The sequence below is a fragment of the Puma concolor genome, chromosome D3 (assembly GCF_028749965.1).
Source record: "Puma concolor isolate L17-30 chromosome D3, mPumCon1.1.hap2, whole genome shotgun sequence".
NCBI lineage: Eukaryota > Metazoa > Chordata > Mammalia > Carnivora > Felidae > Puma > Puma concolor.
This window is the reverse complement of record NC_141678.1, coordinates 5,590,955-5,837,009: the sequence shown is the minus strand read 5'-3', so window position 1 is coordinate 5,837,009 and position 246,055 is coordinate 5,590,955. Positions and strand designations below refer to the sequence as shown.

Below are 246,055 nucleotides of genomic sequence, written 5' to 3'. Positions count from 1 at the left end.
GGGGCTGCTTTGTGCCTAACGAATTCAGATGTACAAGCTGGACTGCGATCCCGGCGCTGATCTGCCTCGCCACCTGAGGGGAAGATGGGGTGGGTTGCCTGACACGAGCAGCTGGGGGGGGCCCACGAATCCAGTGACCTTGGAGGTGCCCCTGGGGTGCCCTTCAAGATAGAACTTTCGACGCACGCGATTAGCTGACGGCCTCCGGCTGCAGCTTTCCAGCCGCGGGCAGGACCCTCTAGCAGGCGTCTTTGCCCTCGGGGGACTGAGACTGTCTCTCCTTTTCTCTTTCACGTTGTCGTCACCTGTCTCGGCGTGTCGCGGAAGACAGGTAAGACGCGCGCCTGGGAGACGAGGGCGAGCCCACACCTTGCACTCAAGTGTCTCCGAACGTCGTTTGGACCACGTGGATAGCTTTGCCTTTCCCTAATGACACCGGGAATCCCAGACTGCTCCTTGTATACAGGGCCTCAGTGAGGCCCAACCTGGGAGGAGGAGAAAGCGGGGAGCAAGGCAGCTGCCCGTAAGGCCCCCGAGGGCTCCCCGGCTTTCCTGGGAACCCAGAGGGCCTGGAGGTCAGGGGGAAAGTGTTACCAGCGTTGTCTAGATCCCTGGGATTTCCACCTCCAAAATAGAGACTGCAAAGGCCCTTCCACACCCCCGCCCCGCCCCCCCCCCACGTCTCAGAGAGGCAGGTGTCACTCACGAAGTCCCCTGGGGAGCAGGAGACGACACCGGGGACGGACCCAGTGGTCCGGGGACGGAAAGAGAGCATGTCGCTTAATGTCTCTACCAAATGGGCACACGGTCTTACCTCCCAGGCTGCGGGAGATGAGAATTTGCGCTGGTCAGGCCTCTGCTGCAGCCGAACCAAGTTGGGACCCTTCTCGGGGGGGGGGGGGGGGGGGGGGGCAGGGCAGGGCGTCCACTGCTCATGCTGTGGCGGGAACACTTCAAATGTCTGAGGGTCGGCTACGGCCCCAAACGCCCCTCCTGACCTCTGCTGGGGTCACTCTTGCCAGTTCACACTCACAAGCCTCAGATCAAACTCAGCAACCCCCTCCTCCAAACAGGCGTCCCCATCATCTGGATCGACGCTGTCCCGTCCCCTCCTCCCCAGAGTTAAGAGTGACAAGCACAGCAGCCCAGGCAGCCAGCAAAGCCCTCGGAGCTGAGCCGCGCACTCTGACTGCGGGCAGTGGGCCTGCTGTCAGCGTTCTAGCACATTCCATCCTCGCGGTGACCCTGAGAGGCAGCTGGCGAGAAGTCCCAACGAGGAAGCGGGGTCTGGCCTGCCTCCCTCTGGAGGAGGTGAGAAGGAAGGACCGTCTGTCACAGGGCCGCCAAAGCCTCCCGGCCTCCTGGGGGATCCATCAGAACGGTGGCCGTCCTTAGCCTTCTCAAGGACAGAATGGCCAGGGAGGCCCCCCCGCCCGCTGCTGGCGATCCCCATTTGCTCCTTTATCAGACCCATTTTGTCTGTTCCCTGCCGGGTCCCCTCGTCCGACACCCGCACCGGTGAGTGAGCAGTGTTCTCTACAAGAGAACTAAGATGGCACACTATCCCATTTTACAGAGGAGGAAACTGAGGCACAGCGGGTTCAAATGACTGGGAGTCACACAGCCATGGAGTGCCAGGGGGAGGACGGAACCGGGCAGCTGGGCTCGGGCGGCCTCCTCGTGTGCCCTGCCCGCTCCCGGGGCCGGGGGGCTCTGTCTTGCCCTTCTCTGCTGTGCTGCCCCCGTCCTGGTCTCTCACGGGCCTGCCTCAGAGGCTTCTCCCTCTCAATCCACCCTTGCAAGCTCACTATCGCCCCAATTGCAGAAAACCAGCAAATTACCTTGCTGGGTCTCCTTCCTTCTCAGGAAATCCTGGGTCCCCACACTGACCTATGTGTGGCCGCCCTGGGCTCCCAAAGGTCCCCGGCAGGGTCTCGCCTCCCAGCTTTTGCCCACACACGTTCCCTCCGTTCAGCCCACCCTCCCCCCGAGAGCTACCGCCTCCAGGAAGCCACCCTGACTGCTCCGGTTATCACAGTGTCTGCGTCACCCAGCCCCGGGAGGGCTTGTCGTGAGCCAAGCCCCGTGCCCTGGGGACCAGTCTGCTCCTGTCCCCGCCGAGGGCGGCAGCTCTTTTGGCCGGGTGTCCTTCCATGGAGCTTCTTGTGCCCTGACTGGAGACTCCCTGGCCAAACAGAAGGTTCTAGGCAGGGGTCAAGCTCTGGCCTCGGGCTCCCACTCCTGCGGGGGCTGCAGGCCACCCCATCAGAAACCCCTGTGCTGCTTGTTGAGAACACAGATTCTCGGGCCCCACCCCCGACCTACAGACTCATATTCATTTTCTCTAGCGGGGGCCCAGGAATCTGCATTCAAGCGACTTCCCAATGTCCTAAAACACGCAGACGTTTGCCAACAACTCCCCTTCCCTTTACAAATCACACTGTGGCTTTCTAGGAGATCTGCTCCTCACAGAGTCCGTTCAGCTTAACACAGTCGCCGGGAGGGCTCGGTCAACAACTGGGCTGGAAAGGAAAAACAGGAGGTCTGCCCTCGAGGGGTTCTGTCCAACTTGAGACGTGCAGTGTGTTATCAGAGAGCCGGGGGGACAAGAAAACGGAGAGGGATAACGAGTTCTTAGAGGAGGCAATGTCCCAGCTGGGTTTTTACGTGTGTGTAGGAGTTTTCCAGGGGGGTGAGGGTCAGGGGAACACCATAGGCCGCTGCCTTAAAGACGGAACAGTGAGAAAACCAAACAAGATGGGGAATGAACGCCGGGGGTCGAGGACTGGCCGGTAGGCTGGGGGTCAGGGCGGGTCCTCTGCAGGCACCAGGAGGCCACGAGTTCTCTCTACACCCTGCAGACACCCCGTGTTGGGTCCGGGCCACCGGCGCTCAGAGAAGACAGACGGGTGCCAGACGGTGTCAACTCTGAGGCCACAGAGACAGGGGGCTGGCGGAGAGGACCATGTGGGCGGAGACTTGAGCCCTCACCCCCGTATCACTCTGCGCGGCTGAGGGAGGTGCCATGGGATCCTGGGTAGCACCGGCATGCGTGGCCAAGCCCTGGTGGCTGGTGAGGCCAACACAAGCTGGCCCATCCTGGATTCCAGATGGGGGCAGGTCTACACCCGGAGTGGGGGAGGCCTGTGGTCAGGACAGGGCCCTTTGCTGGCTCGACACTGCCACCTGCCTGCCAGCCTCAGTACTGCAGCCCAAGTACTGAGCTGAAGCCTGGAGGGGCAGCCACGAGGCCCGCTGCCGCTGCGGGGGGAGGGGGGCACGCAGAACGTTCCGGAGGCTACACAGACGGTCACAACCGCACACTCACATCTTGCCTCGGGGCGCAGGCTTGCAGGACAGACAGGGAGACGCACAGGGCCGGGGAGGCTCGTGGGCAGTGTCCCCTGCGCACTCTGACCCCTCCTCCGCCCCTACCCGCCACCCCTAAATCGTGGGACCTCCCAGGTACACACCCCGAGGAGGTGGGGTGCTGGCCACCAGGGAAACTGGGCACCACTCACGTGGAGGTTGGGCAGGGGACAGCACTTGCTGCGTCCAGCGTACCCGTGTCCAGCCCAAGTCCTGTGGGGGCCCCTCCGATGTGTTGAACGGGGACATCTGGCGTGGGGCAGGACCACCCCCCAACTGGGCCCGCAGCCATGCTTGCTGGCAAGGCCCCATCAGAGTCCTGGAAGCCGGTTCCAAACTGAATAAACACCATCCCCTTGGCCAGACACGGCGGCCTCTTCACAAGTCCACTGGGCCAGGGTGGCCCCTCTCTGGGTATTCGGGGGGTGTCCGTCCCTGGATGGGCCAAGGGGCCGGCAGCCCCGGGCCGGGAAGCTGAGGGACGGGGACAGGGTGGGTTCCAGGACCACGACACCCAGGCTCGGCACGAGGGGCACCCGGGGGCCCACGTCACACACCCACACACGTGCCAGGCACACAGACAGGACGGTGGGCAGTGAGGACCCCCGAGTGCCCTTCCAGAGTCAGGCGCCCGGCCTGACGGGGCAGACGAGGTGGTGCGGAGAGGGGCGGGGGAGGGGCCCCCGTGAGGCTGCCCCCAGCATCCGCCACGGCGACGGATCGCAGCCTTTCCAGAACTCGGGCTCTGTTCGCGACACACACAGGAAGCCAGAGCGGGGACGCTCCGACCAAAACCACGAGCAGCGGCCCGGCAGCCGTTTCCGGACCCGAGAGACCGAGGGCTGTCTCCCTTCTGCCTCGCATCGAAGACGGCGGTGACGACAAAGGGTCCGTGTCCTCACGACACCGGCGGGAGTGACCGCAAGCGTATTTAGCAACGACAACCGACGACGGTCATCGTGGACGCGCCCTGTGACCCCTCCCCAGGCGTGCACGCTCCACACCGTCCCCCCACGAGTACGGACGCCGGATACCGTCCCCGCGGGCGTGGCTACTTGACGCCCTCGCGGTGACATTCTCGCCACGGATGTAGCTATTCACCTGCCAAGGGGACGGGCCTGGTAACTTCAGGGGGGATGTGTCTTTGCCCCTCCGGGGTCACACTTGCACTGTCCCCCCCAAGCCCCCAGTCGCCTGCCCCATGGCCGTGCAGTCCGAGGCAGAGAAGAAGCCTTCGTCGCTTGAGTATAATTCGCTTTTTAATGAGAACAACGTGTGTAAATGACAGAATGCCACCGCCGTGCGCAGATGGCGGTCACAGAATACCCATCAAATTCCTTCTGCCCAAGGAAGGGCGGGGGGGAGGACGAAGGGGCGCCCGCGAGCCGGCAGCCCCCGGCCCCCTCAGGCCCGCGGACGATGGGGTCACCGATGGCGGCCTGCACACGCCTCCTGAACGGTAAGCAGAGATGGAAAAGCACAGCAGCAATAATACTGGGTCAAGTCCTTCCTCGCGTAAAACATCTGAACTAATTCATCAAAGGTATCAAAAATATACCCTGTAAACCAATACATCATGTACACCTGCCTTTCCTTCCCACCGCCGCGGCAACCATGTGTGAGAACAAACGGTCCGGTCCCTCCGAGCCTCCGCTCACCCCAGACCCCACCTGGCCCTCTCGCCCGCCCATCTGGCCTCACTGGGTCGGCGGCAGTCTCGCTGACCGGGGACGAGAGCGCCGGGGGCTGGACAGCGCCTGTGTCCGTCTGTCCAGAGCGATAAGCGGAATGGGGACGGAGGGAGGGTGCTGCTAGCTCAGTTTAGACTTTGGTTCCAAATGCGTTAAGGGGGGAGGCAGTGGCATGGGAGGTGCGTGGTCATCCTGCTTTGGGTCCCTGGCCGCCCCGGCTGCGTGCGTGTGGCCGCCACACGCCGCCGCGCCCCCTCCCTGGCCCCTCCCCTCCCGAGCACCAGGTAAACATCCCCTGAGTAAGGTCACTGCACAGGGCCAGCCCGGGGCGGGAGTCGTAGTTAAGGCTTTAGACAGGCAAGGATGCCGGCTCTGGACGGACGGACGGACAGGCGCGCAGGCAGACTCAGGGGCTCCTTCCTCGGTGGGGGGGGGGGGGGGTCGGCAGCGGCCCCCTCCTTGCCCGGCTGCTCTGGCCGCTGGCTGGGCCCCGGCACCGCCCCCCAGCCCGTTCTGACGGTCACTCGCTGTCGGAGAGCGTCTCGTACTGTGAGCAGAGCAGCGGCTTGGGCTCCTCGTCCCAGGCGTGGTGGGGACCGGCAAGGGGCCCGCTGCCCGCGGGGAGGCCAGGCGGGGGTGGGGAGGCCATGACACCCGCCTGCAGCCGCATGATCAGGGGGTTGTAGGGAAACGGTGTGGAACCTGCCAGAAAGACCAGGAGAGACGACCGGGAGGCCCCCTGTGAGCTGGGCACTGCCCGTGGGCCCACCCGCCGACCTCGCTGGGGACTGGGCCTCGGCCTCCCACGTCTGGCCACGGTCCCGGCGTGACTCCCGCGAGTGGCTCAAAGCTGCCCACCTCTCCCCACCGACACCACTTCCCCCCCACTGTGCCCGGGGCCAGCTGTCACCGGGACGGGGAGGGGCCTCCTTGCTGTTCCCGCGCCCTCGCCCCTCGGGTCTGTTCTCTTGCAGGCGCTTTCCACCTGGAACCTTCCAGGGGCTCCTTGTGCCCGTGAAGAAAACCCGGCTTCCCGCAACCTGCTGAGCCCATGGGATCGGCCTTCTCCATTCACTCCCCGAACCTTCCCTCCTCTCTGGTCAGGGCCAGAGGCCAGACCACACACTCTGCACACAGTAGGTGCTCAGGCTGCTGGCCAGGCCCAGTGCAGATGCTCCCCCCCGACCCCACCCAGGTGACCTGCGCACTGTGCTGGGGACAGCGACAGGCCCGCCCAAGCATCGCGCCCTGCCGCCCACCTGCGGACGAGGGCCGGTCCTCCCACACGCGGTTGGTGAGTGGGGTCCGGCGGTTGCAGTCCCCCTCCGAGTGCACCGAGGAGACGGAGGGCGGCCGGTCCCCGGACGCCAGGCCCGGGGCCGGGGACTTGGCTTTGCGGCTGCTGGGTCTGCCAGAGACTTTGGCCTTCCCGCCACCACCTGCAGGAGAACACACGGGAAGGGGCCACGTTGGACTGTGCAGACGGCACTCAGGGCGGGGAGCGGGGGGGGGGGGGGTGCTGGGGTGGGTGAGGCCCTGGACGCCTGTCTCCCAGGCCCCCCCAGAGGAGAGAACAGCAGCTCAGCCCTGCTGAGAAGCCAAGGTCGACCAGATGGACAGACCCAGAACCGACTAGGGAAGTGAGCTGAACTACTTTCAAAGCCCCCTCGGGCTGCCCTGAGGCCCACCTACCCACCCAGGGGCTGATACCCCGAACACGAAGCCTCAGGCCTCTGACTTGCCCCTGACCATTGCCCCAGGGCCGTATCAGGGCCAGGAAGGCTGTAGACCTTCCACAGAGAAGCCAGGACCCCTGAGGCCAGGCCTGGGCCCCCATTAAATCCAGAATCTTCCTGGGAGCAGACTGTCCAGGTCGGACAAACGGGCCTGAGGTCTCCTTGCACAGTCCTTGTTCAGATATGCAGAGTGCTGCTCAGGGACGTGGGGCAGATGGGGAGCTGGCCCCTGTGCTCTCCCTGACTCATCTGAGTTTGGGGCTGGCACACAGACACTGGTCTCCTCCCCCTCAGGTCCCAGGCCAGCCAGGGACACACACGGTGGCCCCAGCAGATGCGGAGCCAATGGGCCTGGCTGCCAAGAGCCCAGGGGTCCCCTTGACCCACACAGAGGCGGGTCCTCGCTCTAGCCTGATCTCCCCAGGAGACACAAAGCTGGGCCCGGACGTGGGCCTCCCGGGCACCCGTGTCCAGCAGGGGAACAAGGCAGGGCAGGGCTCGGACAGCAGGGAGTGTTTTTAGAAAAGCAGCAGCTCCTTCAGCCCCAGTGGGCAGGGGGGATGGGGGGGCTGGGGCTGTGCCCGCCCAGCCTGGGATTAGCCGACTCCAGAACCACGTCAAACACACACAAAAACACAGTCACAAGCTCCAAAGCTGGATGGGGTTGGTCAGAGGAACGCGGAGGCGCGAGATTAATGACACCGGGGGCGGGGGGGGGGGGGCGGGGGGCGGACGGGGCGGGTGGGGCTGGAGGACCGAGGCGGGGGAGGCCTGCAGACCTGGCGAGGTGAGTGCGTGTTCGCTCCGTCCGTCAGCAGCGGTTATGGGCATAGCAGCGGGCAGGCTGGCACTGGCATTCAGAGGGTTAAAAGCGTTGGCGCTGAGCGGGGGCTCCTCCCACTGATCATATTTACCCATGAGCGCCTTTCTAATAATGGCCTCCAGCCCCATGTTGGTGCTGGCATGTTCCTGCACCGCCTGGCTTCTGCAGGTCATAAGGCCTGGGAGAGAGACACACACACACAGGGGCCAGGAGGGGCCAGGGGGACAACGGAGAGAGGGGGAGAGAAGCGGAGAGAGGGAGAGAGGGAGGAGAAGAGAGAATACACAGTGAGCACATTTCGGCAAAGCAACACGTTTATCGCCCTATCCCCCCCCTTATTTTCCTGCAGTGGTGATCGGGGGCGGGGGGCTCCCTCGGACTTGGGCCCCGGGGGGTTGGGGGGTTGGGAGGCGAGATGACCACCCCCCCCCCAGTTTCTCCTACCCTGTCCTCTGGGAAATCGGAAGCCCTTCTGCCTCCCGAATCCCAGCTGGGCCTGCATCTTTTTTTAAATTCCAAGTGGCTTGGGAGTGTGTGTGTGTGTGTGTGTGTGTGTGTGTGTGTGTGTGTGTGTGTTTGTTTGTGTGTGTGTGTGTGTGTTGGCAGCAGAAATCGGAGGGACGCCCCATCTGGGGACACACAGCTGGGAAGCCAGGGCAAGCCAGAGCCTGGTCCTGGGTGTGAGGAGTCTGCTCGGGGTGCCTGGGGCCGGCAGGGGCTGAGGAAGAGACTCTGGCAGGGAAGGTGACCCCCGCGAGGCCTGGGACCCCCAGCCCCCCACCGCCCGCCCTCCCCTCTCCCCACACTGGGCCTAGCTCTCCACGCCCCCCCCCCACCCCTCCCTGCCTGGGAGCCACGAGGAGAGAGAGGTGCAGAGACGGACGGTGAGGTGGGGAGGTAGCCATGCAGTTATGTGCGTGCGGGGGACAGGGCAGAGCTGGAGACAAATGCACGACCACCCCCAGCCCGGCCACCTGCTCACAAAGCGGTCGAATCGACAGACCGGTCCCAGACAGGCCCCTGCAGATGCCCACCGCTCGGCCACGTGAATTAAGTAAGCCTGTTTTCATCCAGCAGGTATCCTGCCCCTTTCTCATCTTTCTAGTGAATCATTCCGGGGCCTTTCACAAGCCGGGGGCATGTGTCTCTTCCTCAGCATCTCTGTTAAGCCAGCAAAGCTCAAGCCCCCTCCGCCTGCCGGCCTTGGGCACTGTCTGCATGGATTTCAAAACTTCCACTCTGGTGAACCGTGTGAATACCAAGTGGCCAGGGGACGAGTCTTTCCGACCCCCAGCTCATCAGCCAACTTCCCTGATGGCTTCTGTGAGGCTGAGAGGGACACAGAGGCTTTGAAAAATGTCTGAGGCGCCTGGGCGGCTCGGTCGGTTCAGTGTCCGACTCCGGCTCAGGTCATGATCTCGCGGTTCGTGGGTTCGAGCCCTGCGTCGGGCTCTGTGCGGACAGCTCAGAGCCTGGAGCCTGCTTCGGATTCTGCATCTCCCTCTCTCTCTCTCTCTCTCTCTGTCCTTCCCTCACTTGTGTTCTCTCCTCTCTCTCTCAAAAGTAAACAAACATTAACAATTGTTTTTAAATAAAAATCACAGTTCTGTGTAGCAACTGTTTGCTCCCTACATTTTCTTTTTGTTTTCTTCCTTTCTGCTTCAAACTTGTTCACAGCCAGGGACACCCTCTCCACCTTTTTAGCTGCGTCTTGGCCACATTTTCCTCAGCACTTCAAAAAAAAAAAAAAAAAAGAGAGGTGGAAAAAAAGCCACGTTCTCCAAGAAAGAGCAGGATTTCCAGCAGGGGTGAGCAATCACAGATGTTCCCGAGCCTTCCACCCAGGGCCACAGGTCCCCGATCTGATGGTGCCAGGCAGACAGGAAGCCTGACCATCTCTGGTTACCAAGGCAAAGTCTGATGCAGGGGCTGAGCAGCAGAGACCGGGGTCTGAGGAAACTTTTGTGTGTGGACTAAACTGCTTAAAAAAAAAAAAGCCAAATCGAGTTTACATAGAAGTCTTAGCTTCGCTGCACCGCTGCATGGATTTCTGCATATACGTACACGCCTACGTACTACGCGTCTAGTGCCTGTGTCACGATTTGGAATGTTCCGGAAACACTCATTTCTAACCATATCGTTGGTTTGACCCAACCATCTCCTGCCTGTTGTCCGAGGCTCAGCGAAGCCCCCTGTGTCTAGTCTCTGGGTAGACAGGCGAGCCCCCCACTTGGAGGCCCTGATGACCTCCAGTGAGGATAAAATGCTGGTCTTTCGCTCACCACGTTCCCAGGGTTCAAGGCCCCCGATGGCCCCAGGGAAGGCCCCCCATCTCCCCTCTGCTCCTCTGGCCTCAGGCTCCCACAGAGCCCAGAGGCCACAGCCCTGCAAACACCCCCGGCACCTCCAACCCCCCTAGACAGGGTCCTGCCCGTGGAGGCGCCAGTCCCCAGTGGGCTCTGGGCTCAGTCTCCTCTCACCAGACTTTCGAAGCCAATTCCACAAAGCCCCGCCACGAAGCAGTGGAAACACACACTGCGGCCCCACCAGGGGCTGGGGATCCGACCCCAGGGCCCCCCCCCCAGCCGCAAACCATCAAAGCGGGCTGGACTTTTAAACGCGCGTGTGTGAGTTTTCACCCATCTCTGTCACCCGTCTTCGTTGTTCCCTCAGCTCCCCGGGGGGGTTCGAATTTCTGAGTGAAGCCGATGCTCTCTCTCTGAGAACGCTCATGCGGACCCTGAGCGAGCCTGGGCACACCGAGCGCACGCCCGCTCCCCGTCACACTCCAGTCTCTCCCCCCCGAGGCCCCGGCAGGGACTGCTGCTTCCACACGGCTGTGCGCCCCTAATCCTGAAATCAACACACCAGGGGGCCTTGCGGTGTAACTCCAGTGTAGACTCCCTGCAAAGCCTCGCCTTCCGTGTGAGCCTGTATCCCCACCGCCGGTTTGCAGAGTCCGGGGGGGGGACACAGCTGAACTAAGAGAGGCCCTCTGTCACCATGACTGTGGCTGGGGCGAGGGCCCCAGCGGAGCAGCCTCCGAGGCTGTGCCCGCTCCCCGAGTCTCCTTCCAGGTCCCACACGCCCAGCCTAACCTCCCCAGCGAGCAGCCATGACGGGGGGGGGGGGGGTGGCAGAGAGAGCAGGGAGGGGGCCGGTGGCCGTGTAGCCCGGGCCGGACGCTTACCTGCTCCGGTGATGGCGGGCATGTTGAAGATCTCCGTCCCGGGCTGGCCGATATCTGGAGAGGCAGGCGACAAGAGGCAGGTAAGGCCTGCGGGCCCACGGGTCCGAGGAACGCACCCACCCCCGCACGGTCCCCTGTCTCGTGCAGGCAAGGCGCACTCTGTGGGGAGCTTGTTCAATGTACACAGAGTCAGCAGGTCTGGAGGCCGCAATTCTAACCAGCATTGTGCTAAGGGGCGGAGGCTAAGTTAGGATTTACTTCCAGTAACCGCGTAAGTGGGGAGGAAAAAAATCACAAACACGACGAGTGCTGTGAACAGGGGACACACAGGGCCCTTGGGTGGGTAAGACCCCAATCCCTGGTTCCCAGTAGGGGCTCCTCACAGACCCGCCCATCTAAGTATTCGCCGAATGCCGGCTGTACCCAGGCACTGTTCTGTCCCGGCGGGCACCCGAGGCAGAGACGGAGACCGCCGGGCTCCCTGAATGCGCGGGGAAGGGCCAGTGGGGGAGCCGGGCAAGTACCCCGTGGGTTTCTAGCACCGTGCTGGCTCCCAGCCCCACGGGGGCCCCGGGTTCCCAGGGCAGTGGGCTCGCCGCTTACTGTATTCTGGCTCGTTCCGGTTGTGGGTGTTCAGCTTCTTGTTGATCTCCTGCTTCTTCGATTTGACCATGGCGGAGTTGCTCTCGGTCAGTTTGCTGAAGAAGGCCGGCGGCTGGCTGCTGTTGCCTGGAGATTTAGAGCCCATTCTGCTGCGAAGATCAGAGAACCTAGGTCAGTTTGTTCAGTGTGGAGCTTGCATACCTTGGATGATGGGGTGCTTACTACCTGACCTGCCTTAGAAATTCAGAACCGAGCCTCTCCTACCCCGTACCTACATCTTTCATCTCTTAGGGACCACGGCTCCTGGAATCTTCTCTGTAGTTGACCTATTCCTGGGCTCAGGGTGTCTCTGCAGAGCCCCAGCTGCTCTGGTGGGCCATCCCTGTCTACCTGCAACAGCCCCTGAAAAAACTAGACATGTGCTCAGACCACATCCTTCCCAAGGCCCAGGGACCTGGCTTTCTTTTCTGTCTCCACCCCACCCCCCCCAACCCCCCCGATTGGTGCAGCACATTTAGCTCATGGTTTCTCAGGTCCGCCAGCAGCAGGGGCCTGGCCTGAGCCAGGAGGTGCAGTCCACAGCACAGGAAGCTGCTGTGGACGCCCCTCCAGCCGTTAACCCCTGCTCTGCGGGTCTGAGATCTCTCAGCCGCACACAAGGCCCTGTGGACCCCCAAGTGCACCGCGGTGGGCCAAGGCCACGAGTGGGCCAGAGGCTGAGTCATGAGCATCCCGGGGGCGGAGTGGGGTGCCACGGAGGTACCTGGGCTCTGCCTGGTCCCCGTCCCGGTACAGCAGCGGGTACATGGCGCTTCGGGGATGCCCAGGCTCTGCCATGCCCTCGGGTGGGGACACGGGCTCGATGGCATCCTCACTGCTGCCCAGGGCGGACGTCTTGCTGGGCTCTGGAGACCTGAGCAGAGAGAGGGTCTGTGGTCCGAGTTCGGCGCTCTCTCCCCCGCAATGATGTGGGGGACGTGTCCCTCTCCCGCCCCCTCCCAGCTCTGCCCTCCCCTGAATCTTTCGGCACGGGCTGGAGAGCCACTGTTTCGGGCGTTGCGGGCCACCTGTGGGCTCTGCTGTGTTTCTTCTTTTACAACCTTTTAAAAATGTAAAACCACCTGTAGCTCATGGGTTGTGGGCTGGATTTGGCCCACGGGCGGTAGTCAGTTGACCCCTGCTGCAGCGCATGCCCGGTGCCCCACTGTCCCCCAGAGACGTCTTTCCCGCCCTCGTGGCTCGCTCACGTGGTGCCCCCCTTCGAGTGGCTCCCTTCGTCCTAGAGCTGGGGGGCGCCCTCTCCTCTCCAAGCCCTAGTGCTCCTGGGGGAACCAGAAGCGAGTACGTGTGCCTGCGGGGAGGCTGTGCTCGCCACCCTCGGCTCCGGTTCAAATCCCGGCTCTGCCACTCACTGGCTGTGTCCCCGGAGATGAAGGAATTCGCTTCTCCGTACCTCAGTTCTTTCACCGGTGACATGGGGACAATACCGCCTACACTTCCTGGGGTTGTGGTGAGCATCCCGGTTAACACATGGTGCCTGGAGCCCACAGAGCGTGACGGACGCGTCAGCTATTATCTGTCAGCACCGTGGCCTTGAGCAAACCGCCCGCCGTCTCCCTGGGCCTCAGTTTCTCATCCGTGCAAGGACACCAGGCAGGCCTCGCACTTGGCCGAGCTCAGCCCTCCTACAGCAGGCACCTGACAGAGGTGCCCCAGGAGCTAAACCGCAAGGGTCACCCGCCCCCGACGCTCACCTCTTGCCCCCTTCACTGTGGGGCGAGCCGCGAGCCGGGGCGCCATGGTCCGGGGGCGGGAGGTAGAGGTCACTGGGGGGGCGGCGCAGGTCCAGGACCGGGCAGCTGGCTCCAGGGAAGGAGTAGAGGGGGGCCGGGAGGGGTGCGTTGAGCTGCTGCGGGTGGTGCCGCGTGTAATCCTGTGTGATGACCTCCTGAGGGCCGAAGGTGGGGGGAGGGGTGCGGGGTCAGGCAGCAGCCATCCCTCCGGAACCTTCTGGGCGTGCAAAGGCTAGGCTGCGCTTTGGGGACAGAGCCCGGCTCAGTTCCCGGCTCCCTGGGTGTTTCGGGCCTGCCCACGGCAGCCTCAGCGTCCCCCTGTGCACGGGATGGGGGGGCTCCGTGTCAAAGTGGCGGGCCCTACACGGGTCAGGTTCCGATGGCCAGCACGCGGGAGACGCGGATCACGGGCTCACGCACCAGAGCCTCCCCAGCTGGGTGAGGGGGCGGCTTCCGCATCTGAGTCTGAGAGTCTGGAATCCCTGACCAGCCTGTCCGCGCCAGCCCTACCTCCCTGGTCCGGTCCGCCAGGACTCGGTTTACCCACTAGACCGAGAGGCTGCGTGTGACCCTCCCCCTCCCCCGGGACCTCATCCCCGCCCAGGGCCGGAGGCAGAGAAGGGGTAGTTACGCTGATGTGCTGTGCCAGGGTGACCACCCTCTGGTGACCTTTGACCCCGGGGGCGGTCTGGAGCAGCGGGCTGGACGAGGGCTGGCTCTCGGGCAGCGGCCGCAGGTGTGGGAGGTGCGCGGCCTCACCGCTGAGCTTTCCGGGGCCTGCGGGCGGAGCAGAGCTGGTCAGGCTGGGGGGCGGGGGGGACCCGAGGCGTGAGCCTGGCTGGGGGCGCGGTCCCTGCATCCCGACGCTGCCCTCTGAGCGTGGGGCTGGGCCAATTCCTCGGCCGCAGGGGGCCTTGGTTTTCCCGCCTGTGTGATGGGACAACGGCCGCCCCTGTCTCGCAGGGCTGTGGCGAGGGAGGTGCCGGGGTGAGGCGGGGCGCTACCTGGCTGCTTGTGCCGCAGGTCCCCCTCCAGGTGGCTCTTGTCGAGCTCCTCGAGGTGCTTGGGGAGCCCCCTGTCATGGGTCAGGCTGGGCGAGCTCACGGGGCTGACGGGCTCCACCCCGTCGGGGCTGTAGCTGCCGCCGTGGTAACCTGCAGTGGGCGAGGCCCCGGGTCACGTCTGTGCCAGGACCTGGGGCCAGGGCCACCCCCACCCGGCCCGCCCTCCCCCGCTGGCTCGGGCCCCCAGATCAGACGGGTGCCGCGGGTGGATGGACAGAGAAAGGGAGCCAGACCGGGGCTGCCGGCTGGGGGGGGGGGGGGGGGGCGCATCGAGAAATGGGGGGGATGGGGTGGTGGAGTGAGAGAGAGAGAGGCCGTTGCAGGGAGAACGCAGACGGACACACAGGGAGACAGGCCAAGAGACGGACGATGACCTAGGGACGGGGGGAAACACAGACCCGGATGGTGGGGGCTGTGGGGAGGACGAGTCTCCAGGGAAGGCAGTGCAGGAGTGAGATGAGCGGGGGGCGGGGGCCAGGGAGGGACACTGGGGTCCCAGGACCCGGTCTGGGCCACAGTCCCTGCAGCCCCCCGGGCCGGCAAAGAGGAGCCCTGACAAGGGGCCAGAGGTGGCAGACGGGGCCCGGGACTTCTTCTCCCAGGGGCTGCAGGGTGGAGGTCAGCAAGGACATGTGGGGCCGGGGCATCCCCGAGAGCCCCTCACGGCCCTGGCAGGAGTGCAGGGGTCATTTCTTCCCGGAGAGCAGTGTGCTCCCCTGGCCTCCCAGACAGTCTGCCTCGCGGGCGTCCTCCAAAGCAGACTCACCCACGCGGCAGCCGGCGGCAGCCCGAGCCCCGCTGCAGCCCCACTCCCTCTGCTCCCCAAACACAGGCGCAAAGGTTGGGACACGGGAGGCGCAGTTGAAGTCAAAATCACAGATCCATTCATTAAAGGAAAAAAAGCGAAAATCCAAAAAAAAAAATATATATATATATCATGAGAAAACAATGTGAAATGATGAGGCGCCCCCAAATCAGAGGGGGTGGGCGGCAGCTTGAGGAATAGTCATCGTAGCGTGCAATCGACGAGGACGCGTTTAAAAACAAAATACCAAAACCAACGTAAAATGGGGGGAAAAAAATAAAAAGCAGAGATCTGAAAATATCTTTAGGCCACAAGACGGGGTGGGCGGGCGGCGGGTCCGGAAGTCTTACCATCGCGAGGGGAGTCGTTGGCCAGCGAACCTCCTTCTCGCGGCCCTTTATCGTGAGCAATTTGACGCATGATTATCGCGTCTATGAAGGTGGCCGCTGTCAGGGTGGTCTTACCCAGAGAACGGAGCTCCAATTCCTGGATGGAAAAGGGTTTACTTTGAGTCTTTTCCCGGTGCGGGTCCGCGGCCGAGGCGGGCGGCGCAGGCTGGTCCGGGCTGGCGTGGTGGGGTGCGAGGCTCTTTGCTGGGGTGCGGGCGATGGCCGTGTGGCTGGAGCCGGGGGGCGCCAGGGGCCGCGGCTCGGAGCCTTTGCTGGGGGAGGAGGCGGGCTCCAGCCCAGAGCGGGCTGGGGGCTTGGCAAGGAAGGCGTGGCCAGCGTCCGCACGGGGCCGCTCGGGCCGGGCGACCCTTGGGGCCTCCTTGGGCAGCAAGACAGGCTCCATGAGGGTGGGGTAGACCCCGTCCAGGGTGCCACCCAGAGGACAGTGGGTGGTGGGTGGGAATGTGGCGGCCGGGCGGACAGGCGAGGAGGCAGAGGTGGACCTGGGGGAGGAGAGAAGGTGGTCAGGGGGCTGGAGCAGTGCCCCCACTAGGGGCCCAGGAGGCCGAGGCGGGGCCACTCCCCCACTCCAGCACCCCGATGAGTCCCCACTGCTCGCAGAATGAACCCACCCTCCCGACATGGCCTTACCCACCCCACGTGCCTTCACTCACTCGCTCACTCATGTATTCATTCATTCAGTCCATCGTTCCAAGACTTCTTACTAAACACCTAGTACGTTGTCAGGCACTGTTCTAGACAGTGTTCTAGACCTTGAAGGATACGGCAGCGAATGAACCAGACAAAATCGCCTTACGTTCCGGTTGAGCAGACTACATACAAGTTAACAGAGAAGTTACCCACGCCCAGAGCCTGGGAACCGGTCAACGACAAGTCAGGGTGATGGAGAATGGGAGGAGACTCTCGAGCTGGCAGGTGGGCGAGGGTCTGCTGGGGGCGCTCGAGGAAATGCACGCACCACAGCTACGTGACGAGTTGGAAAAACAGGGGCAAAGGCCCCGAGGGTAGGCGGCGTGGGCGGTTAGAGAACCATGGGAGAACAGCAAGGCTCTCGGGAACTCCGCCCCGGTCCTGCTCCTCTGGAGGGTCACTTGCCTCTTCCTCCAAGCAGCCTTCCCCAACTGCTACGGTCGAGGCCGTAAGCCCCAGGGGGGACCGGCTGGGGAGAAGGAATGCACAAACGTACACTCTGATCTTCACGGGGTAAACGTAATTATCCCCACTTTGCAGATCAGGACGCTGAGGCTTGGATGTGAACCGGCCCGACTCCAGCCCTGTGGCCTCTCCGTCAAGCCCAGTGATGCCACGAGGCGGTGCCCTGCCCTTTGCTGACCCTCGCTCCAGCTGCCAGAGGGAAAGGCTCGATGCCCGCATGACAGTTTCTAACTGGCCTGTTGCCAGTGTGCACAAACCACTTTGTGCTGAGCCATGATCTTGCTCTAAGCAGCCAGGTGCTCCCGCTTCGTGTAGCTGCTGAGTAGTCGAGTCAGTGAGGACAAAGCCAGTGCTGCTGGGAAACGGGGTTGTCATTTTTCCCAACTGGAACTGTGGTTGGGGGGTGGCTATGACTTAGAACAGCCAAATGGCGGGGGCGGTACTCGTATGAATAGAAGCTCTACCTCGGAAGAAACGCCTGCCTCCAAACAGGACTCTGGGCAGGGAGGCGTACGGAGCCCCCACCCCCTCGCATCAGGCAGCTCTGCCCGCAGTCCTGGGGGTGGGGGTCATCAGAAGGGACCTGACCTGGGCCCCCTTATGAGAGTGACTTGACTCTGGGGGGGGCACACATGGCCTAAAGAGCCTCTCTCATCTTAACAGAACCCCCAGGTTTTGTCCAGGCAAGAGGGACACCTCCCCCAAGTCCGGGGAGGACCAGAAGAGTCTCTTCCCACAGCCCCCTCTCACGTGTCCGTCTCCTTTCCACAGACTATCCCTGAACCTGACAACCTACTCACCTGCTCATCCGCCTGCCCACCCAACCTGCCACCCACCCACCCAACTCACCATCTACCCATCCATCCATCCACCTACTCATCCATCCATCCATCCATCCATCCATCCATCCATCCATCCATCCACCTACTCACCTATCTCACTCAACCTACATCTATTCAGTTACCCATCCACCCATCTATTCATCCAGCTCCATCTGTCCATTCACTCACCTGTCTAACCCAACCACCCTTCCATCCAGACACCACCCACCCGCCTATCCATTTCTCTCTCCACGTGCCCATCCCAAGCCAATCACCTGTCCATTTCCCTCCCAAATACTCACCCATCTATCACCTTCACCTGCCCTTCCCTCCACCTACCCATGCATCATCCATTCAACCACCTGTCCATCTGCCGTCCCACCTCCTATTCCTTTACCCACCATCCATCTCCCTACTCTCCCACCCATCATTCTCCTTCCCGTCTCTCTCCCACCAGTGCGCTTTTGCACCCACGGCCCGCCCGCCCGTCCCCTCCCTTGTGCCAACCTGGCCCACCTCAGGACCGTGGGCGTGCTGGGCTCCACGGAGGTGAGGATGCCCTTCATGCCCGTGTTGTGCAGCACGCTGGGTCTCTGCTGGACGGTGTCCTGGGCCCGGGGTGACATGGGCGAGTGCTGGTGGGAGTGGGGGGTGGGGCGGCCACTGCCGCTGCCGCCCCCACCCCCTCCGCCGCCGCCGCTGCTCTGCTCCGTACCTGGCAGGGACAGGCTGCGGGGTCAGGGGACAGGTCGCGTGGCCCATGAGGACCCCCAGAGGCCGGGACAGGGACTTCCGCCGCCCTACCAGGTCTCCAGATGGGCGCGTGCTCCACGGTGGTGGTGGACGTGAGGACCGGCTTCTCGCGCTCCCGGTCGCGCTCCCGGTCGCGCTCCCGGTCGCGCTCCCGCTCCCTCTCGGACGACGAGGTGGTGGCGGGTTTCGTCAAGTGAGTGGGACCCCCTGGAGACCAGAAGTCCTGTGGTTCAGCCCAGCGCTCAGGGAGGGCCGGGGCCTGTCCTCCGGGGTGGATGGGACAGGGGAGGGGTGTTACCTGGGGGGTGGATGGGACGGGGCAGGGGTGTTACCTGGGGAGAGCGGGGAGCTGCTGAGCCGGCTGCTGAAGTGCTGGGGCGCTGTGGGGAGGTAGGCAAGGCGGTCCATGGCGGCGGCGGCCGGTGTGCCCGGGGTCGGGGGCACCAGCACGGGGAGGTGTGGCACTTGGGACAGGTCGATGATGCCTGCGGGAGGAGGTGGGGCCGGGGGGTTGTGGGCAAAGGGCCGGAGGGACCGGGCGCCCCCTCCTGGTTCTGCACCGGTCCCCTCGGGCCCCTCTTCTGGATGCCAGGCTCCCCCAGTCCCACCTCCTTTGACCTCCAAACCCCAGAGGCGGTCGTGCCCTGTGGTGGGCATCCCCACGCACTTGGCTGGCCCTTTCCATTCTTCCAGCCTCCCACCTGCTCCGGTCAGCTCCCTGTATTCAGTCCCCACTGCCTGAAATACCTAGCGTGACTGCTTTTTCCAAACGGACCCTAACTGGTACTTGGTTGTTGGAAAGAACCTTCCAGAAATGTTTCCAGAGAACGACTTGAACGCACTCACAAAGCAGCCACAGGCTGTTTGTGAGTCGAGGGAGCCAGAAATTCACAGCCTCGTATTTTGATCTCTTTTGGTCAGGCCAAGGACCCCCGTCTACACAGAGTTCGCACAGGCACGCGCTCACCTCCTGCGTGTGCATCCGGGACGCACACGCCATCAGACACACCCCCACCCTCACGCTCGCGGCCCACACAACTCTCAACCCCGCGCCAGGTCCGCGTGCGTTCTCAAGGCTGTTCCACCGCCCAGGCCTCTAAGGTGACCGCACCCCACGGCCTCAGCGAGAACACCCGCGTCCTTCGCGCTCCCGAGGGGGCCGGGCGGACGAGGGACGGGGCCGGTTCTGGGGGCGCGGAATGGTGTCCACCCACCCACCCCCTTGCCTGGAAGTGCCCTCCCCACCCACCTCGAGGGCCAGCGGCATAGTTGAGTGCCAGAGAGGATTCGCGGGGCGAGAGGCCCCTCAGCATGTCAGCCCGCTGGGCCATGGCGGTCGCCGCGTTGTGGTGCATCTGCTGCGAGGTGATGTAGTCGTTGATGATTGTCTGGCGGTTCTCCAGCGCCGCCGTGTCGGGGTAGCCGCGGATGAGGTAAGGTGGGTAGAGGTGCGGGTAGGTGGGGTTGGGGGCCAGGTGTCGGGGCAGGTAATAGGCCGCGGCTGCGGGTTGAAGGGGAGCGAGGTCAGGCTGGCTCACCCGCCCGTCGTTCCGCCCCCGGCCCGCGCACCCGACGGCCTCCCCCAAACACCGGCCGCAACCCAGAACTGAGGGGCTACGCGCAGAAAAACCTTGGCTCCCCAAGACAACGTGGGGTACTTTTTATCGATAACGTTCTTTGGATCGAAGTTCCCCTAAAGGGCATCCACAGCGTAGACCGCTAAGATCCCCGAGGGATGCATCCTCTTAAACAGATTTTCAGACGTCCGTTTGAGAAACACTCAGGCACCGCGGCCTCTTTTGATACGTTTGCAATTTTAAAGGCACTGATAAGTTCCACAGGACACTGGGGCTGACACGGGACGAGGTCCCCGGCCCCGCGCTGTGGGGGGTCTATGGGTCCCAGACAATCACCTGCATCGAGAGGGATCCCGCGGGGTATGGAGGTGGGATCGAAGGCCAGGGGGATGTGGCCGCGGTACAGGTCCACACCGCTCACGCCCCGAAGCAGGTGTTCGTAGGGCGAGATGGGGTGGGGGTGGTGCTCAGGCACGGCGCTGTGGGGGGACTTGGCGATCTCCCGGGGCGTGGACGTCAGCTTCCGGTCCTGGGATGCCTTGCTAGATGAGAGGCTGCCTGTGGGGACAGGCCAAGGGGGTGGCGTTGGACCTCTGTGCCACCGCTGTCACAGCCCCCAACACGGGGGCCGCCGGGGCCAGCATTTAGGGGAGGCCACTTGAGGGGGGGCGGCTCTCAGGGATGCAAGGACCAGACCTCCTCCTTCACCTGTTTCTTTGCCTCCGGTTCCTGTGTTCTTTCATTTACCCATTTGCTGCTGTGTTTGTGTTCCTTCCTTTCTTTATTCAAGCAATCGAAAATATTTACGGAGCCTCTATTACAGGCCAAGCACTGTCGTAAGAAATGCAGCTGGCCCCGCCAACACAACAGGCAGGAAACCACACCGATGTGGCGCACTTAATTGCTGGAGAGAAGCGACCCACTGGTCTTCGAGCGAAAATCTCCGCGAGATCAACGCTCCGGGGGACGTTCAAAATGTGACAGAATGTGACCAGAATAGTGGGGGAGGGTCATAAAAGCCTTCCCAAGAATGTGACACTTGAACAGAGACCCGAAGGACAAAAAGAAGCCACTTGGGTAACACTCTGCATGTGGGGGAGGCTTCAGGCAGCGGGGAGAGCAGGTGCAAAGGCCCCGCGCACACTCAGGAACAGAGAGGAGGAAACCCGCGGGCCCGGCCTCTGGTGGATAAAGGAATGTGGTGACCGTGACGTGCAGAGTGCACCGGGCCAGGTCCTACGGGCTGCTCACGGCCGTGGCTAAAAGGTGGATTTTTTTTTTCCCCCTAAATGCAGTGAGGAATCACTAGAAAGATTTAAGCGTTAGAGTGGCGTGACGGGATGTGAATGTTTCAAAGGACGGCTCTGGCTGCATCTGGGACGCAGGATACAGCAGGACAGGAGGGGAGTTGCGGTGGCCCCCCAGGTGGGGAATCACGGTGGTCTGGGGTGGCAGGGAGACGAAGAGAAATCGAAGTGTACTTTGGGGGCAGAAGCCACAGGCCCAGCAGGTGGAAAGTACGCGCCGGCCCGAGGGTGCCCCTGGTTTCTAGCCTAAGCTGAGGGTGGGTGGGGAGGCAGTCCCCCGAGGCAGGAGCCCACCCGGTGCCCGCACCCCACCCCCCCACCCCCCACGCACCCTCTTGCAGGCGTGGGGTGGGCTCCCGTGTGGTCACCGGCGAGCCGCGTGGGAGGTGGCCGGCGAAGGGCGCCCCGTGCTCCTCGTAGGCCAGGGGGCTTTGGCGCGGCTTGCCCAGCTCAGGCACGATGACCGGGGCCCCCCGGGTGATGGAGCCCCCCGAGCTGCCGGCTGCCCCCGGCCGGCCCTTCAGGCTCTCTTCGTAGCAGGCGCGCTCCAGCGCCCGGGCGTCGGCCATCACGTCCAGCGGGTGCACGGGCGGGAACGTGCGGCCGGGGCTGCCGATGATGGAGCGCACGTCATGCTTTTTGGAGCCGGCGGAGGACGGGCCAGTGTCATACTTGAGCGGGGTGCCCTGGGGAGACAGGGGTGTGAGCACCGGCCGCAGGACGTCTCTAAGCCTCAGTTTCTCGGCCACGAAGCAGGAGCGACGGCTCACGCCTCCAGGGGCAGGGGGACGAAGGGCTTTGCTAAACCTGAGATGAACGCACGGGTCACCGCCCTGTCCGTCCCTGTCCTGGCCCCAGGGCCACCAAGCTCACAGGCCAGCCATGCCCGGAGCAAGCGGGGACCCTCCGTCGGCCCCTGGAGCCTCGACACCCCCACTCCTCCCACTGGTCTGGGACCCCCTCCCCCCGCCGGCCCACTCGAGGTCACTCCAGGAAATTCAGCAGCAAAACCCAGTCCCACCGCCTGGTGCCCAAGGCTCAGAGGTCAGGGCTGAGGTCTGTTTGCTCTCCGGCCAGAAGGGGCAGCTGAATAAACAGGGGGTCATGGACCACAGTGCAGGCTGGCCGCCCCGGAGAAGCCCCCGCTCTGTTGACACAGCCTTGGGAACCCGGGGTACAGCGGGGGCCGGCGTCTGTAAGCAACAGAACCCTGGGTCTACTCACGAACGTTTTCGTCACTTGCGTAAGAAAGGGAAAGAGATACCCTGCTTCTAACGAGGATACTGTAGAGTCAGACTGGCCTTCCTCTGGGGTCCACGGGCAAGTCTCACCCAGGCCCCTGGCGGTGGCTACTGTCCCCACTGCCTCATGGCCACGCAGCCCCAGGGACGGTTCCCACCATCCGTCCTCCTTCCGTCCGGCCACCTCTGACCACGGGAAGGGACGGTGGTTTCCACTACCGGCTCCTTGCACAACGGGAGCTGATCGTGCCCTACTGGGCTGGGGCCCCCTGGGCAGCCGGGGCCGCAGGGGTGCAGCAGGCTGGTGGGGGAAACGGGACGCCGAGAAGCAAAGACGTTGCAGTTTAGGAACATCTGGGTTTCACCAACTGCCATTCACTTGCTGTGTGACCCTGGGCAAGTCACTTCACGTCTCTGAGCCTCCATTTATGCACCGATAAAACGAGACCCTCAGAGCGTGGCTGCAGGGGCTAAACTGGGCACGACGCGAGGTGCTCAGGCGGCACCTGGCCTGTAACAAAAACCCAGACAGCAGCAGCCGTTCGTTTTCACGGTGAGCTCGGGGACTGTAGCGGGCTGCCTGGGCTCTCTGGGCCTCAGTTCTTCCAGCTGAAGAACGGGGATAATGGCTACAGACCCCACAGGGCGTAAATACAATTCAATGAGGTCACGGATATAAAGCCCTCAGCACAGAATCTGGAACGCACGCGGCAAAGGGTCAGTGGTGAGCAGCTGTGTAATCTCGGGCAAGGTATCCACTGAGGCGAGCCTCAGTTTCCCCATCTGTAGAGGCCAGGGAAGGAGCTGTCCTGCCCAGCCGGCTCGTTACCTGTGTGATGGAGCCCTCCTTGAGCGGCCGCGGGGCCAGGGGCAGCTCGGGCGTGCGCCGCAACTCTTCCCGGGGAATCTCGTGGATGGAGCGGCCGGCCTCCTTCACCGTCGCCACCAGCCCCTCGTGGGCCGGCTTCAGCTTCAGGGGGCCCAGCGCCTCCAGGGGCCGGGCCTTGTAGGCCTCGGCCAGGTCCCGTGGGGGCGGGGGCGGTGGCGGCGTGCCCTCGCGTTTCAGGAGCTTGGCCTCCCGACGGAGGTAGTCTTCCTGGGCCTCCACATAGGACCGCGGGATCCCTGCCAAGGAGGACAGGGCGCTGGCCCTCGGCTCTGCACCCCACCATGCCCCGTCCTACCCTGGGGTCTCCGCCCTCCAGTGATTCTGGAGCCAGACGACCTGGCTTCTAATCCGCACTCGCCGTGTGGCCTTGAGCACATGACCTGACCTCTCTGAGCCTCCGAGCCTCAGTCTCTTCACATACAGAACGGGACTACTAATCGAAACCCCTCACCGAGTCGCGCACGTTCAGGGAGATACCGCAGACGGAAAGCACGGGATGGGGCCCGTAGCAGGTGGCTGGCCACCGACCAGCCGAGACAACGTGGGTGACGTGATAACGGAAGCTGCCGGTGAGTGCCAGCAAGCGGTAAGGCCAGCCTCACACGACAGCACCGAAGCGGCACGTGGTGAGTACCGAGCACAAAACAGAGGCTCAGTAAACCTAGCGAGGGCAGGGCGGTGGCTGGTAATCTGCTTTCCCTCTACGTTTCTAAGGAGCAAGTGTCCCTGCTCTCCGTTTCAGCCCGTGCCCGTACAGCTCGCCCCCGCCCCCGCCCCCGCCCGTCCGGAGGGAAACCTCTGAGCGCTAGTTAGAGCTGCCCCGAGGGCAGCGGGCGGCCGGACGCCGTGGGGGCGGTGGGCGGCTGGCACCTTGTGTGATGGAGCCTCGGATGTGGTGCTGCTCCTTGAGGTGGTGGGGGCTGTGTCGCTCCGGCGGGATGGCCCGGCCCATGAGACCTGGAGGGGGGCAACCGCATCAGGGTTACGTGGGTCCCGTGGCCACTTGAAAGCAGCCCCCAAGATGATGGCGGGGTGCTGGCACCGGACTCTCTCGGGGGCGGGAGGGGGGGCCGTCACCGCCTCCAGACCGACCCTCAGCCAACCCCAGCCCCAGGTTTCCTCTCCGGAAAATCGGGCCAACCGTCCCCGCCCTCCCTCCAGGGGGCGCTCTAAGGCACTGAGTTGGGAAGGCCCCCCCACCCCGCCCCCAGGTCCCGGTGCCCACCTTCGATGCCGGCAGAGGAGATGGCCCTGCTGACGCGGCCCTCCATCATGTCGTAGGTGCGCTTGGGGGCGGCCGTCTCGTGCGGGGGTCCGGAGCTGCTCCTGCCGTCCTCCTTGGAGCACTGGGACACAGATATACCACCTGGAAAGCAGACCGCGCTCGTGGCGGGGGGCTGGCGGCCCACAGGGCCCGGGGACAGGAGACGCGGCCCCGCCACAGGGCCCGGCTGAGCCTCGCGGGGAACCCCAGCGGGCAGTCCTGCCAGGGCCTAAGCCCCGACCCACCGTCTCAGGGGCTGCCTTCGGCCACACGTGGCCACGTGGGTGTGCACGCAAACACGTCTTCACACGGGTGCCGGCTTGAGACACGAACAGCAGCGCACACGCGTGTGTGAGCAGAGATCCAGCAGCAGCGTGTGACCATTTGTGTGTGCACGTGTGGGCGTGTGCACGTACACACGCACGCCGAGAACGAAGCGAGGCCGTGCGTGCAAATGTACCTGTCTGCCTGTGTCCTTGTGCACACGTGTGTACAAGCGTGGACGCGCCTTACGAGTCCACATGGGGAGAGTGTACAATCTGGGAGGGCTGGCCGTGGCACACGTGGCCTTGCTAAGCCGGGAGAAGCCCAGAGGGGCCCCCCAGACAGGCCCGGGGTCTGAGAAGACAGAGGCCCGGCCTCGCCCGGCAGGCTGGAGCCCCGCCCACAGCCTCTCCCCCTCAGGGCGGCTGAGGCCGGGGTGTCGGAAGTAAGCTCCCCACAGCCCTAGGCCGCCCCCCGAGAACAAGCTCTGCCCCCTGTTCCTACACGGAGTCCGCTCCAGAGGCTACAGGCCGGCGGCCTGCAGACATACTGGGCTGCTTTTCTTGAGAATTAATCGCTGATGTTTGAACACGGTGGTTTCAGACCAAAATGGGAAAAAAGTACGTGATATAAAAGGACAGATCAGCAGTGAGCTGGTGGCCTCCCATCCACACGGGGCGACGTCCACCACTGTCGCACCACAGTCGCCGTCTGGGCTGCCGGGGGGCCCGTCCGCCGTCCCTGCCCCCTGCCGCCTTCCACCCGGCCCGCCGCCCTCACTCGCCACGCAGCTCCAGGAAGCACATCAGGGACTCGAAGGCCTCGTGTGCCCGCATTCTGCACATGACCACTCGAGAGCCACAGGGGCTCAAGAACCGGTCCGGGGACCCAAGCGGAGCCTGTGCCCTCCCTGCCCACATACACCTCGACCCCAGGCCCCCCTCAGCCCCTCCCCGGACCCTCAGCCACACGCTGACGCTGGCCCCAAACACGCAGCCGATGGCCCGTCCCGCGGCCACATGGCACCACCTCCACCCCTGGCCAGCACCGAGGGGGCGGGCGGGCACAGGCAGAAGCAGGCACAGAGGAAAAGAGATGCCCGCTCGCCAGAGGAGAAATAATTTAGGGCCCTGCAGTGCCAGGGACTGAGCAGAGGTGAGTGCTCAGTGCTGAGAGGGGCGCCCGTCAGCTGCGTTCTGCTCCAGCACCCTGGGTGCCCGAGGCCGCCAGGAACCTCATATCCCGGCTCTGTACCCCCAAGCGCCCCCATGCAGGCTGCCTTGGCTGTGGGCCCTGAACCCAGAAGGGGAGAGGGGGCGGAGGCAAGGGGAAGTGGAGGGTCACTCTGGCCATCACCTCCCGCTGGTCCCCCGTGTGCTGCCGATCAGAGCTCAGTGTTGGCCAGAACTGCCAGGCTTCCGCTCTCTGGCCTCAGTTTCCCCACTCTGCTCTGGCAAGGCTGGCCACAGCCTTTAGTTTCCTAAACTGTAAAGAACTGAGCGGAGGTAAAAGGGAGACCAGCCCTCACCTGCTGCTGGCTTGCATCCTGCAGGGACAGGGGGGTCACCACCTCTCTGGTCACGCTTCATGCTGTCACCCAGCCCCGGCTCCCGGTGAAGCCACCTCAATGGGCCAAACACCCTGCTCCCCCGATCCCAAGCCTCCTGGTCTGTCGAGGGGCCAGAGGGTGGCCAGAGAGAAGGACCGCTGTGACTATACATCCGTAAAATGGGGATGAAATGCTTCTCCCTGGTTCTCGACCACTCAGGAAGGGCACCAACTCCCCAGATCTGTTTTCCAAAGGCATCTGGCTGCCTTTTTACCCCCACCACGTTTTTCTGGACCCTCCTCTCTTGAGCAGCTCTAGAAACACCAAAGCCTGGGGTCTGGTGGACAGGGCTGGAGGGGTAGGTTTCCAGCACTCACAATCTGCATCTCACGTGGTGTCCTGAGAGCTCTCTGAGCGGGGGGCTGCATCCGCTGGGCTCCCCATAAATACCACGTGGCCCCACTTTCCTCCAGCGCCCCCCTCGGCCCTCCGTCTCAAGGTTCTTTCCCAGCACTGATAGACTCCCACGGACGGGAAGGAAGGCCGAGGGCCTGGCTGGCCCCAGGCCGCCCCGCCAGCTCCTCGGGGCTGTTAACAACAGGACTCACCCTCGTAGGACAGGACGTGGCCCTTCTTGCCCTCGTAGATGACGTGGCCCTTAGGCAGGCTGTCCTCCCGGCTGCGGTCCAGACGACTCGGGCTGTCCTCGCCGATGATCCTGGTGATGGTGCCTTTGTACAGGACGTCGGCCGGGGTGCCCTGCGGGCACGGAGCGGGTGAGCCCCCGGCAGGCTCCACACGGGGGTCCCTCGGGCTCGGCGGGCACGACGCGGGCGCATCCAGCGTGCACACACGTGTGCCCTCCCAGCGCACACACAGGCGCATGCACACGTGCTGGGTCCACCAGCGCACACGTGTGTCCACCCACGTGCTGCTCCCAAGGCGGAGACAAAGCCCGGCGGAACAGCATCACATCAGGAAGGTTAATCCTAAGTGTGCTTGCTGAGCGCCCGCCGCGGAACGGAAACCATCCGGAGCCCCCTCTACCTACTAACTCGTTTAATCCTGGCAATAATCCTAAGGCAGGCACGGTCGTGATGCCTATTTCAGACGGGGAAACTGAGGCACTGAGCGGTTAGGTGACTTCACCCGGGGTCACCAGCTAAGGAGGGGCAGGGCTGGGATTGGAACCCAGGTCGTCCGGCCCTGGCGTCTGTGTTCCAACCTGAACTGTATGGGTTTTACTTTCTCAGAGCCCTGACGTGTTAAGCACCGACAGTAACTAATGGGGGTGCTGAGATCCTGTCCCTGTACTGTGCCTGTGACCGTGGGCCAGGCACCCCGGTTTCCCAAACCAGGGTCTGTCAACCCCAGCGCTATGACGCGTGGGGCCAGTGTCCTGGGTGTGTGAGATGCGTAGCAGGACCCCCAGTGTGTATCCGCTAGATGCCGGAACAGCACCGAGCCTCCCCGATCTGCCCCTCTCCAAGGCGTAACAATCCGAGATGTCCCCAGACGTTGCCCAACGTCCCCTGGCAGGCAGAGCTGCCCACAAAGGAGAACCACGGCCATAGAGTGAGCTCTCCACGAGGGGAGGTATCCAAGCAGAGAGAAGACAGCCACAGGGAGTGCCATCCTGCCCTGGGCAACCTCCGAGAACATGAGCGTGGGGATCAGGGTACGATCAGGTGAGCGTGGGGATTAGGTACTGACCCCCAACCGGGTCAGACTGTTGGATGTCAAACAGCAGCTGTACAAACGAGTTGCCGGGTGGCCTGGGTCCAGTCACTTTGCCTCTCTGAACCTCAGTCTGTACGTCCACAAAACAGGAACAACCTCTGCATCTGTAATTCTCAAAGGCGCTTGACACAGACAAGCTCGCCCTAAATTGAGACGTCTCTTTCCTCCTTTTCCTAAGATTACTGGAGCCATTTCACAGATGTGGGGGTCCCACTGAGTGCCAAGCCCCGGACCAGCGAGCCCCGAGTGTCCCCAGAGAAACTCGTCTGCTGAGATACATCCCCCCCTGCGAGCTAAGGGCACGCGCTGGGCTTTTCCTGCATGCCCTGCATTGCGAGGAGGGGACAGGAGGGCGCTCTCGATGCGGAGGAGCTCCCCAGGCTTCCCCCAGCAAAGGCTCTGGCCGGGGTCTCCCCGCCCCCGGGAAGCATCTGTGCACAGTGCGGTAGAGCTGGGGGATAACTGGGCGTCCCACCCGGGGCGCCCAACAGGGCCAAGCTGTCAGGACAGGCTCCTCCAGAGGCGGCTGCTGCCAGCACAGCCCTTAGCCGGGTGGGGGCGGGCACCATCAGAACCGGGCCTGTGACCAGGCCCCTCTCGGGCAAAGCAGTGGCTGAGCAGACACCACAACGGATGGTGGGAAGGGGCTCTGCTGGAGGCACCGAAGGCGGTCCGGGCTTCAGCAGAGGACGGGACGTGAAGGGCTGCGGACGCTGCCCCTGGGGACGACGCATGGGGCAAACCCGTGCGGGCGGGGAGACTGTTTGCCTACGGCCTGTTTCGGGGACGGGAGCCTGCAGCCTCCCGGAGCGGACCCCAGCGAACTTCGCTCCCGGGGGCGGGAGGAGCCCCAGGGAGGACAGCGCGCCGGGGCCTCCTCCAGCCTGCGAAGGGGCGTCACGCCCGCTGGGTTCACGGGCGCGTGCGCGTGCCTGTGGTCTGTGCCGGGTTTCCCCGCCACCACCCGGAAGCGAGGCCGTGGGAGCGTCTGACTCCCACGTGTTCTGGCAGCTGTCACCCTCTGTGAAAAACAGCCGACGGGGTGTGAGTGACCGAGACAGCGTGGGGTCACAGCTGCCGGGAAACCCGGGGCAGGTGGACTCCGAGGGGACCCGGAATTCGACCTTTAATCACAACCGGCCCCTTGAGAAAGACTCCGGGAGGAGTGCTTTTCCCCAGAGGGGAAACCGAGTCAGGAGGGGCCGTCCCCTGCTTGAGTGAGTGGGTGGCAGAGCGGGGACCTGAACACCCCGGCCTGACTTTTGCCCCGGGTGCTCGTTCTTTGCACTCAGCGAGGCTGCCTCAGCTTTCCTTCCCCTCTGTGGTCTGATCTGAGGCCACCGGGGTCGAAAACGCCTCACTGCCGCCCAGCCTATGGCGGGACGCGGCGCCTCTAACGTGCGTGTGGGTGGGGCGGGGGGTGTCGCGCGAGCCTGTCTGTGCACCCGCCTGTCCCGCTGTGTGTGTCCGTGCCTGTGTCCTGTATGTGAGCGTGTCTGCGCGTGTACTTAGGGGCACGCCCACACGTGTGTTCTGGCTCCTCGTTCTCCGGCACCGTGTTCTAGGGCCAGACGTGGCTGGGCACGAAACCCCGGGTCCGCTGCTCACTAGCCATGTGACCTCAGCTTTAATCTCTGGGCTTTAGTCTTCTCATCTATAAAATGGGCTATCCTAGCACGGGCTCTGTGCCAGCATAAAGCATCTTGTCTGGACCTGGGCGGAAGGAAGGAAAATAAAGCCCGGGGAGCTAAGGACCCCAGGAGCCGGTGGTGCCACACTTCGTGCTCACTGGGCAGGGAGGAGAGGGTTCAACGTGTCCCGGATGCACAGGGAGCCCCCGGCCTTGGTCAGGTGGAGAACAGAGCCCCCCCCCCCCCCCGCCCCCATCTGCATCACAGGAGGGCCTCATGACCGACTCCCCCCAGGGGTGGGGGCCGGCTCGGCCACAATGCGGAGCACCTGTCCGCAAACAGCCTAAAGGTGGCCTCCCCTCCCTGCTCCAGGCACCGCGGCCCTCACTGGCCCTCGCCCGTGTGGAGACGTGCCCACTCGCTATTCCGAGACTCCTGCAGGAGGCTCACCCCCGAGAAGTCTCCCCGACTTGCCCGTCCGTGTGGCCTCAGCAGCCCCGGGCATTCTGAATCATGGTATGTCACTCAGTTTGGAGCACCGGGCACTCTGAAGTCACCCGCCCCGTTCTCATGGCCTGTGAGCCCCGGCCTACGTCCTCCAGCTACCCAGCCGGCCCTCTGGGAGCAGCCACTTCTGCGTTTTGCTCAGCACCTGGGGTGCGTGGCTCCACACAGACAAGAGAAACGACCACGGAACGAGCTGCTGTGCCCAGGACATTATCACACCCACCGAGACAGGTGCCATGCGGTGGCACCAGGGGGAACAGAGGGGCCGGCCCACGGCTCTGCCTGCGGTCAGGGCCGCGTCTGGAGCCGCGGCCCGCGGGTTCTTCCCCCCGCCCCTCGTGCGGTGCCCAGGACACCTACGTGGGTGATGGAGCCACGGTATGTGATGGGGCTCTCAGAAGGCACCCGCGTGCCGGGGATGCCCTTGGTGATGCTTCCTCCCGGAACCGAGCCCAGAGACGTCCCTAAAAGACACGAGACACGGGGCATAAAGGGTGTCCACAACCCCTTCCCAGGTCCCGGCCCTAAAAGCCACCCAGACTGGGCTCCTGGTGACCGGCAAGTCCCCCCTTGGGGTCTCCCCTGGGGCAGAAGGTCCCCCTGGCCCTAAATGGCAAGGTAAACAATCAGGAAGATGGGGTTCTGGACCCTGTGGGAGTTGATGATCCTCAGATTTGGGATCAAAGTACCCATTCCTGCCTCGACCCTCCTCCAAAGAGCAGACGGGCACCCGCTAGGGACGCAGGGCAGGATCCGGGCCTCACGCCCACCCCTCACGCCCTCACCTCTCAGCACAGATGTCTCCTGGGCTGTGGGCACCCCCAGGTTCTCCGGGGGCCCAGCCTGGCCCCGCGGGGACAGCTGCTCCTGCTTCACTCCGCTGAAGGGCGCTGGGGACGGGTGAGAGCGGTGAGCCACACAGCACAGGTGCAGGGGCCTGGGGGGACGGCCCCCACCTAGCCCTACCCAGGGGCCGGGCTTCGGCACCCTCCCCTCAAGCCCCCAACGTGGACAGCTGGAGCCGTGCCCGGGCCATCGAGGTGGGGGGCCCAGATCCTTACCCAGCTTCTTGGGGTCCATGGCAAGGGGCAGCCCCATGGTGATGGGGCCCACAGGGGCCTTGGCGTGCTCTGAGTAAGGGACGTGGAGCTGCACCGACATTCCCTGTGGGGGGCAGAGGTCACGGGTTCACGGGCGCCCTCGCAGTCCCTCCACCACACGCCCAGCCAGAGCGTCCTGACACCCCTTCTGCGAGAGCCCAAGGGGAGGGGCACGCCGGAATCCCACGCAGGCGGGGAGCCGGGGGCTCAAGTCCCAGGCCGCTGCTCAGCTGAGTCACCACGGACAAGTCCCCAGCTCTCCTGGGCCTCGATCCCCTCACCTGCGAAGCGGCCATCAGGAGCCGGTGGGGCGTAAAGGAAACGGTGCGCACGTGTGGTCCGGGGCAAAGCGGACACCCGGCCCCACCCCTCCCCGCACAGGCGGATACGTCAGGGAGGCGAAGGGGCAGGCAGCCACAGACGGCTCACCACGCGCTGTCGAGTGCATCCGACCTTCCGTTTCACAGAGGGGAAACCGAGGCACAGCAAGTTTAGGTAATTTGCCCAAGGCCACACAGTCTGGCTGCAGAGTCCGTGCTCTTGACTGCCCGAGTCCCCAGGTCCTGGGGCAAACTCCAGCCCGCTCGGACTCTAGCAGTGAAGGGCACAGAGACGACCCCGGCCCCTCGGGTGCCCAGCCCCCACCGAGGCACCGTTGTTTCCGATGCCCCGCTTTACAGACGGAAAGCCTGAACCCCAAAAGAGGAAGGGGCTGTTCTCTGGGCACCAGGCCACACAGATGCTCCGGGGGGGTGCTGACCCTCCCGCCTCACCTGGGAGATGGCGTTCATTTGCCTCTCGAGGACGCTGGGGTGCTTAGCGGAGGAGATGAGGGGCGGCGGGTTGGAGATGGTGGGTGGGCGAGGCAGGACGGGCCGGGCGCTGTCATGGAGGCCCAGGGGCAGTGGGTGACCTGTAGGGCACACGCCTGTCCGTCACAGGGCCCCTGCCAGACCGACCACCCCCCACGGGCGCCTGTCCACATGCGCCCTTCCCTCCCTAGGGAAGCCTCCCTCCGCCCTGCCACAGCCCAGCCCCCGTCTAAGCCCCTCACCTCCAGCCCGGACCCCCTTTAACCGGTCTCCCCGTTCCCACTTTACCCCCTCCCCCGCCAACAGCAGCCCATTCCCCTCAAAGGAATTCTGAAAAGCCTACTGGTTCACATCCTCCCCTTGCTGTTTACCTTCCATGGCTCCCCACTGCCCCCAGGATGAACTCTTAAACTTTGACACGGCTTTCAGGTGCCCCCGACCTGGTGCCTGTGGTCTCCCCGGACCCACAGCTTGGGCACCAAGCCTCCACCAAGGCAGCCGGATTCTGTTTGTCAAGTTTCTCCCGCTCTTTCCTACCTCCGACCCTCTGCACGTGCAGTTCCTCTGCCTGGCCTGTCTCGCCCTGTTTTGCTCCTGGCTCATTTATCCCACTCATGCTTTGGGATCAGCTCTGCTTAGGACGGCCTTTGCTGACATCACAGCCCTTAGCAGTCCCCAGATGTGCTACTTCTGTTGCTGGCGGGGCCCGGCAGGACCGGAGGACCCAGAAAGAATCTCAACCCCCGGCTGAACGTACCTGTAAACCAAAGCAGGTCCCTCCCCTCCTCCCTTCCCCCCAGACTTTTCTTTCCACCTGCCCATACTCTAGCTCTGAGTCACTGGTGGAAGACAGAGCCCCACTCTAGGGCTGCCCCCTCACCAGCTCAAGTACCTCCTATGGCTCCCTACTGCCAGTGGCTTCGACTCTAATCCTGCACATTTCTCTAATCTCAAAAGACCCCCTTCTTTCCCTTCACCGACCAGACCATCCCTCTTGCTGGGTCCCATCAGATTCTAAGATCCCTCCGCATGCAGCTCCAAACCAGTGCCAAGAGTTGGCACCCAATGACTGCACTGGCCGACCGAGCTTGGGCCAAGCTACTCACCAGGCGGGGCGTAGGAGAAGGCCGAGGGGTCAGGGGCGTGCGGGGAGGCCTTGATCACCTCACGAGGGGGCACAGGGAAGGGCAGGCCCGACGTCCAGCACGGAGGCTCTGTGGGCAGCTTCTGGCCGTCAGCTGCAAAGGCCGAGAAGAACACAGGCTTCTCTGCTGAGGGGATGAGGCAGGGCCGTCAGCCGTACTTGGCCAGCCCCACCCAAACAAGGCTCTCCTGCGCCCACAGGACTGGCCTTGGGCAAGGATGGGGTCCTGGCCAATAGTAAGGGGGACTATGCTGGGAGCCCACCAAGTCTGCGGGCCAGCACCGCCCTGAGCCCCTGAGATCCCGGGGAGCTTCTAAGCCGCAGTGTGCCGGGCAAGCGAGGGACCCTGGACCAACGTCCAAAGCAGGGGCTAGAGCTGGCGGCCTGGGCCCTGCCGCCTGATTTTGTATGGACACTTGCTCTGGAGCATGGCCGCGTCCGCCCGTTTATTTACTGTCTACGGCACAGCCGAGTAGCTGCAGCAGAGACCGTCTGGCCCGTAAAGTCTGAAATACTGATTCTCCGGCTCTTTCTAGAACAAGCTCGCTGGCCTCTGCACAGTGACGAAGGCTTGCTTTGAATCGTATGCCCTGGCAGGAGGGCCGACTGGAGGTGCAGACCCTTGGGATAACAACGACCACCACGGCCGCCTGTTTGCTGAGCACACACTGTGTGCCAGGCACTGTGCTAAGCATCCCGCCAGCATGGATCCAAGGAGCAAGCTTGCGAGAAGCAGACTGTTACCAGATCTGTTGCGTGGAGGGGGAAACTGAGGTACAGACACGTCAGTGGAGTTATCCAAGGTCACCATCAAATACGTGGCCAAGTCGGGATCTGAACCCTCAACCTCCTGGCCTCTGCAGCTACAGATAACAGAACAGGAGACTAAGGCCCTCCCACAGCCTCCCACGAGCCGGCACTCGAAGTCCTGTTTGTGTACCGACTCGTTTATCCTCACTGCACCCTAAACGGAACTATCACCGTCTCCATTTTACAGCTGGGAAAACTGAGGCCAGGAGAGGCAAAGTCATCAGGTCAAAGGCCCACCGCTGGGAGGGGAAGCAGCTTCGAGCCCGGGCAGTCAGGCTACAGACTGTGACCTTCACCTTCACTAGGCACTGTGCCCACAGGAAGATGAATGAAAGCTGGCCCCAGGTTCTCAGGCCTGGGGACACCCCGCAGCCATGGCCAGAGGCCAGGGGCCCAGGCCTGCGGTCACGGCATTCGCCCGCCCACCTCCTACTCTCCTGAAATCTGCCCCGAGCTCCAAACCTCTCCCTTGAGAACTGGCTCAGCGACTAGGGGAGGTGAGTGGCTGAGCAGCCAGGCAGGAGACACAACTGGGAAACCCCAAAACTCTCCACCCCTGGGGCAGGAACAGCGGGCAGGTGTCGTCTCTCGGGCCACCTCCGATGGCGCAGGGAGGTTCTGAAGGCCCACGGGAGCGTTGGCACGGAGCAGTGAGGCCTGCCATGGGCACAGCAGGTGGCAGCGCGGGCGGGCCCGCTCCGGATTCTCCACATCTCTCCCACGAGAGACCGAGCCCCCCGGGGACCCGTGCCCCGGCGAGGCGGGCAGCCCACAGGAGGGGGTCGCAGATGTGGGGAACAACCCCGTGTAGGGATTCAACAGCCCCTGATGGAGGCGCCCCCACAGGGCCTGGCCTGAACACCCCCCCTGGGCCTTGCTTGTCTAGCTCCCCGCCCCTGCCTCCTGCAGCTCAGCCTGGGCTGTGGTGGGCAGGGGTGGGGGCTGGGGGGCTCCTGGGGCCGGGCCAGCCTAGGCGGGAGGCCAGGGGCCTGGAGAGACAACCTGTTCCTCCAGCTGGCCCCGGGGGAGCCCACGCAGGAGCCAGGAAGCAGGGGAGCTCCCGAGAGACCAGAATGGTGCCTGAGGCCAGGGGCGCTGTCTGCCACGGGGAGCCGTTCCAGGAAAACAGCACCCCCCCCCCGCCCCCGCTGCAATCAGAAACCACCAGTGGTGGCACCCAGGACGCGCCCATGACCTGTCCCAGCAGGTCCTGGCTGGCCTCGGGTGATGCCTGGCCACCCGAGGGTGGCCTAGCCCTGCTCAGATCCGGCACGGGTCAGAGCTGCTTGGGGCCCTGGCCTTGCCACGCAGCAAACCCCTGGGCTGGTGCCCCGAGCCTGGAATGTTCTCCAGAGCCAGGCCCGGCTCCTCCCCGTAGTGAGGCGTCCTGGTCCCAGCGTGGGGGGCTGGCAGGGTCCCGGGAGAAGGCAGACACCCCGCGCCCTCATCCCCACTCGGGTCCCTCAGCAGGCCCGGCTGCCTTCTGCCTCGGAAACAAACTCCCCGCCTCCGTGGTCATCCCTGCAGTCCAGACTGCCACCACAGCTGGTCGGGAGCAGCACGGTGGCCTCCCCCATCTGCCCACAACTCCCTGTAGCCCTTCCTCGTCAACAATGGCCAGAGAGAAAGGGACATCTTTGCAAAATATAAATCAGATTACTCCCCGCAGCACAGACACATCAAAATGCCTCCCCAAAAGGCCTCTCCCACACCCGAGACAGAATCCCTGTGGCACCATGGCCTACGAGGCCCTACATAATCCGGGCCCCAGTTTTCCTGCTCTGATGCTCTCTCCTACCCCCTCACCGCCCATATCCACCTTTTGGCAGCTCCCCAAACACACCAAGCTTGTCCCTACCCCAGGGCCTTTGCGTGTGCTACTCCCTCTGCCTGGAATGAATGCCCTTTCCCCACATCTTCCCATGACCGACTCCTCACCTCCACAGAGACCCCTCTTCTGAGCCTCCCCGACCCTGTTTCGTTCTTTAACTGCGTGAACGACTCCAAAGTCATCTTGCTCCTTTCTGTGTGTGTCCTGGCTTAATGTCCTTCTCAACCACAAAAAGGGCCCTCGATCCCTTCACCTTGCTCACTGCCAACTCCCCGCCGCCTGGCACGGCACTCGGCCATCACAGGTGTTCAACAAGTGTCCCGACCCAGTGGCCAGCAGACAGCCTGCGTGCCAGCCAGGATGCACCCCCGCCCACCCGTGTGGGTGGCGTCTAAGACTTCGCGCAGCAGGGGAGAGCGGACGCAGGGAGGCAAGGGGGCAGGCTGACTACACGGGGCATGTCTGGCAGGCCCGTGTCACTAGTGGGAAGCGTGGAGCGGCCCTCCCTCAGGGACAGCCCTGCTTTTTGTTCTCACACAGGCACACAGCAGCACCCTCAAGGGGGCCCACGGCCAAGGGCCAATCCGGCTTCCTAGGGAAGGGCTCTGTACTCGAGAAGTGGGTGCAGGTGGCACCCACCCTCCGACCCCTCGAGCGGCCAGCGGGAGCTGAGGCTGGCCCGGCGCTGGGGGGGGGGGGGGCCCCTTAGAGGAACTGCGCCCAGCACCTCTGATGCGCACCGACCCACCGCGCGCCAGGCTGAACGGGGAAGGGCGCCCCTTCGGGGACACGGGCCTGGAACTTCCTGGGCCCAATGGGGAGTGTGAGGCAGAGAGAAACCGCAGAGCACAAGAAACCACGCCTGGCCCGTCTCCTGACCTTGAGCTTCCCGTGGCCACAACAAAGCGCGCCCCGGGCAGCTGCTGTAACACAGCTGCTCCGGGAATTACCCCACGGGCTCCCCGCTGGACCCGGCGACCTCGGCCTGGAGCAAGGTCAGGGTGAGCGCTGGAGTGGGGCAGCGCTTCCGGCCCGGGGCCCAGAGCCGCTGCCAGCTGGGCGCCGAGCCTCCTCTACGGCTCTAGAAGCTCACACGTGGGCGGAATCCCGTGGAATCAGAGGCTGCGCCACAGACGCGCTTACGTGCAGACACGGCGTCTTTGAACAACTTTTAACATTGCCAGTGCCGAGAAACCAGATCTCACGTGAAAACACGGGTTCCTGGCTTCTCTGGAAGAACAACGGCAGGCCCGCACCGCCACGGGGTGACTCGGCAGAAGCCAGCAGGTGCCCGCCTCAGACCAGGAGCTCCCGGTTCGCCACCGTTCCCAGCATGCCCCACTGCCTCGCCTCCACCGCTTCCGCTCACCTACCCGGCTCGCCTGCCCCTACAGGCTCGGAGCCGCGACAGCCGGCCCACGCGCACAGATGGCCCTCATCCCCGTGCCCCGTCGTGCCCCCCATGCCCCCCTACTCTCCACCACGGCCACGGGCACCCACTCACCCTCCTTCTCAGCAGGAGGCACGGGGCTCCTGCTTTTGCCTCGGGGGCTGTTGCCGGGCTGTTGGGGGGTGTCGTTCTCCGGCTGCAGGTGCTGTGGCGGCGGGGGGGCAGGGGGAGCCGCGTCCTCCCGGGGGGGCTCATGGACTTTGGTGACCTGCTGAGAGAAGCGAGGGGAGATGAGTATCCTGACAGGCCGTCCGTGGGCCGCAGAGATCGGGGAAAGCCTCCCAGGCCCCCCGCAGGTGACAAGCCCGAAGGCCAAGGCGGCAAGGTGTTCAAAGGCACGCAGCTCAGGGAACGGGAGGGTAGGTCTTTGCAGAAAGGGCGCGGGGTGTGGCCGCCCGTGCCCCCTGCCCCGAGTCTCCGCGGGTCTGGGAGGTCGGGACGGACGAGCAGGACCGTGCCCGGCCCCAGCAGCTGGCCGTACAGCCTGGCCCGCCCCGTGCCCCTCACTCCGAAAGCCCCTCAGCCCGCAGCCCCCCAGCCGCACACAGGGAGCCCGGGCACACCTCCTCAGAGAGGAGCGGCCTTGGCAGAGGCCGGGCCGTTGTGACGAGGGAGCTCCTCCAAGGGGCTGCCTGTGCGGCCTCGAGCCTCCCCACAGCCTCTCCTGGGGAGCCTCCCACAGGGTCTCTTGTTTAGAGCAGGGGAGGCCCCACCTTTCTGCCCACGGTGCTGAGACAGCCGGGGGATGTCCTGCCCTCCCTGGTCTGGGGGAGCTCTGGAGAAGCCTCGGGGGGCAGGGCGGAGGTGGGCACGGTGGGCGCGGCCCCTTGGGCCGCAAGGGCCTGCGCGGGCACCGGGCCGGGAGGGCGGGAGGGAGACCCGCAGGCCGCAAGCTCCCTGGTTCCTCCAGAGCCCCACCCTGCACGCCCGCCAGAGCCCTGGAGCTGTTCCCGCCTCATCTCCATGGGGATTTCTCCAGGAAACAGGAGGCTGCCGGGAAGGGCCGAGAAGAGCGAGGCTGCAGGTGCTGGCCCCCCCCCCGGCCCCCCCGGAGCTGGGCACCCGCCCTCCTGCGCTGCCTCCCTGAACCGGGGCTGAAGGTGGGGGGCGTGGGGGGCTGCTGCCTTCCTTGCAGGAGTCCTGGGGTGCGGGAGGGACGCCCGGGCACTCACGATCGGGGGTATGGCGGCCGCCCGCTGCTTCAGCTGCTTCAGGTCCAGCGGCTTCTGGGGGGAGGCGTTGGCCCTGGTGTCACTGCTCGGGGTGAGGAGGCTGGGCCGTGGTGACAGCAGCCTGAGGGGGAGAGGAGCGTCAGCCCACAGGCTCACCGCTGGCCTCTCCGGGCTCGAGCCCTGCAGGACCCGGCCGGAGGAGGCCGCCAGAAGCGGGGCAAATGTCCAGGGTCACCCGGCCGAGGAGACCAACCAGGACTCGGGGTGGGGTGGGGAACGGGGCCAGGCGACTCCTGCCTCCCTCCTCTGGTCCCGGCCGGGTCCGTGAGGAGCCAAGACCCGCTCCAAGCCCAGCCCAGAGGCCCAGGCCAGGATTAAATACCCCCCCTGAGACAGCCCCAGGCAAGCAAAGTCCCAGGGAAGCCGAGACTCAGGGCCCGCGCCGCGCAGGGCTCTTCCAGAGCTGCAGCAAAGCCGAAGACTCAACCAGATTAAGGCTCGGCGAGCTTAAGAGATTCAGGGAGATTATTCATCACCCAAATAGGGGAGGCTCAGGTGCCCGGCGTGGAGCTGAGTGGACCCCACGTACTGGAGGCAGGAGCCGGGGAACCCACCCGCTGAACCAGAACTCGCACCTCACCGGCCCACCGCTTCTGAGGCGCTGAAAGCAGGCAGGCTGCAAGCTTCGTGTGGAGGGCCCGGTCAGCGTGCACCCGTCTGCCCATCAGCCACAAGCATGGCCGCGAGCCGAACCGGGCCCGTAAGTGCTTCATTCCGCAGAGCGCGGTCGCCTCGTCTGCTGCTGACACACACGACCGGGAACCCGCACAGGGCACCTGGCAGGGCCCAAGTGGACGCCAGGGACGGGGCCCCGCCCATGCAGGGGCACCCAGACACAGCCTGCCCTCTTCACGGGCGTCACCTCCTTCAGGAAGTCCTCAGGGATTTCCAGGAAACCCCAGAGTACTGGGCACAGCAAGCTGCCACAACCCCTATCTGCCTCCCTCGTTGGCAAGGGGTCTCTGGGGTGGGATCTCAGTCCGCCCCAGCCTGACCCTCACCTACCCACCGGGGCTGCCAGGTTCCCACCCAGCTCCTGACTCCCTCCCGAGACCTGCACTTGCTGAGCACACAGCAGACCCAGCGCTGTGCCCGGGGAGCACGGAGAGACTCGGGATCCAACCTCTGCCTGAGGGACGCCACCGGTGACCCATCAGGGCGTGCGAGGGCACTGGCCCTGGGCCGGGACTCGCCCGGGGGCGGGGGGGGGGGGGCAAAGTTGAGGCCGGGTCCCCACGGCCAGAGGGCCCTGTTGGCACAGCCCCTACTGCGTGCCGTGACCGGGTCAGGCGACGCCACGTGCAGACCGTAAGCCACAGCCGCTGCCTTCCAGGCAAGAGCCGTGACAACGAGGACGTGGCTCGCGGCTCTCTGCACCCAGCAGCCGGAGCCAGACGCCCAGCCGTGAGGTAAACGTGCCTCCTTCCTGGGGACGGAATAGGGCGCACACCCGACTTGAGGCCTGGGCACCTTCTGCTCTCCGTGGTGGCCGAGCCGCCGAGCCACGGCCATGACAGCCTGTCCTGCGGGTACCGCCTCCCGCCCGCGTCTGCCACACGCTCGGCTGAGCAGAGACAGACGCGGTGACGCCCGCCGGGGCTGCCCCTGGCGCGCGGGGGAAGGTCGTCCTGACTTCTCCGTGCTCCGCCGGCCTCCACGGTCCTCCCCGCCTGCTCCCCCTCCCGCCCGCCCTCACCTCTCTACCTGCCCTGCTATGCTCTGAGGGCTTCGGGCCTCCCTCCCCTGTGGCCGCTGCCCTTCCCTGCCCCCCTGCACCAGGCACCCCGACGGGCGTGAGCACACGCGCCATCAGCAGTCCCGATGTTCCCCACCTGCCTCAACTGCCCCCACACCCGGCCTCCCCTCCCCTCTGCTTGCCAGCATCCATTGAAACCAACGGGCCCTTGTTAACCTGAACTTAAAAACGAACACGCTGCAGCCGCTGCGGAAGAAGCCTGGCAGTTACTGCAAAGGCAAGACGGTTACCACCTGACCTGGCGGTCCCACTCTGGGGGCGTCTGCCCAGGAGAACTGAGAACACGGAACACGGGTCCACACACGCACGCACAAGGTCGGTTCGCTAAGGTCGTAGAGGCACGGTCGCCACAGCCAAAAGGTGAGAAACCACCCACGTGCCCAAAATCGGCTTCAAGGATACACAAAACGTGGTCCGTCCACACGGTGAAATAGGAATCAGCCATAAGGAGGAGGAAGTACCGGGAGAATCTGGAAAACCACGTGCCAAGTGAAAGAAGCCAGACGCAAAAGGCCACACGCATGAATCCACCGGGATGAAATGCCCAGAGGAGGCAAATCCAGAAACAGAAGCCAGGGGAGTGGGGGGCCGGGGGCGGCGCGGGGAGGGGGGCTGAGCACAGCGTTTCTCTGGGGTGGGGGGGGGGGGGTGACGGAAACGTTCTGGGCTTCAACGGCCGTGATGGCCGCACGTCTCTGTGAACAGACTAAAACCCGCTCAGCTGCGCACGTTAACGGCTACGTAGTACGCTATGTGAATTATATCTCAAAGCTGTCACGAGAAAAAAAAAAAAAAAAAGAACGTACTGTACGCCAGCCGTAAAATCAAGAGTTTGATTAACCGTATTGCTTCCAGGAACAGTAAGATGTCGTATTTGACGCATACACAAAAACACAGACACAAGTATTAGAGTGGAGAAGTAACATTTTGCGTCTGCGTAAATGCTTTTAGAACACGCATAAAGCAAAGTGTCTGGTCCCCGCCAACTGGGCCGTGAACCAGGGCCTTCCCCTGGAGCCTGTGCCTGCCTTGGTTTCCCCACCTCCTCACCCAGGGAGGGGCAAGTCAGACTGGAGGGCAGGAGGGCAGGGGCTGCCCCTCTAAGGCTCTCCACAAGCAAGCGCTGGGGGCACGCACGGAGACCCGGACCCCTCTTGCCTGAGCACCCCCACAGAGGGAGGCAGGAGCTCAGTGGGGACTGGGGCCACGGGCGCCACGCTCTGCAGCCAGCCCCACCCCTCACTGTAAGAGGCTGGCATCCCAGAGCAAGGGTCTGGGTTCAAGCCCTTCACAGGCCTCAGGGTCTGGAACCCCCAAAGGCACGGGAAGACGGCCGCTCCCAACCTCCCCTCATTCCAGCAGCCACAGCGGCTGAGCACCGCCTCCAGGAGCCTCCTCAGGGGCGGCTGGGCCTCTGTTCTCTTTCCTTTGTTTTCTTGGAAGACAGCAGCTTTTATTTTCCTCTCGGGAGGCCCGGGTGGGGCGGGGCTCTCGGAGCCTGGCACCAGCCATGTGACCCGGGAGAGGCAGGGGAAGGCGGCGGCACGGCCGGGGGCAGTTCAGGGCTCACGCTCCCCGTTCGAATCCCACCTTCAGCCGTATGACTGAACCACTGTGCCTCGGTTTCCTCATCTGTAAAATGGGCATGAGGACCGTCACCCCCTCCCCGCCCCTGCCACCGGGAACTGTTCTCTGGGAGAACAAGGGAGCACACACACAGAATACCGACAGCAGCACCCTGGGCTGAGCAGGACAGGGGATCTCCCAGTCACTGTGGGTTTCCTTCCCACGCTGGAGGGCCAGGGCTGGAGGTGGGGTGACCGACGAGCAACAGGGGGCTGGGGACGCTCTGGGTCTGCGACAGGGCGCCCTCTTCACTAGTGCCCCCCTTGGCTTCCCCATTATCACCAGGCTGAGATCATCCTCGCTGCCACGCTGGGGCTGGAGAGGGAGGGAACCTGTCACCTCCTCTGTCACCTTCTCCCCTGCCCATCTCCCTCGCTCCACCCCACCGCAGGCCTCTTTGGCCTCCACCGAGCAGAAGCTCATGTGGCCACAGGGCCTTTCCACTGCCTGTTCCTGCCCACACCTCCCACCACCGGCTCTGATCGCCCTCCCACGCCACCTCCTCAGAGGCCTCCCTGACTGCTCCCCACACCCCGATCTTCCCATCACCCACTCATCACAGGAACAGTTGTTCCGCCCCTTTAATGTTCCCGTGCCTTGCTGGCTGCTCCCACCAGAGCAGAAGCGCTCTGGAATCAGGGCTCACCCGTTCTGTTCCCAGCATCCCTCACACCTAGAAGGGCACCTGACGCGCACTGGTGCCCAGTGATTTACGGAATAAAGCAACGACAGGGAAACTGCTGGTAGGATTCTTGCAGAATTTCAAGGGCGCGGTGGAAGAACCCACACTCCAGCGGCTCTTGGAGGAAACCTGCAGCGGACCCACAGGCGGCAAGCCGTTTGCTGAGCACCTAGCGTGTGTGAGCCTGGCACCAGGCCTGTCTGTGCCGCTCACGGTGAGCCCGCAGCGGGGACACTGAGGCCCAGGGGAAGGGGCTCTCCGAGGTCTCCAGCCCACGAGAAAGCGCCAAGGCACCTCCTCTGGAAACTGGGACAGAGGGGGGCAGGCGAGCTCTAGGCTTTGCAATCGGGGCCACTATCTCTGGTCGGCAGCCAAGAAAACTCCCGGCCAAGCTGCCTGCAGAAGGTGACAGACAGCGAGAGCAGACTAGGATTCCTCCCTCCAAAGGTCGGCCGGCGGGGGCCAGAACCACACGCATCTTGGGCGCGTCCAGGGCCGCCCGGCTCACCACACCAGGGCCGCCAGGCGGGAAGGAGGGCGGGGGGCGGGCGGCCAGGACCTGGGGTCGTGCGGGGGCCCACCCGTCCCGCCAGCCCTTCCGGGAGGCCCTGGCTGCCAGGGCCTGCTCTGACGCATCTTGCCTGCGCGGCCGCGGCTGAGGGGGGGGGGGGGGGAGGGAGGGGTGGCAGGCGGCCAGCCAGGAAGAGGTCAGCGAGCTGGCCTCAGTCCAGCCTGGCTCTGAGGGCGGGGGCCCAGCCTCGGTCACACAGGGCGTGACTAAACCAGGTGTCCTGACTCCCAGCCCAGGGCTGCTGCTCCCCGGGGATCGAATGCTGGACGTCCAGGCAGGAAGAGGGGACAGAGCCAGACCCAGCAGGACGGGGCAGGGGGAGGACACGTTCCCCGGGTGGGGCTGTTCTGCTGGGGGTGCGGGGCCTTCAGGCCTGGCCAGAGGGATCCAGGGGGTGAGGGGGGCTGAGCCCAGCCTTCCCAGCTCCCCAGTCTGGGCAGGCCACGTGAGCCCAAACACACTCCGGGAGGCGGCTTATCAGCACGGCTGCCCCATGAGCTCAGCACTCTTCCCGCTAAGAGCAGAAACATATGTTTCCATGACTCCGTCCCCACGGCCAGCAGGAGCAGGGTGGGGAGCAGTCCGCCCTGACCCCATTACCCAGGCACAAAGAGCGAGCGGAGTGGCTGGACCCTGGCCGTGGGCCCAATCCTCCACTGAGGGCACTGTTTTCCAAGGGCAAGCTCAGGAGCTCTGAGCCCCCGGAAGCTGGCCCGGCCTCTGCCTGTCACAGGGCCACCCACCAGACTGTCCTCCTCCTGACACAGGTGGGGTGAGGCTGCCGGTGGTGGCCCCCAGGGACCCCTGGAGACGGAAACCTGGGGACAACATGGCTCACCTCCTTTTGTGGAACGTGTGAAGACCCAACGAGCTCTGGATGAATCTGATTTCCCCATGGGACGTTCTAGAACTTGCCATTCTAACGTGCCCCAAGGTGAATCACGGGGCAGAGGAAAGGCTCCGAGTGAACTCGGCGATTTGAAAGTCAGATTTTCCTCCCTCTCGCTCTGCCCAGAACTTTTCCGAGAGACGGGACAGGAGAGACAACAGACCGCACTGTTTTTAGTCAAAATAAAAATGACCCGCCTGCCTCACTAGAAAACATTCCTCCAGTGTCCAGATGTGGGTGGGAGTGGGCCTCTGTACCTCTGCCCTCAGCTGCCCGCAACCGGCCCCGAATCCGGGGTATGAGCTTTGCTTCTGGCCGAGGGTCTCAGGGTCCCCAAGCATCTGTGCCAAAAGTGGCTAAAATCCAGTGCTCCGGGGCTTGGGGTGAGAACCATCCTGAGCCAGGGGCAGAGACAAAAGTGAGAAAGGGAGGAACGCGTCTCAGAACCAGTGGCGTCCAAACAGAAACGGCACGGGGTCCCTCCAGGCCACCCCAGCAGGAGAGCGGCCTCAACAGCTCAATCCGTTGGGAGCCAGGACACGGGCCCCAAGTTCCTGCACCCAGACCCTTGGCGGATCGGACAGGAGCCGCCAGTGACCTCGGGATCCTGCGACCAGCAGCCTCAGGCAGACCCGCACCACTGTCCGCCGGGACGTGGCAGGCCTCTCTCACCCCCGTGCATCGCCCCGCGTTGGCAGCTGGCTGTTCTCAGAGCCTAAGTCACAGCCGGCTGAGCAGAGCATTCCCCTGAGAACGGGGCCAGGAGCTGGCACGGCCAGCTGACCCTCGCTGGGTCACTCCGGCACTCCGCCCGCAGCACACGGGCTCCTTCCCACCCCCGGGCCTTGGCACCGGCCCTGTTAAGGATGGAATTGTGACCCCCACCCCCACCCCACCCCAAACACGTTCAAGTCCTAACAGCCAGGGACTTGTGAACGTGACCTAATTTGGAAAACAGGCTCTTTGCAGACGTGATCGAGTTCAGATGGGGTCATTCGGGTGGCCCCGAATCCCAGGACGGTGCCCTCGCAAGGAAAAGAAACATGGGGAAAACGGACACGGAGGCAGCGGCGGGGGTGCAGAGCACTGAGCACGGCCAGCCGCCGGCACAGTGGCAGGGCCCCGGCCGCACCGGCACACCTCCGGCCACCCGGGTCGCAGGGCTTCGTGCTGCAGCCCCGGAAGCCAGCACCGCCCCCCCCCCCCCCCGCCCCGCCCGGCGCGCTTCCCCCTCGACCGCCCCCTCCTCCAGCCGGGCCGCGCTCCCCGAGGGCAGGCACAGAGGTTTTGCGGGGGACAGAAGCCGCCTCCCGGTGTCCTGAAGAACCGCTCACCTGTTCTTGTCGCCCCCCTCGGGCTCATCCACCTCGTCCGCACTGCAGGTGGCGCTGGAGTCGCTGTCCTGGGGCGCCCCTGCTCCCTTGGTCGTGGGGGCTTTGCCCCCAGGGCCGCCGCCCTCTTTCTTCTCCACCTTGAGGGCCCCCTCGGAGGCGGCCTCCACGCTGGCCTCAGGGCCTCCTTTGCCCTTGTGGGGCCCGTCCTCCGGGGCCTCCTCTTTGCATTCGCTCTTGATGGGCTCTGTGGGGGGCGCCTCGGCAGCCTCTTCTGACTTGCCCACGTCCACGGACAGCTCCTGGGCCACGGGGGGCTTCTGCTCCTCCTCCTCTGCCACCAGGGGGGCCGTGACAACCTCTTCTTCCTTCTCCTCCTTGGGGACCACAGGAGGGGGTGCGGTGGGCGATGGGGGTGCCGGTGGGGGCGTGGGCGGGCCGGCGGCTTCAGGGGCCGGGGCGGGCTCGGCGGGGGCCAGCGCATCCTCCGGCGGTGGTGTGGGCGGCTCAGGGGCTGGCGCGTCGGCGCCTGGGGCAGGCGGGGGCTTGGGCCCGTTCTGCCCCGCGTCCTTGGCGGCCTCGGTGCGGGGGGAGGGGATGCTCTCGGTGTCAGAACTGTTGTTGACGGTGGCTGCGGGAGGGGTGGGGAGGAGGAAGGGTGAGTGTTGCAGGGGACACAGGGGTAGAGGCAGGGGCGGCCTTCCTCAAGGCCAGACCTGCCCGTCCCGGCTCCAGAGCACAATCTCAGGATGCAGTTGCCCCATCAAGGCTCCTACACACCTGGGTACCCTGCCCTGCCCCCCTGCCGACCCCGGAGCCCGGGCCCTGGGGTCGCCGGCACCCCGGTGCGGCCAGGGCTGCGGCCTTAGCGCTCCGTCCCTGTCTGCGTGCACGCTGGAAGCCCGGCCACGGTAATGCGCGCTACCTCTGGGCCTCGCTTTCCCCATCTGTAGAGTGGGGAGAGCGAATCCCAGCTCACAGGGAAAGTGAGCCAGGAGGTGTGGCAGCACAGGGTGACGCTCGGTGACGATCTGCTATTACATCACCACGACAACGTAAAAGGGGCCCATGAACTCTGAGGAGCCTGAGGGGAAAGGGGGGAAAGCCTCAGCACCCCCATCCCCATCCCACAGGGCCTGGCACACAGCAGGTGCACAGCAACGTCCTTCGAGTGGCCGAATGTGGGTACAGACGAAAGGCGAGGACAGCTAGGTTCTGACTGGGCTCTTCAGCCTTAAAGAAACACACTCCTGCCACTTCTTTGGGTCTCGATGTCCCCCACTTTGTGTAAAACGGGGACATTTGAGAACCCCTGCGCTTGCTGTTGGCGAATGAAACGACATAAAAGTCACGAATGAAAGCACCGGTGAAAGCCAACAAGACGATGGAACCGAGCGTACAGACGTGCACGAGTGTGTCAGGGAACAGCACGGGGAACAGACACTGAGCCGGGGAGGGGCACAGAGGCAGCAACAGCACAAATGGTGGCACGCACAGAGGCATGCTCACAGAATCGGGGCCCCTCGCTGAAGACGGGCGACCGCAGGATGCCCCGTACCCCCGGGAAGCCCTAACCCTATCCCACCCCCAGGCCAGATGGCTCCATTCGTACCTGGGCCACTGCATTCCCCTCTGGGCACCTCGTTCCCAGAGGCGTGTAAGGCTGGAAGGAAGGGAGAGAAGGGTTAGAAGCAAGGCGGCAGGAGAAGCAGGCGGGAGAGAGGAGGCGGCCAGGGAGGAGCCATGGCGGCTCTCGGCTTGGAGCGACGCACCCTCTCCCTTCAGCCCCGACGGTCCGCAGCGGCCCTGGCCCATGACGGGGTCCCGCCAGTCCCACCCACTCCTGGGTGTCTCTGGACAAGTCACTGGCCTCGTCTGGCTCTGGGTTCCCAGGACCCCGGGGGTGGGGGCGCTGGCCTCAGAGGCGGCCACGACTGCAGGACGGGCCCCCCACCCCAGCGCCCAGCCACAGAGCCGGGCCGGCGGGGGCTGCCGTGGCCCCGGACAGAGGCCTTCGGCCTTCACGACCCCCACTGCCCCCCAGCCTCTCCCACTTCTGACCTCCCTTCGAGGAGCTCCCTCCCTACCACTTCCAGAAATAACTGAAACAACAGCAACACAGGGCCTCTGTGGGTGCTGAGCTCTGCACAAAGCCCTTCACGCCCGGGACTCACGTCCTCAGCAGCCACCAAGACCGGCACAAGCATCGTCCCCTTTGCAGATGAGGAAACTGAGGCACAGCGAGCCTGAGTCACGCGCCCCAGGCCACACTGCAGGGGGGCAGGAGAGGGCTGACCCCGGTGTCCGTGTGCCTGCCCCTGCCCGCTGACTCCAGCAATGTCACTCCTGTCCTCTGAGATAACACACGTCGGGGCGTAGGGGGCTAGATCCCTGAATTCCCGGAGCATCAGTCTGCTCATCTACAAAATGGGCACTTACGGCCAGGCCCTCTGCCTCATCAAGAGGCTTCTGCCCATGAGGAGTCCTCAGGGGCGAGCGTGCGTGCGTGCAAGCACGGGGGCCGTGAAGATTCGGATGGCGGGGCCCGCCCTCAAAGTGCTGCCTAGTCAGTAGGTCCGGAAAGGGCCCGGGGGTCCAGACGTCCGACCAGTCTGAGCCCTGGTCCCCAAGCAGGCCCTGGGTGACCGCTCTGTGGCTCAGTTTCCTCATCTGTAAACAGGGTGACCAGAGCACCCATCCCACTGGGTCACTGTGACAGTTCAAGGGATTAACGCAAGGCTGCTACTCTGTTTACGACGGCGACACCATGATCGCTACAGAGACGCTGATCGGAGGCTGACTCCTCCCTCCCCAGACGGTTCATCTCTGCCTGGACGCTGCCTGCCCCCTGGAGAGGTCTGGCATGCTGCTGGGGCCGGCTGGTCTTTCTAGAAGGTTCCATCGGGGCAACCTCGGGCCCTGACCCAGAACCTACCTGACCTCCCCCATCCTGGTCACAAGGGACAGGGTTACACAGCAGACGCTGGCTGGATTGGCCGACTCCAAGTCTCCCAGTTATGTGACACCCCGTGAGAGTGGTTCTCCTCTCTCTGGGCCTCGGTTTCCGAGCTCATGAGATGGGATGGTTACCCCGCATCTTTGCGCGGGGTTTTCTACCCTGCTGCACGTGATCTGCTCAGAGCCACCAGCTGGTCAGAAGCTCAGCTCCACCAGACCGGCCCTCCCCCCGCCCCCACCCTGGTGGGGCAGGTAAGCCCTGCAAGTGACGGGGAGCTCACTACCACACAGCTCTCTTATTGGGCACCGTCTGTTCTGCTCTTAATGCCGAGCCGAAGTCTGGCTTCCTTTTACTTTCCCACCGAGGCTGCGTCCTGTCCGCACAGACAGCTAGCTGGCAGGATACTTACATAGGGGATTGGGTTTCTGCTTCCTTTTTTCTTTCCGGCCGTAAAGCCAGGACCCAGGACACAAGGACCAGAGGGGTCTGCAGCCCTCCACCGGCCACTGGCCAGGCCTCTCACCAACTTGGCCCAGAGAGGCCCAGAGCCACCAGCACGGGGGCCAGACTCGGTCCCCAGACCCATGCCCAAGTGGAGACGACCACGGTCGTCTCCGGGAACCACCGAGCGCAATTCTCTGCTCTCAACCGGGAAGCAGGGTTCGGGCTGACGACCGCACTGTGGGCTGGGAGCGCCTGGATTGATCTGCGGGCCCGGCCTGAGGAGCCAAGAGGTGACTCACGCCTTCCCTCGCCATGTCGGCAGAAACCTGGGGGTCTGAATGCAGAGGCAGGCGGACAGGAGGGACGAGAAGGCATCCCGGGCGGGGGCAGGAGGAAAAAAGGCTCCATTCGCCAGAAACGTGAGGACCCGCAACCAGGTCGGCTCTGGGCAGGAGGGCGATGGGTGAGGCGGAGACGTCCAGCTAAGCAGGGGTTGGGGCCTTCAGGGGCGTCGTGCCGGGGGGTGGGGGGTGGGGGGGCGGGAAGTTCATCTTACAAAGCGGGGCCCTTGGAAGCAACAGCATCCCACCATCCCCGCCATCCCCGCGCTTCCCCTCCAAGGCGGGCCAAGCCTCTTCTCGGAAGAAGCCAGACAGCTGGAGGGCAGGTCAGTTTCCTCCCCTCACCTTCCGCCTCCTCTGCCACGTCCTCTTCGTTCCCGCTCCCTCCTGACACCTCCATCTCGTCGTCCTCCACCGCAGGCGGGAAGGCGGCCTCCTCACTGGCGGCAGCCGGGGCTTTCTTCTTCTTCCTCCGCGCATTCCTCTCCTTCTCCTAGGGCACAGGGACGGTGGCGGTGAGAGCCTGGCCCTCAGCTGTCAGCTCGGGGACTCCCTGTGCCTGAGGCCTTGCCACAGGTGCGATGGACAGCGATCCCGGCCACGTGGCCACCAGGCGACCCCCCCCCCCCCCCGCCACCGGCCGCATCTCACTGCGGCGGCCAAGCACGCCGGTGGTTATTCTTCCCGAGGGCTCTAATCTTCCGTCAAGTCCTAGATGCACGTATGCCCGCTGCCCTGACATCCTTCTAGAACAGGCGAGGAAGGACTGTCTGTGCCTCAAGATCCCCTGTGACTCTCCAGCCCCTCTGGCTAGCCCAGCTAAGCAGTGACCGTGCGGGGCACCCCACAGGACACCTGCCAGGCACGGCCACTACGTGTGGAGCGAAAGAACGAGGGAAACCTTTCCTTGCGTGTTGCGTCTGCCCCTCACCGAGCCCCGCTTGGGAAGCCCGGCATTTCACCCCACTGGCCTTTCCAGACACCCCTCCTGTGTGCCAGGTGCCGCGCGGAGGCTGAGGACCCATGGTCAGTGAGGCAGACCGGGACACCGCCCACAAAGACCTTCCGGTCAGGGAGAGCGGCAAAGGGCACATCCCTTCAGGAGAGACTCAGAGGTGGGGATACGGGGCGGATGGAATCAGACAGGGTGGGGGCCGCACGGAGGAGGTGCCACGCGAGCCGGGTCTGAGCACGCAGCGGGAGCTGGCCGGGCAAGGCCCCGGAGGATGGCGTTACAGGTGCAGCCCCCGGAGGTGGGACCCAGCCGAGCGTTCGAGGAACAGAGAGGAGGCTCTCGCCGCGGAGCCCTTCACATCCCTCCACACGGCACCCCGGTCCCGGGAAGCCCGGCTCCTTTGCTCACGGAGCCAGATGGCCACCCCTCCACTCGGGCACCCACTCCTCACGCACTACAGCCCGCGTCTGCACCTCGCTGGGCTGGGCGCCCCGGGAGGCCGTCTCTGCCTCCCACGCTGCGCCCCGCGGAGGCTCAGAGCACGTCCGCTGGCCGACTTCCTGAGTGACTGAATGGGCAGCGTCTGGGGCTTAAACACACAGCTGGCAGGGCTGGGGCACGTGTGGTGGCAGCGTGTGCTGGGGTCTCGGGGTGACCAGGGACCCCCAGAGGGGGTGGACTGGTTCCTAAGAGGGGACGGCTGTCCCCATACAGCTGGTGTGACAGGAGGGGAGGGTCCCAGCCTGAGCCCTTTGGGGTCTCCAAGGAAGGAAGGAGAACCAACCTGCCACTATCCCGGACATGCCCACGGCTCTCAATGAAGCCCCCCAGGCCGGGCTGAACACCGTGCCCCAGAATTCACGTCCACCCGAACCTCTGAACGTGACCTTATTTGGAAAGAAGCTCTTTGCACATGTAATTAGCTAAGATGAGGTCACATTAGATTAGGGTGGGCCCGGAGTCCAGTATGACTGGTGTCCGTACAAGGGGGGGAATTTGGACACGGCTGCACACCGGGGAGCCATGTGTCTACAAGCCAAAGGACATCCCACACTGCCCCTCCCCACCCCCCGCCCCAGAGGCTGCAGGGGCAAGGCGGGCTTCTCCCTGGAGCCTTTGGAGGGAGCAGGGCCCTACAGACACCTCACTTTCGGATTTTTGCCTCCAGGATTGTGACAGAATAGATTTCTATTGTTTCAAGTCACCTAGTTTGCGGTGCTTTGTTACAGGAAACAGGAAACTCATGCAACTCCCCTCCGCCGATCCCCCGGCCCCCAGCAGAAAGCCGCTCGCCCCAAAATGTGAACAGGCAGCCCACCCTCGGGGCAAATGCCCCGCCACCTCCAGGCGCCAGCAGGGTCTGCTCGCCCCGGCCCCGGCTGGGAACGGGCCTCGGAGGGGTCCCCAGACCCCAGACCCCAGCCCCGGCCTGGGAGTGGGCTCGCTTCCTGTCCTGCCTTCTTCCTGAGCGAATTGGGGTCCTCTGAGCGTAGCCGCTCGGAACGCGGGGAGGAAAAGGAAAACGTCCGTTTGCCCGTTAGTCACGGTTTCCGTCACCAAGAGGCCAGGGCCGTAGCCCCACCCTGCCGAGCGTCCCCTGGCCATCGTGGGAACGCCCAGCTCCACCATCCACCCGCCTCCGGGGGCTGGCCCGGCCCGGCCCCAAACCCCGAGCTTCTCCCCGAGGCGCGGCTGGAGCCCACGGAGGCACGAGAAAGTTGTGTGGCATGTGGGTTCTGTGGGTGCGGCCGAGGGTTCCCCCTTCTTCCCCCATCTATTTTTAGCGGACAGGGACTCACTCATGAGCTCGGGCTGGGTGAGGCAGGCGACAGGCTGCCCGGGGGGAGGAGGGGTGGGGGGGGAGGGGTGGGGTGGGGGGACTCTGCGACCCTGGGAGCCTCGCAGGGAACAGGGGCTCCCGGGGGTCTGGCCAGGACGCACGTCCTCCTGGGGACCCGAGGCCTCTCCGGGAGGGCTCGCCGGGCCCAGCAGCCTGGGACGCAATGGGCCAAGCGGGACGCCCGTGACATCAACACTCAAACGCCAGCACGGGGCCTGAGAGATGGGGACTGACGGAGCATCTGGGGGATACACCAAACCCTTCCACACGTGGCCTCGTGCCCCAGAGTCAGGAGGCGCGTGTGCCGGAGGAGATGCTGCATGGCGGAGCCGTATTAGCGAGTGCGGTCACTGTTCGTTATGCACCTACTACGTGCCACGCGTCTTCCACGCGTTGAGTCACGGGATGCGCACGGCTGCTGCTCCGCAAGCCAGGAAACACTGCTCCCTGCTTCAGACTCTCCGGGGGCTCCTGAAACCCCTGAGAGAAAACCCCAGGGCCTCCTCACTCCACACAGCCCTGCGTGGTCTAGATGCGGACCCCACCCACCTCTCCAGTGTGCTCATCCACCCCTGCCCTCCTCGGTCACCCTGAAACAAACACACTAGCCTCCTTGTGCAAACATACTTAGAGGGCCCCGGCCACAGGACCTTTGCGCTGGTCGTTCCTCGACCTGGACACCCTTCTCCTAGATAGTGGCATGACTCACTTTCTCACCTCAAATCACGGCTTCACTCAGACATCACCTCCTCCGAGAGGACTCCCCTAGTACCCTGTCAAAATCAGCTAATCCTTGCCCCTCCGCCATCAATCACTCTATACTATGTCCGTCACCTTATCACCTTCAGACGGCAACCAGAAATCATTTGTGTATTCCTCTGTGTCGCAAACTAGAATGAGTTCCTTAAGAGCCAGCCTCTTTGTCCTCGGTCGCATCCGGGGCATACCTGGGACGGTGCCTAGCACCTACAGAACAGATGTTCTGGAACCGTTTCTTTACGTGAGCGAACCTGACAGACAAAGATACTGACTCAGAGCGGCAAAGACACTTTCCCGAGATCACACGGCTCGTGAGTTGAGGGGCACAGATTGGAATGCGGGCCAGGTTGTAGCACTCGGTTGCCCGGGCCGTCTTCCTCCGCAGGCCTGTGCAGCCTCGGACAGAGCAGCCAACGGAGGAAAACGAGGCAAGGCGGGGCCTGGGCTGAGACAGACAGCCAGCCAGAAACACAGAAGCTGAGCCCCGGGGCCTGGATTCACAGATGGGAGAAAAGGGTAACCTTCGGCCAGAAGAGGGGAGGGAAAACCTCGGAGAAGTCCCCGATGCCAAATGTTACATAACTCCGGGACACGCTCTGCCTGCCCGCCCCATCTTGCTTCCTGCTGACGTCGCCCCGTGGCCGTGCTCGGGCCAGGCCTGGTGTGAAGCGGGAGGGGACACCCACTGACCCCCTGCTTCTTCCTGCACCGGCCAAGGGTGACATATCTTCCTGGGCTCCAGGCGGGGCCTGGCCAGTGGCCAGAGGCGGCTGCCGCTGCTTCGGGATCCAGGAGGCTGTATCTTCCTCCTGAGGCCCGGGGAGGGCCGGGGAGGGCGGGAGGCAGAGGTCGTGGAGGTCAGCAGCATCTTGTGAGGCCTGCTCGCACACCACAGTGACAGGGAACTCGCCCCTGCACCACGGGTGGCCACCGGCAGGATGCACGGACCCGGGCTGAGCCCCGCCTCCCGTGACGGGTCCCCATCCGCTCGCCGTGCTCCCTCGAGGTCAGCCGGGAACGAGAGCCAGCCCCACGTTCCCGAATCACCCTTCCTCGCCAGTGAGTGGTCGGCAAGGCTCCCCATCGGCTGGCCTCAGCACACGGCCTGCTGACCCCCACCTACGGGTCCCACATACTCGGTCCACTGCTCACCCAGCGCGACCGCCCTCGGCTGAGTCCCGCGTGAGCCACGTCTGGTGGAGGACAGGCCCACGAAGGGAAGCTGACCACCCCCCACCGGCCTGGCCTCCTGGCCCCATCTCCCTGGTGAGACCCACCCGCCAGGGCGCAGGGTCGGGCGACAAGGCGGGCGGGCAGCCTCCTCGGTCAGCGGACCGCTGCAGCTATGCCTCACCCGCCTCGCGCCCAGGCCTGCCTCCCGCTGACCCCACGGAACCGTACAGTTCCTCCGCCCGGCAGGGGAAGCCCACACACGGCCTGCCTGGCACGCAGTGGGCGCTCAAGAGAGGCCCACTGAGCGCACGGACGCGGGATGCCCACGGCTCCCCGCGCCGACGGGGGCGAGGCGCCGCCCTTGACCGAGAGCCCATGGCCCTAGGGTGGGGCCTAGTCTCCCCTCCGCTTTACGGAGGAGGAAACGGGGCGCGAGTGCTGAGGCTGCCGCGGGGCTGGGGCGTGGGCCCTCCCGCCCGGAGCCCTGCACTGCGCCGGGCCGCCAGCTGGCCTTGTCAGGTCGAGCGGCCAACCCGTGGGTCGGCCCGGGGGGCAGCCGCACCTCACATCCAGCTGACGCCCAGGGAGACACAAGAGCCCAGCCACCGGGCACCTGGTGGCCACGAGGGCCACCCCGGCTGCAGCTCTCACCTGCGGGGCGCCGGCCCCGTGCCAGGCCCCGTTCTGAGCCCTCAGGTCCGTTCACAGACGACTCTGCCACAACAGCCCTTCGGGGTGGGCGCGCGTATGGCACCCATTGCAGAGCTGGGAAAACCGAGCGCCGAGAGGACAAGCTGCTCGCCCGAGGTCACACGGCTGCTAAGCGGCGAGATGTGGATGAGAATGCAGCTCTCTGGGGCCAGGGCCCCTGCAATGGCTGTTCTGCACACACCATTTGAGAGAGAGCACCCCCAAACGCCCCCGGGAAGGACAGAGGGTCGGCGACTTTAAAAGAAAAGGGGGTATTAATGCCACTAGCGGGAGACAGGGCGGTCACCCTCACAGAGCAGGCACCCAGTTCTGCACAGGAGGTCATCCAGTCAGTCTTCACCTGAGTTCTCTGGGTAACGGCCGTTATTGCCCCACTTTACGGATGAGGAAGCTGAGGTTCGGTGGGATGAGGCTGCCACCTAAGGTCACACGGGTACCAAGTCGTCAAGCTGGGACTTGACCCTACACACCGCACCATCCACCTTGCTGGGGTCTCTGGTCCTCCAACCTATGCTCTCAAGTCCTGGGGTCCCCGGGGTGTGGGGCGACCGTGCCCCGAGGACCTCTGGGAAGGGGGAGGCCTGTGACCCGACAGCCTGAGCTGTGGCTGGTTCTGCGTCCGTGCTGCTGGGAGAAGCAGGGGCTGGCCGAGGGGGAGGGGAAGGGGGAGGTGGGGGAGGGGAGGGAGCAGAAAGACATCTTTCTGTGCTTGGGAGATGCTGGGAACCACCCTCCCCCCTCGCCCGTCCGTCCATCTCTAGCCAGTGGGCACAGAGGCTGCCCACCGCCACCCGCCCGCCCCCCCCCCCCCCCCCCCCCCCCCCCCCCCCCGGCATGAGCCCCTCCAGGCTGTTCCGGCTCAGCCGCCCTCCGGGCCCTGAGGATTTCAGCAGGCGTCAGAGACAGGTGCTGTGTGGCCTCAACCCTCCCGGAGTCTCCCTCCCTGCGAACACCAGAGTCCTGGAAACTCCGGGAAAAGCAGAGCTGCTCCAGGACGAGGGCACTGCCAGTGGCTCAGGGAGCATCAGGGACCGTCTGAACAGGAGGTGGGGAAGGTGAGGGTGGCCTGGCCTCACCACAGGTGACCGGGAACGGGGGACGGACGAGAGCCCAACCGAAGACCGAGGGTCGGCCTCAGCCCTGCCCGCAGGGGCACGAACAGAGTCTCCTCTGCCTCCAACTGCCAGCAGCTGCTCACACACTCAGTGCAGTAAAATCCCGTTCGAGGGGGCCGGTGGGGGGGGGGGCCTTAAATTCCACACAGCGCCCACGCACGGCTCAAATGGGGTGATTCCGTCTCCAACCTGCCCGCCACGCTCTGCGATCTCGGCAGTCGGTTCACCTTCTGAACCCCAGTGGGCTGCAAGGGGAACAGTTGAGTGCTGCCTCCCGGGACAGGCTGCCACACTTTATACCCAGCAAGAGGCACCTGACCCGCGGGTGGGAGGGCCGGCGAGGGCTCCCTGGGGAGGACAGCTGCGTGCCCCCCTTCTCACACCTTCGTATCTACAAGGAAATACGCAGCCTGGTAATCACGAGCGTGGGTCCCCAGATCATGCAGTTGTGGGTTCAAACCCCAAGTCGGCTGAGCCTCGGTTTTCCCAGATCGGAAATGGTGACGGTGTGTGGCATGTCAGGGAAAGAAAGGAAAAGAAGAAAAGACAGGACAGTTGGGAGAGAAGAAAGAAAAGGAAGGAAGGAAGGAAGGAAGGAAGGAAGGAAGGAAGGAAGGAAGGAAGGAAGGAAGGAGGGAGGGAAAGAAAGAGAGAGACAAGGAGGGAAGAGGCTGCCCCCACCTGGCCCTCAGTTCACAGTAACAGCTGTGGAGGAAGCAAGCCTCTCTGTAGAGACCACTTACGCGCTCAGCGAGGTGAGCCCGCCCCTTCTGTGCTCCTGGCCTCCCCTCGAGGCCTGAGGGCAGCAGGACGCCTAGAGGAGGGCAGGGCTGGGCCTGCTGCCCCCCCCCCCACCTGTCCTTCCCTCCCCGGGGGCAGCCTGAAGGCCGTGAGGTCAAACGGGGGTGGGGGAGACGCTGGCTGGGGTCCTTCTGCCTCTGGGCCACCATTCCAATGCACTGACAGTCGCAGTCCCTGGTGAGTCAGTGGCTGGACCCACACCCCCCAGCTGTCGGACCCGGGAGCGCAGGGCGGCGGAGGTGGGGCACTGCAGGTGGGGCACCGTGAGGGCGCGCCGGGCACGTGGGGCCATCCCAGCGCCCAGACGGGGATTTATGGCACAGATCGTCCCTGCAGCCGTCCCACGGGTGCCACTAAGCATGAGGCGCAGGGGCCGTGTCCTAGGCGAGGCGGCCCTGGAGGCGGGCAGTGGGGGACCGGGGGGGGGGGGGGGGTGGGGCGCTCACCATCTTCAGCTTGTGCTGCTGCAGGATCTCGTCCAGGTTCTGCCTCTTCTTGTAGTTGAAGTAGAAGTTCTTACACTGAGACACGGTCTTGGAGCCCACCATCCGTGCGATGGCCGACCAGTTCCGGCCGTGTTCCAGAAGACCTGTGTGGCGGAGGGCGGCAGGTGAGGGGGGCAGGGCGCCCGTGCCCACGGCCTGGAGCCCCAGGCAGAAAGTGCTCTGATTACCAGGCCTGAGGCTCCCTGCTTGGGTCTGAGACTCAGGCAGGGGACACGGTGGGGGCAGGGTGGGGGGGGCTCCAGAGAGGCGGGGGTGGGGGCCCGGCCCCGGGAAGTGCAGGTAGGTGCCCGCCCCGGGTGCACCCACGCCAAGGCCACCGTCAAGGGTCCTGGGGGCCGGGGCGCAGACCCCGCCCGGGCTCCCACCTCTCTTGCCTCCCCTGGCCGTTGTGACCCAGCGTTGACACTCCCTCACAGCTGCAGATGAGGCCTCAGGCCTCGGGAGACAGGGCTGTTTTCCGGCCGCACCGGGCCAGGGCCAGGGAAAAGGAAGGAACGCGTGAGCAGGGGAGGGAGGGTGGGGTCCGGGGGGGTGTGAGCTGGAGCCAGGAGCCTCTTGACCCGGGTTAACTGGGCACATCCGGGGCCCGAGGCCCAGCATGGACTTGGGGCCCGCAAGGCTGGTTCAGGGGCTAGGAGCAGACTTGCTCCCCAAACACGAGCCCCATCTCCGTGAGCTTCTCACAGCTGCACACACTCCTGATACGGGGAGAAGTCCCCAGGAACTGGCAGACTCTGCCCCAGAGCCACCTGGGTCAAGAAAGTTCTCTCCAGTCGCACAAACCCAGGCCAGAGCTGTACCTGCCCCCTCCCCACCAACCCCACACCCGCCTCTAGTTTCAAAGCCGTCAGTACCAGACTCGGCAAAAAACGCGGCCCCCTCCCTGCACGTGGGAGCCGCACCCGGGAAACCTGGCTCCAGGTCTCGGTCCATCTGCCCACAGAGCTCCTGGCACACACGGGCACGCCCCGTGCGGCCAGGTCAGCCTGGGCAGGGAGGGCAGGAGGCAGGCTGCGGACCCCCGAGGGCTGCGGGGCAGGACTGGGCCCCCACAAGGGCAGCAGGCAAGAAGCCTGACTCACGCTGCTGGGAGCACAGCAGCCTCTGAGCCCCGGAGCTAGGCTTTTAACGGCCAAAGAGCTCCCATAACGAAGTTTGAGGCCATTTTCCCTGAATCAAATCAAGCTGCAAGCAGGGAGGCAAAGATTGGAATTTTGCAGGGGTGCAGGAGCACGAGGAACCAACAGGCTGTGTGCTGGCATTTTCCGTCATTCGTTCGTCCGTCTGTCCGTCCAGCCATCCGTCCGTCCATCCATCCATCCGTCCATCCATCCACCCACCCACCCCAACAGGTGCTGACCGCTTGCTACGTGCAAGGCTCTAACGAAAATAAAACTGCAACAAAAACAACATCAACAAACCACCACGTCACGTGGCCGAGTGACCCGGAGTTTGCAAAGCCCTTCAAAGACGCGGTTCCATGTCAACCCCGCTGCCGAGGCCACGAGGCTCGAGGGGTCACGGCCACTCACGAGCTTCCGGGGACAGGCCAAGGGGCCGCGCGGGAGCGGGGACCCAGCAGGCTGGAGGTGGTGCCCGACAGGCCACCTGCTTCGCCGCGGAGGCTATGGGCCACGTGGCCCCACGGCGGCTCCTCAGGGTTCCTCAAGGACAGGCGCGGAGGGGGGGGCTGGGGCATGGGATCAAGTGTAACCCAGCCCCCTGACCTTTCCCTCTGCCTGCGCCAGCAGCAGCTGCCACTTCCACAGAACCTGGCGGAGGACGACGGGACGCGAGTTTATTTATATTTCCCCAGCCGGGGCCAAGAGAGCCCAGGCAGACATGTCAGGCCGGAACCCCGGGCGGGAGAGGGCGGGTCTCCCATCTGGGACTGCTGGGGTGGGACGGGGCGGGGGGGGCTGGACAGCGAGGGCCCAGGGGGCAGCCGGACCCTAGCGAGGTGGCCATTTCCAAACAGCACACAAGCAAAAAGGTGGCTTGGAGGCTGGCGGGGGTTCAGGGTCCTAATCAGGTCCCCTTGTGGCAGCAGCAACAGTAGACGCTGACGAGGGTGGCGGGGTCACCCGGCCCTCCCCGAAGGCGGCGGTGGCTCACGAAGGAGCACTGGACCAGCTGTCCAGAAGCCCTGCCTCGAAAGTGCTGTGCGACATCAGCCACCCCCTCTGTTCTCCGGGCCTCGGTTTCCTGGCTGCTGTGTGAAAGGCTGGGGCGAGTGTCCTCATAGCGCTGGCCAGGGGGCCCCCTTCTGGTTCCTGTTCCCCAGGCTGAGGGTGCCGGGCACGGGGACGAGGACTTTAGACCTCACCGTGCCTTGGAGACCACCGAAACCAGACCCAGCTGACAGCCCCCCACAACGCCCGTCCACCCAGAGACAGCGCCTCTGAGCATGTGCCAACCAAGACAACCCCGCCACCACCCCGGGCCTGCCCCAAGCATTCCGGGGTCCTGCCCTCCCTCCCCGAGAGCCTCAGCCTGACAACCAGAAAGGCAGGGGGGAAGGGGCCCCAAGAGAAAGGGTGGGGACGGGGCCCCGCGGGTGCAAAACTCCCGAGTCCCCGGCCTGGTGGCCACAGCCAAGTCCCTGCCACCAGCACCCAAAGCCGCCCCCGAGCCCCTCCTGGGGCCTCACTCACATCCTCTCATCTGCGTCTCCCCCTCGGCCAAGTTTTCCGGAAACATCCGGCTTGGAGGATGCTCCAGGGAGGAGCTGGGAGCAGCAGGCCGGGCCGGGAGGCGGGAGGCGGGAGGCGGGAGGCCGGGCGGCCGCGGTGCCGGCTCCGCGAGGCTTGTGGCTGGAGCAGGCTTGTGGCTGGCGTCTGCTCCGGCTCAGCTCTGCCTCACATCCTTCTGTCCAACGGCGGCGGCGGTGGCGGTGGCGGGCGGGGGAGGGAGGGCGGAGGCTGGGAGGAGGGCGGGGAGAGCTGCTCCACACCGCCCGCCCCTGGTGGCCCGGGGCTCCTACCGGCGGTCCTGACACCGCCTCCCCCCTCCCGGCGGGCGGCTGAGGGTGCGCGAGGCGCCCTTCCCCACGGGGGCGGGCGGTGGGAAGCGGTCAGTTGTGTGCTCGCGCCCCGTGCCAGGCGTCACCAGGGCGCACGGTGCCCGAGGCTCCTCCGGGCACAAGTGCGCCCCGGACGGACGCTCGGCGAGGGGTGCGGGCCAGGGGGCCCCCGGTCCCCAGACGCCCCCGCTGGGCGGAATCCGAAGAGCCGGGCCTGACGGGGCAGCCTCACTGCGCGCCCAGGCGCGATCTTCCTGCTGCCTGACCCAGCGAGACGCGTCGTCAGGGCTGAATGTGACCTCCAGACGGAGGCTCGCGGGAGCGGGCGGGCGGGGGAGCGTGGCAGAAGCCCAGGTTCAGAAGGGGCGGGCCAACTTGGCACCCGCTTCCCCCCTCCCTCTCTCCCCATCCGTGGCGGTGGCGGCGTCAGCAGCGGTAAGAACAGATGAGGGTTCAGGAAAACAGAGCTTCTCCACCCCAGCAGACGGGGAGCAAACAGCCCCTTCCGCTGTCATCCCCCTGCGCCAGCGCCACCTGCGGTCTCTGTCTCCCCTCCCCCCCCCCCCCCCCCCCCCCGCCCAGCCCGATGCTGCCACGGCCGGCCAGGCCCTCCGTGGGACCCCCTGGAGGCCCCGGGACGGCAGGAAGGGGGTTGCGCGCGCCTCCCAGCACCCGCCGGTCTGTGGGTGGGCGGGCCTGGCTCAAGATTCCGGGAGGAAGCTCGGGATCGGAGGAGATGAGATGAGACCTCCGACCACTGAGGATCAGGGGAAGGGCCGGGGTCCCCGAACGGCACTCGGCCGCCCAAGGGCCTCAGGGCCACGGCTGCCTCTCCCTTCCCTCTCCCGGACGCCTCTGACAACCAGAGCAGTCCGCCCCCCCTCCCCCCGTACAAACACCTGCTGGAGGTGTCGTGGCTGGAGGTGTCGTGGGCGGCTCCTGGGAGGTTGAAAGTTAACGGGGTTGAACTTTGGAGCCAGATCCAGGTCGTGACCGATTTCTCCAACTCGAGGGTCAATGACCTGCCTGTCCCTTCAGCCCTCAGCCTCTACGTCCTGCCCACGGAAACCCAAGAAACAACAGGCAGCCCTGAAGCCCGTGTGCGCCCAGCCCTCATGCTGGGATCTCAACCATGTCCGGGATCTAGGACGTTCTGCCAAAGCCCCTCGCTCCACACCCTGCAGGGAGGTCCGAGTGAGCCTTTTAAGAATGCCAATCCAGTCATGTCCCTCCTCTACTTAAAAGTCTCCTGATGGCGACCCAGTCCTCTCAGAATAAAACCCAAAGTCCTCGGTGTGGCGCAAGGCCCCGCAGAGCCAGCCTCGCCCACCGGCTGGCCTGATTCCTACCTGTCCCCTTACTCACTCCAGCCACCGGCACCTGTTATGCCCAGCCCTCGAGTGGGACCCAGGGCATTTGCACTAGCTATTTCCTCGACCTGCACGGCTTTTTCACAGCCCTGCCTCGTCTTCCTCTGCTCCAATGATACCTCCTCAGAGAAGCCTTCCTTGACCGGTCTGTCTAAGCCACTGTCCTAGCCGCCCTGTCATCACGAGACTTTGTTCCCTCCGGGGCACCTCTCTCCCGAAATTAGCTGCTTGGCTCCACTGCTCACTGACTGTCCTGTCTCTGCACCTGCAACTGTCGGGCATGTGGGAGGCACTTGGCAAACAAACACAGCTCCAGATACCTGGAGTGTCTGGGTGTGGGGGCCCACCAGATGTCCCACACCACCTCGGCCACCTCTCACGGGCTCCTGGGAAGGAGCTCCTGAGAAGAGGGGACCGAACGTTTATCCCAGCAGCGTGCCCTGGACCCTCGCTAGACGATGCCCGAGGCAGTGCCCACCTCCTACGCCCAGGGCCGTGCCCACAGGCCTGCGCCCCAAGGCTACATAGTACCGATGTCCCCTGCGGTCTGGATTCCCCGACCCCACTTCTAATTTCTAAGGAAAGAGTTTCGTTCTGAAAAGTCAGGAGGCAGGAACTAGGAAGTGAAATTGACCAAGACAGGAAGTCAAGCCAGGAGGTCTGAGTCACACACTTGGAGCTCCGAAAGAGACGAAGAACAGTGGGTGGCCGCAGGGCTCACTGCAGGAGAGGCGGCTCAGCATCATGGCTGGGGGGGGGGGGGGGGGGCTGGCGGTGGGGGGCTCGGCCGGGCCGCTGTCTGCTCTTGGCCAAGCTCAGGGGAAGCTTCCCATGCACCTTGCAGGGGCCTGTGATGAACGGTTCTCACGGGAGCAGGGACTCAGCCCCCAGAAAGGCCCCTGTCCCTGTCATGTCCCTGCCCCGGCTCCCTCTGGAGGTCCCACCACAGGCAGCGCTCTCCCCTGAGGGTCTGTGAATCCCCAGCTCACCACCACCGGTGAGCTCCGATACCCAAGGCAGGGAGGGTTCTGGAAGTCCTCCTGGTCCCAGGGATGTCACAGCTGTTCCATCTGGAAGCTAGCCCCCCCTTCCAGGAAAGGCACAGGCTCCCCAACCCCAGCCAGCCCCTTCCTACCCTGAGGCTTTCTGTTCCCTCCATGGAGAGCACAGGGTGCCCGCAAGAGGGACACATCCACACCCCTCCTGCCAGCTGCCGTTTCCAAAAGAAACTCCGGTTCGTGAAACAAAATTTTCTGCCCAAAACACTGTCGAAGGAGAGGAAAAAACTCCCGGCAGGCTTCGTCCTGAGTCATAGCACTTCCTTCTTTCAGAAACCCCAAGCCCTGGGTGGGTTGGATGTGGACTCAGCCACTCAGCTGGCAACCCTGTCGGGCACCGACTGCATGTCAGAGCTTCCAGAACTCTGGCCAGCCCCGAAATCCCATGAGGAGCCTGGCTAGACAACTTCATACCTGAACTTTGACTTACCTACCTTTTCCTTTCCGCCTATGCTTTTAAGAATAAGCCCTGATGCCTACGTTAGCCCGTTTCATCACATCCGCGAGAGTCATCGGCAGAATGTCAAATAGCAACCTCTTCCCCTCACACACGATCAAACAGACACTTCGGATGAAAAGAAATCACCTGGGTGGGACCCCACGTCGCCTTGCCTACCACTCTGGGAAAATGCCACGTTAGGCGCTCAGCGCCCAGTCTTCCCACAGAGCAGGGCGGAGAGCTCACCCCCGGGGCTCATCACTCAGCCCTCCGGACCTCAGTTTTCCCATGTGCAAAGCAAAAGTCGCGTCTGTGTGCCTGTGCCGGCGTGCACACGTGGACGTTCACACCCGTGCAGAACTCGCCCGGTGGAACAATTCAGGCGCAAACAGGCCTCATCGCGACTGTGCCCGCTGCCGCGCGTCTCTCTCCGCGAGGGGTCCCCGGCTTGGACGCGGCTGTGTGCCTCTCCCTCCCGGGGGTGAAGGTGGGCTGGCAGGGGCCTCACCGCGTCTTCAAGGGGGCCGACGAGGACCAACAGAGGCGTCCGGAGCCTCTGCCCCCTGAGCCCGCCCCCCCACCACGAGGTCACGCAGAAACCGGCTTTCTCCTCCTTCCGAACCGCCACGCGCCAGAAGCCTCCGAGTCAGGAGGCAACCGGCCCGAGACGCGGCACCTCCGCAGCGGCCCAAGGGCGTGCTGCTCGCCGGCGTGGGCCCTGGGGTGCCGCGCCGCCCGTCCCCTCCAACGGCCCTCGGCACCGCCACCCCTACGCGTCGACCCTCCTCAGGCACCCACTCGGAGGGGCGGCCCCGTCCCCGCCGGGCCCTCGCTCGCCCCGCCCCCAGAAGCGGCCCCTGTGCGCCAGCCGCCGCGCCACCCTGCGTGTCACCCTGCGTGTCACGGGGCTCGCGGGCCGCGCGCGCGGCGGTCCAGGCGGAGCACGCACGCCGCCCCTCGTCCGTGCTTCCCGCCGCGGGGCGCTTCGGCGATGGACACGCGTTGGGGGGGAGGGGGGGAGGAGGGCCTGCTTTCCCGAGCTCCGCGGCGGGGGGGCTCACGCGTCCCCTCCCAGAACCTCAGACTCTTCATCCGTAAAAACTAATTAAACCAGCCAGTGTGCACAACAAGCACTTTGGAGGTGCAAAGCCATTAGTGGTTTCTCCTTCGCTCTCCGTGAAAGTGGGGGGCGGGGCAGGGATCCAGTCCTGCGGGCAGAGCGGTCCGGGAGTTTCCGAGAGAGTTCCGGGGCCCGCCTCAGCTCCATCCGGCCCCCGGGCCTCGCCCGGGACCCCAGAGCCCCGGGCCGCTCGCTCACCGGGCCTCTCTCCCGTCGCCAGGCGGGCCACTTGAGGCCAGGGAGGGGCTGGCAGCGGGGAGCCAGGCCAGCGCCCACTGCTGGTCTGGAAAGGCGTGACCAGGGGCTTCCCCGCCCCCTCCGCGGCTGGCGCCCCGCCCACCACCGAGGCGGTGGGACGACGCCGGGGGGCCGGCGTGTGCCACTGCCAGCAGAGCCCCGGGCCTCCCGCACAGCTGGGTCCAGACTCCGAGCCAGGCCAGGCTGACCTTTCCCAGGGGAGCTAGAGCCTCCCGGCCCGGCCCGGCCCGGCCCAGCGCCTGGCCTGCCCCTCCTGCCCAGCATGGCGCTGAGCCTGGGGGCAGGCAGCCAGCTCCCCGGAGCCGCCCGATCCCCGGGGAGGCCGCTTCCTCCACACGCTGGGTCCCTACTGGCTGTGAGCTCCGGGGCAGGTAGCCCCGACTGCACGCACACGAGAAGGGAAGGTGCCCACCTGCCCGCCTAGACCCCTGCAGCTGCCGTGTCCGCTGTCCCACTCCCTCCCCACGCTCTTAGAAAAACGGCCAAACTCTCCTCCACGGCTGCTAAGGCCCGGATCTCAGTGGCCTCTCCACCTCTTCCCTCTCTCCCCGTCACTCTGCGTGTCAACATCTTACTCGACCACGCTGCCTCTGCCACAGGGCCTTTGCGCATGCTGTTCCTTCGGCCGGGATGCTTTCCCTCCCTCGCTATCTTATTAATAGCAGCCGAGCCCCACGGACTAACTCATTCACACCTCACACCAGCCCCGTTCCTACTCTGTTACTAGAGTATCTGGGTTCAACTTCCAGCTCCGCCAATTAATAGCTGTGTGGCCTTGGGCCACTCACTGAACCTCTGTGAGCCTCAGTGTCCAAATGTGAATGAAAGAAGTAGTAACAGCACCTGCTTCATAAAACTGGTCGGGATGACGTGACTTTAATACACGTAAAGCCTTTAGCGGCTCTTTGCACCCAGGAATGCTGAGAAGTACTTAACGGTGCCGCTCAATCTCGTCGTGCTCTGGGTGCCAGCCCCAGGGCCCCTATTTCGGGGCACCCTCTCTGGCCCGGCGGAACCTCCTCCAAGTGCCATTCTGCACCTGCTTGGCAGGTCATTTGCCTCCAGCCCACTTCTGAGATGTGCACACAGGGAGCCAGGGCCCCGAGAGGAGCGGGCGCTTGTTCAGGGCCACACCCCTAGGGGGCAGAGCCGGGACTTGAACTCGCAAGAAAGGCTCCGAAGTGTCTGCATCAGACTGCAGGCCTACCACCTCTGAGCGCCTGCTGTATACTAAGACCCGCACATGTATGGTGTGATGCCCCTGGGGGATGGCGTCCTAGCCACGTGGCCACAGCACAAGAGAAACGAGGCCAAGACAGAGATGGGCCAGGCCGAGGGCACACGGCTGAGGGGCCGGCTGACAGGGAACTCGGCCTGCCTACGACATCACCGCCCTAAGCTCTTCTGTTTTTTGTCTGCTTGTTTCTTGCCCCAGCAGAACCACACTGGGGGCTGCACTGGCCTGAACAGTGTTCCCTCCGAATTTCATATCCACCTGCTGCCTATAAAGGTGACCTTACTGGTAAAACACTCTCTACAGATACGATCAAATTAAGATGAGGTCATCCTGGATTGGGGGGGGTGGGGGGGATCCTTGTAAGAAGAGGGGAATGTGGACAGACACACAGGGAACACGGCCGCGTGAAGACAGAGGCAGAGCCGGAAGAGATGTGCTCACAAGCCAAGGAGCGCCAGGGATCAGGCGGCCCCTGGAGGCTGGAGCAGGCGAGGCACGACTCCTCCCTAGAGCCCTGAAAGGGAGCACGGCCCTCAACTTTGACCTCTGGCTTCCAGAGCTGCGAGAGGATGCACTTCTGTTGTGTTTAAGTCCCCACGTTTCTATGTTGTCATGGCAGAGCTCCAGGAAACTCACACAGTGGGCGACACTTAAGTTCCCACCATACCGATGAAGGAGCTACGGCACAGAGAGGGTGATGGACTTGCCTGAGGTCACAGAGCCAGAAGGTCTGGTTTCTCTCTAGGCACGGGGGGGGGGGGGGGGGCCCTCTGCAGCTCAAGCTTTAAGGCCAGGCCGCTGGCAGTCTTCCGGGATGCTCTAGGCAGGCTCGGTGCCCTCAAGGCCCCGGGGGCAGCTGGCTTCTTATTTCCCGGGGCTCCCAGGGGAGGGTCCGGGCTGGCTGATCTCCGGGTACCCCTGCCCTGCGCTGGGTGAGGCACAGGGTCGATGGAAAGGACGGGCAGGAGGATGAGTGTGTGCCATCTGCTTGGGGCGCAGCTGTTTCTTGGGTCCCTTCCTGGGTTTCTGAGGTCCGGACAGGGGCGGGGAGGGGGCTCCACAATGTTCCTAGCCTCCTGCCCCCCCCCCCCCGCGCCCCCACCCCTCTCGAAGAGCTGCTGGAGCTGCCGGCACCTGCCTCCCTACCCCGCCCCTTCCCACCGCCGCCGGGAACACACAGCCATTAGCAGCCACCCTGAGCAGTAATTGTCCAGATTGCGGTAATTCACGGCAGACGAGCACGCCGGCGCTCATCGCATTATTACAAATGTCACTGAGCAGGGCCTCGGCGTGCGCGGTCCCCGGGGGGTTCTCGCGCCGCCGTCTCCGTGGGCAGGACCCAGGATGAGCTCACTGCCGCCGTGAGGACCCAACCTTGAGACAGTGGGGCACACTCCCGTCTCGGCTGGTGAGTCATCCCCGCTGACCTCCCTGTCCCCAGATCTGCCCTTCCCAGAGGGAGAGAGGACAGCCGCCCACTTGGCCGACTCCGGTTCCCAGGCAACAGGGAGGGGGCCGGGGCCGGGGCTGCCGTGACAACAGAAGACGCTGCGGGGGGGTGAGGGGCCGTGGGAGCACGGGCTGGCGGTCCAGGCGCGTGCACGTGGAGCCCCTCACTCCCGGCGGGGGCAGGGCGGGGGGGGGGGAGGGGGGGGAGCTGCCTGGGCACAATCACTGCCGAAGGCAGAGACTCACGAACAATTGCAAACGTTCCCAGCAGCTCTGTTCGCAGTAGCCAAAAGGTAGGAACAACCACGTGACCAGCGGCCGACGGACGAACGAACACATCAACAGGATGCGGTCCGTCCGCACGGCGGGATAGAAATCCGCCGTAAAAAGGAGCGAGGCCCCCACGCGACGGAGCGGACGGACCTCGGGAACACGACGCCGAGTGGGAGGAGCCAGACGCAGAAGCACGTCCTGTAGGACGCCCCTCGTGCGAGAGCCCAGACCAGGCAGATCCACAGCGACGGAAAGGTCGGCGGACACCAGAGGCTGCGTGTGACAAGCCGTGGGCACGGGGTTTCCGTCTGGGGTGATAAAACGCTCCGAACGAGACGGAGGGGACAGCTGCACAAGGCTGCGAATGTCCTTTGTGCCACTCAATCGCACGCTCTCGAACAGTCAAAACAGTGAATTTTACATTCTGCGTATTTTGCCAGAATTAAACGCGGAGGAGAATAAAAAATAAATCGCGCGGTCTCCGTGAAAGTGAAGCCTCTTGCGCTCAGTGGTGCCGTCCGCACTGGGACCACAAAGCGCACGGAGGACAGACAAAAGCAACAGTGCGGCCCCCCGTGGGGCGAACGGCACCCCTGTGCCCTGAAGCCAGAGACGCCGCCCGGCCCCCGTGCGCCCTGCTCTGACCTGCTGAGAAGCTCTCACCTCCCAGGGCAGCGCCTCTCCCGAGTGCCGGGAGTCTGGAAGGTGGGGGGGCCCAGACAGGAGCCAGCGGGGAGGGGCCTGCTCCTGGTAGGATTCTGAAACTTCAGGGTGGCGCACTCAGGCCCCCTTCCCAGGGTGGGGGGTGGGGGGCAGGGCAGACAGCCCCGTCTCGGCCTCCGTCCCGGCTCGGCCTGGAGGCCACACCGTCCTCAGACTCGCCTGCCCCTGTGTGCCCAGGGCCCTCGCTAGAAAGGCCATCCATTGCTCTGTGAGTCATGTCCTGGAGCTCCGGGCGCCAGAGGCTGCACGTCAGTGGCAAGGCCTTGGTAGGGCCAGGAGGATGAGGGCCGGAGGCCCGGGCCTGCTCCCAGCCCCTCCACACATCAGCTCCGAGACCCTGGCCACCCTGGCCTCGCTCCTTACTCCGTCCTCTGTGAATCGGGATGGACAGGGGAGCCACCCCTGATCTCGGGGCTGAGATCAAAGCAAGTGAGAACAGGCAGGCACATGGGGCTCAGCCACCACCCGGCCTCAGCCTTCCTGTCGGTACTGGGCTCGGGCAGGGGAGGAGTGGGCCAGGGACAAGGGGGATCCACAGGATGCAGCCCGACAGTGCAGGGACCACCCTCAGGACCCTCAATGCCTGCAATCTCTAGTCCCCCACGGTTAATCCGGAAGCCTCTCCTGTGTCACAGGTGGGGAAACTGAGGCACGGAGCTGGGTCACTGAGCCAGGAAGCGAAGGACCCGGCTATTCTGGCTCCACTGAACACACAGCTGGCTTCTAAGGCAGGACGTAAGGTCAGCACCACAGCACGTGGCCACCAGCCCCCTGTAGCCCCGCCTCCCGGGGGAGAACGCCACCAGTGGAGGGCGGGGGGCTACAGCCTGACCCCGTGACCCCACCGTGGTGGCTGCTGGAAGCTCTGTGCCTCCCCTCCGCGAGGCCCACGTGTGCTGCCGCCACTCTGTCTACGGGGCCACAGTGCACTGAGCCCAGAGGCAACAGAAGCCGCCTGCTGACCTCGTACACAGCATGAGCCGCACCGTTTCCGAGCCGCGCCTCGACACCGCCAAGGGACCCGCCGCGGAGCCCGGCGACGCAGCCACACGGACCCCTCCTCTGGAGGGCAAAACCGAGACTCCCGGGAAACGGCACGAGTCTGAGGACGCCCCAAAACGGAGGCTGCCCCTCCGGATGGCACCAGAGGCCCCTGTTCAAGGCCCGGTGGGTCGCCAGCTCCCCAGCACGTGAACTTCAGGACCCGGATGCAAACCGAGAGCGATCAGAGCCGCGGAGGCGCTCACCTTTCTTGGCGGTCTCCATCTCCTCCTCCGTCCAGCGAGAACTCTCGTTCATCTCCATCGAAGCTAGAAAGGAAGGCGGGGCGCGTTGGCAGAGGCCCAGGGGGAGATCCCGCTGGGGTTGGGGCGCTGTAAGGAGCCCGTTTGGCAGGCGGAACTCACACTGAGATGGCCCAGGGCCTCTACTGTGAAAGCTGCATCTGCACGCACGAGGTCGGGGAGGGGGGCGCCTCCCCCGAGAGCACGGCGACCGCACGAGGGGCACAGGGACCAAGAACGCCAGCTTCGGGTGGGCAGGGACCTCCTCTGAGCTCGGACTCGTTGGGGGCCGGATGGGTCTTTGCCGTGACACCCCTGGTTGACACCCACCAGGTGTCCGTAGTCCCCACTCCAACCATGACAACCAAAGCTGGTTTGGGACACGGCCAATTGCCTCCTGGGGTTTAAAAGGCCCCTGGCCAAGCATGCTGCTCTGCGGGGTGAGTGACACGGTCCCCCCGGTTTCCCCCGTGCAAGGGTGAGGCTTTACAAGGGACTGCGACCCTGGACATCGGGCAGAGTCGGCCAGGCCTCTGCAGTGGCACTGTTTTCGGGTCTCTCCTCCAAGTTCCCCGAGACAGACGCCTGGGTCTTTCCCTGCAAATTGCTTAAGATCTCCTGAAGGGGGCAGACATGAGGGACCAGCTTCATGGACCCAGCGCCTGGAACAGCACCAGGCCAGCCTGGAACTACCAGGCTCGGTAGAGGCCAGCCGACCAGTGGAGGGGAGTTCCAGCAAGAGGGGAATGAGAAGGAGCAGCTCAAGGCAGGAGAGGGGAGATGGCCCCCACCCCCCTCCCTGGGCGGCTTCCCCCCTCCCTGCTACAACAGCCTGCAATCCCTTTCTTCCCAAGGGACCCTCAGAGGGAGGCTGTGAAGTCTGAGCTCAAGGTGTAAGTGCCGCTGGAGGGCCCAGGGAGGTGTTTTCCGCCCAGCAATCTAGCCCCACCCAGCATCGGCCGGGGGCCCAGAGGAGCTTCCCAGAAGCTAGGCCGCGGAACCTGCTGCCCCCGGCCTCCAGGCACCAAGGCGTAGTCACAAAGGCCGGAGTGTGACAGGAGTCACGTGAAATTTGTGGCCAACGGGGCTGGTCTGAATTCCAGCTAACTCCATGAATATGGAGGTGACATCCTTTCTCTAAGCTTCACACAGCCCATCTATGAAATGGCTATGAATTACCTCCCACAGGAAGGAGGGACAGACCCTGGGTGTCGGGTAGGGGGCAACTGTGAGAAATGAAATGTCACCTCCATCAACTCAACTTCCACCCTAGGAAGGCACCCTGGTGCCTGGGGCCTGAACCTGAGCGCTCAGGGCCCAGGGTGGGGGCTCCCCCAGAGGCGGGAGGGGCGGGCCCCCCAACAGCCAAACACCACTGCAGAGATAAAGGACACACGTTGGCTGCCCCCCTGTGGCTGAATGGGAGAACTGCTACTCAATTTGTCTCTCCCGCCCCCAACCCCAACTTGGGATGGGGGGTGAGGCTCAGACCCGCCGAGCAGGAGAAACTGAGGCCCACGGGAGGGAAGTTGGAACCCGGGTGCCTACCAGGGCTGGGGGCGGGGACAGTCTGCGCCCAGGCCCTTCTGAAAAGGGGTTGCAGCTACGACAACTGCTCCCTGGCGCAAGTGCGGGCCAAGCGCGGCCAGATTTTCCAATTAGAAAGCAGAACCTAAAGTGGCGGTCTAGACTTCTACGTGCACCCTCCAGGCCCGGGGTCATCGGGGCTGATGGGCGCTGAGCCCTCCCCAGCCCCACCAGCCGTCGTAGGCTCTTCCCACACCCGGCCCCCACACGGCAAGCGCGTGTGCAGACGAGGGCCCTGGAGCACAGAGAGGGTCAGGAGCTGGCCCCGGGTCACACAGCGAGTTCGGAAGCCAAGGCCGGGCCTCGGAACCCAGCGTCCTCCCTGGCCTGCAACTCACCCGGCTCGGCGCTCTGCTGTGGGGCGACGGCCTCCTCACTGTTGGCCTCGTTGGCCATGGAGCGGGTGATGCGGCCTTTGCGTCTCCCCTGGCTGTTGGCAGTTTTCCGGCCTTTAGAGGCCACTGCCTCCTTCTCATCGTTGTCCTCCCCGGAGGTGTCGTCCGTCTTCTCCCTGAAGGCCAGAGAGGGAGACAGGGGTAGCCTCGCCTGAGCCGGGAAACCACACGATGGCTGCAGGGGACCTGCTTCCGTCAGCTCGATGGGCGCGGGCCGCCAGGGACCTGTGCGGCTCAGACGCCGGACGGCTCGGGCTGAGGGCCGGCGAGCAGCGGGCCGCAAGCCCTCCGCACTCGCCGGACGAGGGGCGTGGGCCGCCGGCTCCCTGCGGCGCCCCTGTATCCACGCGGGCAGAGGTGCGAGCTGGCGGCTGTCACGACCCGACTCCCCAGAGGAGGGGCGTGGGCCAGCAAGTAACCGGGGGGGGGGGGGGGGGGGGGCTCCGCGGGCACGCGCCGCCGTCCGCCTGCCAGACCAGCTCACGTGCCACACAGACGCGCTGCCGTCTGCCTGCAGGCCCGCCGGTTCAGCCGCGTGGGGGGCGGCCAGGTCCCACCCACGAGGCCGCTTGACCGCCCCGAAGCAGAGACGCCCTCGGCGGGGCTCGAGGCCCGCAGCAGCTCGGCTTGCTCGCGGTACCGGGACGGGTCGCTGGGCCTCGCAGAAAACCCAAGAGGGAAGGCTCCTGCCGGGCTTCTGCAGGCCGGGCCAGGCGCGGGGGCGTGTGCGGGTGACCTCGGGACCCGGGGCCGGGGCTTTCTCCGAAGCCGCCGCGGGATGCTCAGATTTACACCCCACCTCCCATTCGTCTTCCTGAAGGCCCCCCCTGCGCGTCTGGGACACAGAGGGCAACGAAGCCAGATGTTCCCCGAAGCCACATGCCTGAGCCCATGCCAGGTACCTGGCACAAAGCCGTGCCCGCCCCCCTTTCTGGAGCGAATCTCCGGCTGGCTGTGCTCGGCACCCGCCCCTGGCAGGCACGGGAGGCTGCGCCTTGATCTGCAAGAACTCACGCTGACGGCGATAATTCTAGAGGTGAGGGCAGGGCCCGCCTGCATACCTAGTCCTCCCGCCAGCTCCTCGGATCGTCCACTTCCCCCGCCTGGCGTCTCAGGAGACTCGGCGGAGGAGGGGGAGAAGATGAGGAGGCCAAGAGCTCCCAAGTCATTGCCTGGATTTATTAGCTCAGGAGTAGAGCTCAAATGAGCTATCAGTCTCAGAGGTCTCCAGAGGGTTGGAGGAGGCAAGGGCGGGCGGGCGGGGGGGAAGGGCAGGCTTCCGGAAGGGGGGCTGTCAGGTTCAGACGGAGCGGAAAATGCCTCCCTTCCCGGCAGGCAATCCGCAGCTGCCGAACGGCTCGCCTCAGGTGCTTCTACGGAGAGGGCCCCCCCCCCCAACCCCCGTCTCGAGCTGAGTCCAGGCCACCTCCCCGCCACCCAGGGGAGGGGGCCAGGCCACGCGGGGCGACGGGGCGGCCTTACTTGGTCAGCTCCTCCTTGTCGTTCTCCACGTCGGGCTTCTCCTCCTCCTTCTCAGCCTCCTTGTCCTTCTCCTTCTCATCCTTCTCCTCCTGGTTGCTCCGGGGCATTTGCTGCTGCTGCTGCTGCTGCTGCTGCTGCTGCTGCTGCTGCGGGGGCCCCGGGGGAGGCCGGGGGACGGAGGAAAACGGCGAGGCAGGTGAGCCTTTGCGCCTGGGCTGAGTGCGCCCGCAGAGCGGGAACGGGACGCAGTCAGCCGCAGACGCCACAGCCAGGGGCACCGCAGCCCACGGGGTCCAGGCAGGCAGGAGCCCCAGGGCCAGGCGTAGACATCGGAAGCCTGGACGCCTCCAGGACTCCTCCTGACTCCTCCACTGGCGGGCTGTGTGACCCTGGATGAGGACCTTAACCTCTCTGTGCTCTGACTCCTCCCTTGCAAAGCAGGGCTGTTCCGCAGGCCCACCCCGGCCGGGGGCCGGGAGGCCGGAACAAGAGATCCCCGACACGAGTGGGGTCTGGCACGGCCGTTCAAGGGGGGGCCGAAGCCACCACCAGCACGGGGAGGGCTGCCGGTCAGGCTTATTAGGCCAGAGCGGGGCGAGCACCGGAGAACCTGGGGACGCGTGCCTGACGAAGCTCGGGCCACCTCGCAGCCCATCGCCACACCCGTAAAATGGGCAGGCGGGGAGGGGAGCCCGGGGCCCGGCCCACGTGCAGGTGCGTGCTGCCGTGGCGAGGGTCCACTGCCTGCCGCAGGCTTGCTCTGCTCGCGTCCAGGGCGAGGCTCTTTCACCTCCTCCCAGGCCTGTTTCCTCTGCTGCCCCCTCGCACCGGGCCGCGGGGCCTGCCCTCAGCAGGACGGGGGAGGAAGTGAGGGCGGCCGGCTCCTTCCCGGGAGGCTGCCCGACTTCCTCCTGCTCTGCTGGGTTTCTTTCAAAGCACCCGCTGCTTCGGGGCGCCCGGGTGGCTCAGTCGGTTAAGCGTCCGACTTCAGCTCAGGTCATGAGCTCACGGTTTGTGGGTTCGAGCCCCACGTCAGGCTATGAGCGGCCGGCTCAGAGCCCGGAGGCTGCTTCGGATTCTGTGTCTCCCCTGCTGTCACTCGGTCTCTCTCTCTCTCAAAACTAAGGAAACATTACAAAAACTACTTAAAAATTAAAAAAAATAAATAAAGCACACGCTGAGGCCACCCCAAAGTTCTCCCTGCGGGCAACTGCCAGACCGGGCCACCTTTCCATCCCAGTGAGCCAAGGGAGACAAAAATAAACCCGTCGAAAAGCCTTTCGGTGTGGGGCAGGGGTACGGTCACCCAAGGAGAGAGAAACCCCAGCAGGTGGAGAAGGCGGGGGCAGGTGGGGTTTCCCTCCGTCCCTCCCTCCCTGCATCTTTCCTCCACGTCAGGAACACACGGCCCTCCAACGCACGAGGCTGCCTCGGCCTGCGACCCCCTCCCCGGACGGACCCTCTTGCGCGGCTATCGTTTACGAGGCGGCGGACCACAGCTGGGGGCGTTCTGTGCCACGGGGGCCCAGAGCGCGGAACCCCGGGCTCTCCAACGCCATGCCAGGGGTCACCCCAGGAACAAGCTGCTCCAAGAACCCCCTCTGCTCTGCAAGAGGAGGCGAGGGGGGCTCAGAGCAGCCTCTCCGCCCCGACCGCATCGCTGCCAGTTCCCGGCGGCTGGCCTGGGTCCCTTCACCAGCCTGTCCCTCACCACCACCAACACCCCTGAGACACCAAAGCACGCACTTACCACAGCCTGTGAGCCGTGGTCACCTCTCACACCTGAAAGGCAAAGCCTCCTTCGGAGCCGTCCCAGCAGGTGGCGGCAGGAACAGAGAGGTTTTCCGCTTTGTTCTGAGACGGGTGCCCTCTGTGCACTCGCCTGAGGAGGGCAGAGGGGGCGAGCGGGGACCAGGGAGCAGGCTCCGGGGCCAGAGATGGCGTGGCTGATTGGGGAGGGGTGTCCTGTAGGCTTGTCTGACTTCTGCAACCTGCGAACCCGATGCCGGGGGCTGGGCAGGACAGGGGCTTTCCAACCGCAAGTAGCTTGGCATTCCCAACGCCGCCTTCAGCCGCTTCTCTACCCAGACTCCTGCCCGGGCAGCAGCCTCACCCCAAACCTTTTCTTCCGTCCCTCCCCGTGGCCACAAGGGCTCAACTCCGGGCCACCCACCAGGAAGCACCTGTCGTCATCCCCTGGGTCTGGGCTGGTGGGGCCTCAAAGCCCCGTGAGATCTCATCCCTGGGCTGCAAAGCAGGCCACCGTCCAGCCCAGCATGGCCAGGAGGTGCGGCTCCCCACCCATAGAGGCCCAGCCCTGCACCCATGCGTCCTGATTAACAAGGGCTGAGGCCCGGCGGGGGGGTGGGAGGGGGGGGGTTCTGCACCTGCGCCCGCACTGAGCTAAGCACTTTCCTGCCCGCACCCCACCCCCTGCCTCAGAGCCCTGGAGAAGCCCCACTGGGAAGATGCCAGCATTTCCCAAGGGCTTACTGCCCAACATGGAGCTCTGCACCCCCCGCTCACCAGCTCCCGGCCCTCCCGAGTCCCGGTGGAGGCCAAGATGAAAACAGACACGAGGGGTGACCCAGGGTTCTGTCCCTGGCCCCACACCAAGCACCTCGTAGGCACCAACCCGCCTGATGCCCCGAACCGACCTCCGACAGAAAGAGCGGCGACCACCATTCCCCTCCCGCACAGCAGGAAACTAGGTGCAGAGGCAAAGCCTCACGGGCTCCGAGGGAGGAAAGCGGATGGTCCAGGGGCAGCAGGCACAGTCCCGCCGTCCCCAAAGCCCTGCTCAGAGTCTCCCCCTACTCCACCCTCCGACCAGAATCGGGGGCCTCGGTTGGGGGTGGGGCGGTCTTTGGGCACCCCTGCCCCTTGCCGCCTGGCCCAGCCCGTCCCCCATCAAGACTCCTCGAGCCCCACCTGAGCCTGGGCCGGCCCCAAACCGCCCCCACCCCTGAACGATCATCCGCATCGCAGCAGGAATCCCCAGAACGGCCCAAAGTGCCATGTGCCGGGCACTGCACCACGGACCTCGACCGTCTCCTTTACCGGCCCCTTGCCTCTCCCGCTTTACAGAAGAGGAAACTGAGGCACAGGGTGGCCGAGCGACAAACCTGGTCAACAGCAGTGCCAGGATTCCAACCGAGGCCCGACTTAACCCTGGCCGTGCCCAGCCCCCCTCCAGCCGCCCCCACCCCCCCCCCCCGCGTGCCGCCCACCCCTCTGCAGGCTCCCGCGCCCGTGCCCCCTTGCGGGGAGGCTCGAAGTCCCAACAGACACTGCAGCCCGGCCATTACTCCCACCACTTCCCACCTAGGTCTGCAGTCCCAACGCCAGCCACACCCCGACGGTTTATCAAGCCCCGAGGACAGGGGTGAGGGACGAGGGGGCGTGTGGCTACACCCACTAGTTCAGCACCTTCGAGGCTGCTCTGGAGTCACGGCATGCAGCCCCCCGTGGGCTCCCGGCGTCTCGTGACCCGACTGCCGTCTCCCTTGGGAGCGGAGCCCTGGTCCTGGCCTCAAACGTGTTTCCCAGTGGGAGAGACCCATCAGCACAATAACGACCATCTGCCTGACCTCCTGTTGCACCGAGGTCAACGGCTGATTTAGGGGTGCTCCATTCACTCCAGATCTATGCGGCCAGACGGGGGCCCCAACTCACAGCACCGCCCCCCTCACCACAGCCAGCTCAATCTCTCAAAATCTGGAAGCCTCTGACGGTCTAGGGCAGCAACCATGAGGACCGCTGACACAGTGAGGATTAACACCTTCCAGGGCCCTGCTTCCCAAGGATCTCACTGTCTGATGGCCGCACACACATGCCCCCTAGGGCGCTCTGGGGAGTCCCGAACCCCAAGACACGCCTGCACCAATGGTATCAGAATCTTGGGGTGAGACCCAGGCCTCAGTGTATTTGAATTCCCAGGTCTTCCCAATGGGCATCCCGGCTTGAGGACTGGCGTTTTAGACAAGGAGGCAGCACACTCTTTCCGTACAGCCACAGGTCCACTGGCTTCTGTCACAACTGCTCACACCAACACGGTTTGGCACTTGAGAGCAGCCAAGAGGTAGACACGTGGGCACGGTCACGTGCCAATAAAACTTGACTTACAAAATAGGCAGTGGGCCAGACCTGGCCTGAGGGGGCCGTAATTTGCCCAGCCCTGCTCCCAGACCAGTGCTGCTCAATCTAGACCCGCACACGAGTCAGCTGGGCGTGGTGAGAAAATGCAGATTCCGTGGGTCTGGGGTGGGCCCGGGCCTGTGCACTTCGAGGCGTCTTCCTGGGGAGGCTGACGCTGCTGGTTCCTGGGTCACGCCGAGGAGCGAGGCTCTCGAGGATCCTTGTTTCACAAAACGCACCCAGGACCTTTGCCTCTGGCAGCCGGTGACGCCTGCGGACCTGGAAGCCAGACTTCGCCATCTCGAGCGACTCTGGAGCTCCTGACGAGGGCCTACCGTTGCGCCTGAGACGCGTCAGCGGTCAGGCTCACAACGGGCTTCGTGCCCAGCGCTGGGTCGGGAGCAACCGCCCCCCACCCCCCCAAACCACAGCACAGCTTTGCGGAAACCCTGACCGGATCTGCGGTTAGCCGGGGTCATCGGTTTAAGTGCCCGAGGGACCCCTGCTTCCGGAGGGCAGGACAGGCAAGCTGAGCCCGCGCTGTGCCAAGGCCTCAGGCCAGGGCTGCACGGAAAACAGCACGCAACACCGACAACTCCTGACCGCGCACGGCAAATGTGGGACCAAGCCTTCTTCTCCCAGTCTCGAACCTGGTATAGTTAACCGAATCCCCCCGGCGACGCTGCCAACACCTCTGTTTTAGAGATGAGAACACGAGGACGCAGGAAGTCAAGGAGCTCGCCCAAGGTCACGCGGCATTTCCCAGCGGGATCCCAGGGGTGGGTGTGCTCAGGCTCCCCCCTTTCAAGCCAGACTGTGCCCCCACAGCCCACGCCCCACCAGGGGGACTCCACGCCACCAGAACCGCGGGCCCCAACCTTCCGGAGCTGGCGCCTCAGGTGACAGACAAGGAACGCCCGCCAGGGCGGCCGGTGGCTCAGTGCTGAGAAAACCTGAAAAGGCTCAGCAGGCCGCAGACGTGGTGGCAGTTCTTCCTGGCCCATGGGGACGAGGAAGGAGGCCTGTGAGCTGGGTCCCCGAAGGCTTTTGGCTGACAAGGACGAGAGGGGACACCGCAGGGAGGGGGCCTGCGTGGGCAAAGGCACGGCGACGTGAAAACGCCCCCACCGTGCTCACCAAGTGACACACGGCGCCTGGCGGCGGGGCCGGGCCGGCTTCGACACCCACGCGCAGGCAGGCGGGTGGCGCCCTGGTGGCAGTGGGGGAGGGGCGGGCAGGGAAGGCCGTGTTCCGCCTGGTGCTGAGGGCGGCGCGGTGGCCGATCGAGGGAGGCACGGCAGTCGGTTCCCGCCGATCCCGCCTAGCGGGAAGAAGTGCCGACAATCCAGGTAGGCGCGGACGCATTCGATCCTCGGAGGATAGGTCCCCAAAAATGTGCCGGGACAGCTTCCCGAGACCCCACACCCAGCGACACCAGAGGCAGCACGGTCTCATCCACTCATTCTACAGACGTGTTACTGGGCGCCTCGGGAGAGCGAACCCAGAGAGGGGCTCTGTCCTCGTGACACCTGCCACCTCTGGGCAGCAGGGAAGGGGGTCCCGGAGGCCGAGGCTGGGGGAGAACTGCGGTCGGGGTCGGGCGTCGGGAGGCAAGACACAATGCAGGTTTCTGGTCCCAGCAGCAACCCCCCCACCCCCGCCTCCCCGCCGACACTCGGCCCCCTACCCTCCTCATCCAGCCCATCCGTCTGTCCCTCCTGGGAAATGCAGGTGGGGTTAGTCCGTGCGGGGCGTCTCCACACGGACAGAGGCGTGCGGGAGCTGGCTCGGACCAGCTCGCGAGAACAGACCTCAACTTGCAGGGTTTTTGCAGGCGAGCTGCTGTTAGACACAGCCGTTATTAAAAACTGAAATACGTGACCTTACGGTTAAAGAAATCATAACAAAAACAAAGGTAACAAGTACTCCGAGTGCCTCGCTTCCCAATCATTCAGCTACGTTTGTCTGTCATCTGTGCTCTTGAGGACATTGCCGTCAACCGCACCCACACAGCGGAAGTGGAGCGGGATACGGCGCTGTGTGTGTGTCCCCCCCGCTCCCACCTCCCGTGACATCACGCTGGTAGCTGAGATCGGGGCACGGCGGGAGGGTCTTAACCACAGCCACCGGCACGTGCTGCAGATCGGGGCCTTGCCCCCCCAGAAGGCGGGTTGCTAAACACACACCAGCATCCCCTGCAGACACACGTGCCAGCAAAGCCTGAGTTTCACACACGCACCCGTGACGTCTGTTCTTGTTCTGCCTGCAGGGGAGGCTTTGGCAGCCAAAGCTCCGTTTTAAGCCGCCGGTCAGAGCCTGTCCCGCCACCGGGAATAAAATCAGCGGTCTAACACAGCAGAAGGCCTCGTGATCTAGCCCCTGCCCACCCCTACCCGCCTCACCCACTTCCCTCGGGGTTGCTCCCCCTTGCCTCCTGGAAGACGCCACATTTATTCCCACCTCAGGGCCTTTGCACTCGCCGTGCCTGCTGCCCGGGAGTCTCCCTCCAACTCTGCCTGGCCGGTTCCTTCTCATCACTCAGGTCTGAGCCCAAATGACACTTCTTCAGCCAGGCCCTCGAGGTCTGCTCCCTAAAAGCTGCCCTCCCCCGTGTCACTTGCCTCCTGACTCTGGCTCACGTTTTGCGGCCCTTCCCGCCACCTCACACGATCACGCTAATTCACTGTGCACCATCCACCTCCCACATGGGCGTGTCAGCTCTGGGGACCTGGTCCGTCTTGCTCGCTGTGGAATCATCTAGAACGGTGACTGTGTGAAGACACGACGACAAGGTCTCCAACACGGCCACCATCCACCCAGGATGCTCCTCGAGCGGTCAGGCCCACCACGGCCCCCCTGCCGTGGCCCAGGCAGGCACCGACCCGCACAAATGCTGCTCTTCTGGTAACTATGTTCTGGCTCTTGGCAGCCCAGCTTGAGACGCCCAGATGTGGGGTGCGTCGGTCCCCAGCCTCTCACCCCCTGGAGTCCAAATGATCCGCGCTCACATCTTCTGGACGGGCTCCTGCCCTCCGTGTCCTTCTATGCCTTTGATGCGGTCTGCCTCAGACGGGGCTGGCGGGGAGCCAGGTCTCCCCTGCCACCACATGACGGCCCGTGAGAAGGCCATGCCTGTGCTCTCCCGAAATGAGCCAGCTTGCTGGCTCCCTGGGGTACGGGCTCTCCTGAGAACGGCGGCTCCTGGAATGTGTCCGGGGACTGTGGGCCTGGAGGGGCCTCCCCAATGGCCTCCCCCATCTCGGGCAGGAATCGGGGACATCTGCTCCCTGGAGCCCTAGATCCGGACACGGTCTGGCCCCCAGCAGGGCGGAAGCATACCTCCCGCGGGCCTGGGCCGTCCAGGAAAGCCAGACAGACCCCCCAGGCCGGAGGCCCATCTGGGCTCCGGGCAGCAGTCTGGCACACTCACGCTTACCCCGTGGCCCGGGAGAAACGCGGCCCAACCTGGAGGCGATGTGGCCATATCTGGCCTGCCACATGTCCCTGCCAGACCTCACTAGAGCGGGGACGGCGGTCAACGATTTCATCAGCCCAAGGTGGGGGGGGGCGGGGGGGGGGGGAGGGGAGACATAACCAGGCCCTGGGAACCAGCACGGGCTGAACAGCAGCTGCCCCTCCCCATGTGGACCACACTTGGCTGGGCCTGCCCGGGAACAGCCTTCCGGGTCACACTGTCCTCTGTGAGAGCTGCCCAGGCAAAGGAGCCTCAGGAGTGTCCCAGCAACCCGAACAAGGTCACGTGCTCCCTGACAAGGAGCTGGGAGAGGAGGCTCGGGGGGAGAAAAGACAGGGGAGGAAGGTGAGAGATGGGAGACAGAGGGGTATGTGTGGGGGGGCAGAGGGGGAGGGAGACAAACACAGAGGGAAACGGACACACAGAGACTCACACGGAGGGAAAAGAATCAGGGAAACAGGACACAGAGGCAGAAAAGGCGGTAAGAGACGGAGATCAACCCAGAAAACACAGGAGCCTGGGCTGAGCACCCGGTCGGAGGTGGAGCTGGACTGAGCCACAGAGAGGAGCCACGAGGGCAAGGATGTGCAGGCCGGGGAGCAGGAGAGGAGGTGGGGCCCCCAGCACATCCCCCCTCAGACGCCCCGGGGACAGGCCAGGAGGCTGGGCCTCAGCGGCCCAGGGGAGCACTCACCCTCGGGGACACGCCCCTCCGTAGCACGGGCCCCCCCATCACCTGGAGGGCCACAGGGGCCCCTGGGTCAGGGCTGCGGCAGGCCGGGCCTCACACTCCCGGCTCCCCGACGCTGGAGCCGACTACTGACCACAGCATTCCTGGACTCTGGTTCTGCAATTAGCTGGCAGAATGTGGCCCCTCCGTCCATGAATCACGAACCATAAACCACCGCACCGTCACCCGCCTTGGCCGGTGACTCAGCTCGCAGAGAGGATGCTGTTTCTTCGGCCCAGCCTACAGCCCGCCCGCCACTCACGGCGAGGTCCCAGGGGCCCGGGGCCAGCACCCGGGGGCTCAGCTCTCACCTGCCAAAGCTCAGGCGCGAGGGGACCGGTGGGGGTGGGCGTGAGGGGCCGCTGGGCCCGCCTCTCCCTCTGTCAGAATATGGAGAAGCTTCTGGAAGGTGGATGGCACCCTCTGTTAAATGCAAACGTGATCCTGATACGCTCCACGTGGCCAGCACACATCCCTTGCCTCCAGGGCCGAGCACCGGGGCCCCCGTGCACCTCGCCTCTCTCAGGACGACGCACTGACAGGCGACGCTTTCCATCAAAGAGTTGTACGTTCTACTTTTGTAACCATCCAAGCTTTCAAAACACAACCATCAAAACGATGAACAAACGGCTTGGCTCAGGGCGTGTAATGAGGGTGTGACAGGGCGGGGAGTCACCTGGGTGGATGCAGTGACATCTCGCTCTACGCGCTGCGGTTACGCATTCGAGAAGGTCACGGCTGCCGTGAGATGTCGTTTGCAAATAGGAAAAGACGCAGGATTTGTCCGTCGCATGGACCGGCCAGGTCCCCTTCCCCAGAAGGGGCCTGCTGCCCCCGCTCAGCTGTCCATGGCCCGGGGACCAAGACCTGGCCCTGTCAGCCCACCTCAGAACACCCGGGAAAGGCCATTTCAACTCAACTCACCCACGGCGTCATCCCATCGCCTCTCCCCCAGCCCCTCTCCTCATGGTCAATCTACGCTGCTGGTGAGCCCGTGCCCCGCCTCAGTTTCCCCTTCTGCCACACTGCTCCCTCCCCACCCCCTCCGGGGGGGCCCTCCCCAGTCAACGTCCCCCCACCCAGGCTGAAGCTCCGAGTGGCCCCAGACCGGCAGCCAGCGTTGCCGGGTCCGTGGCAGAGATGCAGGCTCCCCGGCCCCGCGGAGGAGACCCTCGGCTGGACACCAGCTCCGTCTCGGGTTCGTGATTCAGCCCGGGACCCCCGCAGGGGCCCGCTGAGGGGACAGCCTGGCGCGGAGTGAACGTGACTACTGCAGTCAGTTTGGAGCGGAGGGCGGTGTCCACTGCGTTCTGGGGAGAATAACTTCCTGCCGTCAGCGCCGCAGACTCGAGCTCTCGTCCCCAGATGCCGGGATTTGCGCCGGGAACCCATTTCAGTCCCACCGACGCAGGAACGGCAAGGAGAGGGGCTCCGGCAAAGACATCAGGAGCATCCCCCTGTCTCTGGGCCCGGGCTGTGCGCCAGCCAACTCAGGAAAGGCACCGGCCACCAGGCCTGGAGAAGGACCGCCAACCCCGCTCGCCGACACCCTGAAGCACCGCCTCGCGCCCACCTCACGGCCTTTCATCGGCACCGTCCGCGAGCTGTCAAGACAGCCATGCCCGGCGGACGCCTTCCCTCCAGCTTCCTGAAAGATCACAGTCTGCTATTGCTCTGAAAGCAAAGCTTTTAGCCCTGGCATGCAGTAGGCACTCAATAGATGCCCTTGGATGAACATAATATTGTGCATCTGACACCAGGTGGGGAGGGCCCACCACGGGGCACCTGTTGGGCTGGAAAGCTGAGAGGCCCCTCGTGGCCATCCTTAGCCACCGCGTGGCCCCCAGCCATGGAAGCCACAGATAGGCGCCACGGCCTCTGCGGTCACTGGTCACCCAGAAGAGGGAGGGGACGCGTGGGGGTCTGGGGGTGCTAAGGCAGACTGCAAAAGGGTAAGAGAGGGAGAGACAGACCAGGGAGAAAACAGCCCTCTAGGTCTCCCAGAGACACTCGCAGTCCAGGGAGCAGGGAGCAGAGGAGAGTCGAGAGAGACGGGAAGAGCTTCCAGGAGCAGCTGCCCCACGAGTGGAGAGGGGCGGTCCACCTGCTGCCCGGACCCAGCACAGCCACACGCACAGCCCCCACGGGCGATGCGGTCAGTGAGGCGCGGCTTCCACGGACCCAGCCACACGGCCACAACATGGCAGATGGGACCCCTCGGGCTCCCGTGGCTGACGGTGCCAGGTCTGACCTCCTCACCTGTAAACCGGGGATCATCGAGTACCCCCCCCCCCCGGTAAGTCCCGGAGTTAAAACGCGTCCCGCCCTCCGCACAGACCCCGGCCTCTCCGTCATCAGCCCCGTGCGGTCAGCCGCGGCGCTGGCCCATCACGCCACAAGGCCGGTCGGTGCCTGCGGATTCTGACAGGGCTCCCGTGTCTCGCCAACTCCCCCGGCCTCTCCCTGACAAGGCTGAGACCACCTAAGTCTCCGTCCAAAACTGAAGGGACCCGGCAAGGTGGGGCAGGCCTGACTCGCTCCCCTCAAGAAATAAGTACACCCCCGATGGCTCGGCCCCCATCCGCCTGAGGAAGAAGCCGGGACAGGGGAGGCACCACCTCCTGGCCGCCGTGGCCCCGTCCCAGAGGCGTCTACGTTTCATCTGCTGGAAGGACCTGATGTCTGTCCTCCTGTGGCTGCCCAGGGAGGCGAGGGGGGCCGTCTCCGAGGCGGACAGGAGGGTTGGGAGACAGAAGTGTGGGCAAAGGGAAGGGGCTGCAGGGTGGGACCCGTGGCCCAGGGGCGGGCTGCATGCCGCTCAGACACAAGGATGGGGCGGCAGGGGGTCATCTGGGCGCCTTCTGCTCCCCAGCCCGCGGTTGGTCACCCTGCACGATCAGCCTCCGGCAGCCCCTCTTCCCTCCCGTCCGTTCCCTTCGTCCCACCATCAGCCCACGGGAGGCCACCGCCGCCTGCACCCGTCCCACGCAGACGTGCCCTCGCCTACTCCAGGCCGGGCTGTGGGGACCCCGCCTCCCCAGTGGCAGATTTATCGGCAGGACCACGGGTCTTATAAAACCGAGGAGAAACAGGGGGGCCCGGGCCCCACCAGTAACTGCATCTCAGATTAACGAGAGGGGCCGAGGGAACCGCGTCTGCCATTTATGTCACTGTCACGGGGCAAAGAAAAGACTTACGGCCCCAAAGCCAACGCTCGGGTTTGACCCATTTATTCCATATTTATGAACAGGGCCGGTGTGCCTGGCACAGAAGTCCTTCCAGGATCGGCACATAAATCTCTGTCCCCGGGAGGGCCCGGGCCACACTGGCACCCTAGCAGCCCCAGTGACCAGAGGGAGGGGAGAGCCACCAAGACGCGTCCCATCTCCCAGGAGACAGGGGCCTCCTGTCCTGCTTCCTTCCGCCCATTTGCAAGAGGCAGAGCGCAGAGGCATCCTTCCTCCATCCTGGGAGCCCCAGCCCGAGGCATCAGCTTGAGCAGAAGCCAAACCTCACCACAGAAGTGGCGCAGACGCTACGGCTGTTCCAAGACAACACAGACAAAAAGAGGAAACAGACGTTTCTCCTCTGCTGGAAAACACTCCCGGGCTCCCCAGGGCCCCAGGCTTGCCTGGTCTGGCCTGTCCCAAGTCACACAGTCCCTTACGACGCGGCCTGACCATTCTCGAATCCAGAGGTCTGACGCTCGAGGCTGAGGGCAGATTGAGGGCAAATACGATTAAGAGGGTGCTTATCGCGATGGGCACCGAGTGACGTATGAAAGAGCTGAATCGCTGTATCGCACACCTGAAACTAACCCAACACCGCACACTATCTACTCTGGCGCTACAATTAAAAACTTAATTTCAAAAAAAGAGCAAATGTGAGTTGCCTGGCCTACACAGTGTTTTGTTGTTGTTTTTCAGTTTACTTGTTTGAGAGAGAGAACACACACAGCATGAACAGGGAAGGGGCAGGGAGGGGGGGAGAGAGAGAGAGAGAGAGAGAGAGAGAGAGAGAGAGAGAGAGAGAATCCCAAGCAGGCCCCTCACTGTCAGCACAGAGCCCGACCTGAGGCTCAATCGCACGAACCCTGGGATCATGACCTGAGCCGAAATCAAGAGTCAGGCACTCAACTGACTAAGCCACCCAGGCACCCCTTGGTGTTGTTTCTCATGCACCCTGAGATTTAAAAATCAGGCAATTTCACATAAATCCCGATTTTCAGCTTATCGTCAAAAATCGGCTCTTGGCAACACGAGGCCATCTGGCCAAAGGTCAGCTGGAACGGACACGCGTGAGCTCTGTAAGTCGGCCACGGGCCTCAGCACTCCCTGTCGCCTCTTACGGACGCTGAGGTCAGGCGTGAGCCACCATTCACCATCAGGTTTACGCTCCTGTTTTCCATAGAGAAGAGAAACGTCTCTACTCACTCAGCAAACATGAGGAGATACAGGGTCCCATGACCTTTCCCCAATCCTTCATTCATTTAAGACCCTGGAAGGTGCTGCTGGGGCGCCTGGGTGGCTCAGTCAGTTTAGCATCCAGCTTTGGCCCAGGTCACGAGCTCACGGTTCGTGAGTTCGAGCCTCGCGTCAGGCTCCAAGCTGACAGTGCAGAACCTGCTCGGGCTTCTCTCTCTCTTCTTCTCTCTGCCCCTCCCCCACTCTCTCGCTCTCAAAATAAATAAACCATAAAATAAAATAAAATAGACCCGGGAAGGTGCTAAGACACCTGTTTCAAAGACTCTGAGGGCGCAGTGCTCACTCGTACCCCTGTGCCTTTCACCTGCTGCTCTCTCTGCCCGGGACACCCTCACCTCTGTCCCTGTTCAGCCGAGGGGCCGCTCCGTACCCTCACTTTCGAGGGCCTCTGCTGTATGGGAGCTCACAGGCACAGGGCCAGCACGTGGCGTCAGAACCACGTACGTGCGCTGGTCCCTACAACGGCAAGGAGGTCCCGGTGCCCAGCACGAACACCACAAAGTCAAAGGCGTGGCAGCCAGGACCAGAGATGCGGGACACAGGCACCCCCAGCCCTCTAGGGCTTGTCCGGGGATAACCCCCCCTAAATAACCCTCCCTCGGAGTCAGAACCCTCTCTCCTCTAGGGCCCCCCCGCCGCGCCACCAGGAAGGGTTTCATGAGCCCACCCACGGTGCCCCCACCAAGGCAGCAGCACGAGCGAGGGCACGTGCACCTGTATCAGGTGCTCAGCAAACACCCCAAAGCAGGACTTATTTGTTTTAATCTTTTTAATGTTTATTTATGAGAACGAGAGAGAGAGAGAGAGAGAGAGAGAGACAGCGTGAGTGGCTGAGGGGCGGAGAGAGAGGGAGACACAGAATCCGAAGCAGGCTCCAAGCTCCAAGCCGTCAGCACAGAGCCCGACGCCGGGCTCGAACCCACGAACCGTGAGATCATGACCTGAGCTGAAGTTGGACGCTTAACCACCTGAGCCGCCCAGGTGCCCCGAAGGAGGACTTATTTTTATTTTTTTCAACGTTTTTTTTATTTATTTTTGGGACAGAGAGAGACAGAGCATGAACGGGGAAGGGGCAGAGAGAGAGAGAGACACAGAATCGGAAACAGGCTCCAGGCTCTGAGCCATCAGCCCAGAGCCCGACGCGGGGCTCGAACTCACGGACCGCGAGATCGTGACCTGGCTGAAGTTGGACACTTAACCGCCTGAGCCGCCCAGGTGCCCCGAAGGAGGACTTATTTTTAAATAAAAAACCTTAATTAATTAATTTTTACATAAACCTACAGGCCTCTATTTTGCCCCAGTCTTCACCGCTGTGCCCCTCCTGCCTCAGCACATTCGTGCCCCCTGCCTGGAATTTATGTGAGTTTGAGCCTCTCGGTCTAGAAAATTCCCAACGGCACTTCAGTTTCTCTTTGCAGTGAAACGGCTCCAGGCCAGCAAGCCTTGGTTTTCCGCATCTGTTAGATGGGCAAGCCGGCCGGGCAGCTGTGGCCACACAACACTGAAGGCAAAGTCCGTCCGCGGACCAAACGTCGCCACCCTTCAACGACCCAGCCGGTGAGAACCAAAGCTCGGGCCTGAGTGTGGCGGGGGGGAGTGGGGAGGGGGCGCTTAGTCTAACAACAAACTCCCTCCCCGGATCCCGCGTGGCTTGGCCAACAGGAAAGTGGGTCCGTGCCGCCGAAGCATACTTCCCAGAAGGCAAGGGAGGAGGAAAGGGACGTGGGCTGGGAAGCCGTCTGGGGGACCTGACCGCAAAGTGGGGGTGTCGCAGAGGGCACCAGGCCCCCACTGCCGATGGCTGAGCGCGATGACTCAGGACCCTGTCCCGGGCGGCCCGGGGAAGGGAAGACGCCGCGTCAGGGAGCACCCGCTGGAGAGAGCGCTTCCGGACCCTCTCGTCCCAGCCCCCAGTACTCCCGGGTGCCCCAGGCCAGAGGCCCCAGGGAGGCGACGGCTCCGCCTGCTCCCAGCTGCACCCAACGGCCACACCCCCGAAGGCCTCCGCACGCACGTCCGGCCTGGAGCCCTCCTAGGGCAGCGCCAGCCGGCCTCCTCCGGGAGCCGCGTGCTCCCAGCACCTGCCCTCGGCCGGCTGTCGACGGCCCAGCAGGGAAACAAACCCATGCCGTCCCTCCGTTTCCCACACGATCACCTCGGAGCCCCCTTTCATACGTGTCCCACCGACCCCCACCGTCTTTACCATTATTTGCTGAACACGCCTTCAAACCGACTCCTCGTCTCTCTAACTCAGAGGCATTTTCCGCACCGGACCGGGCGGTACGGATCGCAGGCCTTGCGGTTTCTGTCGTGACTGCTCCCCTCTGCTGCTGCTAACAGGCGAGCTGCCACGGTAACAGGGAAACGGGCGGACGTGGCTGTGTGTCGATAAAACTTTACTCGCAGAGAGAGGTGGTGGGCCGGACTTAGCCTGCAAGCCATAGCTTGCCAAACCGTGCTTTCAGGTAAGTGATCCTTCGGTCTCCTCCCGAGCAGTCACGTCTGACAGACTGGCTGCGTTTTGCTTTCAGATACGCAGAACGGTAAACACAAAAGAACTGTAACCGGTTTTTAAACGTGCTGTGTGTGAGGGGCGCCTGGGTGGCGCAGTCGGTTAAGCGTCCGACTTCAGCCAGGTCACGATCTCGCGGTCCGTGAGTTCGAGCCCCGCGTCGGGCTCTGGGCTGATGGCTCAGAGCCTGGAGCCTGTTTCCGATTCTGTGTCTCCCTCTCTCTCTGCCCCTCCCCCGTTCATGCCCTGTCTCTCTCTGTCCCAAAAATAAATAAAAAACGTTGAAAAAAAATTAAAAAAAAAAAAAAAAAGAAAGCTAAAGAAATTAGAGGGGCACCTGGGTGGCTCAGCTGGTTAAGCGTCTGATTTCAGCTCAGGTCACGATCTCGTGGCCCGTGAGTTCGAGCCCCGCGTCGGGCTCTGGGCTGATGGCTCAGAGCCTGGAGCCTGTCTCCGATTCTGTGTCTCCCTCTCTCTCTGCCCCTCCCCCGTTCATGCTCTGTCTCTCTCTGTCCCAAAAATAAATAAACGTTGAAAAAAAAAAAAAAAAACATGCTGTGTGTGAACCAACCCGAGTCACCCAGAGAACCCCGTCCTTGCTCTAGGGATGTGGCCCTTTTCACCACAGGGATCACGATTCACCAAGCCAGGAGTTCTAGAATTTTCCAGGCTAAGAAAGGGAAGCGGTCTTTCTCCTGGCGCTCCTCTCTGGCGCTCCTCTCTGCCGCTGGGGCGGGCCGAACACCCCCAGACAGGGTCTCCCAGCCGCCCCCGAGGGGGCCCGAGCCCGCCGCGCCGACGGTCACACGCCCCCCCTGCCAACGGCCGCAGGGCACGCGGGGAACCAGCCCCCAGAGCCAACCCCTCCCGCCTCTCACCTGGCTCTTGCCGCGGCGCCGGTAGCTCCTCCTCACCAGGCTCTTGTAGTTCTCGTTCTTCTTGGTCAAGTAGTAATAGAGGACACACTCGGCCACGGTCTGTGGGACACAGAGGGAACACCGCGTACAGCGCGAGCGGTCAGAGCAGGCGGCCAGGAGCCAGAGGCCTGGGTTCAAATCCTGCCTCTTCCGCATCCGGCCGCTCACCTCACCTTCTCGGCGGCGTGAAGGGGATGCTGAGCGTGTGTCTGAGAGCGGCCGCGAGGACAGAGCCCTCAGGACGGCGCCCGGCACACGGTACACACCGCGGGCGTGTTACCCGTCCTGCCGACCGCCGCCGTCGAGGACGGGGACAACAAGGGGTCGCCTGCCTCCCCAGGCCCTCCGACTCCCAGCTGCATAAACTCCAAAGTGTGCCCGGGTCGGGCCTGGGTCTCCCGTCTCTCAGCCCAGCTCCTTCTTCCCCAACCCCCGGGGCCCCGAGTGCCCTGTGCTGAGCCTCGTGACCCAGCCGGACTGTAAGGTCCCCACGCGACCCTTCGCCTCTTGGGACGTTTATGAGCGTCTCTGCCTTGGTCTTTTCCACACCACTCTGGGTCTGAACCCTGGTGCCACCTGCTGATTAAGCGACTGGCCCGCCCCGAACTCCACCACCTCTTGCCCAAATGGGACCCGTAAGACGACGGGTCCTCAAAGCAAACAGAATCAGCACGGCCGTGCCTGCCACCTGTGACCACAGGCCAGCTCCAGGTGACAGCTGGCTGACGCTGGCAGCCGTGACGGACAGGACGTCAGATGTCGCCGTGGTGCTCAGAGCGGGAGCCAAGACTGGGAGCCTCTGGAGGCCGTTCCGTGAGGTGAGGGCCGCTGGGTGCCGAGGCAGGCTGGGCCTCAAGCCCCGGGGCCTCTGCCCCCTCCCAGAATACACGTGGGCAGAGGCTACTGCCCTGGTAAACCTGGCCCCCCAACGGGGGCCTGCGCGAGCGTGGAGAAAACCACTGAATCATCAGATGCCAGTATTTGCAAGTCGGGCGACGGGGGTGCCCGACGTGCCCTTGAACGGTTCAGGGGCGCGCCTTCCGCGCCGGACGACAGGGAGCCGGCCCTAAGCAGCAGCTGCCCCCGCAGACGGGCACAGGCTGGCCGGCCCACCGAGCCCCCGGCCGGCCATCGGCCTCGCTCAGAACACGCCTCTCCCCAAAGGCACGGAGCACAGTTGGCAATCCCTGCTTCAGACCCTTCTGGAAGCTCTACTGAAGTCCCGTCCTGAGCTGCCTCTCAGCCAAAATACACCCTAAGGTCTACTCTCCAGTGTAGAGACTCTGATTCCCCGGTTCCCAAGCAATTCTGTTCAGTGACCGGCTTCTGAAACCCTCACCTCCATCCCCGAGGAGCCCTGACCTAGAGCCCCCTGGACTGTCCACACCCCCAGCACAGAGCCGTCACGAACTCAGAGGAAGGCTGTTTACAGGGCTTGCTTCCCCGCGCGCGTTTTTCAGGCACAGAGAGATTTCATCTCCCCGCGTTGCCTCGTCTGCCTCCTCCTATGGCTATCAGCTCATTAAGGGCAGACACTGGGAACAACTGTTCAACTTTAAAATAGCTGCGTGGCTCCTGCCCAGACGGCCCTCCCTCGACTGAAAAGCATGAGGCCTCCAGCAGCTGGGCATGTTGTAGGGCTGGGCGTGGGCAGGTGCCCCCGCCTCTGAAGAACCTGATTCAAGGGAGTGCGGCGTAAAACCCCCCGGGGACAGCAGCCCAGAAGTGAGCCTTGCTGGACGCCCTTCCCGCTCCGCCCGACGGCACAGGGTCTCATCCAGACCCCGCCCAGCTTCTCCGGGCTCTGCCCAGCCCAGCGAAGGGTGCAGAGTGGCAGCCGGGAGTGAAAAGGGGCCCTGCCTTGGGCTGGCTTTGGGGGCGAGCTCGGGTTTGAGCAGCAGCTCTACGGAATGTTCGTCCCGGCGGGACAAGGACTTACTGGCCACACGCCTGGCTGGCATCCGGGGTGTCGGAAAGCACAGAGTGGCCCTCGGAGGGCCCAACCCCCTGGAAGAACGCCACCCTCGCCTATAAAGCCGTAACTGGGGCGCCAGGCACAGCATGGCTTCCAGAACCTGTGCCCAATCCGCAGGGACGCTCGCTGCCACGTCCAAGGCGCTGGCCGGGGAGGCCGGTGTGCACAGCTCTCCCGGGTTTCTGGGCCTGGTGCTCCGCCCCCTGGGCCAGCAGGGGCGGGGCCTGCGGCTGCTTCTCAGGAGGAGTGAGGGGGGAAGGAGGGGAGGAGGGACAGACAGAGCAAGGGGCAAGCTCTGCGGGCAGGGAGGGCGGGCCCTGGGCGCCAGGGCAAGGGGCCGCCCACCGGAGCGGACCCCGGAGAGGCGCGGAGCGGGCAGGGCGGCCGGGCCGGCGCCTGGGCGTGGGGGCAGCGCCTCACCTTCCTCTCCAGGAACGATGCGATCAGGCCGAAGTTCTTGGGGTGCTGCATGAACCTGCGGAAGGAGAAGGGCGGGCGTGAGGCCCGGCCGCGGGGGGCTTCCCGGCTGGGCGGGCGCCGAGCACACGGGCGCCTGCCATCTCCGCGGGCCCGGCTGGGCGGGCGACGCCCCACTCTCGGAGCAATTAAGCCCAGGGGGGTGTGGGAAGGGCGGGCGGGCGAGGGTGAGAGAGGGCGTTCCTTGGAGTGAGTCACTGGTTTTAGCGCCTTTGAAAATATATTTGTTTGTCCTGCTGGAGGCGGCTTCCAGGAAAAATGAGGACACTGCACGCAGCTCTTTGGTGGGGTTCCCCCCCTTGTAAAAAATGCCTTTGTTTCTATCTCCGGCCGGGTCTGGGAAGCTGGGCCTCGCCCGGCCCACGCGGGCCCTCACAGCCAGGCCACAGGTCAGGCCGAGAACCGCCAGCCTCCCCGGGAGAGCGGGGAGCTGGGGCTCTGCGTGCCCACGGGGAGGCGGCAAGAAAGGGCTCACGCCGGAGGGGGTGCAGGGTGCTGGCACCCCACCAACGGGCTTCCCGCGAAGCCGGCAGAATTACTGGGAAAGACTCGGCAAGGCTGAAATGTCAGGGCCACGGGAGCAGGCGGGCAGCGGGGGCGGAGATGTGGGTCACGGCCGCGGGGGCCCCAGGGATGCTGGGTGGGGTCCCTGGCCCCGGCCCAGCCTCGGCCTGCCGGTCCCCACGATGCACCACTAGCCGCGCAGCCTCCTCCGGGGAGAGAAGGAGCCACTGGCGAGGCGGGGGCCCCGGGTCCCACAAGGGAGCCCGGGCCAGAGCCTGGTGCTCTCCCGCCCGGCCCTCCAGATGGCTGGGCGGGAGGCCAGCGGGCCCCTCCCCTGCTCCCCAACCAGACACCGGAGAATCCGGAACGGCCTCTTCTCTCTTCCAGGAGGAAGCCAAGAGTCAGAGTGGCAGGCTTCCCCGCCTGGGATCCTGCCTCAGGCAGCTTGCAAAGCTGGAGCCGGCCTAACGCCCTTCTTTTCCAGACAGAGTCCCCTTCCCCTCCCTCTCCCTGCCCCAGTGACATTTCCTTCCCACCTAGATCCCTTCCTCGGAGTTTCTCCTAGGAGAGACGGAGTCCCAGGAGATCAGGTGTCAATCCCAGGAACCCCCAGCTCACCTCTCCCACCGCCCTCCAACCTGCACCTGTATCCATATCTCCCGCCAACGATCACCGAGAACTTCCTGCACACTGGGCACCTCTCGGCAGCTAAACAAGGGAGGCGCCGTTGCTATAGCCACTTTGCAGATGTGGAAACCGAGGCTCAGAGAAGCGGCGCGGCTGCTGGGGGTGACAAAGCCTGTCAGCGGTGGGGCTCTAGGCCACTGCGCGTGACTTCCGGAGGCCCGAGAGCCATCAGTCCTGCACTGACAACCTTGACCGCGACCACTCTCCCGGAAGGACACGTGGCACCAAGCTGAGGCTCAGCAGACAGCAGCCCAGCCCGGGTGCCCCACTCTTCTGAATCAACAATGAAATCATTAGGTGAGATGAGCAAACGTGAACTCTCCAGAAGGAATGAAACACAGAAAACACCCAGAAGCACCTCTCTTTTGTTTGTCTGTTCGTTTTAAAGAAAGCGTAAATAAATAAGCACATCAAACGTGCCGGGGGAATTTAAACACCTAACGCGGCGTAGGTGCTAGCATCCGTGCCTGTGGTCCGTCACTGGTTTACAATGAGACGACAGGGTACCCGCGGGACCTGACTGTGGCACAACCACATCTGTGGTTGTGAGGACTTAGAAACGAGCCACCGAGTCACGGGGTTTTCTGCCTCTGAGCGCTCAACCCCAAACGCCCCTGGGCCCTGCTCCCCGCGGTGCTGAGGCTGTGCTAGGCACTCGGGCCCTCCTTCAACCGTCCCTCCAGTTTCACGGATGTTTTAGAATTTCCATCATGAAAAGCTAGTCCAGAAAATACAGTCTCCCGCCACGACCCTCATCAGTCGCTCCTCCTGCACCTCCCCGTTCTGGTGCGGCCACATCACCCCTGCATTGCCCACCACCCAGAATCATCCCTGCCCAGGGGCCCCCCCAGGCACTTTGGGCCACCTGACCCCGCAAAGGGCAGAGACAGCCCCAGGCCCCGGCCAGCCCCACGGCAGGTGGCTGCAGAACGTGGTCGCGTCCCCTGGCCACGAGGCCTTCTCCGGAGGCAGAATCTGTTTCCGACACCCCCTTCTGGCCAAGCGTGGAGCCCTCCGCCCGTGCCTGAGTTTCCCGCCCGCCCACCTCACGGGGGTCTCTGCCCGGCACGTGGGTCCATGGGATACAACTTCTGAGTTTAGTTGAGGGGACGAGGATTTTATCCACCTATCAGCTCCTCACCCGTCTCCCCCAAACACTCGGGTCATTCTGTCCTTTTCGTTTTAGAAACCCCAGGCCTCATCTCTTGGCACTCAACTCCTGCCTCTGCTCTCCAAAGCTCTCCGGCTCCCTGGCCCCCTCCCGCTCCCCAACGAGCCTGCCTCTTCACTGCAGCTGAGCCCTTGCCCTGGAGCTGGGGGAGTCTGAGTCCCTCTGTCCACCTTCCGTCCTCCACCGTTTGTGAGCTGTGTGGCCCTCCTTAAGTGTCTTACCCTCTCTGAGCCTCTGTTTCCTAACCTGTGTAATGAGGATGGCCTGATGATGCTCTTATGAGGCATAAGAGGGACAAACACACAAAACCCCTGAAAACACATGTGCACGGTGTCTGGGAAGGAACACGTGCTCAATGAACAGCCGCTTTCAAAATGACACCAAAGGGCCGTCGGCCAGCCACACACCCCTACCCTCCGGCCCAACCTCCGAGATCCTCTGGCCTCGTCCCCCCCACCCACAGAGCCCCGTTTCACATAAGGCTGCCCTGGACACTGTGCACCGGGCTGAAGAGCGTCCCCCGAATTTCACGTCCACCCAGACCCTCCCAATGTGACCGGATTTGGAAAGGAGTTCTCTAAGGAAGCAACCAGTTCAGACGGGGTCACACGGGAGTAGGGTGGGCCCTGTATGCGACACGGCTGGGGTCTTTACAGAAAAGGCAGACCCAGACAGACACACGGGAAAGACCACGTGAAGACAGAGGCAGAGAGGGAGCGATGTGCGCACAAGCCACGGGAGGAGGAAGGTGGCCGGGAGCCCCCGAGGCCGGGGGAGGGGCAGGGGGCCCCCTCCCTCAGAGCCTCCGGGAGGAGCCAACCCTGATCGAGGACGCCTTGACCTTGGACTTGTGGCCTCCGGCGCTGGAGTGGGGACAAACTTCCTGTTGCCGCCAGCTACCCGGCCCGTGGTCCCTTGTCCCAGCGGCCCCAGGGAGCCCGTCCGCGCCTCACCAGGCAGCGCTTCCCGGGACAGGAGAGGGCGGGGGGGTCCGCGGAGGCCCACAGCCGGCCAGGGGCCACTCACTTCTCCCGGAAGGTCTCCTTCTCCTGCTCGCTCCACATGTTCATGACCTGGCGGTCCTTGTACACCTTCATGGGGTCGTCCATGAGCCCGTTCATGTTGATGAACTTGATGCGCTGCTGGTCAGCGTCGTAGAGCATCGGCGGGATCACGGCCAGCTGGCGCATCTGCTTCTCCAGGTTCTGGAGGGAGGACAGGGCAGGGGGGCCCGGCTCAGAGGGCTCCAGGGGGCGGCCCGGGGACAGGGCGGGGGAGGGGCGGGAGGGGCCCTGCCAGCGAGGGGGGCCCGGTGGGGGGGGAGCCCAGGTGGGGAGGGGGGGCCCCAGGTGAAGGTGCCAGCGTCCCCAGCAAGGGCGGGGGAAGGCGGAGCCAGAGACAGAGGGAAGGAGGAGTTAAAAATAACAACAGGCCATGCCGGCGGAGGGAGAATTTAAAGGCAGCCCCGGACAGGTTTATGGTGGACGGGGCTGTAAATTAAATGTGGAGCACAGCAGCCGCCTTATCTGCAGCGAGAAGGGGGCAATGAATCTTCTCTTTGGAAATGCAACTGCCGTAAAACACGACAGGAAAGATGTTCAGCCAGCTGGGCCAAACCAGCTCAGGAGACGGGCCTGGCCATCCAGGCTCCGAGGGCACACGGGACAGGGAAAGGGGCCGGGGCGGGGGGCGCCACGGACCCACCCCCTGCCCGCCACCCTCCCCAGCCCTGGCATCGGCTTGGGATCCAGCCCGCCAGCCCCGTGCGGGCAGGAGTCGGGCGGGCTCGCTCATGATGCATGGGGATGGCTGTTAAGAGGCTCCGAGCCACCACTCAGCTGGGCTCATTTCCCCAAATCTCTGCAGCCAGCCCATTACTGGCGATTAATTACCCATCTGAGGAGGCAGGCAAGGGCCCAGCACAGCCAAGGTCAGCGAGTTCAAAGGATCCGCTGCCCGGCATCCCACAGCCAACCTCTCCTTCAACATCTGGAATCCCAGCAGGGGCACACAGCCCTGCGCCCGGCCCAGGAGGACCCCCCCCCCCCACCACCGGAGGCCTGAGGCTGCCAGCACTTGGCACAGCCCTCCAGAACTACCATCTCGCCCGTCGTCCTCCCAGAGGGGCACTGATGGCGGACCACGGCATGGTCACTGCACGCTGTGACTGTGGAAAGCTTCCCGAAGGATAGGGCGTCTCTCCTCCCACCCGGCCCCCTCCTTCCCGCCCTCCCAGGGAGTCTCTGCCCTGAATTCCCCCCTCTGACCACCCACCCCAAAGGCCACCCCCTCAACAGCCTCAGGAGGCCGGTGGCCAGGACCTGGGGAAGCAGGCCTCTGGGCTGGGGGCTGGGGACGGGAACACTGCATCAAACTGCGATGCCCCTCGCCCTTGGCCTTCAAGCGGGAAACACTGGGGAGAGGGCCCCCCACCCTCCTCTTGCTTCCGGGGCAAAGTGAACCCAGGTCCGCGCCCCTGCGGGATGTGCACACGGCCACAGATAGCATCCGCGGGACGGGAGCCACAGCAAGCCCGCAGGCGTGACTGTGGACAAAGGCTCTCCGAGTTCTGCTTTCCGAGGACCGAATGGTGTCCGAAATAGGGACGTACCATGCGAAGGTACTGTTGTCGTTTTTTCTTTAAGTTTTATTTATTCACTTAGAGACACAAAGAAAGAGCAGGGGCAGGGGAGAGGCAGAGAGACGGGGAGGGCAGCGCGGAGCCCGACGCAGGAGCTCAAACTCTCAAACCGTGAGACCGCGACCCGAGCCGAAGTTGGACGCTCCACCGAATGAGCCACTCCGGAGCCCCGCCCCCGCCCGCCACGTGAAGTTTTAAAAGGAAGGTCTCTCTTCGTGGCCAGACAGTCTGAATTACCCGCATCAGAACCATGTGGGTAACTTGGTAAAAGCTCAGAGTCCTGGGCTCCACCCCAGATCAGCTAAATCAGAGCCTCCGGGGGTAGGGCCTAGACATCTCCAGTTTATACGGGGCGCCAGTCCCCCAGGCCTCCTAAGTCTATGGCACAGGAGAGTCGGCAGCCAGGGCAGAGCTGCCCAGAAGCCACCTGCCCCGTCCAGCGTGGGAGCGACCAACCCACGGAGCTGCCCGGCCCCGAACGTGTGGCGCATGTGACCAAGGAACCGGAGGTTCAGCTCTGTTTCCTGTTAGTTAACTTCGATGTAAACAGCCACGTGCCGCTGGCGGCTGCCGCAATGAACCGCAGCCACGCTCCTGGATCCAAGTCCCCCAGGGAAGATGAACGCACTCCCCTCCTCCCACGACACGCCCTCGTGTCCACCGTGTTGTCGGGAACAAGCAGGGTGGGGGCCTGGCACGTTAGAAGCTTGGCCCCCAAGACCCGGAAGGGACCAGGTGGCTACCAACAACACTTCCCCAGGGCAAATGCCTCGTCTCCCTGCTTCCTGACCACCTCTGGGCCCCCAGACCACGGCCGGGGTCACTCAGGCTGAGTTCGGGTTGTCCAACCCCCCGTCTTCCCCCCAGGGGACAAGGAGAGCGCGCTCACGCTGGCAGGGCTGGGGGTCCGGCCTGGTGGACGGTCAGCGTGCCGGGAACTGTCCACCTGCCCCCAGCCTGGGCACTGAGAGGCTGGCCTAGAAACCACAGGTTTCAGGCACCCCTGCCTCTGGCTTCCGGTTGGGCTCGGCCTGTGGGAGGCACCGGGAGGCGCGAGAGGCAGGGGTACTCGCCCCCCAGCCCCCCTCCGCTGTGGCCCTCCCGGCCACGTCCTGCCAGATGGCCACAGCCCAGCGACACGCCTTTCTCTGCTCGACCTTCAGGCGGGAGGCAGGCGATGGACGGCCACTCCCGCCGGGCCTCAATGCCCTGCGCCGGTTCTGCCCACGCTTCAGGGACAAGCCCCTCGATTTCAGCCACTGGGTGAGCTCTGCTTCCCGCCAGGACGCTCCCACGCGTGGGGGGCGGGGGAGTGAAGCCGAGGCCAGGGTCACGGCCACACTCTTACCTCCTGCTCGGAGAGGCCATCGATGATCTCGGACACCTCGTGCTCGCTGCGGGCGGCCGACATGGAAAGCCCGCTGCCCCGCTGGCCCACCCTGCTGGAGACCAAAGGGACACCCTCAGGACCAGGCCGGCGGCAGCGGGGGCCCGGCTGGCACCACGGCGCGGACCGAGCCCACAACTTCCCCGGGCGCAGAGCAGAGTGTAGGCGGCAGGGAGGGAGGCGGAAAGGGGCCAGGCCTCCCACGCCCACAGGGACCGCCCCAGGCTGGGGGCGTCCGGGAGCCCCAGCCCTGACCCAGGAATACCCGAGGCGCTCAGTCCCGCCCTCTCCTCAGATGCCCCCGAAGCCCAGCCCACAGACCCATGTGTGTGGACCTTTGCCTCAGTTCCCTCCCTTGTCACACCCGGCTCTCAGACCTGGGGGGGAGGCACCGGTGAGACGTGAACGCGAGCGTCCAGGAGGCCCTGAAGGGGCACTGTCACTGCCCACTGCCCGTCACCTCTCTGCGTAACAGCAAAGCACAGCCACACGCCCCCAGGCAACCTACTGTGTGCCGGGCCCTCCCACGCAGCCCTCCCGACCACCAGGGGAGACCGGCAAGCACCCTGATCTGGCCGCAAAGCCAGGCGGGCGGTCCCCTGGCCTTCGATCCGCACCCAGCATCTCAGGCTCTGCTGCCCTCAGGGGCCACGCGGCCCACGTGAAGGAACACAGCTGGGTGGTACCAGCCCGTGGCACGCGGGAAGGACAGCTTGCTCCGCCAAAACGTGTCTCAGTTTCTAATCGGCACTAAGGCCAAGCAGGCTCCGAGCGACGCATCCAGGGGCCCGATACGGCCCCTGCGTCGCCGGTTTGAGCCCTTGCTGCGCTCGCTGTTTCACACCAGCCCGGGCTCTTCCTGACCCAGGCCCCTGAGGTATCTTGAAGGAACGGAGGCGGTGGGCGGGGTGGGGGGAGGAGGGTCGGGCTCCGCCCCGGCTCACCTCTGCATGCGCTCCTGCAGCTCGCGCTGCTTGCGGATCTCGGGGAACTGCTTCTCGTAGTACTCGCGCACCTTGCTCTCCTTGGCCCGCCGCCGGGGGTTGCTCTCGATGCGCTCCACCTTCTTCTCCCAGGCCTCCATGAGCTGGTCATAGCGCTGGCAGAACTTCTGCTCCTGGGGGAGCACAGCGCGGGAGCACCGCTTAGCGGCTGATCCTCCCCTAGGCGCCAGGCCCCGGCTCCCGGCTCCGTGCTCCCCGCCGGCGCTGCACGCGGGCACGCACGCTCACGCGGGCACACGGAAACGGGCCGAGATACAGACACACACGGTCACGCGCAGGAGCACGCACGGCAAGAGCACACGAAGACCCGGGCAGACCCTAACCCCAAGAAAACGCACAGGCTTCCCTGAGCGCCTGGCTGCCTCTTTCCCTGGGGGATGGGCCACCGGCCTGGCCTCCTTCTAGAAATGCCTCGTCCGATGCAAAAGCCACCAGCTACAAGCGGCTAACTTCAAATCACATTACGTAGCACTTAAAATTCCGACCCCGGTCCCCCAGACACGTTCGTCATGTGGCAAAGGGCTACAGCACACGCAGGGAACACTCCCACCACAGAAGGAAGTTACGTGGGACCGTGAGGCTCTGGGGGTGTCTGTCAGGTTTGGGGCGGCCCCTAGAAAACATCTCCTTTCTAGAAAGTTCCCCATTCCCTGGCCTCAAGCTCAGCCGTGGTCTCGGGTCCAGGGAGTCATCGTGAAAGTCCCGAGCAGCATCCACGGAAGGGCCTCCGCCGTCTCTCCCAGACAAGGAAGTCCCTCTCTGCGTCTACCCACAGTGCCGCTCGCCGCGTGTCCTCAGAGAAAAGACCCTTGCCCAGGCAGGAGCATAGCTTCCCGGCTTCCACATCTCCAAGGTGACCTGGGTCTCGAGCAGGGGGGCAGCGATAAGCCGCCCATAAGACCCCAACCTCCCGGTCTCTAACAGCTGTGCGGGACAGATGGCACGGTCCAGGAGTCTCGCCTGAACGCCCTCTCGATGCCTCCCTCATCCTCGTGACCGGACACCTCGCCCCACCCCGTATTCCAGCCCGACTCGGGCAACCCGCGACCTTGGTCTTTGGCAGACCCGGCAGCACGGGAGCCCCTGGGCGGTGGTCAGGCCGGCTTCGAGGGGGCAGAGCCTGCTCCCCCCCCCCCCCCCGGGGCCCCACGACCCCGCTGGAGAGGACGACGCGGTCCTGGCGGCAGACGACGGCCACGCCGCTTGCGGCGCTGTGGTGCGGGCAGCCCCCGCTGGGCACGGGGACCCACGCCTCCTGCCGGAGAGCCACGCCTCCTGCCGCAGAGCCTGTCTTCACTGTCCTCAGTCTGACGGAGCGGGGAGGAGGCGCAGCAGAGACCCAACCAGCAGAGGAAGACCACGCAGTTACCGGGAAAGACGGGCAGGGTCTGGGCCCGCTCACGGGGGGCCTCGGGACCGTGCCCCGTGTGGGAGACGGCAGCACCCCGGACCCCGGGGACGCGACCGCTGCGTGGGGCCCCCGCGAGGTGGACCCGCCGCCCAGAGCAGGAACAAACTGGCCCCACGCTCGGGCTCAGGCTCACGGCAGAGAGGCCGGGGCAGAGCCGGGCACAAGTCTCCGCGGAGGCCCGGGAGCAGGGCCGCCTGGGATCCCGGCAGGAGCAGCGGTTGTTACGCTGATGACGCCCGACGCCCCCGCCTTCCTCTTGCCGCGGGTGCGCTCGGTGTCGTGCCCAAGAACCCGCTGGCAAACCCGAGGTCACCGAGAGTCCCCGCCGTGTTTTTCCGGAGAAATCTTACAGTTTTGGCTCTTGCACCGGGGGGGCCTTCAACGGACTGCGAATTAGCCTTTTTCCGTCGGGGCTGGGAGTGGGGTCCAGCCCCACCGTGTGTGAAGAGCCCACCCCCTCTCGCTGACTGCATCTGGCCTCCCGTCAAAAACCACCTGCCCACCGCGTGAGGCCTTCTTCCCTCCTGCTCCACTGCTCTCCGGGTCTGTCCTTGGGCCACGACCACACTGCTCTGATTGCTGTAACTTTGTGATGCGTTTTGAAACCCGAGGTGACTCCCGCGGTTGTTCCCGGCCGTGCTTTTTCAGGATCGTTCGGGCTCTTCAAGGCCCCGGCGGTCCCACACGGGTCTCGTTCTGAGCACCCACCACCCGCCGTGCGCCACCCTGATGAGCACGCCGTGCGAAGCCTGTCGCTCAAGGGCCCGAGGAGGTGGGTGTTAATATCTTCACCGAACGGAGGAGTAAACTGAGGCCAGAAGCGGAGTGCTTTGCCCCAGATGATCAGCGGGGCCAAGTTTGAGACCCTCCTGCCCTGCCAGGCGGGGCTTGATGAGAAATGGAGTTCCCTGACAACCGGGGAACCCAGGCTTCGGCCACGGGACGGGGAAAGGAGGGTGCCGTCGGAGATGGGCAGCCGGAGCCCGCTGCCCAGGGCAGTCGTGTCCCTCCGACCTCAGGGCGGGCACCTCCTCGCACAGGGCCCCCGCGGGGCTCAGCGGGACAGGTCGCAGAACCTGTAGAATGCTCTCCACACTGGCTGTGCTGAGCGCCGGGGCTCCCGCGCTCCCCACCTCGTGTTGGTGAGGGTTGAGGGTGACGACAGACAGCTGTCCCCCCACCCGACCCCGTCCTGCTCGGCCTCGGGCTGCTTAAGCAAGTCACGGATGCGGGGCGGCTCCAGGAAAAGCCCAGACTCAGAAAACGGGGAAGTCAGAGGTGCAGGGACGTGGGAGAAGTGAGCAAACCTTCAGCCACGTAAATGACAAGGAGAGCAGAGACAAGTCGGGGGAAAGCGGAAAGGCAGACTGTGCAGAAAACAGGCCGGTGCCCTCTGTGGTGGCCGAATGGTGACCCCCAGAATCTACACATAACTTGACCTTATTAAAAAAGGAACCTGAGACGAGGTCATCCCAGGTGAGGGAGAGCTCTAAATCACACAATCGGGTGTCCATGTGAGAGAAGGAAAGGAGACATGACCCTGTGGAAACAGAGGCAGAGACCGCAGGGACCTGGGCCCCCGAGGCTGGGAGAGGCAGCTGGGACCCACCCTAGAGCCCCCGGCCAGAACACGGTTCTGCCCACACCGTGACTTCGGACTCCTGGCCTCCGGAGCTGGGGGAGCACACAGTTCCGTTGTCTTCGGCTGCCTATCTGTGGGAGTCTGTTACAGCAGCCTGAGGACACAGGGCTCCCTCCACGGTGGGCCCACCTCCTGCCTGACCCATCCCGCACGGCCACCACACTGTCACACGCGCCCGCTTCGCCAGGAGCCACAAGCACGCACCTCAATCCTCCCTGCACCCCACCCCATTTCACAGAGCAGGAGGGGCAAGGCTCAGGGCGAGACCGCGCTCCCAGATACACGGCAGGCCCCGGTGGATGGGCTCGAACTCGGGGCCCTGTGCTGACAGCACAGCCTCACCGCCACCCCACCCACCGGTCGGGCCTCCCACGGGGCCACACTCAGCTTCCCAGGGAAGGGCAGCGTGGGCAGCTGACTCGTGGTCCTTGGAACCTCTAAGGAGCGGGGGCTCCGTGATCTGAGGGGGCCGGCTCACGGTGGGGGCGGGGCATGCAGGTCAGAGGTCTGGGGGAGCCATCTGGACCAAACCCCTCCGCGTCCCTGCTGAAAACAATGCATCAGGGGCCCTGGGCTCCTTACAGAAGAACAGGAACGGGGGCGGGGGGGGGAGGGGCAGGGGGCGCCCAGGCGACTCAGTCAGTTAAGAGTCCAACTCTTGATATCAGCTCAGGTCATGATCTCAGGGTTCGTGGGATGGAGCCCTGCGTCAGGCTCCTCTCTTGATAACATGGAGCCTGCCTGGGATTCTCTCTCCCCCCATTCTTGCTCTCAGAGTAAGTAAATAAATGTTACCCAAAAAAGAACAGGCTCATTCCAAACGCCCTCCCGTTGAACACAGGGGCCTCTGGACATGGGCTCAGCCCGGCCTCAGAGCCACCCGAGTTTCTTACCAGTCTCCGGCTGCTCTATTTTTAAATAAGCACTCTCCCCACCCCACGCTCGAGGGGCCCCCAAGTGACCACAGCAAAAACTCTTCACCCCATCCAAAACGAACCCCATCCCCAGACAGGGCGACTGGGGCTCTAAGTGTGGCCACGGCTGGAAGATCACAGGGAACCCTGTCCACTCTTGGGGGTGGTGACGACAGAACTTCCTGTCCTTCAGGAGACAGATGTGGAGGTGCCCGGGAGAGGGGTCCAGGTGTTGGCACCTGCTTCCCACCCGTTCAACACAACTACAGTCAAGGTTCACACTCGTGCACACGCACGCAGCAAAGGAACTGTGATCTATTCTACGTGGTGTTCGTTGTATTTGTCAGATCTCCTATTCGAAAATTCTCAAAATGAAGACTTCATGTTGTTCACTATGTACTTAGAAGAGTATAAATTAAGGGTCCCATTGGGTTTAGAATAAAATCTGAATGTTCCATCCTGGTCGAAGGTGAGTGTTTCTAAGTGATCTGGCTCCCACACCATTTACATCAACCGCGGCCCCCAACTCACGAACTGCACACCAGACTTACCTACTACATGCTGTCCCAGCCTACCCAAGCTGGTTCTGACCTCAGGACCTTTGCACTTGCTGTGCCCTCTGCCTGACACTCCAGATTTCCACACAGCTGGTCCTTCCTAGTCATTCCCATTCAGTGCTGAGGTCACCACCCAGGACATGCAGGCTATCCCCAACCCACCCCATCCTTCCACGTGGCCCTTCTCTCTCCGTCTCCTCTGCCCACCCCTGTGCCGGGCTCTCAGCAGGTCCTCGCTGCACATTTAACTCAATGAATAAGATGGGACACCCGTTTTCAAGAATCCCACCCACCCCCCATCTGGTCACCATCCAGACAATCTGGGGATCTGAGGAACATGAGAAAGGAGAGGCTGGGAAGTCTCACCCCATGGGCCCCTGGGGTCCAGAACGCAACCTGCCAGCTTCCCAGCCACCCAGCACCTGCGCCAGAAGGGTCTCTTCTCTTTGGGGACCTAACTGAGGTCTGGGGCCAGCGCAGGGTGGGCTCAGAAACTGGTTCAGAGGGACCATGCCATCAAGTGGTCCAATCAGAGCCTTGGTGAGATGGTCTGAGACAGGACAGCTCTCTGGGCTTAGAAAACTCAGATCTGCCGTAGGCATTCAGGTCCCCCAAAGAAACCCGTCTGTCAATGTACTAACATACAGAGTTGGGGGGAAAAACCACATAGAAGTGAAGGTGAAACTTGATCGACCCACTCCTGAACTCCACCCACGGCCTTTCTCAGCTACAAATTTCTGTGCCGTTTAAGCCCATGTGAGCCAGCTCTTCCCACACGGCGGAGTGACTCCCCCTCCGTCACTGCCCTCCCCGCCCCCACCATGCATCAGCGATGTAAACAGGCACCCGAACCACAACAGCACGTGTCCTCACACACGCTCTCCCTGCCTGGGGCCTGCTTCCCAGAGGAGACGCCAGAGCGCGGCGTGATGCAGGGGTGGCGCCCCCGTCCGTTCTGATGCAGCCGCTGCCCGCCAGTACACAGCCCACCCCATCCCCCCCCCCCCCCCCCCCCCCCCACCGCCTTCCAACAAGCCTCTCTCTTCCTGCCTGGAAAGGAGGGTCCTCTGACAAGGAACCGCTCTTCCGGGCCAACATGCTGCCTTCTCCCCTTCCAGGCTGGAAAAGCAGCGGCAGAACTCCCGGCCCCAGGCCTCCTTGGGCAGCTGAGCCCCGGGGCCCCGGCGTCACCGGAGCAGCTGCTCCCCTTTCCCATGTCGCCGCTGCCCCTGGCCTCTGTCCACGGCCCGGACACGCAGCGATGAGACAGCTGCAGACCAGGAGGTCCCGGTGGGCATGGCCTGAAGTGGCCCAGACTCTCCAGGAAGCCTGGCCCAGGGGAGCGACCGGGGAGATTCCAGGGATGGCTTACCCATTGTTTCCGAGCGTGGTTCCTCCTCTTGAAGTACAAGATTAACTTTTTCCGCATCGCCTGGTTTCTAGGCAGGAACAAAACAGCAATGGTCAGTAACGCAGGGTTTCCAATATTTCGTCCTTCGCTGAGCTGTTTCCTGAGAGCAAGCCCTGAGTGTGCCCCTTTACTGGTCCTCGGGGGGCTAAGAGACACCTGCAGCCCCCCGGAGGGAGCCGCGCACTGCCAGAGTGCATCCTCCCTCTCTCCCCGAGGTGCCCTCGTCCACCTTTAGGCTGAGCCCGGCGTGCAGAAGGGTCCCGAGGGCGGGCAGGGTGTCAGCGCCCCCCGCCCCCCACCACACGCACCCAGGATCCCTCCTGGAAAACCGGCCACAGAGAAACATCCACGGGCTCAGACTGGGAACGCGGGCAGGAGAGACCAGGACCCCAAGACCCGTGGCCACACGGACACAGCCATCCCCCAGGCTGGCTCCTGGGACAGTGGAGGTCACCCGAGCAGGGCGGCACAGGCTGGCGGCCACCGGGGAGGCGGGACCCCTCAGGAAGCCCCCTTCCTTCAGCCCCTCCCCACGGCCCCCCTACACAAGCGAGTGCTGCCGCGGACGGCCGGTGGGCCTGGGGCTCAGGCGGGCCTGGGGGCGACCCTGGACGTGCTCACCCCGATCTGGGTGTGGCAGCGGCCTCCCGGGGGGAGGGCTGCTCCTTCTGCCTCGTGTTCCCAGGAGCGACCCAACCCCACGCAAAGGTTGCAAACAGTGCCCCCGCCGGCCTCCGGGAGATTCCCGAGCCACCCAGCACCCCAGCCTCAGGAGAAGGAGCAAGGTGGCGGGAGTCGCCAGGCCCTGACGGATGGGCACAGCTCCCCGAACACACACCTCACGGGGGCCGAAGGGCCCGGAACCAATCGGATCACAGGGACCCCAGGGAGGGTCACTCTCTGCCTCCAGGCCCCCGCCGCCTCAGAGGCCCCACCGCCAGGCCCCGCTGTCCTCAGGGTCTGCCACCATGCCTCTGTCCCAGGCCGAACAACGTCCCCCGTCCCCACGGCTCGACGCGGATCTCCAGCAGGAAGTCGGCATCCTCACTACCGGGGCTCAAGTCCAGGGCCCCTAACGCACCTGCACGTTCCCTCTTAACAAGGACGGGGAGGCCTCGGCGAGCATGTGGGCAGCACCCCCTGTCCGGAACCCCCACGGCCCCAGCAGTACTCAGAGCCCCCAGGGACCCTCGTGGAAGTGGCATGGGTCCCTGGCTCCCAGGGTCACTCGCGCCTCGCATCAGCCGGGACCTCCCCGCCCTGAGGCCTCGCCGCTGACCTCAGCCTCCCCTGCCCTGTGCCCGTCAGAGTGGGCACTGGGGGGCCTCAGTCACACAGGCTGAGACCACAGCACTTCGTTCCGTGACGAGGAACGTAAGTGATCTCAGCCTCAACTTCCTCATCTGAAAAAGGGGCACAGTAAGATCACGTTCTCATCTCCTCGGTCACTCAGCAAGTGTTTACTGAGCACCTACTGCATGTAGGTACTGTTCCGGGCACTGGGGACACAGCCTTGAGCAAGGCAGAGTCCCCAGACATCACAGAGAGGACGCTGAGAGGCGTCACACAGAGAGTAAGCAAGATAATCCAGATAATCCTGATGCAGAAACCGAAACGGGGTGGGGGGTGGGGGGTAGTGACTGGGTGGCAGGGGAGGGGACAGCTGTTTCAGATTCAGTGGTGCAGAAAAGTCTCTCGGGGACGGCCCCAAGCCAAGATCTAGAGCAGCAGAAGGACCCTGCGGTGGAAAGAACCAGAGAGCAGGGCGCTCCAGGCAGAGGGCGCTGCAAAGGCCCTGAGGTGGAAACAAATGCAGGGAACTTGAAGAACAGACAGAAGAAAGCCCTCGTGGCTGGAGAGCCCTGGCGGGGGGAGGGAGGGAGGGGAAGGGAGGAGAGGAGCGGAGCCGACAGGGCCGAGAAGCAGGGAGAGCCCAAACAGTGAGCCGCGTAGCACGAGGTCTCTGCTCCTAACACGATTCTCCAACAACAACAAAAAAGCCGTTTCTCTCTGGAGGGATGGCGGATTCCAGTGCTGGCACGGGAATACACAAGAGCCCAGAACACCTTGAAGCAAAGAAGTGCTAAAACGGAGAGGAAAAAATTCAAGTTAAAAGATCAGAAGGACCCAAGACTCCACCTGAGCTCCGACCGCCAAAGCTGGGGGAACCTGAGCCGCCAGATAAACAATGCCGGTGCTAGATTATAACCCAAAGAGCAAAATAAATATCCGCGAGCCCGCGTAGCCTCCAAGTGTCTGCCCCCGAATATTTACCAGTCGTTTGGCATTTTAGCTTGCGTCCCTCCGTGCTTTGATATCCCCTGTGGGAGGCGAGCTCCCCTCCCCCCGACGGTAGCCTGGACCCAGGACGCGTCCTAAAGCGCCGAGCACAGGCGGACGAGACAGCCGCACACGGAGGTGCCGCGCCCGTGACCTGCCGTGGTGGGAAGGGCGGCTGGTCACCTCCGTGGGACTCTTCCCCCAAATCCACGCCGGCCCCTCCGTGAGCAAACGCCAGGCAAACCCGACTCAAGGGACACTCGACAAAATCGCCGACCGCAACCCTCCGGAGGTGTCAGGGTCAGGGAAGCCAAGGGGAGACGGAGAGACCGTCACCTGGGGACCACGGAGACGCAAGGACAAGGCGCGGAAGGGGAACCGCGATCAGATCCCGGACCAGAAAACGGACATTGGTGGAAACGCTGGAAGAGACCAAGGAAAGCGGGTCGGTTCCGAGCACGGTCCCACCGTTACTTTACGCATTTCGCACCCTCGCTTCTGTAAGATTTCACACTAGGGGACGCTGGCTGGTGGGGATCCAGGAAGTTCTCTGTTCTGTCTCTGCCAGCGATTTTAGAGTAAACATGAAAAAAAACAAAACCGGGTCATGATCTGTGTTGAAATGCCACGGTGAGGCCAAACACAACCTACTTTAGGGCTTGCAGGAGGCTCGGTGCGTGTCACAAACTGACTCGTGTCCCCACTCCCCAGCCAGTGATGCCGGGTCCCAACCCCCCGCACCTCAGAATAGGACCCTATGTGGAAACCGGCTCCTCACAGGGGTCATGAAGTTAGCGCGAGGCCATCAGGGTGGCCCTAATCCCACACGGCTGGCGTCCTTATAGAAAGGGGAAATGTGGACGTGGGAGACGGACACACAGAGGCAGGGTGACGGGGGACACGAGAGGACAGAGAGAGGAGACAGGGAAAGGTCCACGAGGAAAGCACGTCCGGGAGGGCCGCCGACACCAGATGCCGGGAGAGGCACGGAGCGCTCCTCCCCCGAAGAGCTCGGGGCCCTGTCGCCCCTGGACGGCTGGCCCCCAGAACTGGGGGAGAAGAAGCCACCGTGGCCTCCAGCCGCCCAGCTGGGGGCAACCTGCAGCCAAGGCCAGTCTGTGAGCGGCGGGGCTGAGCCTGCACCGGACAGGACTCGGTGAGTAGAAGCCTCCCTGGGGGCAGAGGTGACGCGTGCAGCCGCCCCTGTTCACCGCGGCTAGCGTAGGGCAGGCAGGGGTTCTCCCGGCCGATCCGAGGTTCCTTCCAAAGCAAGCACCGTGCCTGGCGCCCGGAGGCACCCGGGGACTGCCAAAGAGGACAAATGTTGAGGCGGCAGGTTGCGAACGGGCACGGTCCACCCAGTGGAGCCAGCCCGGGGGAGCGCTGTGTTTGGACAGCAGGGCTTTCTAACACATCTGAGTTCGCTGCCAGTATTGAAAACCAGAAGCCGTTGCATAAAAAGCCGAACTTAAAGCTTCTCTTAAAAGATCAGGCGGTCTGGCACACCCCCTTGTGGCTGCAGCCCGGGGACCGAGGCCTGACGGCCCCTTCGAAAGGGGGATGGGCTCTCGCATTCGCCAGCGCCCCCCCCCCCACACTTCCTACTGCCTCCTGCCAGCCCTGTCCCCTCTACCTTTCCTTCCGGGCCCCCCCCCCCGGCACAGCTCTGGTCACAATCCCCCACCTGGCTGAGGGTGTCTGCTCGCTCACCACCCTCCTGGCAAACGTGTCTGGGGTGTTTATTTTGTCCCAAGAAGTGTTTTGGTATCAGAGATGCAAATCGCTTACTGCAGACTGATCTTCACTGCTGGGAATGTTTTCTGGCAAAAAAATAGGGAACACGACTGGCGAGCAAGGTGGTGAGTTTGCTGGGGGGGGGGGGGGGGGGGGGGGGGAGTTTGCATTCATGGGGTGCAAAGGATATCTATCATCTCCAGGGAAAGTCCGAGTTTATAAAAAGGCACAACCTGTAAGGAAACATCGGCCTCATCGTCTGTCACTGCACCGGGCAGGAGAGACAAAAACTGGGAGGAAACAATAACAGTAGGGACACTCTGGAGGTTCAAGGAGCGTCCGGCCAGGCCCCGGGTGAGACTGGCCCCGGGCCCACAGGATTCTAAGACAAGAAAGCGTGGGGCAATCAGGGGAGGCTTCCTGGAGGAGGAGAGGTTCGAGCCGAGCCTTGGGAGAAGCAGAACACCGGGGGAGCAGAGCGAAAGGAGGGCACTGAGTTCCAGGGGAACGAGGGTGATGGTGAATCGGGAGGGGATGACGAGGGGTGTTCAGGCACAGCCAGACCCCCAACTGCAGGGGAAGAGTAAGAAGGAGAAAGTCTGCCTGAGCAGGGCCCTGAATGCCTCGAGAAGAGCCTGTCCAGTGGGGTGACGGAGGGTCTGAAACCTGCTTACTGACAAGCAAAGTGACGTGATGTGATGTGCTCAAGGTCACCAGGCTATCGAGGGGCAGAGCTCAGACTGGAGACCCAGGAGAGGTATCGGTGTGGGTGTGCACATCCGTTTGGCCTAGAAGTTTGGCTGTGTGACCCTGGCGAAGTTACTTAACCTCTCTGAACTTCCAGAGCAAGTCCGCAAAAACCTGTAACCGTAACCTGCGTCCCGATGCCCTTTCCACCTGCACAGCCCCGGGGCTGATGGCTCCAATCAGCCAACCCTCGAGTGAGGCAGTAGGAGGGAAGACATCGGACCTGAAGACAAGAAAAGGGGGGAAGGGAGAGAACACCAGGAACCGGCAGGCCTCCAGGCCCCGGGGAGAAGACGAGGAACAAGGCCGCCGGTGCCCAGGTTCTGAGCCAGGCAAGGGCAGGGCCGGGAAAGGCACGGCCACGACACAACACACGAGAGCAGTGACCGTCCCCGGGCATCAGTGCCCGCCCGTTCACAGAATCGCACTGGGGCTTCAGGAAGCCGGTGGGCTCCCCGGAGAGCCGTCCCGGCAGGTGCTGTGGAGGGGACACCGGCCCCTCCACGGAGTGCCCGTCAGGTCCGCTCTGGGGTCGCCCTGGCCCCTCCCCTGCTTCCCAGAGCCTGAGACCTGGGGCTGAGATCCCGCGGCAAGTGCCCCACGGAGCGTGGGCAGCCGCCCCCACACCGCCCGACGGTGCAGGTGGCGGAGGGAGAGCAGCGGAGGTGGGTGCAGGTGACTGGGACACGTCTGAGATTGCTGGTACAGCAGGAAGTCAAGCGTGAAATTAACTTTAACTGTGCAGCCCCAGCACGCAGGGAAATTAAAGTGACAGGGCAAGGTCCTTGGGGAGGGGCTGACCCCCCACCTGGCCCACTGACAGCAGCCGGAACGGGGGCGGGGGGGGGGGGGGGGTGTCTCTGCTTGTCCTTATCAAGCTGTCACCAGATCGCAGAACGGCAGGCCCGGAACACAGCGAGCACTCAGAGTATCTGTTGGATGAACGGGCGACAGCGGCAGACGAATGAAGCAGGAAGAGAAACAAAGACCACAGAACACTCCCCACGTGCCTGATGCTGAGCTCGGCACCTCCCGGGACAGCAACTCACCGGATCCTCGGCAACCCTCGCAGGTAGAAGCCACTCTCATCCCCACCTCGCAGATGGGGAAACTGAGGCACTGAGCGTCAGCGGCTGGCCACAAGGGCCAGATGCTCATCGGCCCCTGGCCACCGACCCCCATCTCAGGAAGCGGTTTCATGGTCCCCGCAGTGGCCCGGGCCCCCGATCTTTGCCGCCACGGGACCTCCCTGCCCCTGGCCCTCCACACGGCACCGCTGGCGGCCGCCGCAGCACCCAGACCCACCGCTGCCTGCCCGCGTGGTTACGGCCACCTCCACCAAGGTCCCCCCACCCCTGGTCCTTTCTCTCGGCAGCCACGAGAGTGAGCCTTGAAGGCAAAAACTCGGCACCTCACTTCCCAGCATAAACGTCATTGCTGGCCTCCCTTCACACACAAATAATACGACCCAAACTCATCAGCCCTGGGTGAGCTGGCTGGCACCTTCTCTCCTCACCCAGCCCTCACAGCCATGCTGGCCTTCCCTGGGACCTCACCAGCTCAATCCTGCCCCAGGGCCTTTGCACTACCTGTTCCACTTGCCAGGGAGGCCCACACGGCTCACTGCTGCTCAACCCCACAGTGTCCCCTCTGCTGTCAGGCCCGGATCCCCTGGCTAAAGCCACCCCCGCGTTTCTCTCCCATCCCCTTTTCCATCTTCGTCGCATTCTTTAAAGTAAGTGACTGCACTAATTCACCGACGATCGTACTGAAATTAAAAATACACCTCAGGGGTGCCTGGGTGGCGCAGTCGGTTAAGCGTCCGACTTCAGCCAGGTCACGATCTCGCGGTCCGCGAGTTCGAGCCCCGCGTCGGGCTCTGGCCTGATGGCTCAGAGCCTGGAGCCTGTTTCCGATTCTGTGTCTCCCTCTCTCTCTGCCCCTCCCCCGTTCATGCTCTGTCTCTCTCTGTCCCAAAAATAAATAAACGTTTGAAAAAAAAAAAATTAAAAAAAAAAAATACACCTCATTTTGATCTTCGTGGAAAACTAGGAACGACATCAAAATTCTAAGGACGAATCGGTTCGAATAATTTGTTTACGGGTATGTTTTTCTAACACAAAATTCACCACTTACGTAAGAAATCTTAAATTTACTCATCTCTACGTTTTAAACTTAGATGTGTCCATCTGTGATTTGGATTTGGAACAAATCTGACTAGGCAGTCACCTACTTAGCCGGAATGTACCCCAACAGACCGGAGCCATTCTCTGATGAAGACGGGGAGGGGCCAGAAATAGTCCCATTTTTTTTTGTTTCCGTAAGTCTATCGCTTTATCCTTAGAGACGTGGCAGCACCTTATCCGCTAATATTGTTTGTACCTTTCTCCTTTCCTGTTTGGACTTTATGGTTATTTTCATAAATGGAAATCACATTCAGCTTAAAACATTACTCATTTTTTTGGGGCGCCTGGGTGGCTCAGTCGGTTGAGCGTCTGCCTTCGGCTCAGGTCATGATCTCACAGTCCGTGGGTTCGAGCCCCGCGTCGGGCTCTGTGCTGACAGCTCAGAGCCTGGAGCCTGTTTCCGATTCTCTCTGCCCCTCCCCCACTCACGCTCTGTCTCTGTCTCTCTCTCTTTCTCTCTCTATCTCAGAAATAAACATTAAAAAAAATTACTCATTTTTAGTGAAGACCTTATGTAAGATTTCAGTACGATATTACTATAAAAATTGGTACGTCAAAAGGAAAAACACAGCTGGGTGAGCGACGTACAAAGAGCTTAAGACAGCTGTGTGAGCACAGTACTTTCTTTCTACAATTTTTTAAGTATCTTTGAGAGGGCAAGCGGGGGAGAGGCAGGGGGACAGGGGATCCGAAGCAGGCTCCAGGCCCCACGCCGACAGCAGAGAGCCCGATGCGGGCCGTGAACTCAAGAACCGTGAGATCACGACCTGAGCTCAAGCCGGATGCTCCGCCGACTGAGCCACCCAGGGGCCCCCCACGGTACTTTTTACTAGCGGAATATTTTCTCGCTTATTTAACTCACTTTCTCACTACTAGACAAAGCCTGACGAAAAGCATGGCTCTTCGTTCTTCGCTCGCAGCTGAAGCCCCAGGTCCTAGAAGAGGGCCTGGCACGTAGTAGGTGTTTGATAAATGCGTGCTGAGTGAATAAAGGAACAAATACTCCCAGCAGCCCTACTCAGAAGGAAACACCCCACTGCCGCACCCTAAACCAACAAGGATGGCCCTAGAGGCCCCCCGTGCCCTCACCCACCCTCCCTCTAGCAGTGGACCCAGGGAGAAGCAGGTCCCGGGAAGCACAGAAGGGACTGGGGTGGCCCAAGTGGAAAATCAATGGTGTTGTGTCAAGAGGCACACATCCACAAGGCCACACGAAAGCACAGCCTCAGCAGACACGGCCCCGGCCAGCCCCAGGCCGAGAGGGACCCCCCGACAGCGCCGGTGAGGCCTCCTCGGCAGGTGCTCCTAAGCCCAAACGCGCCAAGGACCTCACCGGCCACAAGAGATTTTCTAGGCTGCTCCGTCAGTTACTGGGAACTGTAAGGGGGTGGCCGTTTTAGTGACCAGAACTCGGACCAGTCACGCAAGTCCCGAAACCAAAAAGAAGGGACTCCCCTGTCAACTGGACCAACACCAGTGGATATTTAAAGACCACCGGGAGGTTTGCATGCCTCCAGGGACGGGAAGCTCACTACTGCCCCGTACACCCTGCGGTTCCACCCCAGGGGAGCTTGGGACAATCAGACCAGGCCGGCCTGCCCACTGGACAAGCTGAGTGCTGCCCTCGGAGGTCACGCAAAAACGTCTGCACCCTCTCACAATAAAGAACAGCCGGAAGACATGCCAAAGAGTCTGCCGCCAACCTAACATCACCGAGTGTTCACAGCCACGTGCTCTTCAAGGAGCCAGGTCTGCGGCCCCTTTCGCCTTTTGGGCTCCTGGATAACGACTTGAGGTAATATCCCCTCCTCTGCCAAACGGACTATGTTCCCATTAATACATCCCCCCCAAAAGAAGCCAACCGTCTTCTGCCACCATACTTCTGATGCTTCCCTCCCAGCTTGAAGATGGGAAGCCACCAGCCTCCAGCGTGATCCGTTGCCCCAGGATGCCAGGTCAGCCCCCACCCACGACAGGGGGCACTTAACCGGGATTTCCTCACCCCTAGCATCCATCTGGGAAAAGGCCCCATCACTGAGAGCTACCGCGTTGGCCAGCCCCTGAGCCTCCGGGTCTGGAGTAGCGCTCCGGGCTGCGGCACACCGGGCCGCGGCACCCGAGGGCCCCCCGAGCAGACCCCAGGACGCTCCCAGACGTGCTTACGTCAGAGCCCGAACCACGGGCCCCGCTGGCCCCGGGCCACCTGCCATCATCTCCAGCTCGCTCTCCATCGGGAACAGCCCGTCCGCACGCGACGGGGCCCCGCAGCCCCCCCCACCCCCCCACCCCCCCCCCGCCTCCGTCTCACCAGGGCTGTGCCTGCAGGGTCCTCACCCGGCCTCCCCAGCTCAAGGTCTGTGTCGCTGCGCTTCGCAGGGCCACCCTGACCCTCCTGACCCGGGCCTGCCCCGACCCCGACCTCGGCCCTAACCCGGCCCCAAACCCTTGCCCAAACAGCCCTCTCCCGCGCCCTCCTCGAGCACCCAGCACCGTGTGGGAGGGAGTCGTCGCGGGAACTGAGAGCCCACATCCCAGCCCGGAGCTCCGAGGCCAGACCTCCCGGCCCCCCCCAGCCACCGGGTGTCCACAAGGCTGCCCGCGAGTACTCACATTTTGATGTTCTCATGATACTGCCTGGTGTCAGACGGCTGGTTGTACAGGGGCTGCGGAGGGAGAGACAGGGAGAGGGAGACGCTTCAGAGCCGGGCCGGGCGCCGCGTTCCTCCGCCACGGCGCCCGGGCCCCGGCTCTGGGGGGGGGGGGGGGGAGGCAGGCACGAACCAGAGCACGGGGAGACCCGGGCCGCGGCCCCGGCCGGGAGCGGCCTGTGACCCTCGGGGCACGGCCACTGTGGCCGCCCTGCAGGGGCACCGGGCCGCGCCGGCCCGAGCGCGCGCGGCGCTGGGGGCCCCACGGGGCAGCTGCTCTCGTCCAGGCCCCCCAGACCGCCGCGAGGGACCGCCACCCTCGCCGCCTGGCAGAGGACAAGGGCCCAACGCTGCCAGGAGCCTGGGAGGGCGAGGGGAGGACAGGCAGACGCGCGACCCCACATCCGCTGCACGCGCTCCAGAGGGCACCGGGACGACGCGTGTTGGGGAGCGAGACGTGTGCGCCCTCCGGCCCCTCCCCTCCTGCGGGTGCCCGGGGACGTGCGGCTCCGCGTGCCACGAGGAGACGACGCGGGAGCGTCTGTGCGGTAGCGGGGATGCGTCAGAACCAGACCAAACGGGCCCCGCGGGAAAGCTGAAGGGGGAAAGGAGGGCTCGTGAACGGCAGGGACCCGCAGGGCGGCGAGGAGGGCCGTGGGCCCGCACCCGGCAGCAAGCGTGTGCGGGGAGAGCCGCCGCGGAGGGTGCAGGGCCAGCTGCTGCGCGCCTCCCTCGCGGACGCCGGCGCCGTGCGCAGGGGCCGGGGGCACAGCCCAGGGACACAGGATCTGCTGCTCGCCGGCCACTCGTCTCTGGTGAAGTTACATAGGCCACCTGTGCCCCGCAAGTTCAGCCGCAGATGGGGTTAAACTCATGGCCGTCGTGAAGGTCAAACGGGCCCATGCGTGCAGAGCTCTCGGCCCCGCTCCTGGCAGGCAGAGAGGCCCAAGAGGGAACCGTGGCGCCGTCATCACGTCAGGGCGCAACGACAGAGCGAGGGTGCCAGCGTTTCCTGCCTCCCGTATCCAGCCACACCCTTGCTCTGGCCAATGAGACGCTCGCAAACTTGATGAAAGCTGAGGCTGGAAAACGCACATCTGCCTTTCGCCTTGCCCTCCTGTTCGCCTGCCCCTGGTGAGAAACCACGCCCGGCCTGCCGGAGGCAGACAGACGACGGCCGCGCCCTCCCGGCCGAGGCCCAGCTGGTCGCGGAGCAGCAGAAATGCTCGGCTGACTTCTGTGCTCACAGGAAACGGAAACGGTGGCTGTCTCAGACCACTAAATCTGGAGTCGGTTTGTTACACGGCAGGAGCTAACGGATACAAGTATCATCCCCACTTTACGGAGGAGAAAACCCAGTCCCTGCGAGGTCGAAATCTGTGCCCACGGCTGGTCAGAAATGAGCTGCAACGAAATCCGGTCTCAGCTCTGGCGCTGGAGGCAGGGCCCTGCTCTCCGCCTCTGCCTGCACCCTCCCTGGGGGTCTTCTCGTCACCCTCCTCCTTGCCATCCACCCGAACGCGCAGCGGGAGCCTCCCAGGGCAGCCACGGGTGACTGCGGGGGAAGGAGCCCACAGTGTGAGGGCAGGCAGGCCAGCGGCAGCCCCAGGACAGGGCCCCAGGGGAGGGAAGAGGGCACGACCGTCTCCGCCCTAGAACTTCTCCCTGGGGAGGCAGCTGGACACGCCTCCCGATCGGCCCAGCCCATGGGGACCAACCACAGGCAGCACAGCACGGCCACGGGGCACGACCTGCCCGTCCCCAGGAACAGGCCTCCTGTCCTCCGTAGGCGGGGCCGGTCCTCCACGCTTCTGGACATCCCGGCCCTCGGACGGCACTGCAGGCAGCCGTGGCTGATGACAAGGTCACCTTCCCCCCCTCCCCGTGTGCCTCGCATTCCCCCCTCGACGAGTCAGCACTGGGCTTGGCCAGTTCCAGGCTCCCGGCTCAGCTGCCCCACCCCCACCCCCGGCCGGTACAAGCCACCTCTCCCCACCCCGGGTCAAGCTGCGCTACCAAGGCGCTCAGCCGGAGAGGGGGGCTGCGAGCCCCACTCTGGGTTTGAACCGGAGGGCAACTGCAGAGCCCCCAGTGAGGCTCACCGCAGAGTCCCAGCTGAGCGGGGTGAGGCGTCACCGCGGGAGGCGGACGGCCCTCGCGACAGCAAGGGGCCCTGCGAGGACTCCTGCGCCACGTTTCAAAGCATCAAATGTGCGCCTTTAGCCCCGGGTGACTCTGCACCGGTCCTTTATGTTTCCGCGTGCCCATAAAACACAGGCCGGTAGCGGTGGGCGTGGCCATCTGTTCAGGTTCCAAACAGATGCCTCGATGCCTCGATGTACAAAGCGGCACCTCCCTTGCTAGCCGTGCGGCCTTGGGCACATGGGGTCAACACGCTGGGCCTCGGTTTTCTCATCTGGAAAATGGGCACGGAGCAAACAGCAACTACTTCACGGGGCTTTCGAGGAAGCCAGGAAGTGTCAGACTTGGTGACTGATCTGTGTTGTTTTGGCTTGAAGACGGCAAACAGCCACGTCTCCACAGCCTAAAGAGACCGGGACGGGCTGAAGGACCACACACGGAGACCCCGGGAGCGAGCGATGGGCAGGGAGAGGGGGCTCTGCTTCTCCGTAACAAGATGGGCCGGAAGCAGGGAGACTGGCTTCGGAGAGGGCAGGAGGGGCACAGTCAGCCCGTGACCAGCCAAACCGCCTTCACCTGTGGCCGCCTGCCCGGCCGGGTAAGGACAGAGCAACCTGGCCCCAGAGGCGGCCCTCGGTAGCGGGTCTCCACGGAAGAGCTCGGAGAACACTGCGGGCTTGCTGGCTCCAGCCACGGGGGCTGTCCCCGAAGGAGTCACTCACTGAGCACTCTTCGAGGTGAACAGTCTTGGGAAGGAAGGGAAGTGTCTGGGCCGAGTCCTGGGAGGCTGTTCGTTGCCATGGTGACAGGCTCCCTGGGGTAGCCACTCTGGAAGGCCCCAGTGGGACGGCGGGGGGGGGATGGGGGTCGGACAGGCCATGGCCCCTCCACGGCAGGTGCATGGCTGGGGGGGAGGGCAGGGCCCAAGCTGGGGGGCCTCCTGGCCACCTGCAGAGGGGCCTGTGCAAGGCCAGGCAAAGCCTCCCTGTGTCCCAGGAGACAAGTTCCAATATGGCGGCTCCAACCGCCTGTCAAGGGGACACAGCACCTAAGAGGGAAGCCCCCTCCCCCCAGCAGAGCGCGACGGTACCACTGGGAAGGCCCACCCTCCTCCTGGTTGGAGGCCCTGGGCCCGTCTCTCCCCCGCCCCGTCCCTCCATCCCCTCTAAAAGTGGGGGCGCCGCCCAAACAATCCAGAGGGCAGAAAGACAGCGCAAGGCAGGGGACGTGCAAGGCTGTAAAGCAGAAATGACAAGGACAGCAGAGCTGGTCTCTGGGAGAAGGAAGGGGGTGCCCCCTCGGGCCTGACTTCAGCCAGCTGGCAGGGTGGCCGAGAGCAGCCAGCAACCCCAGGTGGACTGAGCTGCTAAGAAACGAAGTGTCAGCCCTGGCCCTCAACCCTCTGGTGACACCACATTCTTAAAATAGCACCTCTGAACAGGAAGGAAACCAATGACTCAAAGCCGCGGGGAGAGGGGGCGGGGGCCACGGTGGCCCACACCCTCCCTCCAGCACCCCTCCGCCAGGCCGGGCCTGGACCCCCCAATCCCAGGGATGCCGGAGGGAGGGGGCGGTGCATACTCAGCCCAGCCTACGCGATCTTCTTCCTTTCCAGAGCAAACTTCTCCTAGGCCCAGGCCTCCCCCCTCCCACCCCAGCGAGGTCGGACAGCACCATCCCGGTCCCTGAGGCCCGGCAGCCTCTCCCTGGGCTAGGGGCTCCCTGGCCACAGATGAGAGAGCCCCTCCCCCGCCCCCCGGAAATGGATCCCACAGTGGTACAGCCCAGTGACCGCAGGCCGAGGGTCCGCAGCATCGGGCCCTCCAGGAAGGAGCCCGGGCACAGGGTACATACGCCTCTGAGCTGCCTCTCCTTGGAGCACACCTCCGGCCACTGGGGCCTTTTGGGGACCAGACAGAGCACAGACCCGTGCAGATGCGGCTGGCCACAGCCCCACAGGCTCAGCTCACCTCCCTGCCTCAACTCTTGCCGCATGGCCCTAAACAAGGCACTGGTCTGAGCCTCATCTAGAGAATGGACAGGCCTAACACCAGCAGGCCCCCTGTCTGTGGGAGTCTCCTCCTCGGCCCCACCGAGAGCCACCGAGTCAAGAACCCACTGACTTCCAGAGGGCTCCAGGGACGACCACACGGCCCACCAGGCAGACACTCCAGACCGCGGCCTCCTGTGCCTCTAGCCTTGAGGAAGTCTCTGCTCTGGGACCCCCAAGCAGCGGACAACCCCCTCACCCACGGAGACCCAAAAAAGAATCACACGGACTGAGCCCAGCAGATGCCCTGCCCCACTCACAGGGAGACCATCACGGGGAGACCGACCCTGCCTCCCTCACTGGCGCTCCTCGGGCATCCGGACACAGCGACCTTCATCCACCCCCCCCCCCCCGCCCCCCCTCAGGAGGCCCCTGGGACTAATCAGGTCAGGAAAGGGAAAGGGAGAGCCGCCAGGTCTGGAAATGGCTGGGCACCACCTCTGGTCCTGCCATCCTCATTGCCAAGAAGGGGAAACTGAGGCAAGAAGCAGCTTACCGGTGGGAACGGAAGACGGGGCACAATTCACAAAGCGGTCTCGCCATTCCTCAAGAGGCTAAACAGAATGAACATGGCCCACCAATTCCGGTCCCAGGTGTATATGAGAGGGCAAAGAAAACCTGTCCATACAAAAACTTGTGTCCTGGGGCGCCTGGGGGGCTCCGTCGGTTGAGCCTCCGACTTCGGCTCAGGTCATGAGCTCGCGGTCCGTGGGTTCGAGCCCCGTGGGGGCTCTGTGCTGACGGCTCGGAGCCTGGAGCCCGCTTCGGATTCTGCATCTCCCTCTCTCTCTCTGCCCCTCCCCTGCTCAGGCCCCGGCTCGCTCGCTCTCTCAAAATAAAAAAATAAATAAAAATAAAAATGAAACTTGTGCATTAATGTTCGCAGCCCCTGTAATAGCCAAAAGCAAACACAGCATAACGCCTGTCAGCGCATAAATGGCCCAACAGACGGGGTCTATCCGTACAATGGAATATCATTCAGCCGTCGACAGGCACGAGGCATAGACACCCCGCTACAACCCGGACCAACCTCGGGGGCGTGATGGGGAGTGAAAGAAGCCAGTCACAAGAGGCCACACAGTGTGTGAGTCCCTTGATACGAGCTCTCCAGCAGGCAAGCCCGTAGGGACAGAAAGTTAAGTTAGCGGTGGGAGGCGGGGACAGGAGAGGAACGGAAAGATAAGGAGGTGATAGCTAAGGACACGAAGTTCTTTCTCGGACGGTGAAACGTTCTGAAATGGATGGCAGAGATGTCACACACACCCACGAAAATCCTAGAAAGTACTGAACTGCACACTTTTGAGAGAGAGAGAGAGAGAGAGGGAGAGGGAGGGAGAGAGGGAGAGGGGGAATCTTAAGCAGTCTCCACGCTCAGGCCAGAGCGCAAAGCAGGGCTCCATCTGGAGACCCCGGGATCATGACCTGAGCTGAAATCAAGAGTTGGATGCATAACCGACTGAGCTGCCCGGGCGCCCCTGGATACGTTAAACTGATGAATCGTATAGCACGTGAACATCTCAGGAAGGCTATTTTTTAAAAAACGAGGGTCTTGGGGTACCTGGGTGGCTCAGTCGGTTGAGCATCCGACCTCGGCTCAGGTCATGATTTCACAGTTTGTGGGTTCGAGCCCGGCATTGGGCTCTGTGCCGACAGCTCGGAGCCTGGAGCCTGTTTCTGATCCTGTGTCTCCCTCTCTCTCTGCCCCTCCCCTGCTCTCACATTGTCTCACTCTGTCTCTCAAAAATAAATAAATGTAAAAAAAAAAAAAACAAAAAAAAAAAAAAAAAAAAAAAAACGAGGGTCCTAGAGACACCCCAGAAATCACACCCAACAGGGAAAGCAAGCCCCCCGAACGGAAGGGGAGCCTGCCACCCATCCCAGAGGGGCCCTAGGCCCTGTCCCCCTCGCCTCGGGAGCGCCCTACTGCCTGCCTGGCCCTGCCCTCCGGGAGGACCTGAGGACCTGGGGCCACTCCCCGTTTCACAGTGGCCTGAGCGCAAGGACTCCAGGCCAGAGAGCAGCGGCCACCGAAGAAAAAACCCCAGGAGCAAAGAGTTCAACCCTCTACGTGTTCACGGCCGCCGAGTGCAGGGCAAGGGTGTGCTACGTGAGCCTCACGGGGCATCATTTCACTGAACCGCCCCCCCCCACCCCAAAGAGCCTGGTGTTCCCATTTCACAGAAAAGAAAATCGAGTCCTCTCCCCAAGGCCACTCAGCAAACACACAGTGGAGCCGAGTTTAAAATTAGGCTCCAAATGCATAAGACCGTATCAGGCGTGAGCGTCCGCGTGCACGGGGACCCTCACGGCCATCTTGTGTGCGTGCGTGTGTCCCCACACGCCGCCCCAGTGGGGCGCTGACTGGGCCTGGGCAGCTGGGGCTCTGACCATTCCTCCTGGGCTGAGGTTTCCCACCAGCTGAGAGTGTCCACGTTCCCTCCATGTGTCTCTCTGGTGACACACGAAGGTGACAGAGGGCCTGAGAGAGGTGAGGCCTGGGGCCGGCTTCCCAGCCCTGCCACCCACATGGCATCTTCCCACCGGGCAAAGGCCACCGACACCCGTCACACGGGTACGAATACCAGCGAATGCTCAGCACTCACTGTCCACCAGGCACCCACGCTAAGCGCTTCGCGAAAGCTAATCCGGCCGATCTGCACTACAACCCCAGGGGACACAGGTTACTATTCCCATCTCACAGATGGGGAAACCGAGCTTGGGTCCACACAGTGATGAGCTGGCAGAGATCATCCGGCCCAGAGCAAGGCTTCCCACGCTGAGCTAGCCCGACTGGGGGCGGGGGAGCTCCGGTGGGTCCTGGCCGCGGGACAGCCAGCTCCCCGCCTCCCCACCCCCCACCCGCCCCGCTATCGGCCAGTCCCCCTTATCAGAAGCGTCTATTTCCTGCCTCCCCAGAGGACCGGGCCGCCTTTGGCAACAGCCGACTTCCTCCTTCCCCTCCACGCCCACCTGCCTCCCTGCCCACCTCTCCGGCCACCCCTGCCCAGAGCTGCCCCCCCACCGCCACCCCCCCTCCCCAGCTCACCAGCTCCACCTGAGGCCCCAGGCCTTCCAGAATCCGATGGGCGGCTTCAGCCTTCTTCTGCAGGGTGACGGGGAGGAGGAGAAATTAAAAAAAAAAAAAAAAAAAAAAAAAAAAACAGAACAGATTATAAATAGAGGTCTCCGGAACAGCAGGCAGCTGCCCAGCCCAGCAGCCAATCCACGGCCCCGGGGTGGGGGGGTGGGGGGGGAGGGGGCGCCAGGGTCCCCGCGCAAGCCCTCCCCACGCTGGAGACAAACAGAGGGGCCTCAATACCCCTGTGGCGTCCCTGGCAAGCCGGCCAAGTTTCGATTCCAACAAATGCACGGTGTTCTCCGTTGCCTGGCCCCCCCAAACCCTCAGGCCCAACCCCCGCCCCCGCCCCCCCCCCCCGGCCGGGGCACAGCGCTGTGGGCACGGCTCCCCGCCAGCAGGCCACTCCGCCAGGCCCGAGATGCCTTCCTTCACTTGGAAGCTGGCTGGGTGTCTGCAATTACCTCAGAGCTAGTGCGCCAGCCAGGGAGTGGGGGGGGGCGGGGGGGACACAGAGGCTCTCAGAGATACCCTTTCTAGGATTCTTGTATTTCACAATCATGTGACTATTTCTGAGCTGCCCTGGGGCCTCCCCGCCTCCCTCCCCACTCACAACCCAGGACTTATTAGGAAAACAGGAACATGTGGCAGAAAGTGCTCGGCGGCTGTGAATGCAGCAGGCTGGACCTCCGGCCCAGCCATGAAGGCGGACATTGTGCCTCCGCCAGGCCCCGCGGGCCCCCGGCCCGGGACCACCAGGGCCTGCTCTCGGGAGGCCCAGAGGATGGCCCGGGGCCAGCTGGGGGAAGGGGTGCGCAGAGAACCGCGGACGGCGGCTTCGGCGGGGTTTTCGTCGGATCCGGGCCGCTGCGTGCCACGCGAAGCGGGGTGCCCACGGCACGCACGTGGGAGACCTAAGTCCTCTCGCGGCCGGGAAAGGCCGGTGCTCCCGACTCAGCCAAACTCAGGGAGACCATCCGGTATCCGGAGGGGGCCGGGCGGCCGAGCAGGTCACCTCTGACGATCCCCCGATGCAGACCCACTAAAAGAGGGTGACCTTGAGCCCTGGGGAACGTGGCTGACGACAGAATTCGAGGCGCAGGCTCCGGTGTCGCGGCAGGGAGGAGGGGGGCCGGGAGCCCTCTCCTGGCTCCCCGTGACAGACGGACAGTGGGTGTGTAGGTGGGCTCAAGCTGGCACCTAGAACGAGCTCCGCCTAGAGCCCTGGGCCCAGCCCACCCGTGAACAAGCCATGCTCTCAGCCCCCTTCGTGCACAGCCAAAACCCCGAGACCAGCAGCCTCAGCGTGTGGCTGGGGGCCAAAATATCAGGGGGCGATCTATCACTGTAACGACGGCCCCTTTATCGGGGACCTGCTACGAGCCAAGCATTGAGCACAAAGCAGGCGTTATCGATATTTAAGTCGCACCCAAACACAACGCGAGGCGCATAAATGACACGTCCCCGTTTAACGTACCACGAAACCGAGGCACAGAAAGATCGTGTAAGGAAAAGGTCTTTCTCATCTCCGGACTCCGAGAGGAAAGAAAGACAAAGGCCAGGTCCCACACAGGGCCACCCCTAAGCTTGGGACCAGTATGTCTGATGCTGGGGGACAGGTGTCCCTGCCCTGGCCATAGCTCAGAGCAAGAGAAAGTGTCACCATGCGGCTGAAGACGGGAGAATTCCTGAAGCAGGTCAAGGGAAGAAATGGGCAGGGGGTGGGGGAGGGATACATCAGCCCCCCAAACGCTTCCTGAGGGCCCACTCCGTATTAAGCACTGCGGCGGGGGCACCGGGGGGGCTCAGTCGGTTGAGCACCTGACTCCCGGCTTCAGCTCAGATCACGACCTCACATTTCATGGGCTTGAGCCGCACATCGGTCGGGCTCCGCGCGGGCAGTGCAGAGCCTGCTTGGGATTCTCTCTCTCCCTCTCTCTGCCCTTCCCTGCTCACTTGCTCTCTCTCGAAATGAAGAAATAAACTTGAAAAAAAAAATACAGAAAGAAAAATAAAGCACTGGGGCAAAACATGGGCTGAATGAGACCCAGCCCCTGCCTGCAATAAACCGAAGTCTAACATTAGAGCAGCTGGTCAAGGACAGTGAGGACAGGGCTAGTCTGCTCGGGCAGAGAGAGGTATGTATGGTGCACAGGCAAGGCACGGCTTCTCCAGAAAGGTAACAGGAGGGATACATGGGGTGGGTTTTGACGGATGAAGAGGAGTTTCTGTGCATTCCCGAGGTTCTGTGGGGATCAGTGGCAACTTCTTATCTAGATAAAAAAAAGAAATGCCAAGAGCAGGAAGGGCACGGCTGGAGGGGCCAGGCCACTAGAAACTGCCACATCACACAGGTAAGCAGGGGTCTTGGATCTGGGCCCAGTGCCCACGGCGGGAGCTCCAGAAGCCTGCGTCCTATGAACTATAGCAGATTCCAGCTTCGACCACATCCTCACTCTCAGGAACGCGGGCACCTAGAGAGGGGGGCTTCTGGCAGCCCCTGGAGAAGAGAGCAGGGAAGAGTCCCCTCCTAACCTGCCAAAGCCGCAGGGAACGCGGGCGAGCAGGCAGCGCGTGCCTGCCGTGGGAGTCCCCCTGCTCCCAACACTCCCCCGGGCCCCACTGCTCGGCCCTCGGCAACTCTGGGGCCCTTTAAGGCACGACTCGGTCTCCAGAGGAGGGCACACCCACAGCTTACCCGAAGAAACCCTCCGTGAAACCGTCCCAGAGATGCCGCGGCACCGGAAAGGCTGGATAGCGCGGTGCCCCAGAGCAAGCGCGTCACAGCCAGCTGGCCTGGGTTCAAGTCTGCTAACTGCGCGGCCTCGGGCGAGTCCCTCCACCTCCCTGAGCCTCAGCTTCCTCCTCTACAAGACGGGTCACAACGGCACCGCCTCAGGCAGCTGGAACGCTCCGAAACCAGGATCTGGCACACAGTAGGTGCCACATTAAGGGCTAGCTACGGACAGGAAGCACAGGGCCTCGGCTCGTACTCGGTGGCCCCGACACGCGCCAGGCAGAGGCTGCGACCCGGCAGGCCCTGAACCAGCACCCCCACCTCCTCGTGCCTCGCTGGGGGCACTTCCTCTCCTCCGGCCACCATACCCCTGCTCCTGCTCCTGCTCCGTTCGGCCCAACCCCATTTCTTGGCTCAGCCTGCAGGGGTGGAGTGGGAGGAATCGCTGGCCAGTTCACGGCGGGGGGGGGGGGGGGGGGGGCCGGAGGGAGGTCCTGCCTCTTGGGCTCTCCCGCCACAACCTGGCCACCGGTGGCAACGTCTAGGAGTCAGCTCTTCTCTACACTCGGCGAGCCGCTCCACTGACCTGGGCCTTAGTCTCCCCATCTGCAAAACGGCCACACTCACTCAAGGCACCAACCCCCCAGGACTTTTACAAGGACGTCCTGCAAGGAACGAAGTCTCTCTTAACGGACCCCTTCAAATGGGCCTCCCCCCGCCCCCCCAGCAAGGAGCACGGTGGGGAGCACAGGTGCGGGCCGTGGATTCAGCACCGCGCCAGAAACTCCCTCCCGCCCCCCGGGCGGACAGCCTCTCCCCACCTTGACGACCGAAGCCAAACCCCTCAGAGGGTCCATGGGGCCCCTGCTGCCCCTGGCCTTTGGGAGGCCACTGCCGGCGGCTCCCGTGCGGAGGACAAACCCAGAAGCTCGGGCCAACAGGAAGGGAGGGGCAGGAGCTCTCACCAGATGTGGGGGCTCAGGTGAGGGTCTCGCTCGAGACCCTGCACTCCTGCAGGGGGCCCCGGGGTCCACGTGGCCACAGAGCCTGGGGGCTGTGCCTGGGTCACCTGCACAGAGAGGTGCACGCGAGCCCCGCCCACGTGGCCAACACCGCACCTCCGTCTACAAAGGCGCAGACGTGCGCACACGTGGGTGCCACACAAGCCGACTCACACCCACGCCCACGGCCACACGCGCTAGGTGCGGGCACGTGCGTATCCGTGAAGTGTAAACGACCAACCACACACGCGCCCCAAGCACACCCACTTGCGCACATCTGCACAGGTCGCACAAGGGTGCCTGCGGACGCGCGGGTGTGGAAATGCACAAAAAAACCGCGATAACGTCCCATACGTGCACACGAGTCACAGCGACACACACACACACACACACACACACACGCACGCACGCACTCCTCCTCTCGGGCAGGGGCTCGGAGCCTCACCCCACCACCCCCCTGCCACAGATCCCTGTTCTAGCTCCTCAGCTCCCAGTCGGGCCTGAGCTCCAGGCCCCAACCCCTTCCTCCACAGAGGGGGCAGCGCCCACGCACCCACCCGCCCAGAAAGCCCGAGACCCCGGCGCCCCTCCCCCAGGCCCCGGCCACAGCACCCCTCCCCCCCACCCACCCACCCCCCCGCCCACGGGCCCACATGCCAAGCACGGCAGCGTTTCAGACCAGCGCTTACCCCGGAAGTTGAGCACACACATCTGTACGCGGGGCCTCGACACGCTGCCCAGAGCGTTCACGGGGCGTGATGGGGGAGACGTGGCAGGGAGGCAGAATCCGTCCTAACGTACTCATTAGGCCGACATTCTCTACGTGCAGAAGAGGAAACCTGGAGGAACTCTGGACCCCAGGAGTGGCAGAGATGGCCCGTCACAGACACGGCTCACAGAGGCGGGAGCCCAGTGCAGGTGCCCGTGCTGGGGACTGGACCAGAGCCTGCGCTCTGAAAGCCCTGAACCCCAACGCAGGATGGGCTGGGGGAGTCTGAAGCTGGGCATCGGGGCGCCTGGACCCCCAAAATGCTCTACAAAATGCTTCCTGGTCTCAGCTACTGATAGTCTCATCGGCATCACTACCGACGGCATTATTCGTCTCTGTCCTGCTCACCCCTAATCGTATTAGATGTTTATTTTCTTTTCATTTCTTTATTTTTAAAGTAGCCCAATGTGGGGCTTGAACTCACGACCCCGAGATCAAGAGTCACGTGCTCTGCCGACTAAGCCAGCGAGGCGCCCCTAATCACACTACATAAAAACCTTACTAGTAAGATGCCGGAAACGGGAGACGCGAGAAGATGTGGCTCTTGCTCTCTGGCTTCCTCGTCGCTCAGCAATGCGCAGAGAACGCACACACTCGCAATCGCGCACGTGCACACAGTCACCCAGAGGGGTCCACCCAAACACGTGTGTGCACCTGTGTGCGTGCATGCGCTCAGCCCCCGTAAGTTCAGCCTCCCCACCGTGTTCGGAACAGGTGGGGGTCGTCCGCCCTGGAAATACCCTTCCGGCTTGTGCCGATAGCGCCCGTTTCTGCACACCTAGTTCAAGTCCTGCTTCCGCCGGGAAGCCTGCCTCAATTGCCCAGGGCCCCAAGTTCCTCTAGAGTCAGCACCAGGCAAACTGGTGTTTATTTGTACACCTCATGTGTTTGCTTTACCAGAACCCTGAAGCGTGGACGTGATCCTAGACCCGTAGGCCTTACCTCCCGCCCCTCACACACTCCCACTGAAGATCAAAGGAGACCCTGTCCCTTCGCTGAGCCTTGGCTTGTGCCGTGACCCCCACACACCCGAACGCCCTCCTCCTCAGGGGTGAGGGCCCACCCACTGCTTCGAAGAAGCCTTTCCCAATCCTGGCCCACCACCCTCCCTCCCTCCCCGCCTAGTCCTGCCCCCAGGGGCCTGCAGAAACACTGCCTCCTGCTCGGCATCTGTGTGCACCTGCCCGGCCCCGCCCACACAGGCAGCTCCTGGGAGGCAGGAAAAGCCTTGCTCAGCTGGCTCCCGCTGTGCGTGCTGGGCGCCTCATCCATGTGCCCCGAATGGATAATGAGCCAGAGTCCAAGACGCAGAAAAGCCAGGCAGGCCGTGCCCGGCAGGGAAGCTGCGTTTTCCAGCCGGCAAGGCATTTAGAGACAGACCCTTGTCATCCACCTCTCAGAGGAACCAGCAGGAAAGGAAGGAGGATTAAAATTTAATCCTATTGATCCCCCAAGGGGCGGGAAGTTCTGGCTGCTCCTGCCAAAGGCAGCTGAGGGGCTTCCTGCCCACCCAGCCTCCAGGCCCTGAGGCTCAGACCGCAGGGAGGGACCCCCCCACCTCCACGCTAACCTCCACTGGGGCCAGGGACCAACCTCGGCACCCCCAAAACCAGACGACCCTTCCAGGGGGAAGTGTCTCCCCTCCCCTCTATCATCCTGCATTTATTCAAAAAATGTTTACTGAGTACCTACTATGTGCCAGGCACTGTTCCAGGTGCTGGGGAGACAAAGATCCCTGTCCTCACAGAACTTCTGCTTACGATAAACAAAATGAACAATAAAATACGAACCACGCCCAGAGGAGGGGGAGCAAGGGCAAAAGAGAAGATCAAAGCCAGGAAGGGGAGACCCGTCTCTTGAAGCTTTTCAGGATTAAACAGAGGGACAAAATGGGCCTTGCTGAAAAGGGGAGGTTTGAGCAAACTGCTGAAGGAGCAGGTGAGCCTAGTGGGGAAAAGGAGCTCCAGGCAGAGGGCACAGCCAGTGCAAAGGCCCTGAGGCACGAAGAACAAAGGCAGGTGGGGCTGGGGCAGAGTGGGGGCATAAACGAAGGGAGGAAAAGGGGAATCAGCGACAACGAGGGCAAAATTCTGGGATCCACGGTGTGATGTGTGGGTGTGATTCTGTCTCCCAGACCACAGAGTTAATGCCAGTGGGCCAAGGTCACCGCTGTGCATGGCTGCCTGGAACGGCGGTGGGCGCAGAGCAAGTGCTCAATTACAGGGCTGCCGAATGGATGAATAAACGAACAAATGAAGAGAATGTGTCTAATGCCCCCAGGGAACCTGAACTTACCCGGCAGGGGCCTGCTCTCAGCCCCCCGGGAGCTGGGGAGCCAGGCAGGGTTCAAGTCCTAAGCGGCCGCTCACTAGCTATGAGGCCTCGGGGAAATCATGGAGCGTCACGTAACCTAACCCAGCCACTGCTACACCACAAGGACATGGGAATGAAATCGCGAATGTGGGCAGGAAGCCCCCAGCCTGGGGTGCGGGAGCAGACCGGGCAATGCCAGCACCCTGGGGCCCCATCGTGGTAATCACCAGCCCGGGGTGGGGGGCACAGGCTGCAAGTGCCTGCAAGTCCCAAGCTCTTCTTGGGAGAATCCCCCTCCCTGCATCTAGCCCTGGGGGTGGGGCAGCGGTCAGTCTCCAAGGGCAGGGCTGAGTCCCAGCCCTGACCACTCAGTATAGTCGGACCCCCCACCCTGGGAGGTGGGGGCACCTAGAGCTGCAGCAGGCTTTCCGGCACGCGGGGAAAGCGGGGATGGGGACACAGAGCTCCCCGACATCTTATTTGAGGGCCTGGATCCACCCATACCTGAAATAACAAATTTCACGGTAATTTCAAGACTCTATAGACCCCGTTCAGCCTCAACCAACCTGAGCTGAGTTTTTGTTTCTTGTATCCAAGAGTCTTGACTCACCGGACCCTTCCTGGTATGGCACTTTACAGTTTACAAAGCCCCCCCAGCCACGATCTCAGTCACAACCAACCCTGTGACTTCAAGAACGCGGCCGGGACCCAGAGCAGCCAAACACCCGAGACTAAAACAAATGGCCCAGCTCATCCGGGTGGCGGCCTGCCTGGGATCCAAGTCCCCCCTCCTCTTCCCCCACCGCCTCACCCCCCCCCACCCCCGCCTGCCCACTCACACAGAAGCTGCAGAAAACCTGGACCCTGGACAGAAGGAGGCGGCAATTCTGGCAGAGAGACCATCCTGGCTAAGAACCGGGAGGGGGTGTGTGAACTGCTCTTGGGGGAGGGGAGTGCTGAGCCGAGGAGCCAAAGACCCATGGGATCTGCAGCCACAGCTCTTTGGGGAGAACCTGGTGCGACCTGAAGGACAAACCCCAGGGAAAGGCAGGCCGGGCTTCCCACCGGGGCACCAAAGGCCTGTGCCTCTGCGTTCACCCGGTCCCGGAGGGCTCGGGGCTGCAGCCTGCTGGAGTGCCAGCCCCTGGCAAGGAGCAAGGGCAGTGTGGTGACATCCTGAGCAGAGCCACCAACTTGCCTCCACAGCTGCTGGAGAGAAGCACGCCTGCCCTGTCACCTGAGGATCGGAGGGCGGGGGGGGGTGGGGGGGGGGCGGTAGGCAGGGGAGCCACCTGGGGCAACACGCGGGAGCCCTGCCCCAGTGCCCTCCGCCACAGGTTCCTGGAGTCGGCTCAATCCTGACTCCGATTCCCGGCCACAACGCTCACTTGCTGTGCGACCTCAAGCAGTTCACCTTCCCTCTCTGGGCCCCGACTTCTTAATGAGTAAAATGGAGAGAGTACCTGTTTGGTACAGATCTGGAGGGAATTAAGTGAAATCCTGCAAAACATAAACAATCACCAGAAAAGAAGCATGGCCACAACAAACACCAAATAGCAGTCGCTCACCGCCAGGCCTTGCTCTAAGGGCGCTACATGAGGAGCTCATTCAATTCTCAAGCCGCCGTGCAAGGAAGGTGCCGGAACCATCATCGCTTTGCAGTGAGCCACAGGGAGGTTTAAGTAACTTGCCCAAGGTCACCCGGCCAAGGCGTGATAAAGATGCGACGTGAACCCACGGCACCCAGCTAAAGCATACGTGACCCCTCAGCGCCCCTATCGTCTTGTGACAGGGCCGGGGTACGGGAGGGCGACCGGCCCGGCAAGGCCCAGCACGCAGCTCTGGGCCCCCGGCAGGCTCAGTCTCGGCCCGTATCTGTTGCTACCTCAACAGGCGGAAGCATAGCCAGTCCAACTGATCCAGGGGTTCCTGCCCCGGAGCCACGGCCACGGGCGCCAAGCACAGGCTCCCAGGCTCCAGAGCAGCCCCCTGGCCCCAGTACCCTCCCGGCCCCCACCCGCGCTGTGAACACTGGCCCAGCACCCAGGCAGAGCCTATCGCACAGACGGCTGGGAAAGATGGCCAGGACCCCTGCGCGGGAGTGGGGGCCCAGAGGAGACGAGGCCCCCCATCTGTCACACTTCACTCTGTAACCTCAAGACAAGGAACGGGTCCCTCTCTGGGCCTCAGTTTCCTCATCTGCAAAATAAGGGAGGCAACTCAGATCCACAGGCCCCGAGTACACGTGCAAAGAGCCAACTCTAAATCGTGGAAGCTGAGCTCTCGCTGGCTTCATTGGGATGACAATGAGCTCAGCACCTCACCAGACATCCTGACATACCGGGTTCCACTTCAGGGCACCTCGGGCCCCGCAGACACTCTGCTCTGGTGCCCTAAGCCACTCCCCCAAGACTGGGCCCCCTCCCATCACCAAGCACCGGCCCTCCACATCAGCCTGCTACAGACCCTGTGTTCAACGATGCCAAAGGCCCCTTCCAGGCCTCAACGTCCGCAGAGGCCAGCGCTCACGATCTAGGACCTGATGGCCCCCAGGTTCAAGTCCCAGGTCCACCACTTCCTAGCTGTGTGGCTCTGGACAAGTCACCTAGTGTCTCTGGGCCTCAGTTTCTCCCTCTGTTAAATGGAAACGGTCGCTGTACCCACCCTCCCAAGACTGCTACGTAAAGAACCTGGCCCACTGCACGTAGGAGCCGTTCACTTAACGTTTGCCGTTATCGTCTGTAACAATAACATCAGTATCGTCTTCCCCGCGACAGGAATTTCTCCGGCACGAATGCCAAGCCGCTTGCCCAATCCTTCCCACCTCAACCTTCCAATCGACTGGCCCCTGAGGCCCGCCCCCAACCTGGCGCCTACACTTCCACACCGCATCCCACAGGCCAGCCGCGGTCCACGCCGGGCCGCCCCGTCCACTCCCGCTCAGGCCCGTGTGCGCGCGTGGGAGACGGCAGAGGTCCCCGTTTCTCAGTCGGGAATGCTGAGGCCCGGGGAGAGAGCCAGGCCCCTCGCGGCGAAACCCGCACCCCACCCGGAGGCCGGCCCAGGGCGGGCAGGAGAGCAGGGAGTCGGGGCGCCTCGGGCCGGGGCAGGGCGTACCCGGTTCTCGTCGTAGATGATCTGCACCAGGCTGCGATGCTTCGACTCGATGGGCGGCGGCGACACGGGCTTCTCGGGCTCCGGGGGCTTGGCGGCCTCCTCCTCCAGCTGTTGCTGTGGCAAAGGGGAGAGCGCAGCGGTGAGCGGCCTGGCAGGCGGAAGGCGCACTGCAGCACCCCCATGGCGGAGGGCGGCCCCGCGGCCCCGGCAGGCGACGGGCCCCGCGGACTCGCACAGGAAGTCAGGCTGCTAACCACTTCCTCTGAGTCACCCACCAGGGGACTCCGGGCCCTGGAGAGGCCCCCAGCTCGGCAGGGAAGGGCCCACCCCAGGCTCCGGGCTGTGTGGCCGGCCTTCCTGCGTTCGAATCCCACTCTGTCGACTTACGAGCCAGGTGAGCAAAAGCGAGCAGCTCCTGGACCTTGATGCGCTGCGGTCTCCTTATCTGTAAAACGGGGCTCAGCGCCAGGCCTCCCGGACAAGTTACCGCGTGGATGGGGCGGGGGGGGGTGGCCACGAAAAGCCGGCGGCTACCCTCCGTTATCCGCCCTACAAGTACCATTGGCATCAGGAGAGGCCGTGCGGACTCCAGAGCCAAAGTGTGCAGCCTGGAGCCCTATTTCTACACTTGCTGAGTCGGTAACTGCTGAACTTCTCTGTTCAGCGGGGAAAATGAAACCTCCACCCTAGAGGGCTGGTACGAGGGTTCAAGGCCCCCAGCAATGCACCCAGCACCTAACAGGCAGCTTCTGACCCTCGTCTGCCTCGCGGCCTCTGTACTAGACCGTCTTCCTCCAAACGCCGTAAAGAGCATCCCTCTGTGCTGCTGTCTGCTTTGTACCGAAAAGGAAAAGTAAAGACCAGAGAGCCTAAGACACCGGCCCAGGGTCACACAGAAGACCGATGCCCAGGTGTGTGCCATCTGAGAACATGCCGAGTGAGAACAGACACGCTCTCCGCTCATGACGCACGGCCTGCCCACGACCACGGAGCAAACTGCCGTGAAGTCAAAAAGGCAGCCAAGAGAAGAGCACGTGGAAAGAGCCGGAAAATCCAGTCCTGGCTTCTGCCGGCACCAAGGCCTGGCTGGTAGAGCCACGCTGCCTTAGCCCCACAGTGACCCCTGGCAGTAGCTTCCAGAAGGGCAGTCAGCATCTGACAGAACAGAGAAATCCCCCTGCAAAAAGTGCAAAAAAACAAAACAAAACAAAAAACAACGAAGCAAAGAAATGGAAGAAGCACACAGCCAGAAAGGGCAGGCGGAAAGCAGACTGTCTCCCGTTCGCGAAGCTGGTCCGCCCTGAGGCACCGATGAGAAACACCACCTGAGACGCACAGAGACCCTGGCGAATCAGAGCTCCACCGGGGCCGGGGTTCAAACCTTGCTCCAACACCAGCTCTGTGGCCTTGGGTAAGTCACCACACCTCTCTGACCCTCAGTGTCTTCCTCAGAGAGGGAGGGGGGAGCACCTCCCCCCGGGGGGGAGCACCTCCCGCCGGGGGGGGGAGCACGGGGGAACACCCCCCCCCCCGTAAGGCTGCTCCAGGATCAAAGAGGATGCGCATAAAGAGGGCTTTGTCTACAGAGCCTGATAAACACCGGCTACCGAAGGCAAATGAAACCACAGCGAGAGACCCCTTCTGCCCGTCGGGACGGCGTAAACGCCAACAGAAACGCGGAGAGAAACAAGCACTGGTGAGGACATAAGAGACGGGGACCTCCGTGCACCGGGGGCCAGAAGGTAAAAGGGGGCAGGTGCTCAAAATGTTACACGCGGGGCTACCAGGCGCCCCAGCAATTGCGCCCCTGCGCACAGAGCCGAGAGAACGGACAGAGCAGCTCACACAGAAACGTGAACACGAGCGGTCACGGCAGCTCTATTCGCAGCAGCCAAGAGGTACGAACAGCCCCACGTCCATCAACACGTGACTGGATGCACAGAACGCGGTCCATCCACACAGTGGATGCGACTTAGCCTTGAAAAGGAACGAAAGGGCGCTGGGCTGGCTCGGTCGGTAGAGCACGTGACACCATCTCGGAGTCACGACTTCAAGCCGCGTGTTGGACTTGGAAATTACTTTAAAAAAAAAAAAAAAAGAGGAAGAAAGGAAGAAAGGAAGGCAGCGCAGACACCTGCTATGTGTCATAGGATTCCGCTAATACGAAACACCGAGAACGGGTAAACCCGTAAAGACAGAAACGCAGATCAGGGGCCGGTGGGAGAGGAGGGGATACGCAATGACAGCTAACGGGTACAGGGCCTCCTTGAGAGGAGATGAAAATGTCCCGAAACCAGACAGAAGGGTGGTGGCCCAACACCACGGAGGTGCTAAATGACAGTGAATTGTTCACTTTAAAACGCTCTGTGGATTTCAGTTAAAAAAAAAAAAAAAAACCCGTCAAGGGCTGCGCTGGGCTGCCTGGCTTCCAGCCACAGTCACAGACGCGTGCACACGACCCGCAGCTATAGCCCTGTCCCAAAGCCAGGCCGGGAGGGACCAAAGGTGCCCGTACTCTCTCCCGGCCCGTGCAAATGCTGCCTGACCCCGACCAGGGCCCGGCCCCCTCTCGGGACGCCTGAGCCACCATCTTGCAGACCCACGTACTGTCCCCGCAGGTCAGGGACACCTTGCTCGACCTTAATGAGCAGCCCGCCTCAGGACCGTCCCCCAGTCCCAGCTCTTCCGTGTAAGCACCAGTCCTGATGCCCTTGGGAATCCGTCAACAGCCCATACAGCCATCCAACCCTGCTTAAGCGGTCCCGAACTGGCCTGACTCACGGCCCCTGGTGGCCAGGGCGGCCCTTGACCCTACCTGGAGCCCAGACTCCCTTACCTAGAGGGCATGAAGCGTGACCCTGCTTCTCCCAGGGGAAACCCAGATGCTTCTCGGGGTCAAGCCGGTGTCACAGCGGCCCAAGCAGCAGTTTCTAACGAGCACCTACGATGCACCAGCACTGCGAGGAGCACAGCAGGGAGCGGGGAGACAAGGACCCTGCTCACACCGCCGTGGCGGGGGGCCCACGGTGTAACAAAGCAGGAAAGGTCATCAAGAAGGGCGCCGGGGCACAACGGGGGTGGCAAACTTCTCCGGGGAAGGCCCCGGGAGTAGAGGCTTCATCCCCCAGCCACCCGGTGTCTGTCCTGACCACTCAGCTCTGACGTCCTATCTCGAGAGCAGCCACTGACAACGTGTGACTTTGTGCCAGTAAAACTTTATTTGCGAAAACAGGCATCAGGCCAGACTTTGGATTTGCTGGCCCCGGGAGAGAGGGTGGCTGGGGACGAGAGCTCCTACAAAGGCCTCCGCGGAGGACACGTCTGAGCAGAGACGGGAAGATACCAAAGGGAAGCACGGGAGGAGCAGGGAAAAGGCGGATCGTCAACTAAGTGCATAGCGATTACTGTTAAAATTAAACTCTACAATTAACATCCCAGATCTCTGTGCTAACTTTTCTTTGGTCTCCAGAGTTCCCGCGAGGATCGGTTTTCACGGCACGAGCCCATCCCCTCCTCACAGCCCTGCCACGTGCCGGCTCGTCTGGGCCCATTTCACAGACAGGAAACCGAGGCTGGGGGACGCGACTGTTCCGAGGCAGGGCTGGGAGGCCCCGCCCATCCCGATTCCAGAGCCCCGGCGAGAGGCAGGTTGCGAATGAGGAAAGAGAAGCTCAGAGCGGTTAACTGCCCGCCCGGGCATCGCGCATCACTGGGAAGCGGCAGAAAGGAGATCAGGCCTCAGAGAGCCTGGCTATGAATCCTCACCTCGCCCCCACCCCCGTGCTGGCCGGTACAAAGCCCGAGGCTTCTTTGCTTCAAACTACACTAAGCTAAAAGTTCAGCTCCTTAACCGCACCAACACGTGTCACACGTGACCAGCGGCTACCTTTGCGGACGGGGCAGACCTGGAACATTTCCGCCATCGCAGAAAGTTCCGTGGACGGCAGCGCGCCCCTCAAAACGGCACTCTCACCCGGGGAACGTAAGGGCAAGGACACGAGCCGGCAGGTGGGCAGGCTCAGCACACGCGCCCACGCCTGTGCCCGGTGTTCCCGGGGGGCCACCCTCCCCAAGCGCCCGCACCTGCTTCTTCTTCAGCTTGGAGATCTGCTGCTCCACCATGGTGATCTCGCGGTCCACCCGGTCCATGTTCTGGATCAGCTCCTCCTTGGAGAGCCGCGGAGGTACAAGCTCCAACTCAGGGTCGGCGTGCGGCGGGCTGGGGGGAGACACGGGCTCCAGCTTGCCCGCCAGGCTGCGGTCCTGCGGCAGAGAGGAGAGGAGCGCGGGGTCAGCACAAGGGGCACCCCGGCCGGCGCCCCCCCCCTCGCTCCCCAGGTTCCCAGCCACAGCGGACACCCGTCGCGACGGTCCCCACGTCCCAGACACAGGGTTGCTGACCACTCCCACCGGTGCACCCTGCCCAGCCCCCTGCCCGCTCCGCAAAGGTCAGATCCCTTGTCCTCCTGGAGGCCAGTTTTCACCACCCCCTCTTCCCATAAGACGCCCCCTCTCTTGCCCCACCTGCCTGCCGGTGTCCTCCCACCGAACCAGACTCCCCAAGGGTGAGCACCGGGACCCGCACGTCGAGACCCGCATGTCGGATCCCTGAAGGCGAGGCCTCAGCGGACCCTCCGTGGACAGTTATTCACAATGCTCTGTCCGAACTGGCAACTTCACAGAAAGTTACATAGAGGGCAAGACTGGTTTTGTACCCCCTACCCACCCCCGCCCCCACCTGCACGAAAACCACAGGACAAGAGGCAGAGAGATCAGAGTCGCTGTCCGCAGTGGGGGATGCTGTCTTACTTTCACTGACTAGTATTTTCCTGCTTTTCCTTCTTTGACAGTTACTCTGTGTGTGCTAAAGCTGTTTTTAAAAAAAAATTTTTTTAACGTTTATTTATTTCTGAGACAGAGAGAGACAGAGCATGAACGGGGCAGGGGCAGAGAGAGAGGAAGACACAGAATCTGAAACAGGCTCCAGGCTCTGAGCTGTCAGCACAGAGCCCGACGCGGGGCTCGAACTCACGGACCGCGAAATCACGACCTGAGCCGAAGTCGGCTGCTTAACCGACTGAGCCACCCAGGCGCCCCTAAAGCTGTTTTTAAAATTGGGTTAAACAAACGAGGGGATCCTTCATTGGGCTATTTGTTTGACGCTTCGTTCCACCAGCTGAAGTTTACTGAGCACCCAGTGTGCTGGGAGCATATGGGGGCGCAGGGGGGAGGTTTAAAAAAAAAAAACCAAAACAAAACAAAACGCAGTCCTGACTTGAGCACTCACCTGCATGGCCCCAGGTTCAAATCCCAGCCCACTCGGCCCCCTCCCAGCCTTGTGACCACAGGCAGATCAAGTCTGCTTCTAGCCTCTCTTTCCTCATCTGTACAATGGGACAATTTCCACCTCCCAGGCTGTTGTGAGACTGGGACCGGCGAAGAAGCACAAAGGGCTCAGCTCAGGCCCTGGCACACAAGTGCCTCCTGTGCAGTGGCTGAGACCGTCCTGCCCCACAACCTGGGCTCCGGGCCCGTCAGCACAGGCGGAACCCAGCCCGCGCCCGGAGCCAGCCGCAAGGCCAAGCCGGCAGCTGCTGGCAGAGGAGGCCCCGGGAGGAGCTCCAGGCGGCTGCCTCCCCGCCCCCAGGCAGCTGCACCGGAGGACAGAGGACACATTATTCCCCAGGACAACTGCAGCCCCAGGGACTGCCAAGTGCTCCCCATCTCGGGACTAGCAGAGGCCACTCTCTCCTACATCCACGCCTCTCCCCCCTACAGACCCCCTTGGGCAAGGTCCACGGCCCAAGGTTCACAGGATGTCACTGGGTTTGCCTTCTGCCCCCGTTGTTCCCAACTGAGACATGGGGACAGCTGGCATCAGGACTCCCAGGCCTTCCACGCTCAGAACCTTCATGGGAAATGCAGAAAAGGCCCCAAGTCCCTCAACCACCTGGCCCCCACGCTGCTCAGGCCACCTCCACAGGGAAACCCCAGAAAGCAAACCAGGCACCGCTCCTGACTCGGCCCATCCCAGTTCTCAGCACAACTTACCCACCAGACTCCCGCAGCAGCCCTCCAGGGACCTGCTACTTTGTCCCCATTGCACAGATGAGGAAACTGAGAACCTGAAGGCACCTGCCTGGTGCTGTTCTAAGCCAGTGGCCAGCACGCTTTTCTGTAAAAGGCTAGATAGAAAATATTTCAGGTTTGCATCTTGGACTCTGCCCAATTACTCACCCATCACTGTATTGGGAAAGCAGCCACCGACGAGATACAAACAAATGAACATGGCTGCGTGCCAATAAAACTTTATTTACAAGAGCGGGCTGAGCACTAAGTTTGAAACTTACTAAGTTTGCCAACCTCTCTGCTCTTCGCAATTCACAAGTCTTAACTCAGGTCGTTGTCACAAATACCCTAAGAAGTAGGAATAAATAGCGTTTTCCCCATTTCCCAGATGAAGAAACTGAGACCCAGTAAGGTTCAGCGACATGCCTGAGGTCACCAGCCACAATGCAACGGAACCCTGGCTCAGAGGGCACCAGAGGCCGAGGTCGGACCTCAATCATACCCTCTGGAGGTGGGCGGACCACGAGACCAGGCTGCCGGGTGTTCCACAGCAGAAGCAGGGTCCAGAGCACGCATTTATTTACCTCAAAGAACGGCATGGCTAGGCAAGCGCGAGCAAGATCTCTTCTAGAGTCCAGGACCCCTGAAATTTGTGGCAAACTGTGTGATGAAAAATTCCCTAGAAAGACACTCGCTGGGCTTGGGGACCTAACTACTCCCCAACAGGAGGCCCATGCTGGTGGACACGAGTGCCACGGGCACCTGGCCCCAGACATACCAAACGAGAATCAGCTCACGTCCTCTGGCACCTGAGGGCCTTTGCACAGGCCATCCTCTCTGCCCACAGGGCCCCACTCCACCTCCTGGGCCAGCTGAAATCCGCTTTGCCTTCTCATGCCACCGCCCCCAGCCCCTAACTGAGTTCTGCCCCTTCCTCTACGCGGCCAGGGCACTCGGCTGGTCTCTGCCCGCAGGCTCCGTCATTTCCCAGGGTTCTTGAGATACGAGGTGGCAGGGGAGGAGGTTCCTGGCACCGAGCAGCATTATCCGCTGTAAGAAACATTTCCCTCCCCTCCCCTCTCGGATCTTCCGCCAGGACCAAGAAAGGAAGATCAACAGAATCCCAGCCCAGGAATAGATCTCAAAAGCAACATTAGCAAAAAGAAGGCCTCCATCCCTAAAGCTGGCAAGGTCAGTGCAAGGGTCAGACGAAGCAAGTGGCAACGGCTGGGAACTGCTGACAAGGTTGCTGGAAAACTTCTCCTTAAATTCTCGATGAATAAAAGCGGGTCTTCTTCAATGGCTTCTTATCGCTCGAAGCTCAGGCTTAGCTTTTATGATCAGCAAAAATGCAGTAGGTCCATCAATGGCTGAACAGACCAACAAAACGTGGATCGTCATACAACGGAACGTGACTCAGCCAGAAAAAGGAACAAAGCCCTGGGCCGTGCCACAACGTGGCTGAACCTTGAGAACACGATGCTGAGTGAAAGACACCAGACAGCAAAGGCCACGGATTACATGACTCCACGTACAGGAAATGTCAACAGGCAAATCCAGAAAGACAGAGCGCAGACTGGTGGTCACCAGGCGCTGGGGAGGGAGGAATGGGGAGTGGCTGCTAATGGGTGTGGGATCTCCTTTCGGGGTGATGAGAATGTTCTGGGACTAGTGGAAGCGAGTGGTTGCCCAGCGTTGAGAATGCACTAAATGCCACAGAATTGTTCGCTTTATGTGGTTAATTGCAGGTTATGTAAATTTCACCTCGACTTAAAAAGAAAAGGCACACCCAGAGGGCAAAGGGCGCTTTCTCCAGGACCAGGTTTTCCAGGACTGGGACCCAGGGAGCCTGGCTAGAGGACCTCCAGATGGTTCTCCCGATGGCTGCTGGCCGGATTCACTTCAGCCCAAAGCCACAGGAGCAACACAACAAACCCACACCCCAGCCGGTCGCCAGGTAGGCAGCTGGCACCATTTTTCCCATCAGATGCCCCTGGTGTAAAATTCGGGCCAACACAGAAGAGAAAAACGCGTTATGCAAAATTAAAGACACAGGCAGCAAAAGACCTGTGGCTGGGGAGGCCCCCCCTCGTCCCAACTTCAGGAAGGGGCAGGGCTGGCCTCCGACCCTCCGAGTCTACCCCCTTGTGGCAATCACAACAATGGGTTCCAAGACAGGCAAGGACCCCACACACAGGCAAGGAGGGAAACAGCTGTGGGCAGGAAATGTGGAGATGGGAGGGAAATCTCTCCCTTTTCGCCGGCCTTGAACATGGGAAGAGGAAGGCCCGGAGTCTCAAACTGCCTTCTTGTTAACACAAGACCACAGGAAAAATGGCAGACCAAGAGATGGGGACCTGGTGACATTCATGTCACCTGAATCAAGCTGTGCCTGAAGCCCACCAACCCTGGATTTCAGTCGTATGAGCCAAGACCCATGCTGAAGTGAGTCTGACATGGGTTTTCTGTCCCTTTCAGCCAACAGAGCCCCACCACACAAAGGGACTTTCAGAAGTGGTTCTGTGCGTGATGGCTCTAAAGTCCCCTAAAGCAAAGTTTGGTGAATTCCAAAGGAAGCCCAATACCACAAAACTCCAGCGGCTCAAGGGCAGGGAAGCGTTAGAAAACAGAACATTTTTATATGAAAAAGGAACACAGCTGGCAGGGGGCGGGGCGGTAAAAAAAAAAAAAAAAAAATTGCACTGAATTCCTGTCTCATGCGTCCGGCTAAATTCCACACGGCAGACGCAAAAAAACATCTGAACACTTGCAGAGCTGTGTTCCCTCCTGGCTTCTTCTCTTGCCCAAATCTGCTCGAACTTTCCAAATGCTCTCAGCAGCCTGGGGCAAGAACAGGGTCCAGGTGGCCCCTGTGCCGGGCCCATCACTCCCCTGACCCCCAAGGTCCAGGAAGAGAAGACAGACACAGAGAAACAGAAACAGACACAAAGACTAAGGCTCACAGAGGGAGAGGGAGCCCACCAGGGAACTTCAAGAAGAGGGTCGAGCAGGCGATCACAGCTACCGAGAGGCACGGAGACCCTCAGGAGGTTCCAAGCCACCGTTCCGGAGAGCCAGGCTGGGCGGGCAGCTGGCCAGAGACAACTGGCAGCCTGTTCTCTGGGCAGAACTGGACAGGAGCTCGGGCCACAGCCCACTGGGGGCCCCAGTCCCTAGGGAGGAAATCAGACCGCCCTGGCGTGGCCCTTGGCCGGACCACTGACCTGGCCCTCTGCCCCTCCACACATACCCCTCTCCCCTAGCCGTCCAAGGCTCTCTTCGGGAAACAGCTTTTCTAACGGCAACATCCCTCCCCCAGCGGAGGAGACAGACTCAGGTGCCCACGGCGGGGGGCGTGGCGGGCACTGGGAGGAGGGAGGCCGATGGCCGGCTAGCGGGACCAGACGGGAAGCCTGAGGACCAGGGCAGCCTGGTGGGCAGGGATGGGCTGCAGACCCAGGCTGCCTGGCCTTCAGCGACGTGGGCGAGTGGCTCCCGCTCGCTCAGCCTGGGGCCCGGGGCTCCTTTACAAAAGGAGATGGCAGATCACGGGAGTGGGGCCGAGATGACGCAACGGCACGACACTCGCTTGGCACAGGACCCGGCTCACCCGCTTAGCACCGTCTTGCCGTCGTCAGCGCCCCGAGAGCCCTCCTCCCCCGCCAGCCCCCCAGCGAAGGCCCTGCACCGGCCAGAAATCCCACCGATCCATGCTATCCGGCATCAGGCAGGGAAGAGGACACACAGGCCCGAGTGGGCCACGTCCACCCCCTCGCCTGCTCCCACCCCCACCAGGGCCGCAGTAAGAGAAGCGCTGACCTCACCCACCAGGCGGGAGGCTGCTAACGAGCTAGTTGTGGAGAAACACTCAGCATGTGCAGCAGTGACGTCCATCCCTCAGCCGGCCAAGGACGGGCATGTCACCTGGCCGCGGTCCCTGCCCCATCCCAGGCAGTGACAGTAAAACAGCTTCGGGGGCAGTTAGGTGACCCTAATGGACAGTCCGGGCCACTGGCTGCGATCCCTCCATTAGCACCTCTGTCAGCTTCCTCTGTGTGAAATGGAGCCTCCACTGTCCTGAGGTTTACTGAAACAGCAGGACCACCTCCCCAACCAGCACACCGTAGGCACTTAATCTGTGCACATTCGCCCCCACCAGCTCCGCTCGACTTTCCACTTAAAATTTTTTTTTACATTTTTATTTTATTTTTGAGAGAGAGAGACAGAGAGCAAGCGGGGGAGGGGCAGAGAGAGAGAGGGAGACACAGAATCCGAAGCGGGCTCCACGCTCCGAGCCGTGAGCACAGAGCCCAACGCGGGGTTCGAACTCACAGACCACGAGATCAGGACCTGAGCCGAAGTCAGACACCCAACCGACTGAGCCACCCAGGAGCCCCTCGACTTTCCATTTTAAATTTTTTTTTTTTTTCAACATTTATTTATTTTTGGGACAGAGAGAGACAGAGCATGAACGGGGGAGGGGCAGAGAGAGAGGGAGACACAGAATCGGAAACAGGCTCCAGGCTCCGAGCCATCAGCCCAGAGCCCGACGCGGGGCTCGAACTCCCGGACCGCGAGATCGTGACCTGGCTGAAGTCGGACGCTTAACCGACTGCGCCACCCAGGCGCCCCTCGACTTTCCATTTTAAAGAGGAGTAAAGTGAAAGAGGTCTCCGGGGCATGTGGGGGGGCATGGTGGCCCCGCAGGCCAGACGCGTTCAGGTAGGAGCAGGCCCCCGTCCGGCCAGGAAGCGGCCTGCGAGCCAACCTCGGTCCCGGCCCCTCCTCTCGCTGCCCACCCTCGGCCCGAGCTGTGCCCCACCTGGCATGCCCACCGCCCCCACCCCTTGCCTTGCACCCAGTGCGGCCGCAGAAGCACCCAGGTCCTCAGGGGCTCCCAGCCAGGGCCGGGCCTTACCTTGGACGGGTCCTCCGAGCCCCCAGGCTGGCCCGCAGCCAGCAGGGGTGAGGGCCGCAGCAGGGGATCCGGCAGCAGCTCCAGGCGAGGGCGCTTGCTCTCGATGAACTCCATCTCTGACTTGCCCAGCTCGGGCAGGTAGGAGTGGGACTCGGGTCGCAGGTGGAGCTCCTGGGACCTGCGGGAGGCAAGGACACAGGGCCTCGCAGCTGCCGCCCTCCAGGCCGAGCACCTGCCGTGTGCCCCGCCCTCCGCGACCCTGAGGGAGAAGTGCCCATCTGGCCAAGGGCACACAGCGAGGCAAGCTTCAATCCCAGACTCGTCCTCCCACGAGTCAGCACTCGCTATGTTAATAGGAAGAGAACGTACTGGTGATTCCCCACCCCCGCGCTGCCGAGAGCGGCCCACGGCCAGCAGCATCAGCCCCGCCTGGAGCCGGCTACAAACGCACAGCCTTGAGTCCCACCCCAGACCTACAGAGTCAGACCGTGCATGTAAACAAGAACCCCGGGTGATTCATGGGCACGGTCGAATCCAAAAAGCCTTGTGGGTCCGACACAGGCAGTAACACACATGCTGTTGTTTGCACATCCCCCACCCGGGGCAGACATCACTAGCCAACCACAGCACTCTGGCTGCTAAAGCTGGCCTTGCGTCCTTCCCAGCTCAGCCAGCTGCCTGGGGCAGAGACGGGAGCTGTCCAGCCTAACACTCCCGACCGGCTCTCCTCAACCCTGCTCCCCAGTCTGCAGAGGTCAAAACTGGGCCAGAGAGGACATGGCCTTGCCTGAACACACACAGCACGGCCAGGACTCCCAGACTCCGCCCCCGGCTACTGCTCCCGACCGGACAGCCTAAATACCCCTCTGCTAAAATGCGTTTCAAGTTGATGCCTGCCCGGAACACTCCAAGAACATGCTCACCTCCGGGACTCTGCACATGCTGTTCCCTCTGTCTGGAAGGCCTTTACCAGCTCTCTGAATGGTCGGCTACATATCGGACAAACGTCCCTCCCCTGAGAGGCCTTTCTGGCCACCCCAGCCAGAGAGCTAATACCTTGCTCACCCTGTAGCTAATAAATGGGTCACCTGCCTCATTCTGGAGTCATCTTGTGGGTGTCTGTGAGGCGTCTGCCCTGGAGACAGGGCCGCCTGCCGTCGTGCGCCCACAGCCTAGAATGGGCCAGCACGTGACATCTGAGCTTAGGACTCTTAGCGGTCAGTGCTGTTATGATCTCCTGCATCTTGGGGCCCCGCTCTGGCCTCGGCCCTCCCCTCACTGGGGTCCCCGTCCCGCTGCACGGGCTCATCCCCTTCCCCCCGGATTTAAGGACAGGCAGGCCCAGCCACAGGCAGACACCAGAGGGCCCCGGCTGGTAGCTGAGGGACGGAGAGGGACTGGGAGAAAAGGGGAAGGCAACGGGAGGGAGGAGGGGGCAGCCCGGGTGCACCCAGGCGGGACTTGTCCCTCTCACCGGCACCCCAGCCCCGCCCCTCCGCATCTTGGCGGTCGACCCCTCCTGCCTAGGACTACCCCCCGCCCCCAGGGACCACTGAAGGCCCACGCTGCAAAGTCGGAGGGCCACGTGGCCCTTCCCCGCCCCCCCGCAACCGCGCCCCACGTCACAGCTGCACCAGGACGAGGGCAGGCGCACGGCACGGCAGCCCCCCGACTTAACACCAGCCCTGCACGCTCCTGCCTCCTCCCCCGGCCTGAGGACCGACCCCGCGGCTCCCAGCTAGGCGGCGTGCAAGCCTCTCCTCACCTCTCGTTCCCGGGCTGAAATTCGGACAGCAGGGAGGGCCTCCTCCTCTGGGGCTGGAGGATGGAACCGGGCGACAGGTGCGAGGCGTAGTCACGGGGGTGGTGCTGGTACTCGAGCAGCCCGACGTCCTGCAGCGAGAGGCCGAGGAAGCGGGTGAGCCAAGACGGCCCCGCTCCACGGTCACGGGCGCAGCCGGGCGCTCGCTCCTGCGCGGGGCCACATCCGCGTCCACGCGTGGCTCCGGACGCCCGGGGTGGCCAGAGGGCGTGCCCGGGGCCAGTCGCCGGCTAACATGCACCCTGTGCCGTGCCGCCGCGGTCCCTCACCCGGCCCCACACTGGCACCTGCAGCACGTGCGATTACGCCCTCCTCCCCGATGAGACCACCGAGCCCGCCTGGTAGCGGGCGGCTGGAAAGGGCACAGCCCGCGTGTCTAGCGGGGCACTGAGGGGATAGGGTGTGTGCGTGAGACTGCAGGGCACAGGTCTGTGAGGCTCGAAGACCAGCTTCCAAAACAAGGGGCCACCTTGGGGTTCCCCTGTCTTGTCTGTGAAAAGAAAACCCACCCACGTGTGTGCGGCCAAAGTCAGAAGGGAAACGAGCTTCAGACAAAACTCTCCTTCTTCAGTAACGTGCCGTCCATCACCCCTTCTCACCTGGGGAAAAACCAAGCGCTAACAAATTACAAGTATCCTGATTATCAACTACACTCTGATTCGAGACACGTTAAAAAGGGTTTTTAAAACGGCATAGAAGCGAGAGTTTCGAAAGAGCAAACAGGGCCGGCTTCCCACTGTACCAATCCAAATCGATTCGATCTGCCTGCCTAGAACACTCAGTTACACTGTGTGCGGCAATCAATTAGCGATGTCTGGCACAGGTAAGGCTTAGGCAGAGGGGCACCGCGTGTGATTTATCTTCTTCTGGGCACCTCTCTTAATTCTCCCAAGTTTCCGTGAAAAGAGTCTAGTCGGTCTTCTCGTGCTCCTGTTGTCCGGCTTTTTTTTTTTTTTTTTTTTTAAGCAGTTATTCCTGCAAAGACGATCAGATGCTATCAGGCAGGTGTGCTGGGAGTGTGTGCGTTTCAGACCCTCCAAAGCAAGCACGTAAGAGGCTGGGACGCCAAAGGCTGGAGAAGACGAGTAAATGGAATGAACGGGGACCCCAGCGACTTCGGAGGCTGGAAACGCTGAGGAGGCCCAACGTGGGGAAGAAAGGTTGCAGGGCCTCGGGCTGGGGGAACTGTCCGTCACTCCAACCCTCTGAGCCTCAGTTTCCTCATCTTTGAAACGGGTGCCTGACCGCATGGAAGGAGGTCCCTGTGCTTCCTACCACAAACCCTCCGTAACTCTCCAAAGACCCGCCTCAAGATGACAGGTGGCTTCCGGAAGGCAGAGAAGGGCTCAGCCCTCTCCCCCGCCCCCCCCCCCCCACTCTGTGATGTCTAGCACGAGGCCCCAGGTGCTCGCAAATGGAGGCGGGTGGGAAGGAGGAGGAAGGGGGAAGGCCCTGGGGGAGGGAGGGAGGGAGGGAGGGAGCGAGGCCTCTGGGATCACACTGGCAAGGCTGCCAGGCCCAGATCACACGCACGTGCAGAGGTGTGAGAAGGAATCGGCAGCCTCTGCCGTCTGCCAGGGGGAAGGTGTTCCCCGCCCGGCTCTCTCGCACAAAAGCAAAATGAGCAAAGCGGCAAGAGACAGTCCGATTGCTCAGGAGACAGACAAGCCAACGCCTCGGCGAGACAGCACCTACGTCGGCCAACGGAGGTGGGAAGAGGCACGGGGCACACGGGGCCCTGGGCAGGGGCGGGGCGCGGAAAGGCCACTTCACGAACTTTCTGGCCTCAGTTTCCCAGTTTAGGAGCCAAGCGGGAGACGCTCGTCAGCAAAGCCCCTCCGAGGGGCATCTCGGGGGCCATTTCTGCGGTGTCCTCACTAAACCCCACCCTAGGCCCCGAAGCTGGTCTCCAGGGCTGAGCCGGGGACCCCCCCCCCAGGGGGGTCTGGAAGCTCCACAGGAAGCCCAGAATCGGGGACGTCCCAAGAGAGAAGCTGACCCGAGGTGGGGCACACCAGGCCCTCAGGCCCCAAGCCTCCCGGCCACGTCTCAGAGCCCACGAACTCTACGTGATATAACAAAATAATAACAACACCCGACGTTCATGAACTGCCCGTGTCTGCCTGCCGACAAAAGCTTTAAACGTGTTTTTCATTTAATTCCCATGGTGACGCCATGAGGTGGGTCTCATGCACAGTCCCACACAAACATGAGACCTCGGGCACAGAGAAGGTAAGTGACTCGCCTAGGTGACGCAGCAAGGAGGGGAGGTTCTGAGATGCAGGACAGAGGCCAGGCTGGCTTCCTGCTGAGGGACGGGGAGGGGCAGACTGCAGGTTCTGAACGTACCCCCAAAAGGTGACAGCAACAAGCCAGACTTGGGGGGCAGGGGCCTGCCCTGCCCTTGCCACATGCTCGCAGAGCTGCTTGCGCAGAGAATTGGGGCGGGGGGGGGGGTCTCAGGTGAGACACTCTCTTCAGCCTCTCTTCAGCCGTGGTGCCTCTGACACTAGAAACCGGGACTTGCCGATAAACTATGCCCCTCAAACTCCCCAGGAAGGGGACAGGCGCTGTGGAAAATCAACTTAACCAGGAGAGAACCCCATCTGGCACGTCCCTGGCTAGATCCTAAGGAGCCACAAGGACAAAGGGGCTGAGGCATCTGGGCCTCAGGTCAAATCCAAACTGGGTCTGGATTCTGGGAGATGTTGGAGGAAGGGGCCGGGAGAAAGGTTTTCTTCGCAGCTGTGCTACGAGAAGATGAGCTCCTCGCTGGCTCCTGGGATAGGGTTTCTCACCCAGGGGGTGCTGAGGAAATGTCTGGAGCCGCACATGGCAGGCAAAGGACTCGTGGGCCCCTCCTGGAGAGGTGGGGCTCCCACCTCAGGGCCTTTGCACGTGCTGTTTCCTCTGCCTGGAACATTCCTTAACCACATTTCCCTGTGCCCGGCCCTCCAGTTCCTTTCAGGTTTTGATCCCAATGTCAACTTCCCAGTGAGGCCTCCTGCCCTGGCGCCTGACTTCAATTAGGAACCCCACAACCTCCGCCTTCCCTCGCCCCTCCTTCCCTGCTCATTGCTGACCCATGAGAACACCAGCTGCCCGAGGCAGGGATGCTTCTGGTTTGCTCACAGCTCCGTTCCCAGGGCCTACAGAAGTACTGGCAGACGAGGCGCCTACTGAGTGCTAAATGAATGAACAAAGCTCCCAGCACGGGGGCTCCCGAGAGGCCTTTCTGGGGAGCCGTCCCCCAGCACCCAGAACTGGGGGGGGGTGGGGGGGGTGGGCAGGAAGGGCCACAAAGCTGAGGCGGAGAAACCCCGGGCAGCACTCAGGACACGAGCAACCCACCAGCGCGCCCACACGCGCCCGCGGCCCCCTCTGGCCCAGGCGGGCCCCCGGGTCCCTGACCTTTCACCCAAGGCGGCGCTGCTCCACATGGGGCCCACCCCGTTGCCCGCGACGAGTGGGTACAGAAGACACGCGTCTTCGTGCGCCAGCCGGCCTGCGCACTGCCGGCCTCGCCACGGCCAGCGCCCGCACCGGACGGGCGGGGGTTCCGTGCAGTTTGGCTTTGGGGCAAAGTGCAGCTGAAACGGACCGGTCCTCCCCACAGAGCTTTCGGGAAGCACCGATCCGGGGCAGCAGTCCGAGACGGGGCCCAAGGCCCAAGCCGGGCTCGGCCCTCGGCCATTCCTCTGCCTCTCGGTTGCAGCTCCGGAGCTATGAGGGCAGCAGGGCTGAGCAGTCGTGACACAGGCCGCACGGCCCGAGAGGCCCGACACGTTTACGGAGGTTTGCCGCGGTCTCCTCTAGAGGAAAAGCCCACAGGTGACGTGGAAGAGGACACTCACGCTACATTGTCGTCACAAGAACGGCGTCACCGAGGTCATCAGCGGCGTCCCGTGATATCCGTGGGAGCTAACGCTGCACAGGCATCACGCGAAGGCCTCTGCCCACATCCACTAACCTGAGCCTCAGAACCCCGCAGTTACCGCCATCAAATGACGGGCAAACCGAGGCACAGGGCGGTAAGGCCCCTCGTCCAAAATTCCACAGCCAAGGTATCACTAAGGCAGCGCAGAAACGCAATCGGTCTGGCTCCAGAGCCCGTGCTCTTGGCTACCCCTCTACACAGAGGCACAGAGAGGTTGAGTAACTTGCCAGGGTCCACACAGCAGAAAGCGGCAGCGCTAGAAGTCAGACCTTGCACCTTTTGACTCGAATACATCCGTTCAGCACAAGAACTACAAGAGCTCAGGCAAGTCCAGAAGGCCCCGGGGGACTCGGAGAAGTCCCTAGGAAGCCTGACAAAAGGTGAGGCAGGGAAGGTACGTCGGGACCCCCAATCCCGGGAGACGCACAGGGAAAGATGTGGGGTCCTGATTCCGTGAGGGAGGGAAGCCAAGACCACAGAGGTGGAGAGGGCAGGGCACAGAGGGGTTCTGTGGGATTCCCCAGGCAACGCGCACGGTGTCTGGAAAGGCCGAGAGGGTGTCAGAAGCGGGCAGGGGAACGGCCAGGCCTCTGCCCGAGAGCACACCTGGAATCACGCCTTCCGCCCGCACCGTGAACCTCACAGCAGGCAGCCTGGAGGTGGCGGGCCAGCAGACGGGACGGCTCCCACGGCCCCTGCCAGGGTCCTGCCACCCCAAAGGACAGGGGCTCCCGTCACCCCACCAGGAGGAAAGACAGGACTACCGCAAACCCGCCCGGGCACCTTCCACGGAGGCTCAGACCCACAACTCCGTACTTCAGATAGGAAAACCGAGGCTGCCCCCCGACAGGGCCAAGTGGGCAGCCCAGTGTCACTCAGCAGGTGGGAAGGAACGGAGATTCAAGGCCAGATGTGGAGGTTCTTCTGGGCTCCAGGGTAGACTCGCCATCCAAGCAGCCTGGGCCCAGGGCACATGGAAAGAAGCCTCTGGAACCAAGAGGTGCTACTCCTGAAGATAAGCCTGGGTGTGTGTGTGTGTGTGTGTGTGTGTGTGTGTGTGTGTGTGTGAGAGAGAGAGAGAGAGAGAGAGAGAAGACTGAGTCTCAGGAAGGTCACAGGTCACCGGGTCCAGGCCCCTCCCCTTCCTCCCAGCTTCCTGCCTTAGCTACTATGCAAGGAGCCAGGACCCTGGGCTCCCATCTGGCTCCTGGATGGGGCATCTTTCTCCCTGTGCCTCGATTTCCCCTTTCTTCCACCCTCTGTCTTCTAGACTCAGAAAAGGGGGCACCTCACCCCACCTGTAAAATCGGCTAATGGGAACATGTTAGAGGGCATGGGCTGCAGTGGGGAGGGAGGGCCTCCAGACTACAGACCCAATGCTGACCCCCCACCAGCCAAGGGAAAGTGGCTCCAGCCAGGACACATGCCCAGGACAGCAAGACCCACCCCCAACCCGGGGTGCCCGGAATTCTTGCTCCTGCCTTTTAGGTGACAAGCAGGGTTGGGCTGCCCCACACAAAGCAGGGACCGGGGCCCCACTGCTGCCACCACACAGGACAGGAATGTCCCACCCCACCGCTGCCCCAGGGCCCTGCTCACCCCTGGCCTCAGCCTCCTGCCTGGAGTGGGTGGTGACTGCTGGGGCCTGTCCAGCCACATCCTGCGTCACTGACAGCCCGGTGGGGGCAGAACAGGAGACATTATGGGTCAGCCAGTGACCCCAAATGACCGGGAGAGGGCCCAGCTGGGGCAAAGGGCAAGAAGGAAGGCGGGAGAGTGGGGCAGCGGGGGGTGGAGGGGGGAGGCTCTAGGGACAGGAGGACTTTCCAAAGCGGTGCCCACAGGGAAGAGGTGGGAGAGGGGTGGGAACCCAGCAGGAGGGGCCCAGCAACAAGAGAGAAGCCAGAGGCATCGGCCAGTGGCCCCCAGGAGAGGCAGCCTCTGCAGGCAGCTGCGGTAACAGTGAGGTAACAAGGAATAACGACAGCGAACGGACACGTCCATCAGAGTGGGTGCCAGGCGCTGCCATAAGGATTTCATGCAGATCGTTATGCTTAATCCCCACGAGAACCCAGGAGACAGGTGCTGCCGTGACACCATTTTATAGATTAAAAAACCGAGGCTCAGAACGGTTAAGAACGTGGACCTTTCTCCTCGCCTACGAAACATTCCCGATCCACAAATAGCGTTCGAGACCCTCTCCGGGGTGATTCAGAGCAGCGAGTGAACTGTCCGCGTAGAAGGTTCTAAACAGAGCGTTTGCCCTGTGGCAAGGGCTCGGTAATCGAGGGTTTGCGGTCGCTGTTGCTGTTGCTGGGGACCCCGATACAGATGGTGACAATACGTAACAACGTGCGCCCCCAGGAGCACACTCCCGTGGCCCTGGGCACACGGTAGGTGCCCAGCAGGCAGTGGCGTCTGTGACCGGGGCTCAGAACCCCGAGGCTGAAGCGGACTGCCTCCCAGCAGCGATCTCACCTGAGGCCTGCGGTTTAGTCTCCTGGCCTCAGTCCCCTCGAGTGCAAAGTGGGGCACCGACGCCAGACGCTCTTTCACTGGGCCGGACGGAGCATCTGAAGACCACCCACAGGCAAGCTCTCGTCACAGGGCTCGATATGTGCCCGTTCAGCCCGGCTGGCTCTGAAAAGCATCCTGGTGGCCAAAATCCTCAAGAGGCCGCCGCATCTGGGACACCCTCCCCGCGGGGCCAGTGGGTTCACACGCTCGCTGATGGAAATGCCCTCCCACACCACTTCCTTTCTTCTCACGAAGAGGAACCACGCCAAGCAGTCCACACGCATGCACGCACACACGCGCGCGCGCGCACACACACACACACACACACACACACACACACGGGCCAGCAGAGCCAGCCTCTTGCCCAGCTACGACCGCAAGACCCCACACCCCCCCGCCGAGCAGCCAGTTGGTCAAACAGGGAGGCCCCAGACCCCAGGAGCCCTCCGGCAAGGCCCAAGGACACAGTACCCAGTAGGTGCCCAAAAAATGCCAGCAAAGGCCCATCCTCACGGCCACACCGCGCAGCGAGAGGCGCGGCAGGAAACGGGGTCACTGCGAGGAGAAACAAGGGTGCAGCTTAGGAGAGCCGGTCAAGGGCACACACGTGTGCGGGCCAGCACGTAGACAGCACTCCTCTTTCCCCGCAGGCAGGTCGCCCCCGAGAGGCGGGGCGGCTCCTCGGTGAGAGGAACCGACACCCTGGATCCCCAAATCAGGGCTCCAGACACGCGTTCCGAGCGTCTTCATCTCAGAGCCTCCAGTGCACGAGCTCCGGGGCCACGGCTCAGGGAGGCAAGGGGCTGTCAGTCAGCACCCGGGAGACCCCAATAAAGCCAAAAGGAGTCCAGGGGAGGCTGGGCTGCCAGCAAAGCGTATACAGCAGGCGTCCCGTGTCCGTACACAAATTCTACAGCTGACTCAGAGAGGCAGAGATCCCAGCTCAGCCTGGCCCCGGTCTCCATCACCCCCCCCCTTTAGAGCGGGAGCTAAGAGATTTTACCAGAACGTCCAGAAGCCAGTGGTCCCTGCCGTGACACCCCAACTCCCCTCAGGGGACCCAGTGAGCCCTGGCTGGACCCCGTCAGAGCCACACCAGCCCTCACGGGGACTCGGGGAGAGAAGGCCCCAAAGGTGGCCCCGGGCACACACGCCCCCCCTTACTCACCGTGTGGGGCCGGGCGATCTGCACAGGGTAAGAAATGCCATGGGGCGGGTAGCGGGGCTCGGTGGCCCTCCACGTCTGCGCCACAGGCTGCGTGGACCCCGACATGGCGGCGAGCGTCTGGGGGCTCTGGGGCCCCAATAATCTCCCTCTCGATGGCCACCAAGGTTAAAAGCCAGTCCTCCTCATCTGCTCACGGGCCGCCCTGTCACAGGAACCTGAGAAAAAAACAGAAAAGAAACAAGATCAGCCACGGGACAGTGTTCCCTCCAAGGACCCTGGTGGGGCCCCCTAATAGTTCCTTTGGTCCCTAAGGAAAAGCAAGCACACAGGTCCTCCTGACCCTCCTCCTCCTCCAAGCCGCTGGGCGCTTCCTGCCCACCGACAGCAGGAGGTGGCAACATGGCTTCTGGGGGACCCCCGAGCCACAGACCAGGCCAGACACGCCCCCCCCCCACCCACGACCAAGGCCCTGGCTCAGCAGGCACAGGAACCCCAACCCTGTGAACACTGCCCCACCATTCCCCGAAGGGTCCCGAGCCCCCACGGCCCACCCGACCTCACCCCACGGCCCCTGCAGATTTCCGAGTCACCAGGGCAAAGTTCTCGGAAAGCACCTAGTTCAGGCAGGCAGCTGGGGGCCTGTCCTGAGAGGCGCCGCCAGGGTGAGGCGCACAGTTGCGTCCCTGGCCATGGTGGGCAGGGTCAGCTCGGGCAGGACACGGGTCACAGCGTGACCCCGGGCAAGGCCGGGCCTGCCTGGGCCTCCGCATGACCCCATGCAGGAGCAGAGCTGGGAGTGGGGGGACTGGGCAGCCGGGGGCCACGTTGGGGAAACAGCTAAGGACCCAGACAAGAGCCGGGGCAGGGGGGGGAACGGATAAACTGTACCTTCCATGGGACAGAAAACACCCATGTCCAGGCTGGAAAAAAATCTCAAGAAGCAGTCCCGTGCTTTTAGAGCTGGGGAAACTGAGTCTCGGGAGGAAGAAAGGACTCAAGGGCGCCAGGAGGCCCTTAGTCAGAAGCTGCCTTTGCCCAGAAATCTCTGGGGGGGCCTCCATCCCCCCACCCCTGAGCCGCCTGCCCACGCCCACGGTGAGAGCCGGGCACGGCCACTGCCCCTCCCCCCTCCCCGCACGTGCAGCCCCGCCCCCCGCTACAAAAATCCAAGATGGCGCAGGGGCCTGGCACCTGGACGCCCTGGTGCACCGGGCAAGGCTGGGGCTGCATCTCACGACGCCCCTCGTCGCCCTGCCCCGGGTTCACAACTGTCCTTCTCCACGGGAAGACGCCGGGCCCCTCCCCTGGCGATGGGCCCCGTGGCCGTCTCGAACTGGGACGGAGGGCTGAGGTCGCGGTGGTCAGAGGAGGCACGAGACCCCCATCTGAGGCTCTGGTGGCGTCCCCCTCCCCACCCCCATCTTTCCCGCCACTGTAGATGTGACCTTCCTTTCTGGAACCATCCTCCGGCCTCCCACCGGCGCTCGGGAAGTAGTCACGTGACCCGGGCCTGGCCAATGCAAGTCCTGCATCCCCCGGGCCAGGGATTGGTCGAGGGATGCGCCCGCGGCCCAAACTAGGCCAATGAGAGGCAGTCTTGAGACTGGCTGGAGGAACCAGCTTGGCCGGTAACCAGGAGCTCGAAAGCCTGCGGTTCTGGGGGCCACCTCACGGCAGATGCCCGCCGAGCAACGACGCCGGCCGGCAGGAAGCCAGAGGGGAAGGGCGGAGGGAGCGCGGCGGGGTCCTGATGACAGCCAGGCCTGAAGGCGAAGCCTGCTCGCTCGCTTAGGAGAGCAGAGACGGCCGCGTGCTTGGCCTTCGCCGGCCCAACCTGGGTTTCTGTCGCTTGCCACCAGAAGTCTGACTCAGCCAGGGAAGGAAGGAGTCACAGATCAATGCACCTACGGGCACCTCAGCAAGTTGCCCACGTGGGCTTTTCCCAGCCACCGAGACAGGATGTGCCCTGTAATTTTTATAAACACGGGACCAAATCCTGCTCAGTTAACAGACGCTGTTAGTATCACTTCCCCTAGTACTGTCTCTGCAGTGGCTCCAGCCTAGTGACAGTGACGCTCTGATGGGGGGGGTGGGGGGGGCTGCCCTGCCAGTTCCCACCGAGGGCAACGTGACATCTGTCGGATAGCCCAGAGACAAGAAACCGGCCTGGGGAGAGGGGCAGGTGTGGCCACTTCCGGACCCCGTTCCAGAATTCCCATTGCTCCCATCCATCTCGGAGCCCAGTGGATCCTGGTCACGCAACGCAGGGACACAAATTCCGTTCTGCTTTCTCTCTGGGCTCTCCGAGGAGCTGAGGCCAGCACCTCGGCAGGGAGAGGCTCCCACTGGTCGCCCCTCCTCCAAGCACAGTGGGGGAGCTTCCAAATGGCTGTTTGATTTTGCATTGCATAAGGCGGCAAAGAAGTCTGATTTACCCACAGCTTTTCTAACTTCCTTTGCCTAACAAGACGCCAACTGGAGATGGCAGGCCTCTGCCAGATGCTCACGCGCGCAGTGCACGTGGGCTGCAGAAGCCGGGGAGGTGACACCTTTCCAAACCAGCCCTGGAGAACCCTCAGCGGCACCCCACCCTCCTCACACCAAGGCCAGGGTCTGGCCGGGTTCCCATTCCCTCAAGACTCACGGTGTGTCGGCTGCCAAGCTCGAGGGGCCTCAGCCATCAACAGGTCACCCTGGCACTCCCTGGCCCCGTGTCCTCACATCTAGGTTGTCCCCAAAGCCAAGGGACTCTGGGTGCCCCCTCCATTCACCACGAGCTTGTTTAATAAACCCAATTTCCACCCCTCCCAACCTCAGTCACATTTCTTGCCAGCTCAAAAAAAAAAAAAAAAAAAAAAATTTTTTTTTTTTTTTTTTTAGGAAAACATTTTGGTGGTTCCTCCAAAAGTTAAACACAGAATTACCCAATGACCCAGCAATTCCAGTCCCGGGCACGTTCCCAAAAGAACTGAAAACGGGGACTCGAACAAATACATGTATACGAACGTTCAGAGCTGCACTATTCACAACGGCCAAGGGGTGGACACTGCCCAAGAGTCCATCAACAGACGAACGGATAAACAAACTGTGGTCCATCCACACGGTGGAACGCGACTGAGTCACAAAAAGAAATGAACTACTGACACAGCCACACCGCGGGTGTGAAAACATCACGCCGCGTGAAAGGAGGCGGTCACAAAAGGCCGGCTGGTGTGGGAGTCCCCTTACAGGAAGTATCCGGAATAGGCAACCCCATAGAGACCCGAAACGGACTGGTGGCCGCCGAGGGCGTGGGCAGTGACTGCTAACGGGCACCCGGGCTCTCCACGCGGGGATGGAAATGTGTTCAAATTAGACACAGGTAGTATTTGCATAACACTGTCAGTGGAAAAACAAATGTCTTCCTCAAGGTTTGAATGTGAATGACAAGGAAAACTAGGACGCACCTCCATCAAAGATGGGGGTAGGAGAGGGGTGAGGGTGCCCCGGATCTGGTGTGGGCTGGAAGGCCTTCTGAAGACTGATCGAGGCTGCAGCCAGTCTCGGCACAGGCCCCAATACCACCGCGGATCTGGTGGCTTCGGGGTCAAGAGAGGTAGCACGCATCCATTTATGGACAGAAACTTCGGGGTCCCCGCTGCGCGCTGAGCCCCACATGAGTGAATGAGGCGGAGCCCAGCTGCCGAGGGTCTCGGTGCCCCGACCGGGTGGGAGTGGGGTGCAGCGGAAAGCAAACAGTGACCTCGGAGATGGAGGCTCAGGCTACTCCAGCCTCGGGGAGGGCGAGGGGGTCTCGGGAAGAAGGGGGAGAAGGGAGAAGTTCCCGGAGCGGAGCGGGCACAAGACAGCCAGGGGGGAGACAGGGGGAGGCGGCCACCTGAACAGGAGCCCAGAGGTGAGACCAGGCACCCCGTGCTTGAGTAACTGATTGAGCGAGCACGAGGCAGGTTGGGGGGACAGTCACTCAAGGCCCACGGGCCACGGCAAGGATGGGTTCTGTTCTAAGGGCTCTGAGGAGCCACAGACGGTGGTTGGGGAAATGAAGAGTCAGTGTGTTTTATTTTATTTTTTTTAATTTTTTAACATTTATTTATTTTTGAGAGACAGAGAGAGGCAGAGCATGAGTGGGGGAGGGACAGAGAGAGAGGGAGACACAGAATCCGAAGCAGGCTCCAGGCTCCGAGCTGTCCGCACAGAGCCCGACGCGGTGCTCGAACTCACAGACTGCGAGATCGGGACCTGGGCCGAAGTCAGTGTGTTTTATAAGCAGGCGCCACAGAGAGCCGGGAGACCTCGGGGCTCCTGCGGGCATCCAAGCAAGAGACGACGCTGGCCGGATCGGAGCGGCAGCACCAGAGAAGGAGAAGCAGGCACAGCCCAGGGAAGTCGGGAAGGAGCTCCACCCTGGGGTGGAAGAGGCCAAGTGGCCTCCTGGGGACGGGGGCCCTCTGTCCCCTCGTGAGGCAGGAAGCCTCACACCTCTGAGCCTCAGTTTCCTCGGGTACACGTCCACAATTCCAGCTCCACCAGCCTGCCAGCAGGACGGCATGCTTGGGAAGCGATGCCATCACGCCTGGTAAACAGCAGGCGCTCAATGAGGCAAACTCAGCAAGGGCAGGGCTCGGAGGAGACGAGACGGCCCTCAAGCGGGGCTAAGAAATGGCTGAGCCAGGTAGCGTGGGATACTTCCGAGCCCCAAAGCCCCAGTCCGGGCCTCGCACGTCCAAGCCACAAACCAGGGCACTAGGGCCGCCGAGCCAGGCAGAGGAGGGCCAAGAACTCCAGTCCTGCACGGGGCCCGACACGAATGGTCCATGGTGGGGACCACCCACAAACAGCACAGGGGCCCCAGGGTGGCCCTCTACTGCACCTGCCCCAGAGGCAGCGGCCCACCAGAGAGCCCTGCGGGTCCCACGGGGCCGCTCCCCACAATCCTGACCTCACAGCCCATGTTCCATCCACCGCGTGGCTTTCCGCCCAAATCTGCAGGAGGAAGCTCACCGCTGTGGGTTTTGTCTGCCTTGCCCCCGCTGCATCCCACGAGCCTACCGGTGCGCCTGGCACACAGCAGGTGCTCAGCAAGGGAACCTGTCCAGGCAGGTGCCAGTAACGCCAGGTGAGGCCAGAGCCCTCCTGCCCCCACATTCCTCTCCGGCCCCAGGCAGGACGCTGAGGCCCCACTGAGGCACATTCCATAGATTTTCCGTGCCGCGTGCGGCCCGCTTCAGCTCCGGGGAGGGCGGATTACAGCAGGTCGGGGCCGGGACGGCTCCGAGAGCGGGCGGGGGACGGACGTGCAGGGTGCTCGTTAAGGTGCCTGGGAGCCTTCCGACCTGAGCCCAGGCTCTGGAGAAGACGAAAGGCCAGCTGTCTGCACCACCCAATGCCTGAGACTTTCCCGTAACTAGTGGGCACCGACGTCAGAACCCGTGGCAGGTGGGGGAGCCTCAGAATGAAAACTCAGCTGTCAGCCCGAGAGAAGCCCCCAGCACGTGCACACACACGCGTGCTCGCCAGAACCCTCCAGAACCCTCCAGGGTGCTCGGAGAAGCCACAGGCCCCACACAGGGGACCTGGTCTCTCGTACCCCCGCCCCCGCCGGCCTGTCCGGGCTGGAGAGACAGTGAGGCACTGGGAACGCCGTGGCCTTCCTCGCCACGGCTCTTCAGCCTCCAGAAGGGCGTGGGACCGCTCAGCAGCTACTGGACAAATGTTTGGATCCACTGGCGATTCCCCTGCAAGGGCCTAGTTGTGCTAGCTTCCCGGAACCTGGGTGAACAATGCACCACAAACAGGATGGTGGAGGGGTGCCTGGGGGGGCTCGGTCGGCTGAGCATCCGCCTTCGGCTCAGGTCATGATCTCGTGCTCTGTGGGTTCGAGCCCCGCGTCGGGCTCTGTGCGGACAGCTCGGAGCCTGGATCCTGCTTCAGATTCTCGGTCTCCCTCTCTCTCTGCCCCTCCCCCGCTCACGCTCGGCCTCTCAAAAATAATTAAATGTTAAAAAAAAAAAAAAAAGGAAGGGCTGAAAACAACAGAAATGCATTCTCTCACCGTTCTGGAAGCCGGAAGTCCCAAATCAAGGTGTGGGTCAGGGCCACGCTCCTCCCCCAAGGCTCCGGGTCAGGGGGGGGGGGGGGATCCTTCCGGACTCGTCCAGCAGCAAGTAGCCCCGGGCATCCCTTGCTTGCGGCCACCTCTCTGCTGGTCCTCCCCAGAGAAGGATCCCAGTCATTGGATTCAGGGCCCACCCTCATCCAGTTGTGACCTCATCTTAACTAATCACATCTGCCAAGACCCGCTTTCCAAATAAGATCATGTTCCCAGCTTCCAGGTGGACATGAATTACGGGGGGAGACCCACATTTAACCCGATACGGTAGGTGCTCGATGCATATTTGCTCGGCCCACTGCTATAATCCGGAGCCTGGCACACAGGAGGATCCAACAGATATGTACCGAGCAGAAACAGCCTGGCCCCGGGAGCACGGAGCCCCGGAAGCCAGCACGGGGGACGTGAGCACCGAGGCTGTTCTGGGATGTGACGTTAAGAGGTGGCAGAAACGCCAGCTAGAACGAAGCGGACTGTTTACGCCTTGAGTTTCTAGTTTCTGGCGTGCCGGGGAAATGGGGAGCCGGCCAAGTACCAGCTCCACCTTCCACAGGGCCTCCTTGCTCAGGGATCCGGCTCTCAGCTGAGCCCTGGGACACAGAGAGCCCCGTGGGAGGCGGCCCCAGTGAGCCCAGAGGAGCCTGCCCGGCCCACGAGGGCAGGGGGGTGAAGCCAGAGTCCCTGCCCCCTCCCAGGCAGCTCCCCGCCGTCAACCACGATTACAGGAACCTTCGTGGGCAGGTTCTGAGATGCGGCCGCGAGTAAAAGACCCCAGACCCCTGCCTTCACAGAGTTGCCATTCTAGCAAGCCAGACCGGAGTAATTACAGGAATGTTGGGAGGTGTCTGCGGTGTGGGGAAAAAGAGAAGCATGAGGAGGTGGCTGGCGGCGGGGCGGGCATGGAGAAGGAGAGAGAGGGGAGAAAGGAAGCATGCGGATGTCTAGGGAAGCTGCTCCAGGCAGACGGAGCAGACAGTGCAAAGGCCCTGAGGTGGGGAGGGAATGGCCAGGGGGCCGGGATGGCAAGAGTGGAGTGAGCAAGGCCCCTGTGAGGTCACACAGGCTTTCACTGTGAACGAGAAAGGAAGGCGCCACCCTCTGGGCAGGGGTGATGTTCGGGGTCTCCTGTACCAAGCCTGCTCCTCGTGCCCCTGTGTTAAAGGAAACTTCAGCTGTGCCCTCCGTCGGGGAGTAACCCACCTGGAATCCTAACGCGATTAAAGCCACCATTCAGGGTCCCCTAGAACACAGGTCCCTATCCAGCAGGAGCAAAACTGGCCTCCTTGCCCCCGACACGACCTCTCCGCCCCAAGGAGGAGCCAGGGACCCAACCATGGCCTGCTCGTGGCTCTGCCCAAAGAGCAGCACCCCTGAGTGGCCCAAAGTCACGTACGGTTCAGCTCAGAGCACTGCCCTCAGAAATGCCACCCGCCCACCCCTAAATGGAGACCAGCCAAGACAAGCCCGTCCCAAACGGGGTCTCTGCCTCATTCTGGCCAATGAGGCACTGGGGGCGGGCGGCGGTCCACCAGCAGTGGACCAGCTGGACAAAAACTCCGGCCAACCAGTGACAGGCCTGTCCCAACACAGAAAGCACCTCTTCACCCCAGGTACTCCACAGAAGACGGATGGAGCGGGAAGGAGGAATGGGTGGGTGGGTAGAAGGAGGGAGGGAGGAAGGGGAGAGCGAGGGGGGAGCATGGACGGAGGAATGACGGACGGACAGATGGACAGACAAATCAACAGATGGACATCAATTTTATTTTCTTTAGTGTTGATTTTTGAGAGAGAGAGAGAGCGCGCGCGTGAGCGAGTGGGGGAGGGGCAGAGAGCAAGGGAGACACAGAACCCGAAGCAGGCTCCAGCCTCCGAGCTGCCGGCACAGAACCCAACGCGGGGCTCAAACCCATGGACCGCGAGATCGTGACCTGAGCCGAAGTCGGACGCTTAACTGACGGGGCCACCCAGGCGCCCCAGATGGACATCAATTTAACTGTGCCACTGTCCACAGAGCCCAGCGTGCCTTTATTCCACAAGTACGCCTACATCAGGCTCCCCGCCAGCCACTGTGGGAGACACACACGAGCACCACCCCCCCCCCAGAATCCCCAAGCCTGCACAACTGCCCCCCATACCAGCCTGCTGGGCACAGAGGACCCTAGAGAAAACCGCCTCCAGTCTCCAACTCCAGAATCAGAACAGGGAGGGACAGGTGCAAAGATTCATCGAGAAGAGATCTCTCAACAGCTCAACACCCACAGAAGAGTCCCCAAAACGAGGGCTATGGCTCAAGTACTCTCGGCTACTAGAAACACGGGGCGGGGACGAGTTAGCCACAATGACGATGGCAATATTAGTCACCAGGCAGGTACTGTTACGATCCCCATGCTGCAGATGAGCAAATCGAGGCTGGGTGAAGTGAACTGACCAAATGGCAGAGCAAGGCCCTAGTTAGGAGGGTATGCAGGCCTGGGGGGACCCGCACCCAAACACAGAGCAGACAGAGAGCTTCTCGAGGGTGAATGAGCATGGGGTCCAGGCATCCGGTGAGATGGGCAGTGGCCTGAGCTGAGCCCACTTCTGACGCTTCAGGGGAACAACAGCGAGGGTCGTGGGGACAAAAGCTGCCGCCGGTCCACACGGGGGGCCAGGTCCAAGGACAGAGAGCCCTGGACTGGCCACAGCCCGCGCCAACCTTCCAGGGAAAACCAGAAGCCCGGTACCGAACACACCCCAGGCAACCTACGCCAGCTCACACCTCCCCTAAAAGGGATCCCCAGCCTCGGCTAGAATTTCCACCGCCCCCAGATGCTGCCTGGTGCCCTCCCAGGGTCCTCAGACCCGCCTGAGAGTCTGTGATTCTACAGGTGGTATTCTTCGGGCACCCGCACAGAGGAAGGCCCCGATTTCCCTCACCGAACATGACTGCCCCATTCAACAGATCAGGAAACCGAGGCTCAGAGAGGTGAACTCACTCACCCAAGGTCATGCAGCCAGAAGGCACCCTGGTCCAGCCCCACACACCCTCCGAAGTGAGCAGAAGAGGGCCACCGAGGAGGCCCGTTTCGGTCTCCGATTTAGTTGGTACATTCGTGTCCACTGGGCTGTGGCCAGCTCGGCCGCCCAGCCCTGCTCCCCCGCCATAGCCGGATCTGCTCAAAATCGCTTCCTCCTGGACTCCCTTCCCCCTCCCCCTCTTAATTTTAAAAGGAAGAGAGAGAGAGAAGCCACAGTCATGACAAACCCTCCCGCACGCCAGGTCACAGGGTCCCCTACGAGAACCCTTGCCTCGAGACGCGCCCTCCCTCTTGGGTATTTCACAAACATTACGCTGGATTTTTCCTGGCTCTTCCTCATTAGGTTCTGAGCGCCCCGGGAGGGACGTGTTTTCCATCTGGCCTTCCAAACAGCAATTTTTTCTGCAGAGGGGGAAGAGGGGGAAACCAGAGAAGAAGCTGGTGTCTGGGCAGTGGCGGGGAGGGGGGCGGGAGGGGGGGGGGGGACGCTGGCACCAGCTGTGCGACTGGGCAAAGCGCTCGACCCTCTGCCCCGGGGGCTTGGAACAGAGCGGACCGCAGAGTGGGAGGCAGGGACCTGACTCGGCCAGCCGTGTCGGGGCTCAGCGTGGTACCCGCTCGCAGTGAGCGCTCGTCCACACAGGGGGCGGGGCGACCACATACGGATCCAGGGCGCCGGGATCGCAAAGGCTGCGGGGCTCGGGGTCCCGGATCCGTCCACATCGCTGCCTGGACGGCGACGAACCAACAACCAAGGAGTCAACGGACCACAGATCACCGCTCTGGACATTCTGCTGAATGAAGTGAGCCAGACACACAAAAGGGCAAAAACGCTGTACGATTGCGCTTACAGGAGGCGCCCGGCCTAGTCATCTCCTAGGGACAGAGAGTAGAGGGGTGATGGCTAGGGCCTGGAGGAAGGGGTATGGGGAGTAATGGCCCCTTTGAAAATGCCCGAGACCTGAACGTTTTTGTGATGTGTATTTTACCACAACTTAAAAATTAAGTAATAACAAAAACAAAACAGAAGCAAAGCGCACACCTCCTCCAGGGAGGCCTCCCTGGTTGCTAGCCAAGGCAACCAGCTGGGCTGGTATCCTCTGTGGTGGCTTCCGCTGCCCTGGGGGCCCCGTGGAAGAGCCCGTGCCGCCCAAGGCCCTGCCAGGGGTCCCGGCACGGGGCAGCAGCCCCTCCCGGCCAGCCACTGAGGGGGATCACAGTCAAGGCCTCGTTGTCTGTAGCCCACGTCGCCCCCAACCCAGGCAGCGTCAGGAGAGGGTTGAAAGGCCCCCCGAAAGCCACGGGGACACAGGGAGGGGCTGACCGTCTGCCAGCTCCGCCCATCACTCACCAGGACCCGGAGGGTGGAGGGGGCCGCGGCGAGGGGGGGCGCGCGGCAGACTCCGGGTTCCCACAAACTTCCCTGCGCAACATCTGGCAAACGTGTCCGCAGCCGCGCAGCTGCCGGAAACGCCTCCTCCCGTCCCGCCTCCACGCACGCTGGGCCCCCCAGGACGGCTTTCTGAGGAATTTATGGGGTCGTCCTGAGTATTTCGGGGCAGATCTCTGGGGGACGTCCTCAACCACGTGTGAAGGAGGACAAATGTTCCCGCTGCTAAGAATAGCTTCGCAGCGGCGCCCGGGGCTGGGAGCCCACCCCCTCCCAGCAGCTCCCCCCTCGCATCATCCCCCCTCCCCACCTTCCACCAATGCCACCCAGGTGCCAGGCCGCGGGGGAAGGGCCCATTTCGACCAGCTCCCTCCAAGGCTCAAGTGTGGATCACAGCAGCCCCTGCGATTTCCCCGAGGGCTTTCGCTGATCAGTGAGTGTCAAGGATCAAGAACCCAAAAGGCCCTCCGGGCCCTGCAGCCAGGAGCCCGCAGACGAGCGAGCACACAGGCCTCAGGGCCCGGAGCGGGAGCACGCTTCTGGGATCCGATCACCAGTCCGCGGAGGGAGCAAGATTAACCCGGCTCCAGTGGGGGGAGAGGTCCCAGGCCGGAAATAGGGAGGGGGAAACAGCTAGGAGGGCTGAGGATACCACGCCAGGCCGGAGTCTCACGGAGGAGAGGGGCAGGTGGGGGCTGCCTCTGTCAGGGGGTGGCCGCTGCTCAACCCCAGCCGGGCATCCTCGCCCCTGGAGAACGGGGCCCAGGGGATCACAGCGTCCAATTCTTTCGTGCAAATAAAGTCTGACTTTGAGACATCCCTCAATTTACAGTTTTTATTTCAAAAACATGGACCATAAACCCAACCCAATAAATCAGTCTGACATCCAAATACAGCCCGTGGGCTGCCAGGATGTGACCTGTGGCTTCTGACATGTGGTCAGCTGGAAACCACAAGAGAGGGCCCAGCAAAGCCCAGGGGAGCTTGGGGAGCGGGGAGGCCGGTGACAGGCAGGAATGTCCTCCCACATGGCTTGGAGGGGGACCTGAGAGGCCCCTAATTAAAACAGGGAGTGGGAGGGGCTGGGCCCACTTACCCAGTGAGTCTTAAATAACATCCCCCCCTCCCCAAAGGACACACACTGGCCGTGAAAGGGGGGCTGGGCAGGGACCCCGAGCTGGCTCATGTCCAACACATGGAGTGAGCCGGCCGTGGCCAGCAGCTCTTGCCTTCGCCCCCCCAGCACCCGCTGCTTGCAAACTGTACCCTTATGTCCTTGGGGCTACGACCCCTCGATTCTGGGCTCTGAGGGAGGCTGACTCTGCCTCCCGGGTCTGGCCAATGAGCACAGTCTCAGGAGCACCACCAGGGCCACCACCAGAACCACAGCCACCGTCACTGGTTTGGGGAAGGGCTTAACTCTCAAGCTGAGCCCGTAAAGTTCACTCCCACGATTTCTGTTGTAACAGTGGGGACAACAAGGCTTACCTTCCACTGGGCTAAATTGTGATCGTTAGTGTCCAATCTTAGGATTGGACACGGGGAGCCCCTTGTCACCTGAGCCCCTGGATCCAACCATGCCTGAAGCTCACCCTGATATCCTTTTGTGCTAAATGCAGGAGGAGCAGAGAGTCTGCCAATTGCAACCAACACACCTAAGACAGAGACCCCCTGAAAACCCCAGCTCGAAGCCATGGATCTCCCTGGAATCAGATCTGCAGTCTCTGGTCCCCTCACCTGTACAGGTAGGGAGGTCTCCCAAGCCGGCCAGAAGGAAGCAAGAGGAAATAGATGGGATCCCCGGACAAATTCAGCCTAGGAGGAAGGGGCCGGACAGGAGCCTGGGATAGGCCTACGCGGTCTCTCAGCCTGAAGAAACAGAGTCTCCTGGCCAGGCCTGAGCTATCAGTGGCCCTAACGGGGGAGCCGGCAGGCAGCCACTTTGCGGACAGAGGCTGCCCCTTCCTAGCTGACTCAGATCTGGGTCACTCCCCAGCAGCAGGCACGCCCCCACCCACAACGTCCTCTGGCCTCTGGCCTCGGCTTCTGGAGGAATATCCCGAGGTGGAGAGCTGCCGTGGCCCCTCTTTCAGACAGGGGCGTTGTCCGAAGCCAGGAGGCCTTGCAGACTGCACCCACAGACACACCTTGGGCCCCATCCCTGCTGGAGCCTGTTTCCCGGCCTGGAGGGTGGCCAAGGCTCAAACCAGGAGCAGGTAGAGACCCTGACCCCTCAGCCCTGACCCCACGGGCGCTGACTTCTCCCACCATCCTCTTTTCTCTCCAACCTCCATGTAGCCACAAGTTGGTTACAGCTCCCATTTCGCAGATGGGGAGACTGAGGCTCTGGGGGCAAAGAGGGCTCTTCGGTGTCCCACAGGCAGGAATAGGACCATGGAAAGATGAGCCAACTCCACCTCCAGATCCCAGGTCCTGAGCAGTCACGATAACAGACCCAAGGTGAGCGCCGTGCACTCATCACCGTGGCTAACTGCTAACACGGTGCTCACTCTCATCAGTTTATTTCATCGTCGCCATATCCCTGGAAGCAAGACTGAGGCACAGAGAGCTTAAGTCACTTGCCTGCCAGGCTAGCCCTCTCCAGCACCCACCTCTTATCCATTACGTCCTGGGAATCCGCTGCCAGTGTCCCCAGCCTCCCAGCTCAGGCTGGGGGACACCTCTGCCTCTCCCTGATCAGGCTGCGGTTGGGGCCTCACAGGCCTTGTACCCAACATCACCGCTCACGGGTCCAGGCCAAGTGCTGCCAGCTGGAGGCAACCACAAGTCGCTACAGATGGGCCGTGGCCATCTCCACGTGAACCCGGCCGGCCCCCCGGGCCAGCCGCAAAGCACCACCCCGGGGTCCCGGAAGGAAAAGGAAGCAGCATCTTCAACCCCGCCCCAGCCCCCTGGCTCTGCTACGTCCCTCGTCGGGACCCGGAATCCTCATTCCCAGGGTCCCCGCTGCTTACTTCCCACCTCCCCACAACCCCAAAGGTAAGGCCCGTGAAGGCAGGATCCACACCTGCTGTGGCCGCAGGCCCTCCATAAGTGCTTGCTGAATCCATGAGCCCTCTGACAGCATCCCTGCAGACTCTGAGCCGAAGCTCGAAGGCCACTTTGGAAATGGAGAAACTGAGGCCGAGGAGGGGTCGACGTACGTTCAGATCCTGGGGTGTCGCCTACAGCAGGCCAGCACGCCCCAAGAACTGATCCACGTTTACACCGCCGGCTCCCCCACCGCTCTCACTGTGGCCCGGGGCCCGGATCCATCCCTTCCTCCCGGAAGCTGCGATGCCGGCCCATCCATCAGCCGTGGCTGGGGCTCCGGAGGCCGTCACCACCGAGGGGCCGCAGCGTGCCCGCTCTGGGCCTCGGGGTCTCCCCCTGTCAAGGGCACCCGGCAAATAAGGCAGCTTGCGGGGGAGGGGGATGACTGCGACCCAGGTGCTGGGTGAGTGGCCAGGCATGTGGGGGAATGAGAGTTCGGGGCTTGGGGGGGGGGGAGGGCCCAGCACGGAATCCGGGGAGCCTCCGGCCTCCTGGGTCACGTCCTCCTTAGCAGGGACGCCTGAGCAGGAAGGACGGCTGGCAGCAGGCAACAGGCAAGTTCCGGGATCTGTGATTTGGGTTCTGGGCGAGGGAGGCGGGTTCCGGACTCCTCCGACGCGGAGGAGACCTCACTAGGTCCTGGCCCCTCGGCCTGGGACGCGGAAGGGCGGGGGTCCCTGGCCCTATGAGCTTCTAGGGCTGCTGTAACAAATGACCACAATCCAGGTGGCTTACAACAACGGAAATTTATTCTCTCCCAGCTCCGGAGGCCCGGTGTCCAACATCAAGGTGTGGGCAGGCCATGCTCCCTCCGAAGGCGCCCGGGGAGGATCCCTCCGGCCTCCTCCAGCTTCTGGCCACATCACTGCAGTCTCTGCCTGTCTTCACACAGCCATCCTCTGTGCTCTCTCTTCCGTCCCTCACAAGGACACTGGTCGCTGACACAGGGCTCGCTCGGGGAATCCAAATGACCTCATCTCAAGACACGTCTGCAAAGACCCTTTTTCCGAAGCAGGTCCCATTTAGAGGAGACGGGCATGAACGCGTGCGAATCTCTTTTTGGTGGGGGGGGGGGGGGGCTGCCATTCAGCCCACTGCGCAGGCCCCGGCCTTTCCTGACGTTGCCCACCGATGGCGAGCTCGCTCCCTGCCGGGCCCCGGGCCCGGGGTTCGGGCCCACTTTCTCTGAGCGGTCCTGCCACGGGGCCGCTGGGCACAAGGGCCTCCCTCACGTTTACAGGAAGCAAGGGACTCTCACACCTACGCCTCCAAGAGAGGGCCAGCCACGGATGACTCACCCCCATTTCACAGGCCAAGACGAGGCACACAGTGGTTCAGCCGGGGAGCTGAACAAACGCAATCTGTTTGCTTCTGTGTCAAATGGAAACAAATCCCACTCCCGAAGGATGTCACAAGGTCCTGCAAGGAGAGTGTGTCCGCCACCCCCCCCCCCCATAATCACGACTCTATTTATTACCGGCGGGGCCCAGCCCACACAGCTGCCCACCCAGCCTCCAGCCCCAGCAGAAAGGGCCCATTATGACATCATAGGCCGAGAATTATGTTATTAGCCTGGGAAGGAGGCTGGACCCAGGGACAAAGGGCTCATTGTCATGCAAATACCCAACTAGGAGGAAGGGGGGTGGGGGGGCGGCTCTTCTAGACTTCTAGCTTGTGAGCCACACTGAGAAACCAACGCCAGGCCTTCCAGAAGACTTTGGGCATCTCCGGGCCTCACATCTCGAAGAGGAGGGAGGGGGCCCCTTCCCACGGCTGCATACAAAATGCCCTTTACCAGTTAATACTGTGTGCCTGCAGCTGTGTGTCTTTGGGCAAGGTGCTTACCCTCTCTGTGCCTCAGAGGATCGTTAGAAGAACTCCACAAAGTGTGCTCAATGGTCGCCCTGCCCCGTCAGCCGTCAGGACTTGAAACTGATGCCGTCAACACCCCTCCCCTGCACCCCAATGCCGTCAGGCCCCCCACTTTCCTGGCTCACGACCTCCACCTCTCTGACCTAGGAGGTCCAGACCTTCTGGAAGTGCCCGATGTGTTACTGCGGAGCCCTCTTGAACACAAACACCAGAACTGCTTTTCAAAGGCCCCTAGTTTTCCACGAATCCCCAAAAGGCATTCTCAACCCCCAGATACAGAGATACAGAACTCCAGGGACGAAGGGAGGTGAACTCAAGTGAATTCCAGCCCCTGGGCCTGAGTCTCCCTAGCCAGAGCCCTGGGGGGGGGGGGGGGGGGGGGGAGGGGTGACCCACCCGGAGACACAGTTGAAGCGTATCCATCCATCCCCAGAAAGGCCTCATTCACCGCCAGGGGACAGGCCCACATCCACAGCCTGTGGGGGACACTGAGTCAGGCACGAGTGTCTGCTGAGCACCTAAGATGTGCCCAGTGCTGGGGACACAGTAGTGACCAAGATGAACAGATCCTGGGTGAAGGGGTCGGTGGGGGACAGGGGGGACACGGCGATGAATATACAACAAATCCCAAGTGATGATGGCACAAAGCGATGGCAGTGACTTTGGGGAGGTCGGGGCCCCACTCTGAAGGGTGAGGGTACAGGAAATACAAAGGTCCAGAGGCAGGAGCATGATTGGAGCTTCCAAGAAACAGCCAAGAGGCTCATGAGACCGTAAGGCCCCCTACTTAGCCCCCCTCCCTGGCCTCCAGGCTCTGCCCAGCAAAGCCCAGAAGCTGAGACCCTAAGAAGCCATGACTGGTGCCCCCGAGCCCCAGACACCGCCTCCACCGCTTGACATGACCGTGGATGCCCCTCTCGGTTCAGGCCCTGCCGGTGCCCCCTGGTCCCCAGCCCGGGATGGTCGGGACCCCTCCCAATCCTTAGGCAGAAGAGCAAGCCGTCCCTGGCACTCCCGGGACGCCCGAAGGCCCAAGTCACCAGTCAGCTGTGAGGGAGACAAAAAACCTCCAAGCCCCCCCTCAGGCACCTCTGGAGACCCGTCTAGCCTTGGATTAGCTTTGGCTGAACAGCAACGCATTTCTCATGCTTAAGCACCAGCTGGGGATAACCCCATCCCTCTAGGGTGGGCTACACCCCAAAGGCCCTCTCACCACTGCGGGAGGTGGGAAGGGGTCCAAGAGAAACCAGCACCTACCGCAGGGAACAGCAAGAAAGGAAACCATGCTGCCGGAGGACAGAGCAAGGAGGAGAGAGTTACTCAGAGAGGAAGTGAGTTTGGCTGTCACAGGAGTGACCCACAGGCCTCAGAGGTGGCTGAGAGGGGGCAGGCTCCGGGAGGGCCCAGGAAGTGAGAGAAGGACCCCGAGGTCAGGGCTCTCTGGCTTCCACAGTTCATGAGCCCAGCCACCATCCCCTATCCCAACCTCCAAGCCCAGCCTGCAGGTGAGGAGAGGAGGAGGAGGGGGATCAGGGCTCAGAGAGGGCAAGGAACAGCCCTGGGGCCACTCAGTCAAAGAACCTCCACACCCGGGCTCTGGCCCTTACAAACTCTGTGCCCTTGGGTGGGTCCCCTGGCCTGAGCCTCAGTTTCCTCATCTGAGAAGTGGGGATCACACAGCGGCCTCCCATCCCACGGCTGATCCGGGCACGGAACAAGCTAGCACGGGGCGACCCCGTCAGGGATGATCACATGGCGACAGCACGTGCTGCTGGCACCTTCCTAGGCACCCGGCGCGCATCACCTCACCTCACCGTCACTCAAGCCCTCCGAAGCACCAAACGCTACGAGGAAACTGAGGCCTGGAGGGGCTACGCCCCTTGCCCTAATTCACAGAGCTGCCCACAGGCAGGGCTGGATTCGAACCCAGGACAGCCTGGCCCCGGCCTACGCTGCTTATCTCTTTAGATCACTGTAGGTTCGTGCGCAACCGCAAGAAACGATGCAGCGCGACCCCGTGCACCCTTCAGCCAGCCTCCCCCAGGGGTGTCGCCCCGACAGAACGGCCGTTCGACACCAGCAGCATCACCAGGAAACGGACTATTCAGACCTCACAGGTTCTACACACTCTCATCTGGGTGCATGTGAGTGTGTGTTTAGCTCCATGCACCTGCACCTCAGGGCAAGTGGGAGGGGGGTCAAGTGTCTGAGACCCTCAGGGCAGGGCGGCTGCAGCGGACCCAAGTAGGTGCAGAGGGCTTGGGGGCAGCAAGGGGACACTGGTGGGGCCCCCTGCTACCGGGGCCTTGGCTGAGGCCCCCAGGAGAGGCCTGAGGACAACCGGACGGCGGGCAGCTGGCCTGGACACCCGGGGAACTCCCCGCCGGCTCCTGCTGGCCCGGGAGGAGAGGCCCCGAGCCAGCCACCGGCCCAGCATCCGGTGTCACTTACACACACAGGATGACTGCCACCCTCGGCGGGAGAGCCAGTCCTGCCCGCCCAACCCCCAGGCCACACGGGGCAGTTGGGGTGCTCGGCCCACACTTGGGGCGGGACGGGGCGGAACGCGCTGGGACAGCCCCGGGGACCCCAGCCCAGGCCCAAACGCAAGCAGAGCCTAGGGCTGAGGACCGTAGTTTCCAAGTCTACAAAACAGAAACGTTCTCGGCAAGGAAGAAGAGAAAATTCGGTGGAGACCAAGGTGGAGCTAACTTAAATCCAAGTTTATGGTCTAGGCTAACGGAGCCCCCCCCACCCCCGACTCCAGCCCACAGGGGCCCTGCGCAGGCCGGTCCTGGCTTTTTCCCAGGCAACCCCCCCCCCCCCCACGAAAGGCACTCACACCGTATGGACAAGACAATGGGGGTTCAACAACCTGCACACTGTCACAGCTTCCACGGGGGTGTGGCCCAGGGACCACTTATTAGCCCCCCCTCCATAAGCCACACACGACCACTTCTGGGGTACAGACAGACGCAGTGTCCATTTGCCATGAGAAAACCGAGCTTCACAGCCAGGAAGTGTTCAACAGGGACGTGAACCCTGGCGGCCCGGCACCCCCCCCCCCCCCGAAGAAACCAGGAGGCCACAGCTCTCCCTCAGCTCAGCCCAATGCCCGTACGACCCCCTCGACCGCCCCATTTTACAGACAAGGAAACGGAGGCTCGCACAGGTGAGGCAAGGCCACCCGGCGTTAAGAGAGGATAGAACCGGGACTCAACGTCGAGTCAGTGGCAAGACGAGCGATGCCGTCTGGGAAGCCAGCCCACCCCGGCCTCAGCTCCGGCCCCCGACGAGACGTGCCACTGCCTCCCGACAGCCCTGGCTCACCCAGACCTCAGGACAAATCGCTCCCTCATCCCCTGTGCCTGCAACTGAGGGCTCCTTGTGAGCTCAGGAAGCCCTTCCAACTTTCCAGTGTTTATGCCGCCTCCTCGCTGCCAGGTCCCTGGGCAAGCCTGGGCCGGTGGCGCTGATTTCAAACCAGACGTGGGCACTCGGCCAAGCGCCACCGCGGTGGGAGCCGGGCGCCGGGACAGCCGCAGCGCTGCCTGCACCTGGCTCCCCTCCCCTGTCCCCTGCCCGCGGGGGAGCCCCCCCCAGATCGCAAGCCCCCCCCCCCCAGCCCCAGCAGCCACAGCACCGGGAGCAACCGAGCCCCAGGCTCTGCCGCTCTCCCCCAAGGACGCATGCACCCCTGCTCCGCAAGAGCAGCCGGGGCCCCACCACACGCACACTCACACACACACACACACACACACACACACACACACACACACCCGTCCACCCCCTCGGACACACAGCGGCCAGAAGCCCTTCCCGTCCCACCGCCCGCCTCTCGGCCCAGAGTGACTCCCGACCACTGTGACCGCCGGCTCTTCGTCCTCTGGAGCGCCACCCCCGGGCCACCACGGCCGGGGCGCGACCGAGTTCCATCCGGCGAGCCCCGCGGCCCCCCAGACGACGGCTCCCGCTCTTCACCCGCCCCCCCTTCCTCCGCCGTGACCCGGCCGCACCGCGTCTCCCTGCCCACCCACCGCCAAGCCCAGAAACTTCTCTTACCCGAGCACATGACCAGCCTTTCACTCACGTCAGCTCCAAACACAACTTGAAGTAACTCTCCCACGGAAAAAAAAAAAAAAAAAAAAAAAAAGGCAAAGAAAAGAAAAAGGGAAAGAAAGAAGTAAAATGTGCCAGCAAGTGGGTCAGTGGAGTCCACACACACAGACTGTTCTGCTGGCTTCCAGAAGATACTCCGCGTCCAACATCAAAGCCATCCTGCCTCCAGGACTGACACGGGGAGCGGCCGCCCGCCTTCCCGCGAGACTACGGGCGCCCCCCCTCCCCGGGGCTGGGGAGGCCCCAAGGCCAGGCCCGGCCCCCCACCCCAGCCCCCCCTGGCCCGCCGCCACCACCCCCCCCCCAGGCCCACCAGAGGCCCCACCGCCCGACCCCCGGGCCGGGGCCAAAACTCGGTGTCGGGGCCTCCGCCGTCCCTCCTCGCCTCCCGCCGCTCCGGGCCTATAAACACAGAGAATTACATAAGGTCCACTCCTCTTGTTTGCAAGCCAAAAGTACGAGCTTTTTCTCCCAGCCTTGGCAGTAAGTAATAATTCCTCATCGCCATGGTAACCCTGGCGGGCTTCCAGCCGACACTCAGGAGCTGAAACGCCGGGAGGCCTTTTTATAGCTCGGTAGAAAAACCTCTTCACTATTCCCTCCTCGGCGGCGAAAGCGAGCTCCAGGCCCGAATTCTCCTACTTTAACCCGCTTCCTCCCAGCCCGACCGGCCACCGCCTCCTCCTCCCCGGGCCCCCGGGGGTGACACGGTGGCCGCGGGGCAGGCTCTGCCCTGCGTGTAATCTCAGGAAAAGCAGACATGACCCCCTCGCGTTGGTATCCCCAACGAGGGGCATCTCGGTGACCACCCTGGAGGGTGAGAAAAGACAGCCAACCGCACGCACACGCACGCACACACACGCACACGCCAAAGTGGATGCTCTGGTGGTCAGCCAGGGCTCTGACCCTTGGCTGCAAGCGGCCGCGTGAGTCAGAGACAAGTCTGAGCTCCTCTGGATGTCAACTTCCCATCTGCAGCAGGGGCAGGCTCAGCTCTGCTTCCCACAGGGCTCCGAGCCGCAGGATCCCCCCCACCCCCACCCCGGGGTCTCCAGATTCACGCCCCTGCCCCCAGCAACCAGGACTCCGGCACCCCGAGTGACGACAAGCGGTCCCCCGGGGATGCAGGGCAGGGGGCACGGACTGGAGGCCGGACCACGTCCGATGCGTTGCAGAGGCAGAGAGAAGGCTTGTGTGGAGCGAGGCAGAGTCAGAAGATGAGGTCAGGGGGTAACAGGAGTGGAAGAGGAAGTGGGTCACAAAGACTCCGGGCAAGTCACTCCATTCCCAAGACTGGAAAGGCTCCCGAGAGTAATCACGGCAAGAAAATGTTAGTACTCACCATGCCATGCGCCCAGCGCCGTGAAAATGCGCTTCACCTGTGAACCCGTCTGTCCCCACAGGGGCACGATAAAAGGCAGGTGTGCTCTTGAACCCCAAAATACAGGGGAGGAAAGGAGCCCAGAGAGGTTAAGCAGCTTGCCCCAGATCACACAGCTGGAACGTGGCCGAGCCCGGCCCACATTCCCCCTGCCACGTGGTACAAGGAACCACAAGAGGGTCTGGGGCAGATCAGATTTGCAGGCGACGAAGGTCCGTGGCCACTGGACCAGGCTGGGGACCAGAGCGGCTGCCAGGAGACCAGGGAGGAGGCCCCACAGAGGCCATATGTTGTTGACTTTTGTCAACTCACCCTCCCGCCTTTCCCAAGAAAACACCCCGAAGAGTATTTCCGAAGCTGCTGGGACCTGTCCTGAAAGCCCCGGGGGGGAAGCCTTACAGGTGGGGAAGCTGAGCCCCAGAGAAAAGCAGGTGGCACCAAGCCGCACTTTTAGCCCCCAGATCCGGGTGCCGTCGCCTGCCTACTGGCTCTTCTCACTCCAACAGTCCGACCGCAAGACTCAGGAACGGGAGAAACCAGCCCCAGCAAAGCGGGGCCAGGAAGCAGAGTCTGAAGCGGCAAAGGCAGGACTCAGGGTGCCTTTTGTTCTTTTCTGTTTGTTTTGGACACAGACCTGCGTCCAGACCTTCGCAGAAGCTGGCCTGGAACCAGGAGGGACTTATCCACACCCCCACCAGAGCTATTCATGCTTTGGGCAGGTTCAACGCTGGGCTGTGTCATTCCACGGTCACTTCTTTTTTTCTTTTTTTTTTTTTTTTTTTTAAGGTTTATTTATTTTTGAGAGACACAGAGAGACAGAGAACGAGCAGGGGAGGAAGAGAGAGAGAGGGAGACACAGAATCCGAAACAGGCTCCAGGCTCCGAGCCGTCCGCACAGAGCCCTAAGCGGGGCTTGAACCCGCGAACCGCGACCTCATGACCTGAGCCGAAGTCAGCTGCTTAACTGACTGAGCCACCCAGGCACCCCCCACGGTCACTTCTTGGATGTCCCCACTCCCCCACCCCCAAGAAGCTGGGCCACACACGGTTTGTTGAGTGACTTCACGAACGCGGAAAATCATCAAAAACCAGCAAAGGGGACATGTGGCTCCTTCTAGGAGTTCAGAATAGGGCAGCATGAGGTCGACTACGCCGCAAAGGAATGCCTCGCCCTCCAAGCCTCCGGCCGAGACCATCTCCGGGAACTCGTCTGCCGGGCAAAGTCTGTACATCGGGAAAGATCAATGAAGGCTTTACGGGGTCACGCTTTGGTGGAGACCACGGAGGCATGGGTCGAGAGCCAGAGGGGTCCCCGAGTGCAGGCAGGAGGGGCCGTCAGCCTGAGGCAAGGCCCCTGCTTCTGCAGGCATCAGTGTGCTCAGCTGTGAAATGGGGGCACTCTACCTGCTGCCTCTCTCAGGGTCAAGAGAAACCACACCCTTTGGGGGGCTCAGAGAACCACGGGGTCCAGCCCCAGTGAAAGGGACCCCCACCCCCTCCCTCCCCATTGGGGCAGGGTTGGGGAAAGAGAAAGAAAGATCATGAGCTAGCAACGGGAGCCTGTTTCCACCTCCCTCTGCTATCCCACACCCCAGCGCCCCAAGACCCAGGCGGTAAGTGACTACGCCTCCCCGGGCGGCCTCGGTCCCTCATCTGAGCAGCCACTTACAAGACGGTTTCGTCAACGATCATCCACACAGCGCGATACGATGCGGCTATAAAAAAGGGAACGAGGCACCGACACCCTGCTCCGGCACCGATGAGCCTCGAAAACATGACGCTGAGTGTGCGAAGCCAGGCGCAAAAGGTCACACATTGTGGCATTCCATTGACAGGAAATTTCCAGAACAGACAGATCCGCAGAGACGGAGAGCAGGTGGTCGCCAAGGGCTGCGGGGAGGGGACAGAGGGGGTGACTGCTAATGGGTTCTGGGTCTCCTTTGGGGAGATGAAAATATTTTAGAACTGGACGGAGGTGTGGGTTGCAAGGCACTGCTTGTGAATGAAAAACTAACGAACTGTGCACTTCAAAGCGGTTAATTTCACAGGACGTGAATGTTGCCTCAGTTCAAACTAAATCAAAAAAGATGGCTTGGTTGAACGACCGCCATTCCGGCCCAGTTTACTAACTTTGAGCGTCAAGAGTCCCTGACCCCACGCCTGGGGCCGTCCCCCATCCAACAAACATTTATTAAGCCCCTACTGTCTGCAGTGGTCACTGGGGACACAGCAGGGTTGAAGACAAGGATCCCCGCCCTCGTGGGGCTGACGCGGGAAGAGGTCAGGAGTCAACGGCAGATAAAGACACGATGTGATTCAAGTTAACGGCAGCTGCCGTGGACGGGCTGGTGTCTGATGTGGTGGCACTTCGACAGTGGCCTGGCTGGGGAAGAAAGCCGGATGTGGAAGCGTCTCAGGAAACAGTGTGCCAGGCAGAGGAGACAGCCAGGGCAAAGGCCCTGGGGCCAGGAGGCCAGCGTGGCGGTGGCGGTCAGCTGTGTCAAAGGGGACAGACTGTGCAAGGCCTTGAAGGCCACAAACAGGTCTTTAAATGTTAGGAGGGATGAAAATAAAATTCGCAAAACCGCATCACTTTCCCAGGGCCGCCGAAGCAAATTACTCCAAACCAGGGAGAGGACTCTCAAAGCAAAAGCAATTTCTTCTCTCTCGGCTCTGGAGCCTGGCAGCCAGAAATCAAGGTGTCAGCAGCGATTCGTCCCCGCTGAAGGCTCCAGGGAGGATGCTACCTTGCCTCGTCCGGCTTCCGGTGGCCCCAGGCGATCCCCGGCCTGTCTTCTCTGCTCATCTACACACGGCCTTCTTCTCTGCGCATCTTCTCTTAAACCCGGAACTTTGGTCATCATCCTAATCTAGGACGATCTCATCTACAGATGCTTGATTTTTCTTTTAATTTTTTTTACAATTTATTTACTTTGATGGGGGTGGGGGCGCACAGAGAGAGGGGGAGCAAGAATCCCAAGCAGGCTCCGCCCCATCGGCACGGAGCCCATCGCAGGGCTCAATCCCACAAACCATGAGATCACGACCTGAGCCGACATCAAGAGTCGGATGCTTCACCGACCGAACCCCCCAGGCGCCCCAAGATGCTTAACTCGATTGCATCTGCCAAGACCCTCGGGCCAAACGAGGTCACGGTCACGGGTTCCAAATGGACACAACTCAACCCCCCACATCATCAAGACTCAATTCGGCCGCATCAAGTGCTTAGTACCATGCTGGGCCTCTGCTCCCCTTTCCGCGCTCAGTCCAGACAATCAGGCTGGAAGCCGTGGGGACAGGCACGACGTGGGCATCTCGAGGAAACCGTCCCCACGGGGACCCCGCGGCCGGCCCTCTCCCGGCCTAAAAACAGACCGCGAGCAACCGTGACCCCCCTTCCCTGAGACAGGTACCTATCGGTCACTCACAGGACGCTGGCAGGAAAGGGACCTCCCTGACGGGCCACAACAGGCCCGGACCCTCCTTCGCCCATCCCTTCAGCCAAGCGCAGAAGCCACGTCGGCTGCAAGCACCAAACTGTCCTCTACGGCTCTTCTCCTGATTTCACTTGATTTTCCTGCGTGCGGCCACCCCTCTACCCGCAGCGGCTGGGAGCTGGCGGTGGGCAGGGCTAAGTGCTCACTCAAGACTCACGTCCGAACGTAGTGCCATCCTGCAGCACAGGGCACAGGGCAACTGGCGGGGACGGCTGGGGCAGGGGCAGGAGGCAGGAGGCAGATGGCCGCCTGCGCTGGGGCCCCGGGAGCCCACGCGAACAGGCTTCAGGGTGCTCCTTTACGTGTCACAGCAATCCTAGGGCAAACCACTGACCCGTTACGGCCGGGGAAACCCAGGGACGGGGGGGAAGTGACCTGCCCCAGGGCGCGAAGCTACAAGCGGCAAAGCCTAAGACACGGGGAATGCAGTGCCCGAGCCTAGGTCACTAACCGCTAGGATTTCCGTCTCTCCGAACATGGCAACTCCACCAGAGGGCTCCAGGGGAGACTGCCGTGGCCTTGGGCCCCGACTGTTGGAAATGGGACCTCCAGAGGCGTTCAACGTGACTTCCCAAGCCCCGGGACCTTCTGTTACATTCCACGGGATATTCCGCCCAGATCACAGAGGGCAAAATACTTTGAGGTAAAAGTCATCGCTGAGAACAGAGGCCACGAAATGACGACAGCCAGCTGTGGCCAAGGGGGAAGCTCTTTCTGGCACACACGATGTTTTGTAAAAAATTAGGACACTGCTTATAAAATCCAGATTTCTAGCTTCTCTGAGGGGAACAACCGAATGTCCGTGCCCCTCGCCCCCACCTCGACCACCTCCCCCATGCTGTTGAAGATAACTGAACGTGGGGCGCCTGGGTGGCGCAGTCGGTTGAGCGTCCGACTTCAGCCAGGTCACGATCTCGCGGTCCGTGAGTTCGAGCCCCGCGTCGGGCTCTGGGCTGATGGCTCAGAGCCTGGAGCCTGTTTCCGATTCTGTGTCTCCCTCTTTCTCTGCCCCTCCCCCGTTCATGCTCTGTCTCTCTCTGTCCCCAAAATGAATAAACGTTGAAAAAAAAAAAAACAAGAAAGAAAATAACTGAACAAGTGTCCAAGGTCTCACGTGGCAAGGATAATGAGCAAGAGAAAGGAGGGACGCTCCGGGGGCTTCGGGGGACTCCTTCCCCTTGGCTGGCTGTGCTGGTGGCATAAACCTGCCTGTAAACAAGGCCCACGCAGAAGGAAGCAGAAACGGAGACAGAGTCCACTCCCCAAGCACGGTTTGAGGCGCTGGATCCAGCCACGCCCACTTGTCCTACCCTGAACTTTGCCATGATGAGTACCCATCAACTCTCCCTGTGGCCCAAACCAGCCAGAGTGTGGCTCCACCACGACTCAGGAGCCCTAATGAATTACCTTCAGGTCTCCTCTCCATTGACCCTTGTCCAAGAAGGCCTGTCCTGATCACAGACACGTTCAGACCTCCTTAAACCCCAGGGATAACCTTACTACCTCGGTGCCACCTTTTAACTGACACCCTCCCTCTGGACACTAAACTCCTCAGAGGCATGGACGATGCCTGACCTTCCCATCATTTTGATCCCAGTGGCCTACAAACGTCCGGAACATTCCATGTGCCCAGTAAATATAAATTAATCGATGAGCAAAAGAACAAAAAGGGAGACACAAAAGCCAGTAAACTTGATTTCTGCCTTAAACGTGAAAAGCACCCCACCCCCACGGTCTGTACAACAGCCTCAGATCCAGAGAACTGTTCTGGTGCCCCTGGCTCTGTTCCAGCCGTGCAGGCCTCCTCAGCCTTCTTGAAACATCACGGCCTCAGGGCCTTTGCACAAGCCACCCAGACATTCCCAGCTACATTCCCCCTACCTAGAACACCCATCCCTCTTCTTTTCACACGTCTGGTTCCTTCTCGTTGTCTAAGTTTCAGCTCCAATGCCACCTCCTTAAAGACCACCCTGGATTCCTTTACCTAAAGTGAGCCCCCCCCCCCAAAAACCAGAGCTGTCCCACCCTCCCCAACCCTGCATTATTCCACAGTCAGCATACCCCCCCGCCTTGCAACGCCGTGTTTGCTTTGTGCACCGCCCGTCTCCCCTCAGCCCACGGGATCCCACAAGGCAGGGGCCCGGCGTGACGTTTGCTGATACGTATCTCCCCACCCTGCCCCAGGAGGCCGTGGGGACACCAGGCTGGCTGCAGGGAGGCATAAAGCAGCCCCCTCGTGTCCCGACCAGTCCCGCCCGGCCCAGAGCAGCTGCCGCATGCCTGAGAGCCCTACGTGGCTGGTGGAGCCTGGCCCGTGGCCGGCCCAGCCTTGCCAAGAGGTCCAGCCCCACTGTGGGCTCAGGGGTGGCTGCAGGTGACGCCTGCACAAGCCGCACGTTGACAGCAGGTGCGTGGAGCTCTGCCCGGGTTCGAATCCCAGTTCTGCCAGCTGCCCGCCACACGACCTTGGGCAGGTCACTTACCTTCTCCGTGCCCCAGCCCCCCCCACCTACAAACCAGAGCTGGTAACGACACAGTCCTATCCCAGGGCCGCCACAGGAGTAGATGAGTCAGTGTATCCGGCACACTCAGACCACAGCCTGGCATGGGACAAATGCTCAGGAATCGCTCGAAGTGAAGTCAGTGTCGGGGCGCCTGGGTGGCTCAGTCGGTTACGCGTCCGACTCCCGATTTCGGCTCCGGTCGCGATCTCGCACTGGGGAGATCGAGCCCCATGTTGGGCTCCACACTGAGCGCAGAGCCTGCTGGGGATCCTCTCTCTCTCCGTCTTTCTCTCTCTGCCCCACCCCCGCACACACTCTCTCTGTCACTTAAAAAAAACAATTTTTTTTAAGGGAATCAATGTCAACGATGGTGATAATGGCCAACTCACTAAGACAAGCCAGTGGTCAGGAAATGTCAGCTTCGGTCCTAAATACGGTACCTGCTCTGTGCTAGGCCCTGTTTGGAATGCTTGACTCATACTGATTCCTACGAGCTAAGTTTCTCATTGCTCCATGGGCTTGTTCCAGGTCTTCCAGGCAGCCCTCCCAGATTGCTCTAACACCCAGGAGCACCCTGAAGACGCGCAATGCCTCCCGTGAGTCTGTCCTCGATTCCTCTGCATCCCAGGCGGCGGCGAGGGGCAGGGAGAGCACCCAAACCCCACGACCTCGAAGTCAGCAGCGGGGAATGCGTGCCCCATGCCGGGGCCTCTGCCAGAAACGCAGGCCCTGTCTGGCTGCACGAGCCCACCCCCGGAAGTGAAGGGCGCTCCCGCCCTGCAGTCTGCGGGTCGATTCCTCCGGAGAGGCCGGGCATTTCAAGGGCACCGAAGGTCAGACGTCCCAAGACACAGGGCGCAGCGTGAAAAGAACAGGCGTCGACTGTGGCTGGGGGTCTCGGGCCCGCACGGACGGCACGTGAGAACAGCACCGCTCCCCAGCCAGCCCCAGCCTCCCCGTCCCCAAAATGAGGTGGGCACAGCCGCTCTCCTCTTCCCACCAGACAGAGGGCTGGCCGGGCTCGCCTGGGGCGCACACGGAGGACGGCAGCCCCCCTCCGGTGGTCTCCGTTCCCCGAACCAGGCGGGAAAAGCAGGTTAGAATGTCTCCACCAGTGACCTCACTCGAGTCCGGCCACCCCCCCCCCCCGGAACCTCGGTTTCCTCATCTGGAAAATGGGTCTCACGGTCATCAACACAGTCCCACAGGCAGGACGGGGAGCGCCCAGAGCGCCAGGACACCAAAGCCGCCAGAAGGGAAACAGAAGATCTAGAAAGAAGAAGCCATTCTAATTTCAGCAAGGGGCTTGCTTGGTCTCTAAGCGAAACACAATTTTATCGTATGGTTCGGAAAAATGGTTTCTGTTCGGATTTACAGCGATCGCGGAAGGCAGGCCATAATCTTTTCAGCATGCGAGCCTCTCGAGGTCTCGAGCCACCCTAAATTAGCACCTCCCTCGAAGGGACGTGCCAAGGAGGCATCAGTAAATGCACAAAGCCTTAACACGGGGCTCAGCCCGGGACAGACTGGCCTAAGTCCCACGCAGGACGACCGGGAGGCTGAGGCAGGAGAACGGAAAGGATGTGGGCACCGGGGCAGACAGCCCGGGTTCGAGCCTCACTGGCTGTGTGACCTCAGGCAGGCCGCCTAACCTCTCTGTTCCTCAGTTTCCTCATCTGTAAAGTGGGGACAATAATAATCTCTGCTCTCCGGGGGATTTTGGAAGATGAAATTACGACCTATAAAGTACAACACAATCACGATTATAAACTCTTCTGTTATTACTGTCAGTTACAACAGTTTCAAAACCTGCATAGGCTATTAAACCCGACCGCGGGAGGCAGACGAGCCGGCCTGGATCCTGGGCGCCAGGGGGGGCCCCATCACCAGGCTCAGTGGGAGCCCCTGCAAGGCATGAGCCTCCCCCCTGCCTCCAGCTGGGGCAGGGATTACCGTCAGATGGAAAGAGACGCACGTCGGAGCCAAAGATTAAAAACAAGTACAATTATCGGGCAGGCATCCATCCATAATTATAAATTTGATGTAATTAGGCACCCCACTAACTTCATTACTTATTTATTTACGGGATTGCTTATTTAATTTACGGGCCTCCTTCCCCGAAAAGTCATCTTGGCTAACACCCCCCAGGCGAGGGAGGAGGAGGAGAAGGCTCCCCTCTTTGTCCCCACCTCCATTCCTGGGCCTCCGTATGTCAGGCTCCTGCCTTGCCCCCAAAATAGCTCCCCAGAAGGCCTGCGTGACTTTGCCCAAGACGACGGGCTCGCGCCAGGCCTGACATTCATTCAGCAGCGCCGACAGACAGAGCTTGACCCGGAAGGAGTGATAAGCTCACCAAGCCCCCCCTCTCCAGCAGAGGAAGCCCTGGGGGGCTGGGGGGGGGGGCGGTGGTGGCCCTGCCCGGCCACCAATTCCTGGCATGACCCTCTGGACCAGGAAGACCATCAGCTGGCACTTTCCAGCTTCAAGGAGGAGAAAGAGCACCCAGCCCTTGCAGAAGAACTTTAGATAAGTCACCTGACCTCTTCGAGCCTCTGCTTCCTCATCTGTAAAATGGGAGCGTTAAGAACAACACCCACACGCGGCGCCTGGGTGGCGCAGTCGGTGAAGCGTCCGACTTCAGCCAGGTCACGATCTCGAGTGATCTCGCGTGATCTCGCGTGAGTTCGAGCCCCGCGTCGGGCTCTGGGCTGATGGCTCAGAGCCTGGAGCCTGTTTCTGATTCTGTGTCTCCCTCTCTCTCTGCCCCTCCCCCGTTCATGCTCTGTCTCTCTCTGTCCCAAAAATAAATAAACGTTGAAAAAAAAAATTTTTAATAAAAAAAATCATTAATATGATGCAAGTGTCCTCGATGAATGGGTGCATCCCCTTTATTAGATACACAGCTCGGTATAGCCACCAGGTTCACAGCTTCAGACTTCCTGGAGGGCTTACACAATGAGACTGTATTCCCAGACTTCAGTATTAAGAAGTCAAAGCTCAGGGGCGCCTGGGTGGCGCAGTCGGTGAAGCGTCCGACTTCAGCCAGGTCACGATCTCGCGGTCTGTGAGTTCGAGCCCCGCGTCGGGCTCTGGGCTGATGGCTCAGAGCCTGGAGCCTGTTTCCGATTCTGTGTCTCCCTCTCTCTCTGCCCCTCCCCCATTCATGCTCTGTCTCTCTCTGTCCCAAAAATAAATAAACGTTGGAAAAAAAAAAAAAAAAAAGAACAACACCCACAGCTAGCTAAGCCCCAAAGCCCAACTGCTGATGCCCAGCATACCCCTGGGTCTCAGCCACTGCAACGAGGCAAGAAAAAGCAGGAAGAGGCACAGACTTTCTAGCTTTGTATCTAAAAGCCCCAAACTGCCAACGACCTACATGCCCCAAACTCAAGGATAGATAAATGAACCGTGTGGCACATTCATACGTGGAATATTACTCGGCGATTAAAAAGGAGTTACTGATACATCCCAAGACACGAACACCTGCCAAAAACATGCACAAAGAGGCCAAACACACAGAAACGCACTCTGCATAATTTTGTTACGAAAACCTAGAAGATTCTAGAATTTCCGTGGTGGCAGATCAGTGGGTGCGTCCGGCAGGGGGGGGGGGAGGGGGGTTCTTTTGGAGTAGATGGAGACACTCCGTATCTAGATTGTTCTCGTCGTCACGTGAGTGGTTTCAATTGTCCACACCCATAGAATGGAACTCTCAAAATTGGTAAGTCTTGCTACAGGTGAATCACATCTCAATAAGGCTGATTTTTGTTAACCGCGAAGGAAAACGCACACATACGTGTCAGCACCACTAACCCCACTCGGGTGCCCGGAGAGTGCTTCCCCGCTTCCGGGTCAGGTCTGCCATTTCCTGCACTGTCCTCCCCAGTTCTCCCAAGCCCCTGATTTATGAGCCTTGGACAAGGAAGGTCAGGGTTGCATCCCAGATTTATCCCTTCCTTGCTGGGTCATTTAGGGCAAATCACTTTGCCTCTCTGCCTGTCAGGCTCCCCATCTACAAAAGCAGGGTTATAAATAGCACTCTCCTCGGAGAGTTATTGTGGAATAAAATGAACCGAGGTGAAAAGCACCAGCTGCGGGCCGTGGCATACAGCAGGGGCCTCATTATTGCTGCTGCAGAATGATGAGCGGGCAAGCACCATGCCCGGCGTGGCCAGGACTGGCCAGGATTCTGGTTCCCGCCCCCCCCCCCCCCCACCCAAGACACACGAGACCCCCACCAGACAAGACTCCAGGCCCGGGCAGCGACCCCCATCACTGACAGCTCCCGGCTGCCGGGGCTCCAGGCTGGTGTCCGGAACAGGACAAGGCTCCCTGACTCCACCCAGGAGGGCAGACACAAAAGGGGGGGGGGCCCTGCGGCGAGGGGCTGGCCCTGAGGGCAGGACAGGACCCGGGAGGTCATTTGGGGACAGGAGGTGGCCAGGGGAGAGGGTATCCCGGTGGAGAAGGACACCTCGGTGGCCTGGCCATCGCACGCACGCTAACTGAGGTAGGACAAGGGTGAGCCTGAGCCCCCCGCTTAGGAAAGAGAAAAGGGATGACAGGGACCAGGGGACAGCTTCTGCGCCGGCTCACATGGGCCCGCCTGCCCAGGGCGGCTCCTGCTTCCCTGTGAGTGATGAAGCGGGCAGGCAGCACCTGGGAGCCTTGGCAGGAAGGGGCGTCCCCCGGGCCCGATTAGAGGGCCAGCCGCAGGCAGACATGCTCAACTGTCAGCCCCGTCCTCCCAGCCTGCCATCAGAGGCCCCATTAATTGCTGTCATTTGAGGGTGGCCTGTGGGGAGAAGGAGGGGGGCTGCGGGAAGGGGGTTACAGGGAGGAGGGCAGGCAGTAAAGAGGGGAAGGAGACGGGGGAGGGGGGCAGCGGGGTCAGGGGGAGGAGGGGGGAGGAAGGAAAGGACGGGGAGGGACAGCTCGCCCAGGGCTGGCGCTCACCTCCTCCGCCCCGCGGAGGGACCCGAGCGCCGCCCAAGTGGGGACAAAGCCAGCGGACCCACTGCCCAGGTGGCGCAAATGGAGTGCAGAGGGGGGCGACTCTGCAGGGCCCAGGCCCACGAGTCTTCCCCCCTCCCCGCCCCCCCCCCCGACATAGCCACCCGGGCACCTGTCTGCCTGCAGGTTGGCTGGTCCCCATCTGCTCTCCCCAGGGTAGCAGAAAGCCTGGCCGCCCCAGTCCCCGTCCGCTCGCAGCCTCCACCCTTCCCCGACCCCTCACCCCGCACCTGTGCACCACACGGGAGAGGCCCGAGGCACAGGCAGAGCCCGCCTGCCCGCCTGCGATGCCAGGAGACCCCCCCCGCCCCCCGCCACACGGGTCGAAACCTCCGTCTGGCTCAGGGGCCCCCACGCAAACACCATCTCCTCCGGCACCAAGATTCCAGGGCCGGGCGGCCTGAGCTCAAATCGTCCCCCTGCCACCTGCCCTCTTGGTGCCATCACGTCCCCTCCCTGTGCCTCGGTTTCCTCACCTACAGAACAGGGCGACATTAATCCCCATCTCGTGCGGTCGCTCCAAGGATTAAATGAGATAATTCCACGAGGCGCTGAGAAGGGGGCGTCGGGCAACGTGAGGGTCGCGAGCGTTTGCTGCTGCTGTTACATTATCGCCCTGGACGCCGGTCCCCCTTGGCCTTCACACGTCTCCCCTGCGACCTGTGCACTGTGGTTCTTTCTCAGAAACGCCTGCTCCCCCACGCCCGGCTCTGGCCCCCCCACACCCCCCCAGGTGAGGTCCCAGACAGGACTTCAAGCTGCCATCCAGGAGCCCCTCCGTCTATACATCCGCCCTGCCCCCGTGCCCACCCCCGGTGACCCCCCTCCCAGCCGCCCCTGCCTGTCCCCAGACGGGCCTTGTCTCTGGGCTAAGGAGCCACTTGGGTCCCGCCAGGGGCTCCTGGGACCCCCTCTGCCCCCTCCCCCATCTGTCTGCCTCGCTCCTTCCTCAGACGTGATGGATCGCCCCAGAGGAGGAAGCTAAGTGCTTGCAGACAAAAAGCCCTTTTATCGTCCTCGGGTGGGCCACGGCATGACAAGCAGATAACTCAGCCATGGGAGGAAGGCTCCCCATTAGGCCAGGGAGGCAGATTGATGGAGGACCAAGGGGCAGAGGAGGAGGAGGAGGAGGAGGAGGAGGAAGAGAAACCACCCCCAGCCAGACTGCCTTCCTTCAACTTCAAAGACACCCAAACCTGGCGGGGCTCCCCCCAAACTTTGGGGGGACTGAGTGTGGCCCGTACCTCCCCGCCTGCAAGAGGGACCTGCTGCTGGGGGCCCAGGGCCCGGCCCAGGAAGCAGGCAACCCACCAGCCTGCTTAGCCCTCCTGCCTCCTGGGGGAGGAGGGCGGGGGGAGCGCAAAGGCTCAGGAACTAAGGAGAGAAGCCCACCCAGATCTCACACGGCCTCCTGCAAACCCAGAGGCCCGTCCCACACTGCCTCAGGGCCTTTGCACGAGCTGTTCCCTCTTCCTCCAGAGACCCACACACTCCCTTCCTCCCCTCCAGCAGGTCTTGGCTCAAATGTCACCTTCTCCAGTGGGACCGTCCTGACCACCCCCATTTGAAGCAGCCCCCAGCCCGCCCACACACTTCCCCGCCCCTTCTCTGCTGGCTCCTGGCACCAACGCCCCCCGCCACGGGACACCCTGGGTATGTGACTTGCTCGCTATCTGTCTCCACCCTACCCAGAGCTCCGTCTCTACCCTCTGGAACAGTGCCCGGCACACAGTAGGTGCTTCAGAAATAACGGTTCTGTCTTCCGAAGGGAACAACACACACCTCTTGGGAGCAGCCAGCTCTGCCTGCCGAGCCCAGCTGTGTGCCCAGCAGTGCCTCGACGGCCCCCGTAGGACACCCACTTGACAGACGAGGAAACCGAGGCACAGAAGCAGAGGCGCACCCGGGTCTGCGGGAGGCCCACCCGCTGCGGAACCGCCCGCGGAACCGAGGACAGCAGCCTGGGGCCGGGTATCAGGGAAAAGGACCAAAGCTCCAGCGTTGCGGCCTCAGGGAGACCCTGTCCCACCTCTCAGCCTCAGTTTCCCCCTATGCAGAATGGAGCTGCACAGGGGACCCCAGCTGTCCCTCGACAGAAAGCACCAGATCGCAGCCCTGTCGGGTCAGCCTGGGGGCTCTGCCGGCTGCTCAGACGCCCTCCAACCCTCCTGGGGGCCAGGCCCGGCCAGCACCCCCTGCCTGCCCCCAGAGGAACAGCTCTGTCGGTAAGAGGGAAAGACGCGGGGAGCGGTGAACGAGTGCTAAGCCCCGCAGGCTCACGAAAGCCCAGGAGCCCGGGCGGACGGGTGCTCAGTGTCACAGAGCCCCAGAGACGGGAAGGGACCCAGCTGCCACCTCCAGGAGGCCACACCCACTGACCGCCCCCTCCGCAGGGGCTCACCTCGAGACCCGGGAGCCCCCTCCCCACCACCCCTCTGGGAGGCATGTCCCTCTAGTCCCCCGAATCCCCCAAGTCTTGGGGACGGGGATGTCGTGTCCCTGTCACGCCCACCAGGGTCTCCTGGGATGTGGCCTGTCTCTGCCAGGCCTGGGTCAGCGGTCTGTCCTCCCCCGGCCAAGCCCCACGACCCCAGGGATGGGGACCGGGCACAGGGAGAGGGGGCCGTGGACTCCTCTCCCTCGGCTGCAAAGCCTCCCAGCTGCTTAAGAAAAAGACAAAACCGCTGAAATCTTAGCAACAGCCCCCTCATCACCAATCCTGGGGGGGGACTTGATTGATCGAGGCACAGGGCAGTGTTGCCCAGGGTCACGCAGATAATAAGTGGCTGAGGGAGATGTGCACTCAGGCAGCCAGACTGCAGAGTCCCCGCTCAGGAGCCCTGTGCCTCTCAGGTAAAACTCAGTAAATAGAGGGGCGCCTGGGGGGGCTGGGCTGGTTAAGCGTCCAACTCTTGATTTCAGCTCAGGTCATGATCTCACGGTCCAGGGGTGGGAGCCCCGCGTCGGGGGCTCTGTGATGACCGTGGGAAGCCCGCCTGGGATCCTCTCTCCCCCTCTCTCTCTCTGCCCTCCCCTGCTCATGCTCTGTCTCTCTCTCTCGAAATAAACTTAAAAACGTTCTTTTTTTCCTAATCCGCGAAATAGCAAAGACGCTGTGTGCCAGCCAGGCCCGTGTCCGAATTCCCAGCTCCACACACGACCCACTGCCGGACTGCCTTCCCACTCCCCTGACATCCCAAACCCTGCCCGCGCCCCGGTCCCCCCGGTGCGGGAGAGGCCCTGCCGTCCAAGGGACCAGGTGGAGGGGCGACCTGCCGCATCCGGGCCCCAGTCTGCCTGCTGCCATATGAGCAGGTTGGGGCAGAACCCGCCAGGATCCCTGGGAGGCTCAACAAAGGTTTGAGTCCGGCTCTTAGCTCCCAGCCGCGATCTGGGACAGGCGACCTACCTGTGCCTCGGCTTCCCTGCTCATAAAACGAGGCCGAAGGTCCGTTCTGACGCCTGTGCAGCCCTGTGCATCAGCTGCTGCCCCGACCCCTTCCACAGGCCCCACCCTCCCCAAGCCTGCAGCCACCTTCGGAGCACAGACGCGATGGGCCCTGAACCCCAAGACAGAGAAAGCCCACCACCCCACATCCACACTGCCAGGGACTGCCCCTTCTCTCGGCCGTCATGCGCCATCCCCAGGGGACCCCCCCCAGCCCCCCCCAAGGTGTTCCCCACCCTGAGCAACCCTGGGGTGCCAGGTCCCACCCCACAAGGCCACACCGAGCCCCCAACCCCATCCACCAGGAGGAGCCTGGCTTCCCCGGCGACTCCCGACCCCGCGCATGAGGAGGTCCCGGCGATGTGAATCTTCTAGAGACACAGTGAGAGGGGACAGACGTGAACCTACCAGAAACGGCCTCCGGTGACGCTGAGTCCTCAAAGAGCCCGGGAGACCTGCAGGAGAAAAGAGAAGCCTTGTTAGTGAAGAGTCAGCGGCCCCTACCACACGCAGGCCACGGATGGCACAGCCACGCCGGCGTGTGGGCAGGGGCGGCAAAGCCCGTGGTCCACGCCCGATGCCCTGCACGGTCGGGCCGAGCACTCCGCCACCAGCACCCCGTGGGCCGCGTGGCGGGCACGGCCACCCCACTTGACGGAGAGGGACACCGAGCCTCCGAGAATCAAAGTCTCGCGCCCCCGGTCCCACCACTAGGAAGTCACCGAGCTGGGATCCCAACCCGGGGCCGTGTGGTTATAAGGCAGCCTCTACCCCGGCAGGGCCACCGAGGAGCTGCGGGCCCCGATCACGGTGAACCCCCCCCCATCCCGAGTGTCCAGAATAGATAAAGGACACCCACGAAGAAACAAGAAAGAGACAGCGAACCCGAGACGCTTCACAAAAGTGGATACAGACGGCCCAGAAGCTTATGAAAAGGTGCCCGATGTCACTGGTCGTTCGGGAAAGCGCAAGTTAAAACTGAGAGCCCACGACACGGCCACCTGGACGGCTGAGATCACAGACAGACAGGCACCAAGTGTCTCGTGACCACGGGACCCAGCAATCCCACCCCTGGACCTTTACACGTGACCAACGAAACCACGGCTCCTCACAAAGACTCCAAGCCCGTGTCCGTAACAGCTTTATAATCACAAAAAAACCGGGGCGCCTGGGTGGCTCGGTCGGTTAAGCATCCTGACTCTTGGTTTCGGCTCAGGTCATGATCTCGGGGTTCATGGGATCGAGCTGCACGTTGGGCTCTGTGCGAACAGTGCGGGACCTGCCGGGGATTCTCTCTCTCTCTCTCTCTCTCTCTCTCTGCCCCTCCCCCACACCCACACTTGCTCTGTCTCAAAAATAAACATTAAAAAGAAAAAACTGACGACAACCCAGCTGCCCAGCAACAGGTGCACCCCGGAATATCTCCTCCACAATACAACATGACAAGCTACGGGTGCACACAACCGGAAGGGGGAACTGCAGGCTAACGGGCTGAGCACAGCCAGGTTCAAAGGGCAGCACACGGTCCCCGCAGATGATTCTGAGAAAGGCCACGCTCGACTTGCGCAGGGAGAGAGAGGTCCACAGAGGTGGTCACACCAGCACGGGATGAAGGGGCCTCCCACAGAAGCTAGGACACTGATCACCGCCGGGGAGAAGGCAGGTGGCCACGTGGTGTCCCCTTTATGATTATTCACTAATTTGCAACCATGTGTGTTTGCGTTCTTTATCACGTTAGCTTCTGCACGGAGCAAAAAAAAAAAAAAAAAATAGGCTAATGGGCAGAGCACTGGGGAGAGAGTCCAGAAACCTCGTTCTGTTCCCACTAATGGCTGTGACCTTGGGCAAACCCCCGGCACTCTCTGAGCTCAGTCTTCCCATCCAGAAAGTGGGCCCTCTCCCCACGACGGCCCTCTGGCCCACTCATGCGCAAACATCTCGGTATCCAGGGGGCTGTAAGGAGCCTCTTCTCCACCTGTGCTGCCCCCCAGGGATCAGAGGCAAGTGGCACCAGGGACACCTGCTCTCACAATGCTGGGGACAGCTCCACGCAGTGCTCGGGCTCCGCAGCCAAGCTCCCCGGGTTCCAACCAGGGGCTCTGCCCCTTCTAGCTAGAGAGGAGTGGCTTCACCTCCCGTGCCTCAGTGTCCCCATCTCTAAAGTGGGAACGGTGGTAAGTTCACTGGCCTCAGAGTGGATCCCTGCAGGCGCTCAATTACCGCTGGGTGCTACCATTACCCACGGGCTGGTGGCGACGCCCCAAGAGCCTGTCTGCCCAGGCAGGCCCTTCAGATCCCAAAGACCCCTAAAAGGGGCAGCTGAAGGAGGCTCATGGGAGACAAACCCACACCTTCTCTCCATTGCCTTCTTTTTTTGTTAAGTTTTGTTTTGTTTTTTTACGATGCCCCCAGGCTTGGCACTTGGTCCTGCCTCCTGCTGCCGCTCCAGAGACAGGCCTCAAAGGAAAGCTGGGAAGGGCGAGGGCCCAGGCACGTCCCCATGGCCATCTTGATCTGGGCTCCCAAGGGTCCCGTAAAGGGCTCAAGCAAGGTCAGGCCCAGCGGGCGCTCCCTGCAAGCGACAGCTGGGGGCCCTGACCCCCCTCCTTCCTACCTTCTGCCTTCTCCTGTCTCCAGCCGGCTCCTTCTCCAACCCCCAGCCAGACACACAGCCCCGGGCAGCGTGGGGTCAAGGGCAGCGTGGGGTCAAGACCAGCCCGGCCAGCCCCAGGGTCACACGGCCCCGGGGGGAGACACTGAGCATCATGACTGAGCAACAACAAGCCCCGAGAGTGGATCCCAACCTAGAGGATTCACCGGGGCTTCCCAGGAGAGGACACAAGGTGCGGCGGGGGCGGCCGGGGGCAGAGAACGCGGGACAAGGCGCTGGGGTGGGAAGGACCCCGGAGCCGCGGCTGGAACAGACTGAACGCGCGGACGCAGGGAGACACGGCTGGTCACAAAGAGCCCTGCAGACAGTGGCTTCAGCCCCAGGGCAGTGAGACCCCGTCGAGGCTTCCGCAAGCCGTGCAGTGGAGAGTGCGCAGGGGTGGAAGCGGGTGGCCCGGAGAGGCTCCTGGGCCCGTCTAGGCGGGCCACCCGCGGAGGCGGGAGAGGTGGATGGGGTGGAGAACAGAACCCACCGGGAGGGAATGGGGGGAGACTGGCTTCCCATTTCGGATGGGGGAGCAGACGGGGAGCCCCGGTCAGCTCTGGGCAGGGGAGGGAAGGAGAGAGACAGCCTGCCTCCTGCGCCCTGTCTGCGTTCCAACTGCTTCCCGAGCGGCGCCTCGTGTGATCCTCACGACCAGCCGGGGCCTCCGTTTTCCGGCCTGGGCAGCTGAGGCTCAGAGACTGGAGGTAACTGCCCCAAGGTCACACCGCCGCAAAGCGAACGGGCTGGGATTCGAAACCAGGCCCACGTTCCCTGGCTGGTGGGGGCCAGGGCACGAGGCCGGGCACAGATGGCCGTGGGGGAGCTCCCACAGCAGGGACAGGGCTCGCACCTCCCCGGACAGAGCCGCACCCCAGGAACGCCCTCAGCCGGGGTCCTCTCCGGGAGGGGACGCCACGAAGCCCCATGCCCGACAGGCCAGGGAGCAGCCACCGGGGCCCGGCCGCACCCCACACCCCTCGCCCTCACCCACGCCGGTGCTCACACGCATGCACTTGTTCCCACCCGTGCACACCCTCGGCCGCTCGCCCGCCGGCTCGGTGCCCCGTCCACTCACGTGTGCTCCCCCCGGCCCACGCTCACGGGCACCTCCCTCTCGCTCACACCACGCAGGCTTCACTCGCTGGGCAACGGGGGCCCGGGCGCCCTTCCCCATCCACCCCCCACCCCCACCCCGGACAGTCCCGGCCCGGCCCAGGCCACGCAGGCTGAACTCCAGCCTCTCCCTGTCCCCCTCCTCTCCCAGGGGCTGACCAGATTTGTCTCCCAGCTAAGCGGATCCAGGGAGCACTCCCTCTCCCCAACCCACCGCAACCCCAGCTCACGTATTTCACCGGCCCCCAGGGCCCAGGGGCTGAGGGCTGCCCCTCCCCCCACAGCCTCCCAAAAGTCCCCTCAGGCCTCTGCCAAATGCACCCTCGCCCTCCTTCTCTGCCCTCCCAGACCTAGCACAAACGCCGGCTCTTCCTCCTCCAGGAAGCCTGCCCAGATCACCCTAGCCACAGAGGCCAGCCCGGAGTGTCCATCCGCTCTGCTCAGAGACAGGGAGCCACAAGGCCCGAGGCCACAGAGCTGGAAGAGGAGAGCAGCCAGGGCTCAAACCCCAAGGTGGATACTCTGCTTGGACCAGGACACCATCACCCTTCGGCTTGACAAAGCTCCTGCCCGGGGACGCAGCCATAAATACAAAAGATGACGGTTCTGGGTGGACACAGCCACAGGCACCCACACCCACACCCACACGTGACCAGGATGGCTCCGGAGGGCAGGGACGGACAGAAACCAGAGCGAACCTGCGATAATGACGGGGTGGGGGAGGGGGCAGGGAAGTCAGGGAAGGTCTCCCCAGGAGGGGCCACAGGAGACCAGGGCTGAAGGTCAGGGGGCAGCTGGGCCCGCAGAGACAAGCAGGAAGGGCACCCAGGAGGAAGGCACAGCACATGCAAAGGCCTAGAGGTGGGAACCAGCTAAGCTGGAAGCAGCCAGCAGGGCCGGAAGGTGGAGAAGAGAACCTGGGCTTTATCTCCAGGGCAAGGCCACGGGACTGGAGTGGCACACTCTGACCTAACCCAAAACTGGGTAGGAGCAGCGTGAGGCAGGGCCAGCGAGGACACCGCCAGGTCAATCCCTGAGGGCTTCCTGGAGGCAGGGGCCTCCTGCCCAGGCCCAGCCTGCTAGCCCAAGGCCCTGGTGATGCCAGGCTTTTACCTCCACCTGCTCCAGGAGCAGGCTGCTAAAAGCAGCCCCCGGCCCCCACGAACGCACAGAAGAAATCCGTGCTCCCAGCCCAGCCCCCTCCCAGCCTCCAGCCACGGCGGGCAGCACCCTGGGCAGGGCCCCAGGAGACACGCTTCCTAGGTGTCCTATGAAGGACAGCAGGTGTCGATGGAGCACCCTCAGGGCCTGCAGACGACGGGCAAGCTGGGGCCGGGGGGGAGCCTGGGTTCCTTCCAGTCCCGGCTCAAGCCACTTCTGCACTGGGTACCCAAGTCACTTCATCTCCCTGCGCCTCAGACTCCCCGTCTGTAACCTGAGGGGTGGTGACAGCGCCCCCCACGCAGGGCGCGGTGCCCACTGAATAAGCCAACGCAGGACAGCGCCCAGCATGGCGCAGGTGCCCAAGAAACTTACTGTCGCGACAAACACTTTCAACTTGTCACCACGCGGGGCCCTCAGAGCAGTGCTCCCGAGAGAGGGGGAGAGATGAAGCACGGAACGGTCGCTCACCCGTCCCAAGGGTCTCAGCTGGAAGCAAGTCAAAAGCGAGAACCCTCTCTTGACTCTCCTAGGAGCCCTGCAAATTCCTCCCACACGTGCTTGTTTCACAGTGAGGCAGACTGAGGCCCGAATCAGACAGGTCTGTGCCCACAGCTTGCCCGGGAACACCTGACAGCAAGTGGTCTCTCCAGAGAACTCCTACATATGCCTCAAAGCCCAGCCGCATCATGCCCTCTCCCCTCCCGCCCCCCCCACAATGAGTAAGCCCCTCCTGACAGTCCAGGCACGTTCGGGCCCTCACGGCCACCCACTCTGCCCAAAGGCCCTGTCTGGCCACCCTTATAACAGACCCTGGGGCCCCCGGGAAAGGACCTGCTCCGTCTGAGGCCGCAAGTCTTTACCCAAAGCCAGATTCAGAATGCAACCAGCAAGGCGAGGCTCAGAGCAGAAGAGGCTGGGTACAGAGGAGGGGCCGGTGCCAACAGTATGGCATACAGCTGAGAGACGGCCTGGCACCCAGGGGGCCCAACCAGCTCAAACAGACCTGGCACACAGCGGGGCCCTGGGCCTGCCTGCTGTCCTCCACCAATCCCCTCTCCCCACAGACAAGCACCCCCCATCCACCCCCCACACCCACCGGAGTCCCACCCTCGCGTACAAGCCCAGCGGCCCTCTTCCTCCAGGCAGCCCTCACTCCCTCACGCTCGGCAGCATCCAGCCTGGCAGCAGGTCACAAAACTGATCGTAAGCGTGGTCGCAACTGACGTTTAGCTGCTCAGGGACAGCCCCGGGCTGAGCCTTTACTTCCTTAACTCCGACGACCCTTCAAACAGCTTCTTCATTGTCCCCACTTTACAGAGGAGAAAACTGAGGCCCAAGGGGGTGGAGTCGGAGAGTGGAGAAGTCAGGACGGGAGCCCAAGCGGACTTCAGCCCTGCACGGGGCGGGGGAGGGCTGAGCGTGAGGGATGTCACCGTCGGGGGCGCCCTCTCCCCGTGTTAGCTCAGGTTCTGGGCCAGGCATTGGTGATCGATCCAACGTAACCCTTCCTGCGGCCTCTGCAGCCGCTCCCACCCTTCCCCCCCGGTGGACAGACTGAGGTTCCAAGAGGGGACCATACAGCCGGCTGCCGCGTACCTCAGGGGTCCCCCCCCAGAGGGCAGGGTGCCCTCGATGCTCCCCACAGGCAGTGCAGAGGCACAGACCGGGGCCCTACAAGGAGCAGGTGCCACGACTCGCCCGCGGCATCCCTGCTCCCCGGGATGACTCCCAGTCATCACCTCCTGCCCAGGGCCGCCCGCGGGCAGGGCTGGGACCAGGTCCCCCTGCCCAGCTCTGCTGCTCCGGGGCAGGGCCCTCAGCCCCCAGCCCTCAGAGGGGGATGCTCCGGCTACAGCCTGTACCTGCCCACTTCAAACCCGCTCAGCAGGTCAAGTCCTACAAAACCGCCTGAAGCCCAGGGGCCACTGCAGTGCCCGCCCCTTTGAGAAAGGGAAAGGGACGGCCACGAGAGCCTCCTCGTGGCCACAACGGCCAGCAGAGTCAGCCGCGCCAGAGAGCTCTACAGAGGCCCTGTGCTGGACCCCAGGGGCCCCCAGATCCGGGCACCGGCCCCCAAGGGACCCCAAGTGCGCCCTGCAGGTTGGACCTCGGGGATTTCAGGCACAATATGATCCAGGCTCCAGGCTGGAAGCAGGCCAGGGCCCCGAGGCGTCTGGGGGTGGGAGGAGGCCGAGGAGGACCGAGGGAGGGCCGCCTGGGCCACCCGGCACATCTTTTCACATCAGGTCAACAGGGGCCAGGGGTGGCCCATCCCCTTCACTGTGGTGGCCAGCAGCCCAGACAGCCGGGGCGGGAGGCAGGCTCCGCAGCCCTTCCATTTAGAAGCCACTGGGACATTTTATTTTCCTTCTCAAGTGACAGCTGAGGCGTGCCGGCCCGCGCCGGCTCCCTAGAAGCTGCAGAGAGGCAATCACCGGGAGTTCACCGGGTCTCTGATTCCCCACCGGACTGCGGCAGCCAGCAGCTGCTGGGGGGGCCGGAGGCGGGGGCACGCGGGCCACACTGAGCTCTCTCCTCCCCATCCCTCCCCCACCTCCCAGGACAGGGGCAGCCACATCAAGGCCAGGGGAGCGGATGTAAGTGGACGGGGCCTTGGGTAGGACAAAGGAGGGAAGGGGCGGCAGGGAGGGGGCCATTAGTGGCTGCAGGGCGGGGCTGGGGGCTGCTCTGTCCAAAGGGGCATGTGGCTCAACCAAGGGGGGTGGAGGCCACTCAAGGGGACCCACGGTCCAGGCGAGGAGGGGGCTCGAGGGGTCAGGAAGAGAAGGGAGGACACTGCCGGAGCACCGCCCCCCGCCCCCAAGTGCACACAACCACACCGGCCCGCCCACTGCCAGGCCCTGGGCCATCCCCACGGCCCAGCAAGGGGACACTGTCCTGACCTCATTTCCAAGATGGGGAAACCGAGGCCCAGAGAGGTTCAGCAGCCCACGAGGTGGCACAGCCCTCGAGGGGAGGGGAGACTGGAACCTGGACTGGAACCAGTCCTCCACCCTCCACACCCCCAACTGAGCCCCAGACATGCTTCTCCAAAGCCTCCTGCCCATCTCCTCGCCCGGGGCACGGGGCCATCTACGGAGACGGCAACCAACAGGAGAAATCAGACGCCAGGAAGGAGCCGGGGTATCGACTGTTTCTGGAGGAAAGGGGGGCGGCCGGGGGCCCAGGCGCAGAGCTCCGGCAGCCTGGCTTCCGGCCCAGCACAGGCCAAGGCGGGGCAGGCCAGGCCAGGAGGGCCAGGGGCTTCCCTCCGGGCCTGCGGAGGCGGCAGCACGGAGAAGCCATCTGTCCGTCCATCTGTCTGTCCTCCACCAGCACCGATGGCCCACGGGGACCAGGAGCTGCCCCCCCCCCCGCCCACCCAAGGGTTACACTGTGCCAGGCACACCACCCAGCCCTTTGTGCTTATTAACTGGCTAATTCTTACAACAGCCCTACGACCCTCCCCACTTTACAGACGGAGGCGATGAGGCACAAGCAGGAAAGCTCAGCCAGACTCCCCACAGCTGCGCCCAGGCATCCCTGTAACCACACAACTTCGCCTCGGCAGGAGCCCCCTGTGGGGCGGGAGCCAAGAGAGTAGGCTCTCGGGGCGTGGTGCCCCGGGACTGCCTGGGTTGGAAACTTCCAGAAGCCTCTGGATGCCCGTCAGCGGCCCCCCCCCTCAGAGGCTCTCTGTAGAGATAATTCAGTCTTTGCACCCTCGAGAGGCACAAAGCAAGCGTCCCAAGAGGTTAGCAGCTGAGTTTCCCACAAAGAGGCGGTTTCAGGCACTGGATCCTGCTGGTCGGCTGGGAGGCAGACCAGAGCCTTCTCGGTCTCCGCCCCCCCCCCCCCCCCCCCCGCCCCAGCAGGGTCTGGGCCATTAGTGGCTGCAGGGCGGGGCTGGGGGCTGCCTGGGAGAGCAGGGGGGCCATCGATCGCCAGAAGCAATTAATTGTCCAGGTCAAGAGACGGTGAAAGAGATTTGTCACCCGAGGCCCAGGGGATATTCCAGGGACTCCAGCAGCCCAGGGCAGACAGGATGGTTCCCACTGACCTGGTCCGGAGAGGGATCAGGTCCTTGCACACTTGCTCCGTCGTCCTTTCCTCCCCCTCCCTCTCCTGGCCTCACGCTCCCCCACTGGCTGGGCTCAACCCTCCACCGACGCCTTCCCCACCCTCAACACCAGCCCTGGCCCCGGCCCCCGCCCCCCGCCCCCCCCCCCCCCCCCCCCCCCCGGCTCCTGCCTGTGTGACCTGTGCGTGGGGAGGGGCCACACAGTCCTTCGGGCGGTGCTCACTGCACAGACGGGGACAGTAAGGCCCAGTAAGGGAGCCCAACACAGAGTCCCCGAAGCCCAGGACCCGGCCTGAGCCCCGGATTCAATCCAAGTGCCCCATGCTCTAGCTGGGCGACCACGCCACACCTGTTGCCGAACTTCACTGAGGCTGTTTCTTCTGCTGTAAAAGGGTAATAACCAGACTGGCTAAAATCAGGCCGGCTGGGGCTCAAACTTCAGCTCTGCCATTCTGAAAAGCCTGAGGGGTCACCTCGCTTCTCTGAACCTCAGTTTCCCCATCTATAAAACGGGGATGATGCTGCGGGCTATTTTGTAGGCCGGCACGCACAGCACCATTCAAGCTCAGTTCAGGGGCTCAGCTCAAACTTGCCATTGGGGTTGGTCAGGCCAGCTCCCCAGGAGCCAGAGCTCCGCCCCCAATCCCATTCAGATGCCTGTCAACTCTCCTAGCACCTCGGACACCCACACTCAGCCCCTGAGCCAGGCTGTGATGAGAAGACACAGGCTCCCGTCCCAGCCTCCACAGCAGGACCCGGTGGGAGAATAAGGCTTCAGTGGCCACCATTCATTCACCCACTGGGCTTGGCAGCCGGTCATCCTGGAGAATAGAAGGACCCTGACCTACACGCACTCCATCCGGGATCTGGGAGGAGGGAGGGGTTGGTGCAGGGCATGGGCCTCCCCCATCAGCCTCCACTGGCTTTTAGCCCCTTGTTTCTGCACCAAATCCCTCCACGCATACCCAGACACGTGCGGCCGCCCCCTCACATCATCCACTGATCCATGTGCAAAACATCAATAAACACGTCCTTCCGTGCCCCCCGTCCACAGATGGGAAAACTGAAGCCCAAGGAAACCAGCAGGGGGGCAGCCTCAAACCTGGTTCTTTCTGATGGCTCATAGGAGCATGAACTCGGCTCAGCAGGTGTTCAGAAGCCAGGTCACTGGGGCCAGAGGCAGCACTGAGTCAGAGCGAGAAACTCAGCGGAAACTGAAAACAGCCCAGGGCCCCCCTCCCCCGTCCCCCGTCCCTTCCCCCACCCCGTGCTCCCCAGAGTGAGCCTCGCTGAATCACAGCACCATGCCCTGTGTTGGAAAGTTCCTGCTACTGTAGACAGGTGGGGGTGGGGGACAAGGGGCGACGAAAAGCTCACTGTGCCCGGGGCCCTCTCGGGGCGCAAGAAAGCGAGCAGTGCTCCACGCACCCTGCACGTGAACTGGCCCCAGAGCTGCCGGATCCCACCCTCGCTCACCCCCAACACAGTGCCCGCCCCCCCCACCCCGCCCCGGGGCCCATCAGCCCCAGAGGAGCGCTGCCCCTCAGGGGTGTCCACGGCTGGAGGGCAAGCTGGCAGGAGGGCGACAGCAGGCACAGACTATTACCAGATCTCTGGCTGGGCTTAGCCCACGGGGGAGGCCACAGGCCACACACGTGGGGGGCCTCAGGGTCCAGCCCCACGCCCTGCTTCAAGTCCTGGTTCCGCCGCTTCGTAGCTGTGCGGCACTGGGCATTTGCTTAACATCTCTGAGCCGGCCCCTTGCCTGTGAAACGGAAACTCTCGCCTCCTGGGGACTGACGAACAGACTCGGTGAGCAAACGCATAGGGCGCCTGGCAGACAGGAGGAGCTCAGCAAGCACCTATCTTTTTCAGTTCCCGAATTGTGTGTGTTTCTCTCTCGAGGGGACATGCACGGAACGTCAAAGTGAACAATTCAGTGCCACCGATGACATTCACGATGTGGTGCAACCACAACCCCCATCTAGTTCCAAAACACTTCCCGGACCTCAAAGGAAAGGAAAGCCCCGACCCGTGAGCCGTCACACGTTCCCCAGCCCCCCACAACCACTCCTCGGCCCCTCTCTCTACGAGTCTGCTCGTTCCGGACGTTTCCTATCAACGAAATCACACACTACGTGGCCTTTTGTGTCCGGCTTCTCTCGTGTAGACGTTTTCAAGATTCGTCCGCATTAGACACGCATCAGCACTCCATTCCCTGTGATGACTGAATAGTATTCATCGTATGGATAGACCGAGAATGTACTTCTTTAAGTTTATTTATCTTGGAGGGAGAGAGAGAGAGAGTGAGAGCAGGGGAGGGGCAGAGAGAGAGAGGGAGAGAGGGAGACAGAATCCCAAGCAGGCTCTGCACTGCCTGCGTGGAGCCCGACCCCAGGCTTGAACTCCCGAACTGTGAGATCATGACCTGGGCCAAAATCAAGAGTCGGATGCTTCACCAACTGAGCTACCCAGGCGCCCCAATAAAATAGTTTTAAAACAAGAAAAATAAACGCTATGATACAGAAATGCAACATAAGGCACGTAAACACACACACACACGTAGACATGAAATATTTAAAACTTTGTAAAATTATAAAATAAATAACCATAATGACTGTGGTGATGTAGAATCTGGTCAGTGGGAGGAGCCAGCTGGCAGGAGGGGAAGGGACCTCGGGGCCCCAGAGCTGACGTCCCCTCCCTTTGGGGCCTTCCCTGCTCAAACTTCAGGCCTTCCTGGCCCAGGCCTGACGGTGTTGTGCAACCATGAGCCAACTCCTTACCTGCTCTGGGCCTCGGCCTTCCCATCTGTAAACAGGGGCCACTGGACAGGATGCTCTCAGCCCCGGGGAGAGAAGAGGCTACAGGAGCCAGACTACGGGCACCCTACAGGTGTGGGACATGTCACCCAGGAAGGCAGACGGCCACCCTGTGCTGGTGACAGAAACGACAAGCGGCTCTGGGATGCCTAGGCACCCTGCCCAGGGACACACTCTGGGCCACAGAGACGTGGGCACAGCATGAAAAGGGGACCTCGGTTGGCCCCGCCCCCCCTGCCCAGAGCACAACCCAGATGCTGGGTTCCTGGGGCCCCGATGCCAGGTTCTCGCACTTGGACGCTCGGGCCGGATGGTTCTTCCCCGTGGGGGCTGCTCTGTGTGCAGCATCTCCAGCCCCTGCCCACGATGCCTGCGGCACTCCCCCAGCCGCTGCCCCGCCGGGTTAACAACCGGAAGTACCTTCAGACATTGCCAAACAAACCCTAGAGCCAACATCACCCCGCTGACCCCCATCCGCACCCTGACTCCTTACGAGCCTCCCTCCCTGGGCAGGAAGCAGCAGGCACTGGTCTGGCCGGTCCCAGACACAGTGGAAGGCGCTGAGGGACAAGGGCCCTGTGTCCAGCCCCCACCCTCCCCCTTCCCCCAGGCCAGGCCCATGGAGACCTGGCCCAGCCAGGCCCCATCTCGCTGCCAAGGGACCCATCCGGCCACCCACACAAACTGACCGAGCCCCTACAATGGGCGCCCAGCAGCGGACAAGACAGATGCAGCTCCTGCTGCCTGCAAAGTGACCTTTGGTGTGGGAAGGCCACCAAAACACAGGGGAATCAATCCACTGGGGGACTTCACACAGCAAGTGGGGTGTGAGCAAGGAGGGAGCATGCCAGGGGGGCGAGAAGGGCGGTGAAGGCAGCAGGACCCACGCAGGCCTTGGGGCCCCTGGGTTTATTCTCCAAGGAGGAGGCAGGGCCCGGACGGCCGGGCACCGAAGAGTGTCCTCCTTCAGACAGGGTCCCTCTGGCTGCAGCACAGGGGACAGACCTCAGGGACAAGAATGGATTCAGAGCCCAGGAAGAGGCTAGAGCACACATCCAAGCCAGATGGCGGCAGAGGGGGGCGGATCACAGTGCCCCGTCTGGCGTCACCGTCTTTTGTTTGTTTGTTTTTTTTAAGTTCATTTCTTTATTTTGAGAGAGAGGAAAAAAAAAAAAAAAGAGTGAGCTTGTGTGAGCAGGGGAGGGGCGCAGAGAGAAGGAGAGAGAAAGAATCCCAAACAGGCTTCATGCTGTCAGTCACAGAGCCCGATGTGGGGCTCGATCCCACGAACTGTGGGACCATGACCTGAGCTGAAATCAAGAGTCGGACGCTTAGCCGACTGAGCCACCCGGGTGCCCCTGTTTTTGTCATCACTGATACGAAAGCAGAGAGGGTCTCCAGGGCAATTAGCATCGTTACCATGATTGCAGAAAGAGCCCGGAACAAAGCGGCCCAGGCAACAACAGCACAGGACTGCTCTGACTGTCACCGTCTTCGTGCTGTTAGGGCTGAGGGGGTCTCGGAGGCACCGTCCCCACCGGGAACGTCTCAGAAACGTACAGGGAGGATGCTGGCTGTCCTTGGTCGGGCCCTCGGCCAGCGAAACGGGCCCACGCCATGAAAGTCACCCTCCCCACTCAATTTTCAAATGACCTGGCCATTTAAAAAACCTACCAGAACCAATCCAAATACTAGCTGTTTAAAAAAAAAAAAAAAAAAAAACAGTCACTTTCATGTGTTTCCAGTACTGAAACCCTTCTGATCTCACTTCTCTCGAATCTGCACTTACTCATTCTGAGAGGGACACAGCAGTTTCTTACTTGCATTTCCCTTTATACTACAATTGGGGCATCAGACTGATTTTTCGTGTTGTTGTTGTTAAACTCTGTGTAAAGTCAAGGCTGCACGAAGGAGGCATTTATTTCAGTGCCTAAGAGCAAAAGGGAATTCTTCCGTGGACATGCTGTAAATATTGTTGCGGGGGGGGGGGGGGAGGCGGGGAGGCGGGGTGCTGTGTGGCCCTGGGAAAGTTAACTGACCTCTCTGAGCTGTAGCTACTTGCCTGTAACTGGGGGAAAGTGATCATCACCGCCAGCTCATGAGATTGAAAGGGTCAAATGAAAGGCTGTGGCATGTGCTTTGCCACTATTAGCCCAGCATCAAAAGCACACGGTCCTAACCCGCAGCTGAAGGGGGCTGAAGGCAGGTGAGGGCAAAAGCCCCCAGCGCAGGCCCCAGCTGGGCAAAGAGTGGTGGATAAAATCCTGAACTCCCTGCCTGGGCCAGGTGGCTCCTCGCCTGGCTTTCATGTCTAGGAGATAAGCTGCCTGCTCAAGTTCACGTTCGGATCAAATGAACCCACTTAATCGCCTTAGGGATCTCCACTGAGCCGGCTCCTTATAGGCCTGGGGGGGAGGGCGGCCGAGCTCCCTTCCACCGAAACCCCCACCCACGTGGCCAGGCACAGAGGGGACGCCGTGGACGCTCCACCCGCACACCCCACTCCTGCCCAGCTGGCTGCGATGACCCAAGGGCAGATGCCTGCACACTGGCCTGCAGCTTCTGTGCTCCCCGTCACAAAGCACACGCTGTGTGCGTGTGCTTGAGCAAAGAACTCGCTAATCCCCATGGCAACCCACGAGGTTAACTGCTACCACAAACACCACTCTCCAGATGGGGAAACTGAGAGCTAGAAAGGAAACAGCCAGCCCGAGGTGACGGGGCTCCTCAGAGGGTCACCTGCAACCCTCAGGACAACCTTGGCCCCATTTCACAGAGGGGGAGACCAAGGGAGGAACGGGCCTTGAGTCACCACCATGTCCCAATGCCAAGCAGGGGCGAGAAGGGGGCCACATGCCCGCCTTGCTCCCGGACGAGTCCCAGCACCTAGGACAGCTCCCAGCACACAGTAGGTATTTCACGAAAGCATCCGAATGAGGAAAAACTACACGTTGGACACAGACGCCAAGGAAAACTCTCCTGGGGCCTCTGTGCCTTCCAGACAGTCCTCTCTGAGGCCCCGTCATGTGCCACAGGGGTCCTGGGGGGAGGGGGTGACTGTGCCCCCCCAGAAGTCATTTCCGGCTGCCCCAATGGGTGGGGAGTATCACCGACTGCCTGGGTAGAGACCAAGGATGCTGTTAGACACCTTCTGATGAACAGGACAGCCCCTGTAGGTCAGAACCCCACCGTACCGCATGCCTTCAAGCATCAATTGAGCACCTGCTGTGTACCAGGCTGCACAAAAACCCTGCAAGGAGGCAAGGCCATAGGGCTCTGAGGGGAGAGGTTCCACGGGCCGTGTCACACGGCTACGGCAGGGCAGCGGCGGGACCCAGATCCAGCTGATGTAAAGCCCCACCCTGAGCCGCCAAATCCCTGCCCGACCCATGAGGATTCTGGCCTCTACGAGTAGGGGCCGCAGAACCCAAATATTTCACCGCTCTCGCGCCCCACGGTCGCTTCAGGGCAGCAGAGATCAGAGCTGGCCCTTTTCATCAAAACCCACATACACCAAAATGCCGACGCTCTCTCTCCGGGGTGGTGGCAATGCAGTCAGATTTTTTTATGTGCAGGCTTTTTGTGTTTTTAATTCTCCAACTCAGAGAGGACACATTTGTTCTGCTTCTAAAAATCAAAAGTCTTTTTTGCAAGGCAGCTATTAAACCACATGCCCCACCCAAGGGCTTGGCCGTAGGGGGGGCCCACACCCCAAAGCAGAGAGGGTCGGCCGGTGCAGCCCCCGGGGCAGAGCCTCCTGGCACATCGGGAGGAACCACCGGCCAGTGATTTCCCTCCCGGGAATACACAGAGGAGACAAGACACACGTAAGCACCCAGAGGCCCTCGGAGAAGGTTCAAACTCTGCAATCACCCCCAGCGGCATCTCCGGAGAATACACACCAGTCGTACGTCATGTATCCCCAAGACAAAATACTATCCGTACAGAAGTTAAAATCCATCACCTAGATCTAACTGCAGCAACACAGTACAAAATCATAATTTTAAAAAATTATAGTAAGAGGCACCTGGGTGTCTCAGTCAGTTGAGCGTCTGACTCTTGATTTCAGCTCAGGTCATGATCTCACATCTTGTGAGCTCAAGGCCCGCATCAGGCTCTGCGTGGACAGCATGGAACCTGCTTGGGATTCTCTCTGCCCCTCCCCCGCTCACACTCTGTCTCTCTACCTCCCTCTCTTCCCTCTCTCAAAAATAAACATTAAACATAAATAAGAAAAAACATTTAAAAACATAAATACAATAAACATCAAAAAATTAACCATAATAATAGTAACAATAATTACGGCTATACGGCTTTCAATGCCTTGTATGTTACACTTCCAAGCCTCAAAACACTTGTAGAATGCAGGTCGTGTTTTGACCCCCATGTTACATATAGGGAAACTGAGGCACAGAGGGCTGCAAGATGATGCCCGAAGCCTCACAGCTGGTAACAGGTCATGGGGGGATGGGAACCCACACCATCAAAATCCCTGCTCGCAGCCACATGCTCCGCCGCCTGTCTAAGCAAGGACAGGAAATTACTAGGTGCAATTCTATAAAAACTGTCGATATTCGACCGCTTTTGACCTACAAAACTGGCAGAGTCCACACCTTAATAGCAAACTGCAGACACAGCGCGCACACAGAGGGACACATCCGAGTGCATTTTTCCAGCCCAGAGACGAGCTAGGGCCCCAGGCCGTGCAGGGATCCACACAGAGACCAGCAGAAGCAGGAGTGCATGTCTAGTCGAGAAGTGGTGGCCTCCAGGGAGAGGACTCGGGTGACCAGAGAGTCACCTGCAATTTTTTTTTTTTTTTAATAAAAGGCAGCCAGCCACCTTAGCCAGCAGCCCTGAGCCCGGCCTCTTCAACCAAGGCTGGCTGGCACATTCCCACCCTCTCCCCTTTCCCTGACAGCTTCTCTGCCCCCTCGACCCCACACAGCCCATCCGCGAGCAGCAGGTCCCCAGGGCCTGCTCTCTGGAGCCACTGCGGGCAGGAGAAGCTCTCCCCACCTAAGGATCTGGTTTCATTTAATTGCAGGCTTCAGGTTTCTGGACGCAGGCCCAGAGGCCTTCAGGGCCAGAGGTGTGGGCCATTTTCTTCCTCTTTTCAATAAAGCCGGGAAGGAAGCAGCGTGTGGTGTCACTTGTCTGCTCCGAGAATCTGAAACACCTGTCCCTTGGGAGACCCCACCCAGAAGAATCGTCCACGGCTCGTCACGGGTTGGCAGACAGGCTGGGGACCTATTTTGTTTCTGGCCATCACTGGGGCCAAATACCCTCACTGGATTTGAAGGAATTAAGAAACACACACACACACACACACACACACACACACACACACACACAAGCCAGCAAACCTGGCCTCCCCCGCCCCAAAGCTTCCGAAGGGCCATGTCTCTGCCGCCAGTCTTTTTTCATTCCATTTTTTCCCTAGCATGGCGCTTGGCAGTTTGCAGTCCCCTCTCCTGGTGCCAAGCCCCTCACCCATGGCCCCGGGTCAAGGCCCAGACCCTGAGCAGTCACCCGACTCCCAAGGTCACTGGCTGCAGCAGTGGGGACACAGCAGCATCGAAACGAGCACGATGCTCCCGGCTGCTGGTCCTCAGGGAAGATGCAAGGCTACGTATGAGTTTCCTCCTGCTGCTGTAGTCGATGGCCACGGACGTGGCCGGCTCCAGACAGCATGCAATTTATTATCACAGTTCTGGAGGTCAGCAGTCCGACCCGGATCTGACAGGAGCTAAAAGCCAAGGTGTGGGCAGGGCTGTGCTCCTCCTGGAGGCTCCGCGGGAGAGTTCGTTCCCGCATTCCTTGGCTCCGCGCCCCCTCCTTCGACCTCAAAGCCAGCAGGATGGCGTCTGCAAATCTCTGTGACTCTGACCTCCTGCTTCCTCCACATAAGGACCCTTGCGATTAGTTAGAGCCCACCAGGATTATCGGGGATAACTTCCCATCCCAAGGTCAGCTGCTTACTAGCCTTAATCTCAGCCACATCCTTAATTCCCCTCCGCGGGGTGATGAGTCGCCGTTCCTAGGACACGGGCAACTTTGGGAGAAGCCCTCATTCTCCTTACCACAGGCCCCAAATACCTCTGAGCCTCGAGGAGACTGCTCCTACAGCCCACCCCCACAAACCCTGAACTCCAAAAGGCAACTGCCGGGGCCTCGTGACTCAGTCTCTCCGCTCCCGCAGCATGAGCAGGCGTATGCCCAGCTCCGGTCACCGGTACGGTGAACACACACAGGGTGTGGAGTCCAGCCTCTGATGAAAATGTGAACCAGGCAGAGTCCTGTGGCTTATCAGCAGACACTTCCCTGTCTGAGATGACAGCAAATAATGCAAATAATTTGGCAATCGATATGCCTAGGCAAGGTTTATTTCTCTTTTTTTGGACCGGTCACCAGTGGCCCCATTGCACATCCCACAATCCAGCAAGATCGCTCGCAGGGAAGCTTCCCTGCGGAAACCTATACTTATCCACGTTCAGGCTCTCTAGGCCAAGAACGGTGCGGGCACCAACAAGGCACATGACCTCCGTGGAAGGGGAAGGCTTCCCAAGGTCCAGCTGACCCGCAGCAGGGCACTTGTGCTCGGAAAAACGTCCAGGGGATCCAGCCATCTTGGCCTTCACCACGCAGCTGGCGTCGGCCAGAACCCGGGGTAGGGTGGTCAGCGGGGGCTGTGCCCAGCAGCAAAGCCACTCGGGACATCCCCGGTGCGGGTCAGCACCCTCCCCCCGACGGCTGCCACCCCCTGTCCAGCAGCCAGGGCCCCCGGGGACCTGACGGTCCAGAGAAGGATCAGATGAGCCCCACCCCCTAACAACATTAACAATATTAACCGTGAAAACACAAAAGGTGGAAGAGGGCAGGATGAAATGGCTCTTTCTTGCTTGAAAGCCTTGCGCGTCTCTCTCCTGCCAGGAAATCTGAGGAGTTATACAGAGGCCCAGAGAGGCGGTGCAAAACCCACACGGGAACCCAGCGGCCGAGATGGGTCTCAAATGCCCAGTGCCCACCCCACGGCCCGTGTCCCAGTCCAGGATCCTCGGGGCAGCCCCGTCTCCTCACGTCCCCCCACACCCAGCTACACAGGTCCCGCGTCCCCTCCCCAGACTCCCCGGATATCCCCCCCCCCGACTAGCCTCCCCCACCTCCAAGGCAAAACCCATCCGCAGCCCCCTTCAATGTCAAAGCACCCACCCTGCCCTCCGCCCCTCCCCGGCCGCCATGCTGACACCCTGAAGACACTCTTTACGGCACAGGAAGCACAGAGGCGTCCTGAACACACGGCCGGGGGGCTCAGGGGCACAGAGAGGGCAACAAGGGCCCAAAGGTCACACAGCAGACCTGCAGCACAAGGCTTGGGGTGCACACACACCTCTGCCCTGGCGTGCCCAACGGGAGAGGGATGGTTCTGTGGCAAGGGGGCAGCGGCTGGGCCCAGGTGCCACGGGATGCAGCCTCCTGCCCACTGCTGTGCTGCGGCTGCCATTTATACTCCACACGGCGGGCTCAGCTTCCTGCACGGCAGAGCCGGCCACGGCCCGGGAGCCTGCAAGGGTGACCCCGAGGGGGACAGGGCGGGTGGGGGCAGAGAGGGGAGCAGGGACGCCCAGGGCTCCGTGCACGGTGGCCCCAGGCCACCCCCCACAGACCCACAGTCCAAGGGAAAGGGAGGCCCAGGGAGAGGCCGGCCCCCCGCCTGTGACGACCGCCCACCGAGGAAGGCACTTACGAGCTGTGTGCCCTGAACCAAAGACACGACCACCCTGTGCCTTAGTTTCCCCATCATGAAACGGGGGAAGAATGGTTCTGGCCACGTGGAGTTAATATGGGGTTTAAATGATCTACCATAACATGGGCGCTCGGTGAGCACGCCCGTCTCGCCAGCCAGCTCAGGGCCTTTTCCCGAGCACCCCGGCCCGGCCCAGCCCTGCCCAGAGACCAGACGCAGACGGTGGGGAGGGAGCTGACGTGCACACTTGTCCACAACAGGTCATCAGAGGTCACCCCCAACACCCTAACTCACCCCACTCCCCCATGAGGCAGGAAATACAGCTATCCCCATTTTATAGATGCAGAAACTGAGGCACCGGGGCGAAAGAAGAACTCTGCTCAAGAAAAGGAGGAGGAGTCCTCAGGTCCTGGGTTTCCTGGAGTTAATGAGTCTCTCTCCTCACTCACCAGACAGCAGGTATGTCCCAAAGGCCCCAGAATCCCCCTAAAGGCTGCCTGTGCCTAGTTTGCGCCCCTGCAGAGCTCCCTTCCTGGGAAGGGGGCGTGGCAGGGCACACGAGCCAGAAAGGAACCACCTCAGGCCACAGTAGTACCCAGAGGCCGCCTACTCATGGAACACAGGCTTTAGGTACCCCAGGCACCCGGGGTCGTCTGGCTGTGATGTCCCAACCTTGCTCCAAAAACATGGCACAGAGAATATCCATTCAGCAAACCGAAAATGCCAACAGCACACGTGCTGAGCTGGCCGAGGTCTTTCTCTGTGCTCTCACCAAGAGAAGGCAGCAAGCCCTCGCAAGGATGACCTCACTCAACCCCTCAGCAGCTTCCAGGGACAAGTCACCGGACTGTGCCCATTTTATGGGTGGGGAAACTGAGGCTTGACTCCTTATTATCCCAAACCCCAGGCACCTAGCTCTGGTCTGCAGAACTCACAGTTGTGCAGATATCAGCAGGGTGGTTCCCTCCAGAGACAAGGGGTGGAGCGGGGGGCGGGGGGGGGGGGCAGTGTCAGCTCCATGAATCTCCCAGCCCATAATCCTCAGCCCTCTAGGCTCAGAGACCCATCACTCCAATCTCTGCCCCGTCTTCACGAGGCCTGCTCCTCTCTCCCATCAGGGCTCCTGGGCGGCTCAGTCGGTTAAGCATCCGACTCTTGATCTCGGCTCATGTCGTGATCTCACAGTTCGTGGGTTCAAGCCCTACATCAGGCTCTGAGCGGACAGTGTGGAGCCTGCTTGGGATCTTCTCTCTCCCTCTCTCTCTGCCCCGCCCCCATGCGCTCCCGTGTGTGTGTGTGTGTGTGTGTGTGTGTGCGCGCGCGCGTGTCTCACTAAAAAAATGACACCCATCATGTTAGATTTGGGGCCCACCCGTCTCCAGCATGGCCTCATCCTACATTATTACGCCTGCAACAACCCTATTTCCACACGAGGCCCCATCCTGAAGTTCTGGCAGAACATGACTTTGGGGGACACCATTCGACCCAGTACGATGGCCTCGATGGGGTGCAGGGAGCAGAGACGGGGAAAGCGAAAATGCCTAAACTGTTCCGTAGGAGAGAGGGAGGGCCGGGGGGGCGAGTGAAAGTGGGCAGCTGCCCGCCCCCTGCTTACACGCCCCCCGACACCGGGTCACAGGAACCACCCACGAGCCACCCGCACAGCCACTGCCCGCCAGAACCCCACCAGGTGAGCCTGGCCCCAGGCCTCGGGACCCTGAAGGGGGCCCCTGATTCCCGCCGGGCCCGGCTCCAGGCCAGCGGCCTGGGGGACAAGCCACGTGGAGCCCTGGGGTAGTGCGTCCCCGGCTCCCCACTTCGGCCGGCAGGCTTGCCTCCTCGTTAGCCTAACGAGCAGGGCCCGTGCCAGGCGGTTGCCATGGCCACCGAGACACCACCGCGGCACCGGGCGATGCTCCCAGAGGGTCCGCGGCGGGCACAGGGGTTCAGCGTGAGGACAAGCAGGGGCCTCCGGGGCAAACCCTCTCCGTGGGGCCCGCTGCGCCCCCTCCGGGCCTGGACTCCAGGCCTTCTGACTGCCAGCGTCTCCCAGAGAGGCCCCCGGGGCCACAAAGAAAAATCCACACCCCCCCCCCCAAATCCACACCCCTCCCCCGCAAGCCCTCCAGCCCTGCCTGGCCAGAGCGCCCCCCCCACCACCACCACCATGCAGCCCACAGCGATGCTGGAGGCCCGCCCGGGGAAGGTCGGAGGTCCGCAGGCGCCTGGGCAGACAGGCCTCCAAGGCAGTGAAACGTGCTGGGAAGTCCTTCTGGGCTCTGAGTAAGGTCAGGGCACAGTACCGCTGGGGCCCCCCTGCAGCTGCGTGCGGAGCGGGGGGCAGGACGGCCGCCGGGGGACCAGGGAGGAAGCTGCTACCAACGTGACAGGTGGGCCGCCAAACGAGAGGGCAGCCTGGGAGACCCCGGGGTCTCTGGCCCATGCCCCACACCCCAGGAGGAAGGTCTCTGGGCCCAGTTTGGGACACCTTGGGCCTGAGGCCCCTTAGGGACATCTATGAGCCACTGGCAGGAAGCCGCTGGATCCACCTGCCTGGTCACGGGCTCCCTGGGTGCACGAGCCATGGACAGGAGGGAGAGGGCAGGCCTCGGCCTCAGATGGCCCCTCAGCCCCACTCTGCTTTACCACGTTCTGCGACGATGTGTGTCATTCGTCACCCCATTTCGCTGGTGGGTAAACTGAGGAGCTGTGCGCAGAGGTTCCGTTTCTCGTCCAAGTCACATCACATAGCCAGCAAGAGGCACACGGGGGACTCAGAGCCGTGGGCCAGTCCCGGGAGATGGGAGGCAGAGAGGCTCAGCCACTGGACCCACAGGAGGGACTGAGCCCCCGGGAGCCTCCGACCCTCCCGGTCCCCCACCCCCGCCCCCCCCCGCACATGCACACACACGCAGGCGCCTGGCCGCCCGGTCTCATCTAATCCCTACAACCCACCCTCCAGTTTACTCTCTGCCCCACTCCTTTCCCCAGCACAAAGAAACATCCCAGGGTCAGCAGGAGAAAGCAGGGGCGTCCGAAAGGGTCAACAGGGCCAGGAGGCTGGAACTGATGCCCTAGGGGACGGGATGGCCACGCCAACATTCTGAGACCCCTGGACCCCGGGGCGCCAGATCCGGAAGAGACAGAAGTGACACTCGACCCGGGGGGTTGTGAGCTGGATACCTGCTCCGCTCCGGGGCCTTCCCTGGGGCCTCCAGCGAGGACCTCTATCGTCCCCTTCCCAAATCCAACCCAACATGCACATCCAAAGATCCTGGCTATTGCCCAGGGTCTGATCTTAGTTAAGACACTCCACAGGGCCAGGCCTTGGTCTCCTCTTGGGACCGTGAGTCAGGAGACTGCAGGGTATAATCTCCCCAGGTGGGGGACCCAGCACCCCCCCAGACACACACGGGGGCCCAGGCATGAAAGTATCTTGTGGAGAGTTTTCCCTCTCTTCACGCCCCCTGCCTGCCCCAGCGCGGCCCTCAAGAGCTGAGACAACTTTCAGGAATGCGTATGGTTAGGGTGATATCACAGAGCAAGGTCAGGGCAGAGAGCAAAAGCAGGGAGAAACTACTAAAATCAGGATGAGGTGGGTGAAACAAAAATACAGACCAGACCAGACTGCTGAACGCAGGCTGCAAATCTGGCTCCGAGTTTCCTGACGGCCAAAGCAAAGAGGGAAACAAGATGGGGAGTAAGTGGCTTTCCCAAAATTGTGAAAACGATACGGCACCATACAAAAGGAGCTCCAGCAACCAGCCAGCACTGCCACGGCCACGATTACGGTCTCAGGCATCACCTACATCAGTCCAGGCTGCCCGCTGCCTTAACGGCCCCTCTTCCCTGCCGAGTCCTACAACCGTAAATTATGACCATGAGTATCAGCATCACTTGGCCGGTGACCCGGGCCAACAGGAGGGGTTTTAGGGCCTGCTTGGTATGACTCTTAAACTCCTCTCTGGGCCCCAGTTTCAAAACCAGTCAAAACCCCAGAAGGTCAAGGCTGACGTTAAAAAGAACAAAGTAGCTCCCTACCAGGGGTGAGGCCTTGCACGCCTTCAGGCCTCTGTCACAAAGCCTGGACTTTTCCTTTGCAGCCTGAAAACAGCCTCAGACAACACACTAATGAACGGGCATGGCGGGTTCCAATAAAACTTTATTATGGACACGGAAATTCGGATTTCACACAATTCTACAGGTCACAAAATATTATCCTCTTTTTATTTTTTTTTTCCAGCCATTAAAAAACGCAAACTCCCTTCTTAGCTTGCACGCCATATAAAGACAGGAGGCGGGCTCGCTTTGGCCTGCGGGCCTCCGGAACAAGCTCCAAGGTATGTTATAATTTAGGGGAAGAAAGCAAAACGCAGATAGGGTTCATTTAAGGCAGGCAGAGGGCCAGACTCTCTCTGAGGGGAAACCTTACCTGTCTGCCTGCCTCAGGGGACAGAAGCTGTGAACTGTTTTAACCCTTTCTCTTAATGAAATTACTTTCTTTTTTTTTTTTAAGATTTTACTGTTAAAAGTAACCTCTACAGGGGCGCCCGGGTGGCTCAGTCGGTTAAGCGGCCGACTTCGGCTCAGGTCACAATCTCACGGTCCGTGAGTTCGAGCCCCGCGTCGGGCTCTGTGCTGACAGCTCAGAGCCTGGATCCTGTTTCAGATTCTGTGTCTCCCTCTCCCTGACCCTCCCCCGTTCATGCTCTGTCTCTCTCTGTCTCAAAACTAAATAAACGTTAAAAAAAAAAAAAAAAAATTAAAAAAAAAAAAAAGTAACCTCTACAGCCAAAGTGGGGCTCGAACTCACAACCATGAGACCAAGAGTCCTATGCTCCCCGGACTGAGCCGGCCAGGTGCCCCAAAATTACTTTTTTTTTTTTTAATGTTTGTTTGTTTGTTTGTTTGGAGAGAGAGCACGCAGGGGAGGGGGGGAGAGAGGGAGGGAGAGAGAGAGAGAGAGAGAGAGAGAGAGAGAGAGAGAGAGAGAGAATCCCAAGCAGGCTCTGAGCTGCGGAGCCCAAACTCTCAAACCGTGAGATCAGGACCTGGGTCAAGGTCAACGGTCAGAAGTTCAGCGGACTGAGCTACCCAGGCGCTCCCCCAAAATTACCTTTTATAAAGCGCAAAGCGGCTGGCAAAGAGTCTCGAGCGCCTCACTTTTCAGTTTCCCATATTTTTCAACTGACAACAGAAAGCAACATCATGCGCCCCAAAAGCTCTTCTAGTTCTTACAGAATGCGTTCATTCTTCGAAAAAAATACGGACCGGGAACGCTTATGGACGGCAGGCCTCTGTGTCTCTGCACCGGTGAAAACAAAGGGGGCCGGACCATCCCGTCCGCGAGCCCGGCCAGGTCTGAGGCCCAAGCCGCCCCGCTCAGCACTCAGGAGGGAGGACTGCACCCTGATCTGCACAGACCTGCAGCTGGCTCGTGGGCTCGAGGAGGGGCAGCCAGGGAAGGAAGTGGGGCAGCAGCACCAGGCTCACTGCCTGTCGGCCCAGAAGAGGTCTGCAAACTGGCGTTGGGCCCCGAGTCCACAGAGAAGGCAAGACACCGAAACCACGCAGCCCAAAGGGCCCAGCGGCGACGGGCCCCACGAGGCTGTTTGAATTTATTAAAATCAGGTAAAAAGTGGAATATTCCACTCCTCGCGCACAGTCACTTCAAGGGCCCGGTGCCGCGTGCGGCTACAGCTATGGTGTCGGGACGGGGCAGATCTAGAACGAGCCCCCCGTTTCAGAAAGGCTGACCGGCCGGAGCCGCCCCCCAGGCCGGTGGGGACAGGAAGGGGACGGCGAGATCAGGAGCACGGGCGGGAGGAGGAGGACGGAGGTGGAGGCGCTGGGGTCGGCACTAGGGTCAGCCCCGGGCTGTCCGGGAAACAGGGCCGAAGAAGGGGGGCTGGGTGCCCCAAGATCTGACAGTGCCACGCTGGCACCAGCCAGAGAGACAAGATACGCGGACAAGGGAAAAATCGGATGCTAAGACCCAAGCCCTGCTCCCAGGCGCGGCCTCTGACTCGACCATCCAGCCCCGAGCCGTCCGATTAGGCAGCCATCAGCCACAGCCACATGTGCCTATTTAAATTTAAGTTAATTAAAATGAAATAAAATTACCCGTTCGGTCGAGCGCTCGCCACATTTCAGGAGCTCAAGGGCCACATGTGCCCGCTGGCTACAGGCCGTGCGGGCCTAGAACACTCTCCTCCATGGCAGGAAGTTGGCTGGACAGTGCGGTTCCACACTATCCTCAGCCGTGGGCGTTATTTCCTACCCACGCTGCCCTTCGGGATAAGGAAACTGAGGCCAGAAGGCCAGAGACTTCACTCAAGTTATTAGGTGACGGAAGCAGGATTCGAACCCACGTCTGACTTCAAAGGAGCCCTTTCTGGAACTTGCCCCCCCACCCTGTGAAGAGGAAGCCCAGCCCTCCCCCAGGGGACCCCCCCCCGCCCCGATCCCCTGTGCCAGCCCTCCCCACCCCCCAACTCTCCAGGCTGCCCAAGCCCTCCAAAACCACCCTGGCACTGGGTGATCACAGGCAGAATGGAAAACCTCAACCTTTGGGGGCAGAGCACATCTGTCAATCACATCAACCGGTCAACCCGAGTCTCTGGAAAGCCAGGCTCAGGGCTCTACAGGGAAGCATTCACACTCCAGCCGGGTGAGCCAACACAGCAATAGGTCTTGTGACACCATCGGGTCCTCGCAGCACTAAAGTCACAAGTATCACCACCACCACCACCATCGTCATCATGCCCATCTTACGGATGAGCAAACTGAGGCCCAGAGAAGTTAAGCGACTTGCCCAGAGTCGGGCGGCTGAAAAGCCGCAGAGTCGAACATCAAACCCAATGCTCACGCTTCCTGCCCCTCAGTCCTCTCCACTCCCCCAACCGGCAGTGAGCGATGTACCCATTTTATGGACCAGAGCACCCAAACTCTGAGAGCCAGGACCAGCCCCTGGGCACACTGCTTGCACACAGCTGAGTCGGGATTTGAACTCACCCGAACCTGCAGTGCTGAACCGGCTGCCGCGGTGAGGCATCGAGGACCAAACGCGGCCGGTCTGTCCTCCACTGTTCGCTTAAGGGGATTCTTTACGGATCTATGAACCCAAAGAGCCTTCCTCCCAGGGCTTGCCTGAGCCCAAACGGGTGAACAACGATGACGGTTTTGGTCACTGTAAGCAAAAGTCACGCACCTGTGTGACCTTGGGCTGGCCTGTGCCTTCATCCGCAGCAAGGGGGAAAGTTGCCTTCCACACCCAGACCTCTCCAAGCCTCCCGCCACAAAGACCCCAGCCACCAGCCGGCGTGCGCCAGCGTGCGGAAACTCCAGGCCGCCGCCCTCCTCGGCTGCCACTTTCTGAAGCCCCGTTATCCGCCCTGCTAAATAATTCAAAGCCATGTTTTCGTTTCGAAATAAACACAGCCGCCAAAGCGAATGCCAAATTTGCATGAATGTTTAAGCTAAAATGAGACTTCAAAGAAATGCCAGGCCTGCCCCAGGCACTCCCCCCCCTCCCCAAATCTTGGGGAGAACAAGTTACTCAAGTCTCCGGCCCCCCTGGGGCAAAGATCTATAGGTGCCGCTCCAATAAGTAACAGAATTTCTTTCTTGCTAACGTGGGCGCCAGCTCCACACCTCGGGTCTGCAGCCCTTGCATGATGGTGAGTGACCAATCCCGGGTCTTAATCCTCGGTTCCACATCCAAAAGCGTGTGACCTTGGGCAAGTCACCAAACCTCTCTGTGCCTCAATTTCACCACCTATAAAATGGGATAATAACAGCACTGACCTCACTGGGGGGTCACCCAGAGGGAATGAGTGGCTTCCTGCCGAGCAGAGCCTGGCACGCTGTGCTGGCTGCTTTGTTACTGTGTTAAAATACAGCTTCTCCAAGAGCAGGAGCCCACTTGATGGGATAAAATCCCTTCCGGGCCCCCAAGGATCCTCAAAGGATGCCAGCTGACCTTTCCTAAGCACCTCGTGGGTCCCTGGGGACACCACACACACACACACACACACACACACACACACACACACACCCCCTTGGGTCAAGGCCTTCTAAGATGACAGCCCTCCCCAGGTCCCCTCCTGGCACCTTCCCCTGGGCGCCTGGGGCAGGAATTACCAGCTCCAGCAAGCTGTTCCCTTCAGAGGTGTCACCTGGGGAGGCTGCTGTTGGCGTCTGAGACATGAAAAGGAAACAGAGGAGGAGGGAAAAACAGACACACGAATAAAAGCTCTCAACCCTCTCTTGTTCAGAGGCGGTGAGGGCCACGGGGGGGGGGGGGGGTTTCATTCAGAGGGCTGAACGAAGGAGAGACCCCAGCTCTCCTGCCTGGAGCATTTCTGCTTCTCCGAGACAGGAGCCCCTGACGCTGGGTCATGTGTAGGTGGGACCCCCCCCCCCCCCTCCAAATCTCAAAGTGAACCACCAAGCTCACCCACGGGCCTCAGGTGGGGGGTGGGAACACAGAACACAGAACATGTGCCTGAATGGCAAGGCACTGGGGGGGTGGGGGTGGGCAGGACTCCTGGGGCGGCTTTCCAGCGTGCCAGCGGGTCGTACCAGCCTGGCCAACCCCCCACCCCCACGCCTGGAGAACAATCACGCCCTCCCGGCTCGGGGCTTTCATGCAGCTAAATGCGTGTTTGCAGAGCTCTCAAAAATCTTTAGGACGTGGTTCGAGCATTATTAATTGGGGGAAAAGAACGGATTATGCCAAATAAATCCTTCCCACGTGGCCGAACCCTGGCCGGGGGAGGGAGCGGGCGCGCGCAGCCCCACGAGGGGTCTCCATCCCTCACGGGGACCTGACAGCCACATTACCATTTACATGGATTTATCAATAGTATTGATCCCAGAGCAAACATAAATAGCTCGGTGGGAAGAGGCCAGGGCTGGGGCCCCGCTGGGCTCCCGCCCCCACGTCTGGGCACCGCAGACTCCCCGGGCACCCGGCGGCAGCGGCGGTAAATTTCCAAGCAGGGACCAGGCGGGCGGGGAAGCCAGACAGCGCCGGGGACGCCCTCGCGGCTGCGCGCCTGCTCCGGGACCTGCGCGCGCCCCACCGCGGGCTGGGTCTGTGCATCCGCTCAATGGGTTGAAGGCACCACCTGGCTTTCCCCATCCGCACCTGGCGAAACACGGAGGGAGGGGGTGGAAAGAAGGCGCCCTCCCTCCACCAGATCCCCCCTTCCCCAGCAAAAGGGAAGTCGGCCCGTCTCTCAAAATTTCCAGACCGTAGGATTAAAGGCCAAGTTTCAGAACCTGGTAATAACAACAACAACAATAACAACAAAACCGTGGTCACAGTAACATACACACAAATACCTTCTTTGTATTACCTCTCTCAGTTCTCACAACCACCCCAGGAGCTTGGGACTATTACTACCCCACTTTGCGGATGAGAAGCCTGAGGCACAGAGAGGTCAAGTAATTTGTCCCCGGTCATGCTGCCAGTAAACTGGCAAAAGAAAGATTCGAACCTAAGGAGTTGAGTTGCAGAGTCGGCAATGAAAGGCTCGGCTGGCTATCCCAGCTCACTTCTCTTCCTTTCTGGTTGCTTCCCCCAACCCAGCAAAAAAAAAAAAAAAAAAAAAAAAAAAAACAGACCACCCACGACGAGACACACAACAATGCCCTGGGACGCCCTCCCAGCTCACGCCTGGCCCTGAGAGCCCCTTATATCAAAGCAGCCGCGAGGACCCAGATCTGGTTTAAAAAGGGCAAAGTCAAGGCCACCGATAACACATCCCAACGTGCCCAGAACTCCCCCATCCAGCCCACAGGGATCCTCTCCCCCTCCCCCGCCCTCCCTCACACATCCTTCCTCCAAATCTGCAAAAGGGAAAAAAAATAATCATAATAAAACCAGTTCTCACCAACGGGGGGGGGGGGGGGGGGGGGAGGGGGGGAGGAAGGGAGGAGGCTGAGCCGACAGAACAGATCCGCCTCCGCTGCCTGCACCAGACCCTTGGAGAGCCGGAGCGCGCACAGGCGGCGGGAGGACACTAGCTTCCAAAAAAATAAAGCTACAATGTAAAAATAACGCCGGGCGCCCCACGCTAATTGGGCCCGGGCGACGGCAGCTCACAGGTACAGCCTGTCTCTCCCTCCCTCCCTCCCGCCTTGCCCTCTCTCTCCCTCCCTCGGGCTTTTTCCTGCAAGCGCCCGGGGTGAGGTAGGCGCGCCCCACGAGTACCCCCCCCTCCCCTCCCCCGCCCCGCAGGTCTCTGGGGATGCACCCCCCAGCACTAGGGCCTGGGGCCTCCGGGTCCAGCCCAAGTGGGATCAGCTCTGAATTCCAACTTCCTAAACTAGTGGCATCCCAAGTATCCGCACAGCCCGGGGGAGGGACCAGGAGGCGGCCCAATGAGGCGTCACCAGCCGCGGGAGGCAGGCCCAGACAGCAGGAACACCGGCCCGCGGGGGAGGGGGGACCAAGGGGCGCCTCTCCCGGGGGGACCCCCCCACCCGGTGCCCTCCGCTCCCTCGCTCAGGAGCGACCCCCGCCGGCCCCCGCCCCCAGCTGGCGGGAACCCGCCACGCGCCCTTCCACGGCAACCAGGCCGGGGAGCACCGGGTGCCATCTCCAGGGGCTCCCCAAACCCGCGCTGCCTGCTGGAAAATAAGACGCAGTGTCACCCCCCCCCCCACCCAGCCTGGGGCTACTTGGGCAGGAGGCAGGCGCATGGCGGCCATGCCCACAGGTCTGGGGCGCACCGTGGGGGGCTGCCCTGCGCATTTGCAGGGCGTCCCCCCGCCCGTCCACCCCCACGCCACTTCCCTCCTTCCCGCCCCCTCGCAGGGTAGCTGGAGTTCCCCTAAGTTCCCCAGCGCCCCCACGCACGCGGGCCGCAGTGTCTATGGGGCGCCTCTCTCGCCAGCAGGCCACCCCCCGAGAGCGCCAACTCAGGAGTGCAGGGGCCCCGCCAACTCCGCCGCGTGCGCCGCCCGATCTTCCCCTGATCCCCCGGAAGCGCGACCCGCGCCTCCCCCCGGCCCTCCGCGGGGACCCCCGGCCCCAACTCACCTCGCTGAGGCGGCGGCGGCGGCGCCCGGGCTCGGGGCGCGCTCGGGCCGCCCGGGCGCTCAGGCAAGTGGCGGTGCCGAACGGGCTAGGGGCGCGCAGCAGGCCCGGCCTCCAGCCGGGGCGCGATCCTCCCGCCGCCGCCTCCTAGGGCGCCTGCCCAGGGTCCCCGGCCCGCAACTTGGAGCGCATCTCGGGGCGCACGGCGCGGGCGCACGGCTCGGGCGGGGCGCGGGCGGACGCGGGGCTCCGGTGCGGCCCGGCCTGCCCGCGGCTCCGCTCCCCGGCGGCGGCGGCGGCGGCGGCGGCGGCGGCGGCGGCGGTAGCGGCGGTGGCGGCGGCGGCGGCGGCGGCGGCGGGAGGGGGAGGAGGGGGCGGGGCGGGAGCCCGGGAGGCGGTGGCTCGGCCTCCCCGCTCCCGGCTCCCCGCCCGCACCGACGCGCCCCGGCCCGGCCCCCTCGGGCTCCTTAAAGGGCCCGCGTCGCCTCCCCTGGCCCTGAGCGCACCCACTCGCGCGCGCACTCGTTGCCACACTTACGCGCGCGCGCGCGCACACACACACACCCTTACACTTGGGCGCGACGCCGTTTCTTTTTAGCAGCATCCCGGAGGAGGAAGGGGGGGGAAGCGCCTCCCCATCCCGCCCCCTCCTCCTCCTCCGGTGGGGCTTCGCGCCATCCCTCTCCACCCTAGCCCCAGATACTTAACTGGAATCGCGTTTCAGCTATTAAATTATAACTCAAGAGTGGCGGGTGGATAGGGAGGGGGCGTGCGGGGAGGGCCACACACAGATGCGCAAGGACCCGCGTGGTGGAGCTCACTCTGGAGGCTGCAGCACACAGTAGGGAGCTTAACCCTCACCAGCAGACCGCGGGGCAGCAGATGTGGCCCAGGCGAACTCAGCGCACCGCACACGTGTGCGTAGCCCGGCCATAGACTCAAATGTAAGATCACCCGCATATAAACACGGGACACACACACACACACAAGTTCCGTAGATGGGCAGGCACGCACACTAGAACGTCCAGTTCATGAGGTCGGGATTTCTGGCTGTTTCCACACACAGTAGGGACTCAATAACGTGTTGCTGAGTGAACGCCCATTTGGGGACATCCGAGGACACAAATGCACAGACTAGATGCTGCAAGCCTGTGGTCGGATACACACACACCCAGGAGCACACCCTCCTCACAAGCCCAGACCGCACAAGCGTGCAGGGTCACAGACAAGCACACACGTGGACGCTGGGAGACAGGCACAGCTCCAACAAGAACCCCCCCCCCCAGCCGTCCTGACGATTGTGCGCCCCGGTTTGCCCCCTCCCAGGGGGCCCTCCCAAGCTAGGGGAGATCTTTTCAAACAGCAGAGGGCAGTGGGAGCCCCAGGCCTGGAGCCTCCCTCCTCCTCTCCTTTCCCCTAAGATGCTGGAGAGTTTGAATTTTTGTTTTCAGTTCAGCTTTCCTTTTTTGGAGCGACGTCTCAGCAGATTCAGTTCTGCCATCTGCCAACATCTGAGAACCCCCCGGGGGAGTGGGGGATGGCTGCGGTGGGGAGGCGGCCGCGGGCGGTTTCCAGGGGCCCGGGCGCGTCTCCTGCCAGCAGGCCAGGGTTGCCTGACTCCCTGGTAGCAGTTTGTCCTTCTCTGCCCCCTCTGGCTGCTAGTTTTCCTTTTATTGGGGGCGGGGGAGGGGGGGCGGAGCACCTGGGGCTGACAAAATCTGGGGAAGAGGGAAGTGCATACAGAGGAACAGTTCAGAGTTTGGAGCCAGAGGGGGACGTGGGTCACCGGCCCCCGCCCTCCCCGTCCTGGCCCCACCGGCCCCCACCGCTGCCAGCCAGACCGTGGGAATCCACAGGCAAAAAGCCAGACCTGCAGAGGAAAGGCCTAGCCCTCCCGAGGGGCCTGGGGAAGGGAGGGCAGGGAGGGCACCGAGGCAACTGGGAAGCCCTCCTCAGCCACCCTCCCTGCCCCCCAGTGTCACCTGGGAACGCTCCCGAGATTTGCATCTCAATGAGATCTGCTCCGGGATTTGGCAAGGGAGGCGAGGGTTTGGGGTATCTTCGGGGGTTCCTCCTCCCAGCTTCTGCCTCCCGACCCGACGGTTGCCCCCCGGGGGGGGGGGGGGGGGGCTTCGGCCGAGGCTGTGGGCATAGGAGGGAGTCAGGCAGGTAGGGGGACTGTCAGCCTTGTAACGTCCCAGGGATCACTTGGAAACCCCTCAAAGGGAGCCTATAGTAGAGACCCAAAGGTCAGTGTCCTGGGACCAACCGTGTTACAGATGGAAAAACTGAGGCCAGGAGAAGGGAGATGTTTTTCTGAATGGGGTTTGTTCTCTTTCTTGCCCTCTCCGGTCGCTCTGTTATTCCCATCCTCACGGGCTACAGGGAATAATGTTCGTACATGTCCGCAGGATCTCACAATTTCCTCCCCTCCCTTCAGATGGGGGGCTCCTAGGATTGACCCCACGGATGGGGAAACTGAGACCCAGAGAGATTAAGAACCTAGCTGCCGGACTCACTCAGCTAGTGGTTCCAGATGGGCGTTCCAGGCCCTGGCTCTGAAGAGATGCGCTAGAAGGGGTCTCAGCTGCGCCCCTGCCCACCCAGAGTCCCCCACAGATCAGCACCCAGCACCTTGGTGGCTATTCTGCAGCGACTGGGCTCTGAGAGCAGCCCCAGGGATCCTCGTGTAACTCATGGGAGCAGCAGCTTTGAAAAATTGCCGGAGAAAATTCCTACCCTGGCCCCCAAACAGCCTCCCAGGAGGGCCCTTAGACGCCGGAGGACATTGGGCCTGAAGGGGAGTTAATGATGATGTTAGCTAAGAACTTGCCAGACATCTCATTGTCGTGAAGGAAAGACTCTCAATATACCCATTTTATAGGTGAGGAGACTAAGATCAAGGGAAGTCGCTCAAGGACTTTGGGCAGCACTCAGTACATGAGTCCTGACCAGATGGGAACAGGGTGAGATGTCCCACACATCCAGGGGGCTTTGTCATGCAAGGGCCAAATTCTGCCTCTAGGCTCGGTTTCCCCTCTCCTTCCAATCCTTCAACCCGTCCCTCCTAAATAATTAGCAAACTTTGGTCAGACTCATTCCTGCCTCAGGACCTTTGCATTTGCTGTTCCTCTGCCCGCGATAGCCATCTTCTATCTTCTGGTCCCAGCTCAAGGTCACCTCCTTAGAGAGGTTCTCCATGATCCTCTGTGAAAACCGCCAAGGCACTAGCCCTCACCCTCTACATTTTCTTCACCATTTATCACCACCTAAAATTATTCTGGGCATTTGTCACTTATATATTGTCTTTTGTCACCAGAATGTCAGCTCCATGAGAGCAGAGACCTCATCTGTCTAGCCCACTGCTCTATCACCAGCACACGATAGACAGCAGTTAAAAAGTGGTGACAGTGAGGCCAGCAAGTGAATAATGAATGCGTGCAACCTGGAGGGTGCTGGCTGGGGATCAGGCTTGGCCTTGCAGGATCTGGACCCAAGGGGGGAACGGCCGGCCCCTGCATCCGTATTTTCTGGCACTTGTCCCTCTGGCATATTTCAGAGCCGAGCCTTCAGCTCTCTGCATCATCTCAACCTCTAGGCAAGTGGGGGGATGTGCCAACACCACGCCAGGAGATGCCCATTCAGGCTAACATTCCCTATGGGCCACCGTGATGTCGGGTCAAGCTTCCCGACCCCCCAAAAATGCCCCCCTGGGCCGGCCTGGAGAAGAACCCAGGCTGGGTGCATGAGGATCTGAGCCCCCTTGACCCCAGCCACCCCCGAAACCCTGGCCATCAGAGCACGTGCAGAGGAATGCCCTCGCTCTCTGGGCCTCTTATCGGTGACAACCCAAAAGACGCCCCGATGAACATCCCCGGGGCAAGCCTTGCGCACAGCACAACCATGGGCGCGTGGGAAATCTCACGTGGAGTTTTCAGACTCTGGACATGCTCTCACCCAGGGGTTGCAGGGGCACCTGGGTGGCTCGGTCGGTTAAGCGCCCGACTCCTGATTGCAGCTCAGCCCATGTTCTCGTAGTTGTGAGATCAAGCCCCTCGTCGGGCTCACTCAGCATGGAGCCTGCTTGGGATCCTTTCTCTCCCTCTCTCTCTCTGCCCTTCCCCCGCTCGCTCTCCCTCTCCCTCTCTCAAAATAAATAAAGATTAAAAAAAATGGGGGGGGGGGCGCCTGGGTGGCTCCGTCAGTTAAGCGTCCGACTTCGGCTCAGGTCACGCTCTCACGGTTCGTGAGTTCGAGCCCCGCGCCGGGCTCTGTGCTGACGGCTCGGAGCCTGGAGCCCGCTTCGGATTCTGTGTCTCCTTCTCTCTCTGCCCCTCCCCAACTTGTGTTCTGTCTCTCTAGGTCTCTCAAAAAATAAATAAATGTAAAAAAAAATTGTTTTTTTTAATTTTTCAGCATAGGCAGGAGGAGGGAGCCCGCTTTCAATAAATGCATCCTAGCTCTGTTCACTTAATACATAGTTAGTGAGTGCCTACTGAGGGCTGGGCATTGTAGGATAGCACAGACAAGGAGATCAAGCCCACCCCTCAGGACCGGGCATCGAGTGAGGGAGTTAACATTCCAAGTATGAAATGGCATCACGCCTGTGTGCTAAAATCCCTTTAAAGGGTAAGAAAAACACCCTGGTGTTCAAAGAACAGTTGCATTTCAGAACACAGAGGATTTTGAAGGGTCAGGAACTCCCCAGATGCCCATCTTTCCAGAATAAAGGAGTCTGGAGGTGCCTTCCAATCTCACAGTCCCGCAAAAGCATCCCTGAGGACGCCACTCAGAGCAACCCCCCCCACCCCCGCCACCCCACCCCTTGCTGCCAGAAACTGCCATCTCACCCAGCTTCCTCTGATGTCTGCACCTTTATTTACGACGCCGCGTGCATTTCAGAGAGAAGGAAGCAGAGGACGAGATCAAGCCCCTGTCTGATAGGCCTGATCGTCTCTGAAGATAAACATCTCCCAGGGCTGCATTTCTCTGGCGTGTGCCTCTGCCCCTGGGCATGTGAGTCTGCTCTCAGGCGCCAGCCGGATGGGACCAGAGAAGTACAGCATCAAAGGGAAACATCCAGCGAGGATCACGGTCCCTGCAGCCAGAGGCTGGGGTCGCCTGAGCGGACGTCAGTGGGGCTGGCTGCGTGCTCCCGGGCATCTGTCCAATGCAGCAGTCAGGCAGCTGTGGACAAGCATGAGAACAGACTGTTCGTTCTGATGGGGGAGGAGCTCCAAGATACATTGTTTAGCACAGAAGCGGGTGCAGAGGGGGGTTTGCAGCCTAGTACCTTCGGTGCAAAAAAAAAAAAAGGAGGCGGAGTAAATGCGCATACATGTGCTTGTCCGGGAGGCAAGGCAAATGTTCACATGCACGCTTGTCCTTGCGTGGATACTTCAGAAGGGTCATCACTAAGGCAGGAGTACCCACTGTGTGCCAAGACACCACGCTTGGTGGAAGGAATTCGGCGGCGGCCGAAATGAGCATGGAGCTGACGTTCCAAGGGGGTGGGGGGTTGGTGCATAAGGAAAACGACATGAGAATATTATACGATGTATTAGAAGGTGGTGAGCGCGCGGAGAAAAAAAAAATCGGGAAAGGAAGACTGTGCACAGGGTAGGGAGGTCAGGACTGTCCTCGTGCCGGAATGTGACCAATGAGGGAGGGAACCACGCAGTATGTGGGGCGGAGGGCACGGCCCGTGCAAAGGCCCTGCCGCGGGAACGCTCTTGGCCTACTCGAGGAACAAGAAGGAGGCCAGTCCGAGGAGGACGGACGCAGTGGGAGGTGAGGAGGGCGGGGTGCCCTTGGAGCTTGAAGGAGGGACAGGACACTTGAGAGATGCTACCAGGGGGTGCCTCTGGGCGGAGGGGGTGCCTGGGAGCTGAGGTTGAGGTTGGGGGTGGGTGACTTGCTTTGACCATGTCCCATGGGGACGGTTTAAAGTTGCAAATGAAAGTTTTCTTTCTCTTTCTTTCTTCCTTTCTTTCTTTCTTTCTTTTCTTTCTTTCTTGCCTTCCTTCCTTCCTTTCTCTTTTTCTTTCTGTTTTTCTCCCTTCCTTCCTTCCTTCCTTCTGTTCTTTCTTTTTCTTTCCTTCCTTCCTTCCTTTCTCTTTTTCTTTCTCTTTTTCTTCCTTCCTTCCTTCTATTCATTCTTTATTTCTTTCTTTCCTTCCTTCCTTTCTCTTTTTCTTTCTTTTTCTTCCTTCCTTCCTTCCTTCTATTCATTCTTTATTTCTTTCTTTCCTTCCTTCCTTTCTCTTTTTCTTTCTTTCTTTCTTTCTTTCTTTCTTTCTTTCTCTCTTTTTCTTTCTTTCAAGCGTGGACATCTGGTTTTGGACATCCCTGTGAGTGCTTCTGGGTTTTTTTCTCGAGATTCAAGGAGGTCTCCTTTCCAGCATCTTTGCACCACATTTGCTATGTCTCAGCCTCCTGGAGAATGTCAGGAATTAGCCCCTGGGTGGCCTGACCTCCCAGGAAGGTCTGGGAAGCCGACAAAGGCCCCAGGAAGTACGAGTGGCGAGGGAGAATCTGGCCACTCCACCTGCTTCTGAAAGCAGGCCTGGCCTGACCCGTCCTGCCGATGGACCCGAAGCTGCGGTCTTGCAGCTGAGCACGTGCGTCCCTCCGGGGTCCCTGCTGCCTTCTGCCCAACAGAGCCGATCGGAATTCTCATTTAAAAAATCTCAGCCTTGGGGCGCCTGGGTGGCTCAGTCGGTTAGGCGGCCGGCTTCGGCTCAGGTCACGATCTCGCGGTCCGTGAGTTCGAGCCCCGCGTCAGGCTCTGGGCTGACAGCTCGGAGCCTGGAGCCTGTTTCCGATTCTGTGTCTCCCTACTCTCTGACCCTCCCCCGTTCATGCTTTGTCTCTCTCTGTTTCAAAAATAAATAAACGTTAAAAAAATTAAAAATAAAAAAATAAAAAATCTCAGCCTTTCTGGGGTGCCGGGCTGGCTCTGCCCATAGAGCCTGTGACCCTTGATCTCCGGGCGGTGAGTTCGAGCCCCATGTTGGGTGTGGAGTCTGCTTAAAAAAAATCACATCACTGTGGCGCGTTCACCTGACTGGGGAGACCCCTCCAGACCTCTCAGCCCCCTCGGGAGTTATTGAACGTCCAGCACTGCCTGCACCAAGTGTCCGGGGCTCTCAAACCCCAAGGGACGGCCCCGCTAGCAAGAGAGAGCAAGTTAAAAAGGAAAGGATCTGGAGTTTTGAATCAGATAGGTCCGGGTCTGGCCCCCCAACTCTGACACCTCATTCAGTCCCTCAAGGGCATCAGGCTGGCCCCGGACCCGGCAGTGAACAGGGCTCATGCGTGGAGCCAGCTCTCCGGCCGTGCCGTGCAGGGCCACCGTGGCTGGGCGGGTTCACCCCCCGTGCCTCCCTCTTGCTGGCTTGCCCTCCCGACGGCAGCAGACCACGAGCGCGTTTTCCAGGCTTCCTCGGCAGGGAAGGAAAGGTTCTGTGTGGATTCCGGTTCCGGGAACCCGTGCGCAATAACAGAACTCGGAGGCTTCCCGCACCGGGATAGGGCGGCAACTTTCCGGCCGCCCCGTTCGGCGGTGTGCCAAGCCTGGAAGGGCTGTCTCAAGGGCATCGGCCACTTAATCCCTCCACCCACACAGCGCCCACCCACTCTTCCGTGAGGGACTTAGGGAGTCAGAAAGGAAAGGAAGTATGATTAACATGGGTGGCGATTGCCACAAAGCAGACAATGGGAGGACCGAGAGAGCTGGCTGGAGACAAGAGGGAGAACAGGAGAACAGGTTTGAGATTCGGTGATTAGGGACGGAAGGTCTCCTTAAGGAGGTGACGTTAAAGATGGCATCCAAAGGTTGGGAAGGAGGCAGCCAGAAGGTGAGGGAATTGCATTCCAGGTGGAAGGAACAGCGGATGCAAAAACCATCCCACGGAAAGTGGACTCGGTGTCTTCAAAGAGAGAACGGACAGAAGACCCGTGCGGCTGGTACAAGGGGAAGCTCCTCGTCCCTCCCTGAGCCTCAGTGTTCCCATCTGTAAAATGGGCTGGACCCCCTGCCTGGCCAACTTTACCGGTTTCAGGAATTCAGTCCCTGAATTAGCTAAAACAACCGATTATCCTTTGAAACCCCAAAGAGCTGGCACACTTCAAAATCTAAAGAGCTCTTTCCTTTCTTTCTTTAAATTTTAAAAATATTTTTTTTTTAATTTTTTTTTTTTCAACGTTTATTTATTTTTGGGACAGAGAGAGACAGAGCATGAACGGGGGAGGGGCAGAGAGAGAGGGAGACACAGAATCGGAAACAGGCTCCAGGCTCCGAGCCATCAGCCCAGAGCCCGACACGGGGCTCGAACTCACGGACCGCGAGATCGTGACCTGGCTGAAGTCGGACGCTTAACCGACTGCGCCACCCAGGCGCCCCAAATTTTAAAAATATTTTTAATGTTTATTTATTTTTGAGAGAGAGAGAGAGCGAGAGCACGAGCGGGGGAAGGGCAGGGAGAGAGGGAGACACAGAGTCCAAAGCAGGCTCCGGGCTCTGAGCTGTCAGCACGGAGCCCGACGCGGGACTCGAACTTGTGAACCGCGAGATCGAGACCTGAGCCGAAGTCGGACGCTTCACCGACGGAGCCACCCAGGCGCCCCTAAAGAGCTCTTTCTATAATGGACCCTGGGCTAGCTGAGCATTTCCAGGGATTATTGGTCTGGGTGGGCTGTGTGGGCTCAGAGCCAGGCACAGATATCCTGGAAGCACACTGCCTGGTTGGGTGACTTTGGGTAAGTTACTCAATCTTTCTGAGTTTATTTCCTAATCTGTAGAATGGGGAACATCCACAGCCTGCTGCGTAGGATTACAGCGTCAATGAAGCGAATTAATGGGAGTCGAGCAGGCCGTGCCTGGCACATAAAAGCGCTTTATAAGCATAAACCATTTCTTGTACCTCCCGGAACCTCATGCCAACCCGAATGAGTACATCCCCACTGTACAGGTGAAGAAATGAAGCCTCGGAGAGGTTAATCGTCAGCCCAAGGCCACCACTGGGAAGCAATTCGCATTTAAGCCCGGCTCTGTCTGGCTCTCTGGTCTTCCCTGCACTATCCCACGAGATCCAGCTGGGTCGTTGTTTTGTCTATAATTTCCACTGCTCAGAGGCTACAGAGGGTGCAGGGTTGATGTCCCCTACCCAAACATATGGCTCACGGGCCCCGCCATGGCCGGTGCGCTGGAACAGAACTCAGAATCTGGCTGGTGTGAATCACCACTGTCCTAGCACCTGGCAGCCCGAGACGGTCAGTTTTGCTGGACTATGCGTGTTGTGATTTCAGCTAGTGTCGGAGGAAGAAGAATAAAGAGGAGGGTGACAGAGGGTGGGCGGGGAAACCCTCTCTGGGGAGGTGACAGTGGGGCACAGACATGACTGAAGAGGGAGAGCCAGCTGCACGGATATCCGTGGCGATGGCATTTCAGACAGGGGGGAGCAAGTGCAAAGGTCCTGAGGCAGGTTGGGTGAGCCCAGCAAACGTGAATGCCTTCACATGCCGCAACAAGGAGTCCGGACTTCGCCTGCAAGTGCTGGAGACACCCCGAGGGTGTTTTCGGCAGGACCCCGCTCCGGCCTGAGTCATGTTTCAGAACATGAAACATGTTGTCAAAGGTTACATCCCTCTGAGCCACACGGAGTAGGAAAGAACCGCTGTGTCAGGACAGGGACGGGGCAGCGGGGAGGAGGGGACGGGTCCTGGAGAGGCTCAGAAGGCAGTGGGTAGGGGACCCAACCCCCAGCGTCCCAGCACAGAGGAGACACCCACAGGGCTGGGTGTGGAGACAAGTCTGGGCCAGGCGAAGGGAGTGGAGCCCGTCTGTACCCGCAAGACAGCTCGCTTTGGCAGGGGCGTGCAGGGACATTTTCGGTTCACGCTCCCGGTCATTCCTTTGAAGCTATTTATGGAAAGGCACCCACGGGGGCTGCAAGGCCCGCGCGTCCACCCGAGGCCAAGCCACGCCCCTGAAAGCCGTGCGGCGCAGGTGGACCGGGCCTCTGTTTCTCCTCGGTGACATGACACCAGCATAAAGCCTCCAGCAGGGTGTTGGGGCCGCAGAAATGTCCGCTGTGCTCCTTCTCACGGTAACCAGGAAGGGGCGGTGGGCGTGAGCTGGAGGAATCAGGGGCGACTTCCTGGCGGAGGCGTGGCTGCAGCTGGAACTGGCAGGGCACAGCTCCGGCTAGCGGGCCTCCCCCAACGTGCGAAATCCCTGCTGGCGCTTCCGGAATCCCTGCCAGAGCCCTCGGAAGCAGACACGAAACCAGCCTCAGGGTATAAATCCCCTGCCACTGCTGTGACAGATTGCCACAAATTCGATGGCTTCGAGTGACACAAACCTGCTCCTTTATAGCTGGGGACGTCGGAAGTCCGAAATGAGTCCTACGGGGCCAGACTCGAGGTGCCCGCAAGGCCGTCGTTCTGGAGGCCCCGACGACAATCCACCTCCTTGCTTTTTCCAGGGTTTAGAGCGCGATGGCCCCGCATGCCCCCAACCTCCCCCTCTGCCCTCGCGTCTGTCTCCCCCCTGACTCTGAACCTCCTGCCCCCCTCTCATACGGACCCCAGTGTTCACCCTGGGCCACCCGGGTAATCCAGGCTAATCTCTCCATCTCAAGATCCTTAATCACAACTACAAAGCCCCTCTGCCACGGAAGGTCACACAGTCACAGGCTCCAGGGATTAGGATGTGGACCCCTTTGGGGAAGGCGTTATTCTGCCTCCCAGATGGATCTAATGCACAGCAACACCGAGGGGGGAGAAGTTGCCCTGAGTCCCGTGGCTCAAAAGCAGAGCTCCGGGCCGAGCCCTGTCTGTCAGACTGCAAAGCCCACAGTCGCCACCGTCTTGGGATTCTGGCTTTCGCTGTGTTTATCGTGCGAACCTGCATTTGCGCGCTTCAGCCGCTCTGCTGCGTTAATTCATTTAACAAATACCAACTGGGGGCGCCTGGGTGGCTCCGTCGGTGAAGCGTCCGACTTCGGATCAGGTCACGATCTCGCGGTTCATGGGTTCGAGCCCCGCGTCCGGCTCTGTGCTGACAGCTCGGAGCCTGGGGCCCGCCTCGGATTCTATGTCTCTCTCTCTCTCTCTCTCTGCCCCTCCCCTGCTCATGCTCTGTCTCTCTCTGTCTCAAAGATAAATTAAAAAAAAAAACCCTAATTGAGCACCTATTGTGTGCCAGGCAGTGTTCCGGGCACTGGAGATACAGCGGCCACCGCCACAAGAGAACATCCCAGTCGGCACAAAGCCGACGGTCACTCGCTCATATCCATTTCGAAGTAAGTAAGAGAACCCCCAGCTCAAATCAGCTTGCCCAGCGAGATGGTTGGCTCCTACGGGACGCGGCAAGAAATCAGCAGGAAGAGGAGTTCTCAGCCCGGTTGAAAGTGCCCTCGTCATGGTCCCAGGTTCTTCCCATCCTCAGCTTTGCTCTCGTTCCAAATTCCCTCGTGGCCACAAACCGGTGCGTGGAGAACGAGAGACTTTCCCCAAAGCCTGCTGCAAGTTTTTGCTCACGTCTCATCGGCTAGATGCGGGTGCCACGTCCATGGCTTAACCGGTCTCCGGGAAGGGAAATGGGGTCACGGCGATTACCCAAGACCCGTCCAGATACCCCTTCCCCCTGCCCAGAGCTGGAGGAGTGTTGCACTTTCTTAACCGTGCACCGATGCAGGGTCTCCCCTCAAGAAAGATAATTGCTCTGGCATCAGACAGCTTCGCTTCAAATCGTGGCTCGGCCACATTCCCTCTGAGTAACTCTCTGGGCCTCAGTGTCCCCATCTGTAAAACGGGCACAGTCACGGGACCTAGTTTCGCAGGGTTGTGACCGTAGAATGAATCAACCAGGCAAAGCCTGGCTCTCGACAAGCCTCAGCCACCATTAACTTTTTTTTTTCCGCTTCGAGACCCATCCTAGAAGCTGGGGGTGGGGTGAGGGAAGGACTCGTGTGATCACTCTGCCCAGAACACGCAAGGATTTGAGAGGTACTTACTAGGAGGGAGGTGTTGGGCTAAGTGTTTGGCACAAGGGGCCTGTCTCGCTTTTGCCTTTATCAGCTGCCCCTGGCAGGTGAGGAGACGGAGGATCCAGGAAGGACCGCAGAGTGGCTCGGGTTACCCAGAGCAGAAGCGGAGAAGCAGGGTCTCCTGCGGGTAGATTCTTGGGCCCCCACGACGGTGGGAGCGTCCTATTGGCCGGAATCCGGTCACGGGCGCACTGCTGAATCCATCGCGGGAAAAGGAGATTGGACAGCCCACAGACCCACCGAGACCTTCTCTGGAGCGGATGGTGGGCTCGGCGACCCCCAGGCTCCCTGTCGGTGGAGGGTCTTAGGACCCCAATAAAGCCGGGCTTTTTCCTGCTGGCTAAAAACCAACCGGGACTCCTTTATCAGTCTTTCCTGAAGGGTAGCATCCATACCGCCGATGGCCCGCGAGGTAATTTTAGGTGGTGAACTTTTTAATAGGTTTTAGATGAAGCTTTCTAATCGTTATTAGTTTTTATAATAGCTATTATAACCTTTTATTTGTGGCCAGTGATACTGATTTTTCTTTTATGATAGCTGTACAATTTCCTTTTTAAAATAAGCTGACATGGCACTCTTCTGACCTTTGAAGTAATTACACCCAAAAATAAAAATCACCTAATAACATAATAAAACAAAGTAAAATAAAAGAAAGTAAAATAAAATAAAATAAAGTAAAGTAAAGTAAAATAAAAGAAAAGAAAGTAAAATAAAAGAAAGTAAAATAAAATAAAATAAAATAAAACAAAATAAAATGTATAGGCAAATTCTCAACCATTCAGGCAAATTCTCAACTATTCAAATGGTTCGACCAGTTTGGAGAACGCTATCCGCTATAAACTGCTAAACCCTAAAACACAGGCCTGCCCCGTGACCCAGCATCTATCCCGGGTGTATACCCTTTAGAAATGTGTCCATGTGTTCATAAAAACACATGCACAAGGATTATTCAGGATAAAAACGATCCCGGGGCGCCTGGGTGGCTCAGTCAGTTAACATCTGACTTCGGCTCAGGTCATGATCTCACAGTTCATGAGTTTGAGCCCCGCGTCGGGCTCTGTGCTGATGGCTCAGAGCCTGGAGCCTGCTTTGGATTCTGTGTCTCCCTCTCTCTCTGCCCCTCCCCTGCTCATGCTCTGTCTCTCTCTCCCTGGCTCTCAATAAATAAATAAAAATTAAAAAAAAAAAAGAAGAAAAACGACCCTGAACGCCCATGAACCTGGATCGGGTAAATACATCGTTTATACCATGGAAGACCTCATCTACATATAACAAGATGGAGAAAACCAGACACAACAGAGTCCCAGCTGTAAGATTCTCTTAATGTAAAGTCTCAAAACTAGCCTGTAGTTAGAAGTCACCCTCGGGGGTTGTGATAGAAAAACCGTCTGGGCAGGGGGCAGTCCCGGGGAAGCTGGGAATGTGGTATTTCTTGAAGTTAGTGCTGGTTAGACGGGTATGGCTCCCTTCGTGAATTCTTTAAGCTGTATGCTAAAGACTTGTGCCTTTTCTGTATGTGTAATATACCTCAATAAAAAGTTCCAGGAAGCAAAGCACGGTGGCACCCTGGCTTATGAATATGTGCAGGTTTCCAGAAACGACTGGGGTCTGGGAATCTGTCTTCCATCATCATCGTTATCACGCCTGTTTTTAGTGGGTGGAGTCGAACGAACAGCAAACCCCCGTTGTGACCACGTAGCCAAAGAGAAGAGGCTTAGAACAGGCCGTATTTAAAAAGCACTATTTGCTTAGAGGTTATTTCCTTTAGTGCTTGATGGAAATAAACCCGCCTTCAGTTGCTGGGGTGGCCTCTTAATACCCCGTCTCCCTGGAATTACCTAGGGAAGGCCTGGCCCAGTCACGGCAAACATGAGGTGTGCCTACTATTCCTTCACAGGCCATGACCAGGGCAGGCATTGCTAATCGACCCCAGATAAAGCCTTTAGTCCTTCACAAGGCAACAATTGCAGCTCGCCCTTCCGCGACATCCACCCGGCATCCCGGATTCCAACATCCGCCCCACCTTAATCAGGAGGACCCTAAGCCACAGGTCCCACCTCTGCCAGGGACACACCCAGGAGCTCGCCATGCAGGAGAGGTGGACAGCTTCTACCTGGGACTAGCTCGCACTGCCTGATGCCTGGACCCCATGTCTCTGCTCTCAGCCCTGCCCGCCTTGCCGCCACCAGGTCCCTTCCTCTCCTGTGTAGCCTTCACCTGCAGGCAGGGGGGCCTCACCTGTGTTCACCTGCGAGACCCATGTCCTAGCCACAAAAGCACGATCTTGTTCTCACCGGCCGCAGGGCTACCAATTCGTTTTCCGTGTTAATGGAGGGTTGGAAGACGGGGAGACAACAGCAGATTCATTTTGACTCTGGGATGCCTTTGAGGACTGTCCTCCACGCATGCTATTTGCATAACTAACCATAATTTGATTAGGCTGGGTTTCTGCCTGACCAGTATCCGTTCGTCCTTTTCCCAACAACGGCATCTCGACTTTCCTTGAGGAAACTTTTCCTCTCCTGCTGCTAAATGAAATCATCTTTCATGTGATCTGCGTGGAGGACACGGACCAACCAAGGCAGTCATGGTGATTGACTCAGGAATGGGTAAAGACCCAGCCACGCCAATCAGAGCTGGCCCAGATACCGGAGCTGCTCAGGTTACCAAGGTGATAAGAGGTAACCCAACAGCTCTTGGCCCCAGTCTTAACACCATTTGAGGAAATCCAATCTTAGAATGAAACCAAATACCGGGGAAAGCAGATCCAGCACAGGGCAGGATTCAGCTGCCCTATGACATCCTCTAAACACCTGGATCGAGCCATACCTGAAGCTGGCCCCACTCCAGACATTTCTGCTGAAGACCATTTGAATTGGATTTCTTTCCCCTGTAACCCAAAGATTCTTGATTAATACGGGTTATTGAGATAAAATGAGTCTGAGTAGCTCACGGATGGACAATTACTCCCGGAAATGACCTGAAAACGTGTGGGAGAGGAACAGTCTCGCCAGACAAAGCAGACACAGAAAGCACAAGGCAGATGATCCAGGAACTGATAATAATTCTTGCCCTAAGATAATGAAACCACTACTGTACAGATCCTTCGGGAGGGCAGGGTCCCAGGTGGCCATCCGCTCTACTAGGGTGGTCTCCCCATGAAAATAGGAAGTTGACATTAGTCTACACAAGGTAGCTTTAGTGACCCTGTGTTAGCTTCTCGTGATTATCATATTTTCTTCTTTTTTTTTTTTTTTCAACGTTTATTTATTTTTGGGACAGAGAGAGACAGAGCATGAACGGGGGAGGGGCAGAGAGAGAGGGAGACACAGAATCGGAAACAGGCTCCAGGCTCCGAGCCGTCAGCCCAGAGCCCGACGCGGGGCTCGAACTCACGGACCGCGAGATCGTGACCTGAGTTGAAGTCAGACGCTTAACCGACGGAGCCACCCAGGCGCCCCTCATATTTTCTTCTAAACAGTCGCAAGCCATCTGTGTAAAGCTCTGTTCCAGAATTCTGCTAAGAGCTCTTGCTGTCAGACCTACTCCATCTGGGGTTTCCAGAATCCATATCATCTCCCCTTTTAGAAAATGGGGTCCTCACCCATCTTCAGGCTCCACTTTCCGTCTAGTGGCTTCTTTGGGGACCCTTCTGTCTCCTGGGGAGCCGTGAATTCAACTCTCTCTTCAGAACACATCTTCCTCCCGTGGGATTTGAAAGAACATGTGTCCTCAGCGGTAAAGGCAGAGCTGAACCCAAGACGAGTGATTCCTGTCGCCGTCTGACCACACGACTCATCTCCTCCCACAGGAGATCTGTCTCTGACACCTCGTTTTTGCCTCTGAGCTTCTTACATTATTTTTCTCGTAAAATTCACCTGGAGACCTTATTACGTCTTAAAGGCAACACGCACGCGTAATAAAATGAGTTCCGAAAGACCTGAAGGACGTGCAGTTAAAAGTACGCCTCCTCCCCGCCCCCCCAGCCCCCCGATTTGTATCCCCAGGAACACCCACGTCTATCAGTCAGAGATATTTGTGCGTACGTCAGGACATACGTTTGCACGTGTATGTGCGTGTTGGCATATATCATCCCCCTGCCTTTTAAAAAAAGTTTTAATGTTTATTTTTGAGGGGGGTGGGGAGAGAGAGCGGGAGTGGGGGAGGGGCAGAGAGAGAGGGGGAGACAGAGGATCCGAAGCGGGGTCCGTGCTGACGGCAGAGAGCCCGATGCAGGGCTTGAACTCACGAGCCTCGAGATCATGCCCCGAGCCAGAGTCAGATGCTTAATCGACGGAGCCACCCAGGTGCCCCCTGCTTTTTTTTTTTTTTTTTTAAAGTGACCTCTACACCCGACGTGGGGCCCGAACTCACAACCTTGACGTCGAGAGTTTCACGCTCCGCAGACTGAGTCAGCCAGGCCTCTCCTCTTGCCTTTGTGTGTGCGTGTGCGCGGTGAACGATGCACAGCACAAAGTTTACCAGCGGTGACGTTTGAGTACATTCACGACCACCGCTACTATCTAGTTCCAGAACATTCTTTTTTTTTTTTTTAACTTTTTTCTCAACGTTTATTCACTTTTGGGACAGAGAGAGACACAGCATGAACGGGGGAGGGGCAGAGAGAGAGGGAGACACAGAATCGGAAACAGGCTCCAGGCTCTGAGCCATCAGCCCAGAGCCTGACGCGGGGCTCGAACTCACGGACCGCGAGATCGTGACCTGGCTGAAGTCGGACACTTAACCGACTGCGCCACCCAGGCGCCCCGAGTTCTAGAACATTCTTATCACTCCGGAAGGAAACTCACACCCAGTTATCAATCGCTCCTTGCTTCTCCCCGCCCGGCTCCATGCAGCCTTGCTGAGTTAAATGCCTTTGACGCTTTGAACTGTTCTCCCCAGAGGCCGCCCTCCTTTATATTCCCGCCAACGCTGCAGGAAGGTTCCGGTCTCTCGACATCTCACCGATACTTGCTCTTCTCTGTTTTTCTTTTTTCTTATAGCCATCCTGATGGATGTGAGGTGGTGTCTCATTGTGGTTTTGTGGGGCTTTTTAAATGTTTATTTACTTGGGGGGGGAGGGGCAGAGAGCGAGGGGGACAGAGGATCTGAAGCGGCTTCTGCGCTGACAGCAGAGGGCCCGACGCGGGGCTGAGGGTCACCAATCGTGCGATCGTGACCTGAGCCGAAGTCGGATGCTCAACCGACCGAACCGCCCAGACGCCCCTCCTGTGGTTTGGACTTACGTTCCCCTAACGACTAACGACACCCTTCGTTTTCACATAAACGCGGCCTACTTACTGTATACGCCTTTTGGCCTCCTGAATACTCACTGAACAATCTAGAATTGGAACCGATCCCTTGTCAGTTTCACGTCCACTCTGCGTCCTTCTCAGAGCGGCAGCCTAATCCACGGTCTTGGCTGATCCTGAGTCACCGGCCAGCCCCCTTCTGGCTCCTCACCTCACGTGACCCTGGAGCATACGCCCCTGGGTGAGCGTCCGTCTGGTTTCCTTAACGCTCTTCCCTGAAGCCGAGGGCGGCCCCATCCCTACTAAGTTCCACCTGTAAAAGCCCTCCTTCATCCTGGCCTCCCAACGACACAATCATCTCTCCGACGTCAACAAAAATCATGTTTCAGACCTCGCTCTTTTCCAGACCCTGAATTTTTTCTTTATATTCACTTCCCCCAGTGTTCTTTGAGGTCACTCATTCTGTGTTTCAGGAAGCAGATGGGGCCACGGGAGGGTCACCGGAGCCACGTTTTACAAGATCAGGGGTAGAAGCCCCATTCAGCCCCACGCCCAGGGCCGTGCCCTTGACCTCCATGCGGTTCCCTTGCTTGAGGTGCCTGGAATAGGGTGAACAATCCCGGAGATGGAGGGGTTTCCCAGGACGGGGACCTTTAGCACTTAAAACCCAGAAAGTCCCAGACAAACCAGGGCGGGCTGGTCCCTGCGGTCTGGACAGTCTCCCAGCTTCTGGGCTGGGGGCACATTGCCATGAGTCACCGATGCCTTCCCTGCTCTCTGCTGGCGTCGGGAGCAAGAATCACAGCTCCCGGGCCTTGGTGGGTCTGAAACCCACAGCCTCGACCCTTCACTTCCCTCCCCCACACCATCCCAAATCTCCCCTTTCCCCCCACGCAGCCCCAGAGAGGCAGTCAGATGACAACCGGCAGCGAGGCCGGCCGAGGGCCCGTCCGTCAGCAGAGAGAAAGCAAATCCCGGGCCTCGCCGGCAAGGTTACTGAGTCAAGGGAAGTGGAGAGAAACTCGGCCTTGGGTCTCCTCTGGCGTCTGCGTTTTCCACAGTCCCCTGGGCTTTCGCCACACCTCCCCTTGGGATGGAAGAGGGGTGCAGGGCCCCCCAGGACTTCAAAGCTATCTGTCTGGGGATCCCCCCCGCCCCCCCACCCCGGGCCGATTTAACGTGCCAGGCGCATAACGCAGCTCCGCAGCACGGCAAGCTGGCCACGGCTTTGTCGCATCCGTCATCACTCAGAACCGCTCGCTCAGAGGAGACTCAGGGCACCGACCCGGCCTCCTCACACCCCTGATCTGCCAGCACCGTAATTAGCTTATTACCAGCCACCTTGAGCTAATAACCTCTCCCTTTATTCCCGAGAACGGACTTAAAGGACTAATAGACCAAGGCCAGTAATCCATGCGTGACCTTGCATGTTTTCTCCCGGGTGCCCAACGAAGACAGAAGTCAAGGGGATTTCCGCCCCCACCCCCCTCGGGGCCCTGCGTCTTCTTGGACGGTTCCGTGGTGTGGTAATAACTACAGAGTTTCCCTTTTCAGTGGGCGCATCTCGGGTTCTGCCGGCCGTTAGGCTGGAAGGAACCGAGGGCGCTGAGTGGGCAGCGGTGGGGTCTGGGGGCGGGGGGGGGGGCTCCCCCAGAGGATGGGAAGGGTGGGGAAAGGGGACCCGACCGACCCCCGGCCCCTTGGCCCGAGCGCGGTGGCCAGCGGTGGTCATCCGGGGACTCAGTCCTCCGGCAGGTGCTGTCGTGTCTTCCCACCCAGTGGCCATTCTCTCCTGACTTGTTCTCGGTGGGAGCGGCCGCCCCCTCCAGCGGGGACTGAACCTTCCCCTCCCTGCTTCCCCGGGGCGGGGGGGGGGCGGGGGGACCCTGTTGCTGTCCTGCCCTGAACCCTCAGAGACGCTGATGGAACCTGTGCCTCCCCCCCCCCCCCCAGGTTCTGCTGACGGCTGGCTCGAAGTTTCCAGGGGGCTGACTTTGGGCTGCCGGAAGCTCCTCACCTCCCTGCCAGAGTTGACGTCCCCTGGTGCAGCCGTCTGGCACCATCAGCTGGCACGGGGACAAAAGCCTGGCTCCCTCGTCTCGAGGCGGTGCCCCCGAAGCCCCCCAGCTCCCTGCGGGACCAGGCCAAGGCCAAGTCCTAAACCGAAACTGCCCCTTCGCCCGATTTCTGCCCCCTTTCCCGTCTCGCTTCCCCACTCCCTCCCTGGCTGCCCACAGGAGCTTGTCCTTGGCGATAAATCACCCAGACAGAAATGTCACCCCAGAGTCTGCTTCTGAGGAGACCGACCCAAGACACCCGCGCCGAGCCGGGAGAGGCCCCGTGACCCAGTTTGGCCAGCCGGCCTGCAGGAAGGCTGGGGAAGGTTTTCCCTGCCCAGTGAGGACTGAGACCGGGGTGGGGGGGGGTGGGGAGCGCCCAGCCTTCTCCCATTTTGGACACAACCGCGTGGAGAAGTGTGGCCGTGGCAGCCGTTTTGAGCTCAGGAGGGCCGCGGGGCTGACACTCTGAGGACGGCGGGGTGGACGGAGGGAGGGAAAGGTCTTGGGTCCTCGCTGAGGTCATCGAACTGGCAACCAATCCCGCGGCTGCCTCTGTCTCCGCCTCTGTTTCTGTGAGATCACGCTAACCCCTTCTTGTGGAATGTTCTGGTCACTGACAGCGACCCCTTCCGGGTGAGCGAGTCAGGCTTGTTGGGGACACATTCGCCCTCCTTCTGACCAACCTCAGGGAAAGGGACATCTCCTAGGGGCCTCCTGGGAAAAAGGTCGGGCTGCAATGCCCACACCTGGGATGGCCGCCTGGCCCCAGAGAATGCCACCCCCAGCCTCCCCAGGGGATGGAGCCAGAGTCTGCCCGCCACGCTGGGACCCGCGGTGGGGAGGAGGCAGACTTCCTGTCATGCGTGACGGAAACTTTTCTTTTCTTTTTTAATTTTTTTAAATGTTTTTATTTATTTTTGAGACCGAGAGAGAGAGCGTGAGCAGGGGAGGGGCAGAGAGAGAGAGGGAGACACGGAATCCAAAGCAGGCTCCAGGCTCTGAGCGGTCAGCACAGAGCCGGACGCGGGCCTCGAACCCACGGACCTCGAGCTCATGACCTGAGCCCAAGTCGGCCGCCCCACCGACGGGGTCCGCCCAGGCGCCCCTGACCGGCTCCTTCTCAGTCTTGTCAGTTTTCCCCAGGGTTTAGCAATCCCTTCCCTGCTTGATCCATTTGGCTTATTATTATCAATATTTCAAACACCCACGGCCTAAGAATGCAGGATTCTACCATGAACTCCCGCGTGCGCAGCCCAGATTTACCGAAGGCCTGCCTTTGCCCGAATTGCTTCTACGCCAATCAAACGTTACAGAAGCAGACAAAGCTCATGGGGGGGGGGGGGGCTTTCCCGCCTGTATGCCCCTCCCCAGGGGTGACCGCCCCCCTGCAGTACCCTGTGAACCCACTTAACAGCTGTCGGTACTTCCCTCCTCTCGAACGCGGCCGTGCGCAGGATGCGTAAGATGCCGCGTATTCCAAAACTTTGCCCGGAAGGCATACGATCGCGTGAATTATTTTGCGATTGCCATTTCCTACCCCTTATTACGTTTTTGCACTAAGCCGCGTTGACACAGTCGGCTCGAGTTCATTCGCTTCCACGGCCTTGGCCTACCCCGCTAACAGGCCAGCTACGACTCACTTTTCCAGCCCCCCCGTGGGCGGCTGTGCGGCTGAGCCGGTGGTGTTCGATCCCACCCCGACCAACCCCCCGCCGCCGTGACACAGAAGGCTGGGACGAACCATCCTCCGCGTGCTTCCGGAGGCTCAAGAACCCTCTAGATCTCAGCGCGCCCCTTTAAACCAAATGTTTGGACTGACTCCTCCACGATCCTGAAACGTGGCTCATGACTGATAGGAGCTCCTTACCGAAAATAAAATATACACGCGCAGCACGCCCTGTCTGAGATATCAAGGAAAGTGGTTCCTGTTAAAATAATACGTGTTTAGGGGCGCCTGGGTGGCGTAGTCGGTTAAGCGTCTGACTTCAGCCAGGTCACGATCTCGCGGTCCGTGAGTTCGAGCCCCGCGTCGGGCTCTGGGCTGATGGCTCAGAGCCTGGAGCCTGTTTCCGATTCTGTGTCTCCCTCTCTCTCTGCCCCTCCCCCGTTCATGCTCTGTCTCTCTCTGTCCCAAAAATAAATAAACGTTGAAAAAAAAAATTAAAAAAAATAAAATAATACGTGTTTCTGGGGCGCCTGGGTGGCTCAGTCAGATGAGCATCCGACTCTGGCTCAAATTCAGCGGCTGCAAATTCAGGGGCCTGGGACGTTTCTCCAGAGCCCCGGGGAGAGGCCGATGTTCATCGTAAGGGCCAGAAAGAGTCCTGGGCTTTGACTCCTCCCACCAGTGCCAAGACCGACCAGGCCCTCACAGGGCCGGGGCCGGGACTCCAGGACCTCACAGAATGGGGGCATTTTTTAAGGCACGTATGTATTGAGGACCATTCTGTGAAGTACAAATGAGCTAGACACTTTGAAGAGTCTTTTTTTTTTTTTTAACATTTATTTATTTTTGAGAGAGACACAGAGGGGGAGCAGGGGAGGGGCAGAGAGAGAGAGAGAGACACGGAATCCGAAGCAGGCTCCAGGCTCCGAGCTGTCAGTACAGAGCCCAATGCGGGGCTAGAACTTGTGAATTGTGAGGTTGTGACCTGAGCCGAAGTCGGACACTCGACCGACTCAGCCACCCAGGCGCCCCAGCCACTCAATGTCTTCTTAATGTAAGGCTCTGAGGGAGCCCCCAGCCCACCTTGGGCTCCCCTGTCTGGGCTTAGGCTGGCAAGGCCTTCCCATTCCGCAAGCCCCCTGGGGCCAGACAAGGGTCCCTTCGGGCAGCAGGGGCCTGGGCCAGGATATCCTGCACATTTTTCCGGATGGAGGAGGCCACAGCCTGAGGAGCCAGCGTAACTGACCCCAGGACCTCAGCCCCTGCAGTAGACAGGTGTCATGCAAACAGCAAGGGCTTGGGGACTTGAACTACAACGGAGCCACTTCCCAAATAGGGGACTTCGGGCAAAGAATTTCCTCTTTAACCTCAGTTTCCTTGTCTATAAATGGGCATAATATTAGACCCGTCAGGCTGGGGCATCGTGCCAAGCATCTCCCCCCGTGCCTGGCACCCAGAGGATGCGCAGGACATCGAAGGGACACTGAGTCCTCTGATCCCTCAACAAATAGAATAGCCACCCTTCAAAACAACAGGAGTGGCCTGATATCGGAGTCCTTACAAAGCCTGGCCCTTCTTGATTTCTGTCTCATTAACTTCTGTTTTGTTTTGTTGTGTTGTACATCCAAGCCTGGTCTGGAACAGCAGTTCCCCAGTTTTAAGCACCTGGATCCCCTGGAGGACTTGTGAAAACACAGACCTTGCTGGGCCCCGCCCCCAAACGTCTGATTCGGCAGGTGTGGGTTGGGGCCGAGAAGCTGCCGTTCTAGCAAGTTCCCAGGAGGTACTGACGCTGGGGAACCGATGGTCTGTCGTATCGAAAGGAGCCCCATGGGTCTCCGTCTGGCCAGAGACTAGGGTCACCTGGGGAGTTTTCAGAACTGCACGTGCCTATCCCCCGACCCGGGATTTCGGTTCCATTGGTTCAGGGACGGAACCCAGAACCCGGGAACACCCATGTATGTGAAATGCTCCCCGAGGTGATTCTGAACAAGCTGCCAGGTGAGAACCAGAGCCTCAGCCCGAAACCATCTCAAGCTGTGTGTGTTGCTTGGGATTCTTTTTTTTTTAAATGTTTTTATTTAGTTTTGAGAGAGAGAGAGAGAGTGAGCGTGAGCAGGAGAGGGGCAGAGAGAGAGGGAGACACAGAATCTGAAACGGGCTCTGAGCTGTCAGCACAGAGCCCGACGCGGGGCTCGAACTCACGCAGCGCGAGATCGTGACCTGAGCCGCAGTCAGACGCTCAACCGACTAAGCCACCCGGGTGCCCCTGCTTGGGATTCTTACACGCCGCATCCTCGAATCCTTTCTCCAGAGAGAGCCCCGAGAAATCGAATCAGACCCCGCCCTTATTCGGGGGGCAGGACTTGGCATTCGTAGGCGCTGAATGTCACAAGAAACAAACCTTTTGAAGATCCCTTTTAAAAAGCAATACCGTAAGCAATTACTTGCTGGGACTCATCAATAATGTACACCCACGAAGCAAATGAAACAACCAATGTCCTAATTTATGCAAAAGGGTATTTGTGGCCTGGGATAACATTTCCAGGGGCTGCGTCACAGGCAGACTCAAAAAAACACCACGTCTGAAAAGTTCTAGACATAAGGAGAACAGATGTGATCAGCCAAGCCCCGTTGGATGACTCAAACCACCATGTCAGAGGCACGGGCACATCACAGCGTTTCATGAATGCAAGCACGGAACAAAAAGAAGTCTTTCCGAACGTATTATACCGCTTACAGAACACGTGACTCTTCGTAGACGTAAATAGGCGTGTGCAGCTCTCTCACTAGTATGCAAGGGCAGGCGAACATTCGCCTGCTCGATTTACACGTCCAAACTTTTATACTGGAGTTTGTCAAAAACATTTGGGACAAGCGCCCCTCTCACTGGGAGGACGAGGAGCTGCCCTACGTTGGTGCATATAGTAGCTTTTTTTTTTTGCAGCACTATGGTTAGCAAGACAGAAGAGTCTCTGCTTCCAGGAGGAAGCGGACTTCAGAAGGAGAGAGACGACAAACAAATACGATGTTCTGAGGAGTGCCCCGCTGGAAAGGGGAAGAGGGACAGCGAGGGGTGCTGCCACCTTTGAACAGAAAGAGAACAAAGAGGAATTGACCCTTGCAAATATCTGAGGGAGGAGAATACCTGGCGGCCAGAACTGCATGTGCAAAGGCCCTGAGGTGGCATTGCACCTGCAATATTCAGGGAGCAGTAAGGCAGCCAGAGCATCGTGGGAGCAGGGAGAGTGGACAGGCCAGATCTTCTAGGGCCCAGTGGACCATGGAGGGAGTCTGTGATGCCTGGTTCCTTTGGGGCTGAACGGGGCGGGACTTCTCATCTTTCTAGATCTAGGGTCTCTGTCCACAGATGGGTCCGGTCATTGTGCCTGCGCAGCATTCTCGGGGCCTCCAGGATGGAAGTATTCATGCTGCCGACTTCCCCATCTGCCTCCTACCCGCCTCTCCTCCCTGATGGAGCCGCCAAGCGCAGGAAGGAGCCACAGCAAACACGAGATGGTAAGAAAGGGCTTCCCAGCTCCGTCCGTGGGAGGCAACTCAAGTCTGGGAGCCAGCACTTATTTGGCACCTGTTGGATGCAAGGCGCTGACCTCAGCTTGGCACCACGTACCCGCTCAGCACTCAACAACAGTCGCTATTGAGGCCGAAGCTAAGCGCCCGCACAATCACCCTTTGTATTTTGGGGCCCTTGAGGGTTTGCTTTGTTCTGCAACCAGGCCTGCATCCCCCTGGGGCGGGGCGGGGGGGAGGGGGAGGGCAGGAAGACAGGACGACAGTACCCACCTGGTAAATCAGAAAACTGAAAGGGAGGCAGAGAAATTGAGGCCCCAGACTCCAGCTCTCCCGGTCCCCAGCCCACGTCTAGCCAACTCACACGTGGAAGGATCCAGGCGCATCTGACTGTCCACACTCTGCTGTGTGCTCCTACCCTTTGGGGGCCGATGGGGACAGCTTCCTGGGAGTCCCGCTTGTACACTCGGGGGAGGGGGGGGACCCACGCTCAGAAGATCTCCTGACCTGGTTTGACACTGCACTGCCGCCATCTTGAACTTCTTCCTCGTGTTTGAACAAAGGACCCTCTGTGTTTATTTAGCCCCAGGCCCCACAAATCAGAGGGTCGGCCTGGACAGGGACCCCATTCTAGAGGCACGGACGGGGATCTAGAGGGCTGGCTCCCTGACAGCCAGTGGAGATCCGACACGTAGCCTGGACTCAAGGCTCCAAATGCTGTGGCCTGCGGATCCCCACCTCTTGGGCAGAAGCCGCTGGAAAACTTCCGGGCCCCTCTCCCTGTGGAAGAACCTCTCCAGAGGTCGGGGCTGCTCGCAGCAGACGTCTGTGAGGCAGCGCCTGGTTTTGATTAAATATCCAGAGTCACTCATTAACTCGCCCCCCAGATCGACTCGGAAGTCCTCTCGATATAAAACCCTCCTCACCATGGCCACCGGGCCTCACCCCTGCTTCCTACAGTTCCTGCCGGGAGCCAGGAGGCCGGGGTTCAGGGGCTGAGGACACGGAGGCAGGGGGATGGCCTGGAGTGCAGCGATTGTGGGAGGGCTCCCTTGTCTCCTGACTGGGGTCAGAGGCCATCATCGACCCGTATTTAAAACGGTCCGGGGTGGGGCGCCTGGGTGGCTCAGTCGGTTAAGCGTGCGACTTCAGCTCGGGTCACGATCTCGCGGTCCGTGGGTTCGAGCCCCGCGTCGGGCTCTGGGCTGATGGCTCGGAGCCTGGAGCCTGCTTCGGATTCTGTGTCTCCCTCTCTCTCTGCCCCTCCCCTGTTCATGCTCTGTCTCTCTCTGTCTCAAAAATAAAAATAAAAGGTTAAAATTTTTTATTTATTTATTTTTTTTAAATAAAAGGGTCCGGGAGGGCATCCTGCTCTCAGAGCCCTTCCCTCCCTTGGCCGCTGGGTCTGCGACTCCACTAAAGCCAGTCCTTCTCCCTTTGGGCGAAACCCGCATCTTGAACTGTTTTGCATTTCCTGTTGCACTGCTTTGCACTGATTTATTTACCCGTCTGTCTCCTCTCCAGGCTGGAGCCTGAAGGGCAAATTCAGTGCCCTGTTCGTTCATTCCTCAAGAAAGCTGTTCCCTGGCCCCTCTCTGGTTGGAGCACTGGCTGGTACAGGGACTCCAGCACCGCCTTGGAATTTTTTATGTGTGTTTATTTATTTGCGGGGGAGGGGCAGAGCCCGACGTGGGGCTTGATCTCGAGGACCGTGAGATCATGACCTGAGCCGATAGCAGGAGTCGGAGGCTTAACCCGCCGAGCCCCCCAGGCGCCCCTGGATTTTTGACACTATGCTAAGGGCTTCCACCGGTAGGGGCCTTCTAAGTATTCGCTAAATGAGTGAATGAACAAACGAATGAACAAATGAAAGAGAAAATTAAAGTTTACATTTCCTGAATGCATACTAGGTGGTAGGCACTGTATTTCCTCATTTAACTGTCCTAATAGCGCTGAATTGAGCTTTTCTTTTCTTTCTTTTTTTTATGTTTTTATTGTTGAGAGAGAGAGAGAGAGCACAAGCGGGGGAGGGGCAGAGAGAGAGGGAGACACAGAATCGGAAGCAGGCTCCAGGCTCCGAGCTGTCAGCACAGAGCCCGACATGGGGCTCAAACTCAGGAGTGTGAGATCATGACCTGAGTCGACTGAGCCACCCGGGCGCCCCCTAGCGCTTTGCTTTTCTTGTCCCCATTTTACAGCTGAGGAGACTGAGGCACTGAAAAAGACACTCGAGGGCTTGCAACATGCATGCACATCCACCTGCATGTGCACACACACACACACACACACACCCCTCAGCAAGCCAGAAACCGGCCGATTCGCAGGCTGGCAGAATGCAGGGCCAAATCAGCCCAGTATCTTGAGATGGTGTTTATTTCCCTTCTAGTTCTCGAGTTTTAATGACTGTTTATTCTCACAAACCTCTAATTCGTGCGCTCAGCCTCCCTGTCAGAGCCCAGTGCCAAGTGGCTCGGATGTTTGCTCTCTGGTGGGATATCATACCCCCCTCCCTGTTGGTTTTTTTTTTTTATAAAACAAGACTCCTTGCCCCTGCATCTCGCTAGCGTCTCACGGAGGAGACGGGCTGTCCTCCAAAGCCTCTGAGACCTTGCAGGCCAGCTGGAAGCGGGTTGCAGGGGAGCCAGGGCTCTCCGCAAAGGCGGCCATCAGCACATCTCAGCCTCTCCTGTCTGCGTGTGCCCCGAAGCTCCTCCCACCAGGGGGCGGAGTCTCCCCCAAAGTGGGTGGGCTCCTTGACTGCTTTGGCCAATAGGAAGCAGTGGGAGTGATTTCACGCCAGTTTGGGACTAAGCCTTAAGAGGCCCGGCAGCGTCTGCTCTCCCTCGCTTGGGATCCAGCTTCCTCTGCGAATAGAAGCTCAGGCCAGTTTCCGGAAGGACGCGCGCAAGCCCATGGGCAGAGAGAAGCCTGAGGAAAGGAGAGACGACAAATGCAGAGATGGGCCCCGCCTGCCCCAGCTCTTCCAGCCAGCCTAGCTGCCGTGCCCACCCTTGTGGGTAAAGCCGTGCGGATCGTCCAGCCCCAGCCAGCACCCTGAGGAGTCCCGAGGCTCAGCCCTGCAAACAGCGGCTCCCCAAGCCGCTGGAGGCTTCCCCCCCTCCCCAGGAGAGCGCCTGCTTGTTTTCCCAGCAGGTGTGAAAATAACGACCTTCCGCCTAAAAAGGAAGCTATGCGCGTGGGTGATAAGAGGGTCTGGCTGCCTGAACCGGAAGGAGGGAGGAAGGCAACAGAGGTGGAGACAGAGTCTGGGGAGAGTTGGCAAATTTCAAGGGGGCTATGGACGGGACTGGGGCGGGTGGCACAGAGCTTCTTCCCCCGCTGTCCCCACCTCAGAATTCATGGGGCGCCTGGGTGTGTCAGTCAGTTAAACGTCCAACTTCAGCTCGGGTCGTGATCTCCCGGTTTGCGGGTTCGAGCCCCGCTTAGGGCTCTGTGCTGACGGCTCAGAGCCTGGA

The 246,055-nt window shown here is 61.7% G+C and overlaps 1 protein-coding gene and 1 long non-coding RNA gene across 31 annotated transcripts; both read right to left on the bottom strand.

The window, feature by feature from the left end:
- Positions 1–4,612: 4,612 nt before the first annotated feature.
- Positions 4,613–218,328, bottom strand: NCOR2 (nuclear receptor corepressor 2). 28 transcript variants are annotated; one of them, XM_086681460.1, is made up of 51 exons: positions 218,021–218,328; positions 187,796–187,842; positions 184,416–184,599; positions 151,984–152,198; positions 144,305–144,432; positions 142,540–142,717; positions 135,636–135,815; positions 131,553–131,666; positions 121,586–121,642; positions 114,310–114,362; positions 104,714–104,780; positions 98,758–98,930; positions 97,775–97,868; positions 94,812–94,990; positions 91,367–91,421; positions 88,933–89,031; positions 72,717–72,862; positions 71,178–71,350; positions 69,217–69,279; positions 56,961–57,103; positions 49,506–49,653; positions 47,029–47,079; positions 45,420–46,047; positions 38,502–38,622; positions 37,384–37,540; positions 33,201–33,365; positions 32,056–32,195; positions 31,244–31,346; positions 30,968–31,072; positions 30,543–30,646; positions 26,913–27,063; positions 24,453–24,593; positions 24,098–24,184; positions 23,168–23,463; positions 21,429–21,783; positions 20,127–20,348; positions 19,463–19,714; positions 18,546–18,698; positions 18,265–18,420; positions 17,968–18,175; positions 15,425–15,966; positions 14,210–14,359; positions 13,837–13,982; positions 13,167–13,360; positions 12,866–12,949; positions 12,176–12,325; positions 11,413–11,561; positions 10,810–10,863; positions 7,576–7,797; positions 6,320–6,499; positions 4,613–5,762 (listed from the first exon to the last, which is right to left on the bottom strand). In XM_086681460.1, the coding sequence occupies exons 4-51, from the start codon at positions 152,086–152,088 to the stop codon at positions 5,581–5,583; spliced, it is 7,803 nt and encodes a 2,600-aa protein (XP_086537586.1). In that variant the 5' UTR covers positions 152,089–152,198; positions 184,416–184,599; positions 187,796–187,842; positions 218,021–218,328; the 3' UTR covers positions 4,613–5,580. The 28 variants fall into 28 exon arrangements, with proteins under 28 accessions (XP_086537586.1, XP_086537584.1, XP_086537602.1 ...); XM_086681458.1 differs by lacking the exon at positions 184,416–184,599; XM_086681476.1 differs by lacking the exon at positions 184,416–184,599 and having other exon boundaries at positions 7,711–7,797.
- LOC147575261 (uncharacterized) lies at positions 104,787–112,101 on the bottom strand. 3 transcript variants are annotated; one of them, XR_015242181.1, is made up of 3 exons: positions 111,539–112,101; positions 107,027–111,299; positions 104,787–106,835 (listed from the first exon to the last, which is right to left on the bottom strand). It is a non-coding gene; the product is annotated as an uncharacterized LOC147575261 (long non-coding RNA). The 3 variants fall into 3 exon arrangements; XR_015242182.1 differs by lacking the exon at positions 104,787–106,835 and having other exon boundaries at positions 106,998–107,186; positions 107,369–111,299; XR_015242183.1 differs by lacking the exon at positions 104,787–106,835 and having other exon boundaries at positions 106,998–107,454; positions 107,774–111,299.
- Positions 218,329–246,055: the final 27,727 nt, after the last annotated feature.

Coding starts and splice junctions, on each gene's coding strand:
- NCOR2 (XM_086681460.1), bottom strand. CDS start 152,088: ATGTCGGGGTCCACGCAGCCTGTGGCGCAGACGTGGAGGGCCACCGAG. Junction 131,667..135,635: donor CCAAGCTGAAGAAGAAGCAG/GTGCGGGCGCTT, acceptor CCTTTGCCACAG/CAACAGCTGGAGGAGGAGGC. Junction 98,931..104,713: donor ACCACGCTCGGAAACAATGG/GTAAGCCATCCC, acceptor GTGCTCCCCCAG/GAGCAGAAGTTCTGCCAGCG.